This window comes from Oncorhynchus masou, chromosome 5 (assembly GCF_036934945.1).
Source record: "Oncorhynchus masou masou isolate Uvic2021 chromosome 5, UVic_Omas_1.1, whole genome shotgun sequence".
Taxonomy (NCBI): Eukaryota; Metazoa; Chordata; class Actinopteri; order Salmoniformes; family Salmonidae; genus Oncorhynchus; species Oncorhynchus masou.
Window position 1 is genome coordinate 50,889,004 of NC_088216.1, and position 284,402 is coordinate 51,173,405.

Here is a 284,402-nt window from a genome sequence, read left to right on the forward strand (position 1 = left end):
ACCAGTGGAGGAGGAGCGCAAGGTGTTGTGCGCGTATTCGGCCCAAACAATAAAGGATGACCATGTGGACGGGTTGTCACGAGTCATACATCGGAGGGTGGTTTCCAGCTCTTGATTCATCCTCTCTGTTTGGCCGTTGGACTCCGGATGGTACCCTGAAGATAGACTGGCAGAAGCCCCCATGAGTTGGCAGAAGGCCTTCCAAAACCTTGAGGCGAACTGGGGACCTCTGTCAGAAACCATATCTTGAGGAATGCCGAAGACTCGGAACACATGATTAATTACCAACTCAGCCGTTTCCTTGGCAGAAGGTAACTTAGTCAGAGGGACGAACCTGGCCGCCTTTGAAAACCTGTCGATTATGACTAGGATAGTAGTATTGCCATGGGATGGAGGAAGTCCAGTAATAAAGTCCAATGAGATATGGGACCAGGGTCTGTGGGGAACAGGTAAAGGGTGAAGGAGTCCTTGAGGGCGGAGGTGAGAAGATTTGCCCTGGCAGCACACGGGACAGGCATTGACGAAAGTGGCAACGTCTTCTCTTATGGTAGGCCACCAGAACTTACGCTGGATGAACTCCAAGGTGCGACCTACGCCCGGATGACAGGTGAGGCGAGAGGAGTGCCCCCACAGAAGGACCTGAGTCCTCACTGCCTTGGGGACAAACAACCGATTGGCAGGACCTCCTTTCGGGTCCGGTTCGCTAGCTTGAGCACGTCTCACGGTATCCTCAACTTGCCACGAGATCGGAGCCACAATCTTAGCAGCAGGAAGGACAGGCATGTCCGTGTCATCTCGAATGGCAGGAGCGTAGACTCGGGACAGGGCATCCGGTTTGAGATTCTTCGACCCGGGCCGACAGGTGAGGATAAACTGGAATCGATTGAAGAAAAGAGACCATCTAGCTTGTCTAGAGTTCAACCGCTTCGCCTGCTGGATATACTCCAGATTTTTGTGGTCCGTAAGCACTTGAAACGGGTGAGAAGCCCCCTCGAGCCAGTGTCTCCATTCCTTCAATGCCATCTTAACCGCTAGGAGTTCACGATCCCCCACATCGTAGTTCCTCTCAGTCGGGATAAGCCGGTGTGAGAAGAAAGCGCACGGATGAAGCTTCTTGTCTTCACCCCTCTGAGACAGGACAGCTCCAACACCAACCTCTGATGCGTCTAACTCCACCACAAATGGTTCATCCGTAGTCGGTAGTATCAGGATGGGAGCAGAGAGAACGCGCTGCTTGAGTCCTTGGAAGGCCGTCTCAGCTTCTCTTCCCCACAAAAACCTTGCATTGCCAAGGGCTTTAACCCCAAGGGGTTAAAGCTGAGAGAGGGGCTGCCACCAAGCTGAAGTTCTTGATGAACTTGCGGTAAAAGTTTGTGAAGCCCAGGAAACGCTGAACTTCATTAACGGATTTGGGGGTGGGCCAATCCGCTACCGCCCCTACCTTCCTGGGGTCCATTTGGACTCGACCGGGTTCCACTACAAATCCCAGGAATTGTACTCGGGATGAATGGAATTCACATTTTTCCGGCTTAACGTACAGATGGCTGTCCAGGAGGCGTTTGAGTACTTGTCTGACATGCTTAGTGTGTTCTTGAAGGGAGCTCGAAAAGATGAGGATGTCATCCAAGTAAACGAACACAAATATGTTAAGCATATCCCTAAGCACATCGTTTATGAGCGCTTGGAACACCGCTGGGGCGTTGGTCAGGCCGAAGGGCATCACCAAGTATTCATAGTGACCAGTAGGCGTGTTGAAAGCGGTCTTCCACTCGTCACCAGGTCTGATCCGCACAAGATGGTATGCGTTCCGCAGGTCAAGCTTAGTGAAAACAACTGCTTCCTGGAGCAGCTCGAAGGCTGTGGCCATAAGGGGTAGCGGGTAACGGTTACGGACGGTTATGGCATTGAGTCCCCGGTAGTCGATGCAAGGACGTAATCCACCGTCTTTCTTGGCCACAAAGAAAAACCCTGCTCCCGCCGGGGAGGTGGATGGACGCATGAGGCCTGCTTCCAGAGCGTCCTTGATGTAGGTATCCATAGCAGCTCGTTCGGGTGGAGATAGGGAAAAGATCCGACCCCTGGGGGGGCAAGTGCCCGGAAACAGGTCGATGGGGCAATCGTAAGATCTATGGGGTGGTAGCATGGTGGCCCTCTGTTTGCTAAACACCAGTTTGAGGTCATGGTAACACTCGGGAACTCGGGTCAGGTCGATGGATTCTAAAGACTCGGGAGTAGAACTCGGGGAATTCTGGAAAATACAAGTAGCTTGGCACGTAGGACCCCACTGCTTGATAGTGCCCACAGACCAGTCGATGTGAGGGTTATGGCTGTGAAGCCAGGGGTATCCAAGGACGAGAGGGAACTCGGAACAGGAGATCAAATGAAAGTTCATCAATTCCTGGTGTTGTGAAACTGAAAGTCGCAAGGAGGTAGTGACATGAGTGACAAGTCCAGATCCCAAAGGGCTTCCATCCAATGTAGTGACCCTCATGGGTTCACTTAGAGGTTCAGAGGGAACGCCATTCTCCTTCGCCCAGACACCATCCATGAAGTTACCTGCGGCTCCAGAATCTACCAAGGCTTGAAGGTGAAGCTTGTGGTTGTCCCAGGAGAGGGTGACTGGAATGAGCAGACGGGAGTTGGACGGATGGGAGGAGGTTATGTTTCCCGTTACAGTTCCCCCCGGTCTGTACGGGACAGAGCGTTTCCCTGGAGCCCGGGACACGTGGAACGGAAATGGCCCGGTTTGCCGCAATATAGACAGCGTCGCTCCCTCATCTGGCGGTCTCTCTCAGCCTGGGAGATGCGTCCAATCTGCATGGGTTCCGATGGAGCCAGCGAGGATAAAAGTGGGGACTCGGAGCTGGGACTGATAGGGGCTAGAGGTCTACGGTTGAGTTCTCTCTCTCAGACGCTGGTCAATGCGTGAGGCCAACTTGATCAGGGACTCGAGATTGTCCGGTGGTTCCCGAGTGGCCAGTTCATCTTGGATAGTGTCGGAAAGGCCTTTCAGAAAGCACACCGTGAGCGCCTCGTTGTTCCAGCCACTTGCTGCTGCCACCGTGCGGAACTGGATGGCATAGTCCGTCACGCTGCGCCAACCTTGGTGGAGAGTCAGGAGCTGTTTGGCTGAGTCAGAACCACTGCTTGGGCCTTGAAACACTCGTTTGAATTCCTCAGCAAAGGCAGAGTAGCTGGCACAGCAGGAACTATGGGCTTCCCACACAGCAGTAGCCCAGGCCAGGGCTTTTTCCGACAGCAGGGTGATGATATAAGCGATCTTAGACCGGTCGGTGGGAAACGACGAGGGTTGTAGCTCAAAGGAGAGAGAACATTGGGTGAGAAACCCTTTACAAGCACTTGGATCACCTGAGAACCGTTGGGGAGGTGGAAGACAAGGTTCAGCCAGGGGGTTAACTGCCATGGGTACGTGAATCTGAGGTACTGGGACGGGAACTGTTGCCGGGGTAAGACGATCAGATATTTGCTTAATGGAAGTCAGCATCTCCGACAGAAGATGAGAATGTCTAGCCATTAAGGCCTCTTGCTGAACCAGGGCGTCTTCGTGGCGTTGGACAGTCTCCTGGTGGTGGGACAGCATGGCAAAAAGGTCCTGGGAAATGGCTGCCTCTGGGTTCATTTTTGGCTCTGTGTTTCTGTCAGGACCCGGTTACGAACCTGGGTCTCCGGAGTGAGAAACAGTCACTTAACCAACTGAGCCACGAATAGTCAGCAGAACCCAGAAGATGAGGCAGACACAGCAGTACTTAAGACGGTGTATTTAATAAAGTAAAAAAGGAGAAGTCCTTCAATACAAAAATGGCAAATCCAAAAGGTGGTAGGAATAGCACAAAAAAGCCTCAAGAGATACTCAAAACAAAAACAGAATTCCACAAGAGCATCCACCGGAATCGACAAGAAAACACAGAACACTAGGGCTGAGTGCTAACATACAAACACAGAGCACAGAACTGAGGGAAACTAAGGGTTTAAATACAATCAGGGGAAACGAAGCAAAGGTGCAAATAATAATGGGGAACAAGGGAAAAAACATAAGGTCAAAAGCACAATGGGGGCATCTAGTGACCAAAACCAGGAACAACCCTGGCCAAATCCTGACAAATGTACCATGTTTATCTGTTCAAACAATAGTACGCAAGTATAAACACCATAGGACCATGTAGCCGCCATACCGCTCAGGAAGGAGACACGTTCTGTCTCCTAGAGATGAACATACTATGGTGCAAAAAGTACAAATCAATCCCAGAACATCAGCAAAGGAACTTGTGAAGATGCTGGAGGAAACAGGTACAAAAGTATCTATATCCACAATAAAGGAGTCCTATAGCGACATAACCTGAAAGGCCGCTCAGCAAGGAAGAAGCCACTGCTCCAAAACTGCCATAAAAAAGCCAGTCTATGGTTTACAACTGCACATGGGGACAAATATTGTACTTTTTGGAGAAAAATCCTCTGGTCTGATGAAAGAAAAATAGAACTGTTTGGCAATAATGACCATTGTTATGTTTGGAGTAAAAGGAGGCTTGCAAGCTATATGAACACCATCCAAACCGTGAAGCACGGGGGTGGCAGCATCATGTTGTGGGGGTGCTTTGCTGCAGGAGGGACTGGTGCACTTCACAAAATAGATGGCATCATGAGGGTGGAAAATTATGTGGATATATTGAAGCAACATCTCAAGACATCATTCAGGAAGTTAAAGCTTGGTCGCAAATGGGTTTTCCAAATGGACAATGACCCCGAGCATACTTCCAAAGTTGTGGCAAAATGGCTTCTTGACAACAAAGTCAAGTTATTGGAGTGGCCATCACAAAGCCCTGACCTCAACACAATTGAAGATTTGTTGGCAGACCTGAAAAAGCGTGTGCGAGCAAGGAGGCCTAGAAACCGCTATGTCAGGAGGAATGGGCAAAATTCACCCAGATTATTGTGGGAAGCTTGTGGAAGGCTACCCGAAACGTTTGGCCCAAGTTAAACAATTTAAAGGCAATGCTACCAAATACTAATTGAGTGTATGTAAACTCGGCCCCAGTGATGTGCTGGGCCGTACGCACTACCCTCTGTAGCGCCTTGCAGTCGGATGCCGAGCAGTTGCCATACCAAGAGGTGATGCAATCAGTCAGGATGATCTCGATGGTGCAGCTGTAGAACAGATGTGAGTGCTACGGGGAAGTAGTCATTGAGGCAGGTTACCTTGGCGTTCTTGGGCACAGGGACTATGGTGGTCTGCTTGAAACATTTAGGTATTACAAACTGGGTAAGGGAGAGGTTGGAAGCGTCAGTGAAGACAGATGCCAGCTGGTCAGCGCATGTTCTGAGTACACGTCCTGGTAATCCGTCTGGCCCTGCAGCCTTTTGAATGTTAACCTGTTTTAAGGTCTTACATCGGCTACCGAGAGCATGATCACACAGTCGTCCGGAACTCCTGGTGCTCTCATGCTTGCCTCAATGCGAGCATTGAAGGCATATAACTCGTCTGGTAGGCTTGCGTCACTGGGCAGCTCGTGGCTGGGTTTCCCTTTATGATCCATGATAGTTTGCAAGCCTTGCCACATCTGACGAGCGCCAGAGCTGGTGTAGAAGGATTCGATCTTAGTCTTATATTGATGCTTTTCCTGTTTGAAGGTTCATCAGAGGGCGTAGCAGGATTTCCTATAAGCATCCAAATTAGTGTCCTGCTTCTTGAAAGTGGCAGCTCTAGCCTTCAGCTTAGTGCAGATGTTGCCTGTAATCCATGGCTTCTGGTTCGTATATGTCCAGTACAAGTCAAAAGTTTGCACACACCTACTCATTCAAGGGTTTTTACTATGTTTTACTATTTTCTACATTGTAGAATAATAGTGAAGACATCAAAACTATGAAATAACACATATGGAATCATGTAGTGACCAAAAAAAGTGTTAAACTAATCAAAATATATTTTATACTTGAGATTCTTCAAAGGAGCCACCCTTTGCCTTGATGATAGCTTTGCACACTCTTGGCATTCTCTCAACCAGCTTCACCTGGAATGCTTTTCCAACAGTCTTTAGGAGTTCCCACATATGCTTAGCACTTTTGCCTGATTTTCCTTCACTCTGTGGTCCAACTCATCCCAAACCATCTCAATTGGTTAGAGGTTGGGTGATTGTGGAGGCCTGGTCATCTGATGCAGCACTCCATCACTCTCCTTCTTTGTGAATGCTGATTAAGTGTACTTTGAATTCTAAATAAATCACCGACAGTGTCGGCAGCAAAGCACCCCCACACGATCACACCTCCTCCTCCATGCTTCACGGTGGGAACTACACATGCGGAGATCACCCATTCACCTCTCAAATTTGGACTCATCAGACCAAAGGACAGATTTCCAACGTACTCATGTCCATTGCTCATGTTTCTTGGTCCAAGTAAGTATCTTCTTTTTGTTAGTATCCTTTAGTAGTGGTTTCTTTGCAGCAATTTGACCATGAATGCCTGATTCAAGCAGTTTCCGCTGAACAGTTGATGTTGAACAGTTGTGTCTGTTACTTGAACTCTGAAGCATTCATTTGGGCTAACATTTCTGAGGCTGGTAATACTAATGAACTTGTCCTCTGCAGTAGAGGTAACTCCGGGTCCTCCATTCCTGTGGCGGTCCTCATGAGAACCAGTTTCATCATAGGGCTTGAAGTTCTTGAAATGTTCCGGATTGACTGACCTTCATGTCTTAAAATAATGATGGACTGTCATTTCTCTTTGCTTATTTGAGCTGTTCTTGCCATAATATGGACTTGGTCTTTTGCCAAATAGGGCTATCTTCTGTATAACACCCCTACTTTGTCACAACACAACTGATTGGCTCAAAGACATTAATAAGAAGGATATAAATTCCACATATTAACTTCTAACAAGGCACAACACAATTGAAATGCATTTCAGGTGACTACCCCATGAAGCTGTTTGAGAGAATGACAAAAGTGTGCAAAGCTGTCAAGACAAAAGGTGGCTACTTTGAAAAATCTCAAATCTCAAATATATTTTGATTTGTTTAACACTTTTTTGGTTACTACATGATTACATATGTGCAATAACAGAGTTCCTCTGTGCAGTGTGTGTTATTTTGCCCATTTTAATCCTTTATTTTTATTGGCCAGTCTGAGATATGGCTTTTCTTTACAACTCTGCCTAGAAGGCCAGCATCCCGGAGTCACCTCTTCACTCTTGACGTTGAGACTGGTGTTTTGTGGGTACAATTTAATGATGCTGGCAGTTGAGGACTTGTGAGGTGTCTGTTTCTCAAACTAGACACTCTAATGTACTTCTCTTGCTCAGTTGTGCACCGGGGCCTCCCACTCTATTTCTATTCTAGTTAGAGACCGTTTTCGCTGTTCTGTGAAGGGAGTAGTACACAGCATTGTAAGAGATCTTCAGTTTCTCAATGCCATTATTTCTCAGAACAAGAATAGACTGATGGGTTTCAGAAGAAACCTCTTTGTTTCTGGCCATTTTGGGCCTGTAATCGAACCCACAAATGCTGATTCTTCAGAAACTTAACTAGTCTAAAGAAGGCCAGTTTTTTTGCTTCTTTAATCAGAACAACATTTTTCAGCTGTGCTAACATAATTGCAAAAGGGATTTCTAATGATCCATTAGCCTTTTAAAATGCTGAACTTGGATAAGCTAACACAATGTGCCATTGGAACACAGGAGTGATGGTTGCTGATAATGGGCCTCTTTACGCCTATGAGGCTATTCCATAAAAGAATCTGCCGTTTCCAGCTACAATAGTCATTTACAACATTAACCATGTCTACACTGTATTTCTGATCAATTTGGATGTTATTTTAATTGATTAAAAAATGTATATATTTAAAAAAACAAGGACATTTCTAAGTGGCCCCAAACTTGAATGGTAGTGTGTATATATATATATATATATATATATATATATATATAAAATATATATTTATATTCCATTTAATGTACTTGGATATCATATAGAATATCACAGAATAGGAATAGAATAGAACATACTAAAATATAAGGTTGAAGGGCAGTGATATTACTCCCTTTAGGCATATAAATCCAGCATGCTCCAGTAGTGTACACCTGGTGATGAATTAGGTAAAAGTAGATGACCTTCAAACTATGAAGCATGTTTTTTTTTCTCATTCTTCTAATGGAAGATTGGAATGGTTCGTGACTCAGTGCTCACACGAGCACTAGGCTATGGATGGAAAGCCCTCTTCTGATCATACTGGGATGATTTGCTCCACCTACAGTAACTCATCGTCCTATAGAAAAACATATTTATACCTTCAGCATCACATTCAGTCCTCCAGCCTTCTATACCTTCTTGTCGCTCCACAAAACCTCGTTGTCTGATTGTGAACTCTCAACCCGGTGGTCGGGAAATGTCAAAGAGAGGCCCGTGCTGCAGTAGGGGGCGTAAAGGGGAAAAAACAAAAACAGTTTATTGCTTTATTTTCACGTAATTGATTTTCCTTTCTTATTAAGCAAGTGTCATATCCAATAGCATCAGAAACTGAATCCTAGCAGACCAACTCTCGCAGCCGCCGTTGACAACAATTTGCAGCCTTGATCGTTCCCGATTCGTATAGCCAGCCTAACAATCCTTGCCAAACATGTGAGTAGCAACCGCTGCTATTTGTTTCCTTTAGCTAGTAAACCTGTTATATCTGCGATATGGCTTTCTCATATGTTTCCCCTCCCATTTTCACAGACAAACAATGTCAGTGCAGTGTTTTATACACAAAAAAAACTGTTATGTTACAATCAAACCTGTTCGTCTGTTGCGCTGTAAATTGATGAATGCAGTCGGTGTCATCGTGCGTTTGTATGGCGACGTCTCGATTCATTGTATTTTTTTTTTAATTTTGAGATATCCCCATGCGTTGTGTTTTCTTAGTGCCTGGATGCCGAAATGAAATCAATAATATTAAGTGGTATATTGATTATGGCTATAGCATCTCTTTTGAAAAGGAATTACGTTTTCCTCCCGCTTAATAATACAGGGTAGAACCTATATCACAGGATCGCGTTTGTCAGCACCGTGATAGAGGCTACTTATGTTATTAATAAACACCAAATGATTACAGTAGTCTATATTTTGTATACATGTTGTATGTAAGCCCTAACAGAAATCACGTGTGTGAATGATCAAAGCATTTGTCTCATATTAGGGGCAGGTAAGACATATTGACAGCTTCTGAAGTTATAACATGGTAGGCCTAATAAACATGTTAATGTAGCAAATGCAACATGACCATCAATTAAAATACATGATGCATCATAGTAGTGGAAATACCAATATCTGGGCCAGCTGACATGCTATTATTTATCTCTGGTCCCAAGGGTGACACCAGACTACTCTAAATGCTTTGGATTTATGACCCACACTTCTAATGTCTGGTTTTATCTTGGATAATTTTGTCCTCATTTATTTCTGGTATACAGGTGATGAATTAGGCCTAGATGACTTCATACTCATAGTTTGGGTGATAGACTTGTTGTTTTACTCAAACTTCACTTTGGTAATTAAATATATATATATATACAGTACCAGTCAAAAGTTTGGACACACCTACTCATTCAAGGGTTTTTCTTTTTCTACATTGTAGAATAATAATGAAGACATCAAAACTATGAAATGACACATATGGAATCATGTAGTAATCAAAAAAAATGTGAAATAAATCTAAATATTTTATATTTGAGTTTCTTCAAAGAAGCTTCATTTTGCCTTGATAACAGCTTTGCACACTCTTGGCATTCTCTCAACCAGCTTCACCTGGAATGCTTTTCCAACAGTCTTGAAGGAGTTCCCACATATGCTGAGCACTTGTTGGCTGCTTTTCCTTCACTCTGTAGTCCAACTCATCCCAAACCATTTCAATTGGTTTGAGGTCAGGTCATTGTGGAGGCCAGGACATCTGATGCAGCACTCCATCACTCTCCTTCTTTGTCAAATAGCCCTTACACAGCCTGGAGGTGTGTTGGGTCATTGTCCTTTTGAAAAACAAATGACAGTCTGGTTCACTAAGCGTAAACCAGATGGGATGGCATATCACTGCAGAATGCTGTGGTAGCTATGCTGGTTAAGGGTGCCTTGAATTCTAAATAAATCACAGTGTCACCAGCAAAGCACCCCACACCATTAACTCCATGCTTTACGGTAGGAAACACACATGCAGAGATCTGTTCACCTACTCTGCGTCACACAAAAAGAAAGACAGTTGGAACCAAAAGTCTCAAATGTTGGACTCAGCAGACCAAAAGACACATTTCCACCGGTCTAATGTCCATTGCTTGAAACCACTTTAACAGTGGTTTCTTTGCAGCAAATCAACCATGAAGGCCTGATTCACGCAGTCTCCTCTGAACAGTTGATGTTGACATGTGTCTGTTACTTGAACTCTGTGAAACATTTATTTGGGCTGTAATATGAAGTGCAGTTATTCTAATGAACTTATCCTCTGCAGCAGAGGTAACTCTGGGTCTTCCTTTCCTGTGGCGGTCCTCATGAGAGCCAGTTTCAACATAGTGCTTGATGGTTTTTGCGACTGCACTTGTAGAAACTTTAAAAGTTCTTAAAATGTTCCCGGATTGACTGACCTTTATGTCTTAGAGTAATGATGGACTTTCATTTCTCTTTGCTTATTTGAGCGGTTATTGCCATAATATGGACTTGGTCTTTTACCAAATACGGCTAACTTCTGTATACCATCCCTACCTTGTCACAACACAACTGATTGGCTCAAATACATTAAGAAGGAAAGAAATTCCACAAACCTTTAACAAGGCACACCTGTTAATTGAAATGCATTCCAGGTGACTACCTCATGAAGCTGGTTGAGAGAATGCCAAGAGTGTGCAAAACTATCAAGGCAAAAAGTGGCTTCTTTGAAGAATCTCAAATATGAAACACTTTTTTTGGTTGCTACATGATTCCAGATGTGTTATTAAATAGATTTGATGTCTTCACTATTTGTTCTTCAATGTAGAAATTAGTAAAAAATAAAGAAACACTTGAATGAGTAGGTGTGTCCAAACTTTTAACTGGTACTGTATATTGTAAACCTGGTCACGTATTCATAAGGTGTCTAAGAGTAGGAGTTCTGATCTAGGATCAGTTTAGGTTTTTAGATCATTATTGATTAGAGGGGTGCATGATCCGAGATGAGCACTCCTACTCTGAGACACGTTATGAATACACGCCCAGTAGTAAACCTTCTTTGCATTATTTAACCATGTTACTCTTCTCTCTTGCAGGAGGGAGAAAATACTGCTCCTGTTGAAGATTTCCATCAAACCTACTAGCTCTCTCTCAACCATGACACCCAGCAGAGGACTCTGGGATTGATGCTGGGATCACTCCCACTGATGGCCTGGACTGGGTAGGAATACTGTGTGTGTGTGTGTGTGTGTGTGTGTGTGTGTGTGTTCATGGGGTAATGTCTATCTACTGTATCTTTCCCTCTGTACTGTAGGTTTCAGCTGTCCTGCTGAAGCTATGGGGAGCTGTTGGAGCTGTCTATACAGAGACCCCATCCAAGACAACCATCTCACCAAATTCAAGGTTCATCTCTAAACCCTCATCTGTTGGCTACCTAGTGTGTGGTGTATCGGCTACCTACGCTCTTAGAAAAAAGGGTTCCAAAAGGGTTCTTTGGCTGTCCCCATAGGAGAACATTTTTTGCTTCCAGGTAAAACCACTTTTGGTTGCAGGTAGAACCATATTTGGTTCCATGTAGGACCCTCTGTGGAAAGGGTTCTACATGGAACCCGAAACGGTTCAAATTTGAACCAAAAGAGTTATACCTGGAATAGAGGTCGACCGATTATGATTTTTCAACACCGATACCGATTATTGGAGGACCAAAAAAAGCCAATACCAATTAATCGGACGATTTAATTTTTCACATTTGTAATAATGACAATTACAACAATACTGAATGAACACTTATTTTAACTTAATATAATACATCAATAAAAATCCATTTAGCCTCATAAGTAAAGAAACAGGTTCAATTTGGTTTAAATAATGCAAAAACAAAGTGTTGGAGAAGTAAAATTGCAATATGTGCCATGTAAAAAAGCTAACGTTTGAGTTCCTTGCTCAGAACATGAGAACATATGAAAGTTGGTGGTTCCTTTTAACATGAGACTTCAATATTCCAAGGTAAGAGGTTTCAGGTTGCAGTTAATATAGTATTTATAGGACTATTTCCCTCTATACCATTTGTATTTCATATACCTTTGACTATTGGATGTTCTTATAGGCACTTTAGTATTGCCAGTGTAACAGTATAGCTTCCGTCCCTCTCCTCGCCCCTACCTGGGCTCGAACCAGGAACACATCGACAACAGCCACACTCGAAGCAGCGTTACCCATCGCTCCACAAAAGCCGCGGCCCTTGCAGAAGGAATAACTACTCCAAGTCTCAGAGCGAGTGATGTTTGGAACGCTATTAGCGCACACCAACTAACTAGCTAGCCATTTCACATCGGTTACACCAGCCATTAGGCTGATAGGCTTGAAGTCATAAACAGCGCTGTGCTTGCGAAGAGCTGCTGGCAAAATGCACAAAAGTGTTGTTTGAATGAATGCTTTCGAGCCTGCTGCTGCCTACCATCGCTCAGTCAGACTGCTCTATCAAATCATAGACTTAATTATAACATAATAACACAGAATTACGAGCCTTTGGTCATTAATATGGTCGAATCCGGAAACTATAATTTCGAAAACAAAACGTATATTTTCAGTGAAATACGGAACCGTTCGGTATTTTATCTAATGGGTGGCATCCCTAAGTCTAAATATTCTTGTTACATTGCACAACCTTCAATGTTGTCATAAATACATAAAATTCTGTCAAATTAGTTCGCAATGAGCCAGGCTGCCCAAACTGTTGCATATACCCTGACTCTGCGTGCAATGAACGCAAGAGAAATGACACAATTTCACCTGGTTAATATTGCCTGCTAACCTGGATTTCTTTTAGCTAAATATGCAGATTAAAAAATATATACTTCTGTGTATTGATTTAAAAAAAGGCATTGGTGTTTATGGTTTTTATAAGATAAGTTTAATACTGGCTAGCAACTTACCTTGGCTTCTACTGCATTCGCATAACAGGCAGTCTCCTCGTTGTAACGCTCCGGTTGTCGTGGGTGTGGAGTCAGATGCTGTGCTTTTTAATGCACCAAAACGCAACACAGTGTGCTCACAACCAAAAATACACGACCAGGAACAAACACATTCCTCTACTAACAAACAGAAGGTCACAATAATTAATCCCGCACAAAGAACCAGGCGGGCCGGCTGACTAATAAAGCCTCCCTAATTATACCAACACAAAACAGGTGTACTCAATAAACACATAAGGAGGGGGAGGAAAGAATCAGTGGCAACTAGTATGTCGGCGACGACGACCGCCGAGCGCCACCCGAAAGTGAAGGGGAGCCACCTTCGGTCGGAGTCGTGACACTCGTGGAGTGTAATGAGAGGCAGGTGGTTAGAGCATTGGACTAGTTAACTGTAAGGTTGCAAGATTGGGTCCCCCGAGCTGACAAGGTGAAAATCTTTCGTTCTGCCCCTGAACAAGGCAGTTAACCCACCGTTCCTAGGCCGTCATTGAAAATAAGAATGTGTTCTTAACTGACCTGCCTAGTTAAATAAAGGTATTAAAAATAAAAAATCTGCAAAATCGGCGCCCCAAAAGACCGATATCTGATTGTTATGAAAACTTGAAATCGGCCCTAATTAATCGGCCATTAATCGATTGACCTGGAACCAACAAGGGTTCTTCAAAGGGTTCTCCTATGGGGACAGCCAAATAACCTTTTAGTTTCTAGATAGCAGCTTTTTTTCTAAGAGCGTCGTCCATGGTATATTATTGTTATGAGGAACTGTTCTTTCCTGTTTTTTTATCCTGTACCCAGGCTATTATGGCTCACATAGAGCAATGGATAGTCAGCTGTCCAGCTATCTAACGATGCCTAATATCTGTACTGTGCTCTGTTAACCTTTTGTATACATACAGTTCATGTCTGCATTATAGACAATGTACCTCCAAATACAAATTAGCCACATATTTATGCTCTGCATCTATGTCGTGCTTACAAAGACTATATGTATACTAAATAAAGCCTTTATACGTTGTAAAGTGGGACCACAAACCTGATTGGGATAACTTGATTGTACTTTTTGGTATTTTCCAGGTAACCAATGTGGATGACGAGGGGAATGAGTTGGGCTCTGGGACCATGGAGCTCACCGAGACCGAGCTCATCCTGCACACGCGCAAGAGGGATGCCATCCGGTGGCCCTACCTGTGTCTGCGGCGCTACGGCTACGACTCCAACCTCTTCTCATTCGAGAGTGGCCGGCGCTGCCAGACTGGACAGGGTGAGTCTGAACCACCTGGCCTAGCTAACACTACATAGACAAAATGTTGTCCTATGAAATGTGTGTAAGTACGTGTGTATATGCAGTGCTCTACTTGTTCTACTTTTGTATGAAAATGAACCACAATTGTAATGGGAGAATTGTACTTAACTGATTAGATAGCTTCTGTTATATTAGAAGCCTAAAGTTGGTTGTTGTCAATGAGTGAATTGTTTCAGATAACTTCTACATTTGCTTCTGGGTTTTCTTTTTTGGTCAGGAACAGTTTTAGATTCATTTAAGATAACGTAAACATGTATGTGTGTTTTTTTCTCTGTGGTCGTGCAGGAATCTTTGCGTTTAAATGTTCTCGTGCGGAGGAGATCTTTAACCTCCTCCAGGAGCTGATGCAGTGCAACAGTATCAATGTGGTGGAGGAGCCTATGATCATGACCGGCAGCGGACACGCACGAGAGATAGACATGCCTCGCACCCCACAGACACCCAACAGTAAGCACAAACACAAATATAAACACACACACACACACACACACACACACACACACACACACACACACACACACACACACACACACACACACACACACACACACACACACACACACACACACACACACAAACATCCAGTACACACATGTGCGCGTCATCAATACAGTACATGATTGCTTCTTTGCTTTTGTTGAATGCTGTGAAGGTGTTTGTGTAGCAATTTCCCTGCAATGCAGGACAGATGTGACGCTAAAGCTGAGAATATGTGTTTGATGTTTTGAAAATAGTTTGGGGGGGAAACTCCTTAATAATTCCGGAGATCAGGGATCTGGTGTCGAAATGTCTTACAGTAAATTATTTCGTCAAACCCAGTTTCCATGCTCCAACCTGTTCAGAGGCAGGGAGGGAGGTGGATAGAGCAGACAGGGAGGTGGAAGGGTAGAAAGTACAATGACTTGTGGGTAAAACAAAGGTTACATTACAAATCAGTCTGTGCAATACACCACAAACATGGACATATTCCAGGGTTTCCTTTAGGAAAATGTGGCCCCGGACAATTGACCGGTAGCATTTTAATTGACCAGACATTTGCGAAATTGGCTGCATAACCTGATTAGGTGCTTAGAATTACTGAAATCACATTTAGATTATGGTCGTTCATCTTAACAGAACATGCAATTCGAGGATGCAATGGCGTGTGTCCTTCCCACCTAATTCTGATGCGCACTTTGAAGATGTTAGAATAACTGTCCACATTTCCTCATCCAACAAGACAAGTAACGAACAGCAAAATCACTAGCCTATGTCAATCTACTATCCTCCTTGGTAGAAAAGTTTACCTCTTCTATTTGTCAGCTTGTCGTTCTGTGCAAGAAAGAAATAGCCTATTCCAAACAGACTCTGGGACAGTTGTGGGACAATAGATCCCAAATTTATACAACCAGGCTACATAAAAATAAATGTAAAAAATAATTGAGGCTGATGCAACAGACCAGAAAGTTTAGCTTAAAGTGTTGCTAAACTATAATTTCTTCACATTATAAGCGCAGCAATGCGCACATGGCAGTAGGCTACACGCGAATGTTTGTCACATAATGCCAAAGAAAGACATTTGCAGGAAAACACTGTGCCGCACATGCGAGCGATTTCATGTGAAACTTAGAATGCGAAACTGAACATTTAAATTTAGATAGAGGGGAGATCTAAAGATTTAACAAATAACATGGGTTGCTAATATGACTAGGATTGTGCCTTTGGCTACTGGACAATTAATGAAAGTTGATTTGAAAACCAATAGAACATGAGAGAAATATGTTACTGGTTGTAATGTGGAAGTCTTTTTATGAAATAATTGCCTCCACGAAATCGTCAGATTTTGGCTAGGCTACTTTGAAGCAAGGTAAGACATGCCTCATAATATGACGTAAAACATTCGGGTTTCAAACAAATAAGTGTATGGTTTCAAAATGCTTACTGCCTCCAGCTTGTTGCAAAGGGGTGTGTGACGCACTGAAGCCTGCGTAACGTTGCATATACAGTGGGGCAAAAAAGTATTTAGTTAGCCACCAATTGTGCAAGTTCTCCTACTTAAAAAGATGATAGAGGCCTATAATTTTCATCATAGGTACACTTCAACTATGACAGACAAAATGAGGAAAAAAAATCCAGAAAATCACATTGTAGGATTTTTAATGAATTTATTTGCAAATTATGGTGGAAAATAAGTATTTGGTCACCTACAAACAAGCAAGATTTCTGGCTCTCACAAACTTGTAACTTCTTCTTTAAGAGGCTCCTCTGTCCTCCACTCGTTACCTGTATTAATGGCACCTGTTTGAACTTGTTATCAGTATAAAAGACACCTGTCCACAACCTCAAACAGTCACACTCCAAACTCCACTATGGCCAAGACCAAAGAGCTGTCAAAGGACACCAGAAACAAAATTGTAGACCTGCACCAGGCTGGGAAGACTGAATCTGCAATAGGTAAGCATCTTGGTTTGAAGAAATCAACTGTGGGAGCATTTATTAGGAAATGGAAGACATACAAGATCACTGATAATCTCCCTCGATCTGGGGCTCCACGCAAGAGATCTCACCCCGTGGGGTCAAAATGATCACAAGAACAGTGAGCAAAAATCCCAGAACCACAATGGGGGACCTAGTGAATGACCTGCAGAGAGCTGGGACCAAAGTAACAAAGCCTACCATCAGTAACACACTACGCCGCCAGGGACTCAAATCCTGCAGTGCCAGACGTGTCCCCCTCCTTAAGCCAGTACATGTCCAGCCAGTACATGTCCAGTTTGCTAGAGAGCATTTGGATGAGCCAGAAGAAGATTGGGAGAATGTCATATGGTCAGATGAAACCAAAATATAACTGTTTGGTAAAAACTCAACTCGTCGTGTTTGGAGGACAAAGAATGCTGAGTTACATCCAAAGAACACCATACCTACTGTGAAGCATGGGGGTGGAAACATCATGCTTTGGGGCTGTTTTTCTGCAAAGGGACCAGGACGACTGAATGGGGCCATGTATCGTGAGATTTTGAGTGAAAACCTCCTTCCATCAGCAAGGGAATTGAAGATGCAACGTGGCTGGGTCTTTCAGCATGACAATGATCCCAAGCACACCTCCCGGGCAAGGAAGGAGTTGCTTCGTAAGAATCATTTCAAGGTCCTGGAGTGGCCTAGCCAGTCTCCAGATCTCAACCCCATAGAGCTGAAAGTCTGTGTTGCCCAGCACCAGCCCCAAAACATCACTGCTCTAGAGGAGATCTGCATGGAGGAATGGGCCAAAATACCAGCAACAGTGTGTGAAAACCTTGTGAAGACTTACAGAAAACATTTGACCTGTCATTGCCAATAAAGGGCATATAACAAAGTATTGAGATACACTTTTTTTATTGACCAAATACTTATTTGCCACCACAATCTGCAAATAAATTCATTAAAAATCCTACAATGTGATTTTCTGGATTTGTTTTCCTTATTTTGTCTGTCATAGTTGAAGTGTACCTATGATGAAAATTACACGCCTCTCTCATCTTTTTAAGTGGGAGAACTTGCACAATTGGTGGCTGACTAACTACTGTTTTGCCCCACTGTAGATGCACTTAATTGGCAAATGGGAAGCGCACTTCAATTAGGCTACCAGTTGAGAAATAAAAATAGTAGCTATTTTTAATCGTGTCCATTAAAACTGTTTATTAACATGCGATTGTATTTAGAATTGTTGCGCAATGATTGGGCTTATTAAAGCACGTTTCACTACAGCAGCAACAAACAATCTGTTTGAGGAGCTGTAGCAGAAGCTCTCCTACTGTCTGACAGATTTTCCACTGAAACTAGGCTCTATATCTACATGCTGTGTGCATTTGATAAATAAGATACTTAAGAACTAACGAAAACACGTATGCACCAATTTAATTCCACAAAATTATGCAAATTAACATATAGACCGATAAGCATAACCAGTCAAATGAATTTACATAGCCTGGTATTTCCGTCAATGAATAGGCTTAAAAGTCTTATTTTGCAATGAGATTTTTCTTCTTCTCCCGAACAATTGGCCGGCGGCAATTTTATTTAGCTGCTTTTCATACTTTTTCCCCCGCCAAAAGCCAGCTATTACCGATTAACGGTGACCCTGAAACACACACATACCATTAGACATAAAAACATCTAACCTCATTCACCCAGACTCCCATTCAACACTGTGTATTGTTTTGTCTTCAGCTCCAGCATTCCCTGTCCAGGGTTTTCCCAACGGGTACCCAGGGTATCCCATGAGAGCTGAATCCTCCCAGCCCTCTCTAACTGACGACCCCCACGGCCACAGCCACATGGGCCTGGAGGACCAGGTAAGACTGACCCCTAACCATCTATAGAATGATTTTCTGATTATAGTGCCGAACCAAGCCGCACTGTAACCACTGCTGACTCTTTACCTCGCAATGTGTCGGTAATATCCTAGGGAAGGGTGATCTCTGAGTCCTTGCTAATCTCTCTTTTCTCTCTCTCTCGCTCTCTCTGTCTCCTTCTCCCTCTCCTTCTGCAGGCTCACACCTATGTGAATACCGTTACTGTGGATGGGGAACTCTCCAGTCGACACTGTGTACACTCCCTACCCGAGGTGCGGCCCACTTCCTTCCCCGAGTCAACCCGGGGAGCCATGCCTGTCGTGGTCCCTGGAGGTGGGCAGACCAGCATGCACTGTTGTCCCCTCGAGGAACAACGCAAGGAACCCCAGGTATTCCTTCAGCCTTCCTCTCAGGAGGTCAAATTCATGCTGGGACCCACCCCTGCACAGCGCCACCTGCTGGAGAGAGAGAGAGAGAGGCACGGGGGCCACAATCCACACGCCATGCGGCCTGTAGAGGGCGCCACAGGTTCAGAGACAGAGGGGGACGAGCCTCCTCTGCACGTGTACAACTCCCACTCCTATCACCACCCTCACTACCACCACGTGATGCACCGGCACCCTGGCCACGAACACCAGGAGGGCTGCCAGCTCACCTACGAGAATATCAACGGCCTGAGGGGGGGCCGCAGGCTGAGACTTAGCCCCAGCAGCATGTCCCAGTCTGTGGGCTCCAGCAGCAGCAGCAGTACCACCGGAGACAGTCACTCTCACCCACAATCACATCCCCTCAACCCGCAGCCCCATGGCCCATCTTCTCTGCCCCACCAGGGGTACCCCTGTGAGCGGGGCGCGGGGATGGGCGGTAGTCACCGGCGGACAGCTCTGCTCAACTACGAGAACCTGCCGTCACTGCCCCCGGTGTGGGAGTACCGTGCCCTGCAGAGAGACGAGGAGCAGGACGAGGATGACGAGGAGCAGGATGAGGAGGAGTACGAGGAAGAGGAGGAGGACTTTGAAGAGTACGAGTTTTCGGAGGGTCCGGGGACGCCCAACGGGTACCACCAGGAAGGGCTTGGGAGGGGGGTGATCCACCGTGACGCCCTGCAGAACTATGTCAACACAGAGCAGGTCCAGGTTCAGGTCCAGCCCAGCCGGCTGCGACATGCCTGCCCCCCTCAACCCCAGCACCTCCAGCCCTGCCACCGCCAGCCGGACCGGGGCGGCCGAATATTCAGCTTTGATTTCCGTAGGCGGCCTGGAGGAGGGTTTGGTCGGGGGGAGGGCTGCGAGCATGGTCACATGCCCCCGTCGAGGCAGCTTAACTATATCCAGGTGGACCTCGATGCGGAGCCGCCGTGCCAGACCCTCGGGGGGGGTGGAGGAGGGGGAGCCCAGTCTCAGCCCCAGCCACAGCACCAGCGCCTACCACCCCTCAAATGTGGCCCCCAGCAGGCCCCACGGCGCAGTGAGTTCTACGCTGTGATTGACCTGAAGAAGACAGCAGCCATGTCCAACCTGCAGAAAGCCCTCCCCCGGGACGATGGGACATCGAGAAAGACTCGCCACAACAGCACAGACCTGCCTCTGTAGATGCAGTGAGGAGGAGGAGAGATGGAGAAAGATGAAGGGAGGGAGTAGAGAGAGAGAGAGAGAAACAGGTTTGGTTGGAGCGCTTGGCTGGACAGACAGGTATAGGCAACTCAGCAGCACACTGGACCCCTCACTCTCATCCAGCCGCCTGTTCTGTCCTGTCCTGGCCAGCTGGATCATATACAGGTACCTAATTAGAAAACGAACTAAAACTTATCTGTGCATATTCCACTTTATGGAGCAAGATTGGTTTGAAGTTGCCATATTATTGTGGGTCACCTTCTGACTGTGGTGAGATGCTATCTGAGTTAGCAGCAGAAACCTTGGTCGTGGTTGGCGGGGTTTATGGTTAAACCCTTAAGCTACTGTTGTTTTTGGTTATACCTTTTGGCAATGTTCTTTTTTTTTAAAGCTTTGTGGTGGTTGCGTTGAGTGCCAAGGCCCCGGGTTTGGTTCAGGGTGGGAGCAGGAATGGACGAGTCAGGTCTCCAACTTTGTGTTTGACCAGTGATGGTTGATTTTTAGATGTAAGAGTATTGCCCATCATAAAGTAGCTAGGTTCCTCATTCCGTTATCATTCAGTGTTGTTTTATTTATTTTACATCCCCGTTTACGAAAATGGGCTCCTATTGAGTTCAGGTTTACTGGTCTACATTGTAAAATTGACTGAACATTTTCTGACATGAAAACAGTTTGTTATTCCCTCAATTGAATTATAATAATGTGCATTCTTCACCTCACAAGCACTTTTTGACCCCGTGACTGATAGAAAGGACAGTTGATGATATTTATTTTTAACTATCTGCCCTCAGGAATTAGTACAGATCAGTACAGTTTGCACATTATCCTTTGGAATTGTAATCTTACATCATATCCAGTATTATATTTTTAGTCCCCCCAAAAAAAGACCCCAAAGCAGAAAAAAATGTTGGAATAGATTTTCTCTCTTAATCCAATATTAAATATCATACATTTTTCATGTTGAAATTGAATCTAAAATGGAAATAATAGTAACCTTGATAGCATGAAACAGTCAGTGTGTTGATAGATTTCCAACATCTGCGCGCGTGCGCACACACACACACACACACACACACACACACACGCACTACATAACTATTGAGACGATTGAATTAATCTCTGACTGCATATCATTCCACTTGAATAGGAATCCATATCTAATTCCTAAACTATGGTTACCTTTGCACTTTTTACCTTTGAAGTCCCCACAGTTCCGAATCCCTCATCTGGAGCAACAGAAAGGTTGTGATCTGACAAACTCCTTCGAGATGGTGATGTCATCACACAGACCCAAATATTGTATGGATGTAGTTTTTTTTTAACATTATAGAGACCTATAGCAACTTACATTTTTTTTAGAGAAGAAGTTGATAACCTGTGATAATGGCTAAAAGATATTAATAATAACCTCATATAAAAATGACCGGTTGACTATTTTAGTAAGTATCAGATTGATAACTGAGGGTTGTCAACTGAGGGTCTGTTTTAAAGGGAAATATATCAGTATGTTTAATGTTAACTGTTTATGGAAAGTCTTATATCATTGAGCGTTTGGCTGAGGATATTTATTTATTTATTTATTCATTGAGATGTCTATATGGTTATTGTTTTGCATAAAAATGTGACAAACAGTTTTTCGTAATCTAGCCAGTTGGTGATTTGGAGACCAAAGTATCACCAGTCATCGTCACACTGTCTGGGACACCATTGTAATACCATTGTTATGCCTGTAATTAATAACCTTACGTTCTGAAGAAGAAAGACTGTATTAATATATTAAAGTGCCAAATCTTTACTGTTACCTGTATGAACGTAATGAATCAAATCAATGTGCCATTAGGATGTGTAATAGAAAACCTGAGGGCTAAGAGGCAAGGAGTTAGCCTACATGTCAAAAACAAAGGGAAGAGCTTGGAGGTCTAGGGCCGTATGTATCACGAGTAGGAGTGCTGATCTCGGATCAGGTCTCCCCTGTCCATGTGATCGTATTCATTATGATCGAAAAAGGCAAGAACATTCCCACTCTGAGACTCTTGATACATACTGAACAGGGTCAGGGTTTATATATTGTTAACCCTTTGTACTCCTCATGAATCTGTCTAGCTGATCCAGGTCAACCGGACAAGGAAGGGCAAGAAAGACACATTTCACCTCATAGGCTAGGCTATACATTGACAGCCATATCGGAGTGAGACAACGGATTCGTTATATCTATCTAGTCTTCACAACTCCAGTGGTTTTATGCTGCTATAAGGTAGAAGTTCAGACAGTAAGAGGAGGGAGGGATGGTAGTGGCTATGCATGATTGTTTAACATATTGTTTAGTAAATGGAACTACCATTTTCGTATTCACTCAAGATCACTGCATCAGGGCTACCAGTATGAAAATGTGTTTTAATTCAAATAAGTTTTAATTTCTCATTTCTATTTCTTATTTCTCTTGGATTGGTGTGATCAATCCACATACCAAACCTTGTTTTCATTACAATCTGGCTGTCTAATCTGAAGTAATGTGGCTGAAGGTGCAGCACAGGCCTAGCAACTGTAATCCTCATAACTGCTTATTTAATCTGATGGAAAGATCTAGGTAGGTCTACTCACTGTTTGTGGACATTTTTCAAACAGGGATATATCAGTTTGCACACATATATTTTCGTGATACATTTAAAGGGTGTTTACATTTCGCAATAATGGTTTAATAGAGATGTATTGTTGGAGATGAGGTTTATTCAGACCAATGTGTGTGAGGTTCGAGGTGCGTTGTTAATGGTTCCACAGGTCTGTTGTATTTGATCCCCTGTTTTTATGTGAATCAGCATTGGAACTAAGACCTCTCTCAGGCCCCCTGTTGACAATATTATAACTTTGTTATTGTATACATGCTTAGATTAGAACGTGAAAAAAATGTATGTTTCTGTTTTCTTGATTGTCTTATACAGCAAATTTGCGCTTACTCAACACCTGACTTAATTGTGCCATAAGTGACTGTTGCCAAGCTTTCTGGACAGCGTGTGGCTTTCGAATGTCAAAGCCTTTTAAAGGGCCAGGTTAGGTGTCAGAAGGCATACGGCAAACATCTGTGTACTGTGTTTGCACTGATACAGTGGTTCGGACTGTTTCTAATGGTTTGACAGTCTGTATATTCATTAGTCAGTCATTGTTATCAATTTGGTGACACTTAATTGTAAAGGTACACAGGAATAGTACCTTAAAATGTGTTCCTTATACTAAAGTGTTACCAGAAATATTGTCCAGAAATGACTTTTTGGGAACCGTATCTTGTCACATCAATGTTGTCATTTTGATTTTCCTTGAAAAGCGAGAAAATATTAACAATGAAGGATTGTCCGGTAACACATGACTTATGTTTAAATAATAAACCACTTAATTGAGGCCTAATGTATAGCTAATAAGACACAATAAAGGCCTTATGAGCTGCGTATATACACACTTATAAACTACAAATTAGTGGCCAATATGTGTATCTTAAAATAAAGTTTGACCAGAATTTAATTCAAACAAACAGTTTTTTACTCTTTTATTTAACTTCATCACAACTGCCTGACCACCACAAGGTGGCGTTTCTTGCTACAATGCTCGGGATGATGGGAAAATAAGTCATTTTCCCTCCACAGCCCCTCAAAATGCCACTCTAGGTCCAAAATGCACTTAGTTCCATAATATTACCAAGGTACAAACAAAGTAGCTCAACATCTAAGGAATGTTACAGTGATTTGGTACTGTATTTCAAAATGTTTTTGTTTGTTTGTCCATTTGTTTATTTATTTACCAATGAATGCATGTGTAATATCCACTGGTGGGTGACGATGATGCAGACAGGGGTCCATTATTTTCATTCAATCACATGCTGAGCTAATGCTCTTCTAGTCCAATAAGACCAGAGCAATTGAAACCTGTTGAACCTGTATGTTAATGGTGATAATAATATGTGTTGATTGGTTGATATAAAGGTTGGGTAGGCCAAAGTAAATGACTGTGATGTACACTAATATTTGACTGAGTGCCAAATGTGGTTTAGTACTATGACTTTGACGACAGGCCAGGGACACACCTGGCTGAGATTCACTAGGAACTCTATAGGACTCTCCCTGAGAGATGCCAATGACTCTCTCACCCTCTGGTCTTGGTTTAACCTGCGGTATGAATGTAATAAGCAAAGAGAGACTATATAGACGAAGGGCAACTATGCTTAATGTTTCTATCCTTGCTGGGGGGAAAAAAGGTGAGTGGTCAGAAGTTTTGTCTAAATTTAAAAATTTGCAATCTGAGTTTCTTCTACGTATATTTGTATTTATTGTAAGTATGTATCTCTCTGTGTGTATGTATGTATGTATATATATGTATATATATATATATATATATATGTGTATGTGTATATATATATATATATATATATATATATATATATACCAGTAAAAAGTTTGGACACACCTACTCATTCAAGGGTTTTCCTCTTTTTGTTCTATTTTCTACATTGTAGAGTAATAGTGAAGACATCAAAACTTTGAAATTGTATCCCCCCCAAAAAAGTGTTGAACAAATCAAAATATCTTCTTCAAAGTAGACACTTTTTGCCTTTATGATAGCTTTGCACACTCTTGGCATTCTCTCAACCATCTTCATGAGGTAGTCACCTGGAATTAATTTCAATTAACAGATGTGTCTTGTTAAAAGTTCATTTGTGGAATTTCTTTCTTTCTTAATGTGTTTGAGCCAGTCAGTTGTGTTGGGACAAGGTAGGGTGATATACAGAAGATAGCCTATTTGGTAAATGACCCAGTCCATATTATGGTAAGAACAGCTCAAATAAACAAAGAGAAATGACAGTCCATCATTACTGTAAGACATGAAGGTCAGTCAATCTGGAAAATCTTAAGAACTTTGAAAGTTTCTTCAAGTGCAGTTGCAAAAACCATCAAGCACTATGATGAAACTGCCTCTCATGTGGACCGCCACAGGAAAGGAAGACCCAGAGTTATCTCTGCTGCAGATAATGAGTTTATCAGAGATACCAGCCTCAGAAATTCCATCCCAAATAAATGCTTCACAGAGTTCAAGTAACAGACACATTTCAACATTGATTGTTCAGAGGAGATTGCATGATCAAATTGCTGTAAAGGAAACCAATAATAAGAAGAGAGTTGTTTGGGCCAAGAATCATGAGCAATGAAATCTGTCCTTTTGTCTGATAAGTACAAATTTGAGACTTTGGTTCCAAGCGCTGTGTCTTTGTGAGAGTAGGTGAATGGATGATCTCTGCATGTGTCGTTCCCACCATGAAGCTTGGAGGAGGAGGTGTGATGGTGTGGGGGTGCTTTGCTGGTGATACTGTCAGTGATTTATTTAGAATTCAAGGCTCACTTAACCAGCATGGCTACAACAGCATTCTGCAGCGATACACAATTCCATTTGGTTTGCGCTTAGTGGGACTATAATTTGGTCTAACTCATCCCAAAACATCTCAATTGGGTTGAGGTCGGGTGATTGTGGAGGCCTGGTCATCTGATGCAGCACTCCATCACTCTCCTTCTTTGTCAAATAGCCATTATACAGCCTGGAGGTGTGTTGGGTCATTGTCCTGTTGAAGCAATACACAATTCCATCTGGTTTGCTCTTAGTGGGACTATAATTTGTTTTTCAACAGGACAATGACCCAACACACCTCCAGGCTGTATAATGGCTATTTGACAAAGAAGGGAGTGATGGAGTGCTGCATCAGATGACCAGGCCTCCACTATCACCTGACTTCAACCCAATTGAGATGTTTTGGGACGAGTTAGACCGCAGAGTGAAGGAAAAGCAGCCAACAAGTGCTGAGCATATGTGGGACCTCCTTCAAGACTATTGGAAAAGCATTCTAGGTGAAGCTGGTTGAGAGCATGCCAAGAGTGTGCAAAGCTATCATCAAGGCAAATGGTGGCTACTTTGAAGTATATAAAATATATATATATATTGATTTGTTTAACACTGTTTTTGTTACTACCTGATTCCATATGTGTTATTTCATAGTTTTGATTTCTTCACTATTATTCTACAACGTCGAAAATAATAATAAAGAAAAATCCTTGAATAAGTAGGTGTCCACACTTTTGACGTGTACTGTGTGTGTGTGTGTGTGTGTGTGTGTGTGTGTGTGTGTGTGTGTGTGTGTGTGTGTGTGTGTGTGTGTGTGTGTGTGTGTGTGTGTGTGTGTGTGTGTGTGTGTATGTATGACACAGTGAAGGTCTTCTCTTATCTTCATTGGAGTTACTGTAACTAAGCTATTTTTGCTACATCTATTGAAATGTGGAAAGATGAAGCTCATAGCATCTCATTATATTTGTGGGATAAAAAACATTCTATATACCACAATGCTGAAACAAGATGTCCAGCATAATACAGGATGTTGTCTGCACCCCTCGCTGTCCCTGTCCCACCCCATGTCCCAATACAAAACTAAACAGGAATGCCATTTGGTGAATGCTATAATGGTGAATGTATGCCATTTGGCGAGAGTTATGGTATATAAACCATTGAAGAGCGGGACTTGTATGAAAATATGTATGTGACTAAATGTAATGTCAACATTAAAATTCTACTGTAAAGAAATGTATTTAAATTATTTGTATTTTATCCCCTTTTTTGATCTTGTATCATCGCTGCAACTCCCCAACGTGCTCGGTAGGTGAAGGTCGAGTCATGCGTCCTTCGAAACATGACCCTGACAAACCGCGCTTCTAAACACCCGCCCTTCTAAACACCCGCCCGCTTAACCTGGAAGCTAGCCGCACCAATGTGTCGGAGGAAACACTGTTCAACTGACGACCAAGGTCAGCTTGCAGGCGTCCGGCCCACCACAAGGAGTCGCTAGAGCACGATGAGCCAAGTAAAGCCCCCCCTGGCCAAACCCTCCCCTAACCTGGACGACGCTGGGCTAATTGACACAGCCCGAGAACGAACCAGGGTCTGTAGTGACGCCTCTATCTTTGTGATGCAGTGCCTTTGACCGCTGTGCCACTCGGGAGGCCCAAGAACATTTTATTTTGATCATTTTAATTCAATTTTACACTGAATCTTTCCATTGGACAAAATTATCAACAGCTGCCTGTACATGTTCAAATTGACCTCAAAGTCATTCCACCTCAAAAAGCACAAAAAATAGGATTTTGACACCCACATCAAATATTGTTCTGAAATGTTGTTTCTGTAGTTAGAAACAGATTAGATAAGCAGTCTTGCAACATTATTTTGTTGAAAGATCATTTGAGCTGATTGATTGCACCCAAATTGGCAATTTTAATTTGTTGGATTGGTATAATATTCAGTTAATATAGTACCCAACATCTTAACAATGATTAAGACATGAGGATTTCAAACCTCACACCAAGCCCACCCCAACGGCCAGTATACTGTATCAGTTCTCTATGTAGTATGAAGCTGTGGCTTGCAGTATTGTTTATTCATACTGTGTAATGTATTCATGGTAATTTGGTGATTGTTTCTTTCCCTGTTAAGAGAAATTAGCCATTGAAGTTGCTTGTGGTCCCCCCATAAATTTGTGTGAAAGTACCAGGTGTTGCCCACTAGAGGCCACTGCTCCTGCTATTGCCACACCCTTTTATCAATTTTTCTGCATTTATTAATTGGATCACAACGTGTCCTTTTCAGCTTTGGGTAGAAAACCAATAGCTTTTGCTCATGATGAATTTGTTTTATTCTCAAAATTCAAGACAGTCCTCCATGAAAGCAATTCAGTTTGTACTTCTCTTAGACTTGATATGTGTCAAGGAAATGGCCCCTGTGTGTGTGTGGTTTATTTCCTTCAAAAAAGGTCTAGATTAGTTAGTGGTGAGCAAGTAAACCATTAGGCTACAGCAGATCTAGTTTCAATGTTATGTTCTCTCAGGGTCTAACTGATCCAGACAGAAAATAGAGATGTTTTCTAATAATTTTATTGAAACATAACCATGCAATGGTTTATAATTTTATTAGGGTTGTCACATTTTAGTCATTAGCCCATTTATCCATCAAATTGCTGGGCTTCATATGATAATTGCACCATAGGGATAGCCCTCTTAGTGAACTGGCAGTTGTTGGACTATTCAAAGAGAGTTGGGCTGATGCAATAGGTTGCTAAGAGAAGTAAACATTTCATTTATTTCATGGAAGACTAGCTGGACTCTGAACAGGATGGAAAATACACAAAATTCGCTGAGAATACATTACATAGTATGAATAAACATGACTTAATGTTGCAGCTTCATACTACTTGTCAAACATAGAGAACTGATACTGTATACTGGCCATTGGGTGGGGTTTGGTGGGTCCGTGGGTGGCTTTTGACCGTTTATTTGGAACCCTCATGTCTTAATCATTGTTGAGAATATATTTGGTACAAATCCGATGTTGGGTACTATATATATTGAATGTTATATGAATCCGGTATATTTAAAATTGCCAATTTGGGTTAAATAAATTAGCTTAATTTCTCAGTTTAAATTGTCTTTGAAAAAAATTATGTTGCAGGAATGCTTATCTACTCTGTGTCGAACTACAGAAACCATTTCAGAACAATCTGAGATGGTGGGTGTCATGGCATGCTGAAATGAAATGACTCTCTCTTCATTTTGAGACTGCTTTAGGCAAGTGAAATATTGTTTACCTCTTTACTTTGAGCATGCACTTGGTGTCTGCCTGTGTAACACGTTTTGTGATGTTCCGTACAGAGAGCATGGTTTTGTAGTAAGTACTAGAGATTTTGATCCAGCTGTAAATATATATGACATATAGTTGTCGTGTTGTCTGTCTTGTTTCATGGCTAATGAACCATTGTGTCAAAAATAAAGCAGAGCTTTTATTGTTTTTTCTCCGTTTGTTGTCGGTAATATAAGACGGTTGAGGAAAGATCCCAACCAATATTCATTTGAGATCAATAATTCATGTTCGTAGTGTTAACAGCAGAACCCATGCAGTGTAACAGATCACGTTGTGAATTTTATGCTTTTGAGCATTGACATCCTGTAGGCCAATGTTTCTCAACCTCTGGTTCCTGACAATGATCGGCACCTGAAATGGTTACCTCACAATAGTTTGGTCACTTCTACAGTGCTGGTTTGAAAGTACAGTAATCAGTCCCCCGAAGAAGGAAAGATTGTAGAAGATCAAACACTAGCTTGCCAGTCCCTGATACAAAACAGGTTGAGAAACACTCCTGTAGATAATTGTACCTTAACAGAACTAGAATGAGTTCTCATCGCATTTCTATGGGTATCTTTGAACTACATTATCTATGATAAATATGTTTACCTTTAATGGTTCTCTGTTAATCCCAGAGTAGGATATCATCTTAGAAACCCAAACAGTTTGTTTCCAAACCAGTGCGTTAAAATGTTAATGACACAAGCTGGTAAACATATTCACACTATAGGGCTGTCCCGAACAATACTACGCTGGCTTGTATATTTTCTTTTCACAGTGTCCTTTTCTGCACGGCTCCTGCTACTATGGTGGATATGTAACCAGGCCCAGTAACCTAGTGAAAAGTTTACACCTGCACCGTAACATTCTCTGAATGAAGGACATTTCAGAAGATTTTAGGCAAAAATAAGTACTGCATGACAACATTACACCTGGACACTTCAACTGCAGTCATTTTTTATTTAAAATGTCTTTAATATTTTATTTTACACTGCACATCTCAGAAATTCACCCTAAAATAGAAGTTTCTGTGTTATTTTAACAATTTCATCCATAACTTGTCATGAAAATGTTTCTGTTATACATTCAAAGTGTTTTCTCTTATACTAAGAGACTGAGGAATTGCCGATTTGGGTCATTCTACGAAAATGGTGGCTTTCTAACCCGGCCTTGTTCATTAGGAAAAACACCAGAAAATGTGAGATAATGACACAAAAAATATTTTGTTTTGTTGTAATTGAAGTATTTTATTATTAATAAAACATGTAAGACAGTTATATTGCAAACATGTTTTTTTTACATATATTGTAGAGCACGGTCAGTACAATGAAATTGTCTTGTCCCTCTGGTCAGGAGTCATGGTTTAGTGACATTTTGAGTTAAAAAATATATTTCTCCCTCTTTAAATGTCATAATAAAAAGGAAAGTATTGTAGTTATTTAGTGGACTACTTAAAAAACTAAAATATCAAATAAATATTACAAATAATTTACAAGTAATAGCTGTTTCTTAATTTCACGTCACTGGTGTTAAAATGTATAAAACCACCACTTTGAAAAAATGCAACATCCTTAACAAATTCTTCCTGCGTCAAAGGTTAATTGTAGACAGGACTGTTTTGATATGTTAACAATTTTAAGATTAACTGTCACGCCTTGGTCTTAGTATTTTGTGTTTTCGTTAATTAGTTGGTCAGGCCAGGGTGTGACATGGGTTTATGTTGTTGTATTTCGTAGTGGGGTTTTTTAGTTATTGGGATTGCGGCTGAGTAGGGGTGTTGCATAGGTTTGGCTGCCTGAGGCGGTTCTCAATCAGAGTCAGGTGATTCTCGTTGTCTCTGATTGGGAACTGTATTTAGGTAGCCTGGGTTTCACTTTGTATTTCGTGGGTGATTGTTCCTGTCTCTGTGTTAGTGTTCACCAAACAGGCTCGGTCACTTTGGATTTTTTTTTTTTTTTTTTTTTTTTTTGTATTGGAAGAGAAGAGAACGAGCGCCATTCTCCTTGCAGAGATGGTGCTAAATACATCAACACGGTCGGTCCCTGGGATTGGCCTGGCCAACACGATTCGTTTTGCTTGGAAGGAAAAGGAGTTGGAGCCTTTAGGACGAGAATCTTTTGGAAGGATAATATTGATGGGGATTCTAAAGCTGACGGTGAAGGACGTTTTTTGTTTCCAAGGCAACTCGTTGGAGGGAGCATACGACGTCGCGCTATATACAGAAGAAAAACACGATGATATCCTGAGAAGGGCAAGAGCAGTGGGAGGTGAGAGGCCAATGTGCCACTACGAAATATCAAGCCTGGCGAAGAATAACTTTAGGGTTGTAACTGTCAACATTTACAACCCTTATGTTAAGGACGAAGAGGTGAGGGCTTTTCTGGGGAGATACATGGATAACGTTTCCTCAGCTAGGCACCTCAAAGACTCCCTTGGGTTTTGGAATGGGAGGAGAGGTTTCCAGGCCCTCCTCAGGGAGGACCCAAAGGGACATGGTGGCTACCTCCATCCTCCTGCTATGTTCTCCCTTGGGGCTGACAGGGGGACATTGTTTTATGCACGTCAGCCCCCATTTTGCAGGCGCTGTATGGCTTACGGACACATTTTCGCCTCGTGCAGCATGAGAAAATGCAGATTTTGTGGATCTGAGGATCACGAGGCGAGGGATTGTGACAAGCCTAAGACATGCCATGGGTGTGGCTCGTCAGCACACCTGTGGTGTGGGTGCCCGGCCCGTCAGAGGTCATATGCGTCTGCGGCTGGGGGGAGCAGGAGCGGGGGATGGGGGAAGAAGAGGAGGGGAAGGAAGCACGCCTCATGACAAGAGTACAAGTCCAGAGGGGAAGGCCACAAGGAAGGAAGAGGAGCAAGAAGCGGCGGATGGAAGAGAGAAGGAAACGGAAGGCACGGGAGTAGGAGAACCAGGAAAAGCGGCGGAAGAAGGCAACCGAGTGGAGGAGCATGAGAGAGAAGAAAGCGCGGGAGGAGTGGTGGAGAAGGAGACGGTGGAAGAGCAAGTGGACTGGGGGAAAGTGACATGGTGGAAGAGATGAGGGGTATGGTGGAGGAGCTGGCGGGGGGGGGAGGGTGGTATCTCTCCACTGCCGCCATCACCAAAGAAGAGAATGAAGAGGAGGGTGCGATTGGCCGACAGTGAGGGGAGGGGATGGCCAAGAGAGTGATGGGGGTGGGAGAAACCTCTGGGTTGCTGCTGGTTTCCCCAGGCTCTCAACTTCATTTGGGTGGGGACACACCTAACAAGTCTTAGGACTGGGTACAGGAGGAGGTGGGGAGTTTTTTGTTTGGGGACTCAGCCTCCCCATTTATTTTTTTCCAAACCAGCTGCAACACTAGGGAGGGGGAGGATTGTGGGGGTAGACCCAGGGTGCAGGGCACCCCGGAGCCAAACACTATTCCTGCATCCTGGGATGGTGTGATGGAGGAAGAGGGGGGGATGTCGGGATTACGGATGGTGTTCTCACCGGTAGATATGGAGCAGGGGAGCATCGGGTGAGTCTCCTGTTTTTTTTTTCTGTCTGGGTTTAGAATTTGAGTGTATTACATGTTTTATTTTTTCATGGAGTCTAATTTTACTTTTGTTAGTTTAAATGTAAGGGGTTTAAGAGATATTGTTAAGAGGAGGGCGGTTTTTAGTTATTTGGAGGGTGTGGGGTTTGATTTTTGTTTTTTACAGGAGGTTCACCTGAGGGATGGAGGGGATGTTAGTAGATTTAAGAGGGAGTGGGACAAGGGTGAATCGGTTTGGGGTGTAGGGGGGGGTGCACTCATCGGGGGTAGGGATTTTGTGTGGGCATAGGGAGGTAAAAGTGGAGGATTCTTTTGTGGTAATGCAGGGGAGGGTTATAGGAGTGGATGTCACGATAAGGGATTGTAAATTTAGATTAGTGCTGGTGTATGGGCCACAGGTGGTGGCAGACAGGAGGGAGATGGTAGACTGTCTGACGCCCCTGTGTGTCACAAATAGGAAATTAGTGAAAGGGGGGGGATTTAAATACAGATTTAGGAAGAGGGGGGGATAGCAGTGCAGGCGCCATTGCTAGGCTAATGGCTTGCCATGGTCTGGTTGATGGTGGTATGCACACTACTCCGAAAATGGACGGTCCTACATGGCGTAACTCCAGGGGGGTTGAGCGGAGGCTCGATTATATTTTTGTACCCAGGTCTTTGGGTAAGTTGTCTGGGCGGCTGTTGCCTGTTTTCTTTTCGGATCACGACGGGGTGCTCCTGCAGGTGGGGTCGCCAGTCTGCCTCTTTGGTAAGGGGTACTGGAAGCTAGATCGGGATGTGCTGGAGGAGCAGGCTTTTGTTGACGGGTTTTATGGTTTCTTTAGGAGGCTTGAGGGCCTCCGGTCCATGTGCGAGGGGGTGTTAGAGTGGTGGGAATTAGTTAAGGTGAGGATTAGGGCTTTTATAATAGGGTATTGCAAGAGGAAAAAAGGGAGGAGAGGAGGGAGGTGGATCGTATCCAAAGGTTAATTGAACTCGAATACGAGGCAGGCAACCTCGGCGGGTCGTTTGACTGGGAGAGATCCGCAACCCTAAAGGCACAGCTCAGGGAGTTGCAGGAGCGGAAGGCTCGAGCTTTCCTGGAGCGTGCGCATAGTGGCTTTCTAGAACATAATGAGACTTGTTCTGCTATGTTCTTTAAGTTGGTTAGGGCAAGACAGAGTAGGAAGGTAATGCATGGTGTTAGGGAAGAAAATGGTAGTATAGTTAGAGAACCAGAGGATATGGTCAGGGTGACAACTGATCATTTCCAAGGTTTATTTAAGGAAAGGGAAATAGATGTAGAGCAGGGAAATGTGTTTTTAGAACACTTGTCCAGGCGGTTGCCGGAGGACATTAGAGAAGTGATGGAGGCCCAGATCTCACTAGAAGAGGTTGAGAGCGCTCTTAGGAGGATGGGAAAAGGGAAGGTGCCTGGGATGGATGGGCTGCCGGCTGAGTTTTATCTCAAGTTTTGGGGTATACTTGGACCAGTGGTCCTCGAAGTCTTGAAGGCCATCCTTGAGACGGGGTCCCGGGGGATCAATGGCTGTTGGTGTGCTGTCACTTTTATATAAGAAGGGGGAAGTAACAGACCTTGGCAACTGGCGGCCGTTGACCATGCTGTGTGTAGATTACAAGCTACTTGCAAAGGTTTTAGCAGACCGGTTGCGCACAGCCCTTCCCTACGTCGTTCATGAGGATCAGACGTGCGGGGTAGAGGGCCGCTCTATTAGATGGAACCTACAGTTAATCAGGGACTCCATCGCTTGGGTTGAAGATAGAGGACTGCCTTTATGGTAGCAACGCTAGATCAGGCGAAAGCCTTCGATCGCGTGAATAGATCCTTTTTATTCAGAGTGTTAGGTCGATTAGGATTTGGGGAGAAGTTTATAGGATGGATTCGTACATTATATGTCGGAGCAGGGTGCCGAGTTAGTGTAAACAGTCACTTGGGTGACGTTTTTGACCTCTCGTCTGGGGTCAGGCAGGGGTGCCCACTCTCGGCTCTCCTCTTCGTTCTGTACATGGAGCCTCTGGGGGCTGCCATTAGGGCAGACACAGGGGTGGAAGGTTTGCTGATCCCTGGAAGTGGTGGACTGCGTGTTAAGATGACGCAGTACGCTGACGACACTTCCTTGCTGTTGTGCAAGGACTCGTGCCTGACAAGGTCCCTTGCCATCTTTGGGGATTTCACTCGAGCGTCGGGAGCAGTTCTGAACCATGCAAAGTCTTCCATCAAGTTTTTCGGAAGATGGCGCGGTAGAACGGATGTGCCTGGGGGGTTATCTCTCTGTGAGGGGGCCCTGAGGATTCTCGAGGTCCATTTTGAGACCTCCGGCTCAGCGACGCTAAACTGGAACATGCGTATCGCAGTGGTACAGAGGAAGTTAGCAATGTGGAAAGCTAGGTATTTGTCTTTTATGGGCAAAGTCCTGGTCCTAAAGGTTGATGTGTTGCCATCGCTTTTGTATTTGGCATACATCTACCCATTGCTGGCTTGTCTGAGGAGCCCTCTAGTGAGGCTTGTGTTTCAGTTTATGTGGAGTGGCAGGTATGAGTGGGTCGCCAGGGCACGCATGATCTGTCCCATCGGGGAGGGAGGTAGGGGGGTACCACATTTCCCCCTCAAGCTGGACACAATTTTTGTTTCTTTCTTGTTAACGGAGCTTGCTCAGCCAGTGATACACCTGTCCGGTTACCTCCTGCGGGTATTTTTCTCGTATCAGGCGAGAAGCATAATGGTGTGGTCTAACACGGGTCCTCGGGCGGAACAGCTGCTGTGGCACTTTGGTCATGCGGCCAAGTGGCTGCGTGCGCACCCTGAGGTTGAAGTTGCCCGAGTAGGTTTAGATCATAGGCACCTGTACGAGGAGGTCAGAAAGGCAGGGAGTCCGGCCCTGTTGTGGGCATCTCGGAAGTGGTCTGGGAGGGAGTGCAGGTGCGGGGTCTGGACAACAGGCTCAAGGACCTGAATTGGTTGAGCCTTCATAAGTGTTTGCCGGTACGTTCCATCGTGTACCGGTATAGTTTGGTGCAATCCCCCACCTGTCCAAGATCCTCTTGTGGCAGGGAGGAGACTGTGCGCCATGTCTTTTGGGACTGTGCCTTTGCCGGAGTAGTATGGGCTAGGGCACGGGTGTTGTTAGGTTTGGTAAAGGGGATTTTGTATTGACGTGGGCCAGGTTAGAGAGGGGTGTAGGGAGAGCGAGAGGGATGGATAGGGACAGGTTTCTGCTCTGGCTTCTCATGAGTCTCTTTAAACGGGGGCTGTGGGAAGCAAGGCAGAACATGGTGAAGACAGGGAGAGATTGGGGGTGGAAGGGATAGTGAGGAGAGTGGAAGGAGATTTGAGGGGAGGATGAAGAGGGAGGAGAGGAAGTGGGGGCAGCATGCTGCTCGGGGAGAGGTGGAAGGGGGTTTAGGGCTGGGTGTCATTTAGATTTGTAAGAGGATAGATTAGGGACGGGGAGATAGGGAAAGGTATTTTGTAGGGTGACGGGGAGGGAAGATGCTCCCCTGAGGTTTTGTTTGGGGTTTATGTTTAGTTTAATTAAAAATACCATTATTTGAGTATGTATGTAAATTATGAGTTGTAAAGAATGAATGGTATTGAAGATAATAAATTATTTTTTATAAAAAATGTAAAAATAAATAAATTTAAAACAGACTGTATAGGTTTTTCACGTTCCGTTTGTTGTTTTTGTATTTATAAGTTATTTCATGTATCGTCATTTGTTTCATTAAAGACATGAGTAACCAAAAAAAATAAAAAATAGGCTCAGTCACTTTGGATTTTCTTTTTTTCTTGTTTTGGAAGAGAAGAGAACGAGCGCCATTCTCCTTGCGGAGATGGTGCTAAATACATCAACACGGTCGGTCCCTGGGATTGGGCTGGACAACACGATTCGTTTTGCTTGGAAGGAAAAGGAGTTGGAGCCTTTAGGACGGGAATCTTTTGGAAGGATAATATTGATGGGGATTCTAAAGCTGACGGTGAAGGACGTTTTTTGTTTCCAAGGCAACTCGTTGGAGGGAGCATACGACGTGGCGCTATATACAGAAGAAAAACATGATGATATCCTGAGAAGGGCAAGAGCAGTGGGAGGTGAGAGGCCGATGTGCCACTACGAAATAACAAGCCTGGTGAAGAATAACTTTAGGGTTGTAACTGTCAACATTTACAACCCATACGTTAAGGACGAAGAGGTGAGGGCTTTTCTGGGGAGATACATGGATAACGTCTCCTCAGCTAGGCACCTCAAAGACTCCCTTGGGTTTTGGAATGGGAGGAGAGGCTTCCAGGCCCTCCTCAGGGAGGACCCAAAGGGACATGGTGGCTACCTCCATCCTCCTGCTATGTTCTCCCTTGGGGCTGACAGGGGGACGTTGTTTTATGCACGTCAGCCCCCATTTTGCAGGCGCTGTATGGCCTACGGACACATTTTCGCCTCGTGCAGCATGAGAAAATGCAGATTTTGTGGATCTGAGGATCACGAGGCGAGGGATTGTGACAAGCCTAAGACATGCCAGGGGTGTGGCTCGTCAGCACACCTGTGGCGGGGGTGCCCGGCCCGTCAGAGGTCATATGCGTCTGCGGCTGGGGGGGGAGCAGGAGCGGGGGATGGGGGAAGAAGAGGAGGGGAAGGAAGCACGCCTCATGACAAGAGTACAAGTCCAGAGGGGAAGGCCACAAGGAAGGAGGAGGAGCAAGAAGCGGCGGATGGAAGAGAGAAGGAAACGGAAGGCACGGGAGTAGGAGGACCAGGAAAAGAGGCGGAAGAAGGCAACCGAGTGGAGGAGCATGAGAGAGAAGAAAGCGAGGGAGGAGTGGTGGAGAAGGAGACGGTGGAAGAGCAAGTGGACTGGGGGGAAAGTGCCCTGGTGGAAGAGATGAGGGGTATGGTGGAGGAGCTGGCGGGGGGGGGAGGGTGGTATCTCTCCACTGCCGCCATCACCAAAGAAGAGAATGAAGAGGAGGGTGCGATTGGCCGACAGTGAGGGGGAGGGGATGGCCAAGAGAGTGATGGGGGTGGGAGAAACCTCTGGGTTGCTGCTGGTTTCCCCAGGCCCTCAACCTCGTTTGGGTGGGGACACACCTAACAAGACTCAGGACTGGGTACAGGAGGAGGTGGGGAGTTTTTTGTTTGGGGACTCAGCCTCCCCAATTCTTTCCCAAACCAGCTGCAACACTAGGGAGGGGGAGGATTGTGGGGGTAGACCCAGGGTGCAGGGCACCCCGGAGCCAAACACTATTCCTGCATCCTGGGATGGTGTGATGGAGGAAGAGGGGGGATGTCGGGATTACGGATGGTGTTCTCACCGGTAGATATGGAGCAGGGGAGCATCGGGTGAGTCTCCTGTTTTTTTTTTCTGTCTGGGTTTGGAATTTGAGTGTATTACATGTTTTTAATTTTTCATGGAGTCTAATTTTACTTTTGTAAGTTTAAATATAAGGGGTTTAAGGGATATTGTTAAGAGGAGGGCGGTTTTTAGCTATTTGGAGGGTGTGGGGTTTGATTTTTGTTTTTTACAGGAGGTTCACCTGAGGGATGGAGGGGATGTTAGAAGGTTTAAGAGGGAGTGGGACAAGGGGGAGTCGGTTTGGGGTGTTGGGGGGGTGCACTCATCGGTAGTAGGGATTTTGTGTGGGCACAGGGAGGTAAAAGTGGAAGATTCTTTTGTGGTAATGCAGGGGAGGGTTATAGGGGTGGATGTCACGATAAGGGATTGTAAATTTAGATTAGTGGTGGTGTATGGGCCACAGGTGGTGGCAGACAGGAGGGAGATGGTGGACTGTCTGATGCCCCTGTGTGTCACAAATAGGAAATAAATCAGGTGAATGGGGAATTTTAATACAGATTTAGGAAGAGGGGGGGATAGCAGTGCAGGCGCCATTGCCAGGCTAATGGCTTGCCATGGTCTGGTAGATGGTGGTCTGCACACTACTCCGAAAATGGACGGTCCTACATGGCGTAACTCCAGGGGGGTTGAGCGGAGGCTCGACTATATTTTTGAACCCAGGTCTTTGGGTAATTTGTCTGGGCGGCTGTTGCCTGTTCAAATAAAATAAAATCAAATTTTATTTGTCACATACACATGGTTAGCAGATGTTAATGCGAGTGTAGCGAAATGCTTGTGCTTCTAGTTCCGACAATGCAGTAATAACCAACAAGTAATCTAACTAACAATTCCTAAACTACTGTCTTATACACAGTGTAAGGGGATAAAGAATATGTACATAAGGATATATGAATGAGTGATGGTACAGAGCAGCATAGGCAAGATACAGTAGATGTGGCTCAGAGGTAGGGGGGTAGGGGGTACCACATTTCCCCCTCAAGCTGGACACAATTTTTGTTTCTTTCTTGTTAACGGAGCTTGCTCAGCCAGTGATACACCCGTCCGGTTACCTCCTGCGGGTATTTTTCTCGTATCAGGCGAGAAGCATAATGGTGTGGTCTAACACGGGTCCTCGGGCGGAACAGCTGCCGTGGCACTTTGGTCATGCGGCCAAGTGGCTGCGTGCGCACCCTGAGGTTGAAGTTGCCCGAGTAGGTTTAGATCATAGGCAGCTGTACGAGGAGGTCAGAAAGGCAGGGAGTCCGGCGCCTGTAGTGGGCATCTCGGAAGTGGTCTGGGAGGGAGTGCAGGCGCGGGGTCTGGACAACAGGCTCAAGGACCTGAATTGGTTGAGCCTTCATAAGTGTTTGCCGGTACGTTCCATCTTGTACCGGTATAGTTTGGTGCAATCCCCCACCTGTCCAAGATCCTCTTGTGGCAGGGAGGAGACTGTGCGCCATGTCTTTTGGGACTGTGCCTTTGCCGGAGTAGTATGGGCTAGGGCACGGGTGTTGTTAGGTTTGGTAAAGGGGGATTTTGTATTGACGTGGGCCAGGTTAGAGAGGGGTGTAGGGAGAGCGAGAGGGACGGATAGGGACAGGTTTCTGCTCTGGCTTCTCATGAGTCTCTTTAAACGGGGGCTGTGGGAAGCCAGGCAGAACATGGTGAAGACAGGGAGAGATTGGGGGGTGGAAGGGATAGTGAGGAGAGTGGAAGGAGATTTGAGGGGGAGGATGAAGAGGGAGGAGAGGAAGTGGGGGCAGCATGCTGCTCGGGAGAGGTGGAAGGGGGTTTAGGGCTGGGTGTCATTTAGATTTGTAAGAGGATAGATTAGGGACGGGGAGATAGGGAAAGGTATTTTGTAGGGTGACGGGGAGGGAAGATGCTCCCCTGAGGTTTTGTTTGGGGTTTATGTTTAGTTTAATTAGTTTAATTAAAATACCATTATTTGAGTATGTATGTAAATTATGAGTTGTAAAGAATGAATGGTATTGAAGATAATAAATTATTTTTTATAAAAATAAAAAAATAGGCTGTAATTAGGTTTCACGTTCCGTTTTGTTGTTTTTGTATTTAGTTATTTCATGTACCACGATTGTTTCATTAAAAACATGAGTAACCAACACGCTGCATTTCGGTCCGACTTTCTTGCGACAAACGAAGAACGCCGTTACATTAACTTGGTAATTTCATGCGAGGACTTAAGATCACTGACTTAAGATCACTGGTGTCACTGGTGTTATACAGTTTATGGTAAGTGAAAAGGAAAATGGATTAAATTAATTGCTAAAATTGCATTAAGTGATTTATTTACAATTTTAAGAAGTGTGGTTTGAGCTACAGTGGCCACCATCTTCGATATGCCATCTTGTCTGCAGATGATTTGTCACTGGTGTTATCGTCACTGGTGTTACTGTTCTTGCTGGTAACACCAGTGACATGACGATAACGCCAGTGACAATCAATAACACCCCAAACCTTTTTCTCAACATAATGTTTTATAAAAACCTCAACAATTATATAAAAAAATACTTATTATCATTTTTATTACTGTTTCAATATTGTAATCACACATCACTTGCAAGTATTCTTCAGAGATCCAGTCAGTTCACTTTGGGGGGGTCACACAAGCAACTAACGCTCCACACTGATGGACGCACACCCAGCAGGCTCACCTGGACCCCATCTTGGGCATGATAAAACACCAGTACCCTGCCGTGCAACACCTTCATTTCTTCAGTGATGGCCCTGCCACACAATATAAATAGAAGGGCAACTTTTGCATGGTTTGCACAGAACCTTACAAGAAGGGCTTCCAGGGGACTACGTGGATCTTGTTTTGAAGCCAGTCACGGTAAAGGTGCTCCAGATGGAGTGGGGTGTTCATTAAAGAGGTCAGCCGACCTCTTGGTCCACCACGGGAGAGACATAACGGGAGCAATGTCTTTCTACCAGGAGTTGAGGGACTTGCAGTCAAATACAGTTGCATTATATCAGCGAGGAAGAGGTGGAAAGAAAAGCACAGAAGATGTCTGAGGTATCTCTGGTTACCGTGAATGGAACCATGCGAATGCACCAGGTTGTAAGTATCACACCTGGCACCCTAAAATATAGAGATGTAAGTTGTCTCTGCCAAGCAGCGGAAGGCGTGTGGGGTCCAGTCCCTGGATGGGAGTCCAGATTCTGCTGGAAGTGGTGTTGGATGCCAGTAGGAGGCACTCTTTCCTCTGGTCTAAAAAATCTCAATGCCCCAGCGCAGTGACACTGCCCTGTGTAGGGTGCCATCTTTCTGATGGGACGTTAAACGGGTGTCCTGACTCTCTGAGGTCATGGCACTTATTGTAAGATTAGGGGTGTTAACCCCAGTGTCTTGGCTAAATTCCCAAGCTGTCCCTCATACCATCATGGGGCGGCAGTGTAGCCTAGTGGTTAGAGCATTGGACTAGTAACTGAAAGGTTGCAAGTTCAAATCCCCAAGCTGACAAGGTACAAAATCTGTCGTTCTGCTCCTGAACAGGCAGTTAACCCACTGTTCCTATTGAAAATAAGAATTTGTTCTTAACTGACTTGCCTAGTAAAATAAAGGTAAAAAAATGGTCCCCTAATCATCCCCAGCTTACATTCGGCTCATTCATCTCCCCTGTAACTGTTCCCCAGGTCGTTGCTGTAAATGAGAACATGTTCTCAGTCAACTTACCTGGTAAAATAAAATAAATAAAAATGGCCTCCAAGAAGTTCCCATGCTGTCTAATGGCTGTGATCTCTCACCTCCACATCAACCAGATGTCATTGACCTGGATACCTCACCTCCACTTCGTCCAGATGTCATCGAGTCACCACAGTGGACAGGAGTGTATCTTGAACTACGATGAACAACCATACCCTGGCATTATACTGGAGGTTGAAGAACATAATGTCAAAGTAAAGTGCATGCACAGGAATGGTGTCAACAAGTTCTGCTGGCCAAGCCCAAGAGATGATATCAACTGGTATGGGGATGACCAGATTGTCTGTCTGATGCCAGAGCTGCTGCCAGTGAACAAAAGATCTGTTCAAATTTGCAACAGTATCTGGAAGTACTTGGAAGAGCTCCTGGCCGTGTGAAAGTGGCAGATGTTAACTGGCGACTGGTAAAGAAGCTATTGGTAGCCAGAAAGCAATGGAGATTGGCTCAGAGATGATAAGAGATGTACGTGGCAAAGACAAACATATCTGAATTAAAAGTGAAGAACAATACTGGAAAAATTCCATTAACATGTTTTACTGCATACAAAATGTTTGTATCAGTGTGGTTAGGAAAACAGTTTAAGTTCATGTTCAATGTTAGTGTTTCTAATGTTCTAGTGGACATGTCTTATATGTTTGTATGACAATGTTGTGTTTTGAAAGATACATTTTAGTCAATAGGCTTCATCTAAAAGAAAGGAGGACCAAGGCACTCTTCATATAATTGATTAAAATGCCTTTATTAGTATGGCATGTTCAATAGAAACAACGTTTTTTTTTAACGACGCGTTTTGGCTGCATGGCCTTCGTCAGGGAGTACAAAAAAGAGGAATACAAGGTCCTCTTTTAAACAGCTTATCAATTGGCCCTAATTGGAAGAGGGAGTGGTTACACAATTGATTGGACACACCTCGTAAGCCATACTATACACATTGAAATACTGTAGCTATGTTATCATAAAAATACAACTCAAAACTAAAGGTATCAGAACACTAAAAGGTAGTTCTAACTTTAAATATGACTGGGAGAAGTGTCAAGAATAAGAACGCTAAATATACCATAGTACACTAGAACACAGCAAAACATGAACAACAACAGTCTAACCATAGCTGAGGGCAATAGAGCAAAATATCCACTAGATGGCAGCAAATGGACCCATCACGACCCTACAGGAAGGGTGAGAAATCCATATCTTCATTTAAACCAGGGTATTTAGTGGCCTGTAGTTTGTAAATCCAAGGCTTCATCTTTTGGTCTTAATCTTTGACCAATAACCCTCATTTAAATTGTTCATATTTAATCAACCCATTTTTTTAAATCTGAAATTATTTAATTAAAAATATTTCTAATAAATTGATCAAATTTGTTTGAAATAATCTTATGTTTGTCATTGGTTTCACATTGTGTTACTGGTATTACTGTACTTCATGTTGGTGTTCTGGCATCAAAGTTGGCCAATTGAATTGAATATGGTTTTTGTATCAACCTGACTGTTGCTACATTCATTAGTAAACATTTTCAGGATATGAAAAGATGAGAAAGATCAGACTCTCAACTTGGTATGGAGACATTGACTGTAGGCTAAATACTGGATGTATGTTACGGAGTCTAGTTGATAGGTAATCGACTAGCTGGACTGTTCCCGGGACTCCAGTTGTACAATGCACTAACAAGGCTATTGAACCTGACATTGGTGTCTGTCTTTATTCATTTATCCAACATATCATACCGAAACAGTGTACGGCGAAAAACACACTGGCTGATTTGACTAACATACAAGACGAACTGGCACAGAGAGAAAGGAAACACAGGGATAAATACATTGGGGAAAATAAGCAACACCTGGAGGGGGTGGAGACAATCACAGGAACAGGTGAAACAGATCAGGGCGTGACAAAATGAGTCCCACAGATCCGAACACCACACAAGGGTTAAAGTCTGCAATGGCTGCCTGTGAGTTTTAGAATACTTACTCACGGGTGGGTCGGCTGTGCAAGCCACCGGACAGGCTTACTCTGTAAGCAAGGGACTGTTAACTTGCCCTCTGTTAATTAAAATATATATTTTTTCTTAAATAATAAAATTAAATCAAAAAAGGAAGATGACAACTGAAGTAAAAATAAAATGTAATGCCTTTTCTATTGTTATGACCTGACTGTTAAGAACTTAAATGCTATGCCTTTATGTTTGCACTTTCTATTGAAAAGGATGATGTTACGGAGTCTAGTTGATAGGTAATCGACTAGTCAGACTGTTCCCGGGACTCCAGTTGTACAATGCACTAACAAGGCTATTGAACCTGACATAGGTGTCTGTCTTTATTCATTTATCCAACATATCATACCGAAACAATGTATTTATATTTTTTGAATTACAATTGCAATTTCATCAAGAAAGTGCCCAATATATTGCACAAATTGAAATATTAGAATCCAGGTATCTCTTGAGACATTTACATGGTAGATACAGTATATCCTCCTGGGAATTAGTGGGACCTCTAGTACATAGCAATCAACAGAAGGGGGGTGTTAAGAGGACTGTTGGTGCCTGAGGGCTATTGAATGCAATGACAAGTGGGCTATGACAGTGTACAAAATTGAGCTGTAAAGTCAGATTTACTGTATAGCTAGATTTCACTCTTTTTCCTCCGTAAATTTATCTCAAAACAGTCTTCCTGAATTGTAAAACAGTGTTACTGTTGTAAAAAATAAATATATATTACTTTTTAGTGATACATTCTTTTGGCCATGTAGGGTATGTGGGCAACCCTTTAAATTAGTGGATTCGGCTATTTCAGCCACAGCCGTTGCTTACAGGTGTAAAAATCGAGCACACAGCCATGCAATCTCCATAGACAAACATTGGTAATGGAATGGCACGTACTGAAGAGCTCAGTGACTTTCAACGTGGCACCGTCATAGGATGCCACTTTTCCAACAAGTCAGTTCGTAATTGTTTTGCCCTGCTAGAGCTGCCCCGGTCAGCTGTTATTGTGAAGTGGAAACGTATAGGAGCAACAACGGCTCAGCCGCGGAGTGGTAGGCCACACAAGCTCACAGAACAGGACCGCCGAGTGCTGAAGCACGTAGTGGGTAAAAATGATCTGTCCTCGGTTGCAATACTCACTACCCAGTTCCAAACTGCCTCTGAAAGCAACGTCAGCACAAGAACTGTTCGTCGGGAGCATCATGAAATGGGTTTCCATGGCCGAGCAGCTGCCACAAGCCTAAGATCATGCGCAATGCCAAGCATCGGCTGGAGTGGTGTAAAGCTCGCCGCCATTGGACACTGGAGCAGTGGAAACACATTCTCTGAAATGATTCGCGCATCACCATCTGGCAGTCTGACGGACAAATCGTGGTTTGGCGGATGCCAGGAGAATGCTACCTGCCCGAATGCATAGTGCTAACTGTAAAGTTTGGTGGAGGAGGAATAATGGTCTGGGGCTGTTTTTCATGGTTGGGACTAGGCCACTTAGTTCCAGTGAAGGGAAGTCTTAACGCTACAGCATAAAATTATTTTCTAGACGATTCTGTTCTTCCAACTTTGTGGCAACAGTTTGGAGAAGGCCCTTTCCTGTTTCAGCATGACAATGCCCTCGTGCACAAAGCGAGGTCCATACAGAAATGGTTTGTCGAGATCGGTGTAGAAGAACATGACTGGCCTGCACAGAGCTCTAACCTCAACCCCATTGAACACCTTTGGCATGAATTGGAACGCCGACTGTGAGCCAAGCCTAATATCCCAACATCAGTGCTCAACCTCACTAATGCTCTTGAGGCTGAATGGAAGCAAGTCCCTGCAGCAATGTTCCAACATCTAGTGGAAAGCTTTCCCAGAAGAGTGGAGGCTGTTATAGCAGCAAAGGGGGGACCAACTCCATATGAATGCCCATGATTTTGGAATGAGATGTTCGACGTGCAGGTGTCCACATACTTTTGTACTAGTGTACATCTACCTCTATGCCAAATTTGGTTATCTTATCTCAAAGTAAATTTTTTCAGCATAGTACAATACAAAAGAGAGATTATTTTACATTCCTCCATATTAACACAGAAATCATAGCAAATTGTTTTTGTTGGTAAGTAGTTTGATTACAAAGTCCTAAAAAAGGATTTAAAAAATGCTTTCAAAATGGTCCTTTTTGGCACCGGCCCGTAGGGTAAAAATGTACCCCCAGTTGACACTTTTAGAGTTAATAATATATGAATAACAGTTAATAACAGGTTATAACAGTTAACACGGATAATACAAGTTAATAACACATGTAATAAAAGGTAGTTATAGTTAACACTGTAGTGGAGTAATATTTGATGAATAACTATATAATATATATTGCACAATCGACCCATAATAATACTTTACAATTTAATATGACAAAGTCTATTAAAATGTTTATCGGACTCCATAAAGCTGATTTAGCAAGAAAGGTCTGAGAATTGTCTATATCAAAGGCAAATAGATTTGATATAATTGTAAAATGAACTAAACATTATACAAGCCATGAAACTTAAGTTACAAGGTAATACTGACATTAACAAAACATGAAGTATCTAAGCATGATCAGAGGGGGAGAGAGAGAAATGGCCCATGGCGCATGGGAGAGGGTGAGAGAAACTGTCTCACCACAGCAGGTCTGGAACAGAGAAGAGACAGACAATGAAAGTGAGACCCCTTTTTAACATCTGAATTGTTGACCAATAGCATTACTGTAAAGTTAACCTCCAATCAGATATCATACCCACAGGATGTAAAGACAACAACACCTACTGCCAAGCATGTAGGCCTATCTACTTGTAATAGGCTTATCCTGATGTTGTGGGTAGAGTGCACTTTTTGAATTATTATTGTTTTCTTTTGTCTCACAGCCATTCTACATGAACAGTAAGCAAATGTCTATTCAAATCTCAGTGTATTTATCAGGGGCATGAACAATTAATTTGAATATGATTTGAATATGAAAAATATACTAGAGATGTGGTTGTTGCACTTCCTTATTTTACAGTCCTCTTTCAGTTGTTGAACTAATGTTTACTAGGGTATCATTTGGTTACAATACATGATTTCCGGTACTTACTTCCAAATACACAAATAGCAATTATCTAGTGCTTGTTTTAATTGATGCCCAGAAAACATTATGTTTTGATCATATAATTATTAGGTTAATATCATTATTAGGTTACCATTTAATTTATAAGTAATTAGTACGTATCAGGTAAACTAAAAGGGTGGGGGAGGAGGTTTGTAGTTTAGCATGTCTTTTGGTTACGCTGTCCCGCTGAGTCCACTAGATGACAGTACAGGATGTGTCTTACAGGACATGTGTGATAATATAGGCTATGTCTGTACAAGTCAGACAGAAATGTACAACAGCCGTGTTGTAAGCTTCTGTATGTAAGCACACTCTCAATGCTATTGGATACCTGAATGATAAGGAGCAATTCAACCATTCACAAACATGGGACAGACAGATGCACAATTATTGTTATGTGTAGTGTGCAGTGGTGTTTTTAACATGTAAATCTTGGTGGGGCAAACACAAATCCATCTGGTTTGCGCTTAGTGGGACTATCATTTGTTTTTTAACAGGACAATAACCCAGTACACAACTTCAGGCTGCGTAAGAGCTATTTGACTAAGAAGGAGAGTGATGGAGTGCTGCATGAGATGACCAGGCCTCCACAATCACCCGACCTCAACCCAATTGAGATGTTTTGGAATGAGTTGGAGTCAAGGAAAAGCAGCCCACAAGTGCCCAGCACATGTGGGAACTCCTTCAAGACTGTTGGAAAAGCATTCCTCATGAAGCTGGTTGAGAGAATGCCAAGAGTGTGCAAAGCTGTCATCAAGGCAAAGGGTGGCTGCTTCCATATGTGTTATTTCATAGTTTTGATGTCTTCACTATTATTCTACAATGTAATAAATAATCTAAATAAAGAAAAACCCTTGAATGTGTAGGGGTGTCCAAACTTTTGACTGGCACTGTATCTATATATTTAACTTTTTCTGTTTAACCTTTATTTAACTAGGCAAGTCAGTTAAGAACAAATTATTATTCGCAATTATGGCCTGCCAAGAGGCAAAGGCCTCCTGCAGCGACAGGGGCTGGGATTAAGAATAAAAATGTAGGTTTAAACATACATCATGACAAGAGAGATACCACAACGCTACATAATGAGAGACCTAAGACAACAACACAGCATGGCAGCAACACATGACAACACAGCATGATAGCAACACAACATGACCAACACGGTAGCAACACAACATAGTAGCAGCATAACATGGTACAAACATTAATGGGCACAGACAACAGCACAAAGGGAAAAAAGGTAGAGACAACAAAAAAAGATTGAAAAAAGATTGCAGTCAAACTGTAAACAGTAAAACTGCACTATGCTAGAAATACCGCATCCAAAATAAAATTTTTTTTACTGCAGTACTTTTGCAGTGTAACTGCAATTACAGTGCATTGTAGCGGAGGTACACTGCAGTTATCTGCAATTACTGCGTCCAAAATACCACAGTCGACTGCAGTTACTACACTTTGATTGCAGTTTCAAAATGGCAATTATTTTTTGTACTGGGTGAATACCCATACTAACGGACTACATACTTAAACTGCATACTATGCTGCATGCTATACTATTTAGCTTGTACCGTTTAGTAAAAAGTACGGGCTATGCCATGGCCACAACGCATTAGCGGCTTCTGACTGGCTGAGTAGGTGGGTGGGGACGAGTCCAGGTGGATTTTTCCACATTAAATAGACATACATGCATTAATAGGCGTAATTGCCCATTTCCAATTTGATTCATTTCACTAAACTCTGAATAGATTAGGAATGGAAATCTCCTCAGGCTGGTTATAGGCAGACTATCACATATAGCCAATCTATCATATTTAAAAAGGGTTGAAAACAGAAATGTATAATTTATTTCTGTTTCAACACATTTATTCCTGAAACCAAAGTGCTGTAACGTACAGTTGAAGTCGGAAGTTTACATACACTTAGGTTGGAGTCATTAAAATGTGTTTTTCAACCACTTCACAAATTTCTTGTTAACAAAATATAGTTTTTGGCAAGTCGGTTAGGACATATACTTTGTACATTACGCAGATATTTTTCCAACAATTCTTTACGAACATATTAGTTCACGTATAATTCACTATATCAAAATTCCAGTGAGTCAGAAGGTTACATACACTAAGTTGACTGTGCCTTTAAACAGCTTGGAAAGTTCCAGAAGATGATGTCATGGCTTTAGAAGCTTCTGATAGGCTACTTGACATCATTTGAGTCATTTGGAAGTGTACTTGTGGATGTATTTCAAGGCCTACCTTCAAACTAATTGTAGAGCTCCACAAATCTGGTTCATCCTTGGGAGCAATTTCCAAACGCCTGAAGGTACCACGTTCATATGTACAAACAATAGTACGCAAGTATAAACACAGCCGTCATACCACTCAGGAAGGAGATACGTTCTGTCTCCTAGAGATTAACGTACTTTGGTGCGAAAAATGCAAATCAATCCAAGAACAACAGTAAAGAACCCTGTGAAGATGCTGGAAGAAACAGGTACAAAAGTATCTATATCCACAGTAAAACAAGACCTATATCTAGATAACCTGAAAGGCCACTCAGCAAGGAAGTAGCCACTGCTCCAAAACCGCCAGAAAAATGCCAGACTACAGTGTGTAACTGCTCATGGGGACGAAGATCGTACTTTTTAGAGAAATGTCCTCTGGTCTGATGAAACAAAAATGGAACTGTTTGGCCATATTGACCATCGTTATGTTTGGAGGAAAAAGGGGAAGGCTTGCAAGCCGGTGAACACCAGCCCAACTGTGAAGCACGGGGGTGGCAGCATCATGTTGTGGGTGTGCTTTGCTGCAGGAGGGACTGGTGCACTTCACAAAATAGATGGCATCATGAGAGAGGATATTATGTGGATATATTGAAGCAGCATCTCAAGACATCAGTCAGGAAGTTAAAGCTTATTCACAAATGGGTCTTCTAAATGGACAATGACCCCAAGCATACTTCCAAAGTTGTGGCAAAATGGCTGAAGGACAACAAAGTCAATGTATTGGAGTGGTCATCACAAAGCCCTGACCTCAATTCTATAGAAAAATTGTGGGCAGAACTGAAAAGCTTGTGCAAGCAAGGAGGCCTACAATCCTGACTCAGTTACACCAGCTTTGTCAGTAGGAATGGGCCAAAATTCACCCAACTTATTGTGGGAAGCTTGTGGAAGGCTACCCGAAACGTTTGACCCAAGTTAAAGGCAATGCTACCAAATACTATGGAGTTTGTACTAGGATTACATGTCAGGAATTGTGAATAAGTGAGTTTAAATGTATTTGTCACGTTCTGACCATAGTTCTTTTGTGTTTTCTTTGTTTTAGTGTTGGTCAGGACGTGAGCTGAGTGGGCATTCTATGTTGTGTGTCTAGTTTTCCCATTTCTATGTTTGGCCTGATATGGTTCTCAATCAGAGGCAGGTGTTAGTCATTGTCTCTGATTGGGAACCATATTTAGGTAGCCTGCTTTGTGTTGGTGGTTGTTTCCTGTGTCTGTGTTTGTGCCACACGGGACTGTTTCATTGCCGGTTCACGTTGTTATTTTGTATTTGTGTTCATGTTCAGTTTTCCCTATTAAAACATGGACACCTACCACGCCGCAAATTGGTCCGATCCTTGTTTCACCTCTTCAGAGGAAGAGGAGGAAATCTGCCATGACAGAACCACCCACCAACCAAGGACCAAGCTGCGTGGTAACGGACAGCAGCAACAGTGGCCGAGGACACAAGACTCCTGGACCTGGGAGGAAATCCTAGAGGGGAGAGGACCCTGGGCTAAGCCAGGGGAATATCGCCGACCCAAAGTGCAGAAGGAGAAGCAGTGGCAGCAGGAGAGGCAGCAGCAGCAGCAGCAATGTCAGGATTCCTGGACATGGGATGACGTTTTGGATTGCAAAGGTTGCTACACATGGGAGGAGATCCTGGCGGGTAGGGATCACCTACCATGGGAACAGGTGGAGGCAGCTAGGAGAGCAGAGGCAGCCGGAGAGAGGAGACAACGATATGAGGGAACGCGACTGGCAAGGAAGCCTGAGAGGCAGCCCCAAAAATGTATTGGGGGGCACACAGGGAGTGTGGCAAAGCCAGGTAGGAGCCCTGTGCCAACTTCCTGTGCTTACCGGAGAGCAAGAGGTACCGGGCAGGCACCGTGTTATGCTGTGGAGCGCACGGTGTCTCCAGTGCGGGTGCATAGCCCGGTGCGGTACATTCCAGCTCCTCGAACCAGGTAAGGTTTGGCAGGCTCGGTGCTCAAGAGCTCCAGTGCACCTGCACGGTCCGGTCTATCCAGTGCCACCTCCATGCACCAGCCCTCCGGTGGCAGCCCCCCGCACCAGGCTGTCTCTCCATCCTTTGTCTACAGGTGCTCCCGCCTGTCCAGCGCTGCTAGAGCCTTCCACCTCTCCAGCGCTGCTAGATTCTCCCATCTCTCCAGAGCTGCTAGAGTCTCCCGCCTGTCCAGAGCTGCTAGAGTCTCCCGCCTGTCCAGAGCTGCTAGAGTCTCCCGCCTGTCCAGAGCTGCTAGAGTCTCCCGCCTGTCCAGAGCTGCTAGAGTCTCCCGCCTGTCCAGAGCTGCTAGAGTCTCCCGCCTGTCCAGAGCTGCTAGAGTCTCCCGCCTGTCCAGAGCTGCTAGAGTCTCCCGCCTGTCCAGAGCTGCTAGAGTCTCCCGCCTGTCCAGAGCTGCTAGAGTCTCCCGCCTGTCCAGAGCTGCTAGAGTCTCCCGCCTGTCCAGAGCTGCTAGAGTCTCCCGCCTGTCCAGAGCTGCTAGAGTCTCCCGCCTGTCCAGAGCTGCTAGAGTCTCCCGCCTGTCCAGAGCTGCTAGAGTCTCCCGCCTGTCCAGAGCTGCAAGAGTCTCCCGCCTGTCCAGAGCTGCAAGAGTCTCCCGCCTGTCCAGAGCTGCAAGAGTCTCCCGCCTGTCCAGAGCTGCAAGAGTCTCCCGCCTTTCCAGAGCTGCTAGTCTCCCGCCTGTCCTGAGCCGCCAGAGCCGCCAGTCTGCAAGGAGCCGCCAGAGCCGCCAGTCTGCCAGGATCCACCAGAGCCGCCAGTCTGCCAGGATCCACCAGAGCCGCCAGTCAGCCAGGATCCGCCAGAGCCGCCAGTCAGCCAGGATCCGCCAGAGCCGCCAGTCAGCCAGGATCCTCCAGAGCCACCATTCAGCCATTCAGCCATTCAAGCCTGAGCTACCTCTCGGTCCTGAGCTACCTCTCGGTCCTGAGCTACCTCTCGGTCCTGAGCTACCTCTCGGTCCTGAGCTACCTCTCGGTCCTGAGCTACCCCTCGGTCCTGAGCTACCCCTCGGTCCTGAGCTACCCCTCGGTCCTGAGCTACCCCTCGGTCCTGAGCTACCCCTCGGTCCTGAGCTACCCTTCGGTCCTGAGCTACCCTTCGGTCCTGAGCTACCCCTCGGTCCTGAGCTACCCCTCAGTCCGGAGCTGCCCCTCAGTCCGGAGGAGTTTGTTTAGTCCGGTGGGGCCCTTTATTAGGCTTGCCAATCCAAGGTCGGCGGCGAGGGTCGCTGTTCCTAGGAGGAGACTAAAGCGGACAAAGACTATGGTGGAGTGGGGTCCACGTCCTGCGCCAGAGCCGCCACCGCGGACAGATGCCCACCCAGGCCCTCCCCTATAGGTTCAGGTTTCTTTTGTGTTTTCTTTGTTTTAGTGTTGGTCAGGACGTGAGCTGAGTGGGCATTCTATGTTGTGTGTCTAGTTTTCCCATTTCTATGTTTGGCCTGATATGGTTCTCAATCAGAGGCAGGTGTTAGTCATTGTCTCTGATTGGGAACCATATTTAGGTAGCCTGTTTTGTGTTGGGGTTTGTGGGTGGTTGTTTCCTGTGTCTGTGCCACATGGGACTGTTTCGTTGCCAGTACACTTTTTTATTTTGTATTTGTGTACATGCTCAGTTTTCCCTATTAAAACATGGACACCTTCCACGCCACATGTTGGTCCGATCCTTGTTTCACCTCTTCAGAGGAAGAGGAGGAAATCTGCCATGACAGTATTTGGCTAAGGTGTATGTAAACTTCCGGCTTCAACTGTAGGCCTAATGTTATATATTTTCCCAATTTATCTAAGTGCGCAGTATTTTTTTGGCATGTATTTTCAAGCCAAGTTTGAACTCCGATGTCCAAACTAAGGTTTTCATTTCCAGCCTATATTATGTTTAGATTGCACCCCTGTAGTGCTGTGGTGCTTGAGGCACCCAGTTTAGCTGCTCGGAATTGACACAGAGGTATAGCTTACTTATTCAACTGACATTCAAAGTAACATGATAGATTTTAGCTGCTAGTTTTGGAAGTCATTTTGTATGACCATTTAGTATGGCTGGTTTAAAACCATGGGGTGTCTATTGACAAAACAAACTATGGCTCCGGTCTATGCAAGAACAATAGACATCCTGTATGCACATTACTTGTCTTGAAATATTAAACTTGTCTTCAGAATTTTTTATTAAATGTAGTTCATCTGATGGAATTCTGGGAGTAAAAGGTGCTGAATGGTCAATCTGGTGTCTGCATTTGCTGTGCAGCATTTGCGTTGATATGGCCTTCACAGACATTGTAGCAATCACTCTACTTGCGAATCATTCTTCCTGCATTGCAGGAAAGTTCTCATGCATCAGAGTGATCAAATTAAGACCCTGCATCTGTACAGTTACTATTGCTCTCCTTTTGCCAACTAGTATGTCAACACACATCCTTCTAAACGAATTCAACCTAATAGCACACAAGTCTCAGCAGTTCAACATATTGTCAATGTGTTCAACATAATACTCATCATCATCATCATCATCAGGGCAAATCAATAGGACTCAATCCTAACAGCTGTATTCATTTTAATTTGGGAGTTTTTGCAGCTGCTAATTGAAGATAAGAGTCTTGAGTGCAGAAGTTATCATGCAGTTAGTGTCTGACAGAAATGTCTAGGAATTGGACCACTGGCATTGCAGACCCACGCAGAACCCGGAGGTTGGGCCCCCCAGATAGTAATTGAGCATGTCATAAGCCAGGACATGTGTGTTAAAACTGCAACATTTTCTCTCTGGCTCATGGCAAAACATGTAGAATAGCAGAAAATTAGCTCAGGTTTTCTCAAAAATCGGGCACAATCCTTGTCCTGCAGGGAATGTTTTTTTTTCTCGAACTTGAACAAATTCACTCTAGACCCAAACTGCTACAGACCTATATCTATCCTACCCTGCATCTCTAAGTACTTTGAAAGCCAAGTTAACAAACAGATTACTGACCATTTTGAATCACATCGGACCTTCTCCGCTATGCTATCTGGTTTCCGAGCTGGTCATGGGTGCACCTCAGCCAAACTCAAGGTCCTTAATGATATCATAACCGCCATCGATAAGAGACATTACTGTGCAGCCATATTCATTGACCTGGCCAAGGCTTTCGACTCTGTCAATCACCACATTCTTATTGGCAGACTCAACAGTCTTGGTTTCTCAAATGATTGCCTCACCTGGTTCAACAACTACTTCTCTGATAGAGTTCAGTGTGTCAAATCGGAGGGCCTGTTGTCCGGAAATCTGGCAGTCTCTATGGGGGTTCCACAGGGTTCAATTCTCAGGCCGACTCTCTTCTCTGTATACATCAATGATGTCGCTCTTGCTGCTGGCAATTCTCTGATCCACCTCTACGCAGACGACACCATTCGGTATACTTCTGGCCCTTCTTTGGACACTGTGTTAACTAACCTCCAGACGAGCTTCAATTCCATACAACTCTCCTTCCGTGGCCTCCAACTGCTCTTAAACGCAAATAAAACTAAATGCATGCTATTCAACCGATCATTGCCCGCACCTGCCCGCCCATCCAGCATCACTACTCTGGACGGCTCTGACTTAGAATACGTGGATAACTACAAATACCTAGGTGTATGGCTAGACTGTAAACTCTCATTCCAAACTCACATTAAGCATCTCCAATCAAAAATTTCACAAAAAAGCTTCCTTCACTCATGCTGCCAAACATACCCTCGTAAAACTGACCATCCTACCGATACTTGACTTTGGCAATGTCATCTATAAAATAGCCTCCAACACTCTACTCAGCAAACTGGATGTAACCACAGTGCCATCCGTTTTGCCACCAAAGCCCCATACACTACTCACCACTGCGACCTGAACGCTCTCGTTGGCTGGCCATCGCTTCATACTCGTCGCCAAACCCACTGGCTACAGGTTATCTACAAGTTTATTCTAGGTAAAGCCCCGCCCTATCTCAGCTCGCTGGTCACCATAGCAGCACCCACTCGTAGCACACACTCCAGCAGGTATATCTCACTGGTCACCACCAAAGCCAATTCCTCCTTTGGTCACTTTTCCTCCCAGTTCTCTGCTGCCACTGACTGGAACGAACTGCAAAAATTTCTGAAGCTGGAGATTCCCATCTCCCTCACTAGCTTTAAGAACCAGCTGTCAGAGCAGCTCACAGATCTCTGCACCTGTTCATAGCCCATCTGTATACAGCCCATCTATCTACCTCATCCCCATACTGTATTTATATATTTTGCTCCTCTTGCACCACAGTATCTCTAATTGCAAATCCATCTTTTGCACATCTACCATTCCAGTGTTTAATTGCCATATTGTAATTACTTCGCCACCATGTCCTATTTATTGCTTAACTCCCTTATTTGACCTAATTTGCACTAACTGTATATGGACTTTGTTTTCTTTTTTTTCTACTGTATTATTGACTGTATATTTTGTTCATCCCATTTCTAACTCTGTGTTGTTGTATGTGTCGAACTGCTATGCTTTATCTTGGCCAGGTCGCAGTTGCAAATGAGAACTTGTTCTCAACTAGCTTACTTGGTTAAATAAAGGTGAAATAAAAAAGTAAAATAAAAATTGGATTTTGTTGCGTTATCTTGAGCTCAACATTTACATTTAGGGAAATTTTATCAGGACATTATTTGTTTTTGGAATGTTCTAAATACTTAAATATTATTAATTTCCAATGGACTCTATGGCTGGAAATGCCCTTGTCCAAAGCAAAGGGTCCCAATTTCAAATTCTCAAAAAAAGTAATAATGGATATTAACTGAACAATTATCTTATGTAGTTTCTTGCAATAGCCCTCTGTGACTTTAAATAATCTCTCTCTCAAAACTGTGATTCCTAAAATATGTGTCCGGAGATTTGTCTAAAATCCAAAATTCTTCAGGAATGAGCATGGTCAGCTATACCATAAGGTCCACTTATTCATGTTAGCATTGTTGTGCAACAAGCCCACTCATGATCTGTAAAGTTCTCTACTTTTGATAGATTTAAGCAAACAATATTGGAATCACCATACATTTGGATTTTATTAGGGTATAGAGCCATAAAGCAACTGAGATTTTGTTTTGCTACTGTGTACCACAAAATACAAATTAAAAAGTCAACTATAAAGCCCCAACTCCATCAGATTTTTGTCTAATGTCAACTCTGTCAGAGTGCTGAAAAAGATGATAGGATGATTATGTTTCTATTCGGGATTTTCAAATGAATCATTTTCCATATTCTATAAACATTTGTAGGCCTATTGAAATTTGATTTTTAGAGGCCAGAATATGCCCGTTTTGAGTAGACTATCTGTTGTCAACTCTGTCAGTGGATTGTCAACTCACTGTTCTGCAACATATGCTTGAACAATTTAAGTATTTGCTGTGCTAGACCTGAGGGATAATGTTTGCTTTATTGTGACAGAGTCAGGAAGCAGGTGCAGATGGTGAGTTTGATAATAAAGTACATGGAGAGTCACAAAACAAGCGAAGCGCCTGGACATGAAAACTAAATCAATACTGCCTGAAGAATGATGCTAGGAAGTACTAGATAAAGGGGGAATAATCAGGGTAGTGATGGAGTTCAGGTGTGTCTCATGATATTATGCACACCTGCGCCCTGATGGGTTGCAAGGACCGGTGGTTAGTAGACCTGCGACGTCAAGCGCCGGAGCAGGAGTTGACGTGACAGTACACCCCCCACACACGTGGCTCCAGTCGCAGGATGATGCCAGCCAGGAGGACGGCCCCGAGGGTGAAGAGCGGGCTGGTCCGGATGGCGAAGGTGAAATTCTCGGATGGTGTTGGGATCTAGAATGTCGTCCACCGGAACTCAGCACCTCTCCTCTGGACCGTACCACTCCCAGTCCACCAGGTTTTTGGAGCCGACCCCCACAACGTCGGGAGTCCAGGAGTGATCTGACGGCATAGGCGGGGCTCCCCTCGATGTCCAAGGGAGGTGGAGGGGTGTCGAGGGGGACGGCATCAGCCAAAGGACCAAGAACCACCGGCCTGAGGAGGGAAACATGAGAGATCCGGTAGTTAGTGGGGAGTTTTAATCTGTAAGTTACTTTGTTGACCCTTCGGAGGACCTTGAATGGTGGACCACAAAATGGGGACTCAGCTTCTTACAGGGCAGGCTGAGCGGTCACCAGGATGGAACACAGGAGCCTCACTAAGGTGACGATCCGGCTGCTCTTTCTGACGGTGCGCTGGAGATTCACGTAGGCGTCGTTCCATACGGTGCCTGAACCACTCATTCACCGCAGGAGCGTAGGTCTGTCTCTGAGTCCACGGATCAAGGGCTGGCTGATAACCCAGAATAAACGGGAAGGGAGTCAGCCCGGGGGAGGAGTGTCGCAATGAATTCTGGGCGTATTCAGCCCAAAGAAAGAATCGGGCCCACTCCCCTTGCTGGTCCTGGCAACATTTAAACCGTGCCTCATGGCAAAAAAAGGTAAAATAACATTAGTTTATCTATAAAACCGCACATTTTTCTCTCTGCCACCTTGTTAGACCATGCGGGGCCCCGTGGAACTGGACAACTACAGTATTCTCGCTTTATAATATGATATCTAAAACATCTCAATATGTCTGTCTGTAAAACAGTGTTGAGGAAGGCAGGTTGTCCAACCCAACCCTAGTCCTGAAGGCTGTTCTCAGGGATTAGTGTTTGATTCCGACCATCTTGGAGAGTTACAGTTAAGTCAATATCCAAAGGATTTATTTAATAAAATATGTGTTATTTAATCAATCAAGTAGAGATAAGAATGCTTGATTAATCCAGAACAAGACACACATTGGTCTAAGGCTTATACCAACACATTATGAAGGTGAAGCCTCTGGAGCCAATTATACATTAGTCATGATCAGGGCCAGCGTTATGGACAGGCCTGAATTGTAAACCAGAGTCAACGGATGCTGTTGACGTAGCTATGCGGCTCTGAGACCACAATCTGCGGGTGACACACAGCAAAAATTCCCAACAAAAGCGGCTCTGGTACTCATCCTCTAGTTATTTGAATGTGTTGACAGTTGGAGAAATTGTTTGAGCTGCGCTGAGAATTCAAAATGTATGAAAGCCAACTGTCCAATATTCTAGAACACAGCTGTACATGCACTTACATGCACACCACTGGCACGTGCTGTTGAGTTTTGGCCCATTCAATTTATTTTGACTATTTAACTAACCATCCTATACATCTCATGAGAAATTAGGTGGTGTTTTAGTGTAACAACAGTGAAGTTATACTATGCTATTATATTTTATTATGTTATGTAGAATACAAATGAATCATTATGCGATCTTCCAAGAAATGGATTCCGCTTTGATGTAACTTTAGGCCTACTTTGTGAGGAATGGGTGGCTCTGGCAGCAATACACCGCTGTTGTCCATTGCACTGAACAAGCAATTGAAGCGCACCTATAGCCTACTCTTTTGCCTTGTGCAAAATTTGGGGATGTAGAAATGAGAGACCACATGTGTGGCCTTATGAAAATATTTGGCCAATGAAACATTTCTGGTTGGTCTCAGGGAATGTAAAACAGTTAGGGAGACTTTTAAAACAGGATTCAAGGAGGTAGCAGCAAATACTGCATGTTGAATGAGCAACTAATAAGCATGGAAAGCCTCACATTTAATGAAATGACCTTATAGGCTCTCCTTCAGTATAATACACCAATTTACTTTTCTAACTCTTCATCAGAAGCATGCTTTTTGTAAGTAGTTAGGCCTACTGTCCTTTTCAAGTTTAGCTGGAATTTAGCCCTAAATTATTTGAGAAATAGGATTGGTTGACAATTGCCTATGAAATTGGTCTTTCTCTGCTCTGCACAGATTATCAGATCTCAACAACAATTGGAGTGTTTAATATGACCAGTAGGCTTAGCTACCACATCCTTATAATATATATTTTATCATAAGCGCAACCTGACTACAAGAGACAGGTTGGAATGTCTGACTGAAATACAGGACAAATCAATATTTTTTTTGGTGTTTGAATTTGTTGAGGTACATGATTGTTTGGTTGTGGGAAAAAGGGACAAAATGCGGAACTGTCCCACACAATCAGGGACATGTGGTCACCCCTAGACCTGGCATGCCCTACCGTACCTCCTTGCCCATTGATCATTTATTTAACCGAGATGCGCACAGAATAAAATAAAGCATCCCAGCGAGTGAAACAGTGCCCCTTTGTCTCAGTATCTGTAGTCCATGTATCTGATGCTGTCTGGCCAAAAGAGTAAGGCATGTCATACATAAAGTAAGACAGAGGGGTGCTGTTTTGCTCACTCGGATGCTCTCTCCGAGATAGTTTCAGCCCATTCCAAATTGAAGGACAGTTGGTATCATAGCCGCAGGAAGTAGGGGTGCTCAGGGTGCTGCAGCAACACCAGAAAAAACGTAATTAAAACAAAATGTAAATACATTTATTTTTTAACATGGTTGGTGGGTTCACACTGTTTGACTGCTGGAATTATTTTGGACGATTGTTTGAAGGTAACCTACTTTTTAAAGTGATTCGCTTGACAATCAGATGAAAACATTATTACTGGCTGTAACTTCAGGAAAATGTTATGTTTGTGCTTTTCTAATAACCAATTCGACTGGGTTCATGCAAGTGACTGATTGATCGTGCCTGGGAGGAATCCTCGTTATCAGTGTCTGCAACTTGGCAGTACGCCCAGAACATTGTTTTGAGAATAGAAAGGGATATCTGTCACATTGTATAAATTATTGGAGACAGGTGCATTAATTTGTAAATGGGGGGGTTTAATACTCCACCCAAAATATACAACATGCAATGAAAAAGCACGGGGAACTATGCCCAAAAAAACACATATACAAAAACACGGGGATGTAACCCGAACAACAGAGCGAGGTAAAACCTCTAATAAATACACAGGATGAGACCCGCAATACACTACACGGGGCGAGACCTATAATAACAAATGCACAACAATTCACGGGATGAGACCCGTAATAACAAGTGCACCATACACGCAGCACGAAAGCAGAAATAACAAAGCACAGGTACTCACAGAGCTAAACGGACATGGGAACAATAACCGACAAAACAATGGTGCACAGAGGGCACATATATTCAATTACTAATCAAGGGAAAGGGAATCAGGTGTGCATAATGAGACAGTTAAGTGACGCCTAGAGGCCGGTGCCGTAGACCTCCGGAGCTGGTGCACGGATTGAGCAGGGGTACCAGGGGAATCTGTGACAGTACCCCAAACTATAGTTTTGGCAAGTTGGTTAGGACATTTACTTTGTGCATGACACAAGTAATTTTTCCAACAATTGTTTACAGACAGATTATTTCACTTATAATTCACTGTATCACAATTCCAGTGGGTCAGAAGTTTACACACAGTAAGTTTACTGTGCCTTTAAACAGCTTGGAAAATTCCAGAAAATGATGTCATGGCTTTAGAAGCTTCTGATTGGCTAATTGACATAATTTGAGTCAATTGGAGGTGTACCTGTGGATGTATTTCAAGGCCGACCTTCAAACTCAGTGCCTCTTTACTTGACATCATGGGACAATCAACATAAATCAGCAAAAACCTCAGAAAAGAATTGTAGTACTCCACAAGTCTGGTTCATCCTTGGGAGCAATTTCCAAACGCCTGAAGGTACCACGTTCATCTGGACAATCAATAGTATGCAAGTATAAACACCATGGGACAACGCAAACGTCATACCGCTCAGGAAGGAGACATGTTCTGTCTCCTAGAGATAAACGTACTTTAGTGCAAAACGTGCAAATCAATCCAAGAACAACAGCAAAGGACCTTGTGAAGATGCTGGAAGAAACAGGTACAAAAGTATCTATATCCACAGTTAAACGAGTCCTATATCGACATAACCTGAAAGGCATCTCAGCAAGAAAGAAGCCACTCCAAAACGGCCATAAAAAAGCCGGACTACGGTTTACAACTGCACATGGGGACAAAGATCGTCGTCCTCTGGTCTGATGAAACAGAAATAGAACTGTTTGGCCATAATGACCATCGTTATGTTTGGAGGAAAAAGGGGGAGGCTTGCAAGCCGGTGAACACCATCCCAACCGTGAAGCACAGGGGTGGCAGCATCATGTTGTGGGGGTGCTTTGCTGCAGAAGGGACTGGTGAACTTCACAAAATAGATGGCTTCATGAGGAAGGAAAATTGTGTGAATATATTGAAGCAACATCTCAAGACATCAGTTAAAACTTGGTCGCAAATGGGTCTTCAAAATGGACAATGACCCCAAGCATACTTCCAATATCATGGCAAGATGGCTGAAGGACAACAAAGTCAATGTATTGGAGTGGCCATCACAAAGCCCTGACCTCAATCCCATCTAACATTTTTGGGCAGAACTGAAAAAGTGTGTGCGAGCAAGGAGGCCTACAAACCTGACTCAGTTACACCAGCTCTGTCAGGAGGAATGGGCCAAAATTCACCCAACTTATTGTGGGAAGCTTGTGGACAGCTACCCTGTCACGCCCTGGTCAAATTATATTGTGTTTGTCTGCATTTATTTTGGTCAGGCCAGGGTGTGACATGGGTTTTTTGTGGTGTGTTTTGTCTTGGGGGTGTCTAGCATAGTCTATGGCTGCCTGAGGCGGTTCTCAATCAGAGTCAGGTGATTATCGTTGTCTCTGATTGGGAACCATATTTAGGCAGCCATATTCTTTGAGTATTTTGTGGGTACCATTAATTATGAATAATGAATAAGCTAAATCATGCAAATATAACTTGCCAGTGTAAGCAGTATATAAGACAACTAACAGGACTGCCCCGGTGGTGCTCACTTCAGACTGGTATTTTATGCATCTGTTTTACTGTGACCTCTCCAGCTTGCTGTTAATAAACAATGATTCATTTAGTATTGACTTCAGGTGTCCCTGGTGTGTCACGCCCTGGTCGAAATATATTATGTTTATTCTTCATTTATTTGGTCAGGCCAGGTTGTGACATGGGTTAACCGTTACAGAATCACCCACCACAAACGGACCAAGCAGCGTGTCAACAGGCAGGAGCCACAGGAGAAACAGCAAAGGCAGCAGCAGGAGCAGCGTAAAAAGGACTTTTGGACTTGGGAGGAAATCCTCGACGGGAGAGGACCCTGGGCTAAACCAGGGGAGTGTAGCCGCCCCAAGGAGCAACAAAAGGAGGTATCAACATGGGAGGTGGAATTATTCGGAGAAGGACTTTGGGATCAGCTTGGAGAATATCGCCGCCCCAAAGAAGAACTGGAGGCAGCGAGAGCTGAGAGGTGCTGGTATGAGGAGGCAATGCGGTGACGCGGATGGAAGCCCGAGAGTCAGCCCCAAAAATTTCTTGGGGGGCTCAGGGAGAGTGTGGCAGAGTCAGTAGTCAGACCTGAGCCCACTCTCCCTGTATCGTGAGGAGCCAAGGAGGAGACCAGAACCAGAACCGGTGTTGGAGGTGAGCGAAGCAGAGACTGAAGGAGTTAATGGGGAAATTGGAGGAGAGAGAAATGAGGGAGTGGCTGTGTTGGTGCTTTTTGCATGGAATTCGCCCGACAGAACGTGTCAGGGATTTGATGGCACCTGGGTCAGCACTCCATACTCGTGCTGAGGTGCGTGTTAGTCGGCTGGTGAAGTTGATACCAGCCTCACGCACCAGACCTCCTGTACACATCTCTAGCCTTGCACGTCCTGTGCCAACACTGCTCTCAAAATCTCCAGTACGCCTTCACGGTCTAGCCCATCCTGTGCCACCTCCACACACCAGCCCTCCGGTGGCAGCTCCCCGCACCAGGCTTCCTGTGCGTGTCCTTGGTCCAGTACCACCAGTGCCAGCACCACGCATCAGGCCTACAGTGTGCCTCGCCTCTCCAGCGCTGCCGGAGCCTTCCTCCTCTCCTGCGCTGCCGGAGTCTCCCGCTTGTTTAGCGCAGCCCGAGCTGTCAGTCTGCATGGAGCAGCCGGAGCTGCCAGTCTGCTTGGAGCTGTCAGTCTGCAAGGAGCAGCCAGTCTGCATGAAGCAGCCAGAGCTGCCAGTCTGCAAGGAGCTGCCAGTCTGCAAGGAGCTGCCAGAGCTGCCAGTTTGTAAGAAGCAGCCAGAGCTGTCAGCCTACATGGAGCAGCCAGAGCCGCCAGTCAGCATGGAGCAGCCAGATCCGTCAGTCTGCCAGGATCCGCCAGTCAGCCAGACTCTTCCAGATCCGCCAGTCATCCAGACTCTTCCAGATCCGCTAGTCAGCCAGACTCTTCCAGATCCGCCAGTCAGCCAGACTCTTCCAGATCCGCCAGTCAGCCAGACTATTCCAGATCCGCCAGTCAGCCAGACTCTTCCAGATCCGCCAGTCAGCCAGACTCTTCCAGATCCGCCAGTCAGCCAGACTCTTCCAGATCCGCCAGCCAGCCAGGATCTGCCGGAGCCAACTACCTGCCTGAGCTTCCTCTCAGTGCTGAGCTTCCTCTCAGTGCTGGGCTTCCTCTCAGTGCTGAGCTTCCTCTCAGTGCTGAGCTTCCCCTCAGTGCTGAGCTTCCCCTCAGTGCCGAGCTGTCCCTGTCCCGAGCTGCCCCTGTGTCCCGAGCTGCCCCTGTGTCCCGAGCTGCCCCTGTGTCCCGAGCTGCCCCTCTGTCCCGAGCTGCCCATGTGTCCTGAGCTGCCCCTCTGTCCCGAGCTGCCCCTCTGTCCCGAGCTGCCCCTCTGTCCCGAGCTGCCCCTCAGTCCCGAGCTGCCCCTCTGTCCAGTGGGGTTCTGGGTGAGGACTACTAGGCCGTGGTCGGCGGAGAAGGTGGACTATCCTAGGACGCGAGGAGGGGGGACTAAGACATTTATAGAGTGGGTTCCATGTACCGCGCCGGAGCCGCAACCATGGACAGACGCCCACTCGGACCCTCCCTATTGTTTTGATGTGCATCCGGGAGTCCGCACCTTAGGGGGGTTCTGTCACGCCCTGGTCGAAATATATTATGTTTATTCTTCATTTATTCGGTCAGGCCAGGGTGTGACATGGGTTATTGTGGTGTGTTTTTGTCTTGGGGTTTTGTGGGATGTCTAGCGTTAGTCTATGGCTGCCTGAGGCGGTTCTCAATCAGAGTCAGGTGATTATCGTTGTCTCTGATTGGGAACCATATTTAGGCAGCCATATTCTTTGTGTGTTTCGTGGGTGATTGTCCTTAGTGTCCTTGTTCCTGTCTCTGTGTTAGTTTACACTAGTATAGGCTGTTTCGGTTTTCGTTACGTTCATTACGTTCTTTGTTTTGTAGTATTTGTATTGATTCGTGTTTATGTTTGTTCATTAAACATGGATCTCAATCTACACGCTGCATTTTGGTCCGACTCTCCTTCACCGCATGAAAACCGTTACATGGTGGTAATTTCTACAACATTCTTACAGTTAAATTACGTCTTTATGTTATGTACTTGAGTGAAGACCCAAAAGCGGTTTTAACAGAAAACAGAGTTCTTTAATGAAAAACAGGAATGGCATAAATCCTCTTCCAACGTAGTCAATGGAACAAAAAGAACGTTAGTATAATGCAGGATGCACCTGCCAGGCGGACTCCGACAGGATAGGACAAGGTGGAAGCAAACGGGACGACAGCTTGCTTCTGGCATCAAAAACACAAACAAGAATCAGACACTGAAAGTAGCAGGAACAGAGAGAGAAATAGAGACCTAATCAGAGGGGGAAGAGAGAACAGGTGGGAAGGAGTGAATGAGCTAGTTAGGGGAGATGTAGAACAGCTGAAGAATGAGAGACAGAGAAGGTAACCTAAAAAGACCAGCAGAGAGAGACAGAGTGAAGAGAAAGGACAGGAACAGACATAACAAGACATGACAGTACCCCCCACTCACCGAGCGCCTCCTGGCGCACTCGAGGAGGAAACCTGGCGGCAACGGAGGAAATCATCGATCAGCGAACGGTCCAGCACGTCCCGAGAGGGAACCCAACTCCTCTCCTCAGGACCATACCCCTCCCAATCCACTAGGTACTGATGACCACGACCCCGAGGGCGCATGTCCAAAATCTTACGAACCCTGTAGATGGGTGCGCCCTCGACAAGGATGGGGGGAGGGACGAGCGGGGGCGCGAAGAACGGGCTTAACACAGGAGACATGGAAGACCGGGTGAACGCGACGAAGATAGCTGGAGAAGAAGTCGCACTGCGACAGGATTAATGACCTGAGAAATACGGAACGGACCAATGAACCGCGGGGCCAACTTGCGAGAAGCTGTCTTAAGGGGAAGGTTCTGAGTGGAGAGCCATACTCTCTGACCGCAACAATATCTAGGACTCTTGGTCCTACGCTTATTAGCGGCCCTCACAGTCTGCGCCCTATTACGGCAAAGTGCCGACCTGACCCCCTTCCAGGTGCGCTCGCAACGCTGGACAAAAGCCTGAGCGGAGGGGACGCAGGACTCGGCGAGCTGAGATGAGAACAGCGGAGGCTGGTACCCGAGGCTACTCTGAAAAGGGGATAGACCGGTAGCAGACGAGGAAGCGAGTTGTGGGCGTACTCTGCCCAGGGAGCTGTTCTGACCAAGACGCAGGGTTACGAAAAGAAAGACTGCGTAAAATGCGACCAACAGTCTGATTGGCCCGTTCGGCTTGACCGTTAGACTGGGGATGAAAGCCGGACGAGAGACTGACGGAAGCCCCAATCAAACGGCAAAACTCCCTCCAAAATTGAGACGTGAACTGCGGGCCTCTGTCGGAAACGACGTCAGACGGAAGGCCATGAATTCGGAAAACATTCTCGATAATGATCTGAGCCGTCTCCTTAGCAGAAGGGAGCTTATCGAGAGGAATGAAATGAGCCGCCTTAGAGAATCTATCGACAACCGTAAGAATACTGTCTTCCCCGCTGATGAAGGCAGTCCGGTGATAAAATCTAAAGCGATGTGAGACCACGGTCGAGAGGGAATGGGAAGCGGTCTGAGACGGCCGGCAGGAGGAGAGTTCCCAGATTTAGTCTGCGCGCAGACCGAACAAGCGGCGACAAATCGACGCGCGTCACGTTCCCGAGTGGGCCACCAGAAACGCTGGCGAATGGAAGCGAGCGTACCCCGAACGCCGGGGTGGCCGGCTAACTTGGCAGAGTGGGCCCACTGAAGAACGGCCGGACGAGTAGGAACGGGAACGAACAGAAGGTTCCTAGGACAAGCTCGCGGCGACGGAGTGTGAGCGAGTGCTTGCTTTACCTGCCTCTCAATTCCCCAGACAGTCAACCCGACAACACGCCCCTCAGGGAGAATCCCCTCGGGGTCGGTGGAGACCTCAGAAGAACTGAAGAGACGAGATAAAGCATCAGGCTTGGTGTTTTTTGAGCCCGGACGATAAGAAATAACAAACTCGAAACGAGCGAAAAACAGAGCCCAACGAGCCTGACGCGCATTAAGTCGTTTGGCTGAACGGATGTACTCAAGGTTCCTATGGTCAGTCCAAACGACAAAAGGAACGGTCGCCCCCTCCAACCACTGTCGCCATTCGCCTAGGGCTAAGCGGATGGCGAGCAGTTCGCGATTACCAACATCATAGTTACGTTCTGACGGCGATAAGCGATGAGAGAAAACGCGCAAGGATGGACCTTGCCGTCAGAGAGAGAGCGCTGAGAAAGAATGGCTCCCACGCCCACCTCTGACGCGTCAACCTCAACAACAAACTGACTAGAGATGTCAGGTGTAACAAGAATAGGTGCGGATGTAAAACGATTCTTAAGAAGATCAAAAGCTCCCTGGGCGGAAACGGACCACTTAAAGCACGTCTTAACAGAAGTAAGGGCTGTGAGGGGAGCTGCCACCTGACCGAAATTACGGATGAAACGACGATAGAAATTAGCGAAGCCCAGAAAGCGCTGCAGCTCGACGCGTGACTTAGGAACGGGCCAATCAATGACAGCCTGGACCTTAGCGGGATCCATCTTAATGCCCTCAGCGGAAATAACGGAACCGAGAAAAGGGACAGAGGCGGCATGAAAAGTGCACTTCTCAGCCTTCACATAAAGACAGTTCTCCAAAAGGCGCTGGAGGACGTCGCACGTGCTGAACATGAATCGAGAGAGACGGTGAAAAAATCAGGATATCGTCCATGTAAACGAAAACAAAAATGTTCAGCATGTCTCTCAGGACGTCGTTAACTAGTGCCTGAAAGACAGCTGGAGCGTTAACGAGGCCGAAAGGAAGAACCCGGTATTCAAAGTGCCCTAACGGAGTGTTAAACGCCGTCTTCCACTCGTCCCCCTCCCTGATGCGCACGAGATGGTAGGCGTTACGAAGGTCCAATTTGGTGAAAAACCTGGCTCCCTGCAGGATCTCGAAGGCTGAAGACATAAGAGGAAGCGGATAACGATTCTTAACTGTTATGTCATTCAGCCCTCGATAATCCACGCATGGGCGCAGGGACCCGTCCTTCTTCTGAACAAAAAAACCCCGCTCCGGGGGAGGAGGAGGAGACTATGGTACCGGCGTCGAGCGAAACCGACAAATAATCCTCGAGAGCCTTACGTTCGGGAGCCGACAGAGAGTATAATCTACCCCGGGGGGGAGTAGTTCCCGGAAGGAGATCAATACTACAGTCATACGACCGGTGTGGAGGGAGAGAAGTGGCCTTGGAACGACTGAACACCGTGCGCAGATCGTGATACTCCTCCGGCACCCCTGTCAAATCGCCAGGCTCCTCCTGTGAAGAAGAGACAGAGGAAACAGGAGGGATAGCAGACATTAAACAGGTCACATGACAAGAAACATTCCAGGATAGGATAGTATTACTAGACCAATTAATAGAAGGGTTATGGCGCACTAGCCAGGGATGACCCAAAACAACAGGTGTAAAAGGTGAACGAAAAATTAAAAAAGAAATGGTTTCGCTATGATTACCAGAGACAGTGAGGGTTAAAGGCAGCGTCTCACGCTGAATCTTGGGGAGAGAACTACCATCTAAAGCGAACAAGGCCGTGGGCTCCCTAACTGTCTGAGAGGAATGTCATGTTCCCGAGCCCAGGTCTCGTCCATAAAACAGCCCTCCGCCCCAGAGTCTATCAAGGCACTGCAGGAAGCAGATGAACCGGGCCAGCGGAGATGGACCGGAAAGGTAGTGCGTGATCCAGAAGGAGAGGCCTGAGTAGTTGCGCTCACCAGTAGCCCTCCTCTTACTGATGAGCTCTGGCTTTTACTGGACATGAGGTGACAAAATGACCAGCGGAGCCGCAGTAGAGACAGAGGCGATTGGTGATTCTCCGTTCCTTCTCCTTGGCCGAGATGCGGATACCCCCAGCTGCATAGGCTCAGCATCCGAGCCGGCGGAGGAGGGTGGCAGTGATGCGGCAGGTGGCAGTGATGTGGAGAGGGGAGCAACGGAGAACGCGAGCTCCTTTCCACGAGCTCGGCGACGAAGATCAAACCGTCGCTCTATGCGAATAGCGAGAGCTATTAAGGAGTCCAGACTGGAAGGAACCTCCCGGGAGAGGATCTCATCCTTAACCTCGACGAGGAGACCCTCCAGAAAACGAGCGAGCAAAGCCGGCTCGTTCCAGTCACTAGAGGCAGCGAGAGTGCGAAACTCAATAGAATAATCCGTTATGGATCGATTCCCCTGACATAGGGAAGACAGGGCCCTGGAAGCCTCCTCCCCAAAAACAGAACGGTCAAAAACCCGTATCATCTCCTCCTTAAAGTCCTGATACTGGTTAATACACTCAGCCCTCGCCTCCCAGATTGCCGTGCCCCACTCACGCGCCCGTCCGGTAAGGAGAGAAATGACGTAGGCGATGCGGGCTGCGCTCCTGGAGTAAGTGTTGGGCTGGAGAGAGAACACCACATCACACTGAGTGAGGAATGAGCGGCACTCAGTGGGCTCCCCCAGAGTAACACGGCGGGTTGTTGATCCTGGGCTCCGGAGACTCGGAAACCCTGGAAGTGGGCGGTGGATCGAGGTGGAGTTGGTGAACCTGTCTTGTGAGGTCGGAGACTTGGACGGCCAGGGTCTCAACGGCATGTCGAGCAGCAGACAATTCCTCCTCGTGTCTGCCTAGCATCGCTCCCTGGATCTCGACGGCGGAGTGAAAAGGGTCCGGAGCCGCTGGGTCCATTCTTGGTCTGATTCTTCTGTTATGTACTTGAGTGAAGACCCAAAAGCGGTTTTAACAGAAAACAGAGTTCTTTAATGAAAAACAGGAATGGCATAAATCCTCTTCCAACGTAGTCAATGGAACAAAAAGAACGTTAGTATAATGCAGGATGCACCTGCCAGGCAGACTCCGACAGGATAGGACAAGGTGGAAGCAAACGGGACGACAGCTTGCTTCTGGCATCAAAAACACAAACAAGAATCAGACACTGAAAGTAGCAGGAACAGAGAGAGAAATAGAGACCTAATCAGAGGGGGAAGAGAGAACAGGTGGGAAGGAGTGAATGAGCTAGTTAGGGGAGATGTAGAACAGCTGAAGAATGAGAGACAGAGAAGGTAACCTAAAAAGACCAGCAGAGAGAGACAGAGTGAAGAGAAAGGACAGGAACAGACATAACAAGACATGACACTTTATTTTAAAACCCATGAAAAAATTGTGTAGCAGGTCCCGTGGAAAAAAAATGTGCCCCCTATGGAAATCAAATGCATGTCCAATTGATTTGTTTTGGCACCCCGTCCCTTGGTCAGGGTTACAATTCTGATACATAGTATCTTGCTTGAGAAAGTTTGTCTCGGCTGTCTGAAGTCCATGTCACTGTGGCCTGTTGAGATGTCACTGAAGCCAGATATAAAACCAAATCCTTTGGGTGTCTCTACCCAAAGCAGCAATCAGAAATGTGTGTTGAAGGTTATCTTCACTCACACCAATTGTTATATCATTAGAATAATATTTGCCTCTTGGCAGATGCTTTTATCTAAACTTTAAACTTTAGCTTTAGTGAAAGACCATTTATTTAACTTATTTATTGCTGTTTTATTACAACATTAAGCCAAACATAATAACCAAGCTTATCTTGTATGCCTAGGCAAGAAAAATAAAAAACGTATAATATTGGGTGACAGCGTTTATATTGATCCAGGCCAACCCAGGTGTGAAATTGATCATTTAAATATTTTCCTCTCTTCATGTCTTGCTGAGTCAATCGGTAAGTCTAAGGAGAGGTAATGAGGTGTGTCTGGTATGCAGTGATAAAACAGCAGATGTCCTTTGGCAGGATGAGACAGATATAACCCAGCTAGCGCATAACGTTCTGAGAACCATATGTTCCTCAGAACGTTCTATGGTGGGAATTTCAGTACTTCAGCATAACATTTCTTACAGGTTTTCTCATGGTTATATTTAAATTAATGTTCGCATATTGTTTTGAGAACATTAAGAAACAATGTTCTTGTGTGGGAATTTCAGTACTTCTACAGAAAATTCCAAACAAATTCCCATGTGGTTATATTTAATGTAATATGTTTACTACATTCTGGGAACATTCTCAAAAATGCTGATTTAAGTGATGTTCTCAGAACGTTCAAAGAATGTATGGTTCTCTTTTATGTCAGTTCTTGGCGATATTCTGGGATTGTTCTAAAAATTAAAAAAATTAACATTAAAGGTAGACTCAGCTAAATGATATTGCCACGAGGAGCACCGCAGATATTGAGATGAGCGAGATACAAGACTGCTCTCACACGGTCACACACACACTATCTGCGCATGTGCACGGGTTCGCTTTAGGCTGTTCATAGCGTGGGAGCCACGGGACCACAACAGTGGAGATGTTGAGCCTCACGCGTCAACTCTTAGTATTTGCGGAAATTGACCCACTATGTGGTTTACTTTCTGCATCTACGTCATATCACGAGTCTACCTTTAACATCAATACGCTTTAAATTCCGTTCTCAGAACACAAAGAATACTTTCCATAAAAAAACACAAGAAAATGTTTGTAGCGTTCAGAGAACGTTCTATGAATGTTCAGTGTTATTTCCTGATAGTTGCTGGTTGCAAATATAATCTACACATGACCTTCTAATCAGCAGGTTTGCGTGGGCGGGAGTTTTGGCTTTCCATGGTGATATCACCATGTGGTATATTTTTTATAGACCAATAACTAAACCTCTCTGCCAATACCAGCTCGTTTTCAGTTGTCCCTTCCCCACTCAGACCACACCCAGAGAGTTATAGCAAAATTCTTACTTGAGTAATATTTCTTTGCTAATAAGCTATTTTTTGCCCATTTTAATGGAACTCTATTACAGTAAGGTACTTACTTGTTACACATAAATTATTTGATATTGTAACGGCGTTCTTTGTTTGTTGAATGAGAGTCGGACCGAAATGCAGCGTGTTGGTTACTCATGTTTTTTAAATGAAGAAAAAAACGGAACTATACATGAAATAACTAATAAATACAAAACAACAAAACGGAACGTGAAACCTAATTACAGCCTATCTGGTGAAACTACACAGAGACAGGAACAATCACCTACGAAATACACAGTGAAACCCAGGCTACCTAAATGCGGTTCCCTATCAGAGACAACAAGAATCACCTGACTCTGATTGAGAACAGCCTCAGGCAGCCAAACCTAAACTAAACACACCCCTAATCAACCACATTCCCAATGCCTACAAAAACCCCAATACGACAACACAATAACATAAACCCATGTCACACCCTGGCCTGACCAACTAATTAACTAAAACACAAAATACTAAGACCAAGGCGTGACAGAACCCCCTCCCCCTAAGGTGCGGACTCCCGGACGCACCTCAAAACCATAGGGAGGGTCCGGGTGGGCGTCTGTCCATGGTGGCGGTTCCGGCTCGGGACATGGACCCCACTCCATAAATGTCATAGTTCCTCCCCTTCGCGTCCTGGGATAATCCACCCTCGCCGCCGACCATGGCCTAATAGTCATCGCCCAGAACCCCACTGAACTGAGGAGTAGCTCGTGACTGATGGGCAGCTCGGGACTGAGGGGCAGCTCGGGTCTGAAGCAGCTCGGGACTGAGGGGAAGCTCGGGACTGAGGGGAAGCTCGGGACTGAGGGGCAGCTCGGGACTGAGGGGCAGCCCGGCACTGAGAGGAAGCCCAGCCAGGCAGTTGAATCCGGCAGATCCTGGCTGGCTGGCAGTTCTGGCAGATCCTGGCTGACTGGCGGATCTGGGAGAGTCTGGTTGACTAGCAGATCTGGAAGAGTCTGGTTGACTAGCAGATCTGGAAGAGTCTGGTTGACTAGCAGATCTGGAAGAGTCTGGTTGACTAGCAGATCTGGAAGATCCTGGCTGACTGGCGGATCTGGAAGAGTCTGGTTGACTGGCGGATCTGGAAGAGTCTGGCTGACTGGCAGATCTGGAAGAGTCTGGCTGACTGGCAGATCTGGAAGAGTCTGGCTGACTGGCAGATCTGGAAGAGTCTTGCTGACTGACAGATCTGGAAGAGTCTGGCTGCCTGGCAGATCCTGGCAGACTGACGGCTCTGGCTGCTTCATGCTGACTGACGGCTCTGGCTGCTCCATGCTGACTGGCGGCTCTGGCTGCTCCATGCTGACTGGCGGCTCTGGCTGCTCCATGCAGATTGACAGCTCTGGCGGCTTCTTGCAGACTGGCAGCTCAGGCTGCTCCGAACAGGCAGGAGGCTCCGGCAGCGCTGTAGAGGAGGAAGGCTCTAGAAGCGCTGAACAGGCGGGAGACTCCGACAGCGCAGGAGAGGCGAGGCGCACTGTAGGCCTGATGCGTGGTGCTGGCACTGGTGGTATTGGGCCGAAGACACGCACAGGAAGCCTGGTGCGGGGAGCTGCTACCGGATGGCTGGGGTGTGGAGGTGGTACTGGATAGACCGGACCGTGCAGGCGCACTGGAGCTCTTGAGCACCGAGCCTGCCCAACCTTACCCGGTTGAATACTCTCGGTAGCCCTGCCAGTACGGCGAGGTGGAATAGCCTGCACTGGGCTATGTAGGCGAACCGGAGACACCGAGCGCAAGGCTGGTGCCATGTAAGCCGGCCCAAGGAGACGCACTGGGGACCAGATGCGTAGAGCCGGCTTCATGGCATTTGGCTCGACGCTCAATCTAGCCCGGCCGATACGCGGAGCTGAATTATACCGCACCGGGCTATGCACCCGCACTGGGGACACCGTGCACCACTGCATAACACGGTGCCTGCCCGGTCTTTCTAGCCCCCCGGTAAGCACAGGGAGTTTGCGCAGGTCTCCTACCTGGCGTAGCCATACTCCCTTACACACAGGTGGATTGTATTTATCATCATTAGTCATTTAGGTCAACATTGGATCATTCAGAGATCCTCACTGAACTTCTGGAGAGAGTTTGCTGCACTGAAAGTAAAGGGGCTGAATAATTTTGCACTCCCAATTTTTCAGTTTTTGATTTGTTAAAAAAGTTTGAAATATCCAATAAATGTCGTTCCACTTCATGATTGTGTCCCACTTGTTGTTGATTCTTCACAAAAAAATACAGTTTTATATCTTTATGTTTGAAGCCTGAAATGTGGCAAAAGGTCGCAAAGTTCAAGGGGGCCGAATACTTTCGCAAGGCACTGTACCTCAGCTGTGGTACATATATTTCTTCTTCATGTTCAACTTGCTTGGTCTTGACAAGCAGGTGAGACATCAAAGGATCAACCACATCAGAGATTGATTAATCATTCTTGAAATGATTAATTAATTAATTCTCCATCTGGGTTAATTTAACCAAGCTATTTGGCAGACTTATCTCATGCTTGCATGGGGATTGATTGAGTTTATTTTTTTTACATTTATTTCACCTTTATTTAACCAGGTAGGCTAGTTGAGAACAATTTCTCATTTGCAACTGCGACCTGGCCAAGATAAAGCTTAGAAATTCGACACATACAACAACACAGAGTTACACATGGAATAAACCAACATAGTCAATAATACAGTAGAACAAAAGAAAACAAAAAGTCTATATACAGTGAGTGCAAATGAGGTAAGATAAGGGAGTTAAGGCAATAAATAGGCCATGGTGGCGAAGTAATTACAATATAGCAATTAAACACTGGAATGGTAGATGTGCAGAATATGAATGTGCAAGTAGAGATACTGGGGTGCAAAGGAGCAAGATAAACAAATAAATACTGTATGGGGATGAGGTAGGTAGATAGATGGGCTATGTACAGGTTAGCTTGACTGTACTGGTTTTCAATTACTTCTGATAGTGGCAGCTTTAGTCAAGGAGAAGGATGGATTGAGGAGGATGGATGCAAATTCTATTAGCTAGTTAAAGTTTACCTTAAATGAGATGTAGCCAAGTTAGAACCATAGCTAGCTAGCTAAACTAACATTTATTTAATTCTGTACATAAATACAGAGGTTAATGACAATCAATGAGCTTTGTAAAGATATGCTGAATGAGTGGAACCTGGTCTCTTTGATTCCAAGGTCTGAGGGTAAGTAAAACTGAGAAATTCCTTTTTTGAGAGTGGAAACAAAGCTTTGGATGAAGGAACACGGATTTTCATTGACCCTATGTAAAACAGCATCTACATCTTCCGAATTGTCAGATAACCAATAGTACAATCTTAATGGAAACTTGAAAGACTTAATGTACAAAAGGCTGTGAAGTATTTGTAGTTAATCATATCAGTGTCAGTTCATTATATCAGAGCTGTAGCTCCGCCCACCGTTGAAGTGGAGCAGGGCATGCTGGGCGATCTCCAGCTCAGAGAAGAAGATCAGCTCGAGAAGTCAAGTGAGAGAAGTTCCAGCCATCCTTGTGTTTTCCCACCAGTTAGTTTTCATTGTGTTAGCCAAGGCCAGTGTGCATCCTTGTTGATATGTAAGTACACACAGTACCAGTCAAAAGTTTGGACACACCTACTCATTCAAGAGTTTATTTAATTTTTACTATTTTCTACATTGTATAACAATAGTGAAGACATATGGAATCATGTAGTAACCAAAAAAGTGTAAAATCAAAATATATTTATTTATTATTTGAGATTTATAAAAGTAGCCACCCTTTGCCTTGATGACAGCTTTGCACACTCTTGGCATTCTCTCAACCGGCTTCATGAGGAATGCTTTTCCAACAGTCTTGAAGGAGTTCCCACATATGCTTAGTACTTGTTGGTGGCTTTTCCTTCACTCTGCGGTCCAACCATCTCAATTGGGTTGAGATCGGGTGATTGTGGAGGCCAGGTCATCTGAGGCAGCACTCCGTCACTCTCCTTGGTCAAATAGCCCTAACACAGCCTGGAGGTGTTTTGGGTCATTGTCCATTTGAAAAACAAATGGTAGTTTTACAAAGCGCAAACCAGATGAGATGGTGTATCGCTGCAGAATGCTGTGGTAGCCATGCTGGTTAAGTGTGCCTTGAATTCTAAATAAATCACTGACAGTATCACCAGCAAAGCACCCCACGCCATCACACCTCCTTCTCCATGGTCCATGGTGGGAACCACACATGCCGAGATCATCCGTTCACCTGCTCTGTTTGGACTCATCACACCAAAGGACAGATTTCCACCTGTCTAATGTCCATTGCTTGTGTTTCTTGGCCGATGCAAGTCTCTTCTTTTTGGTGTCTTTTAGTAGTGGTTTCTGTACAGCAATTCGAACATGAAGGCCTGATTCACAGTCTCCTCTGAAAAGTTGATGTTGAGATGTGTCTGTTACTTGAACTCTGTGAAGCATTTATTTGGGCTGCAATTTCTGAGGCTGGTAACTCTAAGGAACTCATCCATTGCAGCAGAGGTAACAATGGTTCTTCCTTTCCTGTGGTGTTCCTCGTGAGAGCCAATTTCATCATAGCGCTTGATTGTTGTTGCGACTGCACTTGAAGAAACTTTGAAAGATCTTGAAATGTTCCGCATTGACTGACTTTCATGTCTTAAAGTAATAATGGACTGTCATTTCTCTTTGCTTATTTGAGATGCTCTTGCCATAATATGGACTTGGTCTTTTACCAAATAGGGCTATCTTCTGTATACTACCCCTACCTTGTCACAACACAACTGATTGGCTCAAACACATTAAGAAGCAAAGAAATTCCACAAACAAACTTTTAGCAAGGCACACCTGTTAATTGAAATGTATTCCAGGTGACTACATCATGAAGCTGGTTGAGAGAATGCTAAGAGTGTGCAAAGCTGTGGCTACTTTGAAGAATCTAAATTCTAAAATATATTTTTCTTAGTTTAACACTTTTTTGGTTACTGATTCCATATGTGTTATTTCATTGTTTGGATGTCTTCACTATTAATCTACAATGTAGAAAATAGTTTAAAAAATAAAGAAAAACCCTTGAATGAGTAGGTGTGTCCCAACTTTTCACTGGTAATGTATTTCATATCTTTCAGGTAGTTTATGTCTTAACATGCACTCTGCGACAGTAATGTCATATTTATGGTTATGCTAATTAGTAGGCTATTCTGTGAGCTTACTATTGTATGCTGGCTAGCTCTGTTTTGGTTGTCATATCATTTCGGACATTTAACCCTGTATTTGTATAGGATAATATCCCCCAGTGCATTGTTTATATGCTATGTAATGTACCTGTATGGTATTACATTGCATTTCAGTGTTTAGAGGTATTGAAGTTCATTGTGCAATTGTAGCCCTGTACTGAAAATGATAGTGCTATGCTTTGTAGTACACCTGCGGCGGCACCCCTATGATCTCAAATGAGTGCAGTCACGGTCACGTTTTATTGCTCTGTATGGGCCTGCATAGCATTAAGTAACCATAGTCATGTTATAGCCATGCATATTGTTTATATGTGATGTGAATTGGAGATTGAATACAATCATTGTATCTTTATCTATTGTATCTTTATTTATCTCCTTTACTTGCAGACCACACACACTTTGGTTGAAGCAAGTTGCCAGACGACCAAGTGTCTTAGCCCATCTATACTACATACTCTGTGGTGCTGTTCTGTGCCTGTGCATCTTCAGCATCATTAGGCCACCTCAACTGGAATCCTACCTGTCTGTCATCTGTGATCCTTACCAGCACACAGGAGCGAGCACAAAGTAAAACCTAACCTAAAGAATATACAGTCCACCAAGTCCTCATTTACACTTAACTTCACCAGAGCCTCTTAGAACCATGCAGCCACTTTGGGACTAGGTACATTGTAGCTGGTGACCCTTTGGCTGACGGATCACTCCCTGCAGATTTCCCCGCAGGCATCTCGGGGGTTCGAATATCGGCCTGCCTCGAAGCTACTGCCGCCCCTGTTCATTTTACACTTTCCCCCTTTTCATTTAGATCTTTCCTCACTCATTTTCATTTGCTCAATCATTTGACCTGGCTTATCAACCCTTCCCTCAAAGTATTTAATTTAGGAATGTTGGCGAAACTATTCCTTTAATCTCCACGTTAGCAGTTAAGCCTAGCGGTTAAGAGTGTTGGCTGAGTAACTGATAGGTCCCTGGTTCAAATCCCCGAGCCAGCAAGGTGGAAAAATATGCTGTTCTGCCCTTGAGCAAGGCAGTTAACCTCCAACAACAACTGCTCACTGCATGTTGATTAAGGCAGCCCCCCGGACCTCTCTGATTCAGAGGGGTTGCGTTGAATGCAGAAGACACATTTTGGTTTAATGCATTCTGTTATGCAACTGACTATGTACCCCTTTTACCCTCTCTTTCGTAGAGGAAGAGATGGACTAGGAAACACACTTGCTTTTGGATGGCTTGACTATATCCTGAAGTTAAATAACATATAAGCCTTACACACAGTAAGTAGTCTGTAAACACCACCTTTATTATACACAAGAGGAGGTCCTTGGGACACACACACACACACAAATACATAGGACTGTGGACACACCAAGCTGGAGCAGTAGCCGGGTCTTGCCAGGTACACGTTGAAAGATGTGCATTTTGAAAACGTTGTTAAAAATGAATGATAATTCATTGAATAGTTTGTGCTCACAACAGTCATATTTGAGAAGGCAGCCCAGAGGACCATGTGGCTGAACAACATCTGGTCGGCAAACCAGGTTGCGGAGTACATGAAGGAGACTGCGATCGAGGGCTCAGTGGACCAGACTGAATGTGGCCAAGACAGTCCGAGATAGTCCAAGAGTATCGGCTTCTGCTGGATACTCAAGGCATGGTGGGTTAATTTTTTTTACAAAACCATTAGACTTGAATTTGATTCTGTTTGTTGTGATTAACTAGCCTGGCTGGCATGACCCACGTGACTCACAGTGCAGGGGGAGCTGTAACCACACTGGTCTGGAAAGGAGGTTGTTTGTTAATGCAATATTCGCTGATAAATTGCGCAACTGGGTTTGATTGGTTCTCTCAAAAGTTTATTATTTTGGGGGGTTGAGATCTCTCATTGTTTGAATTTGAAAATCCTACCATTGTTATAGAAGGGGGGTGGCACTCAGGGGCTGTGTGTGGTTGTGGGTGTTTGAGTGAGAAAAACACAGAGGAGCACCAACCTGTAAAAGTACAGCCCCCTTCATTATCAACGCATTGTGCAGACAACCTCAAAGAGCCATTCCAGACTCTGAAGTCAGGAGTAATTCAAGAGTTAGGTGTTAGCCAGACTAGTGATTAACTGCAATGGAAATGTAATTTTCTGGCTACAACATGACACAATTTGAAGTCAGTCTCACAAGCATTAGAAACAGCATTGGATGTGAATACTTTGGGAACATGTGGATCTGAGCAACTGTGATGCCATTAATGTTTGTAGATATGTAAATGTTATCTGTTGTAAAATATATTTTAAAGTAATTGTCTGCTTTACTACAGATTGCTCAGGACTTCTACATTTTAAACCCGGACTTCTCGGGGAAACTCACTGGATCGGTCTTCAAGGACACAAATCGTAGCTTTGCCAGCCCAGAGAGAAGCAGGCCCAAGAAGTGCAGGTATATTTCGAAATGATCCTGCTGGTGGTGCCTCAGAGGCTCATTCATTTTTAGTCTGAAACAATCAAGTTATTCACTAAACATTCTTCTCTCCAGATACACAAGCTGACATCGCTTTAAGTCTTCAGCCAGTGGTCCTCCCAACACCAGTCTACAAGAGGAAGACATTCCGACCAAGCTTCAATGAGACCAGAAAGTCCTTCATTAACTTGCAGCCCTTATGTTTAAATAGTGGATGGTCATAGTGAGATTGATGTGGAAATTAGAATGTAATTTTGTGAACCTTGAATAAAACAGTATTTCAAAATATGTTACGCATATCTGCACACTCTAAGACATTAGGAACATTTCCATCCAATTTGCGACATTCATGCAAATATTCTAAAATCTGCATAAAACCATAAGCACATTTTCCCACCGGAGATGATTCCATGATTTTTGCGGAGAAAAGGCTGTGCGTGATGACATTAAAAAAATGGGTTTCCATCACATTTTCAGCTCTACTGTTTCGTTATATAGCAAATGTGCCTACTCTGGTCTTGGCACATGCACTCTAGCCAACAATTCATGCATACTGTATATTGGGGGTAGGCTATCTATACTGATCAAAAATATAAATTCAACATGCATCACGCAATATGCAACATGCAACACTTTCAACAATTTTACTGAGTTACAGTACATAAGGAAAACAGTCAACTGAAATAAATTCATTAGGCCTTAATCTATCACGACTGAGCAGGGGCACAGCCATAGGTGGGCCTGGGAGGGCATAGGGTCACCCACTTGGGTGCCAGGCCCACCCACTGGGGAGCCAGGCCCAACCAATCAGAATGCATTTCTCCCCACAAAAATACTTTATTACAGACAGAAATACTCCTCAGTTTCATCAGCTGTCTGGGTGGATGGTCTCAGACAATGCCACAGGTAAAGAAGCTAGATGTGGAGGTCCTGGGCTGGCGTGGGTACACATGGGCTGCGGTTATGAGGCTGATTGGACATACTGCCAAATCCTCTAAAACAACAGAAGCAGCTTATGGTAGAGAAATGTACATTAAATTATCTGGCAACAGCTTTGGTGGATATTCCTGCAGTCAGCATAAGAATTGCACACTCCCTCAACTTGGCACATCTGTGGCATTGTGTTGTGACAAAACTGCACATTTTAGAGTGGCCTTTTATTGTCCCCAGCACAAGGTGAAACCTGTGTAATCATGCTGTTTAATCAGCTTCTTGATATGCCACACCTGTCAGGTGGATGGGTTATCTTGGCAAAGGAGAAGTGCTCACTAACAGGGATGTAAAGAAATTTGTGCACAACATTTCACGGAGAAAATCTTTTTGTGTGTATGGAAATTTTCGGTGAATATTTTATTTAATCTCATGACACACGAGACCAATACTTTACATGTTGCGTTTATATTTTGGTTCAGTATACATGAGATTATTATGGATAAGACTGATATTATTTGCAATCTGAGTGTGCACATTAAGTTCAGACACTTTAGTCGTACAGGCTCGGGAGAGATGAAGGTCGAGAGCCATGCGTCCTCCAAAACAACGCAACCAAGCCGCACTGCTTCTTAACACAGCGCGCACCCAACCCAGAAGCCAGCCACACCAATGTGTCGGAGGAAACACTGTACACCTAGCGAACTGGTCAGCGTGCACTGCACCCGGCCCACCACAGGAGTCACTAGTGCGCAATGAGACAAGGATATCCCTACCGGCCAAACCCTCCCTAACACGGACGACGCTAGGCCAATTGTGCATTGCCCCATGGACCTCCCGGTCACGGCCGGCTGCGACAGAGCCTGGGCTCGAACCCAGTCTCTGGTGGCACAGCTAGCACTGCACCACCCGGGAGACCCATTTCTACATATTTAAGATGCCAAAATATAAATTATTTTCAGTAATTGCTTTCGGTATCCTAAATGTGTTTTGTTTTCTGATTGTTTCATGCATGCATTCAACAAGCTTTGGATAAAGGACTTCCACAAAGTCCACTCAAAAAGGCAATAGTTCTGAACTGGTTTACATTTTTTCGTTTTTGTTTTAATTATAAAAATTGTGTTCATTATCTTTTAAACTTCCATTGGTTGAGCTATTTCTCAGAAATCACTTTGCTCATGTAAATAGTCCGTAGTCCCTTAAAGGAGCCTAAGGTCAACATCCCCATAGTGTCCACATTTCTCTCATGTAAATGTTGTAGCTACACAAAAATATTAAATAAACAATTTATTTGGGAAATATCCAGTCTTTGCTATGTTCTTTATTACCATGCTGATGATTTCAAGTTGTATTGGATTTATGTTTTATTTGTTAAAAACGTTGAATACATCTTTAGTTAATTTATTAAATTTAATATGTATAGTTTTTTTCTCTGTGAAGTAAGTTAACTTTTTAGATACATGTCACTGTTTAAAACACAGTAGCCAAAAAACTGCTCCAATTTGCATATTTATACTGAATGTTTGCCAGAAGTTCTCAAGTTGCCGCAAATTAACTGCAACAGTTGCCACAAAACGAATTTGCATGTGAAAATATTGGCTTGCTGCAAATTTCTGTTTGCCAGAAGCCTGTTTTTTCGATAAAGGTTGCCAAATAATGACATTATCAAATATTGCTAAGAATGTGAGAGTAGTGTATATCCGCTAGCAGGTCTCCAAACCGTACTACGAGCACCAATAACGAATGCCCTAACCACTGTCCCAATAACGGCTATCCATAGGGTATGTGCTTTAAAGAATTAGTTCTTAACTGACGTTCCTAGTAAAATAAAATTTAAATTGGGCCAGTATTATTAGGGCCTGTCCAGAAGCATACCCTAGCCCGTTGTGTAAAATTCACCCTATTGCTTACATCTAATGAGTCAAGTCAGTTAAGAACAAATGCTTATTTACAATGACAGCCGAGGAACAGTGGGTTAACTGCCTTATTCATAGGTAGAACAACAGAGTTTTACCTTGTCAGCTCAGGGATTCAATTTAGCAAACTTTCAGTTACTGGCCCAAAGCTCTAACTACTCGGCTACCTGCCGCCTGAATGCACTTTGAAGTAAATTTCAGCTCTGTTAAAAATACACTCGAAAAACTGTTTTACTGATCATAGTGATTCAGGAGTAACATTAAAACGGGGTAAAATGCCCCACCAACATTAGGCCACTATACAGAAAGCCATAAAATTGCTGTAATAAGTAAATCAAATATGTTCTGAGAGTAGAGCTGACCCCATTTAGTTGACTGGTCAATTTCTTGGTCCATAGGCTGTTGTTAAACCGAGAATATTTTTTAGTCGAGCAGTTGCAAAAAAAATAAAAAAAATAAAAATGTATTGCACATGTTCTGATTGATGCCTGTCTCAGTGGTTTCATCCATTGTGGGGGCTTCGGGGATGGCACACCAGTATCACCTGTAGTAAACTGGTTTCTTTTAATTCCCATAATTTCTAATCTACAATGTTTGTTTGGTTACCGTAATATCTGTTAATGTATTCAATATATTATGATTACAGTCTTTTACAGTTCTCATTGTGCAGACATGTTTGCAGACATTTTTGGCTACACTTGTGAGAAACAAGTTTTGGTTTATTTAATTCCATTTACAAGTTGTTAATTTATTCATTGTGTTTTGTTTGGAGAGCTCCTGTCAATGTTGAGTAAGGACATGCACCTGATTACGCATATAAGTAGGCCCAGGCTACCTGGCCTGGGCGCAAATGTAGGCGTATAAATGTGCCCATTTTGGGGATCTGACTGTCTTAACTCACCACCACTAACATGCTGACCAGACCGGACACGTCGCGTGCGCGAGCGTCGCAAAATAAATGTAGAAATCCATGTTATTCAATTATTGCAACCACACTCCTCGTGTGCGCCAACGAGCGTCTGCGATGCCAAGGGCTAAAATATAAGTAAGTCCTATTTTTGACGCAGATCACACTGAAAGTCCTGCCACTCCCATCTCCTCATGGTTAATAGAAGCAGGTACCCACGTGGCATCTCCTCATTGAAAGACTAACTGTTTTGCCGGTTGTCGTCGTAATACTATGAAAGTGTAGATGCCGATCACCATATAGGTTCACTCGATGAAAAAGCCTGGAAGGAGGAGAGATGAGTAGAAATGAATCGGTTGGCCGTTTTTTGTGTGGATTCATTGTCGGAGTAGAGGACCTTGTGCATTTCAGGTAAAATAACAACTCAATGTTTATATCACAGGACAAATTAGCTAGCAACAGCAAGCTAGCTAAATAGGACAAATTAGCTAGCAAGTGCTTTTCGACCTGTCCCTAAATTAATGTCATTGGTTCAGTTTGTTTTGATATTTTAACCTGCGTGTCTAGATCGCGTTTGGTGTAGGGGGACAAAATACATTAGCGCACGCACGCAGCTGGTTTGGGTTCCGTATAATGAGCTGTGGAGCTTCTCAAAGTAATTGTCTTCACCTCAAACAGCAAGTAAACAAAGTATGTTTTTACATCCATTGAGAATGACAATAGTTCCTCAATGTAGCCTATTTGAAAAATCTTTCCAGCTCTCTCCCTTTCGATAACCACTCTACGTGATTACTTCTTATCACTTAGCAAATACAGCTGTGTCTGTCTTGAGCACACTGGCGCTGCAAACTGAGGATCCAGAATATTTTATACAATGTTGCAAGTTTGCGAGCATGAGCTTCAGTCAGACCAAGTTGATAGTTGATACAATGTTTCAAGTTCCTTGTAGGCAGGTCCTGTGTAGCCAATGGTATTTATTTTTATCAGAAATGTTCTACCTGCAGGCTGCAATATTTGTTGGCTTTATTTAGGAACATTTTTCATAGTTGGCAATGGCAATAGAAGTTACTAATTTTAATATCATTTTTATTAACCACATGACAGTGATTGAGATATGAAGTCTTTATTATGTTCCACGAAAATGTGCATATGAAAATCATAACTGGCACACAGATCGGTAGAAATGGTAAGATAAATTCACACTCCAAATGGAAAAGGTTGCCGACCCCTGGTGTAGCCTGTTACCGGTAACTTAATGGCTGTTACCGGTAACATAATGGCAGAATTTGTGAAGGCCAGCAGCAGCGGGAGGTGGTGGTTCGTTAACAGTTAACTTAATTTTTTGTTATCTTGATCTCTGGCTCCCTCTTGAGTCATTTGTGTGTCTAAATGATTTAATCACAGTGTGCTTAAAGCAGCAGATAAGCTCAGTAGCCTACATATAGTTGATTTTATTCAAACAAATAGGGTGTGTCTATATATGGAAAAATACTGATTTTATCATTTTGACCAGAAATATTGGATTTATGTTCAAATCCCAGGTGAGGACATGCTGAATAATAGTCACTGTATACAGTAAATTAACATGCAATGTAATTATGTATGTCAAAGCGTGTCAAATATTAAGTTGGAAACACAATGCTCTATTGGACATCACAGGCACACTATGCCTGTTTAAAGTTCCATTTGAAAAGTATCACAGCGCCTCCATAAAAATATCATGTACATGTTGCTGTCCATGTCATCTCTTGTATTTATCTAGCGGCATAATATTAGCCTCGTTGTCTGCCTGTACGAACGAGGAAACAATGTTTCACTTTGGCATTTTGATCTCTGTGTCATACAAAGAGTGTTCTCTGTACCATACAGAGAGTGAACGGTGCCCAGACGAGACAACGTTTTCAGAGCTAGGCGAAATCACACATTACAGATTCACTGTATCACCGACTGGTACGGCAACTGCACCACCCGCATAGCAACTTTGCAAAAATAATTAAAGACTGGGTCACATCTGTAGCAAGATGATCAAAAGAATTAACAACCAGATTTTTGTCTGGATTATATCTTCTTGTGGAAGAATGAAATTGTATTAATTTACTTATCAAAATAACGCTTGAATTAAAATATGTAATTCATCATTATTGTAATATGTTGGTAACAGTTTTATTTAAGTGATAATGCCCGACAATCCGGTGTTTGGAGGATATATTGGCACGTGCCAGACTTCGAGGACATTATCACTTTTATACAACTGGTTACCAACATAATCAAATAATGACTGACATATTTTCATTAAAAACATAATTGATGAATTTATTCATACTATTTATTCCTTCCACAAGGTATTGGGTGCATTCATAAATTCAATCTGGTGTGCCAGAGTGCGCCCCTCTTGGCGTTTGTAAATTCAATCTGGTGTGCCAGAGTGCGCCCCTCTGGGCGTTTGTAAATTCAATCTGGTGTGCCAGAGTGCGCCCCTCTGGGCGTTTGTAAATTCAATCTGGTGTGCCAGAGTGCGCCCCTCTGGGCGTTTGTAAATTCAATCTGGTGTGCCAGAGTGCGCCCCTCTGGGCGTTTGTAAATTCAATCTGGTGTGCCAGAGTGCGCCCCTCTGGGCGTTTGTAAATTCAGAGCGTTTCGTTCTCGGAGCTTTCAGAGTTGGACGCTCTGGCCGAGGAGTAGGGTTGATCAGAGAGTTTTGGCCTCACAACGGCAGTCACGCGAACTGGCTAACATTTGCAGGCTACTGTTTTCATGTTATCCAGAGCGTTGGGGACTGTATCTGTGCTGCTGACAATGTAATTTTGTTTTTTTGCCAACGTTTACTGACACCGGTCATATTTAAACGGGTGTTGGTTGCCCTTTCGTAAATTCATCAGTTATTCTGCACTCTGGCACACTCGGACGAGAGTGCTCTGAAATCTGAGTGGACGGCCAGAGTGAACCGACCCAGTCGTTTGATCTTTTGTTCTGTGCCTATGAACACGACCCAGTCGTTCGTTCTAAATGTTCCAATGCCATACTGGCTGGCAACGTTCTTATCCCTTGCTTACACGTCAAAAAGTGCAGCCAGGATTTGGATACATCTGTGACATTGAGCTAATGTGGTGCGATTTCGCCTGGCATAGAAAATGTGCTCACTGTTTTTCAGAGGAGGTAGCCAACAACACAGCTAACACAATAACTGAAGCTGGAAAGACTGCAAACTCGCCGCACTTCGTTTCATTTGACCTTTTTTCGATTGACATTTCTTTGTATACAGTGGGGCAAAAAGTATTTAGTCAGCCACCAATTGTGCAAGTTCTCCCACTTAAAAAGATGAGAGGCCTGTAATTTTCATCATAGGTACACTTCAACTATGACAGACAAAATTTGGAAAAAAATCCAGAAAATCACATTGTAGGATTTTTTATGAATTGATTTGCAAATTATGGTGGAAAATAAGTATTTGGTCAATAACAAAAGTGTATCTCAATACTTTGTTATATACCCTTTGTTGGCAATGATAGAGGTCAAATGTTTTCTGGTAGTATTCACAAGGTTTCACACACTGTTGCTGGTATTTTGGACCATTCCTCCATGCAGATCTCCTCTAGAGCAGTGATGTTTTGGGGCTGTTGCTGGGCAACACAGACTTTCAACTCCCTCCAAATATTTTCTATGGGGTTGAGATCTGGAGAATGGCTAAGCCACTCCAGGACCTTGAAATGCTTTTTACGAAGCCACTCCTACATTGCCCGGGCGGTGTGTTTGGGATCATTGTCATGCTGAAAGACCCCACCATGTTTCATCTTCAATGCCCTTGCTGATGGAAGGAGGTTTTCACTCAAAATCTCACGATGCATGGCCCCATTCATTCTTTCCTTTACACGGATCAGTCGTCCTGGTCCCTTTGCAGAACAACAGCCCCAAAGCATGATATTTCCACCCCCATGCTTCACTGTAGGTATGGTTTTCTTTGGATGCAACTCAGCATTCTTTGTCCTCCAAACATGACGAGTTGAGTTTTTACCAAAAAGTTCTATTTTGGTTTCATCTGACCATATGACATTCTCCCAATCTTCTTCTGGATCATCCAAATGCTCTCTAGCAAACTTCAGACGGGCCTGGACGTGTACTGGCTTAAGCAGGGGGACACGTCTGGCACTGCAGGATTTGAGTCCCTGGCGGCGTAGTGTGTTACTGATGGTAGGCTTGTGTGGAGCCCCAGATCGAGGGAGATTATCAGTGGTCTTGTATGTCTTCCATTTCCTAATAATTGCTCCCACAGTTGATTTCTTCAAACCAAGCTGCTTACCTATTGCAGATTCAGTCTTCCCAACCTGGTGCAGGTCTACAATTTTGTTTCTGGTGTCCTTTGACAGCTCTTTGTTCTTGGCCATAGTGGAGTTTGGAGTGTGACTGTTTGAGGTTGTGGACAGGTGTTTTTTATACTGATAACAAGTTAAAACAGGTGCCATTAATACAGGTAACGAGTGGAGGATAGAGGAGCCTCTTAAAGAAGAAGTGACAGGTCTGTGAGAGCCAGAAATCTTGCTTGTTTGTAGGTGACCAAATACCTAATTTCCACCATAATTTGCAAATAAATTCATAAAAAAATCCTACAATGTGACTTTCTGGATTTTTTTTCTCATTTTGTCTGTCGTAGTTGAAGTGTACCTATGATGAAAATTACAGGTCTCTCATCTTTTGAAGTGGGAGAACTTGCACAATTGGTGGCTGACTAAATACTTTTATGCCCCACTGTACATACATACAAATTATGCCAGCTGATTCATGATTGCCTGTGTGTCTCGTCCCAACTCGTTCATTACTAAAGCAGGAGATCGAATTTAAATATTGAAACAATGTTGCAAATGCCGGAGAGACAGACAGCAAAGTTTATACAAATATCCACTGTTGAAAACAAAATATTAGTCTAAAAGAAATGTGAGATAATGTCTAGATGCTTTTTGTAGTAGAGATCAAGTCCATAAATTGACTGGCTGGGCTGATGAGACAGTGGATTGCGCAGTAAAATGGAACAGATAAAATAGGCATTTAAAAAAAAAATCAGATTTAGCCTGTGGTAACTTGTGGATTAGACACCGGCTGGAATGCGGTTTTAACCAATCAGCATTCAGGATTAGACCCACCCGTTGTATAAAAAAAAGCAATAACGCACGGGTAGCAGTTCTGTATCATGAATAGAGAGACGGGTAATGGGTTGACTGGCTATAGGGTTGGGCTGCGGTACGCCATTTACCTGTGACCGTATTCATGATACAACACTGCCTTGCATGTCTTATTGCTTAATTCATATTTTATATTCTGACAACATGGCATTTCACTGTTTGTCCACACCTACAATTTGATTTGAACCATGTTCTGTGTATTTTTGGTGTGACGTTGATGGAATATTCTCCAAACCCTCAGAAAACTGGACACATGAATGTTCTTGCAAAGTTCCCATGAAAAATGCCTTGAACATTATTATGTTCTAAATAGGTTCTCGGGTAGTCTTTTGCTAACATACATAGAATGTTCTCCTAACTAATGGGAAACTGGACACTCACAAACATCTGGGGAACATTCTCCCTTGAATTGTTAGCTGGGATTTCTTCCTTCATTCCTGCTGTGTTAGTAGTCTACAGTAGTCAAGCACTGGAACAAAGTTATGTCCTGACCGAGCCAATGTCTCAACACTCTCTCAGTACACTAGTCTAGTGAGACCGCTGATGGGGCCTCCCCTCTACCAGAGGTTGAAACGGGTTTAGCTGCTTTCTGGGGGCATACAGTATGAGTCTTGTATCCTTGCACATAAATTAGCTAACACCCATGTCCTCCTTTAAGGTACTACACATACTATTGGCTACTAGTTACCTAAAAAAAAAATCATACTAATCTATCATCCTAGTTTAACATTTTATTAAAATGTTGTGATCATAAGATACCAGTGTATTTGTACACAGAATTATTCATAGTTTCACACTGTATGATAATACCTGTTTTCTGCTGTAGGGAGTGGCAACAATCTCCTTCTGCTCTCTGTCTGTCAGTTTCTAGCAGTCGGTTGATTTTATGATAAGTCCTCCAGATTCTCTGGTGATAACAAATACAGGACAATTAGGTAATGTGTCTCTTCAGGAGTTAATTATTTGCCCCAAGCGACAGTTCAGTTCATGTTTTGAGTTGTGATATATCCTGAGTGAGAAATTACTATGTTGAAATATTTAGACCGAAGATGGGTCTGAATCATTTTGGATGAATGCGGTTGCGGATACATACACCAAAATGTGTGCCACACCTAAACATGTGCCTTTTTTTGTCTTTTGCATTTGTCGTCACATTCTAAAATGGATTAAATTGTTTTTTTCCTCATCAATCTGAACACAATATCCCATAATGACAAAGCAAAAACAGGTTTACACATTTTTGCAAATGTATAAAAAAAAACTGAAATATAACATTTACTTAAGTATTCAGACCCTCTCCGCTGCTGTCTCTCTCCCTTTTCCTCCACTGAGACTGACGATCAAATGCAGGCGCCATCAGTACAGAAAATAAAATTCTAATGATTTAAATGGGTGGTTCTCAAGTAATACCACTAATTATACACTACCAGTGTGATCATATACCTCACGTTTTGAGGTAGAATTTTTAAATGGTCTGAGAAGAACAACATCGGTAGGGCAATTCAAGAAGAGCCAATATACAGGTCTTAATGTCATGAACAAATAGCCTCTGCACAAACCTCATTGCTGCAGAACAGTTTTTTAGGTTAATGTTGCACAAGTCGTGTTGAATAAAAACATTTTACTCTGAATTTGATCTCGGCTCAGAAAAGGTTGGTGACCAATGCCCAAGGGCTATGGGAGTGTGTGTCATGGAATGATTTTCATGTCAGATGTACTGAAATCCTGTCAAAAAGGTGTTATCACCCTCTGGGTGCTGTCTAGTTTAAATTCTTTCTTCTCAGGGATCTTTGATTTATGATGGGAATATAATTGACTTGCGGCACCCGTCCTTGCAGACGGTAAATCATTGGAAATTATTACTGATTTAATGCAATGCCTCCCTCCTGCAAAAATATATATGTTGTTATCCGTTCATATTTTGTATACCAATATTCTCGACTCTGGAGCATTTAAAGCTCCAATATGTAACTTTTATGGCAACCTGACCAAATTCACATAGAAAAGTGAGTTATAGATCTGTAATTTTAATTGAAAGTGAGTCTAAGTAGTGAGTGGTAAATATGTTCTATGCGCCTTATTTCTACGCTTCCCTTTCCTAAGTTTTCGTGTTTGAGTCTTTTACTTTACGTTTTGTACACCAGCTTCAAACAACTGAAAATACAATCTTTTTTCATATTATCATTTAAAATGTATTTCACAGCAGTTTAGAATGATCCTCTAGTGCTTGTTTTGTCACAAACTGAAATTGGGCAAACTATTTACATTTTAGCAACCAGGAAATGGCAGAGTGATATTGCACCTTTAAAATCATTGACTCTATTGACACACCAATGCCTCATTCTAAGTAGAATAATAAAAGTATGTGGTCACCTGCTCGTCGAACATCTCATTCCAAAATCATGGAGTTGGTCCCCCCATTGCTGCTATTATTTATATATATATATAAATAAATATTAATATATATATATAAATAAATATTAATATATATATATTTATTAATATTAATATATATAAATATTAATTTAAATATATAGTAATATTAATTTAAATATATATTAATATATATAAATATTAATGTCAATATTAATATATATAAATATTAATTTAAATATATATTAATATTTATATATATATTAATATGTATATTAAATATTAATATATTAATAGGTGTGTATATATATAAATATAAATTTATATAAATATATATATATATATATATATATATAAATAAATATATATAAATATATATATTAATATAAATGTTATATAAATATTAATATAACTATTTGATATACATTTTATTTTGCTTATTTTTCAATTCTAAATAATTTGTACATCTTAATTTGTCCAATTGCTAAAGTTAACTGATTTGTGTTTTGTAATTGGGTACCATCTTGGTTATCAAGTATATTAGGGTTCGTTTTGTTTATATTTAAATAACATATATATGAATATATATTAATATAAATGTTATACACATAAATATTAATATATTTATATATATTAATATAAATGTTATATACACATATATAAATAGTAATATATTTATATATAACATTTATATTAATATATAAATATATATATATAATAAATATATATACACATTTATATTAATATATATAATAAATTATATATTAATATTAGAATATATATTAATATTAGTATATATTAATATTAGTATATATGTTTATATATATTAATATATATTTTTGTATATATTTATATATATTCATATATATATTAATATTAGTATATATATTAATATTAGTATATATACTAATATTAATATATATAGAAATATATATTTATAAATACAAATATTTATATATATATATAGAAATATTTATAAATAGAAATATTTATATATTAATATTTATATATATTAAAATTAATATTCATTTCTCGTTGTGTTGACTTCATCATGTCCATTTGGTGTTTTTTTCACTGTTGAATCATATTGCAAGTGCACGTGCATTTGCAATATGTTTCAATGGGCATGTAGCATCACGAATTTGTCATGCTCAAAAATCCTGCAGAAATGCAAAATTGACTGGCCTGATGAACACAGGATGGCCAGGCATTGATAGTGGTTCTTCTCCAGCGCTCGTTGGGGTTGATTTCAGAAGTGTCACTTTTGTGATGGTACCTCACTGTTTAAACATATTGCAAATGGACAAAAGTCACCAGAAAATCACAGTCCATCAGTCAATTTGATATCATTTTGACACTAAACTGATACAAACTGACACTTTTTTAGTAGCCAACTATCACATACTACAGAGCTGGCCCAAAATTCACAACGCCTTCCATTCAAACCATAATAAAAACGTAAAACATGTAGTTACGTTCCAGCTGCGGGTCCAGTTCTGATGTTGTGTAGGCCTAGCTGAGGCAACCCCGAATCCCAAGTTTCGGCTCGATAGGTCATTCCGTGCCGAGCAAGACCCTAATTGTTGCTGAAAATCATTTTTTCCCATGACTTGCTACGGGGTCATTGAATGAGCTATCGGACAGAAATGTTGGGGTCCGTCTATATGGGCCGAGGCGGTCGCAATGTACCTAGTCCTGCGACTCTGGGACATTTCTAAATGTCGTCATTTTCGTGATGCAAAAATGAATTGAAGTTATTGCAAATGTACGAGGCGGTTTCTCGGTCAGAGAACCTTCTAGAGCCACGTAACTCACCACGCACTATCGACCTGAGGTCTCGAACAGGTTTCTAAAGTTTCGGAACTCTAGATCTGACAGTTCTTTAACTTCTTGCGACTCCAAACCCGTATCCGGGAGCGTAATCATAGCCTCAAGCTCATTTCCTATTCATGAAAATCGCAAATGAAATAAATATATTGAAACACAAGCTTAGCCTTTTAACAACACTCATCTCAGATTTTCAAAATATGCTTTTCAACCAAAGCTACACAAGCATTTGTGTAAGAGTATTGATAGCCTAGCATAGCATTAAGCCTAGCATTCAGCAGGCAACATTTTCACAAAAACAAGAAAAGCATTAAAATAAAATAATATATCTTTGAAGAACTTCGGATGTTTTCAATGACGAGACTCTCAGTAAGATACACAAATAATATTTTTGGAAAAAATGAACATTTGCTAAGAGAAATAGCTCCATTTTGTTCATCAGGTTTGGCTAAGAAAAAAAAAACGAAAATGCAGTCACTTAAAACGCCAAACCTTTTTCCAAATTAGCTCCATAATATCGACAGAAACATGGCAAACGTTGTTTAGAATCAATCCTCAAGGTGTTTTTCACAATTCTATTCAATGAAAAATCATTCCTGGCAGTCGGTTTCTCAGAGGCAAACGGAAAAATACTGCAGCTGGAGATTACGCAATAATTGCGATGGAGGACACCAAGCGACCACCTGGTAGATGTAGTTTCTTATTGTCAATCTTCCAATGATATGCCTACAAATACGTCACAATGCTGCAGACACCTTGGGGAAAACGTAAGTTGACTACTAGCTCCTCCACAGCCATATAAGGAGTCATTGCCATGAGGCGGTTTCAAAAAATGTGGCACTTCCTGATTGGATTTTTATCTGGTTTTTTTCTGTAACATCAGTTCTGTGGCACTCACAGACAATATCTTTGCAGTTTGGAAACGGCAGTGTTTTCTTTCCAAAGCTGTCAATTATATGCATAGTCGAGCATCTTTGTGACAAAATATCTTGTTTAAAACGGGAACATTTTTCATCCAAAAATTAAAATAGCGCCACCAAATTATAAAAGGTTAATAATTCCAACAAGGTTAACTAATGCAGGCAGTGTATGTTTCCACGCACCCCAATATGTCCCTCCTTCCAAGCTGTGTGTGTGCGTGATTTAGTTTTTCTTTTGAAATTTTATGGGAAAAATGACTGATTTACAGTTCATGGGGGTTGCCTAATCACACATATGAAGTTTTGGAAATATGACTTTTTTAACCCTTTGAAACAGCCCTGAGACACCAATTATGGCACTTCCAGTTGGCACAGGAAGCAATAAGTAAACACATATCCTTATTGGGATATGCTTTTACAGAATCCTGAGTTAACCTGTTGAAACTCTAGGGGAGCTATTTCATTTTTGGATGAAAAACGTTCCCGTTTTAAACAAGATATTTTGTCACAAAAAGATGCTCGACTATGCATATAATTGATAGCTTTCGAAAGAAAACACTCTGACGTGTCCAGAACTGCAAAGATATTTTCCGTGCGTGCCCTAGAACGTGAGCTTCAGGCAAAACCAAGATGAGACGGCATCCAGGAAATGAGCAGGATTTTTGAGGCTCTGTTTTCCATTGTCTCCTTATATGGCTGTGAATGCGAGAGGAGTAAGTTTGCCCTTTCTGTCGTTTCCCCAAGGTGTCTGCAGCATTGTGACGTATTTGTAGTCATATCATTGGAAGATTGACCATAAGAGACCACATTTACCAGGTGTCCGCCCGTTGTCCTGCGCCGAAATTGGTGCGCAAAAGTCAGCTGCAAGTATTTTTCCATGGAATTTAGACAAGAATGCAGGCTTCCACGAACGATATATCAATGAAGAGATATGTGAAAAAACACCTTGAGGATTGATTCCAAACAACGTTTGCCATGTTTCGGTCGATATTATGGAGTTAATTCGGAAAAAGTTTGACGTTGTAGGTGACTGAATTTTCGGTTAGTTTCGGTAGCCAAATGTGATGTACAAAACGGAGCAATTTCTCCTACACACAGACGCTTTCAGGAAAAACTGCGCATTTGGTATGTAACTGAGAGTCTCCTCATTGAAAACATCCGAAGCTCTTCAAAGGTAAATGATTTTATTTATTTGGTTATCTGGTTTTTGTGAAAATGTTGCGTGCTAAATGCTACTCAAAATGCTAAACTAGCTTAGCATACTCTTACACAAATTAGTCAATTGCTATGGTTCAAAAGCATATTTTGAAAATCTGAGATGACAGTGTTGTTAAGAAAAGGCTAAGCTTGAGAGCAGGCGCATTATTTTCATTTTTATTTTCAGAAATCGTTAACGTTGCGTTATGCTAATGAGCCTGAGGCTTTAGTCACGATCCCGGATCCGGGATGGGGAGATTCAAGAGGTTAAGTCTTTACATTCAGAACTGACTGATTTACACAGGGTTGAATGCACTATTTCTATCAAACTGCAGGTTGGGTATGGATATACACTTTTAGGATGATTTTAACCACTTCCGGTTGGTCCAGGAAGCTTAGAATCGACACAGGTAGACCTCATAGTGGCCTGATGGACTGTCATCAAAGACAGGTTCACACGGCATTCATAACCCACATAGGCTTCAGGTTGAATTTAGGAGTGCAGGCAATGTATTCCTATGGGGAGAGAAGTCATTGTAATCTGTGAGATAAACAAAAAAACTGATTTACTGTTAAGGGTTAATGCCACATGGTCAAGGTTAGGATTGCACGGATCGGGAGGACCTCATGAACGTATCTGAGGTTGAATTGTGCTTCTCACCCTAACGGTTCTCTCACTGTCACCCAAAAGCAAATGACGTTTGGGGGGGGGCATGCTTCATTTTGGGCCTACTTTTCTCATGGTCGCTGCGCTTAGACCGAGCGAGCTATGGTCAAGCGGGATAACTCGTTGAACTCGGCACGGCCTAGAGATTATGGTAATGCCATTGCCTGCTCTCTGTGTCTTTAAGCACCGCACTTTGTCAATCCATCCTTTCTGTGTGTGTGAGAGCTTTTCTGTTGGGAGAAATGACTGATTTACAGTTCAGGAGGGTTACCTAGTCACACATATGTAGTTTTGGAAAGATGTGACTTTTTTTAACCCTTCAAAACAGACACTGTGACCCAATTAAATGCACTTCCGGTTGGCACAGGAAGCTATAAGTAAACATGTCTTGATTGAGGTAGCCTCTTACAGAATCCTGAGTTAAGTCTTTAAGTTAAGAATTGACTGACCTACATAGGGTTGAATGCAGTGATTTTCATAATGACAGGTTATGTGTTTCAAAACACGTTTAGGGTGAATTTAACCACTTCCGGTTGCTCCAGGAAGCTTAGAATCAACACACGTAGACCTCATAGTGGCCCGATGGATTGTAATCGAAGACAGGTTCATACGGCATTCATAACCCACATAGGCCTCAGGTTGACTTTTAGGGGTGCAGGCAATGTATTCCCTTGGGGAGAGAAGTCAATGCAAACTGTTTGATGTAAACACCTGAAGCCAGGCTTCATTTTGGGCCTTCTTTTTTTCAGGGTCACTGCACTCAGAGCGAGCTGCGATCAAGCGGGGCGTCTCGTTGAACTCGGCACAGTCTGGAGACTATGGTGATGCCATTTTTAGTGTTGATTTCAGAATGCCATTTTGGTGATGGTCCCTCTCCGTTTAAACATATTGCAAATGTACAAAAGTCATCTAGCAAGTCAGTGTCCAGCAGTCAATTAGATGTCATTCTGACACCAAACTGATACCAATTGACACCAAACCCACTTTTTCCAACTAATTTAGAAGCCAACTATCACATTTCAGAGCAGGCCCATAATTCACAGCGCCTTCAGTTTAAAACATAATAAAAAGGTAAAACACATAGTTACCTTCTAGCTGCGGGTCCAGTTCGGACATTATGTGTAGGCCTATGTGAGGCGACCCCAAATCCCGAGTTTCAGCTTGATAGGTCATTCGGTGCCCGATCAAGACCCTAATTGGTGCTGAAAATCCACTTTTTTTCCATGCCTTGCTACGGGGTCCTTGAATGAACTATCGGACAGAAATATTGGGGTCAGTCTCTATGGCCCGAGCCGGTTTCAATACACCTAGTCTTGCGTCGCAGAGACTTTTCTAGATGTCGTCATTTTCGTAATGGTCAAAATTAATTGAAGTCATTGCAAATGTACGAGGCTGTTTCTCGGTCCGAGAACCTTCTAGAGCCAAGTAACTCACCACGCACTATCGGCCTGAGGTCTAGAACAGGTTTCTAAAGTTTCGGAACTTTAGGTCTGACGGTTCATTTTTAGCTCGAACAAAGCTAACTATTGCAGGCACTGTCTGCCTCTACGCACCCCAATACGTACCTCCTTCCAAGCTGTGTGTGTGTGTGATTTAGTTTTTCTTTAAAATTTTATAGGAAAAATGACTGATTTTCAGTTCATGGGGGTTGCCTAATCCCACATATGAAGTTTTGGAAAGATCTGACTTTTTTAACCCTCCGAAACAGCCGTGACACAAATTATGGCACAGGACGCTATAGGTAAACACATATCCTCATTGGGGTATGCCTTTACAGAATCCTGAGTTTTAAGTGATTCCGTTAAGAACTGACCGATTTACACAGGGTTGAATGCACTATTTATCAAACACTGCTGGTTGGTTATGGAAAAACACGTTTAGGGTGATTTTAACCACTTCTGGTTGCTTCAGGAAGCTTAGAATCGATACAGGTAGACCTCGTAGTGTAATGATGGACTGTCATCGAAGACAGGTTCATAAGGCATTCATAACCCACATAGGCTTCAGGTTGACTTTAGAGGAGCAGGCAATGTATTCCTATGGGGAGAGATGTCATTGTAATCTGTGAGATCAAAAAACCCTGTTTTACTGATTAGGGTTAATGCCACACGGTCAAGGTTAGGCTTGCACAGATCGGGAGGACCTCAGGATCGTACCTGAGGTCAAATTGTGCTTCTCACCCTAACGGTTCTCTCACTGTCACCCAAAAGCAAATGACATTTAGGGCCAGGCTTCATTTTTGGGCCTACTTTTTTTCACGGTCGCTGCACTCAGAGCGAGCTACGGTCAAGCGGGGCATCTCATTGAACTCGGCACGGCCTAGAGAATATGGAAATGCCATTGCAGGCTCTGTGTGTCTTTCAGCACCGCACTTTGTCACTCCATCCTTGCTGTGTGTGTGTGTGTGTGTGTGTCTGAGAGAGCTTTTCTTTGATATCTGTTGGGAGAAATGACTGACTTACAGTTCATGGGGGTTGCCTAATCACACATATGAAGTTTTGAAAAGATCTGACCTTTTTAACCCTTGGAAACAGCACCTATGACACCATTTTAAGGCACTTCCGGTTTACACAGGAAGCTGAAAGTGAACACATATCCTGCTTGGGGTAGGCAAATCCAGAATCCTGAGTTATTTACGGAGGGTTTAGTGAGTGTGTGTTATTTCAGAAAAATCACAGAAATCTCGCAGAGCTCCGCAGCACACTTTAAAAAGATTCGTATGAACATCCTGCAACTGGATCTGTAGCGGTTTAAAAAAAACTATTTTTGAACATCACCAATTTGACATTGTACGATTTCTCTTAAACGACGATAGATAAATGTCTGGGTTCTTTTTTTAATGACATCGTAGGTTCCTTTACTTTGACGTGACGCGGAAAAATTATTGCTCTATTTTCATTTTGGACCTTTAATCACAGAAAAATAGCCATAACTCAAAAAACGTTGAGGCCTTGACGCCATCTTGTTCGGGGCCAAGTGTCCATTATGCCAAACCTACGCTCACTAAGTTTCGTCTTCGAAGTCTTTTCCGTTTTGGAGATAAGGCCGATAATGCCGCGTCGTGATTCGTGATGTTTTCTACATTTGCAATATGATTCCATTCGCCCTCGTGGGATTTATCGGGACAGCAGAAAAATGACCAAAATTTTATTATTTTATAAAACGGAAACCGAATGTCCGAGAGAGTTCGTTTGATGACTTCCCGGTAGATCCGGCCCTGCCGCACGGCCCGACGCCGTCCGCAAATTTTACAAATGTTTTTGGACGTCTGGTAAGGGATCGTACATTTGCAATATGGATTTTCTCACTAACCATATGGCGAATGTCAAAATGTTCCCTTAAGTTATGGAAGTCTGCCGTCACAGCCACTTCGGCTTTGATTGCACACCAGAAAGGCTGTTCCCATTGACAGACCAAGGGCAAGTGCATGTGAAAACTTTAGATCCACATGGGTTTACCATAAGGTTTCATAATCTTTTCATAAGGATCCATTTTCACTCATGTGCAGAGTGATGCTGTTTTACTATGTCATCTTGAACACTTTCATAAGGTAACATGTTTAAGATAAACCTGGCATGTTTTTGGAAATGGTGGCTGTTTGACTACCTTTGCAAATGTTTTTTTTATGGAAATAAATTGTCATCGGTTGTTAAACATATAGCCACTCTCCCTAGGGCAGTGGTCACCAACCTGTCAATCGCGATCCAAGGCTTTCCTCCTCGATCACCAAACATTTATGTGAAAAGCCCAACGATTAATGTGTTTCACGCTGCATGCGGTAGGTGCACTTGATTCAACTGCCCTACGTTCCATGTAGTCGAAGTGTTCCGATTTTTAACCTTTTCATGTGTCTGAAGGTGCAAACTTTACCTATTTGGGCCCGGAGACCACATTAAGATCACCTATAGGCCTACCTCTTGCCAATCAGATAGCGCAGATCACTGTGTCTGAAGTAACCAAGGTGCCAGGGTCCTAAAACCCCTACAGTTTTGCTTCGGTACTGCCGTTTAACTGACGTCCGGCACAGAAAGACAATTTCCATAGAGGGCCACATAGAGAAGTCAAATTTGAAAAGTCAGAATAAGACACTTTAGTCATCAACTTTTTGCAACTAACATCCACTGAATTATTCAAATAATTGTTGCTGACGCCAAACCTTTTTCCATCACTCACAGCGGAAGACATAATATTTTATATTCATCCTGTCTGCCATGTTTTTGGAGCAGGTGATGTCATCGCTGCTCTCGCTGCTCCCTGTGCGCATAATGTTGCTAGTGTGCATGTGATGTTGGATAAACACTGAGTGTACAAAACTTTAAATCAAATAAAATGTTATTTGTCACATACACATGGTTAGCAGATGTTAATGTGAGTGTAGCGAAATGCTTGTGCTTCTAGTTCCGACAATGCAGCAATAACCAACGAGTAATCTAACCTAACAATTCCATAACTACTCCCTTATACACACACAAGTGTAAAGGGATAAAGAATATGTACATCAAGGGCCTCCCCGGTGGCGCAGTGGTTAAGGGCTAACTCTAGGTTTGCGCCCAGGCTCTGTCGTAACCGGCCGCGACCGTGAGGTCCGTGGGGCGACGCACAATTGGCCTAGCGTCGTCCGGGTTAGGGAGGGTTTGGCCGGTAGGGAAATCCTTGTCTCATCGTGCACCAGCGTCTCCTGTGGCAGGCCGGGCGCAGTGCTTGCCAGGTGCACAGTGTTTCCTCCGACACATTGGTGCGGCTGGCTTCCGGGTTGGATGCGCGCTGTGTTAAGAAGCAGTGCAGCTTGGTTGGGTTGTGTATCGGAGGACGCATGACTTTCAACCTTAGTCTCTTCGCGAGCCCGTACGGGAGTTGTTGCGATGAAACAAGATAGTAGCTACTAAAAACAATTGGATACCATGAAATTGGGGAAAAGAAAAAAATAATATGTACATAAAAATATATGAATGAGTGATGGTACAGAACGGAGTAGGCAAGATGCAGTAGATGGTATAGAGTACAGTATATACATATGAGATGAGTGATGTAGGGTATATAAACATAAAGTTGCATAGTTTAAAGTGGCTAGTGAAACATGTATTACATAAAGATGGCAAGATGCAGTAGATGATATAGAGTACAGTATATACATATACATATGAGATGAGTAATGTAGGGTATGCAAACATTATATTAAGTGGCATTGTTTAAAGTGGAAAGTGATACATTTTTACATCAAATCCCATCAATTTCCATTAAAGTGGCTGGAGTTGAGTCGGTATGTTGGCAGCAGCCACTCAATGTTAGTGGTGGCTGTTTAACAGTATGATGACCGTGAAATAGAAGCTGTTTTTCAGTCTCTCGGTCCCTGCTTTGATGCACCTGTACTGACCTCACCTTCTGGATGATAGCGGGGTAATGAGGATTGACTGTAGACACTGCCACATACCTCGTGTCTGAGCCGTTGAATTGCGAATCGAATTTCCTAATATTGAGTTGAACCCCCACTCCATTATGTTTTAATATTTTGTACATCAGTGTAGATGGTCCTTGAATCGGCGTATGCGAATGTTAGTAGACTACCTTGAAAATAACAGTTGGACATCTTGGACAGTCTCCAGTTCTTATTTTTCCTCAGTGGCAGTAGCCTGTGCTGATTCCCCAACAGCCAGATGTTCCAGTTCTCAGGGTTAATGGAAAGAGAGCCTGTGCCATGACTTCCGCTTTTGATGTTAGCAACCCAACGCCGTATCTTAACTCCTCCTCTTCCACATTTACGTTTTTTTTTAAATTCTGGACAAGACCAGAATGTGAGGGTTCTAGTGTAAGGCGTTTCTTTTACTTTTTAAGTACAGTGCATTCGGAAAGTATTCAGACCCCTTGACTCTTTCCAGATTTTGTTGTGTTACGGCCTTCTAAAATGGATTTAAAAAAACAAGCCATGAGGTTGAAGGAATTGCCCGTAGAGCTATGAGACAAGATTGTGTTGAGGCACAGATCTGGGGAAGGGTAACAAAAAATGGCCGCAGCATTGAAGGTCCCCAAGAACACAGTGGCCTCCATCATTCTTAAATGGAAGAAGTTGGAACCACCAAGAGACTCTACCTAGAGCTAGCAGCCCAGCAAAACTGAGCAATCGGGGGAGAAGGGCATTGGTCAGGGAGGTGACCAAGAACCCGATGGTCATTCTGAAAGAGCTCCAGAGTTCCTCTGTGGAGATGGGAGAATCTTCCAGAAGGACAACCATCTCTGCAGCACTCCTCCAATCAGGCCTTTATGGTAGAGTGGCCAGACGGAAGGCCCACTTGGAGTTTGCCAAAAGGACCTAAAGGACTCTCAGACCATGAAAACAAGATTCTCTGGTCTGATGAAACCAAGATTGCACTCTTTGGCCTGAATGCAAAGTGTCACATCTTGAGGAAACCTGGCACCATCCCTACGGTGAAGCATGGTGGTGGCAGTATCATGTGGGGATGTTTTTCAGCGGCAGGGACTGGGAAACTAGTCAGGATCGGGGGAAAGATTAACGGAGCCAAGTTGAGAGAGATTCTTGATAATAACCTACTCCTGAGTGCTCTGGACCTCACACATGGGCGACGGTTCACCTTCAAACAGGACAACAACCTTAAGCACATAGCCAAGACAATGGAGGAGTGGCTTCAGGACAAGTCTCTGAATGTCCCTGAGTGGCCCAGTCAGATCTTGGACTTGAACCTGATCGAACATGTCTGGAAATACCTGAAAATAGCTGTGCAGTGACATTCCCCATCCAACCTGACAGAGCTTGAGAGGATCTGCAGAAAATAAATGGGAGAAACTCCCCAAATACAGGTGTGCCAAACTTGTAGCGTCATACCCAAGAAGACTCAAGGCTGTAATCACAAGCAAAGGTGCATCAACAAAGTACTGAGTAAAGGCTCTGAATATTTAGGTAAATGTGATAGTTTGTTTTTAATACATTTTCAGAAATATATATTTTTTTAACTGTTTTTGCCTTGTCATTATGGGGTGTTGTTTAGATTGATGAGGAAAAAAACTATAAGTCTAATATAAAAACATTTTGAAAAAGCCAAGGTATCTGAATACTTTCCTAATGCACTGTATCTGTACTATTTATTCTTGTTTGTTTTGCTTTATGTGGTTTGAGATTATTATTGTAATAAAAAGTACCATAGAAGTTGAATAAATAATAATTAATAATATTATTATACTTCAGTGCAGCTTTTGATGTCATCACTCGAAACTGCTGAAATGTTTTCATTGTTATTGATTTGTGTAACGGTTGACGTTGGTGGAAGAAGGAGAGGACCAAGGTGGAGCGTGGTACGTGTTCATGATCTTTTATTTACACTGAACACTAGAACAAAAAACAAAAAACAAAAAAAACGAATGTCGTTCTTTTAACGTAGCTAGCCAGCTAGCCCCCGAATAGCAGCACTGTAGTAACTATTACAGTACAACGGTTTGTTTTGTTTGATCGTAGCTAGCTAGCTACATAGCCGTCTTTGTATCTAAGACAATTGTGTAGCCTAGAGCGATTTTCTAGGTTAGCTGGCCAGCTATTGTCGTTCTTTTAACGTAGCTAGCCAGCTAGCCCCCGAATAGCAGCACTGTAGTAACTATTACAGTACAACGGTTTGTTTTGTTTGATCGTAGCTAGCTAGCTACATAGCCGTCTTTGTATCTAAGACAATTGTGTAGCCTAGAGCGATTTTCTAGGTTAGCTGGCCAGCTATTGTCGTTCTTTTAACGTAGCTAGCCAGCTAGCCCCGAATAGCAGCACTGTAGTAACTATTACAGTACAACGGTTTGTTTTGTTTGATCGTAGCTAGCTAGCTACATAGCCGTCTTTGTATCTAAGACAATTGTGTAGCCAAGAGCGATTTTCTAGGTTAGCTAGCCAGCTATTGTCGTTCTTTTTAAGGTAACGTAACGCAATCAACCTGCTAGCTAGCCAGCTAGCCCCCGAATAGCAGCACTGTAGAAACTATTACACTCGACGGAACGACTTGATTAGTGCAGTGTCAACATCGCAGCCACTACCAGCTAGCCTACTCCAGTAGTACTGTATCATTTCAATCATTTTAGTCAATAAGATTCTTGCTACGTAAGCTTAACTTTCTGAACATTCGAGACGTGTAGTCCACTTGTCATTCCAATCTCCTTTGCATTAGCGTAGCCTCTTCTGTACCCTGTCAACTATGTGTCTATCTATCCCTGTTCTCTCCTCTCTGCACAGACCATACAAACGCTCCACACCGCGTGGACGCGGCCACCCTAATCTGGTGGTCCCAGCGCGCACGACCCACGTGGAGTTCCTGGTCTCCGGTAGCCTCTGGAACTGCCGATCTGCGGCCAACAAGGCAGAGTTCATCTCAGCCTATGCCTCCCTCCAGTCCCTCGACTTCCTGGCACTGACGGAAACATGGATCACCACAGATAACACTGCTACTCCTACTGCTCTCTCTTCGTCCGCCCACGTGTTCTCGCACACCCCGAGAGCTTCTGGTCAGCGGGGTGGTGGCACCGGGATCCTCATCTCTCCCAAGTGGTCATTCTCTCTCTCTCCCCTTACCCATCTATCTATCGCCTCCTTTGAATTCCATGCTGTCACAGTTACCAGCCCTTTCAAGCTTAACATCCTTATCATTTATCGCCCTCCAGGTTCCCTCGGAGAGTTCATCAATGAGCTTGATGCCTTGATAAGCTCCTTTCCTGAGGACGGCTCACCTCTCACAGTCCTGGGCGACTTTAACCTCCCCACGTCTACCTTTGACTCATTCCTCTCTGCCTCCTTCTTTCCACTCCTCTCCTCTTTTGACCTCACCCTCTCACCTTCCCCCCTACTCACAAGGCAGGCAATACGCTCGACCTCATCTTTACTAGATGCTGTTCTTCCACTAACCTCATTGCAACTCCCCTCCAAGTCTCCGACCACTACCTTGTATCCTTTTCCCTCTCGCTCTCATCCAACACTTCCCACACTGCCCCTACTCGGATGGTATCGCGCCGTCCCAACCTTCGCTCTCTCTCCCCGCTACTCTCTCCTCTTCCATCCTATCATCTCTTCCCTCTGCTCATACCTTCTCCAACCTTTCTCCTGATTCTGCCTCCTCAACCCTCCTCTCTTCCCTTTCTGCATCCTTTGACTCTCTATGTCCCCTATCCTCCAGGCCGGCTCGGTCCTCCCCTCCCGCTCCGTGGCTCGATGACTCATTGCGAGCTCACAGAACAGAGCTCCGGGCAGCCGAGCGGAAATGGAGGAAAACTCGCCTCCCTGCGGACCTGGCATCCTTTCACTCCCTCCTCTCTACATTTTCCTCCTCTGTCTCTGCTGCTAAAGCCACTTTCTGCCACTCTAAATTCCAAGCATCTGCCTCTAACCCTAGGAAGCTCTTTGCCACCTTCTCCTCCCTCCTGAATCCTCCTCCCCCTCCCCCCCTCCTCCCTCTCTGCAGATGACTTCGTCAACCATTTTGAAAAGAAGGTCGACGACATCCGATCCTCGTTTGCTAAGTCAAACGACACCGCTGGTTCTGCTCACACTGCCCTACCCTGTGCTCTGACCTCTTTCTCCCCTCTCTCTCCAGATGAAATCTCGCTTCTTGTGACGGCCGGCCGCCCAACAACCTGCCCGCTTGACCCTATCCCCTCCTCTCTTCTCCAGACCATTTCCGGGGACCTTCTCCCTTACCTCACCTCGCTCATCAACTCATCCCTGACCGCTGGCTACGTCCCTTCCGTCTTCAAGAGAGCGAGAGTTGCACCCCTTCTGAAAAAACCTACACTCGATCCCTCCGATGTCAACAACTACAGACCAGTATCCCTTCTTTCTTTTCTCTCCAAAACTCTTGAACGTGCCGTCCTTGGCCAGCTCTCCCGCTATCTCTCTCAGAATGACCTTCTTGATCCAAATCAGTCAGGTTTCAAGACTAGTCATTCAACTGAGACTGCTCTTCTCTGTATCACGGAGGCGCTCCGCACTGCTAAAGCTAACTCTCTCTCCTCTGCTCTCATCCTTCTAGACCTATCGGCTGCCTTCGATACTGTGAACCATCAGATCCTCCTCTCCACCCTCTCCGAGTTGGGCATCTCCGGCGCGGCCCACGCTTGGATTGCGTCCTACCTGACAGGTCGCTCCTACCAGGTGGCGTGGCGAGAATCTGTCTCCTCGCCACGTGCTCTCACCACTGGTGTCCCCCAGGGCTCTGTTCTAGGCCCTCTCCTATTCTCGCTATACACCAAGTCACTTGGCTCTGTCATAACCTCACATGGTCTCTCCTATCATTGCTATGCAGACGACACACAATTAATCTTCTCCTTTCCCCCTTCTGATGACCAGGTGACGAATCGCATCTCTGCATGTCTGGCAGACATATCAGTGTGGATGACGGATCACCACCTCAAGCTGAACCTCGGCAAGACGGAGCTGCTCTTCCTCCCGGGGAAGGACTGCCCGTTCCATGATCTCGCCATCACGGTTGACAACTCCATTGTGTCCTCCTCCCAGAGGGCTAAGAACCTTGGCGTGATCCTGGACAACACCCTGTCGTTCTCAACCAACATCATGGCGGTGGCCCGTTCCTGTAGGTTCATGCTCTACAACATCCGCAGAGTACGACCCTGCCTCACACAGGAAGCGGCGCAGGTCCTAATTCAGGCACTTGTCATCTCCCGTCTGGATTACTGCAACTCGCTGTTGGCTGGGCTCCCTGCCTGTGCCATTAAACCCCTACAACTCATCCAGAACGCCGCAGCCCGTCTGGTGTTCAACCTTCCCAAGTTCTCTCACGTCACCCCGCTCCTCCGCTCTCTCCACTGGCTTCCAGTTGAAGCTCGCATCCGCTACAAGACCATGGTGCTTGCCTACGGAGCTGTGAGGGGAACGGCACCGCAGTACCTCCAGGCTCTGATCAGGCCCTACACCCAAGCAAGGGCACTGCGTTCATCCACCTCTGGCCTGCTCGCCTCCCTACCATTGAGGAAGTACAATTCCCGCTCAGCCCAGTCAAAACTGTTCGCTGCTCTGGCCCCCCAATGGTGGAACAAACTCCCTCACGACGCCAGGACAGCGGAGTCAATCACCACCTTCCGGAGACACCTGAAACCCCACCTCTTCAAGGAATACCTAGGATAGGATAAGTAATCCTTCTCACCACCCACCCCCCTTAATGATTTAGATGCACTATTGTAAAGTGGCTGTTCCACTGGATTTCAGAAGGTGAATTCACCAATTTGTAAGTCGCTCTGGATAAGAGCGTCTGCTAAATGACTTAAATGTAAAATGTAAATGTGAAATTTCCTTAACCTCTTGAAACTCTGGGGGCGCTATTTCATTTTTTGATGAAAAACGTTCCCGTTTTAAACAAGATATTTTGTCACAAAAAGATGCTCGACTATGCATATAATTGATAGCTTTGGAAAGAAAACACTCTGAATTTTCCAGAACTGCAAAGATATTGTGGGTGCCTGTGGGTGCCCTAGAACGGGAGCTACAGGCAAAACCAAGATGAAACGGCAACCAGGAAACCAGCAGGATTTTTGAGGCTCCGTTTTCCATTGTCTCCTTATATGGCTGTGAATGCGAGAGGAATGAGCCTGCCCTTTCTGTCGTTTCCCCAAGGTGTCTGCAGCATTGTGACGTATTTGTAGGCATATCATTGGAAGATTGACCATAATTGACTACATTTTCCAGGTGTCCGCCCGGTGTCCTGCGCCGAAATTGGTGAGTCTTTTTCAGCTGCTGGTATTTTTCCATGCGATTCTGAGGGGAAAGCAGGCTTCCACGAACTGCATATCAATGAAGAGATATGTGAAAAAACACCTTGAGGATTGATTCCAAACAACGTTTGCCATGTTTCGGTCGATATTATGGAGTTAATTCGGAAAAAGTTTGACGTTTTGGTGACTGAATTTTCGGTTCGGTAGCCAAATGTGATGTACAAAACGGAGCGATTTCTCCTACACAAAGATTCTTTCAGGAAAAACTGAACATTTGCTATGTAACTGAGAGTCTACTCATTGAAAACATCCGAAGCTCTTTAAAGGTAAATGATTTTTATTTATTTATCTGGTTTTTGTGAAAATGTTGCGTGCTAAATGCTACTCAAAATGCTAAGCTAGCTTAGCATACTCTTACACAAATTAGAGCAGGCGCATTATTTTCATTTTATTTGCGATTTTCAGAAATCGTTAACGTTGCGTTATGCTAATGAGCCTGAGGCTTTATTCACGATCCCGGATGGGGAGTATCAACAGAGCAAATCACACACCAGTCAGAGTTACGCTTAATCTTCACCTTTAACCTCTTGAAACTCTGGGGGCGGTATTTCATTATTGGATAAAAAACGTTCCCGTTTTAAGCGCAATATTTTGTCACGAAAAGATGCTTGACTATGCATATAATTGACAGCTTTGGAAAGAAAACTGACGTTTCCAAAACTGCAAAGATATTGTCTGTGAGTGCCACAGAACTGATGCTACAGTCGAACCCAAGATGACATTTCAAACAGGAAGTGCCCCAGATTTTGAAGGTGTTGTGTTTCAATGACTCCTTATATGGCTGTGAATGGGCCACGAATGAGCCTCCACTTTGTCGTTTCCCCAAGGTGTCTGCAGCATTGTGACGTATATGTAGGCATATCATTGGAAGATTGACCGTAAGACACTACATTTACCAGGTGGTCGCTTGGTGTCCTCCGTCGCAAATATTGAGTAATCTCCAGCACTTTTCCGTTTGCTACAGAGGAGAAACCCAACTGCCACAAATGATTTATCATCGAATAGATATGTGAAAAACACCTTGAGGATTGATTCTAAACAACGTTTGCCATGTTTGTCGATATTATGGAGTTAATTTGGAAAAAAGTTTGGCGTTGTAATGACTGAATTTGGGGTTTTTTCTTTGCCAAACATGAACAAAATGGACCGATTTCTCCTGCACAAATAATCTTTTTGGAAAAAATGAACATTTGCTATCTAACAGAGTCTCCGCTTTGAAAACATCCGAAGTTCTTCAATGGTAAATTATTTTATTTGAATGCTTTTGTTTGTGAAAATGTTGCCTGCTGAATGCTAGGCTTAATGCTAGCTATCAATACTCTTACACAAATGCTTGTGTAGCTATGGTTGAAAAGCATATTTTGAAAATCTGAGATGACAGTGTTGTTAAAAGGCTAAGCTTGTGAGTGAATATATTTCTTTCATTTCATTTGCGATTTTCATGAATAGTTAACGTTGCATTATGGTAATGAGCTTGAGGCTATGATTACGCTCCTGGATACGGGATTGTTCATCGCAAGAAGTTAATAATAATTAAGCTTTTGCAATGGCATTTTCACTTTCAACAGTTCAGTATCTCTAATCAAAAGTTGAGTGGTCAACATAATGGCAACTGAGATCTTTTATAGCAAAGATCCATCCCCCCTATACGACATGACAAACCACAGGTCTTAGGAACTAACAAAGATTTTACTTCAGAGCGGAGTATCCCCTAGCCAGACAGCATTGGCTATAAATTATTGTTCAGTTTGGTCTCCTAAACAAAGCCCTTATCTCGTTCTTGGTACAGAATGGTACCAAGACATTACCCCCACCCAATGATATATATCAATTGTCATTTTAGACACGCCCATTCCAAATACAACCAATTCTGGACAAGCTCACGGAGAGGAAGGTGAGCCTCTAGGTCAAGATAAGGGCAACGAGAGGGAACATAGAATGGTTCCATACACTGCCATCCTCTCCCGGATGAGAAAAATAGGGAGTGACTGGCACACAGACATTCGAGCCAAGAAATAATTGGTTCCCCATCAATCATCCCTTCACATGGTTTAAAATATACGTTTACACATGACGACAAGCTTGACCTCCCCTCTCTGCGGCCCAAGTAACTGAACCCTGACAGAGAACAGATAACTGCAAATGGCCACCACTATAGTACAACGACATACATTCTGATGAGAAGTAACTCACAAGCATCTAATGCATCTTCTCTATGTTAACCAAATAATTCTGATTTATCCCCAACACGGAACAAACGAAACAGTCCTGATTGGTACAGAGACAGAAAACTACCCACAACTCAAGGGCGAAAACAGGCTGCCTAAGTATGGTTCTCAGAGACAACGATTGACAGCTGCCTCTGATTGGGAACCATACCAGGCCAAACACCTAGAAATACAAACAGAACAAAACAGAATGCCCATCCCAACTCACGCCCTGACCAACCTAAAATAGAGACATTAAAAAAAAGGAACTACAGTCAGCACGTGACAATTTGCATCTTCTGCCTTACTATGGATTGATTGGATTGATGGATTGATTCATGCAAATTCAGTTGAGTGTGGTGTACTGCAGGGTAGCCGGCTAGGGCCATTATTGTTTTCTGTTTTTACAAGTCAAATTGATTTATATAGCCCTTTGTACATCCACTGATATCTCAAAGTGCTGTACAGAAACCCAGCCTAAAACCCCAAACAGCAAGCAATGCAGGTGTTGAAGCACGGTGGCTAGAAAAACTCCCTAGAAAGGCCAAAACCTAGGAAGAAACCTAGAGAGGAACCAGGCTGTGGGGTGGTCAGTCCTCTTCTGGCTGTGCGGGTGGAGATTATAACAGAACATGGCCAAGATGTTCAAATGTTCATAAATGACCAGCATGGTCAAATAATAACAGGTAGAACAGTTGAAACTGGAGCAGCAGCACGGCCAGGTGGACTGGGGACAGCAAGGAGTCATGTCAGGTAGTCCTGAGGCATGGTCCTAGGGCTCAGGTCCTCCGAGAGAGAGAGAAAGAGAATTAGAGAGAGCATACTTAAACTCACACATGACACCAGATAGGACAGGAGAAGTACTCCAGATAACAAACTGACCCTAGACCCCTGACACAAACTACTGCAGCATAAATCCTGGAGGCTGATACAGGAGGGGTCAGGAGACACTGTGGCCCAATCCGATGACACTCCCGGACAGGGCCAAACAGGAAGGATATAACCGCACCCACTTTGCCAAAGCACAGCCCCCACACCGCTAGAGGGATTTCTTCAACCCCCCCCCACTTACCATCCTGAGAGAAGTCCGGGTATAGCCCACAAAGACCTCTGCCACGGCACAACCCAAGGGGGGGGGGGCGCCAACCCAGACAGGAAGATCACATCAGTGACTCAACCCACTCAAGTGACACACCCCTCTTAGGGACCGTATGAAAGAGCCCTAGTAAGCCAGTGACTCAGCCCCTGTAATAGTGTTAGAGGCATAGAATCCCAGTGGAAAGAGGGGAACCAGCCAGGCAGAGACAGCAAGGGCGGTTCGTTGCTCCAGAGCCTTTCCGTTCACCTTCACACTCCTGGGCCAGACCCACTGAAGAGATGAGTCTTTACTGAAGACTCAAAGGTTGAGACCGAGTTTGCGTCTTTCACATGGGTAGGCAGACCATTCCATAAAAATGGAGCTCTATAGGAGAAAGCCCTGCCTCTGGCTATTTGCTTAGAAATTCTAGGGACAATTAGGAGGCCTGCGTCTTGTGACTGTAGCGTACGTGTAGGTATATACGGCTGGACCAAATCAGATAGATAGGTAGGAGCAAGCCCATGTAATGCTTTGTAGGGTAGCAGTAAAACCTTGAAATCAGCCCTTGCTTTGACAGGAAGCCAGTGTAGGGAGGCTAGCACTGCAGTAATATGATCATTTTTTTTGGTTCTCGTCAGGATTCTAGCAGCCATATTTAGCACTAACTTTAGTTTATTTAGTGCTTTATCCGGGTAGCCGGAAAGTAGAGCATTGCAGTAGTCTAACCTAGAAGTGACAAAAGCATGGATTAATTTTTCTGCATCATTTTTGGATAGAAAGTTTGATTTTTGCAATGTTACGTAGATGGAAAAAAGCTGTCATTGAAACAGTCTTGATATGTTCTTCAAAAGAGAGATCAGGGTCCAGTGTAACGCCGAGGTCCTTCAGTTTTATTTGAGACGACTGTACAACCATTAAGATTAATTGTCAGATTCAACAGAAGATCTCTTTGTTTCTTGGGACCTAGAACAAGCATCTCTGTTTTGTCCGAGTTTAAAAGTAGAAAGTTTGCAGCCATCCACCTCCTTGTCTGAAACACATGCTTCTACCGAGGGCAATTTTGGGGCTTCACCATGTTTCATTGAAATGTACAGCTGTGTGTCATCCGCATAGCAGTGAAAGTTAACATTATGTTTCCGAATGACATCCCCAAGAGGTAAAATATATAGAGAAAACAATAGTGGTCCTAAAACAGAACCAGGAGGAACACCAAAATTTACAGTTGATTTGTCAGGGGACAAACCATTCATAGAGACAAACTGATATCTTTCCAACAGATAAGATCTAAACCAGGCCAAAACTTGTCTGTGTAGACCAATTTGGGTTTCCAATCTCTCCAAAAGAATGTGGTGATCGATGGTATCAAAAGCAGCACTAAGGTTTAGGAGCACGAGGACAGATGCAGAGCCTCGGTCTGACGCCATTAAAAGACAAATGATCTTTCACTGACCTTAAATAAAGCTTGTGTGTCTAAGTATGATTACAACTCAACAGTATACACGTCGGCTGCAACAGTAAAATAAATAACTGAGACACTTAACATAGAGCTCCAGTCAGTTTTAGAATGTGTAACTAGCAAAAGGCTGGTTCTAAATTTCAACTAAACTAAAAGGATAATTTTTGGGACAAATCACTCGCTCAACACTAAACCTTGTTTAGATCTATTACTGAATAATGTGGCTTTTGATCAAGTTGAGACTTATCTTCTGGATGTAACTCTAATTACCAAGTTGTCATGGTCCAAACAGACTCAATAGTTTCTAAAAATGGGACGAGATCTGTCCATGCTAGGGCGTTGCTCTGCCTCTTTGACCTCAGTCGACCAGACAGGTCCTAAAGGCCCGAGTTGTCGCACCTTGAATACTAACCAGCTGTGTGTTATTTATTTTTTTACAATCATATTTTAATCATTTAGCAGACGCTCCTATCCAGAGTGACTTACAGTAGTGAGTGCATACATGTTCATGCTGAATTTGTCCCAGTACTTTCAATCCCCTAAAATGTGATGACTATGTACAAAATGTGCTGTAATTTCTAAACATTCACCCGATGTGGATGAAAATACCCTCAACTTAAAGCTGACAGTCTACACTAACTTCATAGTCATTGTTTGATTTCAAAAGCAAACTTTTGGGGTAAAGAGCCAAAAGAAGAAAATATGCTTCACGGTCCCAATAATTACAGAGGACACTGTAATTCAACCCTATATGTTCTTACTCAACCGAGCTGAACCTTTTGGTTGAACATTTTGGGGGTCATAAAATACGTGTTTCAGATTAAACCTTTAAAAGCATCCCTCTGAGTAAATTCAGTGCAAGAATGTAATAATTCACAGACTGAAAATCATATAAATTAATTTCCTGAATTTGCTGGTGTAAATTTAGTAGACCCAGACTCTGTATTATACTGTTTACTTACAGGAGCAGATTGTCTCTATGGCAACATAGAAGATATGACTGGATATCGTCCCTGGCCGGTGATTAAGTACTGTTGGCTTTACATCTCCCTACAGCCCGTTTGGTGAGTGGTTCTCTGCTTTTTCTAAATCTTTCTTCAATTAAAATATATGTGGTGTAAAATACTTAAGTAAAAAAATACTTTAAAGTGCTACTTTATTGGGCTATCTGTATCAATTCACCCGACCTAGAATACCTCACAATCAAATCCCAACCGCATTACCTCCCAAGATAATTATTTTCGGTTATAGTCACAGCCGTGTATTTACCCCTCAAGCCGATACCACGACAGCCCTCAAAGAACTGCACTGGACTTTATGCGAACTGGAAACCACATTTAATGTAGCTGGGGATTGTAACAAAGCAAATTTTAGGAAAATGCTACCGAAGTGATAACACATTGACTGTAGTACTCACTCTGGAAAAACTTTGAACCACTACTACTCGACTTTTTCAAAATGCCTACCCTTCAGCAAATCTAATCACAACTCCATTTTGCTACTTCCTTCCTAAAGGCAGAAACTCAAAAAAAAGGAAGTACCCGTAATAAGGTCTACTCAACGCTGGTCTGACCAATCAGAATCCATGCTTCAAGGTTGTTTTGATCACTCGGACTGAGATATGTTCCGGGTAGCCTCTGAGAATAACATCGACGAAGACACGGATACAGTGACGGAGTTCATCAGGAAGTGTTTCAGAGATGTTATACCCACTGTGACTATTAAAACCTACCCAAACCAGAAGCATTCACACAAAACTGAAAGCGCGAACCACCACATTTTACCATGGCAAGGTGACAAGGAATATGGATGAATACAAAGAGTGTAGTTATTCCCTCCGTCAGGCAATCAAACAAAATGTCAGTGCAGAGACAAAGTGGAGTTGCAATTCAACAGCTCAGACACAAGACGTATGTTTTTTACATTTTATTTATTTAACTAGGCAAGTAATTTAAGAACAAATTATTATTTACAATGACAGTCTACATCGGCCAAATGCTGGGCCAATTAAGCACTGCCCTATTGGACTCTCAATCATGGCCAGTTGTGATGCAGCCTGGATTCAAACCAGGGTGTCTGTAGTGACGCCTCAAGCACTGAGATGCAGTGCCTTAGACCACTGCACCACTCGGGAGCCCCATGTGACAGGGTCTACAGATAATCACGGACTACAAAGGGAAAACCAGTCACGTTACGGACACCGACATCTTGCTTCCGAACAAGCTAAACACCTTCTTCGCCCGCTTTGAGGATAATACAGTGAGGATAACACAGTGCCACCGACGCAGCCCGCTGCCAAGGACTGTGGGCTCTCCTTCTCTGTGGCCGACGTGAGTAAGACATTTAAACGTGTTAACCCACGCAGGGCTGCTAGCCCAGATGGCATCCCTCGGCGTGTCCTCAGAGCATGCGCAGACCAGCTGGCTGGAGTATTTACAGACATATTCAATCTCTCCCCATCTCAGTCTGCTGTCACTACTTGCTTCAATATGTCCACCATTGTTCCTGTACCCAAGAAAGCAAAGCTAACTGAACTAAATTACTATCACGCTGTAGCACTCACTTCTGTCATCATTAAGTGCTTTGAGAGGCTAGTTATGATCCTTATCACCTTACCTGACACCCTAGACCCACTTCAATATGCTTACCACCCCAATAGATCCACAGACGATGCAATCGCCATCGCACTGCACTATCCCATCTGGACAAGAGGAATACCTATGTTAGAATACTGTTCATTGACTATAGCTCAGCATTCAACACCATAGTACCCTCCAAGCTCATCATCAAGCACATCATTAAGCTTGGGCCCTGGGTCTGACCCAGGTGGTGAAGGTAGGAAACACCTCCAATTCGCTGATCCTCAACACAGGGGTCCCACAAGGATGCGTGTTCAGCCCCCTCCTGTACTCCCTGTTCACCCATGACTGCGTAGCCACGCACACTTTCAACTCAATCACCACGTTTGCAGACAACACAACAGTACGAGACCTGATTACCAATAATTACGCAACAGCCGACAGGGAGGTGGTGAGGGCTTTGGGAGAGTGGTGCCAGGAAAATAACATCTCACTCAATGTCAATAAAACAAAGGAGCTGATCGTGGACTTCAGGAAACGGCAGAGGGAGAAGGTGGAAAGCTTCAAGTTCCTCTGCGTACACATCACTGATGATCTGAAATGGTCCACCCACACAGACAGTGTGGTGAAGAAGGCTCAACAGTGCCTCTTCAAACTCAGGAGAATGAAGAAATTTTGCTGTCTGCCCAATGCATCACCGGAGGCACACAACCTGCCTTCCACGACACCTACTGGAAGGCCGAAAAGATCATCAAGGATGTCAACCATCCAAACCAAGGCCTGTTCACTCCGCTATCATCCAGAAGGCGAGGTCAGTACATGTGCATCAAAGCTGGGACCGAGAGACTGAAAAACTGCTTCTTTCTCAAGGCCATTAGACTGTTAAATAGCCATCACGAGCTGGCTTCCACCCGGTTACGCAACCCTGCACCTTAGAGGCTGCTGCCCTATATAGTACATAGACTTGGACTCACTGGTAACTTTGATAATGGAAGACTAGTTATTTAGTAATGTTTACATACTGCTTTACTCATATCTATATACTGTATTCTATTCTAATGTTTTAGTCAATGCTACTCTGACATTGCTCTATCTAATATTTATATATTTCTTAATTCCATTCTTTTACTTTAAGATTTGTTTGCATTGTTAGATACTACTGCACTGTTGGAGCAAGGAACATAAGCATCTCGCTACACCCACAATAACATCTGCTAAATATGTGTATGTGACCAATAACATTTGATTTGCACTTTACTATACTATTTATATTTTTGACAACTTTTACTTTTAATTCACTACATTCCGAAAGAAAATAATGTACTTTTTACTCCAAACATTTTCAATGCTTAGCGGGACATTAATATGGTCCAATTCACACACTTTTCAAGAGAATATCCCAAGTCATCCCTACTGCCTCTGATTTGGTGGACTCACTAAACACAAATGCTTCGCTTGCAAATGATGTGGAGCGTGCCCCTGGCTATCCATAAATAAATTACAAGAAAATGAGTCAGTCTGGTTTGCTTAATATAAGGAATTTGAAAGGATTTATTTTTGATAATTAAGTATATTTTATCAAATACATTTACTTTGATACTTAAGTATATTTTAAACCAAATACTTTTGGACTTTTACTCAAGTAGTATGTTACTGGGTGACTCACTTTTACTTGGGTCATTTACTATTAAGATATCTTTACTTATACTCAAGTATGACAACTAGGTACTTTTTCCAACACAGGAAAATATACATAAAAAACATCAACTGTAATATTATTACGTTTTTAATATGAATGATCTCATGCAACATGCCTGCAAAAAACTATTTATGATGACATGGTATGCCTATAACCATAATATTTTGTTGTTAATATTGAATAATATTATCTCATGCATCATGCCTACAAAACAATAAAAATCCTCCACAATTTATGATATAATGACATGCCTATGTTATTGTGTGTTTCTCTTCAGGGTGGGTACCTTGGTACAGTACAAGACCCTAAAGTTAAACAAAATATGTGTCATGCATAGATGTCAGGGAAGTCAGGCGCAGGAGAGTCAAACGGAGTGTAAAATGGAGTCTTTATTAAAAGTCCACGTAACATGCTCCATAACACTAAAAGGTGCATACATAAACAAACATGGGTATGAGGACCCGACGCACACCTATGCAACATAAAACTACACTGACAATAAAACAATCTCTAACAAAGACATGAGGGGAAACCGAGGGTAAATGCACAACAGGTAATGAATGAGATTGAAAACAGGTGTGTGGGAAGACAAGACAAAACCATTGGAAAATTAATCAATGATGGCTAGAAGACCGGTGACGTCGAACACCGCCCGAACAAGGAGAGGCAATGACGTCGGCAGAAGTCGCTACAGTATGTGTACCCTGACTGGTGCCTCTGGATTATCTGGAAGGTTTATAGGTTCAAATTGACAGTCTGGCAGGTAAGACTACTGTTATTGATTGTGCCAAAGGCCCATAAAAAGCTTTCCATTTCTCTGCCCCATCCGCTTGGTACAAGCTTCAAAAGGATCCTGAAATTACAGGAGTTCATCGCTTTAAATAAGTTTAAAGCTATGTTAAACACTATGATGGAAAATGAAGTGGGGGCTGTAAATATTTTGATCCCTGTTCAATATGTAAATTGTAGTGATTTGTGTTTTGTTGTAGATGTGTCTGCAACTTTGTGTGATGCTATTTTGGCCTGGTCTCTCTTGTAAGAGTGTTAATGTCAATGAGACTAACCTGGTAAAATATTTTTTTATAATTCAATGACGAGATTACATTCAAGAGAATACAAAAGTGGCGAGGAGATGCCATCTTCCTGGGCCCATGGCATACATTGCTTGGTAAATTACACTGTACAAAACTCTAAACTCAACATGGTCCCATGTTTCATTAGCTGAAATAAAAGATCCCAGAAATGTTCCATATGCAGAGCAAGCTTATTTCTCTCAAATGTTTGTGCACAAGTGTTTATATCCCCGTTTGTGAGCATTTCTCATTTGCCAAGATTAACCATCCACCTGACAGACGTGGCATATCACGAAGCTGATTAAACAGCAATGTCACTAGACAGATGCACCTTGTGCTGGGGACAATAAAAGGCCTCTCTAAAATGTGCAGTTGTCACATAACACAGTGCCACAGATGTCTCAAGTATTGAGAGAGCGTGCAATTGGCATGCTGACTGCAGGAATGTACACCAGAGTTGTTGCCAGATACTTAAATGTTAATTTCTCTACCATAAACTGCCTCCAACGTTGTTTTAGAGAATTTGGCCTAACAACCACGTGTAACCACACCAACCCAGGACCTCCACATCCATCACCTGCAGGATTGTCTGAGAGCAGCCACCCAGACAGCTGATGAAGCTGAAGAATTTTGCCTTTAAACCAACAACGCCTTTAACCAGGAGCAGCACACTCCTGAACAATGTCCTCAGAACCCAGATTCCACTCTTAATCCAACCGCAAATCAAGAGTACAAGGGAAGTGGCATAGTTGAGATAGAGATGCACACATGACATCTTGCTAATTTCAAAACATGATGCATAGTATTTTGATACGATATTTTCAGTGCCTAATGAAACAGTCCGTACATATTTCATATTTGAGGAATATGCAAATATTAAAATGTATTCATGATTTATTTTCTTTCATCACATCTCATATTTTGTGTTGAGGTAGTTTTTCTTACCTCAGAGATACTACTTATTGTCACGGTCATCTTCCTCTTCATCTGAAGAGGAGAGAAGGATCGGAGGACCAAAATGCAACGTGGTATGTGTTCATCATGAATTTTAATAAAGGAAACACTACACAAAAATGAAATAACAACCGTGACGCTAATGAGAACTGTGCTGAAACAAGCAATCAACATAGACAATCACCCACAAACAAACAGTGCAACCCAGGCTACCGAAGTATGATTCTCAATCAGAGACAACTAATGACGCCTGCCTCTGATTGAGAACCATACTAGGCCGAAACATAGAAATCCCCAAATCATAGAAAATCAAACATAGACTGCCCACCCCAACTCACGCCCTGACCATACTAAATAATGCATACAAAACAAAGGAAATAAAGGTCAGAACGTGACACCTATAATGTATATAGGACCCACGTTAGGAGTGGATGGCAGACATATTTTTGTGAAGGGGCTTTTATAAAGGTTACTGGGAGTTTTCTGCTACTTCTATCTTTTCAAATCATTTTAAAATGTTAATTTACTACTATGTACTGTAGATGGTGATGCTATAATGAAGGGGTTTCAATAGACTTGGTAGAACACTAACTTTTTCCAAATCAAAATCAAAGTTTATTTGTTGAGTACAGTTTAGCTGATGTTGTTGCGGGTGTTGTTGTTATGTATCTAGCCCCTAAAAATGTAGTAAAATGTCAAACAAGTAGACAAATAAAATAAATATATCTAAAAAAATATAAATGAAAAACACTACATCTTGAAATGTTGTAACGAATCCATTTAACAAACCAAATAGCACTGTAACAGTAATCCAAATGCAATATGTACATATTTAAACCGGGTGAATTTACACAACATATATTAAGAATGATATGTACAGCAGTAGATATATTAGAGTGAGCTATGCCAAGAATCCAGTATATAAATAAATATGTGTGTATAAACAGTGTAACTAAAATGCAATGTACAGTAGTAGAAATACTAGACAGTACAAAACCCCATGGCAAAATGGATAGAATTGCAGGAATTTAGCATATAAATATATATGTATGTGAATGGTGTGTATAGACAGTATGGACAGTATGTAAATAGAAAAGGTGGCTACAACAGTAGTTATTTAGGGTGAGCCATGACTAATATACAGTATACACAGTGCATTCAGAAAGTTTTCAGACCCCTTGACTCTTTCCACATTTCGATACGTTACAGCTTTATTAATTCTTAAGGTCAGGATATTTTCACGTCAGGATGAAAAGTGTGCCCAAAGTAAACTGCCTGCTACTCAGGCCCAGAAGCTAGGATGTGCATATAATTGATAGATTTGGATGGAAAACACTCTAAAGTTAACATTATGTCTGTGAGTATAACATAACTTATTTGGCAGACAAACCATCCAGGAATTTTGTTTTTGAGGTCACTCTCTTTTCAATGTGTTTTCTACGTGGATCTAGATTTCTAAGGCACTTGCTTGCATTTCCTATTGCTTCCACGAGACTAGTCTTTAGAAAGTGGTTGATGTTTTTCCTTTGAGTAATGAAGAAGTATGGCTGTTCAGAACAAGGGTCGAGTCTAGTGTACTGTTGTGGTTGGGGAGCACGACCTGAAAGCTCGCTCCGCTTTGTTTTTGTCCTGTATTGAACACAGTTTAATCTGTCTTAAATGTTATTGATTATTTACATTATTTAAAAATACCTGAAGTTGGATTAGGAAAGTTGTTTGGATAAAGCTTACAGGTCATGGATAAAGCTTAGTCATGTTGAATGAGTTGGAACTGGTGTATTTTCTGAATCAAACGTGCCAAATAAATGGACATTTTGGAGATATAACGACAGAATTTATTGAACAAAAGGACCATTTGTGATGTTTAATGGACATACTGGAGTGCCAACAGAAGAAAATCTTCAAAGGTAAGGCATGAATTATATCGTTATTTCTGACTTTTGTGTCGCGCCTGGCGGGTTGAAATGCGATTTTCATGTTTTGTTTGATGGGGTGCTGTCCTCAGATAATAGCATGGTTTGCTTTTGCCGTAAAGCCTTTTTGAAATCTGACACTGTGGCTGGATTAACAAGAAGAACATCTTTAAACCGATGTATAACACTTGTATGATTCATGAATTTTTTAAGTTTCCTCATCAATCTACACACAATACCCTATAATGACAAAGCAAAAACTGATTTTCAGAAATTTTTGCAAATGTATTAAAATAAAAATAAATGGGACTATCAAATGTACATAAGTATTCAGACCCTTTACTCAGTACTTTGTTGAAGCTACTTTTGCAGCAATTACAGCTTTGAGTCTGACGCTATAAGCTTGGCACACCCATATTTGTCGAGTTTCTCCCATTCTTCTCTGCATATCCTCTCAAGCTTTGTCATGTTAGATGGGCGTCGCTGCACAGCTATTTTCAGGTCTCTCCAGAGACGTTAGATCGGGTTGAAGTCTGGGCTCTGTCTAGGCCGTAGGGATGGTGCCAGGTTTCTTCCAGATGTGACACTTGGCATTCAGGCCAAAGAGTTCAATCTTGGTTTCATCAGACCAGATAATCTTGTTTCTCATGTTCTGAGACTCTTTAGGTGCCTTTTGGCAAACTCCAAGTGGGCATTCATGTGCCTTTTACTGAGGAGTGGCTTCCGTCTAGCCACTCTACAAAAAAGGCCTGATTGGTGGAGTGCTGCAGAGATGGTTCTCCTCCTGTAAGATTCTCCTATCTCCACAGAGGAACTCTGGCGCTCTGTCATCAGGTTCTTGGTCACCTCCCTGACTAAGGCCCTTCTCCCCCGATTGCTCAGTTTGGCAGGGTGGCCGGCCAGCTCGAGGAATAATCTTGGTGGTTCCAACTTCTTCCATTTAAGAATGATAGAGGCCACTGTGTTCTTGGGGACATTCAATGCTGCAGACATTTTTTGGTACCCTTTCCCAGATCAGTACATTGACACAATCTTGTCTCGGAGCTCTACGGACAACTCCTTTGACCTCATGGCTTGGTTTTTGCTCTGACGTGCACTGTCAACTGTGGGACCTTATATAGACAGGTGTGTGCCTTTCCATATAATTTCCAATCAATTGAATTTACCACAGGTGGACTCCAATCAAGTTGTAGAAACATCTCAAGCATGATCAAGGGAAACAGATTCACCTGTGCTCAATTTTGAGTCTAATTGCAAAGGGTCTGAATACTTATGTAAATAAGGTATTTCTGTTTTTTATTTTTAATACATTTGTAAAATTGTCTAAAAACCTATTTTCATTTCCTCATTTTGGGGTATTGTGTGTAAATTGAAGTGGATGTTTTATTTACTTAATCCATTAGAGAATAAGTCTGTAATGTAACAGAATGTGGAAAAATGGAAGGTGTCTGAATACTTTCCGAATGCACTGTACACTACCGGTCAAATGTTTTACAACAACCTACTCATTCCAAGGTTTTTCTTTATTTTTACTATTTTCTACATTGTAGAATAAGAGTGAAGACATCAAAACTATGAAATAACACATACGGAATCATGTAGGTAACAAAAAAGTGTAAACAAATCTAAATGTTTGAGATTCTTCAAATAGCCACCCTTTGCCTTGATGACAGCTTTGCACACTCTTGGCATACTCTCAACAAGCTTCACCTGGAAGGCTTTTCCAACAGTCTTGAAGGAGATCGCATGTATGCTGAGCACTTGTGGGCTGCTTTTCTTTCACTCTGTGGTCCAACTCACCCCAAACCATCTCAATTGTGTAGAGGTTGGGTGATTGTGGAGGCCAGGTCATCTGATGAATCACTCCATCATTCTCCTTTTTGGTAAAATAGCCCTTACACAGCCTGGAGGTTTGTTGGGTCATTGTCCTGTTGAAAAACACATGATTGTCCCACTAAGCCCAAACCAGATGGGATGGTGTATCGCTGTGATAGCCATGCTGGTTAAGTGTGCCTTGAATTCTAAATAAATAACTGACAGTGTCACCAGCAAAACACCCCCACATCATCACACCTCCTCCTCCATGCTTTATGGTGGGAAATACACATGCAGACATCATCCGTTCACCCACACGGCATCTCACAAAGACACAGCGATTGGAACCAAAAATCGCAAATTTGGACCAAATGACAGATTTCCACCGGTCTAATGTCCATTGCCGTGTTTCTTTGCCCAAACAAGTCTCTTCTTAACATTGGTGTCCTTTAGTAGTGGTTTATTTTCAGCAATTCCACCATGAAGGCCTGAAACACACAATCTCCTCTGAACAGTTTATGTTGAGATGTGTTTGTTACTTGAACTCTGTGAAGCATTTATTTGGGCTGCAATTCCGGAGGCTGGTAACTTATCCTCTACAGCAGAGGTAACTCTGGGTCTTCCATTCCTCTGGCGGTCCTCATGAGAGCCTGTTTCATCATGGTTTTTGTAACTGCACTTGAAGAAACTTTGAAATGTTCCGCAATGACTGACCTTCATGTCTTAAAGTAATGATGGACTGGTGTTCCTCTTTGCTTATTTGAGCTGTTCTTGCCATAATATGAATTTGGTATTTTACCAAATAGCGCTATCTTCAGTATACCCCCCATACCTTGTCACAACACAACTAATTGGCTCAAACGCATTAAGGAAAGAAATTCCTCAAATGAACTTTGAACCTTTTCACACGTACCAACAGATGGATGTGATCATTCTACAGTGTTCCCTGTAGCGTACGATCAAACCGGTGTGATTAGAATGTTTATTTAGAATGGCCAGTTTCGAATGAAGCTACAACAAGCATTTTAGCTGGCCACACTGTTTTGTCAGAAAAATTTTGCACAAACACAGTCCTTACAAAGTTATGTCCCGAATGTGAGCAGTTTATTTTTGGATGCAATGTTCAGACATTCACACAAGTATCTACAGCATAACATAATCATCCAAACGGAAAAATGTAGGCTACATTTGTTCTAGCGCTAACTGAGGAAAGATTGACTTAACACAAGCGGTCATATTTTCATAAGTCTCAGCTGACATAAACTACAATATGAATTAGCTAATAGCAATTACTATTATAATTACTCACATCACGGGTGAGCTCAACAATGATCAAAATAATTGAGTAAAACACTCTCTAGAAATCAAAAGTAATCCGACGATGGGTAGTTTCTGTGCACTGTCATAATTGTTTCTCCTCACAGAAACCAAAGATAATAAGAGAAGACAAGATGAGTTTGGTCTGGTTATAGTATGCTGGCTTAGGAAGACCACTAAAAATTCTGACATCTCCATCCCTAACTACATCTTCAGACAAGATAGAAAGACCAATGGGGGCGGTGTTGCAATCTACTGCAGAGATAGCCTGCAGCGTTCTGTCCTAATATCCAGGTCTGTACCCAAACAATTTGAACTTCTACTTTCAAAAAATCCACCTCTCTAAAAACAAGTCTCTCACCGTTGCCGCTTGCTATAGACCACCCTCTGCCCCCAGCTGTGATCTAGACACCATATGTGAACTGATTGCCCCCCATCTATCTTCAGAGTTCATGCTGCTAGGCGACCTAAACTGGAACATGCATAACACCCCAGCCATCCTACAATCACAGCATGATGCCCTCAATCTCACACAAATTATCAATGAACCTACCAGGTACACATATAGCCCTTGGTTCTCTCTAGACCTGACTGCCCTTAACCAACACAAAAACATCATATGGCGTTCTATATTAGCATCAAACAGCCCCCGTGATATGCAACTTTTCAGGGAAGCTAGAAACCAATATACACAGGCAGTTAGAAAAGCCAAGGCTAGCTTTTTCAAGCAGAAATTTGCTTCCTGCAACACAAACTCAAAAACGTTCTGGGACCCTGTCACCACCGATAAATCCACTATAATTGAGAATTTCAATAAGCATTTTTCTGCGGCTGGCCATGCTTTCCACCTGGCTACCCCTACCCCAGTCAACAGCACTGCACCCCCCACAGCAACTCGCCCAAGCCTTCCCCATTTCTCCTTCTCCCAAATCCAGTCAGCTGATGTTCTGAAAGAGCTGCAAAATCTGGACCACTACAAATCAGCCGGGGTAGACAATCTGGACACTTTCTTTCTAAAATAATCTGCCGAAATTGTTGCAACCCCTATTACTAACCTGTTCAACCTCTCTTTCGTATCGTCTGAGATCCCCAAAGATTGGAAAGCAGCTGCGGTCATCCCCCTCTTCAAAGGGGGAGACACTCTTGATCCTAACTGCTAGAGACCTTTATCTATCCTACCCTGCCTTTCTAAGGTCTTCGAAAGCCAAGTCAATGAACACATTATCGACCATTTCGAATCCCACCGCACCTTCTCCGCTATGCAATCTGGTTTCAGAGCTGGTCATGGGGTCACCTCAGCCAAGCTCAAGGCCCTAATTTATATCTTTACCGCCATCCATAAGAAACAATCCTGTGCAGCCGTATCAATTGACCTGGCCAAGGCTTTGGACTCTGTCAATCACCACATCCTCATCGGCAGACTCGATAGCCTTGGTTTTTCAAATGATTGCCTCCCTGGTTCACCAACTACTGCTCTGATAGAGTTCAGTGTGTCAAATCGGAGGGCCTGTTGTCCGGGCCTCTGGCAGTCTCTATGGGGGTGCCACAGGGTTCAATTCTTGGACTGACTCGCTTCTCTGTATACATCATTGATGTCGCTCTTGCTGCTGGTGAGTCTCTGATCCACCTCTACGCAGACGACACCATTCTGTATACTTCTGGCCCTTCTTTGTACACTGTGTTAACAACCCTCCAGACGAGCTTCAATTCCATACAACTCTCCTTCCGTGGCTTCCAATTGCTCTTAAATACAAGTAAAACTAAATGCATGCTCTTCAACCGATCGCTGCCTGCACCTGCCCGCCAGTCCAACATCACTATTCTGATCGGTTCTGACTTGTGGACAACTACAAATACCTAGGTGTCTGGTTAGACTGTAAACTCTCCTTCTAGCCTCACATCAAACATCTCCAATCCAAAGTTAAATCTAGAATTGGCTTCCTTTTTCGCAACAAAGCATCCTTCACTCATGTTGCCAAACATACCCTTGTAAAACTGACCATACTACCGATCCTCGACTTCAGCGATGGCATTTACAAAATAGCCTCCAATTCCCTACTCAATAAACTGGATGCAGTGCCATCTGTTTTGTCACCAAAACCCCATATACTGCCCACCACTGCGACCTGTACGCTCTTGTTGGCTGGCCCTAGCGTCATACTTGTTGCCAAACCCACTGGCTCCAGGTCATCTACAAGACCCTGCTAGGTAAAGTCCCCTCTTAACTCAGCTCGCTGGTCACTGTAGCAGCACCCACCTGTAGCACGCGCTCCAGCAGGTATATCTCTCTGGTCACCCCCAAAACCAACTCTTCCTTTGGCCGCCTCTACTTCCAGTTCTCTGCTGCCAATGACTGGAACGAACTACAAAAATCTCTGAAACTGGAAACACTTATCTCCCTCACTAGCTTTAAGCACCAGCTGTCTGAGCAACTCACAGATTACAGCACCTATACATAGCCCATCCATAATTTATCCCAAAAAGCTACCTCTTCCCCTACTGTATTTATTTATTTTGCTCCTTTACTTCTCTACATTCTTCCACTACATTCTTCCAATCTACCATTCCAGTGTTTTACTTGCTATATTGTATTTACTTCACCACCATGGCCTTTCGTTTGCCTTTACCTCCCTTATCTCACCTCATTTGCTCACAGTGTATATAGACTTATTTTTGTACTGTATGTTTGAGTTACTCCATGTGTAATTCTGTGTTGTTGTATGTGTCGAACTGCTTTGCTTTATCTTGGCCAGGTTGCAATTGCAAATGAGAACTTGTTCTCAACTTGCCTACCTGGTTAAATAAAGGTGAAATAAAAATGAATAGAAACTCCCACTCTGAGCCATTAAGTGTTGTTGTTTACAGTTACATACACCTTAGCCAAATACATTTAAACTCAGTTTGAAGTGAGCTCCACCAGGGAAGTCCTGTTAGTTCTCATATATACTGCTTACAAGTTATATTTGCATGATTTATATTATTCATTCATCATAATAAATTCATCATTAACATTTGTTTTATGTAGTTATTGATCAAGACCGCACGAGGCTTCTTCTCTCCAAGCTGAGACCTTGAAACTGAGATATTGTCACGGATTCTCCCGGTACTGCTGCCCTTCCATGCACCAACGTTCGTTGGGATTGAGGTCAGGGCTTTGTGATGGCCACTCCAATACCTTGACTTTGTTGTCCTTAAGCCATTTTTCCACAACTTTGGAAGTATGCTTGGGGTCGTTGTCCATTTGAAAGAACCATTTGCGACCAAGCTTTAACTGATGTCTTGAGATGTTGCCTCAATATATCCACATCATTTTCCTCCCCTTGATGCGATCTATTTTGTGAAGTGCACCAGTCCCTCCTGAAGCAAAGCACCACCACAACATGATGCTGCCACACCTGTGTTTCAAGGTTGGGATGGTGTTCTCCGGCATGCAAGCATCCTCCTTTTTTCCTCCAAACATAATGATGGTCATTATTGTCAAACAGTTCTATTTTTGTTTCATCAGAGCAGAGGCCATTTCTTGCAAAAGTACAATCTTTGTCCCTATGTGCAGTTGCAAAACATAACTGCCGTAAAAAGGCCAGACTTTGGAGCAGTGGCTTCTTCTTTGCTGAGCGGCCTTTCAGGTTATGTCGATATAGGATTCGTTTTACTGTGAATATAGATACTTTTGTATTTGTTTCTTCCAGAATCTTCACAAGGTCCTTTGTTGTTCAGGGATTGATATGCACTTTTCGCACCAAAGTACATTAATCTCTAGGAGACAGAACACGTCTCCCTCCTGACTGGCATGACGGCAGCGTGGTCCCATGGTGTTTATACTTGCATACTATTATTTGTACAGATGAACGTGGTACCTTCAGGCGTTTTGGAATTTGCTCCTAAGGATGAACCAGACTTGTGGAGGTCTACAATATTTTTTCTGAGTTCTTGGCTGATTTCTTTTGGTTTTCCCATGATATCAAGCAAAGAGGCACTGAGATTGAAGGTAGGCCTTGAAATACATCCACAGTTACACCTCCAAGTGACTCAAATTATGTCAATTAGCCTATCTGGAAATTTCCAAGCTGTTTAAAGGTACAGTCAACTTAGTGTATATGAACTTCTGACCCACTAGAATTGTGATACAGTGAATTATAAGACAATTGTTGGAAAAATTACTTGCGTCATGCACAAAGTAGATTTCCTAACTGACTTGCCAAAACTATAGTTTGTTAACAAGAAATGTGTGGAGTAGTTGAAAACAAGTTTTAATGACTCCAATCTAAGTGTATGTAAACTTTCGACTTCAACTGGATGTATGTAGCTAGTGAGCTAAGCTGTAGCATTAGCAATGTCTTTCAAAAGGAAATAACTCACAAATGTGGAAATTCTGGAGATTTTTTTAAAATTCTGACAATGAGTCTAAAAGTCAGGAATCAGATTCTGACAGTGAGGAACTGCCCACAACCTTTCAGCCATTGAGAACCCTGAATCTGAGGACCACTTGTCCACTGACGAAGTCCCAGGTCCCTTTAAAGATGCTGGTGATGGAGGAAGACCGATTTCCATCTGAGGCAGAGTGATTCAAGTTGTTTCTGACAGAGGAGCTGGTGGGAGACAAAGTAGAGGAGACCAATCGCTATACCTTGGAGCTACAGGAGAAGAGAAAGCCAGGAGTGAGGGGAAAACTCGCTAAATGGGTGACAACCACAATTAGTGAAATGTATACCTTCCTGGTGACAGTCCTTCTCATGGGGATAGTAAATAAGAACTCCCTAAGAGAATACTGGAGCACAGATCCTATGTTTGCAACTCCCTCCTTTGCCAGCCTCTATTCCCAAGACCGCTTCCTTGTTCTGCTGCGATGCCTGCATTTCGTCAACAATGCTCCTGCCATCCTAAATGGCCCATTACACAAAATAAGAAATGTTCCTACCAGCTTGACGTCAGCATTCGGTCATGACTTTGTGCCATACAAGGACCTATGCATTGATGAGTCCCCAAAAGGCACAGGTTTGGGGTCATGTTCTTTATCATGTGCGACGTGAAGACAGGATTTGTCCAGGACATTATAGTTTACACAGGATCCACCACTGACATCCAACATTATGAGGGGCTTGGGGTGTCCAGTCCGTGGTGATGACCATGCAATCTCGGCAAGGGACACACTTTGTATGTGGACAATTGGTAAAGCGGTCCCACGGTCCCACACTCTTCCAGCATCTGCTCTCAAACATCACAGGGGCCTGTGGCACAGTCAGGTCAAACAGGAAGGGGATACCGGCTTTCGGATACAGGAAGCTGCAGAGGGGAGGTGGAGTTCAAGGAGAACGGTCAAAAGCTGGCAGTAATGTGGCATGACAAACAATACGTACATGTCTTCTCCACTGTCCATACAGCAACCATGTCGGCTACAGGGAAGGTGAACCAGCAGATGGGAGAAAGAAACATCAAACCAGACTGGGTGCTTGACTATAACCTCAAAACGGGGGAAGTGGATAATTTGGACATGATAAACAGCTTTATGGAATGCACTTGGAAAACGACCACATGAGCGAGCTGCTGGAGGAGGACCACGCCCCTCGGGCGCCCATCCTGCTGCGGAGGGAGGGAGGGAGGGAGGGGCAGTTATTGTTCAGTCACAGCATGCATATGGAATATGGGTTATGCAAATGTAACAGTATAACTTTAGTCCATCCTCTCGCCGGGCTCGAACCAGGGACCCTCTGCACATATCAACAACTGACACCCACGAAGCATCGTTACCCATCGCTCCACAAAAGTCACAGTCCTTGCAGAGCAAGGGGAACCACTACTTCAAGGTCTCAGAGCGAGTGACGTCATTAGCGTGCACCACCGCTAACTAGCTAGCCATTTCACATCGGTTACACATATTCCGTTTTTTTCCTCTAGTCAAACAAGTTTTTGTTGTTGTTGTTCAACCAACCACCGCCAATACTGCAATAAAATAGACGACTATTACATATTGGCATACGGTATGTGTTTTCTTTCTGTGTTTTCATCCAGGTAAACTGTTAAGGAGTGTACACTAGCATACAAAAGCTGGCCTCAATCTTCAGCTTGAAAGATGTCCAGCTGCAGCTCCAGTTATGATATTGGCAAATACTGTCTGTGGTTTCTGAAAGTACAGAATAAAGAGGAATTATTCACTAGAATACAATATAAGGATATAGCAATAAAACAATATTACAAGGAAGTAGCATAATAAACACTGCTATAAAAATAGTATATTGCATTGACAAAATCACTAATTTGAGTTACAACAGTAAGAAACAGCAACTTTTGAGCTCCACAAAGGGGGGGGGGGGGGCAAAGCAGGGCATGGAAGGGCAGGGTAGGGCAGCGCTAACTAGGCCAAATGAATACAAACCATGGTCATATATTTTTTATTTAACTAGGTAAGTCACTTAAAAGCACATTATTATTTACAACTTCGCTAGGCCAATTGTGCACCGCCCTATGGGACTCCCAGTCGCAGCCAGTTGTGATACAGCCTGGATTTGAACCAGGGTGTCTGTAGTGACGCCTCTAGCAATGCGATGCAGTGCCGTAGACCGCTGCACCACTTGGGAGTTGCAAGGCCAGGGTAGCTTCAAAATACAACACAAGCTAATAGTTCTCTGACGCAATTAGCATTGTTTTACAGAGCTAATAGAATAATGTAGCTAGCTAACGGTTCATAAGCACGATTGAATATAACACCATAAAGGTTATGAAATGAGTAACGTTACCTTGCGTGTATAAGGAATATATATATACACAAATATATTATGCTCCATACATACAGTGAGCTACAGTAGAAACTACATACAGAAACTATTATAACATAATAAAGGGGTGGCAGGTAGCCTAGTGAGCGTTGGGCCAGCAACCGAAAGGTTGCCAGATCGATCCCTAAGCATACAAGGTAAAAATCTGATGTTATGCCTCTTAACAGGGCAGTTAAGCCTTAGGCTGTCATTGTAAAGAAGAATTTGTTCTTAATAGCCTTGATAAATAAATAAAAATGTACTGTTGTGTAACAATCACATTCTGGAATGGAGAGGACATTCTAACATCACGTGCATGAAAAACTCATGCTGGGGCAACCATTAGAGATATTTAGAAGGTTAAAAAGGCACACCTGTTAATTTAAATGCATTGCAGGTGACTACCTCATGAAGCTGGTTGAGAGAATGAGGCAAAGGGTGGCTGTTTGAAGAATCTCAAATATACTTAGATTTATTGAACACTTTTTTGATTCCTACATACATACACATATACATATGTGTTATTTCACAGTTTTGATGTCTTCACTATTATTCTACAATGTAGAAAATAGTTTTAAAAAATAAAGAAAAACCCCTGAATTAGAAGGTGTTTTAAAACTTTTGACGGGTAGTGTACATATAAAGTGGTCAGATCAGTATCTAACATTATTAAAGTGATCAGTGTTCAATGACTCTATGTGCATAGGTCTTCAATCTCTAAGATGCAGCGTAGTGGTAGCTGGCTAGTTCATTCTAAATTGTTTTCAAGGTACTTACAGCAAGAGTAATTACTTGTCGGCTGACTCTTCTTATCTTCCTTCCTCAGCTCAAATTGATGAGCAATTTACATAAGCTAAGCAGGAAAGAAAATTGCAGGAATTCAGCAAATGAGCTGAAATTGATGAAATGAGCTGAAAGTGAACGTATACTCGCAAGATAAATAGACAAGCAGCAGGAATTGGGCAACCAATGCAGTAGACTGTTTCTGGGAATCTGAAGGAAACAGTGACAGGGTTTTTCTCAGAGGTGTCAAGCCAGTAATCAATAGGACAGTCATTCTGGGGGTAATTCTTCAGGAATTCACCAAAAGCGCAAAAGCAGTATATCATCCCTTAAAGACAAGGTAAGAGTGATTACTTATCGGCTGACTCTTCTTATCTTCCTCAGCTCAAATTGATATGCAATTTATATAAGCTAAGCAGAAAGAAAATAGCAGGAATTGAGCAACCGAGCTGAAATTGGTGGGAGAACGTCGACACGCAAGAAAAACAAGCAGCTGGAATTGAGCAGACTGTTTCTGGACATCTGAAGGAAATATTGGCAGGATTGGCAGGTGTCAAGACCTTACTTAACAGGACAGTCATTCTGGAGCTAATTCTTCAGGAATTCACCAAAGGCGCAAAAGATGTTCCACTTCTTATGGAACTTCATGTATGGAACTCCACGTCTCTTATTGAACTCCAGAAGCACATCAAGTTCATTTCAATTCCCTGTAGGACACATAAATTATCCAACCATTAACACCTTGGATTCAACTGATAAAGATAATTATCCAAATAACGCCCTATTCATTCACTTACTGTATTAAATGACAGACATGATATGATAAGTGGAAAGGTGTGAAATTATCTTGTTAAACTGTCATTTACAGTTATCTTGAAACCGATCTGTTCAAGCTCTTTAGTAATACTCTTTTGTAACGCTGCTATGATACATAACAGCATGTTTTTTTAAACAGTTTTATAACACCAGCCTATGAATTAGTTCTTTCCATTCTAAATACCGTTGATGATATTAAAATCACCAAAAGTTGTTAATCATTGGCCAACTTTAAAACGTTTACAATTGTATAGTTCAGTAATAATAGCCTTCTCCATGCTTTATGGCTGCTCTCATCCTGACAATGTGTCACAACTTATATGTCCACACGAGTCCACATTCCTTACAGAAAGCCAGTGTTGAACTGAACTGAACTGAAAGGGGAACTTAATGCAGGTAAAATAAAGTATTGTTATTTTCAAAGTCACGTAAAAATGTATCTGATAGTGCCTTCATTGATTGTGTCCCTACTCATAAATATCAAGGCATCCGGATTTATGAAAGCTTGACTTCAAAAAGCATGTTGATGAGTTAGGTAAGAAGTTAATAATTTAAAATGTGCTAATTTTATAGGAATAGACAGAGGCCTCATGCCCATAGGGGTCCCAAGGGAACATTTTTTTAAATACCTTTTAAATAAAATGTTCAGATGTTAAATTAATTACTCAACTTAATTTTTAAGCCTATGTTATATCAGAATTATGTATAAAAAATATCTTTCAGCTGTATTTTACGAAGGGGGCACACTGACTAGACCAGGCAAATAGTGCCCCTCCTATTCCACCTAGTAAGTGGTTCCTTCCTAGGTGCACCACATAGAAAAGATATGCTTGTCAGGATGGTAGAAACTTTAGTGTACATGCAGATCGTATCGTCAATGGAGGAGGAGAGAGAGTGTCAAGTGACGCACACAGCGTTTGATTTGATTTGAACTGCCAGTGATGGGCAGGAGTCGCAGGAAGTATGTTTGTTCATGAATTTGATCAAGCTATGTGGCATATTGATTCCATCTTGACAGATAAATACAACTAACATGTTTTGTTGTTTCTCTGTAACCTAGCAATGTTATGAAGTTGGCTTTAGCTAGCCAGCTAGATATGTTCCCAATTTCCATTCAGGTGTTTAAAAATGCAAATTTCTCTATATTCCAGCCACCCCTACTCATCCTTATGTACCTTGTGCCCCCTTAAAAATAATGGGTGCATGACGCCCCCTGACTCTCAAACACATTTCTCCCTTAATTGTTTTTAATTATTTAGTGTTTTTATTATTTTATTTTAAATTGAATGTACATTTGAAATGTATTTAGAATTAAAATGTATGTTTATTATGACATGAACAATTATGGTTAAAGTAGGATTAGGGTAAGAGTTAAGGTTAGGGAGAGGGTTCGGGTCAGTGGATAGTTCGTTGAAATGTTGTTGACAGTTAGTTGAACATCTACAAACCATCTATTTGGGACTATCCAAATAAAGTGCTAGCATGTAATCTATACAGTATCTATGGTAAAACCATATTGTAGTTCAAGGTCTAATTAGACAAGGCAAGCCACTCTCTTCAATCACACTGGTGACATGATTCCTTCAGCTATTGAGGAAGACAGACATGATGCAAGAAAAACAGGAACATTCAATGTCGTCTTGGTAAGCAACTCCAGTGTATATTTGGCCTTGTGTTTTAGGTTAGTGTCTTGCTGAAAGGTGCATTTGTCTCCTAGTGTCTGTTGGAAAGCAGACTGAACCAGGATTTTTGTCTGTGCTTAGCTCTGTTCCGTTTCTAATTATCAAAAAAAAAAAACTCCCTAGTCCTTGCCGATGACAAGCATAGCCACCACCATGCTTGAAAATATGAAGAGTGGCACTCAGTGATGTGCTGTGTTGGATTTGCCCTAAACATAACGCTTGATATTCAGGACATGAAGTTAATTTCTTAGCTATTTTATTTGTTTTGTTTTACCTTAGTGCCTTATTGCAAATAGGATGCTTTTTTCCCCCCTGTACAGACTTCCTTCTTTTCACTCTGTCATTTTGGTTACTATTGTGGAGTAACTACAATATTGTTGATCCATCCTCAGTTTTCTCCTATCACAGCCATTAAACTCTGTAACTGTTTTAAAGTCACCTTTGGCCTCATGGTGAAAACCCTGAGTGGTTTCCTTTCTGCCCGGCAACTGAGTTAGGAAGGACGCCTGTATCTTTGTAGTAACTGGGTGTATTGACACATCATCCAAAGTGTAATTAATAACGTCACCATGCTCAAAGAGATGTTAAATGTCTGCAATAGGTGCTCCGGGTCTTTGTGGTCGAATCTGTGTTGGAAACCCACTGCTCGACTGAGGAACCTTACAGATAATTGTAAACACTGTAATTACACACAGAGCGAGTCCATGGAACGTATTATGTGACTTTAGCAAATTTTTACTCCTGAACTTATTTAGGTTTGCCATAACAAAGGGATGGAATACTTATTGACAGTTCAGCTTTTCATTTTTGTATTAATATGTAATAATACAAAGTTTATTCCACTTTGACATTATGGGGTATTGTTCGTAGGCCAGTGACACAAAATCGTGAAAAATCTCATCTAAATTCAGGTTGTAACACAACAAAATGTGGAAAAAGTCAAAGGGTGTGAATACTTTCTGAAGGCACTGTACGTATCATCTCCATCTTTTCATTCAGATTTCATGTCTCATAATAATAATAATCATTATCATCATCGACACATTGAAGCTTACTCAACCCCTGAATAATTTTAAACAAATCAAAACCTTCTGTAGTCTAGCCTAACAAGTTCCTTTTGCCGCTGTTCACCTGTTCACCTGTTTGAAAGAATTCATGTAGGCCTACACTAAAATGAAAAGGAGACATCCTTCATTGCATGAAAGGACAAATACTTTTGACTGTGTGCTCATTCGCTCTCCTCAGCTGTCTTCAGGCTCATTATATACTAATGGGACACTAGCTTAGGTGTGCCCAGTTTAAAGGTGATCGGTCAGTGATCGGCGCCCACACTTGACCCGTCAGCGCACTTACAGTACCATCACTAATACTGTACACACCCTAAGCACATGAGACAGACACAGAACACGAGATAGACACGGAACACGAGACACACGATAAAAAAAACTTTTTCATCTATTGTAAAAGAGTATCACTGTATTTCCAAGAATGTAATACAGGAAATCCAAAGGCTCCTGGTTAGCCTTAAGCCTCGTGCCCTAACCCCTATCCTCTCTGTCTGCACTTCTAGGAGTCACCATATGCTGCCTGTCACTCACAGAGCTACAAAGTCAGCAGCCCTATATACATAAATACCAACCGTATTTCAGGTTGGCCTCCCCATTGCGCTGGTATCTGGGACCTCAAGATGTACGCCCTTGATGAACTCAAACCCAGAAGTATAATGATGGACTTAAGACCCAACCAAGGTCAAGGCTTCAGGAATGATGTGTTTTCAGTTTGATGTTCCATATCTTTCCATAGTAGGACTGACATACAGAGGCGGACTTAGTTCTATGTTTTTCCAGTTTCTAATGTAATGGGCCCCGACTGATTCTGAATGCAAATCTGATGATTAAACAGTTTTATAGGGCGTATACACTGTGTAATTGCCTAAAATGAAACACTTATATATAATAGGTATTTTTTAATTGTGGGATAATGATAATCATAGCAGTTCATTTACAAGGGGAAAAGGCCCTTATGAGGGTCCTCATCTGTTGAAATGTGTTAAATGGATCCGTGAGACCCATGTAAAGGCTGGGCCCCCCAGATAGAATATGAAGACTTCAGGAAATTAGCTTTAAAACAGCAACATTTTATCTCAGCCTCATGGCAAAATGTGTAGAAAAGCATGAGATTAGCTTTAAAACTGCAAATTTGTCTCTTTGCCCAATGGCAAAAATAAATTCCCCCCCCCCCCCCCACAAAAAAAGTACTTGTCATTCTGTGTAGCTCTGCTGAAACATCAATCTCTTCCATTCCTGCTAAAAGAATCACAGTCCTGCAGGCATTATTTTGGACCGTGTCAAATGACAAGTTAGTCACACTAAAGGTGCAGCTCTCATTCAACTATCTAGTCCACATGTCTTTGGGTCCCCCCTCGGGCAGAAGCAGCTGGCATCTTGACAGTTCTGTTATCCATAAAAGCTCCAGCAGCAGCAGACAATTGCATCAACCATTGACTCCACCAGCAGAACTTGCCTCCCGAACCCTTTCTCTCTCACTCGCAGGATGGCTGCTTCTCTATCTGCAGGCAAGCATGAGACTCTCCCAGGGCCGGTGCAGGACACCCAAAAAAGTGTGAAGGAGCGCGGCCAGTGGGATACCAAAATGGAGTTTATTCTAACTGTGGCTGGTGCTATTATTGGACTTGGAAATATATGGAGATTTCCCTATCTTTGTTACAAGAACGGTGGGGGTGAGTCAACAAAGTCTTATTGGTTAACATACAAATCATTCAAACCCAGACAGAAAATATTTACGCAAGAAGCAATCTAATATCACACAGTCACACAGTCAACAGTGGCTTGTTGGTTAAACATGTGCATATATTTCTACGTACTTTTAGTGGGGTCGGTGGGGGTAAGGAGGTCAGTCCCTTGAAAAAATGTTCTTTAGAACTTCCAAAATCTTCTTTAGAACTTCCAAAAGACTTACCATATTTATGGGTCAGTTTAGTGAAAATAAGAAATAGGTGTGTGAGGTATGTTGCAGCTGATCTAGTCTTTCATAACAGCTATTCTTACATTGAACCAGTCTGCTAGCTCAAGAGTTGGTTATGGCTCATGAAAATACTGTAAATATAGTCATCAGTTCTGTCCTTATTTTTTTATTTAACAGTTACAGTTGTATACTTTGTGACTCACAGGCAAGTCCTAAATGTAGAGAAGAACATGAAAATTAACCCAAAATATATTTGATCTTATTTTATATTTCTCCCTGTGGGGGTGTGGTATATGGTCAATATACCACAGCTAAGGGCTGTTCTTAGGCACAACCCAACCCACAAACCACCAAGGTGCCTTATTGCTATTAGAAACTGGTTACCAATGTAATTAGAACAGTAAAAATAAATGTGTTTTTTTTCAAACCCGTGGTATACAATGCAATCAGCATTCAGGACTCAAAACACCCAGTTTATAATACAGTGTATTCTACAGGCTTGAAAGATATAGAGAACTATGTATGCTGTCAGTGTCAACTTATCTCAGCACCCAGAACCAAGTCAGCTATATTAAGGCTGTCACAAAAGATTTGTGTCAACTGAAGTTTAACGTTTGAAAGTAGATTAACAATAGGCATTGTATGGAGGCCTAATATATATGACTCCTTCCTGTACTATAGGGGCGTTCTTCATCCCGTACATCCTGTACCTGGTGACCTGTGGCATCCCTCTGTTTATCCTGGAAACGGCTCTGGGCCAGTACACTAGCCAGGGTGGCATCACCTGCTGGAGAAAGATCTGCCCGGTGTTTGAAGGTGAGTTTCTCTGTCCAGTCCTGTACACTTAAGTTAAAAGTTACTTTTTCAAATGCCTTTGCCGCAGCACAGGTAAGTTACATTGTTATCATTGTGACAAACACTGGTAGGATGAGCCTTCACTAACTGCTTCACAGATAACGTCATAATGTAGATGTGCATAGCATGGTCTTGTTACATCACAGTGAAATTAAAAGATGATGCTACATCTATGTATATTTGAAACGTTATTTAAGTTAAATAAGGCACACAGCAATGAAGAGTAGAGTGAGACTTACAGTAGAGTGAGTAGGCTCTATGATAGGGTGTGCGTTCGTTATTTGCGGTGAGACACAAAGCAAAAAATTGGTTTGTGATCTTCATTCATTAAGATGTCTGTGCAGTTATATAAGGCCTCTCCCATTCTGAGAATATGTTTAAAACACTAACTCAAATATCTAACTCATATTACAACAGTGTCCCTTTCTGAAGACCCAGTCTGCATTACATTTTCATTAAAAATGTTGAATTAAAAATAATATATGACATTTAGCAGACACTTGGAATTGAACCCATGACCCTGGCGTTGCTAGAGCCACACTATTACCAACTGAGACTGAGTCACAGCTGAAGCAAGCACACTAACTTTCAAGGAATAAAAAAAGTTATTTCCAAAAATGCAAATCAAACAGCATTCAGAAACGGTACTTGTAAGACATTGATTTGGATTTTAGACATTTTTTCAGAATTAATGGGGCCCTGTGGTAAATCTGACTCATGGGGAATCAAATACAACCAAGGTAAATGGGAAAATCATGTTAGGTTGTTGATTTTTATCAGCATGTTGATATGTTTCTCTTCTTGTCTTCATCAGGAATGGGCTATGCCGCCCAAGTGATTACTATATATGGATGTATGACCTACATTGTGATTCTGGCGTGGGCTTTCCTCTACCTGTTCTCATCCTTCGCTATTGACCTGCCATGGGCCAACTGCAACAATGCCTGGAACACAGGTATTTACAGTACTGGTGACTCTACTGAAACTTGGTGCAGAGGCGGACTGCTATGTTTCATAGGTTTCGATTGAAACGGGCCCCAGCTGCCCACTGACTGACTGATAAAATAATTTTAAAAACATTATATGGTCTACGTATTCAAAAATATATTGAAATTAAAAACATATATGAAATAAATATTTTCAGTTGTGGGATAATCATAATCGTTGCAGGTAATGTCCTTGAGAAAATGTCCCTTTTGGGGGAAATCAAACAGTGCATTCGATAATCATTGCAGAAGCATCTACCTTCGTAGCTTAGTTGTAAAACACAGAGTGCTGCAAACAAGTAACATCCATCACAAAAGTTCAACCAGTCCTAACCACCCACAATTCTAAACTGCTTGCAGGCACAATAGTTCAGTGGAGATCATGAACAGTCAATGTGTTCAGGTGAACACCTTCTGACAGTTTAATAGAAAACAGTGAAGACAGACAAAACAGTGAGAATAGTGGGGGAGGGGTGCTTTCTGCTGTAGGCTGTCTTCTACCTCTCACTACCACTCCCCCCTCCCACATCAACGTTTCTACCTTGTCATCGGACCTCTTTGCTCAGACTGAATTAAGTACATTCAAATGTACTCTGGGCGATCCACCAATTCAGTGCTTTTTGAGAAGTGTAACTTGGTCCAAAAAAACCCGTTTCATTTCCCCAAATTTTGGCATTCTGTCATAAAGAGCACATTTTCAACTTCATAAACCTCGCATCTCAGGAGGTTACATACAAAAACAAATGTTTATATTATGTTCATATTAAGTGCCAAATAAATGAACAGGGTTAATGATTTAATTTTAAATCCGTCATAAATCCCCTTGTGACAGGGAGAATGGAAGCTTGTGTGCAACAGGGAGTGGCATTTTATTGATGTTTTTTTTAAACATTTCTAGCCTGTCTATCTATGGGTAACCTAACATAGCAGCTGTAAAAGAAATGCCTGAAACTAAATCCCCTACATACTGGTCTTGACAAGAAGAAAAACAACTGTTGGGGGAGGTTCACTTCTGCACTGTTCAACTAAACCAGCAAATTTGATGGAGGAGTTAAGATGGAGTGTTGCCTTGTTCTTCTCCAAAAGCTCTTGTTAATGTACACAGGCACTCTTTCCATTTCCCCTGAAAACCGGAACATCCAGTTGTTGTGGACTCAGCAGAGGCTAATCTATGGGCAACAGGGTTGACACGTTGTGCTCAGTTTTCAACCACTAAACACTAGACAATTGCCAAAAAGAGTAGAACCAGCTCACCTGCTTTTACGCTATGATCTGACTATTAGATGTTGAATGTTACTTTCGAAAAATATATTTTGAAAGGAGTAGTTTCATGATATTAAATTGAGAAATCAGTTCACATAATGGGGTTGACCTTAAAATGAGGGACAGATGCAAATTAATCACTAATCACATTAAATAAATAATAATCTTCATAAATTACTTTGTAAACACAACTAAGTAACTAGAGCATTGCAATGATGGTGAAAACTTGGGAGAAATGTTGGGGTTAAAACTTCTTATGGCTGCAGGGGCAATATTGAGTTGCTTGGATATTTAGTATTGGATAGAAAACACTCTGAAGTTTCTAAAACTGTTTGAATGATGTCTGTGAGTACAACAGAACTCATATGGCAGGCAAAACCCTGAGAAGAAATCCAAACAGGAAGTGAGAAATCTGAGGTTGGTATATTTTCAACCCATGCCCAATTGAAATCACATTGGGATATGAATGAAGTTGCACTTCCTGGGGCTTCCACTAGATGTCAACCGTCTTTAGAAACCTGAATGAGGCTTCTGCTGTGTTGTGGGACTGAATAAGAGCTGAATGAGTCAGTTTACAGGCAGAGAGCCCTTTCCTGGTCACGCGCATTCCACATGATATCGACTTGCGTTCCGTTGCTTCTGTAGACACAAAGGAATTCTCCGGTTGGAACTTTATTGAAGATTTAAGATAAAAACATCCGAATGATTGATTTTATACTTAGTTTGAAATGTTTCTTCGACCTGTAATATAACTTTTTGAAGTTTTTGTCTGAAGTTTTGACGCACGAGCGTTTGGATATGTGTACCTAACGCTAACAAAAGAAGCTACTTGGACATAAATAACGGACATTATCGAACAAATCAAGCATTTATTGTGGAACTGCGATTCCTGGGAGTGCATTCTGATGAAGATCATCAAAGGTAAGGGAATATTTGTCATGTAATTTCTGGTTTCTGTTGATTACAACATGACGGCAAATTTGATTAATTTTCTGAGCGCCGTCTCAGATTATTGCATGGTTTGCTTTTTCCATAAAGTTCTTTTGAAATCTGACACAGCAGTTGCATTAAGGAGAGGTATATCTATAATTCCATGTGCATAACTTGTATTATCATCTCCATTTATCATGAGTATTTCTGTTGAATCGATGTGGCTATGCAAAATCACTGGATGTTTTTGGAACTAGTGAATGTAACGCTCCAATGTAAACTCAGATTTTTTTTATACAAATATGAACTTAATCAAACAGAACATACATGTATTGTGTAACATGAAGTCCTATGATTGTCATCTGATGAAGATCATCAAAGGTTAATGATTAATTTTATCTCTATTTGTGCTTTTTGTGACTCCTCTCTTTGGCTGGAAAAATGGCTGTGGTTATCTGTTGCTTGGTTCCCTCTCCGACTGAAAAAGACAGTTGCAGTTGATATATGATCGATTATTTATTTTAAAAACAACCTGAGGATTGAATATAAAAACGTTTGACATGTTTCTGTGGACATTATGGATACTATTTGGAATTTGTCTGCGTTGTCATGACCGCTCTTTCCTGTGGATTGCTGAACATTACGCGCCAAACAAACGGAGGTATTTTGGATATAAAAATAATATTTATGGAACAAAAGGAACATTTATTGTGTAACTGGGAGTCTCGTGAGTGAAAACATCCGAAGATCATCAAAGGTAAACGATTAATTTGATTGCTTTTCTGATTTTCGTGACTAAGCTACTTGATGCTAGGTGTACATAATATGATAAACTTATACAAACGCGTGGATTGCTTTCGCTGTAAAGCATATTTTCTAAATCTGACACGACAGGTGGATTAACAAAAGGCTAAGCTGTGTTTTGCTATATTGCACTTGTGATTTCATGAATAAAAATATTTTTAGTAATATTATTTGAATGTGGCGCTATGCAATTCAGCGGTTGTTGATGACAATTATCCCAATAAAGGGAGGGCAGCCATAAGACGTTAACAACAAGATTACCTTTAAAATGGTAAAAGATACATGTATGTTTGAGGAATTTTAATTATGAGATTTCTGTTGTTTTGAATTTGGCGCCCTGCACTTTCACTGGCTGTTGTCATATCATCCCGTTAGCGGGATTGCAGCCCTAAGAAGTGGGTTAAAATCTTCCTAGAAGTCACAGAGGGTGAAATGTGACACTTTGAATTCTCCATGTGGTCTATATTAAAATGCAATATTGGTGCACTCTTCTCGTGGAAAGACCCACTCTCTTTTTAAAAAAGTAAACAGACTCTAAAACTGTCCTATTCAAACCAGGTTTGATACTTCTGTCCCATAGCGTTTAGCATTTACAAGTAGCTTTTGAGTCAATCACGTTAAGAGGATCTGGATATTAGCTAGCATATCCACTTCAAGCTGTCAAGTTTATTACATGCTACAACTAGACTTCAATCTATTTCAGATGCTTGTGTGACATTTGGCACCAAGAATGCCAGCAGCAATTGGACTGGTTCTCTCCTGAATTCGTCATCTTCCGTTGTGGAGTTTTGGCAGTAAGTCTATAATTAATGCTGTGTTTTTTCACCACTGCATCTTTCATGATTAGATGCTTGACTACTTACATGAGAAATGAATAAGGTACCATAGTTTTATTTTTTTTAAAGAGAGTTGTATCATAATGTTTAAATTATTGTTATAAGAATACAATCAACTACAATAGGCTGCAACACATTTACATACAATACATTTTCTTTGGGGATCAAATGTATTGCAGTGTCAACCATTTCTCCTTACAGACGGCGAGTGCTGCGGATATCAGATGGGATTGAGTCCTTGGGAAGTATTAGATGGGAGCTGGCTCTGTGTCTTCTACTGTCATGGATTGTCTGTTACTTCTGTATCTGGAAAGGAGTGAAGTCTACTGGGAAGGTAAGGGTTATAAGATATTGTAGTCAGATAGTAGTTTCATAATTATGCATCATTCCAATCTCAATCAAATTTAAAATCAGAGGTAAAAAAACAACAACAAAAAAACAGAAAAAAAACCTGTTATTTTCTGTAGCTGTAAAGTTACTTGGTGAGACAATGGGTCCGTCGTTAGTGTGGTAATACCAGTATGTGTGGCTATGTTGTGTTTTCTGTATTGTACTAACCCTGTACTACTAATTCATAGGCAGTGTACGTCACGGCTACCTTCCCCTATGTCATGCTAGTGGTGTTATTTGTCAGAGGAGTGACCCTTCCAGGAGCTAAAGATGGCATCTTCTACTACTTGTATCCCAATGCAACACGGCTAGCTGATCCACAGGTATTATCTGTAGTATAATCTGTAGTATAAATCTATGGGCCAGTTTCCCAGACAGATTAAGTCTAGTCTTGGACTAAAAAGATCATAGGAACAGGACCTACTGTATCTCCTGTCACATGAGGCAGCTTGATGTACGAGTAGACCCCCTAAACAGGATGTTAGTCTATCACAGGGCCTTAGCCCCAATCTATCTCCTCAAAGCTGAGTAGCAAGCAGAAAAACATCAGGTCCCATTTTTACACAACCAGGGATTGAACTCCCAACCTTCCAATCTTAGGGAAGACTGTCTAACCACAAGGTCATTGAGTCTTAGTCCAGGAGTATGCTTGATCAGTGTCCATGAAACCAGCCCTCTAAGTCTTTCTCTATTCTCACCACATCTTAAGGGTATACATTTCCGTTGTGACATGTTCAGTTTATAACTTTAGTTTAAGTCTTCTTTGTCTGTTTGTTCATCAACAAGGTTTGGATGGATGCAGGAACGCAGATATTCTATTCTTATGCCATAGGCCTGGGCTACCTGACTTCTCTTGGAAGCTACAACAAATACAACAACAACTGTTACAAGTGAGTTTTCAACTAGGCTGTGGGTTTAATAAAACATGTGGCATGTTGAAGATCTCACATAGTTGGCTTATTTAGCAGTGCCATGAGGATCTATAGCCATAAGATTTCTCCAGCCAGTCTGGAGACAGTAAAGGCACATCTGGGTAGGTGAGGTTCTGGCTGGAGGAGTAGAACACTTAGATAAGAAAAGCTGCACAATCTCATGACTCTGATGCATTCATTCTAGTCACTGAATAATGTTTTGACAGCAAGCTGCGTACATCAGGGTTTCATCTGGTAAACACTGCAGGTCAAGATCTCTTCAGAGCATATAATAATAGTTGTCTCCATCAAATACAGTACGCCCAGGAGAATTCATGGCACAACATGTCATGTCACAACACTACCTAAATTGCCATGAATGTTAATCACCTGTATTTACATCTTATTAGACCCTTGCCAATGACAACACTGCATGTTAAAGAGGGTGACTTAATCATGTGTTGAAAACGTTTTCGTGCCTTGCAGAGACTCCTTCTACCTGTGCTTGTTGAACAGTGGGACCAGCTTCGTGTCTGGTTTTGCCATCTTCTCCATACTGGGTCATATGGCTCGAGAACAGGGTGTGGACATCTCTGTGGTTGCTGAGTCAGGTGAGTCTCTAAAGGACATTCATCTACAAGGGTGTGACTCCTTATTGTTCTCCTGATCAACCTAAATACTGTCTGACAACATAACTGCACACTTTCCTCATCTGAATTTAATTTTTGTCTACCTCCTCTGGTAAAAGCACTGTCTGTGTCCGAAGTACTGTACATCTTGCCTACTACTTACTAAAACAACATACTGTGTACTAATCGTACTACATACTATTTAGAACATATGCCTACTATTTAGAACGAAAGTACGGGTATTTGGACACAGCCCCTGTCTCACCTCATGGAATCTTAATCTTTAAAAAAAAATTTTTTTTTACATACCATCACACATAACTGAATGTATTGTTCAATTAATTCAATCAAATTATGTTTGGATACATATATTCTATAACGTTTTCCTTGTTGTCCTGCTGCAGGTCCTGGCCTGGTGTTCATAGTGTACCCCCAGGCAGTGTCCCTGCTCCCCTGCCCTCAGTTCTGGGCTGTCTGTTTCTTCACCATGATCATCCTATTGGGAGTGGACGGCCAGGTTAGAGCTCACCACGCCCTCCACCAACACCTCCACCTGGGTCTCTTGTCCCTGCTGTTCTTTCCTCTACTTTCCTTTCCCATGTATAGTACATTGCCCTCTCTCATGTTCCCCAGTTTGTCGGCCTTGAGAGCCTAATGACATCAGTAACGGACGTCTACCCAAACCTCATCAGAAAAGGCTACAGGAGGGAGATGCTGCTGCTGCTCATCTGCTGCTGCTGCTACCTGGTCGGACTCATCATGGTCACAGAGGTGAGAGGTCACAGACGCAGGTCTCCAATGCACACCAGCTCGAAGACTGTTGTTGCTGTTGTTGTGTTACTACAGAGGTGGTTCTCTGATATCTGAACATATAATATCAGGAACATAAATTGAAGCACCTTAATGAGGTAAGTTAAATAATAATAATGGCAATAAAAGGGTGGATCTGGGTAGCACTTTTTGATCCAAGTCCTTTATGGTTGTGTATTACAATAACTATAGTGGACAAAAATGTAAACAATTTCAAGGATTTTACTGAGTTACAGTTTATATAAGGAAATCAATAAATTGAAATAAATTCATTAGGCCCTAAAGTATGGATTTCACAAGACTGGGCCAGGGTGCAGCCATGTGTTGGTCAGGGAGGGCATGGGCCCACCCAATGGGGAGCCAGGCCCAGCCAATCACAATGAGTTTCTCCCCACAAAAGAGCTTTATTACAAACATAAATACTCCTCAGTTTCATCAGCTGTCCAAGTGGCTGGTCTCAGACGATACCGCAGGTGAAGAAGTCGTATGTGGACGTTACACGTGGTCTGCGGTTGTGACGCTGGTTGGACGTACTGTCAAATTCTCTAAAACGACATTGGATTCGGCTTATGGTAGAGAAATGAACTTTCAATTCTCTGACAACAGCTCTGGTGGACATTCCTGCAGACAGTATGCCAATTGCACGCTCCGTCAAAACTTGAGACAGCTGTGGCATTGTGTTGTGTGACAAAACTTCACATTTTAGAGTGTCCTTTTATTGTCCCAGCACAAGGTGCACCTGTATAATGATCATACTGTTTAATTAGCTTCTTGATTTTCCACACCTTTCACGTGGATGGACTACCTTGGCAAAAGAGAAGTGCTCACTATCAACGATGTAAACAAATTTGTGCACAGAATTTGAGAGAAATAAGCTTTTTGCGCAAATGGAAAATGTCTGGGATCTTTTATTTCAACTCATGAAACATGGGACCAACACTTTAAATGTTGCTTTTATATTTTTGTTCAGTGCATTCGGAAAGTATTCAGACCCCTTGACTTTTTCCACATTTTCTTACTTCACATCCTTATTCTAAAATGGACTAAATTGTTTTTTGCCTCATCAATCTACACACAATACCCCATAATGACGAAGCAAAAACAGGTTCTTAAACATTGTTCTTGGGTATGACGCTACAAGCTTGTCACACCTGTATTTGGGGAGATTCACCCATTCTTCTCTGCAGATCCTCTCAAGCTCTGTCAGGTTGGATGGGGAGTGTTGCTGCACAGCTATTTTCAGGTCTTTCCAGAGATGTTCGATCGGGTTCAAGTCCGGGCTCTGGCTGGACCACTCAAGGACATTCAGAGACTGGTCCCGAAGCCACTCCTGTATTGTCTTGGCTATGTGCTTAAGGTCATTGTCCTATTGGGAGGTGAACCTTTCGCCATTGCTTGAGGTCCTGAGCACGCTGGACCCGGTTTTCATCGAGGAACTCTCTCAACTTTGCTCCGTTCATCATTGCCTTGATCCTGACTAGTTTCCCAGTCCCTGCCGCTGAAAAACATCCCCACAGCATGATGCTGCCACCACCATTCTTTGCCTTAGGGATGGTGCCAGATTTCCTCCAGACGTGACCCTTGGCATTCAGGCCAAAGAGTTCAGTCTTGGTTTCATCAGACCACAGAATCTTGTTTCTCATGGTCTGAGAGTCATTTACATGTAGGTGCCTTTTGGCAAACTCCAAGCGGGCTGTCATGTGCCTTTTACTGAGGAGTTCATTCCGTCTGGCCACTCTACCATAAAGGCCTGATTGGTGGAGTGCTGCAGAGATGGTTGTCCTTTTGGAAGGTTCTCCTATCTCCATAGAGGAACTAAGGGAGCTCTGTCAGAATAACTATCGGGTTCTTGGTCACCTCCTTGACCAAGGCCCTTCTCTCCTGATTGCTCAGCCAGCTCCAGAAAGAGTCTTGATGGTTCCAAACCTTCCATTTAAGAATGATGGAGGTCACTGTGTTCTTGGGGACCTTCAATGCTGCAGAAATATTTTGGCACCCTTCCCCAGATGTGTGCCTCAACACAATCCTGTCTCGGATCTCTACGGACAATTCCTTCAACCTTATGGCTGTCAACTGTGGGACCTTATGTAGACAGGGGTGTGAATTTACCACAGGTGGACTCCAATCAAGTTGTAGAAACATCTCAAGGATGATTAAACAGGATGCACCTGAGCTCAATTTAGATTAATTTCATACATTTTAGAATAAGGCTGTAACATAAAAAATGTCAATGGGTCTGAATACTTTCTGAACGCACTGTGATCTGTAAACATTGATTGTACTCTATATTGAAGCTTCCTTTTTTCGGCAGGGTGGCCTCTACATCATCCAGCTGTTTGACCATTATGTGTGCAGTGGTGCCACTCTGCTGCTCCTCTCCATTTGCCAGTCACTCAGTATTGGATGGATATATGGTAAGAATAGAGAAATGACACTATGTAATCATGGGCAAACACATACATATGCAAATCTAGCTTCCTCGCCAGATTTTCTCTCACTATAAAAAATAATAATAATTGAAAGTCCTGAAAGGGACATGAGTCCGCACTGGGCACACACTGATTGAATCAACATTGTTTCAACGTAATTTGTTAACATATTGCGACATGGAATCAACGTGGAAAATACATTGGATTTAAAAAAAGTCATCAACCAGTACTGTTTTCATCTCATTTCAACCAGTGTTGTAAACATTTAAAGTATGGTAAAATGTCAACTTAAATACATAGAAATAACCTAACTAACAGGTTCTTACATCAATCTAATTTCAACATAATCAACAGAACTATCTATATGTTGAAATTGCATAGAAAATTCCACAAAGAAACCAAAGTATTTTTCATCCTACATTCAATATACTGTATGTGCAATGTTCCCTCTAATTGAATATTGTGAGAATTCTGTGCAACTTCCGGCTTGTGTTTCCATGGAAAACTGAGGCTGTACCCACTTTAAGTTACAGTTTTAGACTGTCGCCAATAGGCTATTGTAGCTATTTGAGCATAATGTAGGTCTATCAGAGTGGCAAATTTTCACATGGAAATAGCTTTTGATTTCTATGATATAGCCTACAGCAGCCTATGTGGTGCTCAAACAGCCTACATTCCATCATGAGACCTTTAAAAACTGTTTTAGATTATGCAGGGCTTGACATCAATTAATGTTTTTTTTACCTGGTCTGTAACACCATGGGCCAAATCGGTGACTGTAAATAGGTGACTGTAATTATGTGACTGTAATTGTATTGTCTTGCTTGATGCAAGAAACCACTTAAAATTAAGAACAAATTATTATTACCATACAGAGAACAAGACAATGTAGGCTACCCTCTGCCTATTGGCTTATTTGCATAATCAAGCCTATCTCAAAATACAACATTGTCCCTTTAATACAAATAAACAAGTTTTTTTCTCCTGACTCGCTTTTCAAAGACAGTTTGAAATGTACATGTGTTGTGATCTTGTAGGAAGAAGTAATTCCTGGGCTAATAACTCGCTAACTAGCAAAGAACATCAACAAATGTGCACACGCGTGGCTCTGTGCCCTGATCTGAAAATGGGCATCCACTGGCGGGTGATTGAAAGGCTGCTCGTGGGCTAGGGTCAATAGACGCACTCTGGCTCTGACTACAACAAAATCACAGGCTCAATCTGGCAAAGTTCAATTTGGTTTGGTTTGTTGCATTGAAAAGAAGCTGATATTATGTCGATTAGATCACATCAGAGAAAACATTGATCTATAGTGCAAACTAATGGGGCGAACTGTGAAGTTCAATCTCCTGCGTCTTTGCAAGGGCTGGCATTTCTTCTGTGCGGCAGTCCCGGAGGAGGTGTGTGGCCGCTTAGAGGGAACATTGACTGAGTGGCTGAAATACCACTGTTGTTGGTTACCCAAAGAATGTGGACACCTGCATGCCGAACATCTCATTCCAAAATCATGGGCATTCATATGGAGTTGATCCACCCTTTGCTGCTATAACAGCCCCCACTCTTCTGGGAAGGCTTTCCACTAGATGTTGGAAAATTGCTGCGGAGACTTGCTTCCATTCAGCCACAAGAGTATTAGTGAGGTTTGGCACTGATGTTGGGCGATTAGGCCTGGCTCGAGGTCGGTGTTCCAATTCATCGCAAAGGTGTTCGATGGGGTTGAGGTCAGGGCTCTGTGAAGGCCAGTCAAGTTCTTCCACACCAAACTCGCCAAACCATTTCTCTATGGATCTTGCTTTGTACATGGGGGCATTGTCATGCTGAAACAGGAAAGGGCCTTCCCCAAACTGTTGCCACAAAGTTGGAAGCAAAGCATTGTCTAGAATGTCACTGTGTGCTGTAGTGTTAAGATTTCTTTTCACTGGAACTAAGGGGCCTATACCGAACCATGAAAAACAGCCCCAGATCATTATTTCTCCACCAAACTTTACAGTTGTCACTATGCATTTGGGCAGGTAGCGTTCTCCTGGCATTGCCAAAAACAGATTTGTCATTTTCAACTGCCAGATGGTGAAGTGTGATTTATCACTCCAGAGAACCTGTTTCCAAGTGTACAGACATGAAACAAAAACAGAGTCAATAACACCTGGGGAAAGAACCAAAGGGGGTGACAGATATAGGGGAGGTAATCAGGACGGTGATGGAGTCCAGGTGAATCTCATGAAGCGCAGGTGTGCGTAATGATGGTGGCAGGTGTGCGTAATGATGACTAAACTGGCGACAATGAGCACCAGAGAGGAGGAGCTGGAGTAGACGTGACAGTACCCCTTCCCTGATGCTTGGCTTCAGCCTCGGGATGCAGACCAGAGGGACGGCCTCAAGGACCAGGAGTGGGCCGATTGCTTCTGCTGAGGGGCAGGAACCTGTAGAGCTGGGCTGAGGCTCGGGAACCTGTAGAGCTGGGCTGAGGCTCGGGAACCTGTAGAGCTGGGCTGAGGCGCGGGAGCCTGTAGAGCTGGGCTGAGGCGCGGGAGCCTGTAGAGCTGGGCTGAGGCGCGGGAGCCTGTAGAGCTGGGCTGAGGTGCGGGAGCCTGTAGAGCTGGGCTGAGGCGCGGGAGCCTGTAGAGCTGGGCTGAGGCGCGGGAGCCTGTAGAGCTGGGCTGAGGCGCGGGAGCCTGTAGAGCTGGGCTGAGGCGCGGGAACCTGTAGAGCTGGGCTGAGGCTCGGGAACCTGTAGAGCTGGGCTGAGGCACATGCACCGAATACAACAACCTTACAGTGAAATGCTTACTTATGAGCCCCTAACCGACAGAGCAGTTTTAAAAAATATGGATAAGAATAAGAGATAAACTAATAAGAGATAAAAGTAACAAGTAATTAAAGAGGAGCATTAAAAATAACAATATATACATGGGGGTGCCGGTACAGGGTCAATGTGTGGGAGCACCGGTTAGTTGAGGTAGTATGTACTGTACATGTAGGTTAATGAATTAAAGTGACTATGCATTGATGACAACAGAGTAGCAATGGTGTGGAGAGGGAGGGGCAATGTGAATAGTCTGGGTAGCCATTTGACTAGATGTTCAGGAGTCTTATGGCTTGGGGGTAGAAGCTGTTTAGAAGCCTCATGGACCTAGACTTAGCGCTCAGTACCGCTTGCCGTGTGGTAGCAGAGACAACAGTCTATGACTAGGGTGGCTGGAGTCTTTGCCAATTTTCAGGACCTTCCTCTGACAATGCCTGGTATAGAGGTCCTGGATGGCAGGAAGCTTGGCCCCAGTGATGTACTGTGCCATTCGCACTACTCTCTGTAGTGCCTTGCGGTTGGAGGTTGAGCAGTTGCCATACCAGGCAGCGATGGTGCAGCTGTTGAACCTTTTGAGGATCTAAGGACCAAATCTTTTCAGTCTCCTGAGGCAGAATAGGCTTTGTCGTGCCCGCTTCACGACTGTCGTGGTGTGCTCGGACCATGTTAGTTTGTTGGTGATGTGGAAACCAAGGAACTTGAAGCTCTCAACCTGCTCCACTGCAGCCCCATCGATAAGAATGGGGGCGTGCTCGGTCCTCTTTTTCGTCGTCCACAATCATCTCCTTTGTCTTGATCACGTTGAGGGAGAGGTTGTTGTCCTGGCACCACCCGGCCAGGTCTCTGACCTCCTCCCTATAGGCTGTCTCGTTGTTGTCAGTGATCAGGCCTACCACTGTTGTGTCATCGGCAAATTTAATGATGGTGTTGGAGTCATGCCTGGCCGTGCAGTCATGAGTGAACAGGGAGTACAGGAGGGGGCTGAGCACGCACCCCTGAGGGGCCCCCGTGTTGAGGATCAGTGTGGCGGATGTGTTGTTATCAACCCGTGCCACTTGGGGGGCAGCCCGTCAGGAAGTCCAGGATCTAGTTGCAGAGGGAGGTGTTTAGTCCCAGGGTCCTTAGCTTATTGATGAGCTTTGAGGGCACTATGGTATTGAACGCTGAGCTGTAGTCAATGAATAGCATTCTCGCATAGGTGTTCCTTTTGTCCAGTTGGGAAAGGGCAGTGTGGAGTGCAATAGAGACTGCATCACCTGTGGATCTGTTGGGGCGGTATGCAAATTGGAGTGGGTCTAGTGTTTCTGGGATGATGGTGTTGATGTGAGCCCAGACCAGCCTTTCAAAGCACTTCATGGCTACAGACGCGAGTGCTACGGGTTGGTAGTCATTCAGGCAGGTTACCTTAGTGTTCTTGGGCAATGGCACTATGGTGGTCTGCTTAAAACATGTTGGTATTACAGACTCGGACAAGGAGAGGTTGAAGATGTCAGTGAAGACACTTGCTAGTTGGTCAGCACATGCTCGCAGTACACGTCCTGGTAATCCATCTGGCCCAGTGGCCATGTGAATGTCGACCTGTCTAAAGATCTTACTCACATCGGCTGTGGAGAGAGTGATCTCAGCGCACAGTCTTCCGGTACAGCGGGTGCTCTACACATATTTCAGTGTTATTTGCCTCGAAGTGAGCATAGAAGTAGTTTACCTCGTCCGATAGGCTTGTGTCACTGGGCAGCTCTCGGCTGTGCTTCCCTTTGTAGTCTGTAATGCCTTGCAGGCCCCGCCACATCAGACAAGCGTCATAGCCAGTTTAGTACGACTCGATCTTAGTCCTGTATTGATGCCTGTTTGATGGTTCGTCGGAGGGCATAGCGGGATTTCTTTTAAGCTTCCGGGGTTAGAGTCCAGGTCCTTGAAAGCGGCAGCGCTAGCCTTTAGCTCAGTTCGGATGCTGCATGTAATCCATGTTTTCTGGCTGGGGTAGGTACGTACGGTCACTGTGGGGACAACGTCATCGATGCACTTATTGATGAAGCCAATGACAGATGTGGTGTACTCCTCAATGCCATTGGCGGAATCCCGGAACATATTCCAGTCTGTGCTAGCAAAACAGTCCTGTAGCTTAGCATCTGCTTCATCTGACCACTTTTGATCTAGTGACCGGTGCTTCCTGCTTTAATTGTTGCTTGTAAGCAGGAATCAGGAGAAAATAATTATGGTCGGCTGAGGCGCGGGAGCCTGTAGAGCCTGCTGAGGTACGGAAACTTGTAGAGACGGGTGAGGCGCGGGAACCTGTCGAGCCGGCTGAGGCACGGGAGCCTGATGAGCCGGCTCAGGCATAGGATCCCGTCGAGGCATGGAAGCCTGACGAGCCAAACGAGACTTGAGAAACTGTCGAGCCAGCTGAGGCATCCCCGGTAGCATCGGCAATGACAGCCTGATGAGTAAACCAAGGCTTGAGAACCTGTCGAGCCAGCTGAGGCATGAAAGCCTGATGAGCTAGCTGAGGCATCTCTGGTCGCTTCGGCAATGGAAGCCTGACAAGCCAACCAAGGCTTGTGAAACTGTCAAGCCAGCTGAGGCATGGAAGCCTGACGAGCCAGCTGGGGCATCCGGTTGGCAGCTGCCCTTGGACCCGAAAAAAGCAAAAGAAAATCACTGTTATTCTGTAAGGCGTTATATTGTAACGTGTACGCTAAGAATCGGGAAGCAAGTACAGGGAGTGTATTTAATAAATAACGGTATATGGAACAAACAAAGAACCACGACTAGCATACAGACATGAAACATATAAATAGAAACAATAATGCCTGAAAATCCAAAGGGAGTGACAGATATAGGGAAGGTAATCAGGAAGGTGATGGAGTCTAATGGGGCGCAGGTGCACGTAACGATGGTGACAGGTGGGCGTAATAATTAGGAAATTGGCGACAACGAGCTGGAGTAGACGTGACACAGGATACCCACTGAGCAGACACTGGTTGAATCAACGTTGTTTCAAAGTAAAGTAAAGTAATTGGTCAATGTATTGTGATGTGGAATCAACATGGAAAATACATCAGATTTTAGTCATCAACCAGTACTGTTTTCATCTCATTTCAACCAGCATTGTAAACATTTAAATAAGGGTAAAACTTTAACTTTTTAATTTTTTTATTTTTATTTTTATTTCACATTTATTTAACCAGGTAGGCTAGTTGAGAACAAGTTCTCATTTGCAACTGCGACCTGGCCAAGATAAAGCATAGCAGTGTGAACAGACACCAGAGTTACACATGGAGTAAACAATTAACAAGTCAATAACACAGTAGAAAAAAAGAGAGTCTATATACATTGTGTGCAAAAGGCATGAGGAGGTAGGCGAATAATTACAATTTTGCAGATTAACACTGGAGTGACAGATGATCAGATGGTCATGTACAGGTAGAGATATTGGTGTGCAAAAGAGCAGCAAAGTAAATAAATATAAACAGTATGGGGATGAGGTAGGTAAAATTGGGTGGGCTATTTACCGATAGACTATGTACAGCTGCAGCGATCAGTTAGCTGCTCAGATAGCAGATGTTTGTTGGTGAGGGAGATAAAAGTCTCCAACTTCAGCGATTTTTGCAATTCGTTCCAGTCACAGGCAGCAGAGAACTGGAACGAAAGGCGGCCTAATGAGGTGTTGGCTTTAGGGATGATCAGTGAGATACACCTGCTGGAGCGTGTGCTACGGGTGGGTGTTGCCATCGTGACCAGTGAACTGAGATAAGGCGGAGCTTTACCTAGCATGGACTTGTAGATGACCTGGAGCCAGTGGGTCTGGCGACGAATATGTAGCGAGGGCCAGCCGACTAGAGCATACAGGTCGCAGTGGTGGGTGGTATAAGGTGATTTAGTAACAAAACGGATGGCACTGTCATAAACTGCATCCAGTTTGCTGAGTAGAGTGTTGGAAGCTATTTTGTAGATGACATCGCCGAAGTCGAGGATTGGTAGGATAGTCAGTTTTACTAGGGTAAGTTTGGCGGCGTGAGTGAAGGAGGCTTTGTTGCGGAATAGAAAGCCGACTCTAGATTTGATTTTAGATTGGAGATGTTTGATATGAGTTGAATACATTGACTTGACTAACAGGTTGTTACATCAATTTAATTTCAACATAATCATCAGAACTATATATACGCTAAAAGTGTGTGGAAGATTCCACGTAGCAATGTAATCAAATCTTTTCCATCCCATATTCAATTGTATATTCAATTCAAGTGTACTAACCCTTTCTCATAACCCTAGCCTTAACCCTTTAACCTAACTCCTATACTAGCTAAAGTTAGCCACATAGCTAGAATTCATAACATACCATACGTTTTTCAAATACGTAACATGTTGTACGTTTAGAAAATTCGTAACATATAATACAAATTGTAATTCGTAACATGTTTTTTTCATTGCACTGTTCCGAACAGCAAAATAAAGTTCTGAAATGGTTCGAACCAAAAAAAGGTACTGCTTTTTATCGTTCTTTTCTGTTCCTTTTAAGACCTCTGACATTGATTTTTTTAAACATTTAGCTCAACATTAAATTACTTCACCAATCAGTGCGGATCGAGCAGCTTGCTATGGAGTGGGTAAGCGATTTATTCTTCATAGGGAAGTCGTTAAGAGCAAATTGTCTTTTGCCGTAACAGCATGGTTTAATTTAATCATAATAACAAACAAACACACACTGCACTGTGCTGTCAGTCACTATGGACAGACAAGTGTAGGGTGCGAGATGCGACTGAAATTTTGCGGGTAGGGAGAGAGGGTGGAGGAGGAGGCTTGGCTTGAAGTGCTGGGCATCTTGTTATGACATGATTTACTGGAATTAGGCTTCTATGAAGGAATTTTGAATGTCTTTGAACTTGAGAGATTTGGCTTGACGTTGGATCAGAGCTAACAATCTTGTGTGTGCAGAGCAGCACTAGAATAAAAACACAATTTACCTTACCTTTCTTACCAACTTACAACTTACCTTTCTGTAAATCTGTAAATCCAATGTGGAACATGATAATTATAGTATCCTTAACTAGCATTGAAAATGTTAATCCATTCTTCTCTATTTAAACATCTCTCTTCCTAATTTTTGAATCACACTTATAATGTCATCAGTTGGCTATAGTAAGCGATGCTTCGGAGAGGGAGGGCCAGGCAGTTTACACACACACACTGGCAAAGATTTCCAGCTGGCAGGCAGACACTAGAAGACGTTTGAGTGACAGAGTGAGGGCTTGCATAGGCGTTTGTTGCAGTTTTTGTGGGACTGGAAAAAAGGCTTGTAACGTAAAAGAACGTTGTTAACCGGTTCCCATGCTTTTAAAATAACGGTTCTGTTCCATAAATATATAGATCACTTTCGTTCCCGGTTCTAACTCTGTTCCTCAAATATTATTTTCTGTTTTTTAATTCTGTTCCCTGAACTGGTTCCAACACCTGATTACAAGGGATTGGAGCAAGTAGGTTGGCTTCTAGGCATTTGTATATTACAGCATAATAATACTAGGTGTTTTATATAACTTGCGCTTCTAGAGGCCTAAACAAAGGCTTCCAAACTGTCCGTGATTCCAGGGTAAAACAGATCAAATGGACGTGATTGAATATTCAACCATCATAGGTTAAATAAATCCTCTTAAGGATCGGACCCTTTTTTTTCATTTTCACCTTAAATGACATACCCAAATCTAACTGCCTGTAGCTCAGGACCTGAAGCAAGGATATGCATATTTTTGATACCATTTGAAAGGAAACACTTAGAAGTTTGTGGAAATGTTAAATTAATGTAGGAGAATACATTAGATCTGGTAATTGATAATACAAAAAAAATCATGTATTTTTCTTTTTGTACCATCATCTTTGAAATGCAAGAGAAAGACCAAATATAGCCACTTTCAAGGCACGCCTTAAAATATGTTAATGAGCCAGCAATTCTTTCCCCTCCCACAATACTTTTCTACAATGCACCATAATTTATAGTATGCAGCATTAAATATACAGCAAAACAATAATACAGTATGTTCTTGTTGAATAGTATTGAAAAAAATAGTAAGGAATTGCTAATAGTGAGTATGTAACTATATATTACAGCATACCAACTGATATTTGGTATTTTATATCACTTGCAGGCCTTAACAAAGGCTTCTAAACTGACAGTGACTAGAGGGACAAACAGATCAAAAGGACAAGGCCAGCCACTCAACCATTACAGGTTTGCGACTTGCTGCCACTCTGATCTGTCCCCTATAACAGGTATTCCCAAACTGGGGTACGGGGTACGCACAATGCCATCGGGGTACGCCAAATAAAAATATGAATCACATTTTCAAACAGTACATTTATATTTTCCAGTGGAGCTATACATTTGGGTGAGGTTTTTTTCTTGCCTGAGTAGCCTCGTTTCACTGACAGAAATAAAATTAAACCATCTAGTGTTCAGCGAAATAACAACACAATGTCAAATACAGGTAGCCTAGTCAAATAATTAACATCCAATCACATTAACCGTTACTCTCTCAAGGGAAACCTTCACTCTTGCACAGACATTTAGAAATGAAACATGAGAATGTAAAAAACAAGCCACGGGAGGTTTTTGAGCGAGAATAAAGATGACTTTCGAGTAGTAAGACATGTATAAAAGCAACAGATACCATTAATAAGAAGGGGCTAGAAGCGTCTTATATGGTGAGCTACCCCATACTATTGTGGAGGACTTAATTCTTATTGCTGCTGCGGATATGGTTGGGACAATGCTGGGGGAAAAGGCCCAAAAAACTATACAGACAATGCCTTCATCAAACAACATTGTTTCAAGACGCATCAGTGACATGGCAGGAGATGTTTTGAAACAATTACTGCTTCACATACAAGCCAGTGAATTATATGCATTACAGCTGAGCCAACAGGCCATGGCAGGCCTGGTATATATGCTTTATGTTTATGGGGTTCAATTAAGGATGACATCCTCTTCTGCAAACCATTGGAAACCAGGAAAATGTGAGAGGATATTTTTAAAGTACTGGACAGCTTTGTGATATCAAATGGACTTTGGTGGTCAAGATGTATTGGTATCTGTACTGATTGCCCAAAAGCCATGACAGGGAGACACAGTGGAATGGTAACGCGCGTGCAAGCAGTTGCTCCCGACGCCACTTGGGTACACTGCAGCATCCACCGAGAGGCTCTTGCTGCCAAAGGAATAACTGACAGCTTGAAAGACATTTTGGGCACTACAGTGAAAATGGTTAACTTTGATATTAAAACAAGCCCCCTGAACTCCCTTGCATTTTCTCCATTATGCAATGATCAAATCAAAGTTGATTTGTCACGTGCGCCGAGTACAAGTGTAGATATTACAGTGAAGTGCTTACTTACAGGCTCTAACCAATAGTGCAAAAAAGATATTAGATGAACAATAGGTAAGTAAAGAAATAAAAATAACAGTAAAAAGACGGTGAAAAATAACAGTAGCGAGGCTATATACAGTAGCAAGGCTATAAAAGTAGCGAGGCTACATACAGATACCGGTTAGTCAGGTTTATTGTGGTAGTATGTACATGTAGATATTGTTAAAGGGACTATGCATATATGATGAACAAAGAGTAGCAGTAGCGTAAAAGAGGGGTTGGGGAGGGGGGTACACAATGCAAATAGTCCGGGTAGCCATCTGATTACCTGTTCAGGAGTCTTATGGCTTGGGGGTAGAAGCTGTTAAGAAGCCTTTTGGACCTAGACTTGGCGCTCCGGTACTGCTTCCCGTGCGGTAGCAGAGAGAACAGTCTATGACTAGGGTGGCTGGGCTCCTTGACAAATAGGCTTTGTCGTGCCCTCTTCACGACTGTCTTAGTGTGTTTGGACCATGATAGTTTGTTGGTGATGTGGACACCAAGGGACTTGAAGTTCTCAACCTGCCCAGTCAAGCTATTAGAATCCCTGACCAGCTCACAGCTAACTTTTTAAACTTCTCACTTTATTCTGAATGTTAACCAGTCTGGTTTAGATTTGGACATAGCACTCTTTCATTTCTATGCTTGTTTTACATGTTGTGTTAAATTGCCTAGATCATAAAATCATTGTGCTGCCTTATTTACAGACCTTTCCAAAGCCTTCAACACTGTTTGCCATTCCCTACTCATTAAAAGACTGTCTGAAATGGGATTGGATCAGGAGTCTAGCAAATTCTTTAAGACTTATAATACAGACAGGACACAATGTGTGCTTAATTAACTGATGGTGTCAAGTCCAGTTTCCTCAATATTATCAAAGGTGTACCATAAGGATTGGTTTTGGGACTATCTATTAAATCCTGTAATATTGTATGCAGACGATATGGTTATGTATGCCATTGCACCAACTGTTGATCAAGCTATGTTAGAGCTGCAATCTTATTTTGTTACATTACAGAAAGGCCTTGTTGATTTAAAACGTGTACTTAATGCAGGCGAAATAAAATATACACTACCAGTCAAAAGTTTTAGATCACCTACTCATTCAAGGGTTTTTCTTTATTTGTACTATTTTATGCATTGTAGAATAATAGTGAAGACATCAAAACTATGAAATAACACATGGAATCATGTAGTAAACTAAAAAGTGTTAAACAAATCAAAATATATTTTTTATTTGAGATTCTTCAAATAGCCACTCTTTGCCTCGATGACAGCTTTGCACACTCTTGACATTCTCTCAACCTGCTTCACCTGGAATGCTTTTCCAACAGTCTTGAAGGAGTTCCCATGTATGCTGAGCACTTGTTGGCTGCTTTTCCTTCACTCTGCTGTCCAAATCATCCCAAAACATTTCAATTTGGTTGAGGTCGGGGGATTGTGGAGGCCAGGTCAACTAATGCAGCACTCCATCACTCTCCTTCTTGGTAAAATAGCTCTTACACAGTCTGGAGGTTTGTTTGGTCATTGTCAAGTTGAAAAACAAATAATAGTCCCACTAAGCTCAAAACAGATGGGATGGCATAGTGGTAGTCATGCTTGTTAAGTGTGCCTTGAATTCTAAATAAATCACAGACAGCGTTACCAGCAAAGCACCTCCACACCTCCTCCATGCTTTACGGTGGCAAATACACAAATAAAATAATGTAATCCGTTCACCCACACCGCATCTCACAAAGATACAGCGGTTGGAACCAAAAATCTCCAATTTGGACTCATTAAACCAAAGTACAAATTTCCACTGGTCTAATGTCTGTCATTTAAATGTATTTATAAAGCTCTTTTTAAATCAGCTGATGTCACAAAGTGCTGTACAGAAACTCAGCCTAAAACCCCAAACAGCAAGCAATGCAGGTGTAGAAGCATGTGTTTCTTAGCCCAAGAAAGTCTCTTATTATTGGTGTCCTTTAGTAGTGTCTTCTTTGCAGCAATTCACACAGTCCCCTCTGAACAGTTGATGTTGAGATGTGTCTGTTACCTGAACTCTGTGAAGCATTTATTTGGGCTGCAATTTCTGAGATTAGTAACTCTAATAAACGTATCCTTTGCAGCAGAGTTAACTCTGGGTCTTCCATTTCTGTGGCGGTCCTCATGAGAGCCAGTTTCATCATCATAGCGCTTGATGGTTTCAAAGTTCTTAAAATGTTCCGTATTGACTGACCTTCATGTCTTAACCTTTTGTGAGTAGGGGGCAGTATTTTCATTTTTGGAAAAATAACGTTCCCGTAGTAAACGGGATATTTTGTCAGGACAAGATGCTAGGATATGCATATAATTGACAGCTTAGGCTAGAAAACACTCTAAAGTTTCCAAAACTGTAAAAATATTGTCTGTGAGTATAACAGAACTGATATTGCAGGCTAAAGCCTGAGAAAAATCCAATCCGGAAGTGCCTCATGTTTTGAAAGCGTTGCGTTCCAATGCGTCCCTATTGAGCAGTGAATGGGCTATCAACCAGATTACTTTTTCTCCGTATTCCCCAAGGTGTCTACAGCATTGTGACATAGTTTTTACGCATTTATGTTGAAGAATACCCGTAAGCGGCTACATTGCGCAAGTGGTCACCTGATGCTCTCAGAGTGATTCTCGCGTAAAATACAGAGGTAGCCATTATTCCAATCGGTCCTACTGAAAAACCAATTGTCCCGGTGGATATATTATCAAATAGATATTTGAAAAACACCTTGAGGATTGATTATAAACAACATTTGCCATGTTTCTGTTGATATTATAGAGCTAATTTGGAATATTTTTTGGTGTTTTCGTGCGATTTCTCAGCCAAACGTGAAGAACAAACGGCGCTATTTTGCCTACAAAAATAATATTTTTTGAAAAAAGGAACATTGGCTATCTAACTGGGAGTCTCGTGAGTGAAAACATCCGAAATTCATCAAAGGTAAACTATTTAATTTGATTGCTTTTCTGATTTCCGTGACCAAGTTTCCTGCTGTTAGCTGGACAAAATGCTATGCTAGGCTATCGATAAACTTACACAAATGCTTGTTTAGCTTTGGATGTAAAGCTTATTTTAAACATCTGAGATGACAGGGTGATTAACAAAAGCTAAGGCTAAGCTGTGTATCAATATATTTCATGAATAGGAATATTTTCTAGGAATATTTATGTCTGTTGCGTTATGCTAATTAGTGTCAGTCGATGATTACGCTCCCTCATGTGGGATGGTGGACTGTTGTTTCTCTTTTCTTATTTGAGCTGTTCTTGCCTTAGCCCTATTTGGTAAAAGACCAAGTCCATGTTATCTTCTGTTTACCCCCCTACCTTGTCACAACACAACTGATTGGCTCAAATGCATTGAGAAGGAAAGACATTCCACAAATTAACTTTTAACAAGGCTCACCTGTTAATTCAAATGCATTCCAGGTGGCTTCCTCATGAAGCTGGTTGAGAGAATGCCAAGAGTGTGCAAAGCTGTCATCAAGGCAAAGGGTAGCTATTTGAAGAATCTCAGATATAAAATAAATTTTGATTTGCTTGTTCTATAATTCACGCAAAAATGTCTCAGATGCACTACACATTTACTAATTGGAATCGTTCTCTCATCGAGTGTGTTCCCGCCTATAAATATCTGGGCATTTGGATTGATAAAGATCTTACGTTTAAAAAACATACGGAAGAGCTAGTTAAAAAGATACAATGTAAAGTGGGCTTCTGTCACGTCTACTCCCGCTCCTCCTCTCTGGTGCTCGTTGTCGCCAGTTTACTCATCATTACTCACACCTGCCACCATTGTTACGCGCACCTGCGCTTCATGAGACTCACCTGGACTCCATCACCTTCCTGATTACCTCCCCTATATCAGTCACTCCCTTTGGTTCATTACCCAGGCATTGCTGACTCGGTTTCATGTTTGTACACTTTTCATGTTTCTTGTTTTGTACTAGTTTCCATTTATTATAAAATTTGCACTCCATATAGTTGCTTCCCGATTCTTAGCATACAAGTTACAGAATAATGCCTCACCAAAGGAAAGCCTCAGCCAGCTCTGTGGGTTCTTGCTCCTCAGCCGGCTCTGCGGGTTCACGCGCTCGTACCGGCTCTGCGGGTTCATGCGCCTCGTGCCGGCTCTGCGGGTTCATGCGCCTTGTGCAGGCTCGTCGGGTTCCTCAGGGAGGAGGTACTGTCACGTCTACTCCCACTCCTCTCTGGCACTCATTGTCACCAGTTTACTCATAATTACACACACCTGTCACCATCGTTACGAGCACCTGTGCCTCATGAGACTCATCTGGACTCCATCACCTTCCTGATTACCTCGTCTATATCTATCATTCCCTTTGGTTCTTTCCTCAGGCGTTATTGTTTCTGTTTATATTTTTCATGTCTGTACGCTACTCGTGTTTCTTGTTTTGTTCCATGTAACCTTTATTAAATACACTCCCTGTACTTGCTTCCCAATTCTTAGCGTACACGTTACATCCTGTAACATGTCTGTCTCTTTCGAAGGTGCTGAACGCTTCTGTGACAACATTGAGGATATGATTGGCTATAGGCCCTCCACCCTGGTCAAGTATTGTTGGCTCTACATTACCCCTACTATCTGCACAGTGAGTTTAAACCCAGTCCATTTCTATCATTATTTAATACATTTTTTTAATGGATACAACTGAAATTATGCTTACAAAACTTTCTGCTGTCTATCAATGGCAAGGTAAGACATAATCAAAACAACAATGAAACAACATCTTGAACAACAACAATTAAACGCCATCTTCTTTTCTCTCTTCAAGGGAACCTTTGTATTTTCCCTGCTGAAGTACAGTCCTTTGAAGTTCAACAACACATATTTGTACCCGTGGTGGGCCTACTGGCTAGGCTGGTTCCTGGCTATGTCCTCCCTATCTCTCATTCCCATCACCATGGTCTACAAATTGTACTGGGGCAAAGGGACTTTCTGGCAGGTCAGTATGATGGGAAGTTTTCCCTGGAACATTTAAAAGTGTGAATGATTGCATCAAATTCTTGTTGTTGCACTTTGTCATATTTACAAAGTTAATAATCTAGACATTTTAAATTAGAAAAGCTAAATAAAATGAATCTGATCTGAAAGGCTGGGACCTTTCATCTGGTTCTTTCATCTCTAGCATAGAGTTTATGCACAATTCTGAGATTTGTAAGAATACTTTTGTAGCACATTGATTATACTTACTTTGAGACCACTTTGCTCCCAAGCGCCTCCAGACAATCTGTCGGCCAGCAGATGACCTTCCTATGATGATGAAGGAGGAGATGGTAGGTCTCTATGCTCTGGACCATGTTACTGACGATGAGAAGACATACAGCAATAATCTATAGACTGACTGTTCTACTACTACTTTTGGGGCTGGGTTCCCAGACACAGATTAAGCCTAGTGGGACTGAGACCATGATTTTTCATCCAGGACAAGGCTTAATATGTGTCCGGGAAACCAGCCTTTTTTTGTTGTCTATTTTTGTAACTTAAAAAAATATATATATATATAGATACACACACACACACAGTGTCAAGAAAACGTATGTGATCCCTTTGGAAATACCTGGATTTCTGCATAAATTGGTCATCAAATTTGATCTGATATTCATCTAAGTTACAATAATAAACAAACATAGTGTGCTTAAACTAATAACATTCAAATGATTGTATTTTTTTGTCTATATTGAATGCATCATTTAAACATTCACAGTGTAGGTTGGAAAAAGTATGTGAACCCCTAGGCTAATGACTTCTCCGAAAGCTAAATGGAGTCAGGAGTCAGCTAACCTGGTGGCAGGGTAACCTAGTGGTTTGAGTGTTTTATTAGTAACTGAAAGGTTGCAAGTTCGAATCCCTTAGCTGACAAGGTACAAATCTCTCATTCTGCACCTGAACAAAGAAGTTAACCCACTGTTCCTAGGCCATCATTGAAAATAAGAATTTGTTCTTAACTGTCTTGCCTAGTTAAATAAAGGTAAAATGAAAAAAACCTGGAGTCCAATCAAATAGAGGAGATGAGATGTTGGTTAGAGCTGCCTTGCCCTATAAAAAAACACACGTAATTTGAGTTTGCTATTCACAAGAATCATTGCCTGATGTGAACCATGCCTCGAACAAAAGAGATCTCAGTAGACCTAAGAATTGTTGACTTGAATAAAGCCTTGATGTGCAAGACAAATTGTATATAAATGGAGAAAGTTTGGCACTGTTGCTACTCTCCCTAGGAATGACTGCAAGACCACAGTGTAGAATGCTCAATGAGGTTAAGAAGAATCCTAGAGTGTCAGCTAAAGACTTACAGAAATCTCTGGAGCATGCTAACATCTCTGTTGATGAGTCTTTGATACGCTAAACACTAAACAAGAATGGTGTTCAGGGGAGGACACCACGGAAGAAGCCACTGCTTCTGTGGACAGATGTTTGGAAGGAACTCACAACACTATGTGTGGAGAAAAAAGCCACAGCACACCAACATCAAAACCTTATCCCAACTGTAAAGTATGGTGGAAGGAGCATCATGGTTTGGGGCTGCTTTGCTGCCTCAGGGCCTGGACAGCTTGCTATCATCGACAGAAAAATAAATTCCCAAGTTTATCAAGACGTTTTGCAGGAGAAAGTTAGGTTACCTGTCCGCCAATTTAAGCTCAACAGAAGTTGAGTGATGCAACAGGACAACGACCCAAAACACAGAAGTAAATCAACAACAGAATGGTTTTATCAGAAGAAAATATGCATTCTGGAGTGGGTCAGTCTCAATTGGGTTGAGGTCAGGACTCAACCCGATTGAGATATTGTGGCAAGACCTCGAGAGCAGTTCACACCAGACATCCCAAGAATATAGCTGAACTGAAACAGTTTTGTAAAGAGGTATGGTCCAAAATTCCTCCTGACTTTTGTGCAGATCTGATCCGCAACTACAGAAAACGTTTGGTTGAGGTTATTGCTGCCAAAGGAGGGTCAACCAGTTATTAAATCCAAGGGTTCACATACTTTTTCCACCCTGCTCTGTGAATGTTTACACGGTGTGTCCAATAAAGACATGAAAACGTATAATTGTTTGTTTGTTATTAGTTTAAGCAGACTGTGTTTGTCTATTGTTGTTACCTAGATGAAGATCAGATTACATTTTATGACCAATTTATGCAGAAATCCAGGTATTTCCAAATGGTTCACATACTTTGTCTCGCCACTGTATATATTAAGAGTTTTTGGGGGCTTTGTGTTTTATATAGTTCATGTAGCTGCTCAGAGTTGTGCTTGAGTAATGTGGGGTATGAGGTTTCAACTGCAGTATGATGTATAGTGAGTGTAATATCATAGTTTTATTTAGCTTAATCAACTTAATATCTATAGCATAATGTGTGAAATCATAGAAACATATTTTTCTTAAGATTGAAATGATTAGTGGGTTGAAGACCAATCATAAAATAGCTACACCTAGATCACCTTAACATTTTGGGCCGGTTTCCCACACACAGAGAATCTCCATTGAACAGACTTTTTAGTCCAGGATTAGGCTTAATCTGTGCATACACTCAGTATACAGTAGTTCATCAATCCAAGGCGTTGACGTGCAACTTTTATTTTGCCGGGTATATTGACATGCAATCACCCCATTTGTAATGAACTATTCTTATTTGAACAAACAAAATGAACAACCTCAGGATCTAATTCTAAAGAATAATGTTATAAAGCCCTGTGTGTAATTTGGTCACAAAAAGATAATGCATTGTAGTCTACTGTTTAACTTCAAATCCATTTCTGATGTCTGTATCATGTTGTATCTTGCTGAAGTGTTGGTCGTGCAATACAAATCTACCACAGCAGGGTTTTTGATGTATTTTTTGAAAGTCAACAAGTACACCTGGAACATTGTATATACAGGTAACTGCCAAAAGAAAGGAAACACTTGAGGGATAAATGGGGGATACAAGGTCAATTGAAAGCAGTTGCTTTCACACAGGTGCGGTTCCTGAATTAATTAAGCAATTAAAACATCCCGTCATTCTACCATGGCTAGAAGGAGAGATCTCTGACTTGAGGGGTCTCAAAGGAGCAAAGAGGGGTTTAAAGTGTGTTTGTGTGTCTCAGTCACCAGATCTCAACCCAATCGAACACTTATGGGAGATTCTGGACTGGTACCTGAGACAGCGTTTTCCACAACCATCAACAAAATACCAAATTATAGAATTTCTTGTGGAAGGATGGTGTTGCATCCCTCTAATAGATTTCCAGACACATGTAGAATCTATGCTGATGCGAATTGATGTTGTGATGGTGGCTCATGGTGGCCCAACGCCCTATTAAGACACATTATGTTGGTGTTTCCTTTATTTTAGCAGTTACCTATATCTAATTATATTAACTTAAGTAGAACTGTTCTATTTTATCTAATACTGTTTTACAATATATTTTTGTTAACGTTTCTGTAATAAAATACTTTTAAACAGAACACTGATCCTTCTTACTCCTTATTTGTATTTATTTGACCTTTATTTAACTAGGCAAGTCAGTTAAGAACAAATTCTTATAAACAATGATGGCCTACGAAAAGGCCTCCTGCGGGGACGGGGGCTAGGATTAAAAATACAAATACATTTCATTAAAATATAGGACAAAACACACATCACGACAAGAGAGACAACACAACACTACATAAAAAGAGACCAAAGACAACAACATAGTATCCAGGACAAGGCTTATTCTGTGTCCATGAAACCAGCCCCTTTTTTGTCTATTCTAGTTTATTTTTGTAACTTAAAGAGAGACCTAAGATAACAAAATAGCATGGCACAACACATGACAACACAGCATGGTAGCAACACAATAGGACAACAACATGGTAGCGGCACAGCATGGCAGCAGCACAAAACAGGGTACAAACATTATTGGGCACAGACAACAGCACAAAGGGCAAGAAGGTAGAGGCAACACATCACGCAAAGCAGCCCCAACTGTCAGTAAGAGTGGCTGGTGGGATGTAGGCCTATGTATCATATAGCCTACAATATGTGATACAGACCAGGGTTGGGGTCAATCGAATTGAAGTCTTTCAATTGAGGAAGGGATTTGAATTGAAAATGCCAAAATTGAAAAGAGTTTGACATAAATACACTACATGGCCAAAAGTATGTGGACACCTGCTTGTCAAACATCTCATTCCAAAATCATGGGCATTAAATGGAGTTGGTCCCCCCTTTGCTGCTATAACAGCCTCCTCCACTATTCTGGGAAGGCTTTCAACTAGATGTTGGAACATTGCTGTGGGGACTTGCTTCCATTCAGCCACAAGAGTATTAGTGAGGACGGTCACTGATGTTGGGCGATTTGGCCTGGCTCGCAGTCGGCATTCCAATTCAAACCCATTAACCCCAACTCTGATCCAGACCTCTGCTTGAAGAGGACAAAGGGGAATGTTTCATAACACATCTGTTTGGTCTGGTGGACTTAACAAAAATGTGTTCGCTCAACTTAGCTGAGTGAGTTTGGTGTAACAGTGATGCACCGCTTTATCTCCCAGAGAACAGCTAAGGTCAGCGAAAAAAGTGAGGGGCGGCCACAAATCAATTTAGTTAAAATATGGATTTTTTTTTTTATGGAGACATTTGTGTTAATGGAGGATTTGTGTTTAATGTTGTAGGTGTGTAAAGCCCCATGAAACATTTCAGTCTTGCTTCATCTCCTGGCATGATTAAGTCATGTAAAGTCCAATTTGTAAGTCGCTCTGGATAAGAGCGTCTGCCAAATGACTTAAATGTAAATGTAAATGTAAAGTCGACGGCAGGCTGTGAAAACCAACTTCTCCTCTCTACTTTGTCAAAAAACCTGTTAACAATTAATTTGGTTATATAAGATTTGATTGCTCATGGAGAAACTCTACTTCAGATTCATTATGATGAGTTACAGATATGGCAGTGGTCTCCAACTAATGTTGGAGTCTTGTCTTTGATATTACTTCCTTATACCTACTTCCTTATACCTTCCTGTAACCGATCCAAATTTGCTTACACATCTTAGGACACGTTCTGTCTTTGACCCAGTTGTGTACTCGACTCAGAACTGTGTTATAATATAGCCTACAGACAAAATCAGGATCCATAAAATCCTCCTAAATTGGCAGATTTCCAAGGTTGTATAAGGGACCTTTCAGATGTTACAAAACGTTTCAGTGAATTTGGTCCTTTGTCAAATTGGCACGCAAGTTTGGCATCTTATCCAATGAACCGTGGGAACCGGTAAATGAGTAGTCGAAACCCTGCTAAGGGCAGGTGCCAGGTGAACTCGGATAACCCTTAAACCAGGGATCATCAACTAGATTTAGCCGCAGGATGATTTTTTCTTGATCGGATGGTCGGGGGATGGAACATAATTACAAATCATTTGTAGACTGCAAATTGACCGCAAGAACCCCAAACAGATATAATATATAATGATATAATATTTGCTCAGAAAAGTTGTGGGGCTAAATTTAAAAAAAATGCCACTTGGGGAAACGTGCCTTAAGCTATAGGGAGATTATCAAACATTATAACCAAAACATCCTATCTGTGTCCACAAGAGTTGGCTATTTCTTATGTCACATAACCATCTAATGAAATAGAAGGCCTACAGTATGCTTTGTTGTTTGTCTCCCTCCAGAGGTAGTCTGTTCAAGTTATAGGATGTGAGTTATCTGCAAGCATCAGATAAGAAACAGCAGGCATATTTAGGGGTTCTCAGCTAAACTGACATGGTCAAATAACTCAAGCCTAGATAATAACCTAGATTGATAACTTTGTTTTCTAGATTTGCACACAGAAACTAGAGGTCATGAGAAAATTGTTCTAAAAGAATGCCACCGATTGGCCTATAGTTGGCATTGTTAAAAGCAGTCTCACGTCCTCATATCCGCCGCCCCCTTCGACCTAGACTTAACACTTTGTATGTAGGTGTCTTTCCTCATGTCAAACAAATTTGCCTCAATTTGATTGGTTAAGACATGGCTGAGAAACTGATAAATCAGGAAATCCGATTTGACGTGTCCATTTAAATCCGTTGTAAATGAACTTCACAGTGGCCTATCAACTTGAAACATTTAAGTGTCATCAAAGACATTACCATGATTACCATGTGTTACGGATGCCAGTATCCTGTGTGTGTATCCTGTGTGTGTGTTTTCTCTCCTTCTCCCCTCACAGGTGAAAATCATCACTCCCCAATCAGTCAACAATCAATCATCAATCAGAAGACACACCTCCTCCTGTTTCCTACCCAATCACAGTTCCTTTCCCTTGGATTAAAAACCCTGTCAGTTGTTTGCTTTAGAGCTCAATCTCTCTGTAAATGCCATGTCTGTAGGTCTCTGTGTTTCGCTCTCTCGTTGTGTATTAACCGCTCTTTTGTTTGAGCACCTCCATAGCACTTTGTCATCACCTGTGAGTATTGTTTTGGTTATGGTGTTTGTGTTTGATTGCTGGTGGGAAAAGGGGAAACCAAGACAAGTTGCCCATTGGCATACACTACCCGTAGGTAGACTTTGTTAAAAACACTAGTTAGAACTGGGCGGACCACCCACTGTATTTTTGGTTGGTTAGTTAGCTGTTGTTAAAGTAGGCTAGTCTAGCTTAGGTTTTTTTTGAATACTTATTGTTTCTTTCCTTGGGTCCAGCTCAGCCCCTTCTCCTGCTCCCCCATTACCGTGTGTTTTCAAATAGACCTTGAGTTTGATGGTAGATCTCAGTTGTCCTAGATATTTCATTCTCACTTTTACTTTGTCACAATTATAATTTGCATGAGTTGTTACGGGTCTCATTACCATCCCCCCCTAGACTGCTGGGCCAAAAGGGATTCGTAACACCATGTTAAGTTTGACATTGAAATCTTAAAAGATTTGTAAAAGGAACTATTCCCCTTTTTAAAAACTGCAATGCTAATGCTTAAAACAATCATTTAAAAAAAAAAATAGACAAAGTCAGATTCACTCCAAATTTGGTCTTTGGACTCATCACAATCGTCCCTAAAGAGTTTGAGAAAATAACTTTTGCTGCATTCAAAGATGGCCACATAGATGCATATTAGCACATACGCAAAATATATAGAATTCTTCCTCATGAACTATAGTACCAAATGACACCAAATTTGGAATATAGGCTCATTAGTTTGAGAAAATATGGCTTCGTAACAGTGCCTTGCAAAAGTATTCATCCCCTTGGTGTTTTTCCTATTTTTTTTTTTTTTTTGCATTACCACCTGTAATTAAAATAGATTTTTATTTGCAATGGACATCCAAATTTGAGAAGTGAAATCAAAAAATTAATAATACAATGGAAAAATGGTGCGTGCGTATGTATTCACCTCCATTGCTATGAAGCCCCTAAATAAGATTTGGGGCAACCAATTACCTTCAGAAGTCACATAATTAGTTAAAGTCCCCCTGTGTGCAATCTAAATGTCACATGATCTATCCTATCTATCTATCTGTTCTGAAAGGCCCCAGAGTCTGCAACGTCACTAAGCAAGGGGCACCACCAAGCAAGCGGCACCACGAAGACCAAGGCGCTCTCCACACAGGTCAGAGAAGTACAGATCAGGGTTGGGTTATAAATAAAAATATCAGAAACTTTGAACATCCCACGTAGCACCATTAAATCCATGATTAAAAAATGTAAAGAATATGGCACCACAACAAACCTGCCAAGAGAAGGCCGCCCACCAAAACTCACAGACAAGGCAAGGAGGGCATTAATCAGAGAGGCAACAAATCTCCACAGCAGAGATTGGAGTATCTGTCCATAGGACCACTTTAAGCCGTACACTCCACAGAGCTGGGCTTTACGGAAGAGTGACCAGGAAAAAGCCATTGCTTAAAGAAAAAAATAAGCAAACATGTTTGGTGTTCGCCAAAAGGCATGTGAGAGACTCACCAAACATATGAAAGGAGGTAATCTGGTCAGACGAGATTAAAATTGAGCTTTTAGGCCATCAAGGAAAACGCTATGTCTGGCACAAACCCAACACCTCTCATCACCCCGAGAACATCCCCACAGTGAAGGACGGTGGTGGCAGCATCGTGCTGAGGTGATGTTTTTCCATCAGCAGGGACTGGGAAACTGATTATTCAGTTTCTCAAAAAATAAGGAAACGATTCATGCAAAATAATCTGCAATAACCTTCTCATGAACCCAACTTGAGATTCACTACATTTTGTTATTAGACTCATGATTGCACATAAACGAAGATAGTTCCTACATGATAGAGTTCTTACTTTGTTATCCAACTGATCTTGTGTCCTTTCAGTCATACTGTGAACCCCATTCATTGCTGCTCACAACTTTATTTCAAATTTGTCACTCCGACCATGTCACCCACAGTGGCGTGTATTCAAAATTGACCAATGAAGCAATTCAGAAAAATAAAATGTCTTTCATCTCTGTGCTTCATAATTTTCTTTCAGTTTGTAAGAGGCTGAATGTACTATATCACCAGAGAAAGCATCCAAGGGAGCGAAACAGCACCCCTCTAAATCTGTATGTGTAGGCCATCTATTTGATGCTGTCTGGTCAAAAGGAATATGACATTGTTGCCGCCAGTAGCATTGTACGCAAGGGAAGCCAGCGAGCATTTGGCCTCCCTTGATAAAGTATAAAATAATAGCCAATCAACCGTTGAGCTAAACTGAGGGAACTCAGCTATGAATGGTCCAGGCGCATCACAAAAAAAGTGTCAAGGGAAGCCAGTTTGGATTTGGATTCACTAAAGTCACATCGAGAGCAAAACGCATGACAGAAAATAAAACTTGAATTGTAGCCTTGTGTTGTTGTCTGGTTGCTAGTTCCCTAAATTAGACATGGATGGAAATAGGGATTTGGACTTGTGGTTTTACTTAATTCTCCCTACTGGCCAATAACGTCAAATCTGATCCAACCATTAATTCATACATTGTGACCCTGGCTTGAGAGGATGGAAGTTCGATATGTAGCCAGATGTAGTAGTCTAATGTTAACTAGCTGGCCTGGCTCATTGTTGCCAATGAAAAAGTTAGGCTAGCGAGAAAGCATTTTAGCCAGGTAGCCTACGAAAACAAAAAAAATAAAAGCATGTACTGTACGAGTCAGACTGCTTCGTCAACATGAGAGGAAGATGGCATTGGAATTTCTCTACATAGGGTGTCAGCATGTTTTTTTCTACTTGCACAAACACGCACATACGCAGAAGTCAGATTTTTTTTTTTAACCTTTATTTAACTAGGCAAGTCAGTTAAGAAAAAATTCTTATTTTCAATGATGGCCTAGGAACAGTGGGTTGACTGCTTGTTCAGGGGCAGAACGACAGATTTTTACCTTGTCAGCTCGGGGATTCAAACTTGCAACCTTTCGGTTACTAGTCCAATGCTCTAACCACTAGGCTACCCTGCCGCCCCAGAATCATGGACAGCTACATCATATTTAGCTTACTTTGATTGCCCTAAATTGTTTTTGGAATCATTTAGTTGTAGATTAAGCATAGGTGATTTGATGATGTTGAAGTGGTTGCTGGAATAGTGGAGGCCGCTCCTGTTTTCTTTGCGACTTGCGGTAACTCTGGTTCTAAATCAAGTTTTGTCGTCCGAAAATGTTGGAAGCATTCACTTGCTTGACCATGCTGTAAGTCATGTAAGAGAGGTTGCTCTCCGGATTTATGATGAAACATAGGTGTGGTTAAATTTATTCTGCCACTTCGTCTTATTGTCTCGGCCTTAGACCAATACGTTTGCAAGGCATATGAACCAGCAGTTTATAGAGCAAACGCACGCAATTATCACAACATATAGGTTGTAATAACAATTTAAAAAATATGGGTGGGCCTTGCCCAGTGATTTTACACAAACACCCACAACAATTTAAGCGATTATGACAATGGTTACATTATTGACCAAAATTAATTCAAAGGCATTTATTACAAAAAAATCATGACAAAATGAATGTACAAATAAATGTAGCCCTTGGTTGTATGAATGCATCTCAGTTGGGTATAGTCGTCCTGAGAATTTTTATGTCATCGGCAGGTCGGTCTTGTGTGTTTGTTTCCACCATGCCGACGCGGTTGACCACTGCCATACCTTGGCATACCCTCCCAAAGATACTGTGCTTCCCATCCAACCACTGAGTAGGCCCCAGGGTCAGGAAGAACTGACTTCCATTTGTATCTGGTCCTGCATTGGCCATCGCTAGGATCCCTGCACCTAGGGAGAGAGCACCATAAGAGAGCAGTAGAAAGCACCATAAAAATACTACAATTTGGTACTATGTTTTTTTCAATTTCATTACTGTGAGACTATTGTTACCTGTGAATTTCAGGTCAGGGTGAAGTTCATCTTCAAACTCTTTGCCAAATATGGAGGCACCGCCACGACCTATAAGCAACACACATTACAGGGAGTGAGAATCTGATGTTGACATCAACAGATTTAGTCATCATTAGAGTTAGTGACTCTTCTTCTCCCTGGAACATTCTGAATGCATCTAAGAAGAAAGTGAAAAGCTGATTCATGCTCAGGAAGACAAAAGCCTGGCAGTGGAACAAGTGGCATTCTGAAGAATTTCTCCAGGCCTCATCTATGTTAGTGTGTGTGTGTCTCACCTGTTCCTGTGGGGTCTCCTCCCTGCACCATGAAGTCCTTGATGATACGATGAAACTTTGTGTTGTTATAGTAACCTCTCCTGGCCAACTCAGAAAAGTTTTTGCAGGTTTTGGGAGCATGTCTCCAGTATAGTTCCACTGCAATTGTACCCATTCTGAAACACAAGAGAAGGCATGACATGTTGCTAAGATGGAGCATTCACTTTCCATCGGATATTAAATTAACTTATGGACAGCATTTGGTATTCGAAAAACATGATTTGCGTAACTCCGAACGAGTTAGCTAACTAGCTAACGTTAGCTATTCATTCACTCAAAACATTTAGCTAAGGTTAGTTAGGCTAGCAAGCTATGAGAACTTACGTTGTCTCCAGGCTCACTGTGGGTGGCTGCCAGGTATCTGGTGGTATTCCCGACATGGTGACTAAACAAATCAGAGTAATTGTATAAATAAATATACTAAAACTGCGAATGTTGTGCGCTGTATCAATGAAAACTAACGGCTACTGTGGTAGAAACCGAAAGTAATACCCCCGTATGTGCACTGTGCCGGAAATGCATTTTTTTTATTGCCTGAGTTCAGAATTGAACTTTACCGCTACCTGGTGCACAAAGTATAGTACAACGACTGAAGATATAAGCTTCTTTTTTTAGCGGTAGATATATATTTAAAAAATTGAGACTCCCATCTACGCTTCATGTGTGGCAGCATCAGTCTGTTCTAGTTGGTGTAATCATGCTTCATCAGCAATTATAAACTGGGTGGTTAGAGCCCTGAATGATGATTGGCTGACAGACGTGTTATATCAGACCTTATACCACAAGGGTATAACAAAACATTTTATTTGTACTGCTCTAATTACGTTAGTATCCAGTTTATAATAGCAACAAGGCACCTCAGTGGTTTGTGATATATGGCCAATATACCACGGCTAAGGGCTGTGTCCAGGCACTCTGCGTTGCGCATAAGAACAGGCCTTAGCTGTGGTATATTGGCCATATACCACACCCCTTCTGGCATTATTACTTAATAATATGTGTGTGTGTGAGTTGCTTAGTGTGTGTATGTGTTTGTGGGTGGGTGTGAATTCGTGGGCGCTCGCTCATGCTGTTTATAATGATTCATATGATAATGAAAAGCACAAAAGAACGTTGATGACCTTTATTAACATAATCAACAAAATACTGTTAGCAAATATCTGTTCAAGACATTTTACATACAAATACATAATTCCACTAAAAAATGGACCTGCAATTAAACATTCTAAGCCAGTAACTGGAGAAATCATTGAGGGGTGAAAAAACATCACATGACCCGATACCAGTTCATTTGTACAGGATTGTCCAAGAGACTGACAGAGAAAGAGCGATGAGACACCTTGTAATGGACGGCATTACCAGACAGTATTAGACAGAGTAGCTAGATCTAAACTTGTCTGGTAAGACGACAATTACAAGGTTTAGGTAGGAGCATCAGAGGAAAGTAGCCAGGGTCTTTGTAGCTACAGCAGCTTGATGACAGACAAGCTGTGAAGACAGAAGACAGAAATGTTGGAGAATTTGAATAGTTTATAGAAATACATCAAGGTACCAGTGGTGAAAAATGTAAAAATCTATAAGAGTTAATAGTTTATCAGTGGAGCAAAACATGTCAAAAGGCAAGATGACACAATCTTTCAATAATTTGAACTTTAAAAGGACATGCAAATGAATTATGTAATTGGCCTACAATTTCAGAGAGCAGAATGAGTACGCAAAGGGGTGATTCGATATCTGTGTGTTAAACCAGAACTCAGAAGTACAGCCCTTGACAAACATCACCTTTGAAACACCTCAATCACCTTGTGCTTTTATCTCTGTTGTCCATTGACTTGTACAGTCAACCTATTGTTTGAGAACACACAGTCTGATAAAATTATTCAAATTATAATTATGCCATCGAGCAGACTCTTTTATCCAAAGCGAATTAGTCATCTGTGCATACATTTTCAAATCAAAGTTTATTGGCCGCACACACAGATTTGCAGAAATTATTGTAGGTGCAGCAGAATGCAAAATAACAAAACAATATACACATTATCCAGAAAAATAAATAAATAAGAAATAATGAGAAGTTTCTATGTCAAAGACTGGAATATAAATATATACAGTACCAGTCAAAAGTTTGGACACACCTACTCATTCAAAGGTTTTTCTTTATTTTTATATATCTTCTACATTGTAGAATAATAGTGAAGACATCAAAACTAGGAAATAACAGACATGGAATAATGTAGTAATCAAAAAAAGTATTTTATATTATTCAAAGTAGCCACCCTTTGCATTGATGACAGCTTTGCACACTCTTGGCATTCTCTCAGCCAGCTTCATGAGGAATGCTTCTCCAACAGCCATGCTGGTTAAGTGTGCCTTGAGTTCTAAATAAATCACTGACAGTGTCACCAGCAAAGACCCCCACACCTCCTGCTCCATGCTTCACGGTGGGAACCACACATGCAGAGAGCATCTGTTCACCTACTCTGCGTCTCACAAAGACACTGTGGTTGGAAACAAAAATCTCATATTTGCACTCATCAGACCAAAGGACAGATTTACACCAGTCTAATGTCCATTGCTCATGTTCCTTGTCCCAAGCAAGTCTCTTATTATTATTGGTGTCCATTAGTAGTGGTTTCTTTGCAGCAATTCCGCCATGAAGACCTGATTCATGCAGTCTCCTCTGAACAGTTGATGTTGAGATGTGTCTGTTACTTGAACTCTGTGAAGCATTTATTTGGGCTGCAATCTGAGGTTGGTAACTCTAATGAATTTATCCTCTGCATCAGAGGAAACTCTTGGTCTTCCTTTCCTGTGGCGGTCCTCATGAGAGCCAGTATCATCATAGCACTTGATGGTTTTTGTGACTGTGCCTGAAGAAACTTTCAAAGTTCTTGAAATTTTCTGCATGGACAGACCTTCATGTCTTAAAGTAACGATGGACTGTCGTTTTACTTTGCTTATTTGAGCTGTTCTTGCCATAATATGGACTTGGTCTTTCACCAAATAGGGCTAACTTCTGTATACCACCCCTACCTTGTCACAACACAACATTGTCTCAAACGCATTAAGAAGTAAAGAAATTCCACAAATTAACTTTTAACAAGGAACACCTGTTAACTGAAATGCATTCCAGGTGACTGTCATGAAGCTGGTTGAGAGTATGCCAAGAGTGTGCAAACCTGTGAGTGGCTACATTGAAGAATCTCAAATAACACTAACATTTTTTTGGTTACTAAATGATTCTGTATGTGTTATTTCATAGTTTGGATGTCTTCATTATTATTTTACAATGTAGAAAATAGTAAATATAAAGAAAAACCCTTGAATGAGTAGGTGTGTCTAAACTTTTGACTGGTACTGTATACAGTATGCATATAATGTAGTGTGTCAGACAGCATATGAATAGAAAAGATGCATACAACAGTAGTTATATAGGATGATCCATGACTAAAATACAGTATATACATATAGAGTGGGTAAAACCGTATGTAAACATTAATGTTACCAGTTTTTAATGACTCTATGTACAGCTGTCTCTAAGGTACAGGGTAGAGTACCAGGTGGGAGCCGCCTAGTTCCTCGTCTCCCTTCACTTTTTCTTGAAAAATATTGTGTTGAATAGAAAAACAGGCCAATTGGTTGAGAGTTATAAATAGGTTGAGAGTTATAAAAGAAAATAGAGAGTGAGAGTAGGAGAGCAATAGAGATCGTTGTGTTTATTTTTCTCACACAGATCTCAGGTGTCAGCTACACAATATGCCACGCTGGTACAGTAGCGCTGGACCAATCACAAGCCAACTAAAGCACAGGCTCAGCTCCGACTGGGGGAGGGGTAGAGGAAGTGGCTCCTACTGCAACAGTAATTTCACTGGTATTCTTTAACTACTGGGTGGGATGGAAAATCTACACAAAAGGCAGGGGGTAGGAAGGAACTACCTATCACAAAAGGGGGGTTAGGCAGAAGGTGTTCACCACAGACAGCGTCAATCTCTTTTCCTATGGGACTATCTCTGTCAGCCTTCACTCTCTAGTGTGTGCCACCTGTTCTGGTTGCTTCCTCCAGCCAGTTGTTCCATCATCTTATTATTTACCTATGTAGTCCTTTAAAAATAACTACCCTACTACAGCATCCATATTTTCATGTGCTGTACTGTAAACTGGAGATCACCTGATTTGGAGTCTACAGCTGAACTATGACAAGGGCCTCACTATTAAACATATAGCATTGACCAGAAAATGTACCAAAAACTATTTACAAACAGCAAATGCTTCCTGCTTCAGGTATGCTACAGTGTCGTTGCACCCCTATTGGTTGTTGGGATTATTGATGTGGTTGTTTGAAGGTCTTTCAGGGAACATCATTACCAGACAGTGTTAGAACATCTGTGTACAGCCGAGCACTGTCAGGTAAGATGTGTCCTGGAAGCCAGAGAAAGTGAATATCAAAAGCACATAACTATATCTATCTATATCCAACTCAGAGCATATCTAAGTCTAGACAACCCTTAGAATACTACTCAAAGCTACCAGCAACTCATACGATATTACTACACACTGGCTCAAGGACTAAGAAAATGCAGTGCTAAACGGGATTGTGTTTGTGTGTTATGTGTTGACTCTATGATGCTTGCAGGGGGTCATCATCATCATTACCAGGCAGTATTAGAGAGAGTTATGACATCCAAAACTGCCTTGTAAGATGGAGATGGCCATCCAAATATCAACATTTCATTTACAAGAGCAACACAGATGTGGACAGTGTCAATAGGGGAGGCTACTGGTCCAGAAAAGCACTTACTGACTGCTGTGTTTACCAACCCTGACAGATTTTTTTGATGGTTTCATTCAATAATTGCTCCAACAACATCAGTAGACTAAGTCACTGTTAATAATTATCCAAACGCTACAAAACCATTCCTTTTTATGATCCAAGAACCTAAACTATCATTTAAGAGGCTGCGGTTTTACAAAAGTTCATTGACGTTATGCGATCTGCGCTGTTAGTTTTAAAAAGTATGGCACTGGGCCATCGCAAAGTCAAGCCTCAGCTGCATCAAACCGCTAAAGTATGATGTCAATAATTTAGTATTCTAGAGTACCACAGTGACAAGAATATCAGAAAAACTGGACTGACTTCAGAAATCAGACTACTGTCATGTCTAGATTTATCAGAGTATGTCATAGTTAGGGTTGCAAAGCCACTGGTAATTTACTGAAGTTACTGGAATCTTAAGGAATTTTGGTAATGAACAGAAAATCTATCGTAACTTTGGTAATTTATACTTGAATAACTTTTTTAGAAATGTATTCATATACAGTATTCATTTTTTATATATCTGTTGCCACTCTGTCCATGAGTTTCTAGTAAATAGGCCATATAGTTCAAGAGAAAATTGGTCAATTAATAATAATTATCTGATCAACAATGGCATTATTTTCAATGGCATTATTTTCAATGGCATTATATTCAATGGCATTATATTCCATGCCATTATTTCCAATGCCATTATTTTCAATGGCATTATTTTTAATGCAATTCTTCTAACTATTGACTGTCTTCCATATACTAACAACTGCCACCAATTTGAAGCTCAAACATTGACAACAAATACATAATGACATAGTCAAATAAATAAAAGTGTGTAAAAGAAATCTTAAGGATATTTCATGCTGAAACCCTCATATTAAACACCAATTGTGTTCACTAAGTTGATGGTTTATATTTCGGATAATGTTTTACAGCTTTGTCATTGAATTATTTATTTTTAAATCTCTTATTTCATTATTTCATATATTTTACATGTGATAAAGTCACACAGAGGGTCAGAGATTATTACAGACATCTGAAGTACCCAAATGGGCCACTACATGTTTTGCAATAGATTACATAACATCGTTGAAAGAACCCAACATTCCGGCAGTTTACTGGTAAATGTGAAGGTTTCCAGAAATATACCCTCCCTTTGCAATTCTAGTCATACTAGATTATGACTGTTGAACCATAATACAGTTAACTATATTATTTCTTTATCATTGCCACATTGGCAAACTGCCACCAACGTTGTAGAATGCCCTCATTGACATTTCTATGCAAACATTATACATTACACAACAGCTAAAGTGCCTTCAGAAAGTATTCAAACCCCTTTGCTTTTTACAGATTTTGTTGTGTTGTTGTAGCCTGAATTTGATTAAATTGAGGTTTGGTGTCACTGATCTAAACACAATATTGTATAATGTCAAAGTGGAATTAAAAGCTGAAATGTCTTGAGTCAATAACTCTTCAACCACTTTGTTATGGCAAGCCTAAATACCTATATGTACAAACTGTATGCACTGTGCACAAATCACACTGTTCCTGCACTGGTAAATACACTATCATAGCATTTAAAAATTAGTATTGTGTTATTTTACCATATACATATTGTCCGATTACATTAGCCCTTTCATGTGAAGTAACATTACTTTCAGTAGTAGATGTTTGACAGTCTACAAGTAAAATATTGTTTGATTTCTTTCTTTTGGGGCGGCAGGTAGCCTAGTGGATAGAGCGTTGAGCCAGTAACCAAAAGGTTGCTGGACCAAATCCCCTGAGCTGACAAGGTAAAAATCTGCCCCTGAACAAGGCAGTTAACCCACTGTTCCCCGGCAGGCCGTCATTGTAAATAAGAATTTGTTATTGACTGACTTGCCTAGTTAAATAAAGGTGAAAAAATATATATTTAAAAATGAATTAATGTTCAAAATACATAGCCTCCATTGCTGTCAGAACAAGCATAAAGAAAAGGTTTTGCTCTGAAACAAGCAAAGCAAACATTACTTGATGCAAATGTTGTGAGAGCAGGAAAGGTTGTATGGCAGTGGGAGCAGGTGAAAATGTAGGACAATACTCTGGGAGAGGGGGACTGAGAAGGAAATCAAACAGAAACACCTGTAATCTTACCGTTGTGAATAGAGCAGTATTTTTTTTTTAAGTCGGGAGTTGTAAAAGGAGAAAGTAGAGGGGGACATATCTCAAATTTCCCCTTGGAGCCCAAGAGAGAGCCACATCCAGTTTCTCTCGGGTCATTCAAGGCCCATGAAAGGCAAACCCCACAGACATGCCCTGATCCCTCCCAGTCATCAGCCAGGCACCATTTCAGTAGACAGACCAGCACTAGAGGCCCTCAGTGGGAGAAAAGGAGAGAGGGAAGAAAATAGAGAACAAATATTTTTGGAGGCTGAAAGTACAATTAATTAAGGAAGCAATTTGAAACACAAACAATTTACATATTTGGACTCTATCAAATAATAATCTGATCCTTATCCCTAGTCTTGTCCCTAATCTATCCCCGGGGCTAAGGAGGATGTGATATTATATTCTCCTTGGATGAAACTTGTTTTCAATACTCCTGAGTAAAACCTTACTATAGTGTTAACATGACGTTTTAACAATAATAGCTTTGCTCTTGAATAATTTAATAAACCTCTAAATTGTTTGAACAGTATATTGATACATTTCAACTGATAAAAATATAGATATGACTTTACGCAATATGCAAAAATCTATTTTGCTTCAAAGACATACTGGTAAATCAGCATCTGCATGGTCACCACCTACCCTGAGTGTTTTGCATGCGCGAACAAACAGAAATGAAACAAAGGACCCAACCGGGTGCTTAGTCATTCTGACAAAATGGCTGCATGGTCTTAACCACACAAAACCAAGCTATGCACTACTTGACCTCTCACCTGTGAACAACATTATATCTTTATACATTTTTACCACACGTAGTGTATATGAGGCTATGCACATCGCCACATGATATATCTTATTCTCGCAGGAGGAAATCATAAAAAGCCATGTGCAATGATATCTTGAGAAAATGACATTATCATTACCTGTAGATGACAGGTGTTGGTTGTGTATACAGTAGCATCAACTACTGCCTAAAACAGACTGTTTTAATGCATTTTCCTATCGCATCTTCCAGTTGAATGAGAAGGGGGAAAGCTCCTATTTAGTCTCTTCTCTAATCATACCAGTAAAAACAAGTAAGAACAAGCCTGACCAGAGCCTTTTGAAGTTATTCTGAGAGAAGACAAGCATACCAGTTACATCTACTGTACTGAAAATAACTCTCCGCCTTTTCCCCTTTAAATCTGGAGACGAACAATTGTGTGAGTAGAATTTGTTTTTAAATCACTGAATAGAGAAACTGTCTTTTTACAGCACATCAACCACAGCATCAAGTAAATTCATCCATGAGGCCATCATGATTTGCTTATCCTGTACATAGTGGTATTGAGAAACTGTTGACACAACTCATTCTGTTGAGAGTTTTCAGACATATGTGCCGTAACTGGTTTGTCTAGTCAAAGAATAGAGGTTTTCCATTCTCCTCTGTTTAGAGCATAAACTAGGGAGAGAGGCTTCCTCCGTGAAATGACAGGTGTCTCTAATCTGATGCCATCACAGTCAAACACCCTTCAAACTTGACTTGTTATCCCATAAGAAAAATCTTACTGCAGATAAGTAAAACAGGGAAATATACAAATACGGTCCTTAAAATAATATTATTCTGTGGTAGTGATATGATTATTTTCAAAAAGTCCCTTGCATAAAAGTTAAAGTAAAAAATCTGACAACAATTAAGAAAAAAGTATAAAGATATGACTGTTAAAAAACTTTGGTTTTATAATTACGAGTTACTCTATCCTTCCTTGGAGCAGCCAGAGAGCCAGGAGACATAACAAGAGATGCCATTGTGTTGCCGGGTCTTGTTGTGTTTTTTCTTCCTCTTCCCTCTTTCCTCCTCTTGCTGAACGATGAATGATTTCTTCCATTACTGGGTCAGATTCAAAAGGCAGAGGCCTCCGAGATTCAGGAGATCAGTTGATGTAGAAGGAAGACATCAGAGGTAGAGGTTTCGGGTGATGTCCATCGACAAGGGGCCCCGAAGTGGTAATGATGTTACCTGGTTAAGCTCCTAATGCAAAGAGTCTGAGTTTGTAAAGGGCTTGGTTTACATGTATACCTACCAGTCCTACCTCAGTGTCTCTCCACGATGTAACCAATCACCTTGCACCAAGCACCAAGCAGGTGTGTCTCCTTCACTGTGATTGGTCGGGTCAACCGACTGAGAGTCCACTGGGGTATGTGTGTTCGTGCATGTATGACATCAGCGTTACAGTTGAGAACCACGCCTTATCCGGCATGGCTTCTCTTCCTCATCTCAAACACTCCTTTTCCCTATAACCTGAGCTCACGTTGAAGATTCAAATGAATTAACAAAGTGCATGGGTATACAGAACAACATCATCATTGAACTACTATTGGAGTGTAACACAGTAAAAGGTATAAGGTATAAGTAATAGTAAAACCTTGAGGTCAGAATACATACATACATCTATCTAATAATATTCTCTAAAACAGTATCTAAACATATTCTCTAAGGCAGTACTAACATACTACTGTATGGGCTTGATGGGCTTGATGGGCTTGATGGGCTTGATGGGCTTGATGATTAGTTGATTTGTTAAACTCAGGTGTGCTGGACTAGTACTAAACTGAAATAAAATAAACCGGGGCACTGTTTGGATCCCTGCAGGTAAAACTGGTGAAAGGCCATGGAGTCAGACATGGTGGTACTGAAATTAACTGAGAGAAAAGACCACCAGACCAGCTTTACAAACCGACTTATTTATTTGGTTGAACTATACACTCCCCTACTTATTTATTTGCTTTGACTATACACTCCCCTACTTATTTGTTTGGTTTAACTATACACTCCCCTACTTATTTATTTGGACAGTGAAGCTAAAACTTTTCATTTGCTCTATGCTCTGGAATTTTGGATTTGAGATCAAATGTTTCATATAAATTGACAGTACAGAACATAACCTTTTATTTGTTTCATGCCCCCGCCCATTGGAAGGTGTCATAAGTATTTGGACAAATTCACTTATGTGTATTAAAGTAGTCAAAAGTTTAGAATTTGGTCCCATATCCATAGCACACAATGATTACAGCTTGTGGCTATACAAACTTGCTGGGTACATTGGCTGTTTGTTTTGGTTGTGTTTCAGAGCATGTTGTGCCCAATAGAAATGAATGGTACATCATGTATTGTGTAATTTTGGAGTCACTTATTGTTAATAAGAATAGAATCTGTTTATGAACACTTCTACAACCCATTTAATCCCATCGGTCACAATGGAGTGAACTTTTTATTTTTATTTTACAGGCTCTAGAGATTAGAGTTGTACTTATCAACAAAGTCATGTATTATGCATTACTAAGTTGTGTAGTATGATTCAGAGAAGTTTCATAGGATTTCTCTAAATTGTCACAAGAACAAGCATACTGTAATGATATGCGCTGAGAGTCGGGAAGCAAATTCAGGGAGTGAGTGTTTTAATAAAATAAACATAATACAAAACGAGAACCACTAACAGCCCACAGACATGAAACAATGACATCTGGGGAAGGAACCAAAGGGAGTGGCATATATAGGGAAGGTAATCAGGGAAGTGATGGAGTCCAGGTGCGCATAACAATGTTGGCGGGTGTGCGCCATAACGAGCAGCCTGGTGACCTCGAGGCCGGAGAGGGAGCACACGTGACACATCTCCAAGGCCTACTTCTACGGACAAATTTGGCACCAGAAGTCTGTATTCAACAGCTTGAAAAAAAAAAACTTCGTAAATTATTTTTTTTGTAATATATATTTTTGTAAATATAATGTTTAAAGGGTCTAGCTACTGTATATAACATATGTGCCTTCATTTTCAATACATTGAATCTATGATGCTCGTGGTATATGAAAATATCTCAGCAGTTACATTTATGACCAATGGGAAAATACAATGTCTCTAATTTATTATATATATTTAATCATATGAGATTGTTTTTTTTTTCAGTAGAGTGAAGGCGAGTTGGCTATAGATATACTTGATCAAGATGATCTTACAGATTATTTTACCATTATCCATTAGCCTTTACATACAATATATATATGGTTTTGTTGCCAACCAATTTTGCTACCTGACAACTTTACGGTTTTTACTTTAGGCAAGGTTAATTTCAGTGTGGGAAAGGATGAAACAGCGTCTGTGCCACCAGTAAGTACAGATAGTAGTATAAATCCCCTGGCACAGTCCCCGCAGCCGGACAACTTTCTCACGGTTTCTGGAAGGAAATGCTGTAGGAACGCTCAACCGGTGTCGCTCATTCAGCCGACAGAAACTTTCAACCGGGTTTCCCCATTAAGCAGCGAGCAGGATTCAGAGGCCGAGTCTTCTCTGGTCTTTACTCCTCCCGTTTCGGGGTCTGAGACGCCGAAGCTTCCCACCATTAGCTCTGACAAATTGAAAACTCTAGTCATTCGCGACTCCATTACCCGCAGTAGTAGATTTAAAACGAATCATCCAGCGATCATACACTGTTTACCGGGGGGCAGGGCTACCGACGTTAAGGCTAATCTGAAAATGGTGCAGGCAAAAGCTAAAACTGGCGAGTATAGAGATATTGTTATCCACGTCGGCACCAACGATGTTAGGATGAAACAGTCAGAGATCACCAAGCGCAACATAGCTTCTGCGTGTAAATCAGCTAGAAAGATGTGTCGGCATCGAGTAATTGTCTCTGGCCCCATCCCAGTTAGGGGGAGTGATGAGCTCTACAGCAGTCTCACAACTCAATCGCTGGTTGAAAACTGTTTTCTGCCCCCCCCCCCCCAAAAGTTAGAATTTGCAGATAATTGGCCCTCTTTCTGGGACTCATCCACAAACAGGACCAAGCCTGACCTGCTGAGGAGTGACGGACTCCATCCAAGCTGGAGGGGTGCTCTCATCTTATCTACCAACATAGACAGGGCTCTAACTCCTCTAGCTCCACAATGAAATAGGGTGCAGGCCAGGCAGCAGGCTGTTAGCCAGCCTGCCAGCATAGTGGAGTCTGCCACTAGCACAGTCAGTGTAGTCAGCTCAGCTATCACCATTGAGACCGTGTCTGTGCCTCAACCTAGGTTGGGCAAAACTAAACATGGTGGTGTTCGCCTTAGCAATCTCACTAGGATAAAGACCACCTCCATTGCTGTCATTATTGAAAGAGATCATAATACCTCACATCTCAAAATAGGGCTACTTAATGTTAGATCTCTTACTTCAAAGGCAATTATAGTCAATGAACTAATCACTGATCATAATCTTGGTGTGATTGGCCTGACTGAAACATGGCTTAAGCCTGATGAATTTACTGTGTTAAATGAGCCCTCACCTCCTGGCTACACTAGTGACCATATCCCCCGTGCATCCCGCAAAGGCAGAGGTGTTGCTAACATTTACGATAGCAAATTTAAATTTACACAAAAAAAATGACGTTTTCGTCTTTTGAGCTTCTAGTCATGAAATCTATGCAGCCTACTCCATCACTTTTTATAGCTACTGTTTACAGGCCTCCTGGGCCATATACAGCGTTCCTCACTGAGTTCCCTGAATTCCTATCGGACCTTGTAGTTATAGCAGATAATATTCTAATCTTTGGTTACTTTAATATTCACATGGAAAAGTCCACAGACTCACTCCAAAATGCTTTCGGAGCCATCATCAACTCAGTGGGTTTTGTCCAACATGTCTCTGGACCCCACTCAATGTCAGTCATACGCTGGACCTAGTTTTGTCCCATGGAATAAATGTTGTGGATCTTAATGTTTTTCCTCATAATCCTGGACTATCGGACCACCATTTTATTACGTTTGCAATTGCAACAAATAATCTGCTCAGACCCCAACCAAGGAACATCAAAAGTCGTGCTATAAATTCACAGACAACACAAAGATTCCTTGATGTCCTTCCAGATTCCCTCTGCCTACCCAATGACGCCAGAGGACAAAAATCAGTTAACCACCGAACTGAGGAACTCAATTTAACCTTGCGCAATACCCTAGATGTAGTTGCACCCCTAAAAACTAAAAACATTTCTCATAAGAAACTAGCTCCCTGGTACACAGAAAATACCCGAGCTCTGAAGCAAGCTTCCAGAAAATTGGAACGGAAATGGCGCCACACCAAACTGGAAGTCTTCCGACTAGCTTGGAAAGACAGTACCGTGCAGTACCGAAGAGCCCTTACTGCTGCTCGATCATCCTATTTTTCTAACGTAATTGAGGAAAATAAGAACAATCCGAAATTCCTTTTTGATACTGTCGCAAAACTAACTAAAAAGCAGCATTCCCCAAGAGAGGATGACTTTCACTTTAGCAGTGATAAATTCATGAACTTCTTTGAGGAAAAAAATTATGATTATTAGAAAGCAAATTACAGACTCCTCTTTAAATATGCGTATTCCTTCAAAGCTCAGTTGTCCTGAGTCTGCACAACTCTGCCAGGACCTAGGATCAAGAGAGACGCTCAAGTGTGTTAGTACTATATCTCTTGACACAATGATGAAAATAATCATGGCCTCTAAACCTTCAAGCTGCATACTGGACCCTATTCCAACTAAACTACTGAAAGAGCTGCTTCCTGTGCTTGGACCTCCTATGTTGAACATAATAAACGGCTCTCTATCCACCGGATGTGAACCAAACTCACTAAAAGTGGCAGTAATAAAGCCTCTCTTGAAAAAGGCAAACCTTGACCCAGAAAATATAAAAAACTATCGGCCTATATCGAATCTTCCATTCCTCTCAAAAATTTTAGAAAAGGCTGTTGCGCAGCAACTCACTGCCTTCCTGAAGACAAACAATGTATACGAAATACTTCAGTCTGGTTTTAGAACCCATCATAGCACTGAGACGGCACTTGTGAAGGTGGTAAATGACATTTTAATGGCATCGGACCGAGGCTCTGCATCTGTCCTCATGCTCCTAGACCTTAGTGCTGCTTTTGATACCATCGATCACCACATTCTTTTGGAGAGATTGGAAACCCAAATTGGTCTACACGGACAAGTTCTGGCCTGGTTTAGATCTTATCTGTCGGAAAGATATCAGTTTGTCTCTTTGAATGGTTTGTCCTCTGACAAATCAACTGTAAATTTCGGTGTTTCTCAAGGTTCCGTTTTAGGACCAATATTGTTTTCACTATATATTTTACCTCTTGGGGATGTTATTCGAAAACATAATGTTAACTTTCACTGCTATGCGGATGACACACAGCTGTACATTTCAATGAAACATGGTGAAGCTCCAAAATTGCCCTTGCTAGAAGCATGTGTTTCAGACATAAGGAAGTGGATGGCTGCAAACTTTCTACTTTTAAACTCGGACAAAACAGAGATGCTTGTTCTAGGTCCCAAGAAACAAAGAGATCTTCTGTTGAATCTGACAATTAATCTTAATGGTTGTACAGTCGTCTCAAATAAAACTGTGAAGGACCTCTGCATTACTCTGGACCCTGATCTCTCTTTTGAAGAACATATCAAGACCATTTCAAGGACAGCTTTTTTCCATCTGCGTAACATTGCAAAAATCAGAAACTTTCTGTCCAAAAATGATGTAGAAAAATTAATCCATGCCTTTGTCTCTTCTAGGTTAGACTACTGCAATGCTCTACTTTCCGGCTACCCGGATAAAGCACTAAATACACTTCAGTTAGTGCTAAATACGGCTGCTAGAATCCTGACTAGAACCAAAAAATTTGATCATATTACTCCAGTGCTAGCCTCCCTACACTGGCTTCCTGTCAAAGCAAGGGCTGATTTCAAGGTTTTACTGCTAACCTACAAAGCATTACATGGGCTTGCTCCTACCTATCTCTCTGATTTGGTCCTGCCGTACTTACCTACACGTATGCTACGGTCACAAGACGCAGGCCTCCTAATTGTCCCTAGAATTTCTAAGCAAACAGCTGGAGGCAGGGCTTTCTCCTATAGAGCTCCATTTATATGGAACTGTCTGCCTACCCATGTCAGAGACGTAAACTCGGTCTCAACCTTTAAGTCTTTACTGAATACTCATCTCTTCAGTGGGTCATATGATTGAGTGTAGTCTGGCCCAGGAGTGGGAAGGTGAACGGAAAGGCTCTGGAGCAACGAACCGCCCTTGCTGTCTCTGCCTGGCCGGTTCCCCTCTTTCCACTGGGATTCTCTGCCTCTAACCCTATTACAGGGGCTGAGTCACTGGCTTGCTGGGGCTCTCTCATGCCGTCCCTGGAAGGGGTGCGTCACCTGAGTGGGTTGATTCACTGATGTGGTCATCCTGTCTGGGTTGGCGCCCCCCTTTGGGTTGTGCCATGGCGGAGATCTTTGTGGGCTATACTCAGCTTTGTCTCAGGATGGTAAGTTGGTGGTTGAAGATATCCCTTTAGTGGTGTGGGGGCTGTACTTTGGCAAAGTGGGTGGGGTTATATCCTTCCTGTTTGGCCCTGCCCAGGGGTGTCCTCAGATGGGGCCACAGTGTCTCCTGACCCCTCCTGTCTCAGCCTCCAATATTTATGCTGCAGTAGTTTATGTGTCGGGGGGCTGGGGTCAGTTTGTTATATCTGGAGTACTTCTCCTGTCCAATTTTGGTGTCCTGTGTGAATCTAAGTGTGCGTTCTCTAATTCTCTCCTTCTCTCTCTCTCTTTCTCTCTCTCGGAGGACCTGAGCCCTAGGACCATGCCCCAGGACTACCTGACATGATGACTCCTTGCTGTCCCCAGTCCACCTGGCCGTGCTGCTGCTCCAGTTTCAACTGTTCTGCCTTATTATTATTCGACCATGCTGGTCATTTATGAACATTTGAACATCTTGGCCATGTTCTGTTATAATCTCTACCCGGCACAGCCAGAAGAGGACTGGCCACCCCACATAGCCTGGTTCCTCTCTAGGTTTCTTCCTAGTTTTTGGCCTTTCTAGGGAGTTTTTCCTAACCACCGTGCTTCTACACCTGCATTGCTTGCTGTTTGGGGTTTTAGGCTGGGTTTCTGTACAGCACTTTGAGATATCAGCTGATGTACGAAGGGCTATATAAATAAATTTGATTTGAGATATATATATATACACACACAAAAGTATGTGGACACCCCATTCAAATCAGCGTATTCAGCTATTTCAGCCACACCCATTGCTGACAGGTGTATAAAATTGAGCACACCGCCATGCAATCTCCATAGACAAACATTGGCATGAGAATGGCCTTACTGAAGAGCTCAGTGACTTTCAACGTGACACCATCATAGGAAGTCAACTTTCCAACAAGTCCGTTCGTAAAATATCTGCCCTGCTAGAGCTGCCCCGGTCAACTGTAAGTGCTGTTGTTGTGAAGTGGAAACGTCTAGGAGCAACAACGGCTCATCCAAGAAGCGATAGATCACACAAGCTCACAGAACGGGACCTCTAAATGCTGAAACGCGTAGCAACACTCACTACTGCGTTCCAAACTGCCTCTAGAAGCAACTTCCGCACAAGAACAGTTTGTCGGGATTTTCATGAAATGGGTATCCATGGCCAAGCAGCCGCACACACAAGCCTAAGATCAACATGCGCAATGCCAAGCGTCGGCTGGAGTGGTGTAAAGCTCGTCGCCATTGGACTCTGGAGCAGTGAAACGTGTTCTCTGGAGTGATGAATCACGCTTCACCATCTGGCTGTCCGATGGACTAATCTGGGTTTGGTGAATGCAAGGAGAACGCTACCTGCCCAAATGCATAGTGCCAACTGTAAAGTTTGGTGGAGGAGGAATAATTGTCTAGGGCTGTTTTTCATGCTAGGCCCCTTAGTTCCAGTGAAGGGAAATCGTAACGCTACATCATACAATGACATTCTGGACAATTCTGTGCTTCCAATTTTCTGGCAGCAGTTTGGGGAATGTTGGTGTGGAAGAACTTGACTGTCCTGCACAGAGCCCTGACTTCAACCCCATTGAACACCTTTGGGATGAATTGGAAAACCAATGGCGAGCCAGGCCTAATTGCCCGACCTCAGCTCTTGTGACTGAATGGAAGAAAGTCCATGCAGCAATGTTCCAACATCTAGTGGAAAGCTTTCCCAGAAGAGTGGAGGCTGTTATAGCAGCAAAGGGGGGACCAACTCCATATCAATGCCCATGATTTTGGACTGAGATGTTCGACAAGCCGGTGTCCACATACTTTTGGTCATGTATAGTATGTTCAAATCCCTGATTTTGACTAAAACTTCATATTTTGTTATTTCAGAGGGAATATGTTAGTGTCTCTTGCACAAGGTTAGACCTGGTTTATCAGAGGACATAGCCACAGTTGTAAACCTGGTATGTATGTATATTTGGGCTGAGACATGCAATGGGTTCAAGCACAGGTGCAGACATTGTATATCTGCAAATTGGAGTTGAAGTACAGGTGTATAGCTGGTTTGTATGAATATTGGGACTGAAATGCACAAGTACACCTACTTTTATGACAAGTGGGGTTAACATAGCAGTCGACCTGTATTTTTTTAAATCAATATTGGGCTAGACATACAGGTGAACATCTGGCCTGTAAGAATTTTGGGGCTGATATACTAGTGTAGACCTGGTTTGTAGGAAAGTTGAGGCTTGGGCACTGGGGTAGAACTGTTTTTTATGAGTATGCCCATGAATTTACCTAGTTTATATGTGTAATGTGGTGTATGGATAGTCAAGGCTCATACAGGTAATGGGTCTGGATGGATGTCTATTTCTTAGTCAAATCCTTTCTTGCAACACGTTTGTGGTTGGAAAAAAGTGAATGGGGCTGCGACACACTCAGTACAGTGGTATAACACGTATCTATGAAATGAAAAGAGCATACAGGTCAGAAGTCACAGGAATAAGATATAAACAGGGTTGGTGTGTGCAGCGAATAGCTGGTTATAGGTTACTGTTGGTGACTTGGGCAATATAGGCCTAAGGAAAGTGGAAAACATGGCCGAGATAGGCAAGCAACATGGATGAGGTGTATTGGCAAAGGAACTGGGGTCTGTGAGTAACAAATAGGCCATTTAAGGGTAGGATATGGGGGTTAGGGCATGGGGTAACAGGGCTGGGGTGTGTGGGTAATTGGGCTGAGGTATATTGATATTGGGGCTGAGGAATAGTGGTAAATTGTATTATAGGCAGAGCACTGTACGTTCACATCGGTTACAATTGTGACCAAGAATAAAACATACCTTTTTTACTTGTAAATAAATAAATAAATATGGATTACATTTTAGTGTCACTAATGGCATACGAATTTGGGAATAAGTGGGTTAATGTGGATGCTACCATGTTAACAGATCATCATATGTGGATTGTGAATAATGATGAGAAAGTTAGAGGCACAAAGATCATACCCCCAAGATATGCTAACCTCTCATCATGACCAATAACAGGGGAGGGCAGCATTTTTGGGGGGTTATGATCTTTGTGAATTTGTGCAAATACTTATGAAAAAAATAACACATTTCAAATGGGGAGACTCGATACATAAAGTGCTTTCATTTCTAAACAGTAAAACAGATACCGTATGGTAGAATATACCATAATATAAAAGATGTCATTCTGTGCTGTCGCCTCATATGAAACATCTTATCTCAAATCCAAAATGCTGGAGGATAGGGTGCAAAAAAATGTTTGCTTCACTTCCAAATAAATACAGAGGGGAGTATATCTCTTCAACAATTCCTTTTTCATTTGTGTATTTAGATTTCATACATTTTTATGGTTTATTTTTGTTTATGTGTCATTGATCAGGTTGCATGACACACAACTAATCTTACCTCACATAAAACCACGAATAAGCAATACAGAACCAGCCACTAATAACTAGTATCTAATATTTTTGATAAATGTAGAGTTTATTGTTTGAATAATTTAAATATTTAATTAGCTCTAATATTTAACTCTAGTCCACTGTATAATAGCAGACAAAGGCTTTGAGATCTTCCATTTGGTGTGACTGTGAGTTCATCTTTGGGCATGGGGTAATCATCAGAGAACACATGCACCCAAGCAACAAGGCTGTGCTCTGACTTGCACTCCCAGTTAATTGGGCCCAGCAGGATGTTTGGTACCAGGTGGGGCAGTGCAGGGGATTCAAATGACTACCCCCAGAGCCCCATGGGACCAGGTGAATCTGGGAAGCAAAGCAGCAACCAAACAAGCCAATTAACTGGCTGATTCCACTTCCAACTCAAGACATCTGCCTTCCATTGATTATACAGTGGTTAAACCACAAACAAATTGTCAAACATTGTCAATCCCATGACTTCACTCACACTCCGGTACCTCCCTGCCTTTATACATAATACATAAAGAAGATCACCCAGAGACAGATGTCATGTCCCAGCTACAGGTGGAATGGGGGTTGTGGGAATGATGTAGCCACTGGTACACAGACAGACAGAGACAGACCCTGTGGAGATGGTGAGTTCAGCTCAGGGAGTCCTGTTACAACAGTGTAACCATGGGTACCAAGCCACACAAACACACCGCCCTGAAGGTACTGTACCTTTAACCCTGATGTTGTTTCATCATTCTCATAAAGACGAAGAAAGAATATGTCAGTGCATTTGACATTTGACCAACAACACATTTTATCTTTGTTTTTCTATATGATTTAACCAAATATTGTATACAAGTGGAAGTAGTAGAAAGCCATGTTGACTGCCAAGACCATATAAGACTTCCTGTGCTGTATAGCTCATAAAAGTCACCAATTACATACAGTATAGTGTACACAGTATGCTGTGCCTGCCAGCTGGGAGAAATTGGGGCACAGCCAGGGAGACTGTGTGAAAAAGCAAAAATGTATTCCCACATAGAGTATACTGTACCAGTCCATAGAGCAAGTTACAGTAGGCCTACATATCACTGAAGGTTACACATAGAGATCCTAGTATTCTAATTCCTAATTCTATGGGGTTACATTGGGGAGGAAAAGCAAAGTGATCTCATTAGGCTTTTGGAGTTGGGTGGGGAATAATATTTCTTTGTGGCATTTTCATTCAATATTGTATCTATTTTTTTCAACATAGTTTGCCTATAATTGTCATATTACTCTATAGGAATGTCTTGAGAATGGAGAGAAGAAGATAGAGGGTATGTGAGTAAAAGCACAAAGGCTGACATGGTGACAACAACAAAAAAGAAAAGGGGAGAGGTGGGTTTCAGGAAGATGGACTGAGTAAGAGAGGCAGGGGTTGGGGGAAGATAGAGATGAATAGATGTAGCCCTAGTTGTCCAGGTGGCCATCTTTGACTTTGTGCTCAACTTCATGTAGGAAAAAGCTCAAAGTAAACTGGGGTATAGGCTAAATAACAATCTATCCTGAAGACGACCGTTATGTCAGTCCAGATACAGTATTCATTTACTAGTCTATGATTTATGATTTACTCTCAGTGCATCAAAGGCACACTCAAAGGTACACTCATCCATGACATGCCATTTCCATCGCTATTCACACAGCCGTAACTGGAAATGAGGAACACCTATGTGAGAATGCGGTTCATTGACTACAGTTCAGCATTCAACACTATTGTTCCCTCCAAGCTCGACACCAAGCTCAGAGCCCTGGGTCTGAAAACCACCCTCTGCAACTGGATCCTGGACTTTCTGATAGGCAGTCCACAGGCTGTGAGGATTGGCAACAACACCTCCTCCACACTGACTCTTAAAAGGCTCTGCATAGTCAATCCGGGGTCTGAAGTGGCCGTACAGCATTTACTGCGATGCAGCCTCCGCAGACGTCAGGGCTTTCATACTTCTTGCGATTAGCGGAGCAGAACAGAGCTGTTGTGAAGGAAGTTGTCAAGGAAGTGAGTTTGTATTTATACAGGACCTACCGCCCCCACCTACCATCAACCAACCATGTCAACGCGGAGCTATACGGAACGCTCCACATTGTTACAAAAATTGAGAGGCGCACGGTGATGCAGTACGGAGCTTGATTTGGCCTCTGCATGCCTCCAGAGGCTCAGCAATAACGTCACACCCTCCATACCAAGCCTCCGACCACATTTAGGATAAAGCATAAATTGTCTTTAACACAGGGGCCACCCAGGGTTGTGTCCTCAGTCCTCAGCTTTTCTCCCTATTCACCCATGGCTGTGTGACACCAACTCCATCATCAAGTTTCCTCTCGACGCCACGGTTGTAGGCCTGATAATCAACAATGACGAATCAGCCTATAGGGAGGAGGTAAGTGAACTTGCATTGTGGTGTCATGACAACAACCTCTCCCTCAACGCCAGCAGAACAAAGGAGTTGATTGTTGATTTCAGGAAGCAGAGGATGGAACATGCCCCAATCCACATCAACAGGACTGCAGTAGAGAGAGTCCTCAGCATCCACATCACAGAGGACTCTCCAAATACTATCGCTGAACCATCGAGAGCGTCCTGACCGGTTGAATCATGGCCTGGTATGTGAAATGCTTTGTCCAAGACCGCAAGGCCTTCCATCGGGTGGTGAAGATGGCCCAGTACATCACGGGGACCGTGCTTCCACCCATCGAAGACATCCACTCAAAAAAGTGTCTGAGGAAGGCACGCAGCATCATCAAGGAACCCACACCCCAGCCACAAGTTGTTCACTCCCTTACAGTCAGGCAGATGGTATCGGAGCATGAGGTCTGATACCAACAGACTCAGAGACAGTTTCTATCCACAAGCCATTAGACTGCTGAACAGTTGAACTGGATTGACCACCTGCTCTGATTCTCTGCACCATAGCACACAAGCACTCACTCATGCGCACACACACCCATCCACACACACACACGCACGCACACACGCACGCACGCACGCATGCACGCACGCACGCACACACACGCACACACACACACACACACACACATACATTCATGCTACACACATCACAACTGCTGGTATCAGACTCTTATTATACTGCTCAATTTATACACTTGACCCCCATCCCCCTTCCCCAATTCACATGTAACACAGGAGGTTAGTGGCACCTTAATCAGGGAGGAAGGGCTCGTAATAATGGCTGGAGCAGAATTAGTGGGAATGGTATCAATAGATTAAACACATGGATTCCATATGGTTTGATGCCATTCCATTAGCTCCATTCCAGCCATTATTATGATCCGTCCTCCCCTCAACAGCCTTTACTGACTTATAAATATCGGACTATAAATGTAAATATATATAAACATTGTTAAAAATCTGTTGTTCTGCCCCTGAACAAGGCAGTTAACCCACAGTTCCTTGAAAATAAGAATTTGTTCTTATTAACTGACATGCCTCGTTAAATAAAGGTAAAATAAAAATAATGTTTAAAAATGGATCCTTCCTGTATTATATGTATGCAAACATGTTTACTCTATTCTAATGCCATTTACTTTATGTTCGTATCCTTATCCTTTCTTATTTCTTATTGTTGTTGCATTCTCGAGAAGGAACCCCCAAGTAAGCATTTCGTTGGACGATGTATGCCATGCTTATCCCATACATACGACAATAAACATTTGAAACTGTAGGCCCTACTCCTAAACCATAGTGGCGGTGTGGAGCTTTCTTGTTGATGATTCCAGAGAAGTAGAGCAAAACACGGAAAGGTTTACAACCACAAAGTGACTATATCACTCAAATGTGCTGTTTGGTGTTCATTTAAGGTTATGGTTAGTCATAAGGTTAGCAGTGCAGTTAAGGTTAGGGTTAAGGTTATCTTTAAAATCACATTTTACGAAGCGAAGTTGTAGAAATGGGCGGGGTTTATTACTTTGTGGCTGTGGTAACTAGACGATCCCAAAGAAAAGAAACAAGCGGAAATCTCTTTGCGACGCCTCTCAGAACTTCGCACTGAACTCGCCGGCATCTCGAGAAAGACTGCTCTTCCTGTCACCTTGACCTCTATTTTAATTACAAAGGTAAGTGACTACCCATATTCATCTGTTTGGTGAGAAAACTTAGTGTTTTCACAATATTCAAACCGTTTTGAAGACAGAGCTCTGAGTTGTTCCCATTGTTGGTATAAAATAAGGTTATTCGTTTCCGCTAACCAGCCCATCCACTATCATGTTGATTCATCCTATTTTTTTCAAACAGTGCAATCCGCCTTTTCGCACTATTACTGTTGAGTAACTTTAGTTTGATTCCTAGCTCATTTGGCTACGCAATATTTAGTCCAGTGACTGTGTTTAAAAATGATGTAGCCATCTGTAGTGCATTTTCCTGTAATGTGATGATACAATTCATCTTCATCGCTGTGATGTGGCCAGAACTGTGTGAGTATCCTTTTCTTTCATAACGTGCATTCTCAACCCACGTACGAGACTTTTTGCACACCAACTCCACGTTCAAGGGACGTTCCATTGGGAGGATTTATAGGGGATCTCATGTCAATCGGATCATTTGAGATCCTTGTAGGTATCATTCTAAGAAAAAACGTACACAATGTCATCCACAACGCCGAGAATAGATGGCTTGCAACGTTCAGAATGATAAATTATTGGTTTGACTTTCAAGACTTGGTCTATTGACATCCAGTAGTCCTTCTAGCCTTGACCTAAATATACCGTACCAATGCTGCAGTCTAGTGTCATGTGATTTATCAGATGGACAGTGGCTAATCGAATTAGGTGGCCAACCTACTGCTAGCACGACTAAGCTTTAAAACCGCCAGGAAGGACACTTTTGTTGTTGTTTTTTTTTGGGGGGGGGTTACGTTTTTAACCACCACTGACCGGTTGTACTGGACTTGATAAGTTATTTGTATTCAGCAGTCAAAAAATGACCTCTGATATGGAATGGCCATTTGGGGCAGTGTTCACATTCATTGCCTTGGCCTACGGTCAGGTGGTTTCTGAAAAACTTCAGTACCAGAAAATGACTGATAAACTGAAAGAAACCTGCTGATTCAAATTTTCAGGCTCAGTAGATAGCTTGCACAATGGACATAGAGGTATCATGTTTTATAGGACTATGAACTCGTATCATGGTGAGACTATATGGTAGTCTTCCAAAAAAATAACGTTTTATTACTTTTCTCCTCCAAAGGTCGAGCACCATGTCCATCCTGAAGATTCATGCCCGGGAGATCTTTGATTCCCGTGGCAACCCCACTGTGGAGGTAGACCTCTACACTGACAAAGGTAAACGTTGCTATCGGCCTAGCATATTGTTAAGTGGTCCTTTGTGCTCAGTTGGTAGAGCATGGCTCTTGCAATGCCAGTAAAAAAACATTCAGTGCGTGCATACATTTTAAGTCGCTTTGGATAAGTGTCAGCTAAATGGCATATAAAATCTGAAAATAGCCTAAGCCTAGCTTACCTAGGTAAACACTGGCTTACAAAGAACTCGCAAGTAAAAGCATTTACTTCATGATATTAAATCCAGGTTAGGGACTTTTGTTACCTTTTATTGGACAGGACAAACCCGTTTTCACGACTTCTGGTATATCATCAAAATAACTTCATCACAGCATGTTTTTGGACTCATTCAGCAGTACTATTCAGAATATTATTGGAAATTAATGTTGAAAGTAAAATGTTTATTCCTTAAACATAAGTTGAAAATGATTCTGTCGCTGTTTCCTATTAACAAGAACTTTTCATAAATTTCTTGATGTCAAAACATAGTTTCTGAAGTGTCCAAATCAATATGCAGGAACAGTTTGATACTTTTGTGTATATAGTGTATGTAGACACCCCTTCAAATGAGTGGATTCAGCAAATTCAGCCACACCCGTTGCTGACAGGTGTAATAAATCGAGCACACAGCCATGCAATCTCCATAGACAGACATTGACAGTGGAATGGCCTTACTGAAGAGCTCAGTGGCCTTCAACATGGCACCATCTTAGGATGCCATCTTTTTAACAAGTGAGTTTGTCAAATTTCTGCCCTGCTAGAGCTGCTACAAACTAAGTGTGTAAGTGGAAACTTCTAGGAGCAACAGCGGCTCAGCCACTAAGTGGTAGGCCACACAAGCTCACAGAACGGGACCACTGAGTGCTGAAGCAACACTCACTACCAAGTTCCAAACTGCCTCTAGAAGCAACATCAACAAAATAATTGTTTGTCGGGAGCTCCGTGAAATGGGTTTCCATGGCTGAGCAGACGCACAAAAGCCTAAGCTCACCATGCGCAATGCCAAGCGTCGACTGGAGTGGTGTAAAGCTCGCTGCCATTGGACTCTGGAGCAGTGGAAACGCGTTCTCTGGAGTGATGAATCACGCTGAACCATCTACTTGTCCGACAGACAAATCCTATTTTGACGATGCCAGGAGAACGCTACCTGCCCGACTGCATAGTGCCAGCTAAGGTTTGGTGGAGGAGGAATAATCTTCTGGGGCTGTTTTTCATGATTCGGGCTAGGCCCCATAGTTCCAGTGAAGGGAAATCTTAATGCTACACCATGCAATGACTTTCTAGACGATCTGTGCTTTCAACTTTGTGACAACAGTGCAGAATGTGCGGTCCATACAGAAATGGTTTGTCAATTTGTGTGGAAGAACTTGACTGGCCTGCACAGAGCCCTGACCTCAACCCCATCAAACACCTTTAGGATGAATTGGAACGCCGACTGCGAGCCAGACCTAATTGCACAACATCAGTGCGCGACCTCACTAATGCTCTTGTGGCTGAATGGAAGCAAGTCCCCCCCCAGCAATGTTCCAACCTCTAGTAGAAGGTCGTCCTAGAAGAGTGGAGGCTGTTATAGCAGCAAATCCATATTAATGCCCATGATTTTGGAATGAGATGTTTGACGAGCAGGTGTCCACATACTGTTGGTCATGTATATTAAAAACATAAAATGTACTACATATATGTGCCACAATAGTAATCATATTACTAGTATTAAAAAAAAAAAAATGTTTTTTTAAATAAATAATAATAATGAGCACCTTAAACTGCATATGCACCCAAAACCCTTTTTTGACAAGTGGTAAATAAATCACTCGTATCGATTAGGGGGGACAACAGGTTGTATGTGCTGGTGAAACTAACCCTATTGAAAAACTGCAGGAATCTGGGAATAATATGTATATCACTGGTTAGAGGACAACTTGGAGAAGACAACCAGCTACATTTTTGTTTTTTTTGTTTTTTTGTTACATGGGTCGCCAACACAAAGATAAACACAACACTATTTTGTTAATCACTCGTTGATCTCACATTGAAATCGTCGGGGGAAATGTTTTGGTTGTGTACACTGTTTAAACTAACATTATTCAAAGGCCACACTAATTCTGAGTATTTTTATATCGCTGGTTACAAGAGAATTTGCTTAAGACGGTGGTCACTTTTGGAATGTCGGATGGAGATTCTGGGAGGCTGTCGAAACGGATGAAACAAATCAGTTGCTTTGTTATCTAACGCAAACAGATCACGACCCAACATAGGATATCAACACTGACAAGGGTTGGCTGTTTAAGTGATAGTTTGACTTTCAAATCTGTTGTGAGGTCAGTGACCATTTTTATAAAGACACCGTCCTGAAATCTGTGTCACATTTGAGTTTGAAAATGGCTGCAGTTCTAAATCCTGTGCCCCCCCTCCCTCATCCCAGTACGTATGACAAAATCAATTGACTTTCTTTTATACAATCACCACCAATCTGAGGTAAAATTTGATGTGGTCAACATGAGTTTGTAATTTTAGTAAGGCATAATGTTCACATCAAGGAAAGTTGCGTAATATTAAATATGACTTAATTTAGGATGATAGTAAATGAAGCGAATGCAGAGATTGTAAAAAAATATATCTAAAACTCGTCACATACACTGAGTGTACAAAACATTAGGAACCCCTTCCTAATATTTAATTGCGCCCCCTTTTTGCCCTCAACATCCTCAATTCGTCAGGGCATGGACTGTCAAGTGTTCCGCAGGGATGTTGACTCCAATGCTTCCCACTGTTGTGTCAAGTTGGCTGGATGTCCTTTGGGGTGGTGGACACTTTTTGATACACACTGGAAACTGTTGAGTGTGAAACCCAGCAGCGTTGCAGTTCTTAACCCGCTCAAACCGGTGCGCCTGGTACCTACTACCATACCCCATTCAAAGAAACTTAAATATTTTGTCTTGCCCATTCACCCTCTGAATGGCACACGTTCACATTTCTCACAGGTTAAAGAAGGGTTTTTAAGCTGTCTCCTCCCCTTTATCTCCACTGATTTGAAATAGATATAATAGTTGACATCAATAAAGGATCATAGCTTTCACCTGGATTCACCTTGTCTGTCATGGAACGAGCATGACACTCACAATATTTTGTACAGTCAGTGTATGTTTCTCACTAGATTATACATTTAGAATTTTAAAAATGCTCTTATGCACAATTTAACCAGGCGCTCTAGAAATAGCTCCCATAGTAGTGACTGTGCAGCAGCCTGTTCATTCACCCTCCTTACCTTTTTATACAAATTTGATACAAATATCTCTGTCACTGTTCTCCTTCTCCCAGGTCTGTTCAGAGCAGCTGTACCCAGTGGTGCCTCCACTGGTATTTATGAAGCCCTGGAGCTCAGAGACAACGACAAGTCACGATACCTTGGGAAAGGTATGTGTGTATCTGGGGTTAATATAGTGTAACTTCATTATACTGTATGATTATGATGGCAGTCTCTTCCAGGGAGGTCTCTATAACTTGCCATCTTCACATAGTCTTCCTTCCTTCTTTATACTCTTCCTCTCTGTCAGGTCTAAAATGGCCTGTTAAATTGGTGAGTTTGCTCCAAATATGTGTGTAAACCCTGGATTATCGATGCGATGTATTGGTCAATGAGTCTTTATAGCCACAGACTGCCATATTGGTTCTCCTCAGTAGAATAAGTGGAATTCTACAGTATTTCAATAAAATGTTTTAATTACAAAATCACATGTATTTGTTGTAGTTGAGACTTTAGGATTTGTAAAAAAATAAATTGAAAAAAAATAACTTGTTTCGTTCACATAATAGAATTTTTAAGTATACGTTAATTAAGCCTGCAGTGGTATTAAACGTTTTTCAGCCGGGACCCTTTTCTAATTTTTAAAAATGTATTATTCCTTTTTTAGTTCCATCAGGATTTCTGATGACCCAATCCCAAATGTCACAATCTTAAAATTGATACATTTAGATTTTTTTCAAAAACAAGTAACCTTAAACGAATTACATTTTAATCTCTTTATCACAAAGAAAAGAAGCCTATACATGTAATTTAAAATGCTCTTTCTCATAAACATTTGTATATGGTCCCATAATTGTACAATCTGTACTCTTCATTTTTTTTGTCCCCTTTTTTATTTTTAAAGGTTGGGGGCAGTCTAGAAAACAACTTTGACTGTCACTGCTTTAAGGTGTCTATCATAGAATATCCTTGGCAAAAACAAATGATGAAATTTATTGCTTTTTTACAATTGAGAGAGACTACCAAAACAGCGCCCTCTGTCAGTCATACAGAGTTTATACACATTGAACATTTGCTAGACAAATCAACATTCATATGTATCGACATACTGGAGAACGACGGAGTAGTAGTGCTCACTTATGCATGTTTTTTTTTACAAAATAGCTTCATTGTTTATCCAATACATCTTTCCTGTCTTGCTGTGTGATGTATGTTCTTGATGACTTTGGAAATGAAAGCAGACTGATCTGTTGTCTCTTAATAACTACTGTACTCATCCTTGTGCATGAAGTCAACACTTTGTCACAGTAATGGTTGTATGATTCACCAAGCTTGATAACAAGGAAGCTAAAAAACATATTGGATTATTAGTGCTCTGACTGTTTTGAGGACCATTTGTTTGCGTCCGAAAAAGCATACTGGATTGTTGACGTTGCTTGAATTGTTTGTTTCCAAATCCCCCATCTGTCTCCATGTTTCTTAGTAATGTTTCCTTGGTCTTTCAGGTGTTTCACAAGCAGTGGACCACATTAACTCTACACTTGCACCTGCACTCGTTGGGCAGGTAGGAACATAATACTTTTAAAAAGTTGATGTTATTCGGGCAATGACATGGAATATCGTCTTGATATTTCCCACCCTGGTAAAGATAAGCAGGTCTAGGTGTTCACTCCACTTCCACATACTCCTAGTTAACGCAGGCCTAGTTCCTCAGTGTGCAATGTGCCAAACACTCATTTTATTTCTTCATCTCAGGAGGTGTCTGTGGTTGAGCAGGAGAAAATCGATCAGATCATGCTTGACATGGATGGCACCGAGAACAAGTGTAAGTTGTTTCAGATTAGAATACATCAGAGGACTATTGTTTATAGTCTTATGTTTGACCTAGTTTAGTTGAATGCACTGACTGTAAGCCACTCTGAATGAGGGTGTTTGCTGAATGACTAAATATTTGCCCCATATGAAAATATATTTTATCTATTTCGCTTATTCATTTTTCATGTTTTTGACACATCAGCCAAGTTTGGTGCCAATGCCATCCTGGGTATTTCCCTTGCGGTGTGTAAGGCTGGTGCAGCTGAGAAAGGCGTCCCCCTGTACCGTCACATCGCTGACCTCGCTGGGAACCCAGAGGTCATACTACCCGTACCGGTGAGCACAGGGCATATTTTACTCTTATTTAATATCAAAGTGCGCTCACACATGCCGCCTTGTCTTCAGTGGTGTAACGTACTTAAGTAAAAAATACTTTAAAGTACTACTCAAGTCGTTTTTGGGGGAATCTGTGGGCGGCAGGTAGCCTGGTGGTTAGTGTTGGGCCAGTAACCGAAAGGTTGCTGGATCAAATCCCGAGCTGACAAGGTAAAAAATAAAATAAACATGTCGCTCTGCCCCTGAACAAGGCAGTTAACCCACTTCCCCGGTAGGCCGTCATTGTAAATAAGAATTTGGTCTGAACTCGCTTGCCTAGTTAAATAAAGGTTAAAATTCAAACATATGTACTTTACTTTATGTTTTTGACAACTTTTACTCCAATTCCCAAAGAAAATAATTTACTTTTTACTCCTTACATTTTCCCTGACACCCAAAAGTACTCGTTACATTTTGAATGCTTAGCAGGACAGGATAATCGTCTAATTCATGCACTTATCAAGAGAACATCCCTGGTCATCCCTACTGCCTCTGATTTAGCAGACTCACTAAACACATGCTTTGTTTGTAAATTATGTCTGAGTGTTGAACTGTGCCCCTGGGTAGCCATTTAAAATAATAATAATTGAAATCAAGTCGTCTGGTTTGCTTAATATAAGAAATGTTTAATGATTTATAATTCTACTTTTGATACTTAAGTACATTTCAAACCAAATACTTTTAGACTATTACTCAAGTAGTTTTTACTGGGTGACTTTTACTTGAGTCATTTTCTTTTAAGGTATCTTTACTTTTACTCAAGTATGAAAATTGGGTACTTTTTCCACCACTGCTTGTCTTACAGCTTGTTGTGTAGTTACATTTCTCCACCTACGTCTCTTTGTTAAAAGATCTTAAGGGACTGATAATAAAATTATTTTATTTTAATGAAATGTCATTTTAATAAATTGGATATCTGATTTCCCAGGCCTTCAACGTGATCAACGGTGGATCTCACGCGGGCAACAAGCTGGCCATGCAGGAATTCATGATCCTGCCGGTGGGTGCCAGCACTTTCAAGGAGGCCATGCGTATCGGGGCCGAGGTCTACCACAACCTGAAGAACGTCATCAAGAAGAAGTACGGCCAGGACGCCACCAATGTGGGAGACGAGGGGGGCTTCGCTCCCAACATCCTGGAGAACAAGGAAGGTACAAGAGCGACGGGATCAGAGGGTTTTATTTTCAGCCCAAAAAACTAAATTGTGATACTTGATTGGATTCAGCTCTTTTCATTAAGGGAAAAACTCACCTCATCCACCCCTGTGATCATGTGGGTACTACAAGGTGCTGCCAATATCTAATTAACCATATTTTAACAAATGTACATCTCTGCTTAATTTTCCATAGCTCTGGAGCTGATCAAAGAGGCTATCAGCAAAGCAGGATACACAGAAGAGGTGGTGATCGGCATGGATGTGGCAGCCTCTGAGTTCTACAGGGATGGGAAATACGACTTAGACTTCAAGTCCCCTGATGACCCAGAGCGTTACATCACTCCTGATGAGCTGGCTGACCTCTACAAGAGCTTCTGCAAGGATTACCCAGGTGTGTGTTCTGTCCTCTCTTGTTGACCTATTAGTCATTCCTTGATAATTGTTTAAAACCTATGTAATGTTGTCTCTGGATGGATCAGCTTTATGTATTTTAATTCTCACAATTCAATCATTGTACACTATAATGGAGATGGGCACTGTGTTGAATAGTATGGTTCAAATACCTATTGTAGGACTGCTCTGAGTTGGCAATTGAAATTAAAGTTACGCACATAAAATTATCAATTGTCCTTTTCTCTGGTTGTCTACTCTGTAAGGTACAGGACCATGACTTTCTTCTCTATGTGGTCACTTATGATCAATGTCCCTTCTTTGACAGTGGTATCCATTGAGGATCCCTTTGACCAGGATGACTGGGAGGCGTGGTCCAACTTCACTGGCAGCACGGAGATCCAAGTGGTGGGTGATGACCTCACAGTGACCAACCCCAAACGCATCACCAAGGCCGTGGAGGACAAGGCCTGCAACTGCCTGCTACTGAAGGTCAATCAGATCGGCTCTGTGACCGAGTCTCTGGCCGCGTAAGTTTCAACCTCCCTTTACTCCATAATGACTTCTACAAGAGGAACTCCAGCCTCTTTTATTTTCTGCCTTTTCTGAGATTTGAGTTGCTGTAATTACACTATAAATATGCATTACAATCATGATCTATTCATGAAACTGTCAACAAACCAAGATGCATCTCATGAGTCAAGGCAAGTCAAATAGCCTGACAGTTGCAAGTCTAACGTGAGCCTTACATTTATAGATGTTTTCACACAGTTGGAAAATGTGATCTAATGACTCTCTTCCCACTGTCCAGGTGCAAGATGGCTCAGTCAAATGGCTGGGGAGTGATGGTCAGCCATCGCTCTGGGGAGACCGAGGACACCTTCATTGCTGATCTGGTAGTGGGCCTATGCACTGGACAGGTAAGGGGCTTCCCAAGGGAAATACTGTTGGTATTCAACTGTATATGACAGTTGAAAAACCAATTTGTATTATATAGTCATAATTACCGTGTTTTAGTTACTGTCTTCATTATTGCTGTTTAACGTTGCCTCTGTCTGTTCATCTCCAGATTAAGACCGGGGCTCCTTGCCGCTCTGAGCGTCTGGCCAAGTACAACCAGATTCTCAGGTGAGGTTTCATGTCCTTTACATCCTAATCACTGTTGAGACGCTTGTAATTTTTGTTCTGCTACAAAGGCTTTCTTGTTGAGCATGGTTTTCAGATATGGCATCATAACAATTGTATTATTGCTTTGTGGTGCTAAACTTTATCCCCCTGTTCATTCTCAGAATTGAAGAGGAATTGGGAGACAAGGCTGTCTTTGCTGGGAAGAACTTCAGGAACCCCCTGGCTTAACTGAATGCAATGGGAACATACTCATGGGCATATATATACGCACACACACACACACACACACACACAATGGTTTAGCAAGCATTCTAATGATTACTTACAAATGCTAAAGAAGCTTACTGATAACCAAAATCTGAAAGGGTTACATACACACAACGAGGTAGCTAGAAAGACTCATTCAAAGTTCGTCCAATACCATAGGTTATTACATACATTCCCTAGTCTACCTACATTCCGCTGCCCTAGATTAACAATTTACCTGTGAGTTGCAATGAATGTCTTCTGCGGAATCTATTTCAATATAGAGCAAAATAATGATATCCATGAGTAATCAATATAATGGATTGTGAAATTGCAAAAGCTGCAGCCTACCTGTGGCTGCAGATGCTGTGAATAAACCCCTTTTTTGAAACTGTGCCATTTGCAATTCTTTGGTCATTTATTCTCAGCGGGATGTGTAAATTTTTGATTGTCAAGCATATTATAATAAGTGTGATGGGTGAATGGAAATCTTGAATTTAGTTATAGCTAATTGTTTTTGGTAAGGACCGTTGTCATTTAACCTAATCAGTTGTATCGCTTTCTGTAATCTTCCTGGAATTCTGAATTATATTTTATACGTTTGATCTTCAGTATTTTTTTTTTTTTTGCGTCGTTGCTCTAAAAGGGGCACGGCTCTGTGGACATCAAGTGGATGATCGTATTAGGGACCGCGGCACATGCTCAGTTATGTCTACAGAGAAAGGAACTTTGAAGGCTGCGTGTGGGGGCTGAGGTCATTGCACAGCTTAGTGGTAGGAATAAAATCGACTCCTCGTAGCCTCCATTTTGAGTAGTAGCTATGAAATAGAGGAATTGCATAGTTTGTATCGACCACTACGCTGGCAGTGTCAACATAAAAACGACACAAGCCTCCGACATGGACGACTTGTTCAGTCCGAGAAGGTATTCGAGTTGCCTCGTTAAATGTATATGTTTTTGGACGCGAACATCTTGTATTGTAATGTTTACATTGTCATAAAAATGGCATACTTAGGAATTGCAATTGTCGCGATGGAGTTGTTAGCCTAATCTATGTAAAGCTAACAAGCTAGCTACCGTACGGACAAAATATATCATTACGTTGGTGAATTTTGGACTTTAGTGTCATACCGCTATGTGTCAAATCAACTGTGACAGTTGCTGTGGTTTCTGTCGATTTTCTGCTCCCTGTAAAGATGGGTGGCTAGCTACACATTGGAAAATAGTATGTAGCTAGGTTATATCAATACTCCATTTTGCGAGACTTGTCGTGCCACGTAAATAAACGCGTTGACGACATGAGGTTGATTATTTAAAATCTAAAATATGCGTTATACGCTCGAAAGCAGTAAATGCTTGTTGACAATTTGTAAAAAGATGTCAATGTGTGATTGATATGTTTGCAAGGGCCTCGAGACGAGTCTCGTTTATGTAATGCTTGGAGGCGGGAACGTAATACCCGCACTCAGATTGGCTCGTACTGATGGATGGGCGGGATTAAAGGAAAACGCTGCCCAATTGAAATGCAATTTTAAAACGGTAATATTCTGATTGAGGATTAAAATATTGCCACTACTCATATAGCATATTTGCCTTGTGATTTGTGTTAAATATGCATAATCACTGTTGCATATAAACAACACATGCATTAGTATGTCATTAAAAGGGAGGTATCTAGCAGTAGACCTAGTTCTCTTTCTGTTTTCAAACAGAACATGAATTGAATAGCAAAAAACATTAAAATCCAATACAACCTTATTATCCATATGTTACACCAGACAACAGAAATTTGATTGCACACAGTTGAGAAGAGCACAGGATCAAGCTCCAGTGTAGCACCCCTGGATGAAGAGCATGTTGTGGGGTTAAGGGCCCAACCATAGGTGATTGTTGTTAAACTGAACCCAGCAGCTCTCCAGTTGCCAGATCAAATCCGCCCTTTATTTCCAGTGCCCGGCTCGGGCTTCAAACCAGCAACCAGCTAATGCGCCAGCTGCTGGGCTACCTACCGGCCTTAGTGTTTACTTGATTAATAATACAGTTGATAGAATTGTGTCAAGTTGACTTGATGCAACAACAAATAAAAAGACTTGTGTTTCTTGCATTGCATTGTCCAAAAAATATTTATCTTGGTTCCTTTCTGTTCATATTATCAGTTGCAAATATTATGCAATAAAGGTTAGTTAATGTAATGAAATCTACAATAACGTAATAATATAACAATGTAATGCTATATGTAACTTATGTTATAACTGAATTATCCCTATTTCCAGGAGCCTGAACAGCACACAGGGGGAGATCAGAGTGGGATCAAGTCATCAGGTAATAGTCCAACAAACCCCTGTAGGCAAGATGTCACTCTGTCTAGTCTGTATTGCCCATACAAGACCTTAGCAGTACCGCTAAGTCTTTGACAATCTCTGTTGCAAAATCTGTGAACTACTTGATTCATACAGTGTGTCATCATAAACTATCTCACGGTCATAACCTGTCATATATTTGCCCGTATTTGTGAATTACATGGTGCAAAAGTCATATCATTGTAATAAACTGTCTGTGACGGTGAGACTAACATGGTACCTGTCTGTATTATTTGTGTGTATGCAGGCCAAGCTCCCTGAGCTGCAACCACGCCCTGTGCTTGGTGTGCAGACCCAGACAGAGAATGAAGAGTTGGTGTGGATGCCAGGGGTCAATGATTGTGACCTCCTCATGTACCTCAGAGCTGCCAGGTTAGTGTCAACTAAGCAGCACTCAATTTAGCCTGGTCCCAGATCTGTTTTAGCTGTATATCCAACTCTTGTTGTTGTTGGCTATACAGCACAAATGGGTCTGGGACCAGGCAACACTCATACTGTATCTCTTGTGTGATGAATGGTGCATATACGATTCCTGACAGATTTAAAGACTGGTGGGATGCATTCAAAACCTTGGTGTCTGTCAGCGTTGCATAACACTGGTGGTGAGAGGGATGTGCATTACTATGGTCATGAAGTTGTGTGCAGAAAGAACATAATTGTTTCAGATTGGTGAGCATATCAAGAAAGTGTGACTGCTGCTGGTATTAGTTGTCATTTAGTCCAAAGACTTGTCCTATCAGAGTTCTTCGAGCTCGCCTGTCAGGTCATTATTGTTAAAGATAATGTCATTTAAAAACACTTCTGTAGGGGTCTGTAGTGTACATTGCTTTTCATTCTTGTCATCCTGACTGACTGCACAGCCCTCCTAATTTATTTATATTCCCTGCCTCTTCCTGATTGAAGGAGCATGGCAGCGTTTGCAGGAATGTGTGATGGAGGATCCACAGAGGATGGTTGTTTGGCGGCCTCTCGTGACGATACCACACTCAACGCTTTAAACATGGTCAGCAGGATAACTTTGATGCATCTAAATGGGAATATGAAATGGAACAATAAGATAATTTAATTTTCACCTGTTTTACTTCATTTTTTCTCCTTTTTCTTTTTAAATGTAATTTGTGGTTTTCCCGAAAAATATGGTAGAGAAGAAAAAATGGGAAAAGAATATCCCGTGTACAATTGTGTGAACAATATATTGCTACGAATAAGATCTGTAACCTTTCTCAGGAGCTCTGTGTTCCTTTGTCTCCCTTTACAGTTACACGCCAGCCGCTATGACGCGGCTAAAGCTCTGCAGCGCCTAGTGAAGAAACCCGTGCCCAAACTTATTGAGAAATGTTGGTCAGAAGATGATGTGGTAAGGCAGCTTGCACCATGCTTACTTCAGGTGCAAAGACAATGTTTAACTTTAGACACTATGGACCCGATATAGAGTTGAGATGAGCGTTGCAGCTCAGGCTTTTGCATAAATCAGTCCTTGATGCCAGCGCAGATATTTGAGTTAAGCGCTCAAATTTCAAGACAGTATATGGCCCTATGTGCTGTTAGGGCTGCTCTGTGGTTGCATCGGGTTACTCCAAGCAACAATGCTATGCATGTTCAATATGAATTATGGCCATTGTATAACATAGACAACAGTGCAACATTACGAAACACGTTTACACTGCATGGTATATTGCACAAGACAAATATTTGGGAACTATGTTGACTTTGTTTTGCTTCCACGGCAATCTTTTTACAATCAACAGAAGCGGTTTATCAAAGGTTTGAGACAGTACGGTAAACATTTCTTCAGGATTCGCAAAGAGCTGCTGCCCAACAAGAAGACGGTAAATGAAAACACCGGGTGTAATATATTTTACTATCATACTGCCTCATGTCTGTCTAGACATAACGGACAGATATAATTGGACATAACTATACACACAATCAACAGACCTAACTGTTTGAGATGCAGTCAGTAACTTCATTGGAATCTGCAATCTGTGCCCCTCCTTAAAATAATGCGTGTTGTGTTGTTGGCAGGGTGAGTTGATCACATTCTACTACCACTGGAAAAAAACGCCCGAGGCTGCAGGCACCCGGCCATACCGTCAGCACCGTAGACAGCCATCCTCACGCAAGGCCAAGACTCGAGCTGCCCTTGCCACTGTGAATACCCCCTCCCGGGCCCAATCATGTGAGTGCCGGGGAGGATCAATTCCCCTAAGATTTAGCTGATTTTATGGCAGGCCGTTAGTCTATCTTCTAGTCCAGTAACTGTAGACAACACAATAAGATCGAAATGAATAGGAGTGGGTAGTCTTTAATCTGATCTCTTCTCTCTCCTGCAGTGGACGTGAGTTCGGCCAGTGAGGACGATCTGGACAGTGAAGACAGCGAGCAGGGCACCTGTGGACACTGTGCTACTACCAGTGAGTACAGCTGAACTCTCTCCATTTCTCTTCAGAGAACACAACAATGTTATTCCCCCATTGATTCTATTAGCTTGCGTTGATGTCATGTATCGTACTTGCTCCACCAGCCACCAGTGCTCAGGTCAATGGGTTCTTATGCATTGTGTGTCTGTGTACTATGTAGCTGCCAAATCCAATTTCTCCTTTCGGGATCAATACCGTTGATTAAATTAAATTACATTTTTTAAAGGTCCAATGCAGCTGTTTTGATCTCAGTATGAAATCGTATCACCAGGCAGGCTAAAACTCCATCCCACCAAAACAGGCAAAAATGTATACGAAAAGGCATTATCATAATTTCCACAATTTCACAGTATTATTCCAACCTCATAGTGTGGAAATATATATACACTGCTCAAAAAAATAAAGGGAACACTAAAATAACACATCCTAGATCTGAATGAATGAAATATTCTTATTATATACTTTTTTCTTTACATAGTTGAATGTGCTGACAACAAAATGACACAAAATTTATCAATGGAAATCAAATTTATCAACCCATGGAGGTCTGAATTTGGAGTCACACTCAAAATTAAAGTGGAAAACCACACTACAGGCTGATCCAACTTTGATGTAATTTCCTTAAAACAAGTCAAAATGAGGCTCAGTAGTGTGTGTGGCCTCCACGTGCCTGTATGACCTCCCTACAACGCCTGGGCATGCTCCTGATGAGGTGGCGGATGGTCTCCTGAGGCATCTCCTCCCAGACCTGGACTAAAGCATCCGCCAACTCCTGGACAGTCTGTGGTGCAATGAATAAGTGGTTGGTGGATGGAGTGAGACATGATGTCCCAGATGTGCTCAATTGGATTCAGGTCTGGGGAACGGGCGGGCCAGTCCATAGCATCAATGCCTTCTTCTTGCAGGAACTGCTTACACACTCCAGCCACATGAGGTCTAGCATTGTCTTGCATTAGGAGGAACCCAGGGCCAACCGCACCAGCATATGGTCTCACAAGGGGTCTGAGGATCTCATCTCGGTACCTAATGGCAGTCAGGCTACCTCTGGCGAGCACATGGAGGGCTGTGCGGCCCCCCCAAAGAAATGCCACCCCACACCATGACTGACTCACCGCCAAACCGGTCATGCTGGAGGATGTTGCAGGCAGCAGAACGTTCTCCACGGCGTCTCCAGACTCTGTCACGTCTGTCACATGTGCTCAGTGTGAACCTGCTTTTATCTGTGAAAAGCACAGGGCGCCAGTGGCGAATTTGCCAATCTTGGTGTTCTCTGGCAAATGCCAAACGTCCTGCACGGTGTTGGGCTGTAAGCACAACCCCCACCTGTGGACGTCGGGCCCTCATACCACCCTCATGGAGTCTGTTTCCGACCGTTTGAGCAGACACATGCACATTTGTGGCCTGCTGGAGGTCATTTTGCAGGGCTCTGTCAGTGCTCCTCCTTGCATAATGGCGGAGGTAGCGGTCCTGCTGCTGGGTTTTTGCCCTCCTACAGCCTCCTCCACGTCTCCTGATGTACTGGCCTGTCTCCTGGTAGCGCATCCATGCTCTGGACACTACGCTGACAGACACAGCAAACCTTCTTGCCACAGCTCGCATTGATGTGCCATCCTGGATGAGCTGCACTACCTGAGCCACTTGTGTGGGTTGTAGACTCCATCTCATGCTACCACTAGAGTGAAAGCACCGCCAGCATTCAAAAGTGACCAAAACATCAGCCAGGAAGCATAGGAACTGAGATGTGGTCTGTGGTCACAACCTGCAGAACCACTCCTTTATTGGGGGTGTCTTGCTAATTGCCTATAATTTCCACCTGTTGTCTATTCCATTTGCACAACAGCATGTGAAATGTATTGTCAATCAGTGTTGCTTCCTAAGTGGACAGTTTGATTTCACAGAAGTGTGATTGACTTGGAGTTACATTGTGTTGTTTAAGTGTTCCCTTTATTTTTTTGAGCAGTGTATATACATACATACAGACACACACACAGGAAATTCCCTTTTTTTGACTGCACTGGGCCTTAATTTCAGCCTCTAAGGACTGGCAGCACGGCGGCAGAGATAACATCCTCTTGTGTACCACCTGTCGGACCTTCTACAACAAACATGGCCGCCTGCCACCCGGCCCCAAGCCTGCTGACCCTCCCTTCATGTTCAAACCTGTCAAAGAAGAAGAGGAGGGCAACGGGAAGCACGGCATGAGGACGCGACGCAGCAGAGCACCGGTAAGGCTGAGAGCCTCCCGTCTTAGCCCCTAGTGGATACCTCCCTTGCCACCCTCACTAATTTGTCTCAGTCAGTACCGTCCAGATCTTTGTCTGTTGTTGTTACAATCATTCTCTCTTTCAGTACTTACTCCGTTGTATCTCTCTCCAGTTGTCTTCACTAAGAAGTGGCCACAAGAGGCGGACAGGCTCCCCTACCAGTGAAGACCAGCAGTCCAGTAGCCATCCGTCTCCTGCACCCAGTGGAGCTAGCTCCACCTCCAACACATCCAGAAGCTCCGGCTCAGACAAGACTGACTCCACAAAGAAGCCTGGCAAGGTACATTTTCTTTTTTTAATCTTTTCTTTTTTAAGTTAGGGATATATGTATTCACTGTAATGGCGCATTTGTGAATTGAAAGTACACTTCATATCTTAACAAATGTCTAGTTGTATATCTGCTATTCAGACCAGAGCTTCTTCTTCGTCCGAAGACTTTTGACTGTGTTTGTACGTACACCGTAGAACTGAATTGAATAACCAAATTCTATTCCTTCCATCCAACAGAAGATCAAGGAAGAGGTGCCCCTACCAAAGAGTACTAAACGTTCCAGGGAGAGTGCAGCCCAGGGCCCAGAGGAGCCTGAGAGAACAGCAACTAAAAGGACGAAAACACAGCAGGTGAGACGGAGACTAAGACGGTAGCGAGGCGATGACCGCGAACAGGTTCAAGATCAGTGAGAAGCAAAAATGTACAAAACCAGCTCTCAGAAATGCTTTTGTTTCCTCATTATTCTTCAGTTAATGTCTTATCTTCCTGCGCTGAGCTACATTGTTGGGTGTGCCTGGAACTATCCACTGCCTCTTTTCATGTAACATTAACATTAACTCCCCTCATCACAATTCTAACCGTGTGTCATTCCTCTCAGGGTGAACAGGTGGAGTGCCGGTCAGAGGGCGATGGAGAGGCTGAGGCAGAGGGGGGGGAGGTGGAGGAGGAGAGCTGCTCAGACAGCCGCAGTGCCCAAGACGACGGCAGCAGCGACACCAAAGACATCGACCAGGACAACCGCTCCTCCTCCCCCAGCATCCCCAGCCCTCACCAGGGCAACGAGGGCAATGAGAGTGACTCCGACTCCTCTGTCCAGCAGCCCCAGGGTGCCCACCAGGCGGCAGCAGAGACCATCAGTGCCCCTGCTGCTCCTGCCCTGGCTGTAACACAGACCGCACCGACTGTTCCTCCAGTGCAGGCTGCAGTCTCGACCACATTCCTGCCCCCGCGGGGCACCTCTCCCTCTGCAGAGCCTGGCCAGGTACAGGCCCAGGTACCCCACACCCCAGGGCCCCCCAGCCTGCTCAGGCTGGTCAGTCTGCTGGCTATGAGTCAGGCCCAACACACAGCCAACCCCCACCCCCCTCCTCACACCCCATCTCTGGCCCATCACCCCTCCCTCCACCACTGGGACAGGCCCTTCATCCTCCATCTCCTGTGTTCCAGGGTACTCTTCCTCTACCTGTCTCTCTTCCTCCCACCCTGCCCCTCCATGGTGCTCCCACCCAGGGCCTCCGCCCCCAGCGACCCCCTCCTCACATACCCAGGGAACCTCCTTTCTCCCAGGCAATCCCCCTTACTTCTGGGCCCCAGATCAAACCACCCCCAACCACACCCATCCCACCATCGCACAAGCAGCAGCCAACGCACCTCTCCTCTGCTCCCCCTTTCCCCCAGATGCCGTCCAACCTGCCCCCACCGCCAGCACTGAAGCCCCTCAACTCCCTGCCCAACCAGCACCCTCCCGGTGCCCCTCCACCCCCCCTCCAGCTCATGCCCCAGTCCCTACCCATGCAGCAGGGACTCCCACCCCAACCTCCCGTGCTCACTCAGCTGCAGAACCTCCAGGGCAGAGGCAGTCACTCCCACTCCACCCTGCCCTCCTCTGGCCCCTCGGCCTTGCACTCTGTCCCCTCTGCTCCCTCTACCATGGGTCCAGTCCCTGGTCTCCAGCCCTCCTTCTCCTCCATGCCCCTGCGACCCTCGCCCGGAAACCCCATTGGCATGGGAGGGTCACATGTCCAGATTAAAGAAGAGCCATTGGATGAGTGTGAGCCTGAGAGCCCGCCCCCTCCACCTAGAAGTCCCTCGCCAGAACCTTCGGTTGTCGACATCGCCAGCCACGCCAGCCAATCAGCACGGTACTTACTGCATGACATCGCTCATGATGGTCTTATAGAATAGGTCTCCTTTACTGATTTAATTGTGGCCATATTGTTGCCCATCTTATGGTGTTGTGTTTCTCAATGTGTAACAGATGTTGTTCATCTCAGTTTGTTACATTCTCAAACGTAATGTTGTGTGATTTCTAAATATGCTGTTTTGATACACGTTCATTGTTTTTCTTTTCAGGTTTATCAAACACCTGGACCGTGGCTACAACTCGTGTTCCAGAACAGACCTGTTCTTCACCCCTCTGGCCTCATCCAAGCTGGCCAAGAAGAGAGAGGAGGCTGTGGAGAGATCCAAGAGAGAGGCTGAACACAACGCCCGAGAGAGGGAGAGGGAGAAGGACAGGGAGAGAGAGCGGGAGAGAGAACGAGAGAGGCAGGAAGAGAAAAATGCTGTGAGTAATGTGCTGTGGTCTTCGCTCTATTCCTTGTTTGTTTTCTTTCACATTAATAAATTGTGGCCCGTTCAGAAGGGAAACCCGAGTGTGGTGGCATCAGTGGATATTGCACCAGTTGGATTCGCAATCTTATTTACATGCTGTCTATTTAAGTCGACCAATTCTACGCATGCTTCCTCGATGTCAGGCGCATGCATGCGCTGGTGTCTCTTGCTGCCGCGCTGCTGTAACTCGCTATGCTTGCTGTTTTCTGATCCTCCCCCCAGCCCTCTGCCTGTCTGATTTCTGTGTTTCTTCTTCCAAGGGATTTGATAGAGCATATTGTGCTCACTGCTCTGGCACTGAGGTACATGAAGGAGCAAAGCCTATCATTTCCTTTTTGAAACTGACATGTCTTACCATCTCCTATCTCAGCAATGATATTATTACATAGTAAAACAATGTAATCAGTTAATGATGTCTGTAGGGCTCTATACATTGTTTTCTCGCAAATTTTAACCACCTTAATGTTCCCTCTTCCAGAGAGCGTCCAGCTCGTCCCACGACAGCCGTATGAGTGATGTCCAGATGATCGGCCAGGTCCACATGCGTTCCTCCTTCGAGCAGCCCCCCACCAGCGTGGCGGCCGTCCCCCCTTACATCGGCCCCGACACCCCGGCCCTGCGCACCCTTAGTGAGTACGCCCGACCTCACGTCATGTCCCCCACCAACCGCAACCACCCCTTCTTCGTGTCCCTGTCCCCCGGGGACCCACTGCTGGCCTACCACATGCCCGGCCTGTACGCCGCCGACCCCAGCATGCGAGAGAGGGAGCTCCGTAACCTCCGAGAGAGGGAGCTCCGCGAGAGGATGAAGCCCGGCTTTGAGGTCAAACCCCCGGAAATGGAGACCATGCATCCATCAGCCAACCCCATGGAGCACTTTGCCCGACATGGAGCCCTGGCCCTGCCCCACATCGCTGGGCCGCCCCACCACCCCTTTGGCCACTTCCACCCGGCCATGCAGAACCACCTGGAGAGGGAGAGACAGGCGCTGGCCCTGGCCGGGCCCCAGATGCGTCCGGAGCTGAGCTACGCTGAGCGGCTGACTGCCGAGAGGCTCCACGCAGAGAGGATGGCGTCTGTGGCGAATGACCCGGCCGCCAGGCTGCAGATGCTGAACGTGACGCCGCATCACCACCAGCACTCCCACATCCACTCACACCTGCACCTGCACCAGCAGGACCCGCTCAACCAAGGTGAGGGTAATGGCACTTGTATGTTTTTTTTGTTTTTGTTTCATCTTCAGGATATGTGTGTACATATGTGTGCTGCATATTCACAAATTGATTATTGTTTCAGTTCTGTCTTCTAATACAATCAAATCCGATTTAAATAAAAAATATAAAAAATAATTAAGTGGTAATAGTTGTTCCACATCTATGGTGAGTGAAGCTTAAGGACCAATCTCTGCTACAATGTAGCTATCTTCATTAAAATAAAATAAACATTCTTATTTAATGTTGTTTGGTAGTCTTATTTATTGTTGAGAGAGGATGCTTCTCCTCACTATTACTGTATCTGTCTAACAGTGTAGTTATCAGTTGGTATGCGTGTATTGTTCACCCCCCTGCCCTATGTTAACTGATGTGTGTGTGATATGTGTTAATTGATATACTGTTTGTTCTCCTGCTTCATTAGATGATGTGTGTTACTGTCACCCAGGTAATGGCCCCCACCCTCTGGATCCCCTGGCTACAGGGCCCCGCCTGGCCCGCTTCCCCTTCCCCGGAGGCCCCATCCCCAACCCTCTGCTCAACGACCTGCCCCACGACCATGACATGCTGCGACACCCACTGTTTGGTGAGGAACCTCAACCTTCACTGTTTTATATGGGAACGCACACATTCAGTTCACTGTATTTAGTCTATATTTCTGTGTTATTGTGAATTGACTGAGACTCACTCTGAGGTTTTGTGTCCCTTGATCAACATCCAAACAGCCTATGCCGCTGTTGCAGGAGCAGGGTACCCCCGTGAGCTTCAGGGCCCCATCCCACAGATGTCTGCAGCCCACCAGCTCCAGGCCATGCACGCCCAGTCAGCAGAGCTGCAGAGGCTGGCCATGGAGCAGCAGTGGCTGCATGGACACCACCACCTACAACATGGGGGGCCTCTGCCCGGACAGGAGGATTACTACAGGTGAGGTGATTACCACCTCGAAAAACAACCAACAACAACAGTTTAGCTGAACCACAGCGCTTTCATTTATGCATTTATTGAGAAGTCTTCAATCCCTCGACGAAATTAGGATCTTGGTTTATTGATGAGCTTTTGCACTGACATTAATATTGTGTTGTTGTTTTCCTCCGCAGCCGCCTGAAGAAAGAAGGTGACAAGCCATCGTGAGACACCTGATGGTGTGAGTCACCATGGAAATACATAGAGATAGCAATGCTGTGTACTTTTGACATTATGCGACAACTAATCTTAGTGTATCCTTTTCTATAAGTCTAAATGTAATTGAGAATGAACTATCTTTGGATCTGTATGCTTGTTTCTTGCTCAGCACTTAAAGGGATAGTTTACCCCCAAATCATCCAAGTTTTTGTGAGACTTTTTCATATTTCAATAATGGTCTGGTTATAGAAATTGAAGATTAGTGTAGTCTCTATTCCATACCATTTGTTGTCTACCACTCCATATGGATTTTGTTGTTTCTAGAGTTCTCCTAATGCAATATATATAGCGAGTGCTGAATATGGCTCACCTTTTTTGGAGTTATGAAAACATCTGACAAACTTTGATTTGGGGGGGTGAACTATCATTTTAATTTCTAAACAATCTGAATGATCTCCTTGTACAGAATGACATTTAATATTAGATGTTTGGATGATTGACTGTAATAACCTTGCATGACTGTTTCCCTTTCGATTTTCATCAGAACTTAGAGTAGCGTTGTTCATTTGTGTTTAGACAACTAAAAAGCATAGTAGATTAATTTTATTCTATATCTGCTAAATATTTGTCTAAACCCTAAAGTTTTATATATTTCAAGATAAGTTTTCACAATTTAACCTAAGCTCTGACACACACAGTACATTTTTGAGATTGTAAATAATATATGTTCAATATTCTATATTAATAACTATGATTATTATTAATATGAGGTGTGAATTCTTGACTTGCAAGCTGGCACAATAAAGTTAAATTATTTAGATATACACACAGTATATATAGTGTTATAAAGTAAAGTGGGTTAGCACAGAAAATTATAAATTGGAGTATCACTATTGTCACCCCTGACAGAAAACAGTGTTTAGAACAGTGGATCAGGAAAGTAATATTGTGTTGGTTTGATGAAACAGAAAAAGCATTATAACCTTGGCATCCCTACCATGGACAAATCCTGTTTTAATATTTATGTGAAATAATAATAATATGGAAAAACAAAAATGTATGCATTGCATATTTATTTGAATAAATAATTCTGCAATAACATGATAACATTTGTTCAAAGTATATCTACTGTATGTATTGGTTGCTTAGGATAGACCTTTTGGGGGGGGAATTGTTCTGGTAACAGCATTTGGCCAATAGGGGGCAATCCTCACCCTTCCTCATTGAAGCTGTGCTGTTTCAGTGGGATCACTGTACACTGTGGCCATTTCAAGTCCAAACACACTTAGTGTATAGTAATGTAGACCCTACATCCAGACTTGTGCAATTATATGGAAATGAAGTGGAGACTGAGAGGAAGAGATGCATAGTGGTACATTTAATTGCTAAACAATGACAAATAGCTTCTTGAAGTTATTCCATCAACTTACACACACACATTACCATATTATCATAGAGGTTCATTCAACTTTTCTAAGGTGAAAAGTGCTAGTGTTTGATATTCATTTCAAATATCTCAAATATTGCAGATACCATTTGGCCTTTCCACTGCCGAGAAAACAAATCGGAGCCTTGCATAGACCATGTTAATATTGGCATTTTATAAACATGCAGAATCATGCTGAAGTACATTCAGTTACATTTAATTGATGCACAATGTGATATAATATGTTGTGTACTCAACAGAGCCCTTGGTGGAAATGTAATTGATATCTGAGATGGTAATTTGCAACTGAATGATTTGTTTGGACTGACCATCATTGAGATAATTTATTACATAGCAACCAACCACGCGTTATCATATTGTATCACTTTCATTTAGACATACTTAAAACTCCCTCCAATTATTTTTCTTCCCTCAACGTAACGCTTTGGAAGGATATTTTGTCATGACATGTATAATACACTATACGTACGTTGACCATGTACAATAAACTATACGTACGTTGACCATGTACATTCACATGAAATGTTGCACATCTCCCTTTCTGCAAGCACAGAATATTTAGCACGTTTCTCCCGTTTGCATGCATGACAAAGCAAAGACATATACAGTAGGCTGTAGCCTCTCCGAGCATTAACACAAACCTACCAGGCTGACTGACATCTTTGACTTACTCTTGACAAATCCATTTTCTCCACATAGACTTTCTACATACGAATTGCATTTAGCTTTGCACATGTCAAAAATAGGCACTGTGGTTAGCTTTCAAATTCTCTTGATAAAATGTAGGAACTGACCATGCTGACTGACTTAATACCCAACAAATGCTTTTTACAAGACCCGAATGAATACTCTGTTTTATTACATGAAGGCACCACATAGTCATGCTTACCATGTTACTGTAAAGTTACATTGACATACTGCACAGTCTCTATTAGTCTCTATGGTCCACATTAACCTCCGTTCACCCAGAACATTTTTATCCCTGCTATTTAGGTGTGTTTAATCCTGTCTGAAAAATATTTGCATACTGAACATCGCAATTTAGGTAATGTCTCACTGTCAAAATCTAATATCATTTACCAGCTCAAGCTTCCTGTTGAGTAAAACATTAGTGGCCTGTGTCCCAGACACAGATTAAACCCAGTACCAGACTAAAAAGCACTTTCGATGGAGATTCTCCTGCTTTTTTTGTTGTCCCGGACTAGATTTAATCTGTATCCGGAAAACTGCCTCTATCTGGATTAGAATGCTTATTAACTTTACTTCTACTGTCCTGCCAGTAAAAATGATGTAATGCTATGGCAATTACTACTGTGATTGAGATATACAGTTGAAGTCCGAAGTTAACATACACTTGGGTTGGAGTCATTAAAACTCATTTTTCAACCACTCTACACATTTCTTGTTAACAAACTATAGTTTTGACAAGTCGGTAAGGATATCTACTTTGTGCATGACATAGATTTTTCCAAAAATTGTTTACACACAGATTATTTCACTTATAAATCACTGTATCACATCCAGTGGGTCAGAAGTTTACATACAGTAAATTGACTGTGCCTTCAAACAGCTTGGAAAAATCCAGAAAATGATGTCATGGCTTTAGAAGATTCTGATAGGCTAATTGACATCATTTGAGTCAATTGGAGGTGTACCTGTGGATGTATTTAAATGCCTACCTTCAAACTCAGTGCCTCTTTGCTTGACATCATGGGGAAATCAAAAGAAATCAGCCAAGACCTCAGAAAACAAAGTGTAGACCTCCACAAGTCTGGTTCATCCTTGGGAGCAATTTCCAAACTCCTAAAGGTACCACGTTCATCTGTACAATAGTACGCAAGTATAAACACCATGGGACCACGCAGCTGTCATAAGGCTCAGGAAGGAGATGCGTTCTGTCTCCCAGAGTTGAACGTACTGTGGTGCAAATCAATCCCAGAACGACAGCAAAGGACTTTGTGAAGATACTGGAGAAAACAGGACAAAGTATCTATATCTACAGTAAAACTAGTCTTATATCGAAAGGCCGCTCAGCAAGGAAGAAGCCACTGCTCCAAACCGCCATAAAAAAGCCAGACTACGGTTTGCAATTGCACATGGGGACAAAGATTGTATTTTTTGGAGAAATGTCCTCTGGTCTGATGAAACAAAAATAGAACTGTTTGGCCATAATGACCATCGTTATGTTTGGAGGAAACAGGGGGAGGCTTGCAAGCCGAAGAATACCATCCCAACAGTGAAGCACAGGGGTGGCAGCATCATGTTGTGGTGTGCTTTGCTGCAGGAGGGACTGGTGCACTTCACAAAATAGATGGCATCATTGGGAGGAACATTATATGGATATATTGAAGCAACAGCTCAAGACGTCAGTCAGGAAGTTAAAGCTTGGTCGCAAATGGTTCTTTCAAACGGACAATGACACCAAGCCTACTTCCAAAGTTGTGGCAAAATGGCTTAAGGACAACCAAGTCAAGATATTGGAGTGGCCATCACAAAGCCATGACCTCAATCCTATAGAAAATGTGTTGGCAGAACTGAAAAAGCGTGTGTGAGCAAGGAGGCCTACATACTTGACTCAGTTACACCAGCTCTGTAAGGAGGAATGGGCCAAAATTCACCCAACTTATTGTGGGAAGCTTGTGGAAGGCTACCTGAAAAGTTTGACCCAAGTTAAGCAATTTAAAGGCAATGCTATCAAATACTAATTGAGTGTATGTAAACTTCTGACCAACTGGGAATGTGATGAAAGAAATAAAAGCTGAATTAAATAATTCTCTACTATTATTCTGACATTTCACATTCTTATAATAAAGTGGTGATCCTAACCTAAAACAGGGAATTTTTACTAGGATTAAATGTCAGAAATTGTGAAAAACTGAGTTTAAATGTATTTGGCTAAGGTGTATGTAAACTTCCGACTTCAACTGTAAACGGTTGTTCGTGTTTATACGTTGTATGAAACTCTTATGACACTCCTATGTACCCAAGTTAAAATGTCTGGAAAGGGTTCTCTAGAAGCAATAGCTATATATCATGCCTTATCTTCAGTTGAATCATTCAGATCTCCAGCTTCCCTTCTCTTCACCACGTAGCGCCGAAGGTACTGGATGGCAGATATGGCACTCACATTTGCCAGCAGAGCTGAACAATTGTTCAGAGAGATTTGTTTACATAATTTGCAACCTGTCTCGCAATTATACCAATCCGGTCCAAGCTCTGTTTGTGCTACCTTGGTCACTCATTGTCCGGCCAATGTTTGGCATGGCAATTCCACAAGGAGTTGGCAAGTGCAGAAACAGACTGGTATCCTGGCTACAATTAGACATGAGTAATTGACTTTATTTATATTCCGTTTTAATACCTAAGAAATGTATAGAATAAATACAATAAAACATTGATATAAAAACCAATGATAATTGATGACAGTGCTTTTTATCAATAGTAAGAGGTTCTATGGATTTACCTGCTTTCCATGTATCTGCAGCCATTGGATCTGCTGACCTCAGTACCCAGGAGGCAAAGGCAATACAGACCAGACACATGTCAGACTGCTTCAGTGAGAAGAGGATGCCATCTTTCTCTACAGGAGGGAAAACACATGTAACTGAGATGGGTCAATGAAAATACATGACCTTAATACATAAAACGTATTAAGTATTATGTATAATGTACATTTAACTGCCATAATAAAAGAAACATCAACATAGTGTCTTAATAGGACGTTGGGCCACCACGAACCAGAACAGCATAGATGGCATAGATCCTACAAGTGTCTGGGACCCCACGGGAAATGTGTTGTGTGGTTGATGGTGGTAGAAAACGAGGTCTCGGGCACCGCTCCAGAATCTCCCATAAGTGTTCAATTTGGTTGACATCTGGTGACTGAGAAGGCCATGGCATGTGGTTTACATCGTTTCATGCTCATCAAACCATTCAGTGACCACTCGTGCCCAATAAATGGGGGCATAGTTATCCTATGGGGGCATAGCCATGGTATGCAAATTAATGGCCTATCCAGGATTTTTATACATGACCCTAAGCATGATGGGATGTTACTTGCTTAATTAACTCATAACCGCACCTGTGTGGAAGCCCCTGCTTTCAATATATTTTGAATTCCTCAATTACTCAAGTGTTTCCATTATTTTGGCAGTTACCTGTATGTGTATAAGTATAAGAGTATGTATGTACACAATGTGTGATTGTATAGGTCAAGGATCAACCATCTCACATCACTAGATAATACTTATAATATAATAATAATATATCCCATTTAGTAGACGCTTTTGTCCAAAGCGACTTACAAGTCGGCTGGGGCCACTACTTTTACATATGGGTGGCCCCAGCGGGAATCGAACCCACGACACTTGGCGTTGCAAGCGCCATGCTCTACCGACTGAGCCACACAGGACCACTACTACTTACTTGACACTGAGACGGTTGTCTGTAGGCTTTTGAATCGTCTCTGCTTCTCTGAAAGCTGTCTGAAGATCTGGTGTCCGAGTTGAATGACCTCAGGTGGAGGAGGGGAGATCCTGGTTGCGTCATTGACAATTGTATCAGCTTGGCTGCGTGGTGTAATGGGAGGGGGCAAAGCCCTCTGAGCCTGACCCACAGCTGGAGACATCCAGGCACCAGACCTCCAGCACCAGCTACTGCTAGTGCTGCCCATTCCTGGGAAGCGGATCCTCCTCAGGGAGAGCAGGCTCTTCCAGTTCCCTGTCCAGCCTCTCTGGCTGTAGAAGTGGGTGTTTTGTGGGTAACCATCTGGGGCTGCAGAAGCGGACGAGGAGAAGGACACAGCCTCTTTGGCCTGGATGTCTGAGCGAGTCACCACTCGGATAGGGGAGCAGTCGTCCTCCTCGGATTCGAGATATGTGTCTTGTTGTGGGAAGAGAAAATCTTCCAGTTCGGGGGACCTGAGGTCTCGTGCAGCCGAGCGAGAGCAGGAGAAGATGGGGACTGGTTCTCCTTCACCATGCAGGGACTGCTGGACCAGGGGAGGGAACACTCCAGCTCCATACTTAAAGAGAGAGTAGTCATAACAGCACTCAGCCACTGACGTAGACATAAGGGAGTCGTAGACAGAGAGGACATCCTCTGTGAACAGGTACTCGTATAGTTCTGGAAAGGTGATTCTGTAGCGCTCGTCCAGTATGTCTGTACTGGGTAGAATTGGGGAGGGCAATCGGCTGATTCTATCAAGCACTGCAAGAACAGGATTCTCCGCAAAGTCTAAGTCCTGACAGCTGTTGAGAAATAAGCTCTTTTCGGCTTCCCCGAGCATGTCCTTTAGCTCCATCTCGACCTCCAGAGCTTGGGCATTGAGCATGTCTTTTGGCCTCATCTCTATATCCAGACCTTGTACAATGGGCACGTCCTTTAGCTGCATCTCTGCCTCCAGAGCTTGTACATTGTGCACGTCTTTCAGCTGCATGTGGACCTCCAGAGCTGCTTGTACATTGCACATGTCTTTCAGCTGCGTCTCTACTTGAGCTACCTCCAGATCTTGCACAATGTTGAGCATGCTTCTGCTCTTCCTGATCCCTTTCAGGCATGTAGCTTCTGGCAGGAGGCTGGTGTTGGAGATGCTGTCTTTGTTGGGGATGCTATCTTCAGAGGAGGAGGATAGTGTTTCAAGCTCCTCACAGTCAACAGGAGTGGCCAGGCCAGTACTGGAGTCTGTTTCTCCCTGTGAGATGGCCCCTGAGCAGGGAGACTCTGATCTTCTCCGTTCGAAGTTCCCAAGCTCAGGGCTGGGGATTGAGCTAGTGCCGAAAAATGGCATGTACTCTTCGTCAAAATCGGAGAAGGTAGAGAACTCGCAACTCGAGCGGTCTGGCTTGGGGGAGTCATCGTTGTGTGTGAAATAGTCAGAGTCTGCGGTATCGGAAGTGTCCATGAGTGAGCTGTCTTGTGAATAGTATTCCTCAATATCAGTCAGGGAACTGTTCAGCATGTCTGCGTCTGTGACTGTGACATCAACACGTGCACTGTCAGATTCCTGAGGATGGAGGGTCTCCTTCGGGGGAGATGGGCTTCTGCATACCCTGAGGTGCAAGATGTCTTTAATCGTCAATTTTTCCATTTCATCCCAAAAAGCAGAGATGGCATACACTGGGCGAGTAGGGTCTGATGCATTATACGATGTTTCAGGGTTTTCTGTTGGTGTCACTGTTACTTCGGGAAGAGGAAGAGGCAGTTGATCTTCTGAAGTGTTCGTCTGTGGTAAATGTTCCCAGACTGTAAGTGGCTCACCAGCTCTGTGTGCTGGTGTCTCATTAGTCATGTGGGAGTCAGGGCTGTGCTTTGAATCAGCCGGCACTGAGCTTTCCTCTGACATTATAGGGTTACTGTTACTGTGACCAGTGGAGGGACATGTTCTGACAGACTCAATGTAAGCCTGGTCAGCTGTGTTTTCATAACCTTCACGTTGTGACAACAAGGGGCAATTTAGACAGTCTTCCTGAATTAGTGGCTGTGAATTAGCAGTAGGGGTTTGTAGAGGAAGAGAGGCGGAGAGAGTGGAATCTATCTCACTGGAAGGTATGTTAGTATCCTCCATTTCTGTGGCTGAGACATACTCCTCTTCAGAATCATAGCTGGTGCTGGTGGTGTAAAATAATTCCCCTTCCTCATTCGAGTACACAGACTCAGAGCGGTGAAGTGCAAATAATAGGTGTTGTAGTTTGGATAATGGATGGTCTACTGACCTTTTTAAGCCAACGGCTGAGCTGTAATTTTCCTGTTTGTTTTCTTCTATAGACGACTCTGGGTCGAGCGCCTCGGTGGAGTCATCCCTCTGAAGGGGTGACTCTGTAGAAATATTCACGTCTTCACTGAATGATGATGAAGAGCTTAACTCTGAAAAGAGAGGGGGTAACTCCGAATAGCTTACATTTATTTTGGGAAACTCTATATAGACTTCTCTATGATAATTATTTGGCAATGTGTGTGTGTCTGGCAGTGGTTTTGATTTATTGCATGACTGGGTACTAAACTCATTCATGGTCTCCTGTCTGTTAGATTCCTCCATTCCGTCTATATCTATCTCTGACTCACTCTCAGGGGGAGTGTCTGGCCCCTCTGAGGTGTGGTGGCCCCTTGGGACTGAATTCCTACAAGTTTTTTTTTTTCTTCTTTTTTTTTTCACCGCGGTGGCAGCATGCACTCTGTGATGCGCTTGACTTTCGTTCACGGTCACAAACCAGCGCTCTTTTTCTTCCCTTGGTGCCACAATGGCATGTCTCTCGCATAATATAGCTGTTTCTGTGTGGCACAACAGCTGCTCCTGGCTGATATTTTGGCCTGGATACAGGTCTTGGTGTGGCAGTGGAACAGGCTGTAGGGAGAGGGGTGTTAAGATGTCATGTAATGTACCAGTGCCACCTTCGCTTGGCAGCTCTCCGTCGAATCCTTTGATATCTGAGACATCACAGGCTCCAGAGGGGTCGCTGTTAACTATGCACTTGTTGCGAGAAGATTCTGGAACTGAACCCAGATTTGTTGTTATGTCCTGGTTCCTAGAGGTCTCTTCTGTGTTCTGCTCAGCAGTCTCTCCTGGGGTGTCTTTTACCAACTCTTTGGTGAGGCTGTTTTCTTCAGAGTACCCAGATTCTCTGTTTTCTCCATAGTAGCCAGAATCTGATTCTTTCTGTGCATGGGGGGAGTTGTCAAAGACCCTGTCCAAGAGAGCTCCACCCTTTTCCTCAGTTAAGCTCAATGGATCATTTAGTTGTGTTTCTTCAGAGCCACTCTCACAAATCTTTACAGGCAGGTCTGTACAGATGAAATCCTCTCTGAGGGTAGCCTCTTCCTTAACACTGGGCTCAGATGGGATGGCAGTGTTTGGAGCTGCATTCTGCTGCCGGGGGTCATCTTGGACATTGCCTAAGGCCCAAAACACTGGACACACAGAATCCTCTGGTTCCTCATCACTGAGGCCCAAGTCGTCTGAGCCTGCGAGCTTGGGCTGTGGCAGGGAGCATTCCTCACTCTCCTTATCGAAGCTGTCCCAGTCCCGCTCGGCTATGTGCACACTGTGGTCTAAGTCGTCCATGGCAACCATCACAGGCTCCTGCATCTGTAAATAACACAACATTTAAGGGCGTTAGTTAAAATGTCAAAGTTGAAAGGTTATAAAATCCTTTACATACAGTGCATTTCGAAAGTATTCAGACCCGTTGTCCTTTTCCACACTTTGTTGCGTTACAGTCTACACACAGTACCCCATAATGACAAAGTGGAAACAGGTTTTTAGAAATGTTTGCAAACTTATTGTCACGCCCTGACCTTAGAGAGATGTTTTATTTCTCTATTTGGTTAGGTCAGGGTGTGATTTGAGTGGGCATTCTATGTTTTCTATTTCTTTGTTTTTGGACGAGTGTGGTTCCCAATCAGAGGCAGCTGTCTATTGTTGTCTCTGATTGGGAATCACACTTAGGCAGCCTTTGTTGTGGGTAATTATTTATTTTCAGGGTTTGTACATTGTGCGTGCCACGGTTGCGTCACGTTCGGTTTCTGTTTACCTGTTTTTTTGTGAAAGTTTCACTTTATTAAAAGATGTGGAATTACATACACGCTGCGCCTTGGCTCATGACAGGGAGTTTGAAGACAGTGAACGTCACACTTATTAAAAATTAAAAACAAATACCTTATTTACATAAGTATTCAGACCCTTTGCTATGAGACTCGAAATTGAGCTAACGTGCATCCTGTTTCCATTGATCATCCTTGATCATCCTTGAGATATTTCTTCAACTTCATTGGAGTCCAACTGTGTCCAACTGAACATGATTTGGAAAGGCACACACCTGTCTATATAAGGTCCCACAGTTTACAGTGCATGTGATGTCAGAGCAAAAACCAAGCCATGGAATTGTCCGTAGAGTTCTGAGACAGGAGTGTGTCGAGGCACAGATCTAGGGAAGGGTACCAAAAAATGTCTGCAGCATTGAAGGTCCCCAAGAACACAGTGGCCTCCATCATTCTTAAATGGAAGAAGTTTGGAACCACTAAGACTCTTCCTAGAGCTGGCTGCCTGGTCAAATGATAAATTGGGAGAGAAGGGCCTTCGTCATGGAGGTGACCAAGTACCCGATGGTCACTCTGACAGAGCTCCAGTTCCTCTGTGGAGATAGGAGAACCTTCCAGAAGGATAACCATCTCTGCAGCACTCCACTAATCAGACGGAAGCCACTCGGAAGCCACACATGACAGCCTGCTTGGAATTTGCCAATAGGCACCTAAAGGAAACTCAGACCATGATGAACAAGATTCTCTGATCTGATGAAACAAATATTGAACACTTTGACCTGAATACCAAGCGTCTTGTCTGGAGGAAACCTGGCACCATCCCTACAGTGAAGTATGGTGATGGCAGCAACATGCTGCGGGGACGTTTTTCAGTGGCAGGGACTGGGAGACTAGTCAGGATCGAGGGAAAGATGAACGGAGCAAAGTACGGAGAAATACTTGATGAAACCTGCTCCAGAGCGCTCAGGACCTCAGACTGGGGTGAAGGTTCACCTTCCAACAGGACAACGACCCTAAGCATACAGCTAAGACAAAGCAGGAGTGGCTTCGGGACAAGTCTCTGAATGTCGTTGAGTGGCCCAGCCAGAGTCCGGACATGAACCCGATCAAACATCTCTGGAGAGACCTGAAAATGTCTGTGCAGCGACGCTCCCCATCCAACCTGACAGTTCTTGAGTGGATCTGCTGAGAAGAATGGGAGGAACTCCCCAAGTACATGTGTGCCAAGCTTGTAGTGTCATACCCAAGAAGACTCGAGGCTGTAATTCCTGCCAAAGGTGCTTCAACAAAGTACTGAGTAAAGGGTCTGAATACTTACAGTGAGGGAAAAAAGTATTTGATCCCCTGCTGATTTTGTTCATTTGCCCACTGACAAAGAAATGATCTGTCTATAATTTTAATGGTAGGTTTATTTGAACAGTGAGAGACAGAATAACAACAACAAAAATCCAGAAAAACGCATGTCAAAAATGTTATAAATTGATTTGCATTTTAATGAGGGAAATAAGTATTGGACCCCTCTGCAAAACATGACTTAGTACTTGGTGGCAAAACCCTTATTGGCAATCACAGAGGTCAGACGTTTATCGTAGTTTGCCACCAGGTTTGCACACATCTCAGGAGGGATTTTGTCCCACTCCTCTTTGCAGATCTTCGTTTTTCCTTCACTGTATGTAAGCTGCTTTTGCTTTGTGATTATGGGGTATTGTGTGTAAATTGATGAGGGGAAAAAAATGTTTTAATCAATTTTAGAATAAGGCTGTAACGTAACAAAATGTGGAAAAAGTGAAGGGGTCTGAATAGTTTCCGAATGCACTGTATTCTCACTTGGGGTGGAGAAGTAGGCAAAACAAACTGAAAGTAACCTAAGGCACATGCTGTATGACACATATTGTTTATGCATCTTTTACTAATTATATTTACAGATATTAATCTGAAGATGAAATGAATACTTTTAAGGAAACGATAAAATATAACTTTTTAAAATAGTTTTTTTTTCTGCTAGAAGTGTTATTTTCTACATGTTTTATGTTGTTTTCCGTAAATCAAGCACAATGCCGTACGTACAGAATATTTAGAAAATGATGATTGTAAACAGTGCCCTCGTGCCATTTCAGACTTAGAACTAATGTTTTGATTTGTCTTGGGGTGTTGTTGTGATGAACTCACTGCCCTCCCCTCTTGCTATATGAAAGCGGACTCTAGTTCAAGCAGTACCTTGTCGAAATCTACACCCGGTAGATGAGTTCATGTAAAAATGTTATGGGCTAGTATCCGTCACAGAAACATGGCAGTTGCAGTTCCATAACAGACCCCCAAAAATACATCATGGCCCTACTCCTGGAAAAATGGTCATGTGATCAGAGTTGGGCAACGACACTACTGTAACCTTCCACCTACAATATCACAACATACTATGCATACTGGAAACATCTCAAGGTTAAAATTCTATTAGCGTGTGCAATCTATGTCAGACATAGTGTAACTCGCCTCTTCACTCTGCATAAACTTTGGCATACAGTCCCTACCCATATAAATCCTAATGTGGTCCAAAATAAATACATTCGAGTTAGCGTATCTTTTGTTTTCACATACATAAAGATAAGATTCATATGCATTAAAATCCACTTCATGGAAAGAGCTTTAACCCGTCCAACTCTTCAAAGTCAACGAGTTCAGATACCATTCAATGTATGCTGTTGAGGCTTTGTTCTGGTTTGATAGACAGCTTTTTATAATGAAACTAAGTCAGAAATGTGCAAAAAATGTGCAAAGGACACTGAGGCCTTGTAGGCTAGAGGTAACTTTTGTCATAAGCACAACACGGGTCCATAAGTAGCATTCAGTAAGAAGGATGGGAACTGTATTGTAGGCTACAGTATGTGTGATGTAGGTATTCCATGCTGATATGTTTAATGTCTGTTCAGCAAGAATGGCCTCCTACCTGTGGGATGAGTATAAAGTCTCCAGGTTCAGCTTTTCCTGCAGCAGTGACATGCTGTGTGTTTGTCCTCCTGCGTCCGCCTGTCCTTGCCTGTGGTGGAGCAGAGTCAGAGTGGGGCCTAGCCATTCACCACATTATAAATAGACCTGTAGCGGTGTGTCTGTCTCCTGGTCACATGTAGGGCTCTGCTCGGGTCCGGACGCCCTTCTCACCCCCCCCACACACACACCCTCTCCCATTCTTTCTCTCCCTCCCAGAGGTGTTACATTTCAGTGCCTTAAATAGAAGCCCTCTGAAGTGGAAGAGGTAGGACAGGATCAATATAATTACCTATTACCTTACACAATAACAACGGTGAGCATATTATATCTAAACAGAGGCAGTGATAAAGAGGGGACCAGTGTGTGCGCAGACAAGTTGATATGGTACACCTGTATTGAGAGTTATGTCTTCATGAACAAACCATTATTACATAGATATCTGGTAGCACGAGGTGATACACTGAACAAACAGACCATTTGATAACATAGCGCTCTTAAGAAAGTTGCTTAAATAGATGAACATGTGTGTACAGACAGACACGACAAGTTGATTGCACAGACAAGAGAGCAGAAATAGAGGTGTACTGGTCTTTATATAAGGAGGTACAGTATAATGAAATAGCTGTGTGTCAGCTGATTGAAAATAATAAAATGTGTAAGTGTGAATGTGAGACAAGAGTAACACGTGCATGCGGATTAGGTGTGCTCATGTGATGATCACCACTCAAGGCCATGAAAATACCAAGATGCCACTGTCTTTTCCAAAGAACCCACAAACCAAACACTAGGGGCTCTATTCATAACGCATCACGGAAGTTCAGCGTTACAGCGTGATTCAAATTTAAAGGCAATGTTTCCGCTTTAGCAGAGACTGCATTCATGGAAAACACTGCATATGTCGGATCAATTGGAAATTACCTTTACATTTATATTGCGGAATCTGTAACCTTTTCATTTTTTTATATAACAATTTATTTAGCGTTACAGATTTAATAGAGCCCTAGGTATCCTAAAAAAGACAGTATTATTTGATAAAAACAAAATTGTTTAATTTGGTACATGATTTAATCAAAAAATATCTCACATATAAAACAAACTATCATATAAAACAATGTACCCTCAAAGAACCTATGAATTTTAAAATGTATCTGCACAGTATATTTGTTAGCTAGCCAGCCAGACAGTTTTAGAATAATGATTCCATAAATGTTTTAAATTAAATTACAATGTGCCAACATTTTTTCAGAAAATTTGTATAAAAACCATATACACTGTATTTATAATTATATGACAATATTTTAGGTTGACAAAAATTATATTACACAATTTCTGATATTTCACATGCCTTACTTTTAATATCCTGCATAAGTAAAATCTGGATTATGCCTCTACTGGCATTCATTCCAATTAGACTTGTTTGGATTTCTCCCTGACCAATATGGCTGCCATTTTCACCCCATTCTGGGACTTTCAAGGTTGATGACATACAGTGAGCTCCAAAAGTAATGGGACAGTGACTCCTTTTTTGTTGTTGATGAAAACCTGCTCCAGAACGCTCAGGACCTCAGACTGGGGCAAAGTTTCAACTTCCAAAAGGACAATGACCCAAAGCACACAGCCAAGACAACGCAGGAGTGGCTTCGGGACAAGTCTCTGAATGTCCTTAAGTGGCCCAGCCAAAGCCTGAACTTGAACCCGATCGAACATCTCTGGAGAGACTTAAAAATAGCAGTGCAGCAACGCTTCCCATCCCACCTGACAGAGCTTGAGAGCATCTGCAGAGAAGAATGAGAGAAACTCCCCAAATACAGGTGTGCCAAGCTTGTAGCGTCATACCCAAGAAGAATCGATGCTGTAATCACTGCCAAAGGTGCTTCAACAAGGTACTGATTAAAGGGTCTGAATACTCATGTAAATGTTATATTTCAGTTTTAAAATGTTTATAAATAAAAACCTTTTTTTTTTGCTTTGTCAGTTGTTTTTATTTAATTGAACCTTTATTTAACTAGGCAAGTCAGATAAGAGCAAATTCTTATTTACAATGATGGCCTACACAGCCAAACCCGGACGCCGCTGGGTCAATTGTGTGCTGCCCTATGGGACTCCCGATCACGGCCGGTTGTGATACAGCCTGGATGTCATTACGGGGTATTGTTTGTAGATTGATGAGCAAAAAAAACATTTCATACATTTTTAGAATATAGTTGTAACGTAACAAAATGTCAAGGGGTCTGAATACTTTCCGAAGGCACTGTATGTACAAAAAGTGCTGTGATTGCTAAACGGTTCACCCGATAGGGATGAAAATATGCTCAAATTTAAGCTGTCAGACTGTACTTTAACCTCAGTCATTGTGTCATTTCAAATCCAAAGTGCTGGAGTACAGAGCCAAAACAACAAAACATGTGTCACTGTCCCAATACTTTTGGAGCTCAATGTAGCCCATTTAGTAATTGAATAGGATCTCTCATCCTTCACAGTCCTGCTGTGCCAGTCAGAGTCACCTGCGATAATAAGGTGCCCCCAGGCCCTTTGCTGCACATTGGGTCTCCACTCCTTATCTCACCGTAGCAGCTGAGTGATGGTGGTAGCTGTAGAGGGAGTGGGGGTCTGCCCCACAGTGGCTGGAGCCTTGCTTTTCAAACAATGAACCGATCCTGTACTAAAGACACACTGCAGCGGCCACATGATGACACACACCAGCATGACCAGCAGCACCACGAACAACACCAGCCGCTTCCAGTCTGAGAAGAAGCTACAGAGGTATCGTCTGCCCCAGACGCGTCTCCCTTGTTCAGCCTCAGTCTGTCTGGACACAGCATCCTCCTGGATCCTCCCAATGTCGATACAGATACAGGTGGAGGAGCCGACAGGGTGGAGGGGGTCAGGGTTGCCAAGGCTGGAGTAACACAGCTTCTTTCCCTCCATCCACACCCTCTCCTCCTGCTGCAGGTGGGTGGGGAGCCTGCCGAGAACCTCCAGGCTTGTGAGGAGGGCAGGGGGACCGCTGGCGGGGATGGAGGTGGGGTGCCTGCAGAGGGGGCAGGGGATCTGGCCCCCGTCCTGTTCCACAGACACGGCCATGACCCGGGTGACACACTCCAGGCAGAAGGTGTGGGTGCAGTCCAGCAGCTTGGGCGTCTTGAAGACATTGTCATAGGTGTTGAAACAGATGGAGCACTCTGGCTTGTCCCCACCGAAGGAAGAGTCCGACTCCTGCTCATCTTCCTCGGGCACTGGGTCCAGGGCCTGGATGTGCCAGACCTTGGTGACCTCCATGGTTTACTCTCCCTCTGGTTTTCTGATACGCACCTACAGAAATAGATGCCCAAGATGACAGTGACTGTTTGAAAATGTTTAAGTTGGTATCATGTTTTGTTTGCACACCATGAAGATTAAGAAGGGATAGTCTTAGGTCTGATTAGCCTGTGTCAATTTGATTAAAGGTTTTGGCACATTGATTCCTTGAGGGCAGTACAATACCAAAGAAAATGTCTCTCTTCAAATATTAGACAGTGCTTTGAAATACACATCATAGATTAGACTGTTTGTTCACTTTCTTCATGTCTTGCTTTTCTTATCTTTTACTGAACATGTTTTCAATGGAGGCTTTTCATTGATGCAACTATGCCAACCAACCCTTAAACATTATTGTCTCTTTGGTTGTATTTTAAACATTTATATTATAATTCATTACACATTTACATTGTCTAGTGTGTTCTGTCTGTCCTATAGTCTGTCTTAACCTTTTTGGAAAGACATTATGTGTTACGTTGACAATGTAAAGGAAACATCAGGGGGAATGGAAAAAAATGGAAAGTGTTACAGAAATCCCAAATCCCCATTTCCTTATTGATCTGGTTAGGTCCTTGAGTGTAGCCAACAGGTGAGTGAGGTCTTTGTTAACAGCCCAGAGGGGAGGTGACAAGCGTCATTTTATGTCCAGCAGATTAATCATTAACTTTACATTCTACTTCCTGACTCTCCCTTCCTTCTATATATGGAGTAGCATGGGAAGCTCTAACATCCTTATAACATTTTTAAGATTATTTCCATCAGTTTTACCAGTGACTGTCAGGTATCAATTTACAGTATAGAGATGTTTTAGCTTGGTAGCAGCTTTAGTTTAAAATGTTAACATGCATTAACATATCATATTAGGAGAAAGCTTTCTTTGTGACTTGCTGCCAATGACATCTCACAACATATAGAGAGATAAGGAGGATCGAAATGTGTTATCATTACCATTCCTTTCAAAATAGTAGTATAGTCCTTACCTGTAGGGAGTGGTATTAGTAGTAGTTTTGATTCAATGTCTGTTGTATTTCCAGAGGAGGTGCTTTTTTTGTCCAGGGGGCAGTATTTGGCCAACTGATGGAGCGTCAACAGATGTGACTTTTCTCTTGTCTTTGTGATCCTTCAGGTAATAACTCAATCACTCCCTCGCTCTGCTGCCTACGAACTAACAGTGGAGTCTCACCTACACCTGCAGTGCTCACAGGCTTGTCTGGAGAACAGGAAGGAGGTGGGAGGGAATGGAAAACACTTACTCACTCCTCTCTCTCACACACACACACACACAAACATCTTGCCATGTAACAGTGACAAAAGATTTGATAAAGTTTGTTTGATAAACCTTTAGTAGGGAGAGAGTCTTACTGTAAAAATAAAGACCTCTTCCTGGTATGACATACTATAGTATGGGTGTGAATGGAAACAAGGGCCTAGCTCATATAGTATTACCCATTCATGATAAAAAACACATACATCGGCTTGAATTTGACCATTGGGCTGTATGTTTGAGGGACATACAGTACCAGTCAAAAGTTTGGACACACCTACTCATTGCAGGGTTTTTCTTTATTTTTTAAACTATTTTCTACATTGTAGAATAATAGTGAAGACATCAAAACTATCCAATAACACATATGGAATCATGTAGTAACCAAACAAGTGTTAAACAAATCGAAACAGATTTTATATTTGAGATTCTTCAAAGTAGCTACCCTTTGACTTGATGACATGGCAGGGTAGCCTAGTGGTTAGAGCGTTGGAATAGTAACCGAAAGGTTGCAAGTTCATATAAGAACAATTCATATTGTTCTTAACTGACTTGCCTAGTTAAATAAAGGAGAAAACAAATGACAGCTTGGCATTCTCTGGAATGTTTTTCCAACAATCTTAAAGGAGTTTCCACATATGCTGAGCACTTGTTGGCTCTTTTTCCTTCACTCTGCAGTCCAACTCATCCCAAACCATCTCAATTGGGTTGAGGTAGGGTGATTGTGGAGGCCAGGTCATCTGATGCAGTACTCCATCACTCTCTTTCTTGGTAAAATAGCCCTTACACAGTCTGTGTTGGGTCATTGTTCTGTTGAAAAACAAATTATAGTCCCACTAAACCAGATGGGATGGCATATCGCTGCAGAAGGCTGTGGTAGCCATGCTGATGAAGTGTGCCTTGAATTCTAAATAAATCACTGACAGTGTCACCAGCAAAGCAACCCACACCATCACACCTCCTTCTCCATGCTTCAGTGGGAACCACACATGCAGAGATTATCCATTCACCTACTCTGTCTCACAAAGACACGGCGATTGTAACAAAAATCTAAAATTTGGACTCATCAGACCAAAGATTTCCACCGGTCTAATGTCCAGTGCTTGTGTTTCTTGGCCCAAGCAAGTCTCTTATTCTTATTGGTGTCCTTTAGTAGTGGTTTCTTTGCAGCAATTTAACCATTAAGGCCTGATTCACAATCTGAACAGTTGATGTTGAGATGTGTCTGTTACTTGAACTCTGTGAAGCAGTTATTTGGGCTGCGATTTCAGGGGCTGGTAAATCTAATGAACTTATCCTCTGCAGCAGAGGTAACTCTGGGCATTCCTTTTCTGTGGCGGTCCTAATGAGAGAAAGTTTCATCAGTTCGCTTGATGTTTTTTGTGACTGCACAAGTTCTTGAGATTATCCGCATTGACTGTCCTTCATGCATTAAAGCAATGATGGACTGTCATTTCTCTTTGCTTATTTGAGCTGTGCTTGCCATAATATGGACTTAATCTTTTACCAAATCGGGCTATCTTCTGTATACCACCCCTACCTTGTCACAACACAACTGATTGGCTCAAACTCATTAAAGAAAGCAATTCCACAAATTAACAAGGCACACCAGTTAATTGAAATGTATTCCAGGTGACTACCTCATAAAGCTGGTTGAGAGAATGGCAAGAGTGTGCAAAGCTGTCAAGGCAAAGGGTGGCTACTTTGAATATAAAATATAAAATGTATTTTGATTTGTTCAACACTTTTTGGTTACTACATGATTCCATGTGTTATTTCTTCACTATTATGTGAATGAGTAGGTGTGTCCAAACTTTTGACTGATACTGTATTTTAATACATCAGTATACTCAGGGATGTAAACCAAAACATACAATATCTTACTACTTCACCAGTCAGAAGATCAAAACATTATTTATACAACCATGTGTTTAAACTGTTTTTTATTGCTCTTTATATCCAATGCCTATCCATAAACACTGAGATATGTCAATAAAATCTATATAAAAAAAAACACAAAAAAAACTGCGTCATAAAAGGTGGTGACTTGGGTAGTGACACAGTTCAATACAACCAAGGCAGAGCTACATTCAGAAACAGACTTTTTGCCACAAAGCTGATCTGAACTTCCATGGTGATTATTTTCCAAACATCCAGAGAACTATATTCAACTACAATTTCCTCATCCTGAAAGTAGTACACTTTACACAGCTGCATCTCATTATTTATGTCCCAAAAAGATTAGTCTAACTTCACTCTGAATTAATTATTCAGGATTTACAGAGAAGATATTGTGATAATAATTAGAATTCATCCTCAGGGAAGGTGCTTCAATGATCATGTTAACATAGTTATACTGTAGTAATCCAGAACTCATAAACTGGTCACTACCGATCAATGTGACAGTGGATTTGGGGAGGTCATGCAGCACCCCCTACTGCAGCTTGCATTTGGATACTAGCAGCATTCCTGCTTCCCTATTAAAAAAACACTGCAGCTTCAAATATAATACTATTCTCTTTCCAAGGTACTCAGCCTTCAGAGGTTATAAGGAAAAGAGTATGCTATGGCAATCTGTTTATTCCAATTTTACAACACATCCTATTGTAAAATCCTACTATTTACCAACAGTAATGTAAATATTAAATAATAAATTAACTAATCACAAAGGATTACAAGAAAGGTGCTTTATTTTTGTAAATCATACATACTCTTCAGAATCAGAAAATACTTCATAAAATGTAAAACTAGAATCAATAAGTACAAAATACCACATTACAAAAACAATACATAATTTGTATAAAAACAATGTACATGTGTACAATTTTACAAATGGCTGTACAACAGCTAATGTAAGAAGGATAAATTCTATTTGAGATTAAAATGATTTTACAATCAGTTGCCCCTGTTGTTGAAAATACAATCACTTCAGAATCATGCCCACTGAACACACAAACTGGAATTACCAGTCACACTAGTTCTCAAAATGTCTTGATACAACAGTTCTTCCAGCATAAATAACTAAAAATGTCACTTAAAACTTGTCCCTAAATTCACCATAGCATCACTCAATCACCCTTGAAGTTTAGCAAGTAAAACCCGTTGTACCGTTCCTCCAGCAAGACAAAAAAATAAATAAAAATACTTAACCTTGATTTAATACAAAGTGTTGCTAAAAAGCCACAGGAGGTCACTCAAATACCCAATAATAAACCAGAAGACAACATATGCACCTGTCTTTAAAATGATCACCACCCGTTTCCTGGAGAAATCTTTGAGCACACGTCACATCAATGGCACACTAACGACTTCAGTTTAGTGCACATTCTTTTGGTAAGACAAGCATCACAACATATTTGGCAACAGTGACAACAGTTGCTACTCTTAGCCAACAAATGTCACAATGTATGCTTGAATTAAAGGAATTCAAGTAATAGCTTATGTGCAATTGTTCTGAAAAGATTAGGCAAAATGTCAGCATGAATTTCCCACATTATGGCCAGATAAAGCAAACGTCATATTAGCTAGCACTTTTTTCAGGTCCTATTACCTGTGTTGGGGTGAATATTAAAGATTTTTACTGAAAAGCATTTTTCACCTAACTCTTAGATGACCATTTTCCTACTTGATAGAGAAATAACATTTGAGGATCCATCTTTTTGGGATGAATTAAATAAGACATTTCACAGCCAGTGGATCACGTTAGCGTTCTTGGTGTGTGTTGCTCTGGAAGATCCACACCTTTCATGGAATGTGAGGAGAGCTCTTAAAGAGCTTTAAGCGTTTTTACATTATGTTCTCATTTTGTAGTGTTTGTATTTGTGCATGTATTAAATAAATTAAAATACATTCAGTTTGGTTCAGTGCATAAACCACAGAGAAAAAAATAATAATAATAACTTTGCAATTTAAAACACCTATGAGAAGATTCACTAAATGAGAACAATAAGAATATTGAAATCAGCTTGGAAATTATAAACCTCAAATTAAGGGCTATCACTGAAGCTATCACTGTCCACCTCACCCCATTCTCTACAGAGTTCAAGTAAAACAAACAATTGGCTCAATTCTAGACAGCAATAGAATAAAATCTAAATACAAAAAACATGGATTCAAAATAAATAATCTAAGGTCTATCTACTTACATTACAAAACAGAATTCCGGTAACAAGGCTATACTGCAGGTGTTGCGGAGTCAAAAAGCTGACACCACCTGCTTTTGAATGAAGTAAACTGTCTTCTTAGGCAACACTACAGAGGAGGGACAGGCCTACACATACTCACCAATTTACTGTATGTGCTCTGGCCTGAGCCTGTCCCTGTCATTTGGCACCTGCTAGCCAGCTGGCTCAGGCCTCCTCCATTGGGCCTCCTCCTTCCCTACACATTGTAGACTGTGGTAGTGGTGGGGATGGTGGCAGCGCTGGATGCAGAGTTTGCTGAGGGCCGCTCCCTCCTCACATATCTGGGTTTCCTAACTACAGATTACACAACGGAGAGAGAGGAGGATGATAAACCCAATAGGATACGGTATGACCCGAATGTTGACTTTTCCCCACACACAGCAGGTAGTTCAAACTCTGACTAAGATCGTTCCAGGATAAAGGAGTGAGATCATGTAAAACGTTTGAAAACAATGATATTACGCAATTGCCAGACAGACACATTTTTCTCAGTGAAACAATGACCAAAAACCCTATCGAAGTGTTTTAGTGAAATGTTCTTACCTGAAGAGGTCGCCGATGGTATCATGACAGCCTTGAAGAGAGATGAAAATTCACAAGTCATATTTCTTGATATTCATTTTCGGTACGGCATATAAAATCATTCTAATGTATTGTTTATTCGATGTGGTGATACATTTACATTTGTAACAATGGAGTAAATGTTTCACAATAAATCGGTTGAAATGTTTGAAAATTACTTACCGTCTCATTTGGTTGGAATATGTAGGCTGTGAAAGTACACCAGACGTATTAGTTACCTTTTCCATATTTCAAGCACACCATAGAATTATTGTCCCGTTTACAGTTATTCAAATTCAACCCATTATCGTAACGACTTACCCTTATTCCGCCGGTAGAAGATACCTGGGAGACGGTTGGAGCGTTTAAGGTAGAAAAAGGAGGCAACAGAGAGAATCAGGAACAGGCTGATCAACAGAGTTCCGAACAGAAGAGAGGCTGCCACACCCGGACCACCTGTTCACACAGACAGACAATTGTTAAATAAACTTTACCACTCCTAGTGTACTCACTAAACATAGTCTAGACCCATGCTGTATTAGGGATCAACTTGCCCATCAGTCAAGTCAGGAGTATTTGTTGGTTGCCTGACGATCACTTGCCTGAAATATTTAATTAGCTATTTACATACAGAAATGCCATATATTGCCTGCCTTTCACATACACATAGGGGAGGGGTCAGAATGACCAATTCTGGAATTATTTGTATTCTGGTTGTTAACAATAAAAAAAACTTTTCAGAACAGCCTCAACTTGACCGACTGCCATTAATTGCCTGTCTTTCACTTAAACAATGGGGAGGAACAAGAAAGATCAATTTTAGGCTACAGGAATTATTTGCAGTTAGGCTGTCTTCCTTAAAAAAAAAAAATCACCTGCCCAAAGGGGCGAACTCAGAGCAGGCTCAACGGCTCAGGTCACTTGCCCCAGGCATCAGGGCAACCCTTAATGTCAATGCCTGCTATATGTGCTATACCCAAATTGTATGGCATGACAACAATAGAAGAGTTGGATACAGCCCATACAGTTTGACAGTTATAAATAAATGACAGCCAAAATAAAAGGAAAACCTTGAGTAAATGAGGGATACAAAGTATATAGAAAGTAGGTGCTTCGGCACAGGTGTTGTTCCTGAGTTAATTAAGCAATTAACATCCCATCATACTTAGGGTCATGTATTAAAATGACCAGTTTCCCATTACTGGGGCATGACTAGAAGAAGAGACCTCAGTGACTTTGAAAGAGGGGTCTCAAAGGAGCATAGGGGGTTTAAAGGGTGTGTGTCTCAGTCACCAGAGCTCAACCCAATTGAACACTTATGGGAGATTCTGGAGCGGGGCTTGAGACAGTGTTTTCTACCACCATCGACAAAACACCAAATTATGGAATTTCTTGTGGAAGAATGATGTCGCATCCCTCCAATAGACACACTTGTAGAATGCCCTATTAAGACACTGTGTTGGTGTTTCCTTTATTTTGGCAGTTACCTGTGAATTAACCAAAATGTATGTAAAGAATAACTGGCACCATTTCTTACCAATTGTGGGAAGGACTGTAGTTATAGTTGTATGATTGGTCCTTTCTGTGATGTATGCTGTTAAAGGCAAAGAGATTAAGGGGAAAAATGAACAGGTTCAGGACACCTGTGGACCCACCCCCTTCCCCCACCCAGCATTCATGTCCAGTACTTGTCCACTTACTGTAGTTGCAAGCGGTGAAGTTCTCAAGATCTGCAATAGTCGAGTCACAGTGCATACACACAGCTGTGTTGTTCTCAAGGACACGCAGGTAGCACCCTGAGTAAATAGATTTGATGATTGCTCAAATGTTGGAAGAACAAAGGCCCATGTCTATTTTCTAATCCTAGTACATGTGTCTAATCCAAAAGTGGCTACTACTAATGTATGAGGAAATCACTGTTGCAATTCTAAAGTTAATGAATAACATTTAACAGAACTGCACTATAGGATGACATGGTGGTCAGTACCTGGCTCGCATTGAGTGCTATTTGAGCACGAGCTGTTCAGCCTCTGTCGCTCTCCACAGCAGTCAAAGTGATTCTGATGTAGGGCCTACAAAAAACAAGCACACTGTAAACCTTAACTACCCTAAGCACACAGCCAAGACAATCCAGGAGTGGCTTCGGGACAAGTGAATGTACTTTTTATTTATTTTTATTTATTTCACCTTTATTTAACCAGGTAGGCAAGTTGAGAACAAGTTCTCATTTACAATTGCGACCTGGCCAAGATAAAGCAAAGCAGTTCGTCACATACTCCATGTGTAACTCTGTGTCGTTGTAAAACAAACATAAAGTCAATAATACAGTATAAACAAGTTTATATACGATTTGAGCAATTGAGGTGAGATAAGGGAGGTAAAGGCAAAAAAAGGCCATGGTGGCAAAGTAAATACAATATAGCAAGTAAAACACTGGAATGGTAGATTTGCAGTGGAAGAATGTGCAAAGTAGAAATAAAAATAATGGGGTGCAAAGGAGCAAAATAAATAAATAAATACAGTAGGGAAAGAGGTAGTTGTTTGGGCTAAATTATAGGTGGGCTATATACAAGTGCAGTAATCTGTGAGCTGCTCTGACAGTTGATGCTTAAAGCTAGTGAGGGAGATAAGTGTTTACTTGAGTGGCCCAGCCAGAGCCCAGACTTGAATCCCATCAAATATCTCTGGAGACCTGAAAATAGCTGTCCACATCCAACCTGACAGAGCTTGAGAGGATCTGCAGAGAAGAATGGGAGAAACTCTCCCAAGCTCGCTGTTTATTATCTATGCAGTCACTTTACGAATTACCTCAACTAACCTGTACCCCCCCGCACATTGACTTGGTACCGGTACCCCCTGTATATAGCCTTGTTATTGTTACGGAATTCTCTCGTGTTACTTTTTGATTAGATGTTTTACATTTATTTTGTAAATATTTTCTTACCTCTATTTCTTGAACTTCATTGTTGGCTAAGGGCTTGTAAGTAAGCATTTCACAGTAAGGTGTATTCGGCGTATGTGACAAATAAAATACAATTTGATTTGTAGCATCATACCCAAGAAGACTTGAGGCTGTAATCTCTGCCAAAGGTGCTTCAACGAAGTACTGAGTAAAGGGTCTGAATACTTATATAAATGTGATATTTCAGATTTGTAATTTTTATACATTAGCAAAAGTGTATAGAGGCCTGTTCTTGCTATGTCATTATGGGGTATTGTGTGTAAATTGATGAGGGATTTTTTTTAATATCCGTTTTAGAGAAGGCTGTAAGGTAACAAAATGTGGAAAAAGTGAAGGGGGTCTGAACACTTTAGGAATTACCTGTAACGTTACTGTATGTTACTCTACCTTAGTTACTGGAGTTTCACGACTGATCAGGATCAAAGCTGCTGAAAGGACCATGAGGTATGACACAGCCATATTCAGAACAGTCCTAGAAAAAAACAGAAAGGTAGACTGACTCCCAGACTATAATAACAAAATCTCAAATCTGAACCTATAACGTTTGCAGCGTATCCTGAGAGATCTGAAAAATGACAGCTCAGATCATGACTGAGGTGGCTAACGACATTAGCTAGTAATCTGGCAACAATTGCAACGATTGATTGCTCTGGACGTAAACAGCATCTTACAAATGTTTGTTTTTCTAAACCGTATCTTACTACAGTAACTACAGCAGGTAGTCGGACTGGAACATCCAGTCTGGTGAGATATACTGACTGTGCAGGTGCTAACGTTTGCCTTTTGGTAGGCCGTTATTGTAAATGAGAATTGTTTCTTAACTGACTTGTTTAGTTAAATAAAGGTTAAATAAAGAAATGGAAAAAAATAACGTTAGCAATGCCATGCCCTACAGTCATTGGTCATGACACATGCTGTATAACTAGCTAACGTTAGCTAGCTAGCTAGCCAGCCATGCTAAGATTAACAGACTGAATCAGAGCCAATAAAGCCGTTTTGGAGCAGTTTTTCAAATCGAGCTAGCGAACATTAACATCATAGCAAACTAGGCTGACTGTCAGCAATCACGTCGTTATGCGCACTTCTAGTTCGACGACAGAAGTCAGCTAGTTTTTACTCGATTTCCATTCAAATAAGAACAACACTAACGTAGCTATCTTATCTATAATCAGCATGTGGGCTTTCACATAGAAAAACAGTTATTTGTTATATTGAACGTCATCAATAAAGCAAAACCAACCTACCGTTGCAAATCACAACACAAGTTTTCTCTCGACAGATGACAGCTGTTGTACAAAGAGCAGCATTTAGCTACAAATAATATTAACTTCTGGCTTTTCCTCTTTCAAAATAAAAGTAGCTGATCATTGGCCACAAACTAACAAACGTAGCTATTTGTGCTATAGATGCAAAAATGCATTATACATCACTTGTACGTCATAAATACATTACAAATTGGACTTGCAAAAAAAGTATTGCAAAATAGACTTTTAGGTAAATGAGTCTTGGAGAATGAACATTTTGACAGCTAATAAAATGAGAAAGTACGTTTCATTGCTTCACATTAGGAATTTCATATACATTCTTGAACAGAGAGTACCTAAATGATTCAATAATAAAAAGCATACAAGGTATGATTATTAAATCAACACACTTTTGACTTATTAACCGATTATGTCACACTTGGCCTCAAAGAGCTATCTATTGAGGACTTTTATTTCAGTGTTTGAATTTCCTGTTTTGTGGTTTTGTAGAGGGATAACTGTTGCTAAGAGAACTGAACCAAATATATTCTTTTAACTGAACTGATTTTCAATTACAAACATCAGCTGGTCCAATCAGTTGCGAGGATACAATATGGATGGCCATGTCTTCGTTGTGTCTTCAACAAATATTTTTTGTATGCATAATCAATAACCCCTAAGATATCCAAATGCAGTCTTTTAGAAATCTTCACAAATAAAAACATGACGATTATAATTGTTCACTTACATTGAAATACCACAACACTTTATTTGAACCTTCTTCAATGGCTACATAACACTGCTATAGATATGAAAGTGCTTGTTATTAACCCTTATGACAGATTGTTCAAGTGTACCTGAATCAGTAAACATTATCACAAAAGAAAAACTGTCAGGCTGTCTAATGAGTCATGGCTTTATTATGAGGGCAGTCACTGATACACCCAAATAATTTAACCCAAATGTTTGAGCCACGTTCTCTTGCAAGTGGGGCCTCTTCAAGCAGTCAGACAGTAAGGGGTGTTTACGGACATATTCAATCAATCCCTATCCCAGTCTGCTGTTCCCACATGCTTCAAGAGGGCCACCATTGTTCCTGTTCCCAAGAAAGCTAAGGTAACTGAGCTAAACGACTACCGCCCCGTAGCACTCACTTCCGTCATCATGAAGTGCTTTGAGAGACGAGTCAAGGACCATATCACCTCCACCCTACCTGACACCCTAGACCCACTCCAATTTGCTTACCGCCCAAATAGGTCCACAGACGATGAAATCTCAACCACACTGCACACTGCCCTAACCCATCTGGACAAGAGGAATACCTATGTGAGAATGCTGTTCATCGACTACAGCTCGGCATTTAACACTATAGTACCCTCCAAGCTCGTCATCAAGCTCGAGACCCTGGGTCTCGACCCCGCCCTGTGCAACTGGGTACTGGACTTCCTGACGGGCCTCCCCCAGGTGGTGAGGGTAGGCAACAACATCTCCACCCTGCTGATCCTCAACACTGGGGCCCCACAAGGGTGCGTTCTGAGCCCTCTCCTGTACTCACTGTTCACCCACGACTGCGTGGCCACGCACGCCTCCAACTCAATCATCAAGTTTGCGGACGACACAACAGTGGTAGGCTTGATTACCAACAACGACGGGACGGCCTACAGGGAGGAGGTGAGGGCCCTCGGAGTGTGGTGTCAGGAAAATAACCTCACACTCAACGTCAACAAAAAACTAAGGAGAGGATTGTGGACTTCAGGAAACAGCAGAGGGAACACCCTCCTATCCACATCGATGGAACAGTAGTGGAGAGGGTAGTAAGTTTTAAGTTCCTCGGCATACACATCACAGACAAACTGAATTGGTCCACCCACACAGACAGCATCGTGAAGAAGGCACAGCAGCGCCTCTTCAACCTCAGGAGGCTAAAGAAATTTGGCTTATCACCAAAAAGCACTCACAAACTTCTACAGATGCACAATCGAGAGCATCCTGGCGGGCTGTATCACCGCCTGGTACGGCAACTGCTCCGCCCACAACCGTAAGGCTCTCCAGAGGGTAGTGAGGTCTGCACAACGCATCACCGGGGGCAAACTACCTGCCCTCCAGGACACCTACACCACCCAATGTTACAGGAAGGCCATAAAGATCATCAAGGACAACAACCACCCGAGCCACTGCCTGTTCACCCCGCTATCATCCAGAAGGCGAGGTCAGTACAGGTGCATCAAAGCTGGGACAGAGAGACTGAAAAACATCTTCTATCTCAAGGCCATCAGACTGTTAAACAGCCACCACTAACATTGAATGGCTGCTGCCAACACACTGACTCAACTCCAGCCACTTTAATAATGGGAATTGATGGGAAATTATGTAAAATATATCACTAGCACTTTAAACAATGCTACCTAATATAATGTTTACATACCCTACATTATTCATCTCATATGTATACGTATATACTGTACTCTATATCATCTACTGCATCTTTAAGTAATAAATGTATCACTAGCCACTTTAACTTTGCCACTTTGTTTACCTACTCATCTCATATGTATATACTGTACTCGATACCATCTACTGTATCTTGCCTATGCTGCTCTGTACCATCACTCATTCATATATCTTTATGTACATATTCTTTATCCCCCTACACTTGTGTGTATAAGACAGTAGTTTTGGAATTGTTAGTTAGATTACTTGTTGGTTATTACTGCATTGTCGGAACTAGAAGCACAAGCATTTCGATACACTCGCATTAACATCTGCTAACCATGTGTATGTGACAAATAAAATTTGATTTGATTTTGATTTGAAAGGCGACTGGTTTCAACTTCCAGCAGTAAATGTTCTCATAACACAAAAACTGTCCAGTTGTGCTGATGATTATACAATGTTTGTATAAAACATTGGCTTGATGTTGCAAGAACGTTCCCAGGACATTGCTCTCACATTTTGTTGTGGCAGTATATTCTATAAACTTTACTGGTACATTGTGTTAGTTATTACCTTACCTGCAAACCTAATGAGAATGTTTTGGGAATTTTCTCTTGTGGTTGTTACACATGTTGTGCACAACTTGTAGTGGATGTTAGGAAAACAATCCAAGGATATTTCATTTTCTGAAAAAAATATATAAAAAATTGTTGCACTGAATACATTTAATAAAATCCCCAAAAACACATCCACTGGGTTGCCTACCAATTTGATCAGGGCATTTCCACGGTAACAGAGTGATGCTGAGACTAAGATTTTTTATTTTAAAATGGAAATGGTTAAAAGTAGTCCTTGTCCATGGAGTTGTATGATTTTTAAAACTTTGCAATCATTGAATTTAGCTTGACATACATTTTAAAGTAACAAATCTGAGTCAGAATTGTCTTTTTCATTTTCTTCAATTGGATTTGATTTTTTTGTTAATTTATCCAAAGCAATCCTTTGAAATACTGTGTACCTTCAATTTCAATTTGATTGGCACTACATTAGAATGTAGTCTATGGAGAACTCTTTCACAATGGAGATCAATGAAAGATAGCAAACAAAACGTGTACATATTTATCTCAGTTTCAGAACCTATGCTTATTTCATTTTGAGGGCAGGTAGCCTAGCAGTTAAAGTGTTGGTTCAAGGAAGCTGGTTCAAATACCTGACCAAAAGGGTGAAAAATGTGTTGATGTGCCATTAAGGAAGGCACTTGACCCTCATTTTCTCCAGGGGTGCTATATGACTATGTCTGACCCTGTAAAACAACACATTTCACTGCATGTGACAATACAAAATGTTTTTTTATTATTTTTTAAACACGGATATTTCTCAATATGTACAGTGCTTTCGGAACGTTTTTTCTTCTTCTCATCAATCTACACACAATACCCCATAATGACAAAGCAAAAACAGTTTTTTAGAAAAGTTTGCAAATTTATTTAAAAAAATACAAAACTGAAGTATTCAGACCGTTTACTCAATACTTTGTTGAAGCACCTTTGGCAGCGATTACAGCCTTGAGTCCTCTTGGGTATGACGCTACGAGCTTGGCACAACAGTATTTGGGGAGTTTCTCCCATTCTTCTCTGCAGATCCTCTCAAGCTCTGTCAGGTTGGATGGGGAGCGTCACTGCACAGCTATTTTCAGGTCTCTCCAGAGATGTTCAATCTGAGCTCTGGCTGGGTCACTCAAGGACATTCAGAGACTTGTCCCAAAGCCACTCCTGCATTGTCTTGGCTGTGTGCTTATGGTTGTTGTCCTGTTGGAAGGTGAACCTTCGACCTAGTCTGAGCTCCAGAGTGCTCTGGGGTAGGTTTTCATCAAGTATCTCTCTGTACTTTGCGCCGTTCATCTTTCCCTCGATTCTGACTAGTCTCCCAGTCCCTTCCGCTGAACAACATCCCCACAGCATGATGCTGCCACCACCATTCTTCGCCTTAGGGATGGTGCCAGGTTTCCTCCAGACGTGACGCTTGGCATTCAGGCCAAAGAGTTCAATCTTGGTTTCATCAGACCAGAGAATCTTGTTTCTCATGGTCTGAATCATTTAGGTGCCTTTTGGCAAATTCCAAGCGGGCTGTCAATTGCCTTTTACAGAAGAGTGGCTTCCGTCTGCCCATTCTACCATAAAGCCCTGATTGGTGGAGTGCTGCAGAGATTGTTGTCCTGTCAGAGTGACCATCGGGTACTTGGTCACCTCCATGACCCAGGTCCTTCTCCCTCAATTGCTCAGTTTGGCCTTGTGGCCACCTCTAGGAAGAGTCTTGGTGGTTCCAAACTTCTTGCATTTAAGAATGATGGAGGCCACTGTATTCTTGGGTACCTTCAATGCTGCAGAATTATTTTGGTACCATTCCACAGATCTGTGCCTCGACACAATCCTGTCTTGGAGCTCTGCGGACAATTCCTTTCAAAAACATGTCCAATCAATTGAATTTACCACAGGTGGACTCCAATCAAGTTGTAGAACTAGGTGTTTAACTAGGCAAGACAGTTAATGGTTTGACATTTTTTTAAATTTGAAAACAATTCTAAAAACTGTTTTTGTTTTGTCATTATGGGGTATTGTGTGTAGATTGATGATACTTTTTCTTTTTTTAAATCAATTTTAGAATAAGGCTGTAATGTAACAAAAGTCAAGGGGCCTGAATACTTTCTGAATACACTGTATGTTTAGGGACTTTTTCATGAACCATTTCATGGAAAATAGGGTTTGGAGAGCCTTTAATATGCACACACACACAAAAAGAAAAAAAAGGTGGTTTGATTAATTCAGAAAATTGCCACATTCAACCCATGATAATGTTGGAAGATAAGTGTACATAGAATTATAATAGGGAGAATAGTATACCCTGGCCTATTGCCCACACTGACCACGAAACTGTGTGATGACACAGCCAAGTATTGCGCCATGCCTCAGGTTCAAACTGTTACGGCTTGGTCTGTGCTACATAATGATTGAATTATTCTACATATTCATTTAAAAAAATTTTTTTTTACAATCAACTATTGCTACTGGTCGTCAGCAACAATCACACAGACATGACAGGGTTTACATAGGAAGCACATTAAGGTAAACAAAACAATGATAAATTGGCAGTTAAATATGTGTTATTATTACTGACAGTCGATATTGATAATGGCTAATATTTAACATGAGAGAAATAGTCATATATATATATATATATATATATATATATATATTTTTTTTTTAACAAATAAAAAAAAGAAACAGAGAAAGTCAGGGCATAATGTAAACATTTGAGAGTGAACAATGGTTAAATTTGGTGAGAGTGTCATTGCGCAATGCTTTGCATCATCATCACATGCTCCAGGCTGCAGTAGCCTATCCATTTGTCTTGAGTCTCATCACTGCAAGTTAAAAGGCCGCACAATTAAAATTCATAAGGTCACAGCTTTTCATAAAGAGGTGGAAATGCCTGTCCTGTAGATAAAAAAGTTGTATTATTATTATTATTTTGATATTTTGGGGGGGTTAAACTCCAATGCTTTTTAAAAATACTTGTTTAATTGAACAATAACACAAAATGTAAAAACAGAAATATACAGACAAGAGTGCATAAACTTAATGTAGACAGGTGTCACGTTCTGACCTTCGTTCTTTTGTTATGTCTTTGTTTTAGTATGGTCAGGGCGTGAGTTGGGTGGGTTGTCTATGTTCCTCTTTCTATGATTTGGGATTTCTGTGTTTGGCCTGGTATGGTTCTCAATCAGAGGCAGCTGTCAATTGTTGTTCCTGATTGAGAACCATACTTAGGTAGCCTGGTTTCACTTTTGAGTTGTGTCAGTGTTTGTTTCCACACGGGACTGTTTAGTTTGTTTCGGTTATTCACGTTGTTATTTTGTAGTTTAGTGTTCATGTAAATAAAGTATCGTTATGGACACTTACCACGCTGCACATTGGTCCGATCTCTCCTACTCCTCCTCAGAGGAGGAAGAAGAAACCTGTTACAACAGGGGTTTTTCAGTTTTTAGGTCAATTTAAATTTGTATGGTACATACTCCTTTTTTTGTTTCTACATTTACCGATAATTGAAAAATGTTTCAGTTCTATCTTAAATAATTTAAAGAGGGTTTTGTTCTCTGCCCAGTTATATTACCTTTTATTTAACTAGGCAAGTCAATTAAGATAAATCGTATTTAAAATGGGAAACTGTTGATTGTGAAATACCCAGCAGAGTTGCAGTTCTTGACACGAACCGGTGCGCCTGGCACCTACTACCACGCCCCGTTCAATGGCACTTCAATCTTTTGTCTTGCCTATTCACCCTCTGAATGGTACACACACACAATCCATGTCTCAATTGTTTCAAGGCTTAAAAATCCTTCTTTAACCTGTCTCCTCCCCTTCATCGACCTTTACTGAAGTGGATTTAACAAGTGACATCAATAACGGATCATAGCTTTCACCTGGATTCACCTGGTCAGTCTATGACATGGAAATAGCAGGTGTTCTTAATGTTTTGTATACACAGTGTATATAAGAAGTCTCTGTCAAGGTGTTACCATTCAATCTGCTAGATTCTACTGGAATGCATCACTTGTTGTCTAGCAAATATTGTATATCTAACAAGGTGACAGATGTATCATATGAACTCATTTGCAGTCTACCCTGTGAAGACCTTTATTGTATACAGAATCAAAATTGCTATAGATGACAAATGTGTGTTTTGTGGTTGTGACACAGGGACTCTTGACTGCAAAACATTGGACTGCTCTCATGTCAGAAGGTTTTTAATTGAGCTAGAATACTTTATTTTAAGGGAAACTACTGTTAATGTTTATTTGGATGACTTTGCTTTATTTGGACCCCACTGATATAGACCCATGATTCAATTATAATTGTTCATTTTATTTTTCTTGGAAAATTCTTTATTCATCAGCCTAGTGGTTAGAGCATTGGATTAATAACCGAAAAGTTGCAAGATCGAAACCCCGAGCTAACAAGGTAAAAATCTGTCGTTCTGCCCCTGAACAAGGCAGTTAACCCTCTGTTCCTATGCCGTCATTGAAGATAAGAATTTGTTCTTAACTGACTTGCCTAGTTAAATAAAGGCTAAATAAAAAATGTATAAATAAAAGTATCAAGAATGGTCCACCACCCAAAGGACATCCAGCCAACTTGACACAACTGTGGGAAGCATTGGAGTCAACATGAGCTGGCATCCTTGTGGAACATGTCCGACACCAGTCACGACAAATAGAGGCTGTTCAGAGGGCAAAGGGGGGTGCAACTCAATATTAGGAAGGTGTTCCTAATGTTTTGTACACTCAGTGTATATATGTAATTAAAAGTCTCATTAAAGTTTGGCTACATTTTCTGACACCTCCCTCCCATCAGGATTGGTCTGGACATGATGACAGATTGTAACCAATACGCATAGGCTATCACCTACCCTTTGATATGTACTGTAGGCTAATTATTTACGGACATTTACATACACGTATGTTTTTCTTAACAGGATAGTTGTTTGGTTTTTCAAATCAATTTAATTGTCTATTTTGGTTAATAGCCTTGGTGCCCTGATAGATTGGGCACCTCTTGAAGGCCAAATGGCCTTTCCCCTAAAATCAAGAAATTCCAGTTCTGGATAATGATATAGTTGTCTATCGTTATTCAATAATTGTTTAACCCAGATAATGTGTTGTCAAACCAGTTCTGGAAAAACAAAAACTTAACCAGGAGTTAAATCTCATTCCAATTTTCTCTACAACAAGAGAGAAATGTTAATTGGCCTTTTCTTTCTGATCCTTGCTAATTGTAATACCAAGATCTGTGATCACTGGGGTATTACATTGAGTTCATAGATGAAGTGTCACGACTTCTGCTCGGCGGTCGACGTCACCGGTCTTCTTGCCATCATCGATCCATTTGTCATTTTCCATTGGTTTTGTCTTGTCTTCCCACACACCTGTTTTCAATCCCATCCATTACCTGTTGTGTATTTAACCCTCTGTTTCCCCTCATGTCTTTGTCAGAGATTGTTTATTGTCAGTGTAGTGTTATTTGTATAGGTGCGCGACGGGTTTTCGTACCCATATTTGTTTATATTCATTTTTTTCTTATTAGTGTTGTGGAGCATGTGACTTGGACATTTATTAAAAGACTCAATTTTACACTCCGTTTGACTCTCCTGCGCCTGACTTCCCTGACGTGTTCCTCCACCTCCATGAGCATAGTGTCCTCTCCTGCTGACTTCATATATTTTGATCAGAGATTCTGTCAGAGACGTGTGTGTGTATAGGTGGCAGGGAAGTAAATACAACAGGTAATGGATGGGATTGAAAACAGGTGTGTGGGAAGAAAAGACAAAACCAATAGAAAATGAAAAAATAGATCGATGTGTGTATAGGTGACGTCGACCGCCGAGCACCGCCCGAACAAGGAGAGGCAATGACGTCTGACATGAAGACTTACACTAATACAGGAGTAATAAAGGCCTAGTTCATATTATTTTTTTAATGTAATATTTTTTTTAAAGTTGTATTTCGATTTATCAGGGTGTGCTGCAGCTTCAACAACACCTGTACTTCCTGTGGCTATAAGGCTAATACATTTTTTAAGTTAAAAGACACATCTTTACTATTAGGCCCATAGAGATCCTATTTAATTTAAAGGGCACTGCAACTCAATAGTAGGAAGGTGTTCCAAATGTTTGGTATACTCGGTGTATATGTAATTCTAAACTTAGCAATAAAAGAAACGTCCTCTCACTGTAACGGTTCTCGTCTGTCGAAGGAGAAGCGGACCAAAATGCAGCGTGGTGGTTATTCATGTTCTTTAATAAAAATGAACTAGACATGAAATAACGAACAAAACAAAGAACGTGAAAACCTATACAGCCTATCTGGTGAACACAAACACAGAGACAGGAACAATCACCCACGAAATACTCAAAGAATATGGCTGCCTAAATATGGTTCCCAATCAGAGACAACGATAAACACCTACCTCTGATTGAGAACCACTCCAGACAGCCATAGACTATGCTAGATACCCCCACTAAGCCACACACCCAACACCTAACAACACCCCAAGACAAAACACACCACAATAAACCCATGTCACACCCCGGCCTGACCAAATAAATAAAGACAAACACAATATACTACGACCAGGGCGTGACACTCACTGTCAACTGTGTTTACAACTTCCACAGATATGTGACTAACATAAATTGAATAATGTGTCCCTGAACAAAGGCAGGATCAAAATCAAAAGTAACAGTCAGTATCTGGTGTGGCCACCAGCTGCATTAAGAAACGTTCCTGAATAAAGCCCTGATCATCCACATACCTGTCAATGACTGACAACTGCAAGGAGACTGGTGCCAAGAGAAGTGGGCCAGTTTTTACCCCCTGGGACCTGGAGTTTTTACTTATATGTTTACCTAACTAGTTCCTTGTAGTTGCCCTTGTCGGCTGAACTTTCCATCTCGTCAAGTCTTCTGAAAGCTAATTATTGCATGCCCTAAAACGCATTTCAAAAGTGCAGAACAAATAGTTATACTGACTACGTCCATCCTAGCTCGCTCATTAACAAAACCACATTTGTTAGTCAGCCATATCAGGTATGTTTTTTTTAAGGCAGTAAATTAGTCTGAATGAACTCTTTCGCTGCCAGACAAGGCTCCGCTGATAGCCAGGTGTAAAAGGATTCACTCCATGGTGCTGAAAAGAAAGCAATGCTGTTGGGACAGCTTTATGTAGGCCCTAACAGTTTGTGGGCACCGTTTGTCACCGTTACAGTGGAATTAATGTATTGTTTAGTGTTGTGTAGTGGCTTTGCTGGCATGCATCTAAAAATATTTTGGGGAGTTTGCCCCACCAGCATTTCAATGCTAAAATCGCCACTGACTCTGCCACCTCCAATACCTGGCTGGCACATGCGTTTCCCCTGAATCCTTCCACAGAGAACACTCCTCTGACTTGGCAATTAAAAACGAGTTTGTTTCAGCAGCATAGCAAACATATTTACAACAAAATTCGATTTGATCGGCTCGTAGCGTTCTTATTTTAAGTCACGGGCTCATAGCCAGCCACCTTTTCCCCAATGTCAATCATCTCTAGTTGTCTTTAGGCCTAAAAGAGTCACACCGCAATATAAAATAAATACGCCTATAAAAGGTTGAACTTTGGGCTACAGATGCAGTTGGTATGGGGGGGGGGTCTGTGAAAATACATTACCCACGAATCGGTCACGTCCAAAGACATTAAAACCAGGTCACGTTCCCTGACATCACTGAAGAGTCGACCTTACAGTTGAGGAGAGATCTTTGCTGAACCTTTATGTGGAACGACTGAGAGGGAACATTTGGGAAGGCGGGAGGTAATCGCCACGAGCATCTCCTTTTAACCCACCTGCACGTGATGAAACGTTTGTCTACTGTGGCCAAGCTCTGCAACAACACGGTTATTCATATCAAACAACTAGCTGTGTTCGTGTGTTGTTTATTACCGAAAAGGAGCTAGCTAGCTAGCTAACCAGAACACGTTTCCCATTAGCCATATTTTTGGGGGGAACTAGCATATAATTGAGTTGTTAGCCAACTACATAGTTGGCTACTACATGACTACAGTGGTGAGTAGCTAACGTTGTTGGAAAAAGCAGAACAAGCTCGGTAACATTAGCTAGTAGCCAGGTCATAAAGTCCATAAAGAGTAACGTGAGAAGGCCAACATATCTAATATATGTTAGCTAGCTAACATTACCAGCCAAATAGCTGGCTAGCTAATACATTTGCCAGCTGTTTTGTGTGTTTTTTTAATCATTTGTAATTGGTTTATAACGTTAAAATAATTATTTTATCTGTACTCAAAACAGAAATGAATCCCAACGTGTGGAATATCAAAGAGATTTTAAGCATCCCAACTGGATCCATGTAAGCATAACTAATTTTAGCCAAGAATATAATCCCCCTATAGCCAAGAAGATAATCCACCCCATAGCCAAGAAGATAATCCACCCCCACACAATGAAATAAATAACTGTTAGCTAAAGTGCACTGCAGCAGACAATTAATGCAGCTTTCAAAAATATATTATTGAAATTTAGCGAGTTAGCCTAAATGTTTGTGTAGCCCTTAAAATGAATTAAGTGTGTGTGTGTTTATAACTTGTAGTGTGCCCAAGATCACCAGCAGGAATGGGGCTACCAGTGACTACTCCAGTTTGACAGACTCACAGTTCCTGTTTGGATCCCAGTTTTGGCCTGAAAACTCTCAGGGCATGTCACAGGACATGGGCTTTTCAAACAGAATATCCGGTAGCTCACAGTCACAGGAGGTAGGTCTATTAGCCCATATTTTCTTTTACTTTGTAAACCATCTCATTGTCTCATCATGTCCACCTTTGTGCCACAGTCCTGAGCTCAGTGAATGCATTTTTTTTGCTCACACTATGTAGTACCCATTAATTTATAATACAACATTTAGCAATTCACTTTATCAGATGAACCCCAGAACAAACTCAAAACTGTCAGAGCTTTTCTTTGTTTTATGATGAACCAGTCATTGTGTTTCAGGCAAGTGAGCCAAAGATTTTAAGCAATTACCATTCCAAACCATTCCTGTTCGGAGACGGAAAGGACAAAGTGAAGGTGCCAAGCTTTACAAGTGGCAAAGCAATTGGCTTACTGGACAGGTTTGAAGAGGACAAGAAAAAAGCTAAAGAAAAGTGTGAGAGGTAGCTATGTCTCATGAGTGTTACTTGTTTCTGCAGGGATTTTATTATGAAAGATACAAACAACATGGTATTTTGTGGTTTAATTAGTGTCCTGTCTGTTTTATTAGTGACATTCTCACCTCTGGATTTCTACAATTCCGTGAAAAACTTGAAAATGTAAGTGAACAATCCAGAATAATACATTTTTGCAAAATTGTACTGCTGGTCTGGTGCTCATTTTCATAATAATGATAAACCCTTATTCTACGTGTGTTTCAGATTAAGCTCTCTGTAAATCACATTGATGAGAGCACTACAACAGGCAACAAAGATTTTGCAGATTTTGCAAAGACATGTGGGTTGCTTTGAACAATTTCTCTCAACTTTTATTAGAATCTATTATGCATTGCTCATTATTAACATGTTTATAAAGGAAATAATCTCTGAGACCAGTAGATGGCGCTTTAGTTCAGTAGTGAAATTATGATCACATGCATATATTTTATTATAGAAATATTTGATCTAATACCTCGATTTTGAAATTATGATGAATGAGCCGGTCTCTTTGGCTATAATGGGCAGTGTGTAGATTGTGGCTATCTTTTTACATGGGTCTTGATTGCTATGGAATGGATTGTGTATTCATTGGGGTTACCGTTTAACATCTTTTACAGTGCAGCAAAACATAGCCAGTCTGCAGGATGGCTTTGCACAGCAGTTTGAGGCCTTGCTGAATAAAGTGAGCTCACAGAATCAGATGCTAAAAGAGATGGAGGACAGAGTAACCAAGGTGAGGACAGGTGGCATTTATAACTCTGTATTGTCAAGCCTTCGTCCTGATGTTGAATTTATACTTAATGAGGGTGTGTGGGGTGAGAGTGTGATACCAACATATGACTAGTCTCTCGTGACAAACAAAACATTAGTTGGCTGGCACACAAAGTATTTGATTTTGGGTGCTGATAATACTATTTGACATACTTAGTGTTGATAATTTAATGTTACATATCTATATTTGATTTTCATGTCTTTGCTATTAGTCATATATTGTTGTCTTCTATTCTGTCCTAGACGGGTGTGGCGACTACAGAACTCAGCTCCCACATGCAGGGCCTGCAGCAGAATCTGGAGGTCCTGAGACATGAGCAGAGCCGAGATCAAAGCATGTTAGGAGAAGCCCTGTCCCTTCTAAGCACCTTGATTTCCCAGCACGGGTCCGAACCCCTCCCCACACCTGTCAGGGTGACAGAAAGCACGGTCCAGACATCCCCAGGACTGGTAGAGAGGTTCTGCCTGGTGAGTGAGGAGAAGAGGTACTTTGAAGGTGTACGTCTCTGCGGTGCGACAGCGGTCACAGTGCCTTCTAAAGCAGTGGCATCATGTGGTGTAGGGGAGACGGGAGGAGAGGCGGCAGGGTGGCTGCACCCTGCAGATAGAGGAACCAGAGGAGGACCCTCAGAGACATGTAACCAGGGGCAGGCCGCAGCCCCCAGAGCTCTGTACCTTCCTGCGATGGTGGAGGAGGATCAGCTGGAGCAGTGTAGCCAGATGATGCTGGATGAGCCGGCTAAGACTTCCTGGCAGGGGGTGTACCCATACACCACATGCTCTACCGCTGTGACTCATGGACCAGGAAGAGGTGCCGAAGCCCTACACTATCCTATGCAGGGCCTACAAGACCCCAGCACATCGGGGGGCGCTCCAGCTCTACAGCACCCCATGCAGGGTTTTCAGGACCCCAGCAGGGCCTACGCGCTTCTACAAGATGTGACCATTAGGAGCACCCGCACCATCATGAACCCCCACTGCGACCCGGAGCAGAGCAGCCAGCCTGACCACAGTGAGCCTGCAGCGGTCCCCTCAGAGAGCCCCAGGGGCAGGAGCACCATGGCTGGACGTAGGTTCACCCAGAGAGGCCAGGGACAGAGGAAACAGCCATTCAGAAGCAGGAGGAGGGCACTAATGCCACCACAGACCAGGAGTAACGGTCGATTAGTGGGCAGGGGTGGGGATGAGAACCGACAGCCCCTCAAAAACCAAAGGAAGCAGGGAGCTGGATCGACTAGCAAGGAGCAGCATGATCCCAACAGGATGGAGATGGACACACTCATACCAGAAGCTCAGAAACGACAGCAGGACAAAGAGAAGAAGTCTAACAAAGCCACCGGAGGCTATCGCAACCCTTTCAGCTTGTGGTCCCAGGAAAGTAACAGCTCTGTGTGCGGTTCCACGGGGAACAACGCCAGGCCCGCCTGGGAAAAGACCCCATCGCCACCTGAGCCCCAGGCTGTCTCAGAGAGAAACAGAGGCTTATGGCAGCTGTTTGACATGAACTGTGATTCTGACTGATGTCTGAAGGGGAATCAGGATGTCAGTGTAGGGAGGTATTGAGGAGGGAGTTGTTTGACAAGCTTTTGTTGTGTTTGGTTGATCTCAATGTAATTGGTTTTGACAACAAAATTCACCATCAAAAATGTACTTTTTCATCGATTCCCTATGTTTGTGTTTTAGTGTTTTCAAAACCCTTTACACTGTTAATGTTACATCAGACTTTCCCATTAAGATTAAACTACAAATGAATGAGCTACTGTTTCTGAGTAAATTTTGGTGCAAATTGTGGGATAACATGTACAGAAATCATGCCCACAAAAGAATACGGGATGAAAAGAGGAAAGTAATTGTCAGACCATATTTATAAGTAAAAGTCTGATGGTGTTAAAGTCAACCACGAGGGTGCCAGGCATTATTATACTTTCTGCTATATTACCAATGCAACTTTCTACATGACGGTATAACTGGGGGTTTTGGAGGTTTTTATAGCGTTTAATTAAGGGCCATCTCTTCTGTTGGCATACAGGAGAAGGGCAACACATAACTAGGCCAACACGTGCCAGTGCCACGTGTAGAATCCTCTCTCATCACCTCTTTCTGCAATTCTAGTACACTAGCTCCACAAACACATGTTTACGCCTGAGCAAAGACTCGATTTAATGTAAGCCTTATTTGCATGACAAAAATATAATCTTGAACAAATGGAAAGAGAAAAATGGAAAATTGATATAAAATAACTTGATTGTGAAGGACCTGTCTGGTTTTCTTTCCAGTATTCCAAAGATGAGGCAGAGGCATTTTACAGCAACATAAAAAATAAAATCGCAAAACAATTGTAATTACAAGCTATATTTCAGTGTCACAAAACCCACTAAGGTATGATACTCAGATACAATCTTTACTTCTAAATGTGCAACTCGGTAGGTCATATACAGTTCAAAACAAGGGTAGAGTGTTATTTTGTGCAGTGCCCCACTCAGGTCAGGGCTTTGAAACACCAACTGCGCAATGTCTGTCAACAAGAACCACCAGGATCAGCCAGCACTAATGCATTTTGACTCCTGGCCCACAGCAGCAGAAAGAAAGGTCTTGTTGCTCAATATGATCATCTTTCAGAATACATAATTATAGCCCAAGGTACTCTTAGCTAAGAAGAATAGACCTTAGGGCAGATGAACGTCACTGAGTTACTAGGTCTGCCGGGGGAGACATGAGCTCCCGTGGATTGAGGCTTGCCACCAAGCAGACGTCATAGGCATCATGCATCAGAACGCCGCGGGCCACAACGGTCCAGCGGTTCTCCCACGGGTCTAGTTCCAGGATGTCCTTGATTATGTCTTCATGACGATCTGAGGGAGACAGGGATTAGGACAGGCCAGGAATATAATTGTTGTCACTATTGGAATCACAAGACTGACAATATAATTTTTTTCAGAATAACTTGTGACAAGTTTGCTACCACATGGCGTAGAATGGTGGCTTTTTAAAGAGTGGTGTGGCAATCAAATGAAACAGCATTCATCTACACAGTCAATTTGTTAACTCCTTAAAGAGACAGGTCATCTTTTACTCAGACCTGTGCCACGTGATGTCACAGTTTTGTGAACAGTGGAAAGGAAAGTAGGTTTAGTCAGAGAGGAAGAGGCAAGCGAGAGGCATAACTGGGCCCAAAATCTGTCTTCTCCAGCAGGTGCCGTTTTTTAATCCTTATTTTTTTCACTCACCAAGCAAGTTTTTATTTGGAGGTCAGTGAGAGTGTCCAATTTCGATTGCAAAAAATTTATGGCTTATTTGCTACATGTGGCTTATTTGATTGAATAGAAGTTTCATAATGCTTAGGGTGTTACGAGTGTACTGACATAAGTAAGACGTGACATCCCAGCAGCTTTGATAAAAAAAAAAAGTTTTATCTTGGGAGTTGTGCCTGTTGTTCACATGCGTCTGCCCTCTCATTGGCTAGAATGGTCCCACCTGATCTTGCCTCCTCCCAACTGCCTTCCATTTTTGAAAACATTTATTTTCATCATTTGAGCGGCCACTTGAGTATCTGGTCAATATAATGGATCATCTGTGGTTTAGTTACCCGCCCCCTTGTAGTATCCACAGACATAAAGCTTGCCCCCCACCACCGCGGCGTTGGAGGCATTGCTGCGTAGGGATAGCTGTGGTGAAGGCATAGTAGGCCCATCCCTCCAGAAGTTTCCATCAGGGTTGTAGATTTCCACAGCATCAAGGCAACGACGGGACTGCCCGTGATCGACCCCCTCACAGCCGATACCTCCTGTTAGAACACAACTGGGTTGGTACTGGAACATTGATTACTTTGTGTTGTAAAGTCCTACTTTAAAAAACTGGGTTTTGTCCAAACATACTGTTTATGTTGAAGGTTGGGGGTTTCGCTAGGACAGTGTTACTTAATCCTGGTCCCGGGGACCCAAAAGTGTGCACATTTTGGTTTTGTCCCTAGCACTACACAGCTGCTCAACTCATTATCAAGCTTTAATTTAAAATCGTGTGTACAGTAGTGCTTAAGCAAAAACGTTTGGGTCCTCAGGACCAGGATTAGAAACACTGCTCTAGGAAAAAACATACTAAAGATCAAATTATGAGGAATAATCACCGGTTGCTGATACAAAGTGACCATCATCGTCATGACCATCAGGAAACCAATGAGAACAAATGGCCAAATGTGATATTTATTTACTTAATCTCACCCATCACGTAGATCTCGCCATTGAGTGCCACAGCACCACAGCGGTACTTGGAGTACTTCATGGGACCAAGCTCTGTCCACTTGTTTGTCTCAGGGTCGTACTCCAGGAGACGGTTGCTCAAGCGGTCTGGCTCGTCGTCCATCCGCCAGGACTGCCAGGAAAGTGACAGGACAGGTGCAGAGTTTAGAGAAGGAAGAGGGTATAGAGAGCGGGCTAAGAGTTGCACACTGACACAGATAGTGTGTCTCTCTGCTGTCAAAGCTTTGCAGCCTAAAGCACAGTGTGTACATGAGTGAGAGTGAGGGACTCCAAAAATACATAGGTGTTGTGAGATTGAATGAAACAAATGTGAAATCCCCCCTTGGCCTTCCTACCCGTACTTTGTGTGTGCAAACGCACGCACGCACGCACGCACGCACGCACACACACACACACACACACACACACACACACACACACACACACACACACACACACACACACACACACACACACACACACACACACACACACCTAATATAGTCTAACATTCACAGGCTATTCATCTACAGTACCAGTCAAAAGCTTGGATGCACCTACTCATTCCAGGGTTTTTCTTTATTTCTACTATTTTCTACATTGTAGAATAATAGTGAAGACAACAAAACTATTAAATAACACATATGGAATTATGGAGCAAGGAAAAAATGTGTATATAAAATATATTTTATATTCTAAGTATCCCACCCTTTGCCTTGATGACAGCTTTGCACACTTTTGGCATTATCTCATCCAGCTTCATGAGGTAGCCACCTGGAATGTATTTCAATTAACAGGTGTGCCTTGTTAAAAGCACATTTGTGGAATTTCTTTCCTTCTTAATGCGGTTGAGGCAATCAGTTGTGTTGTCACAAGGTAGGGGTGGTATACAGAATATAGCCCTATTTAGTAAAAGACAAAGTTTATATTATGGCAAGAAAGGTTCAAATAAGCAAAGAGAAACGACAGTCCATCATTACTTTAAGACATGCAGGTCAGCCTATACGGTACATTTCAAGAACTTTGAAAGTTTCTTCAAGTGCAGTCACAAAAATGATCAAGCGCTATGATGAAACTGGCTCTCATGAGGACCGCCACAGGGAAGGAAGACCTAGAGTTATCTCTGCTCAGGAGGATAAGTTCATTAGAGTTTCCCAGCCTCAGAAATCGGAAAGCAACTGCACCTCAGATTGCACCTCACAGAGTTCAAGTAACAGACAAATCTCAACATCAATTGTTCAGAAGAGACTACGTGAATCAGGCCTTCATGGTCGAATTGCTGCAAAGAAACCACTACTAAGAAGGACACCAATAAGAAGAAGAGACTTGCAGTCCACCTGGCCGTGCTGCTGCTCCAGTTTCAACTGTTCTGCCTTATTATTATTCGACCATGCTGGTCATTTATGAACATTTGAACATCTTGTCCATGTTCTGTTATAATCTCTACCCGGCACAGCCAGAAGAGGACTGGCCACCCCACATAGCCTGGTTCCTCTCTAGGTTTCTTCCTAGCTTTTGGCCTTTCTAGGGAGTTTTTCCTAACCACCGTGCTTCTACACCTGCATTGCTTGCTGTTTGGGGTTTTAGGCTGGGTTTCTGTAAAGCACTTTGAGATATCAGCTGATGTACGAAGGGCTATATATATACATTTGATTTGATTTGATTTGCTTGGACCAAGAAACACGAGCAATGGACTTTAGACTGGTGAAAATCTGTCCTTTGGTCTGATGAGTCCAAATTTGAAATTTCTGGTTCCAACCGCTGTATCTTTGTGAGAAGCAGAGTAGGTGAACGGACGATCTCTGCATGTGTGGTTCCCGCATGGAGAAGGAAGTTTGATGGTGTGGGGGAGCTTTGCTGGTGACACTCTAGGTGATGTATTTAGAATTCAAGGCACACTTAACCAGCATGGCTACCACAGTATTCTGCAGCGATACGCCATCCCATCTGGTTTGCGCTTAGTGGGAATATCATTTGTTTTTCTACAGGACAATGACCCAAAACACACCTCCAGGCTGTGTAAGGGCTATTTGACCAAGAACGAGAGTGATGGAGTGCTGCATCAGATGACCTGGCCTCCATAATCAACTGACCTCAACTCAATTGAGATGGTTTGGGATGACTTGGACCACAGAGTGAAGGAAAAGCAGACAACAAGTGCTCAGCATATGTGGGAACTCCTACAAGACTTTTGGAAAAGCATTTCAGATGACTTCCTCATGAAGCTGTCATCAAGGCAAAGGGTGGCTACTTTGAAGTATCTAAAATCTCAAATATATTTTGTTTTGTTTAACACATTTTTGGTTACTACATGATTGCATATTGCATAATGAAAAACCCTTGAATGAGAAGGTGTTTCCAAACTTTTGACTGGTACTGTATATCAAACCCCTTCTCTTTAGTCCATTACCTGTGGAGTTCGACCCCCGAGCACGTAGAGGCGGTTCTTCAGTCGGACCACACTGTGATAGGCCAGCGGAATGGGTAGCGGGGCGGCGCTATGCCAGGGCCCACCCTGCAGGGACCAGCGCTCCACAGAGTTGGTGATGAGGTACTGGTTCTTCAGCTTCATCTGGCCTCCCAGCAGGTAAATAGTATCACCCAGCGCCCCCAGAGCGTACGAGTCTCGGTACTCTGCTGAGCTCAGGTGCTCCCAGGTTCCCTGGGCCTCCACCCTGTGCCTGAGGAGGACAAGAAAACCAGTCAGCGGCAGGGGTTAGGAGATACATCCTATTTTAGTAAGACTCCACCATGCTAAAATAAAGACAGGAGTGCTATCAAAGCCCATTAGGCAGGCCTCTGGTCTGGAGTTACTGACAATCATTCTCATACTGTCACTCCACCTGGCCACGCACTCCACCTGGCCACGCACTCCACCTGGCCACGCACTCCACCTGGCCACGCACTCCACCTGCACTCCACCGCACTCCACCTGGCCACGCACTCCACCTGGCCACGCACTCCACCTGGCCACGCACTCCACCTGGCCACGCACTCCACCTGGCCACGCACTCCACCTGGCTATGCATTCCACCTGGCCACGCACTCCACCTGGCCACGCACTCCACCTGGCCACGCACTCCACCTGGCTACACACTCTACCTGGCTACACACTCCACCTGGATACGCACTCCACCTGGCTACACACTCCACCTGGCTACGCACTCCACCTGGCTATGCACTCCACCTGGCTACACACTCCACCTGGCTATGCATTCCACCTGGCCACGCACTCCACCTGGCTACACACTCCACCTGGCTACGCACTCCACCTGGCTACGCACTCCACCTGGCTACACACTCCACCTGGCTATGCATTCCACCTGGCCACGCACTCCACCTGGCCACGCACTCCACCTGGCAATGCACTCCACCTGGCCACAGCACATAAACAGTATGCCATTGACTGTCACTCTCATCAGTGACCATTGTTGATGATCTCATTCACACACGGAGCTCATGATACCATTCTTCCAGATTCCTACCTGAATATCTCCACATTCCTGTTCGTCTGCCTGGCCATTTTCCTCACCCCTGCCTCCCCGGCCACCACAATCTCGTTGCCTTCGGTGACGACCCCTGCACACACGAATCCCAGAACGTCTCCATAGCGTGGGGACGTGATGTAGTGGGTGCGGCCCGTGGAGGGAGCGTAGCAGAAGCTACGTTCCGAATAATTTCCATACCGGGATCGGATCCCTCCACCCTCGTTGCCGATGCAGAGCAGCAGATCCGTGGTCTCCATCCCATAGCGGAGCTTCAGTTTACGGGGTGAGGAGGCCGGATGCATCCCTGTGGCCTCCAGGGCCTCCTCCATCATCTCCAGACACTCTGCATCTGCCAACAGAGACATATTCCTCTTCATAGCCTCCCTCAAGTAGTCAGGGGCCACCAATGCAAGACGCACCTTCCTCAGGAGCTCAACCAGGTGTCTACTCCGCCTGTCCTCCACCCCATCCCCCGGAGTGTCCTGCCTGACCCAGCGCAGCACCACGTCCAGGATGGTCTCCTCCCGCGACACGTTGAGGTCGTCGGAGCTCAGCAGCGCCCCCAGTTGGTGGGCCTCTAGTTCCAGAATCTCCTCGCTCCTACACACCTGAACAAAGTGCGTCCTCAGGTATCTCTGGGCATGGTCGGCCAGCTCCTCGGCTCCCAGGTCGCGGGAAAAGTAGTACACCCCGAGGCAGTTGGAGGCGTCCATGTTCTCCCTCATGTGGCTCTGGCAGTGGTTGAACACCTCGTCCATCTGCAGGAGGAAGGCAGCGACCGAGACCCCCTGTACATTGGCGTTGTTGAGCGGGAGCTCAGAACAATACATGTAGTTTAACAATAGACCCAGGCTATCGGCTGGGGTGTCACGCAAAAACACTTCCCTAGTACTACACTCCCGCAGGCCGCAGGTGAACATAACCCGGAAGTAAGGGCTGAAAGCTGAGAGGACCACGCGGTGGCAGGGGAAGCTGATGCCCTCAGCCACTAACACCACATCGGTCAGCTTCTCTGTCTCCCTCATCTTCCTCAGCTGGTCCAGAAGACCCAGACTGTGTTTAGCTCTTAGATCCATTTGGATTGAATGTCTATTCAGGACTATTAACAACACAGAAAAAAATGAATAAAAATAGAAATAGAATTGAAATACATAAAATATAAATAAATATCACAAAATGGCAGTGTAAACAAGGAGGTTCTTTATCTGAAAAGGAGAGAAAGAAAGAAACACAAGTTCAATGTTGATCTGATCGAGCCCAGTAGATTATTTACGTTCATGCCGAGTCGAGTTTTGTTGTAATCTCTGTAAAGATTTGAGAGTTAAAAGGCCAGTCACTATCTTCAACTTTGCAGTTCTGACATTGTTAACATACATCTGTAAGTATGAAGAGCCATTCTTACTGGAATTCCCATTACCCACATTGACACTTAGACGACAATATAACAGTACAGCAACAGAAGCATGGCCATGCCCCGCCTGCCGCAGTGAAACCAGGGATCCATGTTAAACAGGGATATGACATCAATATCATCTCCCACCATGCATTGTGTTACTAAACACTTTCGCCCCCATTACTGTTGTGCGCTTTGATCACACAGTAGACAAGCCTATGTCATCCTGTCCTACCATTCAGTGGGAATCCTCCAATTCCAGTAGACCGTCATGTTCCTCAGCCAGCCAGGCTGCAGGAGGTGTTGCTAATGTGGCTGAATGCATCTGGAATTAGGGTCAGAGATAGACAGGCGGCCTAGCTATCCCCCTGAAACACAGTACTGTTTACCCTCCCCTTCCCTCGCTGCCTGCCTGAATGCCCTGGCCCTCTGAGTTGAGCACAAACCTTAAAATAGACTGTGATGTGGCCAATGGAACGGCATGCATCTAAGGGCGAGGGGAACATTTTGGATTTACCAGGAATAATGTCAGGAGACTCACACATGTTAATGTTGTGTAATGTTGAGCAATGCTCATGTTGAATTTCACAAGTATAATTGCTATTATTTTCTATTGCTATATTTTGGGGGTGTCTCGATCATGTGTAGGCTTATGTATCTGTGGAATGGCACATGGAACCAGCTTGTGGCTTGGATTCGAATTTCATGACATCACTCTCTACAGACATTTTTAATGATAATAATCCCAATATTCATAATAATCTCAATAATAAACTATGATGCAGCTGATACTTTGTTCATACCAATCAAAAAGATTGATGTTAAAATATTAACCCGAGGTGGTGTTAACCATAGAATTAGTAATGGAATAGGATCTCTGTAGTGTAAACATCCCGAACAGAGCAATTAATGACCCTTATGACCACAACAGCTATTGCAAAACTGAAACAGTTTTAGTGAGGGCATTTCTCTGTGATATCCTGTTGAGCCTTTAAATCAGAAAATGCTATATGTACTGTATGTAGAGTGCCTTCAGAAAGTATTCACACTCCTTGAGTTTTTACAAATGTTGATGTATCACAACTTGAATTTAAAATTGATCAAATTGTTGTTTTGTTTGTCACTGGCCTACTACACACAATACCCCATAATGTCAAAGCGGAATTAAGTTTTTAGTCATTTTTACAAATTAATAAAAAATGAAAAGCGGAAATGTCTTGAGTGAATAAGTATTCAACCCCTTTGTTATGGCCAGCTTAAATAGTTCAGGAGTAAAAACGTGCTTAACAAGTCACATAATAAGTTGCATGGATTCACTCCGTGCGCAATAATAGTGTTTAACATGATTTTTTCATGACTACCTCATGTCCCTTAGTCAAGCAGTGAATTTCAAACAGATTCAACCACAAAGACCAGGGTGTTTTTCCAATGCCTCGTAAATATTGGTAGATGGTTAAACATTTAAAAAAAGCAGGCATTGAATATCCCTTTGAGCAAGTTATTTATTACACTTTGGATGGTGTATCAAAACACCCAGTCACTACAAAGATCAGTAGTGGTGCGTGGGTAAAATCACTGAGGAAGCCAAGCCAGTAAAAAATCTATTTTACAACCTGTTGTGATAATTGTGTTGTTTTGTCATGGTCGTCCTCCTCTTCATCTGAAGAGGAGAGGCGAGAAGGATTGGAGGACCAAAATGCGGCATGATATGTGTTCATCATGAATTTTAATAAAGAAAACACTGAACACTGAAACACTATACAAAAACAATAAACAAAATAACGACCGTGAAGCTAATGAGAACGGTGCTGACACAAGCAATCAACATAGACAATCACCCACAAACAAACAGTGCAACCCAGGCGACCTAAGTATGATTCTCAATCAGAGACAACTAATGACACCTGCCTCTGATTGAGAACCATACTAGGCCGAAACATACAAATCCCCAAATCATAGAAAAACAAACATAGACTGTCCACCCCAACTCACGCCCTGACCATACTAAATAAATACAAAACAAAGGAAATAAAGGTCAGAACATGACATGTTTGCTCTGTAACCCATTTGTTTATATGGAATCCTGCTATACAACAAGGCCGTGACAACAAAAAGACAACAGTCACATAGTGACAGAAAAAAATCCATTACACATGGTGCATTCGGAAAGTATTCAGACCCCTTCACTTTTTCCACATTTTGTTACGTTACAGCCTTATTCTAAAATTTACTAAATGTTTTTTTTCCTCATCAATCTACACACATTACCCATAATGACAAAGCAAAACCAGAAATATTACATTTACATAAATATTCAGACCCTTTACTCAGTACTTTGTTGAAGCACCTTTGGTAGCGATTACAGCTTCGCGTATTCTTGAGTATGACGCTACAAGCTTAGCACACCTGTATTTGGGGAATTTCTCTAATTATTCTCTGCAGATCCTTTCAAGCTCTGTCAAGTTGGATTGGGAGCATCGCTGCACAGCTATATTCAACTCTCTCCAGAGATGTTTGATCAGGTTCAAGCCCAGGCTCTGGCTGGGCAACTCAGAGACTTGTCCTGAAGCCACTCCTGCATTGTCTTGGCTGTGTGCTTAGGGTCGTTGTCCTGTTGAAAGGTGAATCTTCGCACCAGTCGGAGGTCCTGAGCACTCTGGAGCAGGTTTTCATCAAGGATCCCTCTGTACTTTGCTTCGTTCATCACTCTCTCGATCCTGACTAGTCTCCCAGTCCCTGCCGCTGAAATACAGTGCCTTGCGAAAGTATTCGGCCCCCTTGAACTTTGCGACCTTTTGCCACATTTCAGGCTTCAAACATAAAGATATAAAACTGTATTTTTTGTGAAGAATCAACAACAAGTGGGACACAATCATGAAGTGGAACGACATTTATTGGATATTTCAAACTTTTTTAACAAATCAAAAACTGAATAATTGGGCGTGCAAAATTATTCAGCCCCTTTACTTTCAGTGCAGCAAACTCTCTCCAGAAGTTCAGTGAGGATCTCTGAATGATCCAATGTTGACCTAAATGACTAATGATGATAAATACAATCCACCTGTGTGTAATCAAGTCTCCGTATAAATGCACCTGCACTGTGATAGTCTCAGAGGTCTGTTAAAAGCGCAGAGAACATCATGAAGAACGAGGAACACACCAGGCAGGTCCGAGATACTGTTGTGAAAAAGTTTAAAGCTGGATTTGGATACAAAAATATTTCCCAAGCTTTAAACATCCCAAGGAGCACTGTGCAAGCGATAATATTGAAATGGAAGGAGTATCAGACCACTGCAAATCTACCAAGACCTGGCCGTCCCTCTAAACTTTCAGCTCATACAAGGAGAAGACTGATCAGAGATGCAGCCAATAGGCCCATGATCACTCTGGATGAACTGCAGAGATCTACAGCTGAGGTGGGAGACTATGTCCATAGGACAACAATCAGTCATATATTGCACAAATCTGGCCTTTATGGAAGAGTGGCAAGAAGAAAGCCATTTCTTAAAGATATCCATAAAAAGTGTCGTTTAAAGTTTGCCACAAGCCACCTGGGAGACACACCAAACATGTGGAAGAAGGTGCTCTGGTCAGATGAAACCAAAATTGAACTTTTTGGCAACAATGCAAAACGTTTCTAAAAACCTGTTTTCACTTTGTCATTATGGGGTATTTTGTGTAGATTGATTTTATTTATTTTTTATCCATTTTAGAATATGGCTGTAACATAACAAAATGTGGAAAAAAGTCAAGGGGTCTGAATACTTTCCGAATGCACTGTAGGTTTGTTCCATCACAAAACCGAAGAACAACATCTGTCTGGTGAAGTCCACAAAGCAAACATGGCATGTAACAAACAGTGCGAGCGTGTGTGAACAAATAAAAAAACATTTGGACTCACCCTACTTGTAGACTAGTTGAAAGCCAATGCCATCCCCCTCTCTTTCATGTTGGCAAAATGGTCTATGGCTCTGTCATACAGTTTGCTTTTAGTTTGTATTGTCATAGGCTACCTGCTAGCCTAACTTCCTTGCATGGGCAACAATGAACCAGCCAAATTAGCTAGCTAGTTATCTTGAGCCTAAAGGAGCTAGGCTACATCTAGGCTACATATTGAACTTCAATCGTATTTGACCAGTGGCACAACATATTTATTTATGCTTAGATCAGAATCACCATCATAATTATTGGTCTGTAAAGAGAATTAAGTCAAAACCGCAAGTCCAAATCCTCATCTCCATTCATGGCATAGAAAAGGGCCGATTTAGCAAGCTAGCTACTGCAGGACATCAACACAAACAGACCAGAAACTAAAATGGCATTTTGCTTTGGATGTGATTTGATTGGAGTGATGCCAAATCCAAACTGGCCTCCCTTGGGAGGCGTTTTGCTGCACCAGGACAGCCCACAGTTGAGCTCAGCTCAACGTTGATTGGCTAATTACATATATTTTTTATCAAGGGAGGCCAAATGCCTACTGGTATCAATCAATCAAATGCTACGACCGCAAGATTTCATAATCCAGAAAGCATCAGATACATGGGCTACACTTACTGAGACAGAGGGGCGCTGTTCCCCTCGCTCTGATGATTTCTCTGGTGAGATTCAACCACTTGCTAATTGACGGAAAATTCTGAAAAGATAGAGAGAGACTTTCCCATAAAGACTCACAGCTGTAATCGCTGCCAAAGGTGCTTCTATAATGTAAATGAGATATTTCTGTATTTCATTTTCAATACATTTGCAAAAATTTCTAAAAATATGTTTTAACTTTGTCAGTATCGGATATTGTGTGTAGATGGGTGAGATTTAAAAAAAATATTTAATCCATTTTGAATTCAGGACGTAACACAAAAAAATGTGGAATAAGTCAAACACAAGCAAAACAAACAACAAATGCATCCAACAAGTAGAGATGTAGTCTTTGCCCGTTAGGAATATGGGACCATATACAAAACCTTGGATGACTTTATTACACATGTAAGTGAATTTGTCCCAATACTTTTGGTCCCCTAAAATGTGATGACTATGTACAAAAAGTGCTGTAATTTCTAAATGGTTCACCTGATGTGGATGAAAATTCCCTCAAATTAAAGCTGACAGTCTACACTGTAACCTTAAAGTTAGTGTGTCATTTCAAAAGTGCTGGAGTACAGAACAACAAAACATTTGTCACTGTCCAAATACTTTTGGGGTGCCTTCAGAAACTATTCACACGCCTTCACTTTTTCCACATTTTGTTGTGTTACAAAGTGGGATTAAAATATATATATTTTTTTGTAATTGTTTTGTCAACGATCTACACAAGTCTTGCTGGGTAACTCTAAGAGCTTTGCACACCTGGATTGTAAAATATTTGCTCATTATTCTTTAAAACATTCTTCATGCTCTGTCAAGTTGGTTGTTGATCATTGCTAGATGACCATTTTCCATTCTTACCATAGATTTTCAAGCCGATTTAAGTAAATACTGTAACGAGGGCACTCAGGAACATTCAATGCCATCTTGGTAAGCAACTCAGTGTATATTTGGCGTTGTGTTTTAGGTAATTGTCCTGCTGAAAGGTGAATTTGTCTCCCAGTGTCTGGTGGAAAGCAGACTGAACCAACTTTTGCTCTAGGATTTTGTAGTTGCATAGCTCTATAACATGATGCAGCCACCACCATGCTTGAAAATATGAAGAGTGGCACTCAGTGATGTGCTGTGTTGGATTTGTCCCAAACATAAGACTTGGTATTCAGGACATAAAGTACATTTCTTTGTCACATTTTTTATTTTTTACATTAGTGCCTTACTGCAAATAGGATGCATTTTTTAAAATATATTTTATTCTGTACAGGCTTCCTTCTTTTCACTCTGTCATTTTGGTTAGTATTGTGGAGTAACTACAATGTTGTTGATCCAATCTCAGTTATCACCTATCACAGCCATTAAACTGTAACTGTTTTAAAATCACCATTGGCATCATGGTGAAATCCCTGAGCGGTTTCCTTCCTCTCCGGCAACTGAGTTAGGAAGGTTGTGTCACGGATCCCCCCGGTACTGCTGCTCATTCTGTTCACCAGTTCCGAAGGTCGACGTCACCGGCCATCGAGACTGACTGAACTGTGTTATTATGCACACCTGGTTCCAATTCCTCGCTTATTGTGTTTGTATAAATGTGCCCTTTGTTTCCCAATTGGGCTGTGGATTATTGTTCCCACGTCCGTTGGTCGTGTGAGTACCTATGTGTTGTCTCAGCCTGTGCTGCATGTTTTGTGTATTACGGGTCTTGTGTTGTTCTACGAGGTTTACCCTCGCTCTTTTGTTTGAGTACATCCCAGTGTTTTGTACACGTGTTTGTTTTTGGTGTATTAAAACCCAGATGATGTATTTCTGGGCCTGTCTCCAAATCCTTTACACCAGCGTGACAGGTTGCCTGTATCTTTGTAGTGACTGGGTGTATTGACACACCAACCAATGAATAACTGCAATGAATAACTGTGAAATGAATAATTGCAACATGCTCAAAGGGATATTCAACGTCTGCTTTTGAAATGTTTGCCCTTCTTTGCGAACCATTGGAAAACCTCCCTGGTCTTTGTGGTTGAATCTGTACTTGAAATTCACTGCTAGACTAAGGAAACTTACAGATAATTGTGTGTGTGGGGTACAGAGATGGGGTAGTCATTTAAAAATCATATTAAACACTATTATTGCACACAATAAGTCCACACAACTTATTTGACTTGTTAAGCACATTTTTACTCCTGAGCTTATTTAGTTTTGCCATAACAAAATGATTGAATACTTACTGACTTGAGACATTTTAGCTTTTCATTTTTTAAATTAATTTGTAAACGTTTCTAAAAAGACAATTCCCACTTGACATTATGGGGTATTGTGTGTATCTTAGTGACACAAAAGCTCAATTTAATCCATTTTAAATTCAGTCTGTAACAACAAAATGTGGAAAAAGTGAAGGGCGGTGAATTCTGTCTGAAGGCGCTGTATGTACAGTATGTTGTCTTCCACCTTAAGTCAATAATCATTTCCCTGATGTTGCTTTTTCCATATCCTGTGTTTGTCTATCTTTCCACTGTACCAGATCTGGCTGTAATAGATGACAGGACTAGTATGTCATCAGCTACAGGCTGCCTGGTGTTGTCATGGTTCATTAGCATCACTTTTGCAGTGTAAGGAATCTGGTGGAAACACCTCCTTCCTATGACCAGAGTGCAATCCGGACATCCTGAAATGGGGCTCTTGATGACCTTGAATGACCAAATATGAGGTGGAGAAATGTCTCTTAGTTAGCCATTATAGGCTGTGCCCTACACACGATCAACCACTGACCCCCCCCACCCCACACAGACACACACATATAAAGGATGATTTATTGAATGTACCCTTATCTTTGATAGTGATAGAACCTCAGTCAATGGTAATGCCCAACGTGCTTTGGGTGAAAAAGTTAACTTTTTAGTAAGCCTGTTTTATTCGCTGTTTGGAAAAAACATCTCTTTCACCTGTCATATTGTACAAAAGGGGGACTGAAATAGCCCAACCTGGTTCTTATATACTGTTAAGGACATATTGGACGAGGTGGTATGGGTACGGGCCGGAAGGCTAGGGGGTACAGATTGGAGAGGGATGTGCTGGATGAGCAGAGGCTGGAGGAGCTGGCTCAGAGAATGGACTACTCTGACACTCACCCTTCCCTGACCAAGCAGCTTAAAGAGTCCTTCAGGTAAGGCACAGATGGGGGTGTGTGTGTGCACGCACTAGTCTAAGGTGTGTGTGTGTGAGTTTCTTATTTATTGCAAATAGACGGGGTAAATATTTTATGGAAGGATTTAAGCAGTAGGCTTAGACCCACGTGAACCTAACTCTAGGTTCGGATCAAAATCAAATCAAATATTATTTAAAAGTAAAAGTGACTAGGTAAAAGTGACTAGGCAATCAAGATAGATAATAAACAGAGAAGCATCAGCGTGTGTGTAATTGTGAGTGTCTGTCTATATACATGTGTGTGAGCGTATGTGGCGCGTGTATGTGTGTGTTGGAGTGTCAGTGTAGTATGTGTGAGCGTGTGGGTAGTGAGTGTATGTGTGTGTTGGAGTGTCAGTGTAGTATGTGTGAGCGTGTGGGTAGTGAGTGTATGTGTGTGTTGGAGTGTCGGTGTAGTATGTGTGAGCGTGTGGGTAGTGAGTGTATGTGTGTGTTGGAGTGTCAGTGTAGTATGTGTGAGCGTGTGGGTAGTGAGTGTATGTGTGTGTTGGAGTGTCAGTGTAGTATGTGTGAGCGTGTGGGTAGTGAGTGTATGTGTGTGTTGGAGTGTCGGTGTAGTATGTGTGAGCGTGTGGGTAGTGAGTGTATGTGTGTGTTGGAGTGTCGGTGTAGTATGTGTGAGCGTGTGGGTAGTGAGTGTATGTGTGTGTTGGAGTGTCAGTGTAGTATGTGTGAGCGTGTGGGTAGTGAGTGTATGTGTGTGTTGGAGTGTCAGTGTAGTATGTGTGAGCGTGTGGGTAGTGAGTGTAGTGCAAGAGAGTCTCTTGCCGGTGCAAGAGAGTCGGTGCAAATTAAAACTGGATCAATGCAAATAGTCAGGCTGGTTCAGCAGTCTATTGGCTTGGGGTAGAAGCTGTTCAGGAGGCATTTGATCCCAGACTTGGCGCTCCAGCACCGATTGTCGTGCCGTTAGCAGAGAGAACAGTCTATGACTTGGGTGGCTGGAGCCTTTGACAATTTTTAGGGCCTTCTTCTGACATCGCCTGGTATAGAGGCAGGGAGCTCGGCCCCAGCGATGTACAGGGCCGTATGCACTACACTCTGTAGCGCTTTATGGTCAGATGCCAAGCAGTTGCCATACCAAGCGGTGACGCAGCCGATCAAGATGCTCTCAATGGTGCAGCTGTATAACTTTTTGAGGATCTGAGGGCCCATGTCAAATAATTTCAGCCTCCCGAGGGGGAAGAGGCATTGTCTTGCCCTCTTCACGACTGTGTTGGTGTGTTTGGACCATGATAGGTCCTTAGTGATATGGCCACCGAGGAACTTGAAGCTCTCAACCCGATCCACTATCCACCCCGGTTCAACCTTAACCCTAACCCCAACCCTAATTTAATGCACCCTATCCCTCTTCTGTCTGTCACCCCCCTGCCCCCCTTTTCAAGATGTACTGTACCCAGGCTGAAACATAGTGTGGTGGGCTGTCTGCCTGTACTCTACTGGCTGCCCCGCTACTCTATCTGGGACTATGGCATGCCGGACCTCATCTCTGGTATCAGTGTGGGCATCATGCACTTGCCACAAGGTACAGTAAGATCACAACCTGATGGGTTTGTCACAAAAACAAAATGATCCTCAATAACAACATGCATTTCAATGATCGTAATGTGAACAACCTGCACTTCATATACAGACCCAGTGGAAAATAGTAGTTGAATGATTTATTGGCTAGTGAGGCTGTTTAACTAGATTTCTCGATACTCTCTGCAGGTATGGCATATGCATTGCTGGCCTCCTTGCCCCCAGTGTTTGGGCTATACACATCCCTCTACCCTGCATTGGTCTACTTCTTCTTTGGGACGTCCAGACATATTTCCATAGGTAAGTGGACAGAAATATGTAATATGTGATCGGTTGATAAGGAATAGGGTTAACACTAGGGCTGTTACGGTGACCGTATTACCTGTGGTTGATAAGGAATAGGGTTAACACTAGGGCTGTTACGGTGACCGTATTACCAGTGGTTGATAAGGAATAGGGTTAACACTGGGGCTGTTACGGTGACCGTATTACCAGTGGTTGATAAGGAATAGGGTTAACACTAGGGCTGTTACGGTGACCGTATTACCAGTGGTTGATAAGGAATAGGGTTAACACTAGGGCTGTTACGGTGACCGTATTACCAGTGGTTGATAAGGAATAGGGTTAACACTAGGGCTGTTACGGTGACCGTATTACCAGTGGTTGATAAGGAATAGGGTTAACACTAGGGCTGTTATGGTGACCGTATTACCAGTGGTTGATAAGGAATAGGGTTAACACTAGGACTGTTACGGTGACCGTATTACCAGTGGTTGATAAGGAATAGGGTTAACACTAGGGCTGTTACGGTGACCGTATTACCAGTGGTTGATAAGGAATAGGGTTAACACTAGGGCTGTTACGGTGACCGTATTACCAGTGGTTGATAAGGGTTAAATAGGGTTAACACCAGTGGTTGATAAGGAATAGGGTTAACACTAGGGTGACCGTATTACCAGTGGTTGATAAGGAATAGGGTTAACACTAGGGCACGGTTACGGTGACACCGTATTACCAGTGGTTGATAAGGAATAGGGTTAACACTAGGGCTGTTACGGTGACCGTATTACCAGTGGTTGATAAGGAATAGGGTTAACACTAGGGCTGTTACGGTGAGTATTACCAGTGGTTGATAAGGAATAGGGTTAACACTAGGGCTGTTACGGTGACCGTATTACCAGTGGTTGATAAGGAATAGGGTTAACACTAGGGCTGTTACGGTGACCGTATTACCAGTGGTTGATAAGGAATAGGGTTAACACTAGGGCTGTTACGGGTATTACCAGTGGTTGATAAGGAATAGGGTTAACACTAGGGCTGTTATGGTGACAGTATTACCAGTGGTTGATAAGGAATAGGGTTAACACTAGGGCTGTTATGGTGACCGTATTACCAGTGGTTGATAAGGAATAGGGTTAACACTAGGGCTGTTACGGTGACCGTATTACCAGTGGTTGATAAGGAATAGGGTTAACACACTACGGTGGCTAGGGCTGTTACGGTTATTACCAGTGGTTGATTGACGGTGACAGTATTACCAGTGGTTGATAAGGAATAGGGTTAACACAGGGCTGTTAGTGGCAGTGGTTGATAAGGAATGTTTAGGGCTGTTATGGTGACCGTATTACCAGTGGTTGATAAGGAATAGGGTTAACACTAGGGCTGTTACGGTGACCGTATTACCAGTGGTTGATAAGGAATAGGGTTAACAACACTCCCAGTCAGTACAATTCTTTTTATCCATACAAATGTACATACACAGATGTCGTTATGTTGTGTTTGTCTGCAGGTACGTTTGCAGTGCTCAGTATCATGGTTGGAAGTGTGACAGAGAGGTTGGCTCCAGACAGGAACTTCCTGGTCATGCTGAATGGGACTAACCTGACTGAGGTGAACATCACTGCCAGGGACTCCTACAGGGTGCAGGTCGCTGCTGCTACCACCGTCCTAGGAGGACTCATCCAGGTCATCAAAAGAATAGAACAGTTAGCTGCTACTGGAAAAAACTATACAATACAACATAACACAAGACAACACAATGTACTAGACCATGCTTTAATCCAATGCAATCCAATACAACATGACACAAGACAACACAATGTACTAGACCATGCTTTAATCCAATGCAATCCAATACAACATGACACAAGACAATGCAATATGTTACACTGCACTTCAATCCAGTCAATACAATTCAAGAGCTATGACACATAGCACAAATCAGGGATTCGTAGCTAATTTATCCTTACTATGACTGACAGTAGGAATATGTTGTGTTCGAATGTTCATGCTTCCACTTGTAGGTGGTGCTGGGACTGGTGAAGTTTGGGTTTGTGGGTACCTACCTGTCGGAGCCACTGGTGCGAGCCTACACAACAGCAGCTGCTGCTCACGCTGTGGTTGCTGTGATCGCACAGCTCTTTGGGCTGTCCACCACACGCTTTAGTGGGCCCTTGTCACTGGTGTATGTGAGTACCATGTGTGTGTGTGTGTGTGAGACACTATAACTCAACTGACACTGTAACTCAACTGACACTGTAACTCAACTGACACTTCAACTCAACTGACACTTTAACTCAACTGACACTATAACTCAACTGACATTGTAACTCAACTGACACTTTAGCTCAACTGACACTATAACTAACTTAACTGACACTTTAACTCAACTGACACTTTAACTCAGCTGACACTTTAACTCAGCTGACACTTTAACTCAGCTGACACTTTAACTCAACTGACACTTTAACTCAGCTGACACTTTAACTTAACTCCAGCACAAAACCCTGAACGCATATGCTATTGGTGTAACTCTTGTCCACAGACCCTGGTGGAGGTGTGCTCCAAGCTACCTCAGACCCATCTCCCCACACTGGCGGTCAGTGGTGTATCCATGGTGTTTCTTATCGCAGCCAAGGAAATCAACTCTGCCATCAGCACCAGACTGCCTGTGCCCATCCCAGTGGAGCTCATCACGGTCAGTTACTATGATACTCTGTCCGCTGTCTCACCGTCTTGTTGATCTACATCCCCTGTCGCTCTGTCAGTCTCTTCCTTATGTTTCTCTACAAAAATGTATTCTTTCTTTTTTTACCTTGGGTGGTCAAAGATACATTTGAACTTCAAATATTTGACATTGGTTATATTCGTTTTGGGTAGGTTAGAGATTTCTTTCTTCTGTCTAGTCGAGTTTGTGTTGACAAGTTTTGGCTCCTGCATAGAAAAACAGAAATGTAGAACAATGGCCCTAGTCTGAAACACAAGAGCTGAGTCAACTATATGTGACCATTCCAATGTACTGTATTAGTGTCATACACAGCAGAAATAAGGGATTCATAACTAATGATTAGGCACACTACTGGCTTCTGATTCACCTAACCTACAGTATGTTCACTAAATGATTGACGTGATGTTTTCCTTGCAACATACCCATTATTTGTCCAGTTGTATTGAGAAGATTGTGACTAAGTTGAATTGGAAAGCATGTGTTTCTATTTCGATAAAGATTGTGACTAAGTTGAATTGGAAAGCATGTGTTTCTATTTCGATAAAGATTGTGACTAAGTTGAATTGGAAAGCATGTGTTTCTATTTCGATAAAGATTGTGGCAGCAACGGTGATATCGTCCTACACCCACCTAAACGGCAACTACACAATCTCAGTAGTGGGGGAAATTCCCAGCGGGTAAGTATTTAAAGTGTGTGTGTGTGTGTGTGTGTGTGTGTGTGGGGGGGGGGTGATAGAGAGACAGAGAAACATGTAATAATCATTAATACCTTGTTTGTCTGTCAAATTGTAATCCTTGTGAATTCATCTTGACCTCTTCTTGTTGACCGCTTCTCTTGCTGGTATGTTGTTAATTCTTGTTACCGACCCCTGCTGGTTCATGGTTGACACCTCTGGTACTACCCTGACCTAAATATCCTCTGCTTTATTCAGCCTGGCTGCCCCCAGGTTACCTGATGCTAGCCTGTTTAAAGAGGTGATGGGGGATGCGTTTGCCTTGGCTATTGTGGGCTACGCCATCTCCATCTCTCTTGGGAAGACGTTTGCACTAAAACATGGCTACAAGGTGGACAGCAACCAGGTGAGACAGTCCCTCTTATCACACATTGTTCCAACACCATCAAAGCAACGGAATCCCTCACAATCTACACAAGCTGTACCATCTTCCCATGAATTCACTTGATCTTGTCGCGCCTCATAGGCCACCGTAACTGAACCGGCTCTGCAATGCAGTCCAAACAAACCTCTGTCTGTTACACTCCCTATACACACACTCACCTCGTCCATCCTCTCCTATCGCCTTTTCACCTGTCTTTCTCCTCTCCATCCCCTTTCCCTGCTGTAGGAGCTGGTGGCGCTGGGTCTCAGTAATGCCGTGGGGGGATTCTTCCAGTGCTACGCCGTCTGCTCCTCCATGTCCCGTAGTCTCATCCAGGAGAGTACCGGAGGCAAGACACAGGTGGGAGGAACACTGCGGGACTCCTACTGTGCACCACATGCATGCCATAGGCGAAGGTCATGTAAAAGCAGCATGAATCTATGTTTTGTGACCAATGAAAGATGCATTGATATCCAATGTCTTTACTCCAGATGGCTGGAATGGCCTCTGCTGTGATTGTGTTGGTGACTGTGCTGAAGCTCGGGCCTCTGTTCCAGGAGCTGCCAAAGGTACGGCTCTACTTCAGCTATATACTGTATGTGTGTGTGGGAGGTTGTGATAGGAGACAGAATGCTGTTTGTATGTATTCGTTCTACATCGTTTACATGAGTTAGTCTATTGAAGTGTTTTTAAAGGGTGAAGTACGAGGTTTTCAAAGTGCACGTGCGTTCTATACTGGTTGTAGCCACTCTTTGGTTTGTGTGTGTTTCAGGCAGTGCTTGCAGCCATCGTCTTTGTGAACCTGAAGGGCATGTTCAAGCAGTACTATGACATCATCACTCTGTGGAGGAGCAGCAAAGTTGATCTGGTGAGAGGAGAAATGAACTTCCTGATACACATTACACACGTCTTCTCTGGTTGTGAATGGTCGATATAGTTGAATATAATTGAAAAACACAGTGATGCTTTGTTTGCAGGGTATCTACATAGGGGGCGTCATCACACGTTCATAACCCATACATAACCCATACATAACCCATACATAACCCATTCATAAGTAGTACGTACACGTAAGAATGTCCCTGTTCCCAGGTGGTGTGGCTGGTGACCTGGGTATCCACACTGCTGTTCAACCTGGACATGGGCCTTGGTGCCTCCATCACCTTCGCTGTGCTCACTGTTATCTTCAGGACCCAGCTGTAAGACTGCTCTTCCACTTCTTCAACACTGCATAGTTTTCATGTGGCTGTGTGTTTTTACAAACAAATCAAAAAGCTCAGCATCAACAGGTGCCAGGTGGCAATTCATTCTTGGCACTTTTAAACAGGTCTTTCTGGCCAAAGTCAGTGATTGATTAAAAAAGTGGAAGCCAAAAACCAACATTTGATAAAGAATTCAGAACAACAAAAAAACTGCATCGATTTAATAGTTACACAGCAGCTCTGACTGAGAACTGGAGTGCTCTGGTGGTGAGCCAACCCCGCTGTCCTCTCTTTCAGCCCGAAGTACTCAGTTCTGGGACACGTTCCAGGGACAGAGCTCTACTTGGACATGGAGACCCACAGAGAGGTGAGACACCAGAGAATAGAATCATTCTATTTCTATGGGTGAGAGAGCAGACCTTGGGAGGCAGCAGGAAGGGAGGTAAGGGTGGCCCAGTCAGTGGGTAACCATAACCTTGTCGTTTGTTTGTTTGTGTGTGTGGCAGGTGAGAGAGGTCCCTGGCATCACTATCTTCCACTCCTCTGCCACCGTGTACTTCGCCAACGCTGACCTCTACCTGGAGGCTCTAAAAGGAAAGGTGCCCTTTTCCATACAACTCTGACAGTGACACTCATTTGCACTTCATGTGATACTCATTTGCACCTCATGCTCTACAGGGTGTTCGAAAGCGTTCCCCATTCAAAGGCACTTACATTTTTTTGTCTTGCCAATTCACCCTCTGAATGGCACACATACACGATCCATGTCTCCAGGGGCGCAACTTTGGTTTTAGAAGTGAGGGGGACATAATATATATATAGATATTATCCAGTCGGATAAACACTCCAAACAGCCTACCCGACCGCTCAGAGGAGTCCGCATGCTCCTAAAGCACACTGTTGACAAGTTTTGTTCCACATTCCAATGATAAAACTGGGAGGACAAAAATGCAATTTCAGAATATGGGGGGGGCGGCATGTCCCCAGTGAAAGTTGCTTCCCTGCATGTCTCAATTGTCTCAAGGCTTAAAAATCCTCCTTTAACCTTTCTCCTCCATTTCATCTACACTGATTGAAGTGGATTTAACAAGTGCCATCAATAACGGGTCATAGCCTTCACCTGGATTCACCTGGTCAGTCCAAGTCATGGAAATAGCAGGTGTTCTTCATGTTTTGTATACTCAGTGTTCAGGGAATAGGGGGCCATTTGAGACGCAGGCCTTGCGTTTCGTGACTGCAGGCCTATATTTGGGGCATGTGTTGGACGTGACGATAACAGATGGAGTGTCTGTGTCTTAGAGCGGGCTGGATATCAGCAAGATGATCATCTACAAGAGAAGACAGGAGGCCAAGCAGAGACGCAGAGACAAGAGAACTGAGAGGAGAGCCAGGAGGGAGGCCAAGAGACAGGTGAGACACTGTCGAACCGCCATTCATATACATTTGAATAACAAATTCCAAACTACTCAGGAATCCTTCTGTACATGCATAAACTTGGACAGTATAAATCTATGTCATATCTCAACTAATCTATGCATTATTTAGATGACAGACAGCCACGGTGCTGCTCTTTCTCTATGTCTTCATAAGGCGGGTTTTTACAAATGTGTTGTAAACTAACTGTGTGTGTGTGGACTGTGCAGAAGCATGCTCTGAGAGCGGCAGAGCAGAAGACCGGGGTCTTCTCCGTGGAGGAGGCGGCGGGGCAATGGAAGGAACCGGGGGGCGGAGATGGAGACAGGGGGGAATCACTGGGAGACGACCAACGAGGTTGGTGCGGCCGCGAGAACGGCACCGTGTTCGTCATGCCAACAACGCCCCGCACGCCCGATGACCAATGCAGCTGGGAGTACCTGAAGGGCAGTAAAGACCCAGACTGTGCCACCCTGGGGGCAGTGTCGGAACTGCAAGACGGGGACACCACCACTCTGGGGTCCAGTAGTGAGGATACCCTGAGCCGGGAACTGGATAAGGTCTCACTGGGATCGCTGGGCAAGTGGACCTGGGACATCCACTCCATCATCCTAGACCTCTCCACGGCTAACTTCATCGACACCGTGGCCATCAAGACCATGAGAAACGTGAGTGGGTGATGATGACGGCATGGAAATGATGACATACGAGAGATGGCCTTGTATTGAGAGAAGAAAATCAGGAATGTAGGAGCCCTCAATGAAAGAAAAATATTAGGATGACAACGGTTTGGTAGGTGGAGATAAAGAGTTTAGGATGTTAAAAGCGGAAAAGTACAGAAGTTCTTATCCTCCTGTCCCGTTTTGACAGATATTCCACGACTTTGGTGAGATTGATGTTACTGTCTACATGGCTGGGTGTCAGAGTAAGTAACCCCACTATCTTTAGCTAATATATGAATAGCTCATTAGTTTGAATAGGATGCGTAAATAACTGTTACTTGTTCTATCCAGTGTCTGTGGTGGAGCAGTTAGAGCTGGGAGGGTTCTTCTCGGAGTCCATCACTAAAGGACGTCTGTTTGCTACTGTCCATGATGCTGTGCTGCACTGCCTTGGCCACCAGGGAACATCAACGCCCAGCTATGAGTATTCTCTGGTGAGAGACGTGCACGTCTACAGTTCAATAGAAGATGCAATATGGAAGACTGTATACTGCTTTGAACAAATGAACCATGTCTGTAAATGTCATTGCAGGAGATGCAGTGCAGCACCAAACTCTGAGGACCCTTACTGAAGTCTGACGTCTCTGTATATTCTATTTTATGGGGCGGGCCCCTATCCTTTTGAAAAGTGACTTTCAATTGGGAATATAGTATACAGGTATATACTGAGTGTGTATATATATATATATATGGTAACTATAATGCCTTCAAAAAATGAAAGGTACACTAAACCCCAACATAGGGTCGCAAAACTACTGATAATTTAACAAAGTTTACGAAATGTTTGGTAATTTTGGTATTTAACAGGTAATCTCATTTATATTTCCATAACTTTTATAAAATGTACACATATGACCTAAAAAAAATAATCTTTATATGTATTCATATTGTCTACAGGTTTCTAGTGGATAGACCATATGATTCAAGAGAAAACAGCCCAATTAATGAAAAAAAGCATCTAATCAACAATGAAATAATTTTCTATTAACTTCGCAACTCTTCCAACTTTTGAATTTTTTCACAACTGCCAAGTTTTGCCCCAAAACACATATTGACAAGAGTAAAATAAGTAAAAGTAGAAAAAGATGTAAGGATATTATATGCTGAAACCTTCATATTATACACCAACGGAATTCACTTAGTTTATGGGTTATATTAAGGATAATGTTTTACAGCTTTGTCATTTAATATATTTTGGATTTTTAAATAGTTGGAAAGTATTAATTTAAATACTTTACATTTTATGAAATTTCAATAAAATCCTGAAAGTTTTTATGGGTGTGCCAGTGTTGTCACGAACAGCTTTGGCAATTGGCCTCACTCCTCTGTGACTCCAATGAAATGAGAGAAATAACTCTCTATAATTCAAAATCTAAAGTAAACTTTATTTGGAGCAGAGGAAAGTGATTCAGTGCATTTGGAAACAAACACCAAACAAGGTGAACAACACAACATGGAAAGTGAAACATTTGGAATAAATAAGTAATAAATAATACTTCAAATAAATAGAAATTCAATACCTGTAGTAGGATGAGAAGTAATGGATGCAAGTGACACAAGCATACATATATACAGTACCAGTCGTATATTTTACATTTTAGATTTTTCAAAGTAGCCACCCTTTGCCTTGATGACAGCTTTGCACACTCTTGGCATTCTCTCAACCAGCTTCACCTGAAATGCTTTTCCAACAATATTAAAGGAGTTCCCACATATGCTGAGCACTTGTTGGCTACTTATCCTTCACTCTGCGGTCCAACTCATCCCTAACCATCTCAATTGGGTTGAGGTCGGGTGATTGTGGAGGCCAGATCATCTGGTGCAGCACTCCATCACTCTCCTTCTTGGTCAAAAAGCCTTTACACAGCCTGGATGTGTGTTGGTTCATTAGCCTGTTGAAAAACAAATGATAGTCCCACTAAGCACAAACCAGATGGGATGGCGTATCTCTGCAGAATACTGTGGTAGCCATGCTGGTTAAGTGTGCCTTGAATTCTAAATAAATCACTGACAGTGTCACCAGCAAAGCACCCCCACACCATCACACCTCCTCCTCTATGCTTCAAGTGGGAAACACACACGCAGTGATCCGTTCACCTACTCAGCGTCTCACAAAGACACGGCAGTTGTAACCAAAAATCGCAAATTTGGACTAATCAGACCAAAGGACAGATTTCCACCAGTCTAAAGTCCATTGCTCGTGTTTCTTGGCCCAAGCAAGTCTCTTCTTCTTATTGGTGTCCTTGAGTAGTGGTTTCTTTGCAGCAATTTGAAAAAAGGAAGGCCTGATTCAGGCAGTCTCCTCTGAACAGTTGATGTTGATGTGTCTGATACTTGAACTCTGAAGCATTTATTTGGGCTGCAATTTCTGAGGCTGGTAACTCTAATGAACTTATCATCTACAGCAGAGGA

General features: G+C 42.6%; 9 protein-coding genes, 1 long non-coding RNA gene and 1 pseudogene across 11 annotated transcripts; 5 read left to right on the forward strand and 6 right to left on the reverse strand.

Moving 5' to 3' along the window:
- Window positions 1-8,367: 8,367 nt before the first annotated feature.
- frs3 (fibroblast growth factor receptor substrate 3) lies at window positions 8,368-24,725 on the forward strand. 2 transcript variants are annotated; one of them, XM_064965904.1, is made up of 7 exons: window positions 8,368-8,629; window positions 11,275-11,399; window positions 11,493-11,581; window positions 14,227-14,413; window positions 14,741-14,902; window positions 18,641-18,765; window positions 18,963-24,725. In XM_064965904.1, the coding sequence occupies exons 3-7, from the start codon at window positions 11,516-11,518 to the stop codon at window positions 20,355-20,357; spliced, it is 1,935 nt and encodes a 644-aa protein (XP_064821976.1). In that variant the 5' UTR covers window positions 8,368-8,629; window positions 11,275-11,399; window positions 11,493-11,515; the 3' UTR covers window positions 20,358-24,725. The 2 variants fall into 2 exon arrangements, with proteins under 2 accessions (XP_064821976.1, XP_064821978.1); XM_064965906.1 differs by lacking the exons at window positions 8,368-8,629; window positions 11,275-11,399 and having other exon boundaries at window positions 11,457-11,581.
- A 110,343-nt stretch (window positions 24,726-135,068) lies between these two features.
- On the forward strand, window positions 135,069-162,145 carry slc6a11a (solute carrier family 6 member 11a). Its single transcript, XM_064965907.1, has 14 exons — window positions 135,069-135,382; window positions 136,309-136,443; window positions 137,297-137,437; window positions 141,169-141,259; window positions 141,503-141,635; window positions 141,880-142,014; window positions 142,478-142,581; window positions 143,089-143,213; window positions 143,636-143,748; window positions 143,865-144,002; window positions 146,353-146,455; window positions 161,195-161,295; window positions 161,479-161,649; window positions 161,921-162,145. The coding sequence occupies exons 1-14, from the start codon at window positions 135,196-135,198 to the stop codon at window positions 162,041-162,043; spliced, it is 1,800 nt and encodes a 599-aa protein (XP_064821979.1). The 5' UTR covers window positions 135,069-135,195; the 3' UTR covers window positions 162,044-162,145.
- An 8,749-nt stretch (window positions 162,146-170,894) lies between these two features.
- ppil1 (peptidylprolyl isomerase (cyclophilin)-like 1) lies at window positions 170,895-172,843 on the reverse strand. The gene is made up of 4 exons (XM_064965908.1): window positions 172,662-172,843; window positions 172,299-172,453; window positions 172,003-172,071; window positions 170,895-171,900 (listed from the first exon to the last, which is right to left on the reverse strand). Exons 1-4 carry the CDS (start codon window positions 172,715-172,717, stop codon window positions 171,680-171,682), a joined length of 501 nt encoding a protein of 166 aa, XP_064821980.1. The 5' UTR covers window positions 172,718-172,843; the 3' UTR covers window positions 170,895-171,679.
- A 602-nt stretch (window positions 172,844-173,445) lies between these two features.
- On the reverse strand, window positions 173,446-181,302 carry LOC135539784 (uncharacterized). Its single transcript, XR_010455665.1, has 2 exons — window positions 181,023-181,302; window positions 173,446-179,493 (listed from the first exon to the last, which is right to left on the reverse strand). It is a non-coding gene; the product is annotated as an uncharacterized LOC135539784 (long non-coding RNA).
- Window positions 181,303-194,975: 13,673 nt separating this feature from the next.
- eno1b (enolase 1b, (alpha)) lies at window positions 194,976-205,081 on the forward strand. Its single transcript, XM_064965910.1, has 12 exons — window positions 194,976-195,111; window positions 196,241-196,335; window positions 199,651-199,746; window positions 201,082-201,140; window positions 201,332-201,401; window positions 201,594-201,727; window positions 202,695-202,917; window positions 203,116-203,313; window positions 203,641-203,842; window positions 204,124-204,232; window positions 204,382-204,440; window positions 204,602-205,081. The coding sequence occupies exons 2-12, from the start codon at window positions 196,251-196,253 to the stop codon at window positions 204,666-204,668; spliced, it is 1,302 nt and encodes a 433-aa protein (XP_064821982.1). The 5' UTR covers window positions 194,976-195,111; window positions 196,241-196,250; the 3' UTR covers window positions 204,669-205,081.
- A 238-nt stretch (window positions 205,082-205,319) lies between these two features.
- On the forward strand, window positions 205,320-217,802 carry LOC135539786 (arginine-glutamic acid dipeptide repeats protein-like; annotated as a pseudogene).
- Window positions 217,803-218,646: 844 nt separating this feature from the next.
- LOC135539785 (PPARGC1 and ESRR induced regulator, muscle 1) lies at window positions 218,647-229,689 on the reverse strand. Its single transcript, XM_064965909.1, has 4 exons — window positions 229,595-229,689; window positions 222,541-226,198; window positions 221,579-221,695; window positions 218,647-221,256 (listed from the first exon to the last, which is right to left on the reverse strand). The coding sequence occupies exons 2-4, from the start codon at window positions 226,196-226,198 to the stop codon at window positions 221,147-221,149; spliced, it is 3,885 nt and encodes a 1,294-aa protein (XP_064821981.1). The 5' UTR covers window positions 229,595-229,689; the 3' UTR covers window positions 218,647-221,146.
- Window positions 229,690-230,017: 328 nt separating this feature from the next.
- Window positions 230,018-234,176, reverse strand: LOC135527158 (RING finger protein 223-like). The gene is made up of 2 exons (XM_064955799.1): window positions 233,913-234,176; window positions 230,018-232,947 (listed from the first exon to the last, which is right to left on the reverse strand). The coding sequence occupies exon 2, from the start codon at window positions 232,912-232,914 to the stop codon at window positions 232,198-232,200; it is 717 nt and encodes a 238-aa protein (XP_064811871.1). The 5' UTR covers window positions 232,915-232,947; window positions 233,913-234,176; the 3' UTR covers window positions 230,018-232,197.
- Window positions 234,177-236,868: 2,692 nt separating this feature from the next.
- Window positions 236,869-243,176, reverse strand: c5h1orf159 (chromosome 5 C1orf159 homolog). The gene is made up of 9 exons (XM_064965911.1): window positions 243,148-243,176; window positions 242,291-242,375; window positions 240,929-241,013; window positions 240,642-240,737; window positions 240,479-240,535; window positions 239,263-239,397; window positions 239,125-239,150; window positions 238,924-238,954; window positions 236,869-238,674 (listed from the first exon to the last, which is right to left on the reverse strand). Exons 2-9 carry the CDS (start codon window positions 242,360-242,362, stop codon window positions 238,577-238,579), a joined length of 600 nt encoding a protein of 199 aa, XP_064821983.1. The 5' UTR covers window positions 242,363-242,375; window positions 243,148-243,176; the 3' UTR covers window positions 236,869-238,576.
- A 14,857-nt stretch (window positions 243,177-258,033) lies between these two features.
- kbtbd12 (kelch repeat and BTB (POZ) domain containing 12) lies at window positions 258,034-265,662 on the reverse strand. The gene is made up of 6 exons (XM_064965912.1): window positions 265,493-265,662; window positions 263,862-265,069; window positions 262,787-263,057; window positions 260,359-260,509; window positions 259,728-259,925; window positions 258,034-258,993 (listed from the first exon to the last, which is right to left on the reverse strand). Exons 2-6 carry the CDS (start codon window positions 264,938-264,940, stop codon window positions 258,824-258,826), a joined length of 1,869 nt encoding a protein of 622 aa, XP_064821984.1. The 5' UTR covers window positions 264,941-265,069; window positions 265,493-265,662; the 3' UTR covers window positions 258,034-258,823.
- Window positions 265,663-272,846: 7,184 nt separating this feature from the next.
- On the forward strand, window positions 272,847-282,549 carry slc26a6l1 (solute carrier family 26 member 6, like 1). The gene is made up of 19 exons (XM_064965913.1): window positions 272,847-272,986; window positions 274,413-274,552; window positions 274,738-274,848; window positions 276,338-276,513; window positions 276,852-277,016; window positions 277,373-277,525; window positions 278,150-278,232; window positions 278,488-278,635; window positions 278,900-279,013; window positions 279,145-279,222; window positions 279,426-279,521; window positions 279,746-279,852; window positions 280,153-280,222; window positions 280,362-280,454; window positions 281,155-281,265; window positions 281,499-281,936; window positions 282,139-282,193; window positions 282,282-282,424; window positions 282,523-282,549. Exons 1-19 carry the CDS (start codon window positions 272,847-272,849, stop codon window positions 282,547-282,549), a joined length of 2,448 nt encoding a protein of 815 aa, XP_064821985.1.
- Window positions 282,550-284,402: the final 1,853 nt, after the last annotated feature.

Excerpts from the sequence above, each read along its gene's own strand:
- frs3 (XM_064965904.1), top strand. The coding sequence starts at position 11,516 with ATGGGGAGCTGTTGGAGCTGTCTATACAGAGACCCCATCCAAGACAAC. Across the intron at positions 11,582-14,226 it reads ACCATCTCACCAAATTCAAG|GTAACCAATGTGGATGACGA; the intron begins GTTCATCTCTAA and ends GGTATTTTCCAG. Across the intron at positions 14,414-14,740 it reads GCGCTGCCAGACTGGACAGG|GAATCTTTGCGTTTAAATGT; the intron begins GTGAGTCTGAAC and ends GTGGTCGTGCAG.
- slc6a11a (XM_064965907.1), top strand. The coding sequence starts at position 135,196 with ATGGCTGCTTCTCTATCTGCAGGCAAGCATGAGACTCTCCCAGGGCCG. Across the intron at positions 135,383-136,308 it reads TTGTTACAAGAACGGTGGGG|GGGCGTTCTTCATCCCGTAC; the intron begins GTGAGTCAACAA and ends CCTGTACTATAG. Across the intron at positions 146,456-161,194 it reads CAGTATTGGATGGATATATG|GTGCTGAACGCTTCTGTGAC; the intron begins GTAAGAATAGAG and ends TCTCTTTCGAAG.
- ppil1 (XM_064965908.1), bottom strand. The coding sequence starts at position 172,717 with ATGTCGGGAATACCACCAGATACCTGGCAGCCACCCACAGTGAGCCTG. Across the intron at positions 172,072-172,298 it reads AGGAGACCCCACAGGAACAG|GTCGTGGCGGTGCCTCCATA; the intron begins GTGAGACACACA and ends TGTTGCTTATAG. Across the intron at positions 171,901-172,002 it reads CCCTGACCTGAAATTCACAG|GTGCAGGGATCCTAGCGATG; the intron begins GTAACAATAGTC and ends CTCTCTCCCTAG.
- eno1b (XM_064965910.1), top strand. The coding sequence starts at position 196,251 with ATGTCCATCCTGAAGATTCATGCCCGGGAGATCTTTGATTCCCGTGGC. Across the intron at positions 201,728-202,694 it reads AGGTCATACTACCCGTACCG|GCCTTCAACGTGATCAACGG; the intron begins GTGAGCACAGGG and ends CTGATTTCCCAG. Across the intron at positions 203,843-204,123 it reads GTGACCGAGTCTCTGGCCGC|GTGCAAGATGGCTCAGTCAA; the intron begins GTAAGTTTCAAC and ends CCCACTGTCCAG.
- LOC135539785 (XM_064965909.1), bottom strand. The coding sequence starts at position 226,198 with ATGCAGGAGCCTGTGATGGTTGCCATGGACGACTTAGACCACAGTGTG. Across the intron at positions 221,696-222,540 it reads GACAACCGTCTCAGTGTCAA|AGAAAGATGGCATCCTCTTC; the intron begins GTAAGTAGTAGT and ends TCCCTCCTGTAG. Across the intron at positions 221,257-221,578 it reads TGCAGATACATGGAAAGCAG|CTCTGCTGGCAAATGTGAGT; the intron begins GTAAATCCATAG and ends ACAATTGTTCAG.
- LOC135527158 (XM_064955799.1), bottom strand. The coding sequence starts at position 232,914 with ATGGAGGTCACCAAGGTCTGGCACATCCAGGCCCTGGACCCAGTGCCC.
- c5h1orf159 (XM_064965911.1), bottom strand. The coding sequence starts at position 242,362 with ATGGCTGTGTCATACCTCATGGTCCTTTCAGCAGCTTTGATCCTGATC. Across the intron at positions 241,014-242,290 it reads GTGAAACTCCAGTAACTAAG|GCCCTACATCAGAATCACTT; the intron begins GTAGAGTAACAT and ends TGTTTTTTGTAG. Across the intron at positions 239,398-240,478 it reads TACAGTCCTTCCCACAATTG|GTGGTCCGGGTGTGGCAGCC; the intron begins GTAAGAAATGGT and ends CTGTGTGAACAG.
- kbtbd12 (XM_064965912.1), bottom strand. The coding sequence starts at position 264,940 with ATGGATCTAAGAGCTAAACACAGTCTGGGTCTTCTGGACCAGCTGAGG. Across the intron at positions 263,058-263,861 it reads AGGAATGTGGAGATATTCAG|GCACAGGGTGGAGGCCCAGG; the intron begins GTAGGAATCTGG and ends TGTCCTCCTCAG. Across the intron at positions 259,926-260,358 it reads TGGCGAGATCTACGTGATGG|GAGGTATCGGCTGTGAGGGG; the intron begins GTGAGATTAAGT and ends GTGTTCTAACAG.
- slc26a6l1 (XM_064965913.1), top strand. The coding sequence starts at position 272,847 with ATGGGTACGGGCCGGAAGGCTAGGGGGTACAGATTGGAGAGGGATGTG. Across the intron at positions 277,526-278,149 it reads TCCCAGTGGAGCTCATCACG|ATTGTGGCAGCAACGGTGAT; the intron begins GTCAGTTACTAT and ends ATTTCGATAAAG. Across the intron at positions 279,522-279,745 it reads GGAGCAGCAAAGTTGATCTG|GTGGTGTGGCTGGTGACCTG; the intron begins GTGAGAGGAGAA and ends CCCTGTTCCCAG.